General features: G+C 45.0%; 2 protein-coding genes across 2 annotated transcripts; both read right to left on the minus strand.

The window, feature by feature from the left end:
• Positions 1 to 6,572: 6,572 nt before the first annotated feature.
• On the minus strand, positions 6,573 to 79,037 carry ABTB1 (ankyrin repeat and BTB domain containing 1). Its single transcript, XM_029601315.1, has 12 exons — positions 78,736 to 79,037; positions 76,762 to 76,824; positions 75,538 to 75,593; positions 66,923 to 67,067; positions 58,977 to 59,136; positions 58,474 to 58,519; positions 50,865 to 50,981; positions 50,227 to 50,342; positions 40,724 to 40,822; positions 32,534 to 32,701; positions 16,167 to 16,367; positions 6,573 to 8,511 (listed from the first exon to the last, which is right to left on the minus strand). Exons 1-12 carry the CDS (start codon positions 78,789 to 78,791, stop codon positions 8,305 to 8,307), a joined length of 1,434 nt encoding a protein of 477 aa, XP_029457175.1. The 5' UTR covers positions 78,792 to 79,037; the 3' UTR covers positions 6,573 to 8,304.
• A 23,125-nt stretch (positions 79,038 to 102,162) lies between these two features.
• On the minus strand, positions 102,163 to 202,203 carry PODXL2 (podocalyxin like 2). The gene is given in 9 exon segments (XM_029601316.1): positions 102,163 to 108,233; positions 112,718 to 112,897; positions 113,663 to 113,724; positions 114,050 to 114,206; positions 123,117 to 123,191; positions 124,775 to 124,996; positions 124,999 to 125,528; positions 149,403 to 149,690; positions 201,775 to 202,203. Coding segments are annotated over 9 exon segments (1,755 nt in total). The 5' UTR covers positions 201,809 to 202,203; the 3' UTR covers positions 102,163 to 108,026.
• Positions 202,204 to 231,601: the final 29,398 nt, after the last annotated feature.

The raw sequence follows: 231,601 nt of genomic DNA on the forward strand, positions 1-231,601 counted from the left end.
TGGATATCCTGAAAGCCAGGCCAATTTGTGGCTCTTGAGGACTGGAGTTATTTCACCCCTGCTCTTCAGCATGCAGTGGAAGCCTATGATGTACAATGTGTATTCAGAAATTATTTTTTCACATTTTGTTACGTTACACCCTTACTCTAAAATGGATAATATGCATTTTTCTCCCTCCTCAGTCTACCCACAATACCCCATAGTGACAAAGAGAAATCAAATTTGTAGAAATTTGTGCAAATTAATGTTAAAAAATCATAATTGCATAAGTATTCAGGCCCTTTACTTAGTACTTTGTTGAAGTACCTTTTGCAGTGATTACAGCCTCAGCTCTTCTTGCATATAATCTTGGCACACCTGAATTTGGGAATTTTCTCCCATTCTTCTCTGCATATCTTCTCAAGTTGTCAGGTTGGATGGGGAGCATCGATACACAACTATTTTCAGGTCTCTCCAGAGACTGTTCAACCAGGTTCAAGTCCGGGCTCTGGCTGGGCCACTCAGGGACATTCACAGACTTGTGGTGAAGCCACTCCTGCATTGTCTTGGCTGTGTGCTTAAGGTCGTTGACCTGTTGGAAGGTGAATCGTTGCCCAGTCTGAGGTTCAGAACGCTCTGGATCAAGTTTTCATCAAGGATCTCTCTACTTTGCATCGTTCATCTTTCCCTCGAGCCTGACTAGTCTCCTAGTTCCTGCAGCTGAAAAACATCCCCATGGCATGATGCTGCCACCACCAGGCTTCACCATAAGGTATTTGCTAAGCAATGAGCAGTGCCCGGTTTCCTCTAGGCATGACACTTGGCATTCAGATCAAAGAGTTCAATCTTGCTTTCATCAGACCAGAGAATCTTGTTTCTCATACTCAAGAGTCTTTTAAATGCTTTTTAGCAAACTCCAAGCGGGTTGTCATGTGCCTTTTACTTAGTGGCAGCTTCCGTCTGGCCACTCTACCGTAAAGGGCTGACTGGTGGAGTGCTGCAGAGATGGTTGTCCTTCTGGAAGGTTCTCCCATTGCCACAGCAGAACTCTGGCGCTCTGTCAGAGTGACCATCGGGTTCTTGGTCACCTCCCTGACCAAGGCCCTTCTCCCCCAGTTGCTCAGTTTGCATGGGCAGCCAGCTCTAGGAACAGTCCTAGTGATTGTAAACTTCTTCCATTTAAAAATTATGAAGGCCACTGTGTTCTTTGGAACCTTCAATGCTGCAACAATTGTTTTGTACCCTTCCCCAGATCTGTGCCTCAACACAATTCCTTTGACTTCATGGCTTTGATTTTGCTCTAGAATCTATAAAGATCTTGGTCTTAAAGTTCAATGAAATATATAGAGACAATTTTTGTAGGACCGTCAATATTAAACAATGTATATTTTATGTATCATATACTGTATAACTTAAGGTCCACTTTTATGTAAATTTTTTAAAATACATTTTTGGATGCATGTAAAAAAATATTCCTCATCGTTCATAACTCCATGCAAATTTCACTTATGGGGTATTGTGTGTAGACTGAGGAGGGAAAAATTAATATTATCTATTTTTTAATAACACTATAACAAACTGTGGAAAAAGTGAAGGGGTCTGAATATTTTCTGAACATGGTTTGGAAAATGGTGCAACATTGTGATTGGTTGCTTGAGTAGACTGAACATGCCATTAAAGTCATCAACAATGCAATTTATTTACTATTATTATTACTTAATTTATTCAACCTTATTCTCATCCCTTTAGGATGAGTATTTCAATTCCTCTTATTTTTGGATGAGCTTAGTATCTGAGATGTTTAAATAATCTCCCTTGATCTTATATGACTTTGATTAGACCAGAGTGTTACATTTTTCCTGTTAAATGTTTGAATTTCTAACTTGTTCACTGTACCGCTACATGGCGAAATTGAAGTTAAATGTAAACCGGTATGATTTGTATCTCTACAAGAATGTCGGTATAGAAAAAACAAAAATAAATAAATATTAATAATTTTACTGGTTTCCATAGCAATTATAACTTGTCATGGAGGCTTAGACTTCTTATCACCTCATATAAACCTATCCAGATTCTGAGGGCTCTCTTGCTAGGGAGCAACCTAATTGAGTGCTGCAGTGCTAAAACGCTGCTCATCTTGTTACCCTCACTGTCTTAAGAACATAAGAAATTGCCATGCTGGGTCAGACCAAGGGTCCATCAAGCCAAGCATCCTGTTTCCAACAAAGGCCAGACCAGGCCACAAGAACCTGGCAATTACCCAAACACTAAGAAGATCCCATGCTACTGATGCAATTAATAGCAGTGGTTATTCCCTAAGTAAACTTGATTAATAGCCGTTAATGGACTTCTCCTCCAAGAACTTATCCAAACCTTTTTTGAACCCAGCTACACTAACTGCACTAACCACATCCTCTGGCAACAAATTCCAGAGCTTTATTATGCGTTGCGTGAAAAAGAATTTTCTCCGATTAGTCTTAAATGTGCTACTTGCTAACTTCATGGAATGCCCCCTAGTCCTTCTATTATGCGAAAGTGTAAATAACCGAGTCACATTTACTCATTCAAGACCTCTCTTGATCTTAAAGACCTCTATCATATGCCCCCTCAGCCATCTCTTCTCCAAGCTGAACAGCCCTAACCTCTTCAGCCTTTCCTCATAGGGGAGCTGTTCCATCCCCTTTATCATTTTGGTTGCCCTTCTCTGTACCTTCTCCATCGCAATTATATCTTTTTTGAGTTGCGGCGACCAGAATTGTACACAGTATTCAAGGTGCAGTCCCACTATGGAGCAATATAGAGGCATTATGACATTTTGGTTTCCCCCCTGTTCTATTGTAAACCGGTACGATAAGACCTTGTCTTGAGTATCGGTATAGTAAAAGAATTTAAATAAATAAATAAATAAATTTTCCCTTCTATTACCCATTCCCTTCCTAATAATTCCTAATTAAATAAAAGATGGCCAATGTTGAAATACTAGCAGAGAAGGAATAGAAAATGTACCTTAAATGTTATTCTATCTGCAGTTGGCTGCTTGATAAGCACAAAGGGGAATGTACTATACTCCTCACCTAGATCATTTTTACCTTATCAAGGAATCTCTCAGATGGTTTCCATTTATTATTGGACAGCAAGAAGAATTAGTGGACACACAAACCTGAATATAGCTGGAGGCAAAAAGTGGCCAGAGAAAGCATTTTCTGCTAATACAGTTCAGTATTTGAGCTACTCTTTATGAGATGTGACCTACAGCATCTATTATAAAGGCACTACATAAATATCTATGGCGATAACAGCATAGAAGTGTGCAACATGAAAGCTTCAGTAATAGTAAGCCAGCTGACTTAGTTCATAAGTTTCAAAATGCTTCTTGAATTTCAACAGGCCTTTATGTAATTATTTTTAGCTTTTCCAGCTAATCAATTGGAAACTGTATCCCGTCACCCACAAGCTGTACTTTGTGAATGCTGTAATCAACAATCTCCAGCAGATTCAAAATAATAGCCAGGGAGCCCAGGGCCGCATCCCGTGCTTACAGCAAGATTCTGCTATTACCAGAAACTAATTTGTTTCCTTGAGGATAGAGACAAACACTGAATACTTCTAAAACTAACATTTATATTTATGCAAAATTCAATCAAGAGAAATGTTTGAGAGAACATTCTGTACTACAAATATTTAAGCCTGTGGATTTTGGTGTTCTGGTGATAGAAAACTCACAACTTTTATCCTACTACTTTTCTGCAATACTGAACTCAAGTCTGTGGGCTTCATATGGTAACATCCCAAATGAATAAGGGTCAGCCAGGGCACACATTTCACAGCAGTGACTGAATTCATAGTTACATTGATCAGGGACACTCCTGCTTCATGATAAGACAGCTGGATTCATTTTTTTTCTCAATCATACATTTTTTCCCATTTGGCTTAACCTTTGGATCGTTTTCATGTCCATATAACTAAAAGAAATGCTGAACGATGACACCCAGCAGGAAGCACACAAATTAAATGGTCTGGTCAGACTAGCGTTCAGGGATGAGTTTTCCCACTGGTTTCTTATTGATGCTTGGGGAGTAAAGTTAATGTCTTCCACCCTAGTGCTGCACACTTCCATTGCACTAGATTTTACAAAGCTACAGTACAGCAGATCAATGCATCCAAACACCTTAATACACTTCCTTGAGTTGGTTCCTTTCTTGTGGTAGTGTAACGTTATTAATATTCTAAAAGTTATAACGAGACTGTAAAACAACTATGGATTACATAGGCAGAAACATATGCATATCATGTACACAGGCCTTTTATTCAAATTAAGCTAAAAAAAGTTGGCTAGGCTGATATGCATCCTGAAAAGAGAAAATAAAACTTTTCAATTACATTTTCTCAATACATTTGGAGCTCACTTCAGGGCACTGGAGACTTTACTAACCTAACACAGTACATAATGACAAAGACTAAAATGGCCTATCCAGTCTGGCCTGCAGCAAATGGTCCACTTTGGGTAGATGCGCATACAAATTCTCACATGGACCCCAACAACCATTGCCCGTGTGTGTTTTAAGATTGTAACTGCTGTTCCATGCAGTTCCCCCATGCCTTCTAGGAAGCACAATCAGTCCAGTGTTTCATTATTCTCTCGCTACTAGGGATCCTGTGTGTTATTCCATACTTTCTTGAATTTCATTGTTTTCATCTCCATCTTCTCTGAAGAAGGCATTCCAGGCATATATCACCGTTTTAGCATTAATGGTAATAGATTATACTTAAAAAACCTCATTTAATACCAGTCTTTTACAAACTTTAATATTATTAATATCATGACATTCTTTTACTAATTTTACATTATGAATGCATTTTAACCATGATTTATATTTTATTAGTTTAATTTAATTTGTTTTATTATGCTGAATTTATTCTATCTTATGATATTAATTTTGCTCTTATTTTATAAGATTCTATTAGATTTGTTTTATATGAATTTACATTGTAATTTTTTGTTGCATCTTATACTTGTAAACCATTGTGATGGCTTGTCTGAACGATGGAATATTAAAAATGTATTAAATAAATATAAATGATCCCCAATAAGGTCTGCAGAGCCAGAGTGCACAAACTGAGTGGGAATAAATATGCTCTTGGCAAATCCTTTTGAGGTTACAGAGTACTAAGACTGCAGCACTACACATCCTAAGCAATGTAGCCAACTTTCTAACTGGAACAGTGCAAGAGCAGGCAACTCCAGTTCTAGACAGCCACAAACAGGTCTGTTTTCAACATAAGCAAGACATGCAAATTAACCAGACTCTTAAAATAGATATAAGAACATATAATCATGAATATTTACTGTAGATATTCAGAAAACCACACCTGTTCATGGCTCTGGAAGACCAGAAATGCCTATCCCTGAACTAGGTTACAACATCTCTTTCCAGCACAATCAGCCTATACAGTAAACTGCGCGGGACCCTCTCCTGGGCGCAAGATTCAGTATTTAAATTAGGGCCCGCGCTAATAAGGAGGCGCTAGGGACAGTAGCGTGTCCCTAGCGCCTCCTTATTGGCGGAAGCGGCGGCTGTCAGCGGGTCTGACAGCCGACGTTTAATTTTACCGGCATCGGTTGTCAAACCCGCTGACAGCCATGGATTCGGAACACGGACACTGGCAAAATTGAGCGTCCGTTTTCCAACCCGCGGGCAGATTTTTTTTTTTTTAAGAAGATTTTTATTTTTTTTTTATTTTTGGGACCTCTGACTTAATATCGCTATGATATTAAGTTGGAGGGTGTACAAAAAAGCAGTTTTTTCTGCTTTTCTGTACATTTGCCTGGTGCCATCTGAAATGTGCAGCTTGGCCACACATTTTGCTTTCTGTATTGTGGCTGAATACCTAATAGGCTAATCAACATGCATTTGCATGTGATGAGTGCTATTAGTTTCGGGAGGGGGGGGGGGGGGTTGGCTGCGCGTTTTCCACGTGCTATTACCCCTTACTGTATAAGGGGTAATAATAATGCGTCAAAACTGCGCGTCCAAATGGGGGCTAACGGTGCGCTCGGCTGAGCCGCACCATTCTGTATTGGCCTGAGCGTGCACATGTGAAACTCACAGCCCCACTTTCAAGAATCCTGTGTGAATGTTGCAGGGCTCACAACTCTGTCTTCGCCTTTCTACTGGTGCTAAAAATTCCAATCCAGGAAGCCAAACCATGCTGTCACACAGGCCTCTCCCACAGGTGGATGCAGACACAACATGAAAGTCTCAGCAAACACCCTCTGTTAATGACACTAATTATATCCTAACCCCTCCCTCTGCAACTTCCCCCCTCCAAAAAAAGAACACTCAAAATCAGAGAGTAAAAATAGAAGAAAATGAAAACCCCCTCAACTCTTAATTCTTTTGTACTGCAGGTGGCTAAATGTCTCCTCCAGAAAGAAAAGATTTCTTTGCCTCTTCCAGCATTCAAACCAAAAAAAAAAAAAGATTTCAGCTGTGCGAATGTACACACAACTCACAGGGAGAGACTTCTAACCTTTTAAAAATAAACCAGAGCGCTTGCCGGGATAATTAACCAAGCTGGCAGAACGAGGAAAGCATAGTGAAATATATATTTTTTTTTATTGTTGCACTCATGCTTACACATCATCTTATTTTTTAAATATATTATCACATAAAGCTGTTCTGAAAATCTTTTCTTTTTATGACAATACAGGAGAAATTCATTATAAAGGGGTACAGACAAAACATAACAGTAAAATGAGAGGACCCTAATTTTTCAAATCTTTCAATAAATTATTTGTAACCAATATGGGCCAGGGAGATAATTAAAGAAACCCATACTGGTGGCAGATCAAGCACCTAGTTGTCATCAGGGTTTTGCGTGAGCCCAGTAACAGCACAAGGGGAAGTAATCCAGAAATCCTCCAGATGTGGTACTTAACTCCTAAAATGGCTTGAAAAACAAAAAATCCAGGACAGGCAATCAGTTCATGTGTGTGGTCTTCAACCGACACTTCTTTGCTATGTTAAGAGAAAGTACAAGATACATTTTGCAATATTTATATAAGCCATGGATAAGGAGATTACAAACACTCCAAGAGTTCCTGGCAACTGTGTGGCATTTCCTAAAATAACCATCCTCTGACATCGAGCATCCAGGGTAGCAGAAATCTCAACAGCTGGATTCCAGTGGTGACCATGTGAACTAAATGTGGTCACTACTGTCCAGAAGTAGGTAGCCAATTGATCAAACCTCAGATTTCTGACTGGGTTACCAGCAGTCATCATCAGCTATGGCACTTAAGTTCCAAGGAGGATTTCTGCTACGAGCTGGCATTCTGTTACTGAAATGATACGCCATTTATGGATCGGTCTGAAGAAACAAGCAACCATCTTAACGTTAGCGAGGACATGGACGACTTACTAGCTTGGAAGCTTTCTGTCCATTTATTTCATGAAATGGATACCACATTTACAGAAAAGAAATACAGTGCTCACCTAACAGAATTCTATCAGTTTCTACCCCATGCACAGCTTGTCCTTTTCCCTCCCTTCAAAGCTGGCAGAAACATTAGCAAAAAAAAACAAACAACCAACCCTGTTGATTACTGTTCACTCAAATGTCTGTGGAGGTTCACCATAAGGTGAAACCTAAGAGGGTGGGGCCTCTCAACAGTGCAAGGAGCAATTATAGATGGCATTTATGACTCAAGAACAGGTTTGGGAACAGCTTCTGTGCCCAGGAATGCCTTTGGACAGTGCTTTATTTAATACTGATACCAACACTGCACTATGATATTCATCCTATCAACAAATGTGACCAATGCCTTGCTGCCATTTAAGGTCTGTATAATGCTAATACACAATGGAAATTGTTTTTTATTTCAAGTCAACAACTCAAAGCTACTTCACTTCATATTTTTTCCCCTGAAGCATGCAATCTACAGCTTTAGAAGCACAAAGCTGGCCACAAGCAGACATCCATTAATACTGCCACCAGCAATCGGCCAGCAGGTAGCAAGCTGACATTAAAAGGTCACATGCTGAAGCTCCCATCCTGCTGTGTTCCACAGTCCTAAAATAATGAATTCTGTGCTGGATTCTCTCAATCTCCCTCTTCCCAGGAAGAAATCAAAATCATACAGGTGCGTCAAGCACAAACAAATGAGACACAAAAGAAAAGGAGGAAAGAAAAATACAGAACGAGAGAAAAGCCGCAGACAGATGTTAAAAGCTGAATAAGAATGTCACATTCTTGCCCTGGGACTGAATTTCCCAGACCCATCTTACAAAGTGTGGAGCTCTTCATCTTCATAGTCTGCAAACATTAGCACTCCAGCCCCATTGTAGCCAAGAGCCTCTCCAGGGCTTCCAGCTTCTGGTTAGCCTCTTCAATGGCACTGTAAGTCTGCACATTGCTGGTGATGTGGAAACGGATGTCATCGATGAGTGGGATGGAATCCGTCTCCTCTCGTGCCTCCACTGCCTCCGCATCTTCCTTCACCACAGCTGCAAACTCTTCCAGCTCCACTATCTGCAAAGAGCAACCATGCAATCCAAGTACAATTTATTGTGTATATATAAGGAGAAATTATTACTTACCTGATAATTTCCTTTCCTCTAATGAAGGCAGGCCAATCCTCATTAAATGGGTTGTACACCTCTACCAGCAGATGGAGACGGACTAAAAGGTGATGGCACAGACATATAGCCCTGCCCGACATCAGTCTGCCAGTATTCTCTGAAATAGCCAAACAGTGGACAAACTGATTGTAATTGAACATGACTATTAACACTCAACCACTCATGCTTTCAACCAACAAGGAACACTGAGCTCACACAAAAGAATTAACCTTCACTAAACTGAAGGACTGGTTAAGACACTTACTAGTCCTCCAACAAGTAGCAAGAATAACACTCTGCAACTTCCTCACCTAAAGAGCGAACCAAAAGGCAAAAATCAGCAGCCAAGGGCGGGTCAGGGATTGGCCTGTCTTCATTAGAGGAAAGGAAATTATCAGATAGGTAGTAATTTATCCTTCCTCTGCATTCAAGCAGGTCAATCCCCAAAAGTGGGATGTATCCAAAACTACTTCCAAACACGGTGGGAGGCTATCCGTGGTCCAGATAACACCACACGTGCAAAGGCTGCATCCTCCTGAGCCCGAACGTCTCAGTGGTAATGTTTGAAAAAGGTGTGTAAAGAAGACCACGAAGCCGTTCGGCAGACTTCGACAGGAGACAATAATTGAATCTGTCCATGATAGCACCTGCGCCCTTATGGAATGCGTTCTGATCTGTTTCAGCAAAGGAATCCCAGTATCCACATAGGCTGCCGTAATTACTTCCTTAACCCAACTGGCTATAGTTGCCTGCATCGCCAATTCACCGTTTGACTCCACCATGGAGCACAAACAGTCGATCAGACTGCCTGACAGATTTAGTAACCTCCAAGTATTGCATCAGATGCTGCTTGACATCCAAGGCACACAAGAGATGGTATTCACTCTCATCTCTATTCCTGTCCAGTGCGGGCAGAGAAATAGTTTGATTCAAATGAAACTCCGAAACCACTTTCGGTAAAAAGGAAGGCACAGTATGAAGCTGTACCGCCCCTGGAGTCACAAGCAGAAATGGCTCATGGCAAGAAAGAGACTACAGCTCAGAAACTAGACTTGCTGAACAGACTGCCACTAGAAAAACTGTCTTCAAGATAAGTAGCTTCAAGGCGAGGCTTCGTAGCGGTCGAAAAAAGTAAGACCCGCCAAGAAATCCAAGGCCAGATTAAGATCCTCAAAGGTACCGGTAGCCACAAGGGAGGACAAAGATGCTTAACTCCCTTCAAGAACCGAGACATATCTGCATGGGAAGACAAAGGCCCACCACTGACTTGCCCCCTTAACAAATGAGGGCTGTCAAGGTGTTAAGACCCAAGTCTTTAAGTAAGTCTTTAAGTCTTTAAGTGAAGATAAAAAAGCTTTCCCGGACACCGATTAATTCTATTCAGCCAGATTCTACCACTTCCACATGTAAAAATGTTATTACTAATGTAAATACCTATACCTAATGTTATTCTCTCCCTTTTCTTCTCTCCTCCCAGTTCTTTTACCTTGTTATTTGTAACTGCTTCCTTCTACACAAATAGGTTATTGAATTGTTCACTGTACACCCCTGTTATATGTAAACCGGCATGATGTGTTTGCAACATGAATGCCGGTATATAAAAATTTTAAATAAATAAATAAATAAACCTTTCCTACAAAAATTCAAAAATTAATGGAATTTCTATCTTGAGAGGCTGAGAATCTTGCTCCTCACACCAGGCCTTGAAAACTCTCCAAACTCTATCATAAGCCAGAGCCGTAGAAAATTTCCTATCCCGGAGCAAAGTGGAAATCCCTGCAGCAGAATAACCACGCTTCAATAGGAGCCCTCTCAAGGGCCAAACCGTAAGATAAAATTGACCTGCAACATAGAATGGGTCCCTGCCACAGCAGATCCTTCCAGGGTGGGAGCCTGAGAGGACTGCCCACAAGTAGCCTCTGCAGATTGGCATACCACGGCCTCCAGGGCCAATCTGGAGCCCCCAGAAACACAATTTCACCCTGGCTATCTTTTTTTTTTTTTATAATATGTTTATTGGTTTCAAATGAGATAAAAAATATAAAAAGAAGAGACAAAACCACCAGATCTCAGTAGTATGAAGTGGATGATGGCTTACTATCTTTTTAATGACCCTGCCTATCGGTGGCCATGGTGGGAAAGCATATAGCACCCCGCCCCACGGCCATGTCTGAACGAGAGCATCAATACCCAGAGCTTTCGGATCTGTTCTGCGACTGAAGAACCGTGGAACCTTCTCATTGACTGAGATCACCAGCAAATCCAGAGATGGGCGATTCCAGCGCACCACTATGAGTTGAAAGGCTTCATCCATAAACTCCCATTTTCCTGGGTCCAAGCTTTTTCTGCTGAGAAAATCGGCATTTAACATTGTCCTTCCCAGCAATGTGGGAGATGGATATGTGTAAAAGATGTTGCTCTGCACATTCCATTACTGTATCTATCTCCTCTGACAATTGTTGGCTCTGGGGTTCTGCCCCGGTGATTGATGTAAGCCACAGTCATTTCATTGTCCGACATTATCCTGATCGCCCAAGCCTCTAGAAGCTCAGCAAACCTTAAGCATACCAGCCGAACTGCAAGTGCTTCCAATCAACTGATGCTCCAGTAACCTTGCTCCAGCAACTCCTGACAGTGAGCCCCCCAACCCTGAAGGCTCACATCTGTGATGAGCACTAACCATTCTGGCATCTTTAAGAAACTCCCTTCCTGAGATGATCCGTTTGCAACCACCAATGTAAGTGGACATTCACCTCTAATGGCAAGAGAAGCCTTACCATGTAGTCCTGAGATTGCAGCTTCCACCAGGAAAGAGGCCGCATATGCTTCTCGCCCAAGGGAAAACCTCCAAGGTGGCTGCCATCAAACCCAGCACTTGAAGATAAGACTACACTGTCAGGGATTGAACTTGAGCAATCAACTTCTGAATGCAACTCTCCGGCAGAAACACTCTGCCCTACTTCGTAACAAAACGAACGCCAAGATACTCCGGCATGTGAAACAGCTGTAAGCTGCTCTTGGCCAAGTTCACCACCCAGCCTAATTTTTGCAATAATGAGATCACTTTGTGTGAAGCAGAGTGACTCTCTTCCATGCTTTTGACCCGAATCAACCAGTCATCCAGATACAGGTGAATCAGGATTTCGTCCTTGCCCAAGGACGCTACTACCACCACCATGATCTTGTAGAAGGTCCTGGATGCAGTGGCCAGCCCGAAGAGCAGGGCCTGAAATTGATAATGACTCCTCAGAACAGCAAACCCCAGGAACCATTGATGTTCCCGGCCAATGGGAATATGCAGATATGTTCCCGTCAGATCCAGAGACATGAGAAATTTCCCTGGCTGCACTGCCGTTACTACGGAGCACATAATTTCCATTCAGAAATGAGTCACCTGCAAATGCCAATTGACTCCTTTGAGATCCAGGATGGGCCAAAAAGACCCCCTCCTTTTTGGGTGTGGCAAAATAAATGGAATAGCAGCCCATATTTTCTTGCAATTCGGGAACAGGACTTACAGCCTCTAAGTCCAACAGCCTCCTGAAGATAGTCTCCACTGCCACTCTCTTCTGTAGGGAATTGCAGGGAGAGACCATAAAGGCATGGAGGAATGCGAAAAAAAACTCTAGAGCATAGCATTCTCGTATCATTTCCAGGACCCATTGGTCTGATGTGACCTGGACCCACTTCTGATAAAAGTGAGCTAGACGCCCAACTATCTCCTACACCAGTAGGTGAGTCTGCACACCTTCACTGTGAAGATAGAGGTGCTCCGCTCCTGGAGCCTGCATTCTTCCAAGGCTTTCTGGGCTGAAAGGACAGAGACCTACTGAAAGGTCAAGACCTCTGTGTAGTAGTTCCCCTATAGGGACGAAAACGCCTGTAGTCTCTAGCATGGCCTCTTGCCTCAAAAGGACGCGAATTCTCTAACAAATGAGGGACCTGGGTTTCCCCCCCCCCCCCATCTATTTGCCATTTTCTCCAACTCACTGCCAAATAAAAGAGAACCCTTAAAGGCTAAACTCATGAGACTGGACTTAAGAAATTGTGTCTGCCGACGATTCTGCAGCCACAGCTGACACCTAGCCGCTATCATAGAAGCCACCCCTCTGGCAGCAGTGCGCACAAGGCCGTAACCCTTATCAGCAGAGGTGGTGCTCCCGGTTCCATTACCGCTCTGCTATTCGACCCTCCCTAGTCCGAATCACCAAGAAGCAACAAGAGGTAATTTGCAAATTCATCACCATGGCCTCAAAGGCCTACTTAAGGATACCTTCAATTCTCCTATCCTGAGCATCCTTTAGAGCTGCCCCTCCTTCCACTGGAATGGTGGTCTGCTTTGTCACAGAACACACCAGTGCATCTACCTTCGGGAAATGCAACTGTTCCCTTGCTACCAGATCCAAAGGGTATAGACCCACCAAAGCACATCCCCCTTTAAAGTTTGCTTCTGGAGTGCTCCATTCAAGGTCAATCAACTCTAGAATTGCATCCAGGAAGGGAAAGAAACATGATGCTTTGCATAGGATAACCAAAATAGGATCATTCTTTTACACAAGCCACACCAAGCATCTCAGAATCTGAGATAAGAGACTTTGCAACTCATCTCTATGAAATAAATGGAGCAAATCTATATGTAGCTCTAAATCTGGGGCAGTTTCCCCCTTTTCCAGAGGGGAGAAACCAAATCATCAGAGTCATCCTTATCCACATCCTCCTGAACATCCACAGGGATCACTGCACTGCAGTGCATGCATGTGGTGACAACTGGGAACCCTGCGTACATGAACCTAATTTCAAAGGTATTGCAGTTTCTGCAGGGTGACCCTGCAGAAAAGTCCATAATCCCTGGAAAAATGCCACCCAAGAAAAAAGGAGGATGGGTCCATTCCAGGCCCCATAGGCCCCAAATCTGACACCCTCTGACCAAACTTCCCTAAAAACATTTCTGACACAGTTAACTGAAGAAAGGGACACCCTTGTTGCATCACCCTCAGCTCCAATCCCCACTGTCCCAGGAGATGGACCAGCATCAGCAAAATCAATCAGAGGCAAATCACCTCGCGCATCCAGGCAGCGCCGACACAAACTTGCAGAATTCCCTGGCTGTATTGCCCATATACGGCAAGCAGCACAGATCACTAAGCACTTAGACTTCTTTGTCACTGGCGCCATACTGCCTCGACTTCCCTGTGCGGCGAAATAAGATGCGCACTCAAGTACATGCTCAGTATGAGCTTAAGGACCGCCTACTACACGGCTCAACAAACTCAAGCCCGAGTAGGGCCCAGCCCAAAGGCTGCTCAACCCGCTGAAGCTGCGCCACCTCCGCAACTCGCCAGCAACGTGAGAATGAGAAGGGAAAGACACCAACCACTTACGCCGAGGGCAGAAGATCCAGTAAGGAAGGAATAAGGGAAAAGAAACCTTCCTTCTCTCTCTCTCTTTTTCTCCTTACCTCTTTTTTTTTTTTTTTTTTTACCTGAGCTCAGCCCTCCCTGACTGAGAACATGACTGGGTCTCTGGCTACAGGGGGAGAGGGTGAAAGCCTTTACCACCAAGCCTCCCTCATCCTTCAACCGCTTTTTTTTTTTAAGTCTCCACCAGAAAGGCTGCTGGACTAAAGGCGCTCAACTGAGGGAGGAATGCACTGGGATCACCTCAGGAGTTCAAGTGGTGATATCAAACTTCTCCTTTCTTCTTAAATTTTCCTTTTTTTTAATTTTTACTACAAGCCATCCCCAGTAGGGAAATGCATGTCTACAATCTGCTGGAGAAGAGAATACTGGTGGGGCAGGGCTATATGTCCATGACGTCAGCTTTTACTCAGTCTCCATCTGCTGGTAGAAGTGCACAACCCACTTGTGGGAGATTGGCCTGCCTGAATGCAGAGGAATATAACATTGTACCTAATGCAATGCCTCCTCCTGAAACACATTATAAACTGGATACCCTGTTAGAAGTGGTACTCATTGACCAAGTGGATAAAATGAATCGAGCAACCTCACCAGTGTATAACCTTATTAATAAAGACCCTCTGGAAAAGCCAGCCTATATGAGGGCATGGGAAAGAGACCTGGGCAGAACCCTTTCCGAGGAGAAATGGGACTCTATATTTCTTAACACTAAAAGAGGCTCTGCTTACACCCAATTATCTGAAAACTGCTACAAGGTCTTATTACGGTGGTATTATACACCAGAAAGAATGCATAAGGTCTACCCTGAACAAGACAGTAGGTGCTGGAAGGGGTGCGGAATGAAGGGAACTTTTTATCATTTATGGTGGAAATGTCCTCGAGTATCACAGTTCTGGGAGGCAACCACAATACTAATTCGAGACATTTTAAGCGTAGATGTGCCCCTCTCCCCTGAGTGCACTCTTAAATCTGCCCCTAGATCTGTCACCAGACCAGGGATGGCTCACTACTACTATACTAAATAGCAGCAAGATGCGAGCTGGCCATGTTCTGGAAATCAGATACCCTACCCAGCATAGCATCCATGACATTGAGGCTGGAGAGGCTTAGGTCCCTTCACTGGATGATTGCATTAAAAAGCCATGACTACTCGAGATATTTGAAGATATGGAACCCTCAGAGTATGGTTAGATAGAAGTAGGCCCATGGAGGGCAAGGGGGGATTGATACCTAAGCCCGTGCCGGATGGCCACCCTCCCACTGGTACACCAATGAGCCACCCTCCAGAAGCAGACCAACCTACAGGACTGTATACGAGCCTGATTTCTCACCAATGCTGGTTTACTTAATAGTAATGATGATTTAGCCCACCTTTTGGGGGGGGGGGGGAATTAGGATGGTTAAACTAAAATTGTTGAAGATAAACTGGCACAATGTTAATCTGAGTAAATATGGATGTATTAGAACAATGCTGTATGTTTGTTTTCACAATAAAACCATAAATTAAAAAAAAAAAAAGAAGTGGTACTCATTGGTCCTCAGTCACTGAGGATTTTCTCCCATTCTGTGTCTATGGAGAAAAGACCTTGATGAATCAGGGCCCATTGTATCTGCCTCAGAAGGGCTGAGTCAGTCATGCAGTGATTTGAGCCTTTCTGCAGACGGTGTAGGCAGAGCTGCCTCTTAGCAGCACTCTGCTCCCCCTGTGGGGAATCTTCAGTCACCAGCTCCTTTGCAGTTTGTACAGCGCACGACACTTTGTCCACAGCAAGCAAACCACTGGATGCGAACTGTCTGAATGCATGACAGAAATCCCAAGTTCACATCTCACTGTCATTTCTGTACGTTGTTTAGAGAGAAAGTAAACAGCCAGCAGTTTAAAGTTTTATCAGACTCTCATATTCTTTTCCTTTTATCACTGGCTGTTTAAGATTCTGCGTGCAAAAGAAATTCCTTTCCGTAATTCACCTCCTGCCCTGCCTGGTAGATTTGGTTATATTGCTGTCCAGTATCTAGCCCCTTCCAGTCACGGGTGGGCAAGCACATACTCATCTATCAAATGGAAGCGTTTCCTCAAATTTATTTAGCAAATGCACTAAGCCTACATTTTCACAGACACGAGAAATGCCCTCCTGGCTGAGGCTTTTACCTTCTCAATGATTTTTGCCATGAACTCTGTACACTGGTCCTCCAGCCGGGTCAGCTGAAAAAGTTTTGCCACTTTCCAGATGCTGACGACATTGTCTTCATCCAGCGTCTGAGCCAGGGTCTTCCCACAGAGCCGCTTCAGCCCAGGCAGTAGGTACATGTCAGCCAGACACAGGACATCATAGACATTCTCTGGGGAGAGCTGAAAACGGAGGGGTATGCTCAGACACCGTTTGTTGTGGCTCAGTCACAATGCAATCATTTGGGAAGATGATTATTTCCACCCTCTTATTTTAAAGAAATTTTGGAAATTTAAAACAAAAACAAACCTGAAGCCTAGCCTAGCCTAGTGGTCAGAGCAGTGGGCTACAAACCAGGAGACCAGGGTTCAAGGCTCCTTGTGACCTTGGGCAAGTCACTTTACCCTCCATTGCCTCAGGTAGAAACAGATTGTAAGCCCTCTGGGGATAGGCAAATACCTACAGTACCTGAATGTAATCTGCTTTGAAATGCCAACATGGGAAGTCTTGCCTCACAAATCTGCTAATTTTTTTTTTGATGGGGTTAATAAACATATAGATAAAGATGAACCAGTAGATGTAGTGTATTTGGATTTTCAGGAGGTGTTTGACAAAGTCCCTCTTAAGAGGATTCTATGAAAACTAAAAAGTCATTGGATAGATTGTGATGTCCTTTCGTGGACTGCAAACTGGTTAACAGACAGGAAACAGAGTAGGATTTAAATGGTCAGTTTTCTCAGTGGAAATGGGTAAACAGTGGAGTGCCTCAGGGATCTGTACTTGGACTGGTGCTTTTCAATATATGACGAGTGAGGGGATCATAAGAACATAAGAAAATGCCATACTGGGTCAGACCAAGGGTCCATCAAGCCCAGCATCCTGTTTCCAACAGTGGCCAATCCAGGCCATAAGAACCTGGCAAGTACCCAAAAACTAAGTCTATTCCAAGTAACCATTGCTAATGGCAGTGGCTATTCTCTAAGTGAACTTAATAGCAGGTAATGGACTTCTCCTCCAAGAACTTATCCAATCCTTTTTTAAACACAGCTATACTAACTGCACTAACCACATTCTCCGGCAACAAATTCCAGAGTTTAATTGTGCGTTGAGTAAAAAAGAACTTTCTCCGATTAGTTTTAAATGTGCCCCATGCTAACTTCATGGAGTGCCCCCTAGTCTTTCTACTATCCGAAAGAGTAAATAACCGATTCACATCTACCCGTTCTAGACCTCTCATGATTTTAAACACCTCTATCATATCCCCCCTCAGTCGTCTCTTCTCCAAGCTGAAAAGTCCTAACCTCTTTAGTCTTTCCTCATAGGGGAGTTGTTCCATTCCCCTTATCATTTTGGTAGCCCTTCTCTGTACCTTCTCCATCGCAATTATATCTTTTTTGAGAAGCGGCGACCAGAATTGTACACAGTATTCAAGGTGCGGTTTTACCATGGAGCGATACAGAGGCATTATGACATTTTCCGTTTTATTCACCATTCCTTTTCTAATAATTCCCAACATTCTGTTTGCTTTTTTGACTGCCGCAGCACACTGAACCGACGATTTCAATGTGTTATCCACTATGACACCTAGATCTCTTTCTTGGGTTGTAGCACCTAATATGGAACCCAACATTGTGTAATTATAGCATGGGTTATTTTTCCCTATATGCATCACCTTGCACTTATCCACATTAAATTTCATCTGCCATTTAGATGCCCAGTTTTCCAGTCTCACAAGGTCTTCCTGCAATTTATCACAATCTGCTTGTGATTTAACTACTCTGAACAATTTTGTGTCATCTGCAAATTTGATTATCTCACTCGTCGTATTTCTTTCCAGATCATTTATAAATATATTGAACAATACAGATCCCTGAGGCACTCCACTGTCCACTCCCTTCCACTGAGAAAATTGCCCATTTAATCCTACTCTCTGTTTCCTGTCTTTTAGCCAGTTTGCAATCCACGAAAGGACATCGCCACCTATCCCATGACTTTTAACTTTTCCTAGAAGCCTCTCATGAGGAACTTTGTCAAACGCCTTCTGAAAATCCAAGTATACTATATCTACCGGTTCACCTTTATCCACATGTTTATTAACTCCTTCAAAAAAGTGAAGCAGATTTGTGAGGCAAGACTTGCCCTGGGTAAAGCCATGCTGACTTGTTCCATTAAACCATGTCTTTCTATATGTTCTGTGATTTTGATGTTTAGAACACTTTCCACTATTTTTCCTGGCACTGAAGTCAGGCTAACCGGTCTGTAGTTTCCCGGATCGCCCCTGGAGCCCTTTTTAAATATTTAAAAAATATTTAAAAATCTGAAGATGACACAAAATTATTCAGAGTAGTTAAATCACAGGCAGATTGTGATACATTGCAAGAGGACCTTGCAAAACTGGAAGATTGGGCGTCCAAATGGCAGAAGAAATTTAATATGGACAAGTGCAAGATGATGCATATAGGGAAAAATAACCCATGCTGTAGTTACACAATGTTAGGTTCCACATTAGGAGTAACCACTCAGGAAAAAGATCCATGTGCCATAACAGATAATACATTGAAATTGTCAGCTGAGTGTGCTGCAGCAGTCAAAAAAGCAAACAATGTTAGGAAGAATTAGGAAGCGAATGGTGAATAAAATGGAGAATGTCATAATGCCTCTTTATTATTCCATAGGGAGACCTTGGGTACTGAGTGCAATTCTGGTTACAGCATCTCAAAAAAGATATAGTTGCACTGGAGAAAGTACAGAGAAGGGCAACCAAAATGATGGGATGGGAAGCTCGCCTATGAGGAAAGGCTTAAGAGGTTAGGACTGTTCACCTTGGAGAACAGACGGCTGACAGGGGATATGATAGAGGTCTTTAAAATCATGAGGTCTTGAACGGGCAGAAGTGAATTGGTTATTTACTCTTTTGGATAATAGAAGGACTAGGGAGCACTCCATGAAGTCAGCAAGCAGCACATTTAAAACAAATTGAAGAAAATTATTTTCACTCAACACACGATTAAGCTCTGGAATTCACTGGCAGAGGATGTGGTTAGCGCAGTTAGTGTAGCAGGGTTTAAAAAAGATTTTGATAAGTAAACTGCTATTAAAGAATAGCCACTTTTATTACTGGCATTAGTAGCTTGGGATCTATTTAATGTTTGGGTACTTGCCAGGTACTTGTAACCTGGATTGGTCTCTGTTGGAAACAGGATGCTGGGCTTTATGGATCCTCAGTCTGACCCAGCATGGTAACTTATGTTTTTATGAGCTTTGGGGGTACAGCATAGTTTACACACTGGGCAATGCTTTTTTCCTTACATTCTTAGATGGAAACTAGCTGAGGAGCCACTGTTCTGCAAGGTAGTGTTAACAGTACTATGGACAGCAATAGTGATGCTCACCTTAGCCACTGGCACTAATGGCTTGAACCCAAGAAGACTGCTCCTGGCTCTGCTGCTGACACTTTGCGTGAGCTTGGGGGATGCCACTTTATCTCCCTGTGCCTACATTTCCCTAACTGCAAGTGAATAATATTAACAAACCTAGTGTCATTTTTAATCACAGTACCAAGTGCTTCCTTACAGACTGAGGACAGCTGGGAGGCAATCTGAATCTGTACCCCCATTCAGATTCTGGCTTTTAAACAGTCAACTGGATTTTTTGCAGGTTGTGATACATTTGATCAAACCAACCTAAGATACAGTTCCACCAAATCTGAAGGCAGATAAGGACTGAAAGGCTCATGTAGCCTGCTCAGTTTCTGTGTGTGACCTTATCCATGAGATTTCGGTTACTGCGCAGATCCCGCCTTCAGAGGTGCATATATTTTGTCTCTGATGCTGCTATCATATTTTGAATACTTATGCTGGTCTAATAAAAGGCATCACAGCCCTAAACAGTAGTGTTTTTAACAGCATCAGGTTTCCAAGAAAGCTGGGGTGACCTGCATGAGGTGACCAGATGGATTTAAGCATCCATCTGTTGGATGGATGCTTAAATCCTGAGCTCCAACCCTAATCTGCTATCATCTGCAAATACAGCTATCAGATCTTACCCTCGGAGTGTGGAGTGTGTGCAGGAGAGCACTGCTGAATTGTGAATCATGGCCGAAAAGAAAAAAAAACACCTTTCAATCTCAAATTGTTTTCTTTTGCGGGAAGAGAAGCCACAATGTCCAAAGGCCTCAGCACTGGAGAGGACTCAAGACGGTGACACGTAGGCAGCGAGATTCGTGGCAGCATACAGAGTGAACGGGGGAGGGGAAGCATATCCGGCCGTTTGGACTTTCAAAAATGGTTACAGAGATTCAACAGGATGTGCACTGCATAAAAACAGAAATAGGGGCGATGGTGGCATAGCTGCCAGGGGATGAGTTGGGCTGGCGGCTGGAAGATGTGGAATCGTGGCTTGAGGAGCAGGCCTCAGATATGGCCACCTGGCAAGACACCCTTGACAATGTTGGCTGTGCCGCAATTTCGGAGTTCCCAAGTGGAAAATCCTCATTAAACAGAAAGGTGAACTTATACCAGCACATCCTATCTCCACCTTCACCAAATATCCAACATTAGTTGGGTAAAGGGGGAAGCCTCAGTTGTCCTCCCAACACACCTCTTCGTGGGCCAAACTTGCATTTCCAACAGTATAGTCCCTCTAATCTCCTGCTCTAACCCAACCCATAATTTGCACTCAGATTTGCTACACCTCTATCACTGCTGGGAAGTATTATAGTATAATAAAAGTTTGGTACCCCCAATCCTCTCTGTGTCTTGAGTTGATATAAAACCCCTTTCACAACCCATGATGATCTCCAGCGCCAAATAAAGTGGAGAAGCTTTTTCTCCCTATGTTTAGCGTTTTTTTGGATTTTCCAAGCTTTGAGGACAGTGCTTTGGCCACATTTATGAGTTCTATGAATTACTGTAATGTGGTGTTACTGGGAATTCCAAAGGAAACTATTAAGAGGTTACAGGTTTTGCAAAATAGTGCTGCAAGACTATTGTTTGGCAAGAACCGTTCTGAGGGCGCCGTTATTGATAGCATTATATTGGCTACCTGTGTATTAGTGAATTCAATTTAAATTGCTTACTATACTCTTTAAATGTATGCGTTGAATATATACAGAATAAGTTGAAATGGTATGTACCAGGGTGGTCATTAAGATCTTTGCAAGGTTATCAGCTAGAAGTGCCTAATGTAATAAAGAGCCAGCATGTGGCTAGAAGGATGTTTTCTGTGATGGCTCCAGATCTCTGGAATAAATTGCTCATTTCCATATGAGCAGAGATTTAATCAACTTAAGAAACTTAAGGTAGTTAAACATAACATCCAACCGATAATGCCTGGCGAAAGTATGCAAGGATTTCCACATGGCTGCCCTGCAGATCTCTTCTGGAGAAATCTGCTGACATTCAGCCCAGGACACGGCCTGTGAATGAGTCGAATGCGCCCGAACCCCCAAAGGAAGGGACTTCCCTGTCAACAAATACGCAGAATTTATGGCCTCCTTCAGCCACCTAGCTATGGTAGTCTTTGAAGCCACATTACCCTTCCTGGGACCATTCCAGAGAACAAACAGGTGATCAGAAACTCAGAATCCGTTGGTAACCTCAAGGTATTGCAACAATGCCCTACGAACATCCAGCTTTTTCAATTCCTTATAAAAAGGGTCCGACCTATCCAGGTCCAAAAAAGCCAGTAATTCTACCGACTGATTTAAATGGAAAGACGATACCACCTTAGGCAGAAAGGAGGGCACCGTGCGCAGAGACACCCTTGAATCCAAGATCCGTAGAAAGGGTTCTTTACAGGATAGAGCCTGAAGTTACGATAGCCTGTGCACTGACGCAATAGCCACCAAAAATACCACCTTCAAGGTAAGATCCTTCAATGTCGCCCCACATAAAACCTTCAGAACCAAATTCAGATTCCAGGAGGGACAGGGCTGTCTTACCGGCGGACGCAAATGCTTTGCCCCTTGCAAAAAACGAGAGACATCAGGATGATTTGCCAAGGATACCCCTTGAATGGTACTGCGTAAGGAACCTAGCGCTGCCACCTGCACACGCAAATAACTACATGATAATCCCTTCGACAAACCTTCCAAACGCGCACGTATGAAATGGAAGTAGAACCCTAACGAGATTGCAAGAGGGTAGTGACCACAGCCTTGGAATATCCCCGGGATCTCAGCCGCTTCCTCTCAAAAGCCGTGCCGCTAGACAAAAGTGCTCGACCTGGTCGAAATAGACGGGTCCCTGATGAAGAAGATTCAGCACATCTGGAAACCGTAAGGGATGCGCTACGGCTAGGTTCATTAGATCCGCAAACCAAGGAGGATGCGGCCACTCGGGAGCTATGAGAACTACCTCCGACGGATGCAGCTCTATTCGAAGAAGGATCCTGCCGATGAGAGGCCAAGGCAGAAACACATAAAGTACCACATCTGTTGGCCATGGAAGGACCAGTGCGTCCACGCCCTCGGCCCCCGTGTCCCTGTGACAAGCAAAGAACCGAGAAGCCTTCGCATTCTTGAACGTTGCCATGAGATCCATAGCAGGCGTGCCCCACTGGGCACAAACCATCCAAAAGGCTTCGTCCGCTAGCTCCCATTCGCTGGGATCTAGGTGATTGCGACTGAGGAAGTCCGCCTGGACATTTTCCACTGCGGCAATGTGCGAAGCCGCTATGCACGGTGAATGTCACTCCGCCCAAGAAATCAATAGATGAGCTTCCAAGGCAACTGGTTGACTCTTGGTTCCCCCCCTGACGGTTGATATACACTACCGTGGTCGCATTGTCCGACATCACTCTGACCGATTTTCCCCGGTGAAGCGGAAGGAACGCCTGCAGAGCCAATCTCACCACTCTGGTCTCTAGACAATTGATGGACCTTCGAGCCTAGGAGTCTGGACTGATCCAGGTACGTACAGGGAATAGCCTTTAAGGGATTGTGAAATCTGCAGAATATGATGACTATTAATGTTTAATTTGGGTTTGTTTATTTATTATTTATTTTAAATATTATTTATTAACTTATTGTAAACTGCCTTGGTAGCTTTGGGTGATTTGTGCACTCTATAAAATTTTAAATAAATACATACATTTGATCAGGGACTGAAATCAGCAAAGTTTAAAACACATAACAGAACCTCTGTAATATATTCATTTTGATGATATGCACCCTTCCCCATCCAGGGCAAATGCAATCACTCCCATCTCCCCAAATCCTTATCAAAACTCATTAGTAAAGGAACATAGTTCATCCAGAACAGGTGATCGAAATTTGCACCAATGTGTACCCCTAAATATTTCAGGGCCCCCTTAGCCCATCTGAAAGAGAACTGGGCTCGCATGCTAGTTACTAAATCCTCCGCTACTGATCTATTCAGGACTTCTGTCTTATCTTCATTAACCTTGAAGCCCGATACCGCTCCATATCCTCTCATTTCCCCTAGTAGGATTCTCAAAGAAATATCTGGCTCTGCTAGTGTGAACATCAGATCATCAACTGACAGGGACAATTTATAAACCTGGCTCCCAATAGTGATACCTCAGATCTGTAAATTTTGTCTGGTTTTCTCTGTTAAGAGCTCTAATGACAGAGCAAAAAGAAGTGTGTTTCCCGACCGAACTCAAAGGCCTAGGAGTAAAGGAAAATTGGTTCTTACCTGCTAATTTTCATTCCTGTAGTACCACAGATCAGTCCAGACACCGGTGTTTTGCCTCCCTTCCAGCAGATGGAGACAGAGAAAGTTGTACAGACACCGCCTCTTAACCCGGTGTGCTGCATGCAGCTCCTCAGTATTAATCAGTACCCAAGCAGAAAATATTTAACAAACTTCTAACAAACCACCTTATAATCTTCTCCAGAACGAGCAAAGAGGAATAATTCAAAATAAGCAAATAAGGAACCTTCTCGAAACAACTAATGAGAAAGCTGTGCCAATCTTCAGAATCCTTCAAAATTATTTAAGTAGCCAGATCGAGCAGACTCTCCAAATGCTTCCTCCTCTACCGGGCGGGACTCTGGAGTACAGGGACGAAAATTAGCAGGTAAGAACCAATTTTCCTTTCCCTGTACGTACCCAAATCAGTCCAGACTTTTGGAATGTACCAAAGCTTCCCTAACTGGGATGGGACTGCGAGAGTCCTGCTCGAAGTATACTTTCATCAAAAATGCAGTTGCCAGAGGCCTGGACATTCAATCGGTAATGTCTGGCAAAGATATGCAAAGACTTTCAAGTAGCCACCCTGCACATCTTTTGCAGCAACACTAGCTGACATTCTGACCAGGAAGCCGCCTGGGAACAGGTAGAAATAGCCTTTAACCCCTCCGGGATAGGACAACAACAACAGATGTAAGTGGATCCAATAGCCTCCTTCAACCAATGTGCAATCGTGGCTTTTGATGCCATCTGACCCTTTTTCACACCACTCCATACCACAAAAAGGTGATCAGACAATCTGAAACTGTTAGTGACCTCCAGATATCACAACAAAGCTCTTCTGACATCCAGATATCTCAAATCTTTTGCAGGAGGCGCACCAACCTCCAGATTTGGAAAAGCCGGAAGCTTCACTGACTGACTTAAGTGGAATGCTGAAACGACCTTCAGTCAAAAAGACAAAACCGTCCACAAGGAGGCTCCGGAATCCAAAATCCGTAAAAAATGTTCTCTATATGACAGGGCTTGAAGCTCTGACACCCTTCTAGCTAAACAAATTGCCACCAAAAAAACCACCTTCAAAGTGAGATCCTTTATGGTGGCCCTTTTTAGAGGCTCAAACAGCGCTGTATACATTCCCTTGAGGACCAAGTTAAGGCTCCAAGAAGGACATACCTTATGAACAGGGGGGTGCAAGTGCTTTGCCCCTCGGAGGAAACATACCACATCCGGATGCGCAGCTAGGGTTGTTCCATGAATCTTGCCTCGCAAACAGCCCAGGGCCGACCCCTGCTTTTTCAAGAAGCTAAGACACAAACCTTTTGTTAGGCCTTTCTACAAAAAGGCCAGAATGTGCACCACTGACGCTTACAGAGGATCAACCCCCCTTTCTCTGTACACCAAGACTCAAAGATCCTCCAAACCCGGACATATGCCAAGGAAGTAGAGGTCTTGCAAGCCTGTAGCAGGGTCGAAATAACTTCCTCTGGATAGTCCTTCTTCTTTAACTGCTTCCTTTCAAAAGCCAAGCCACTAGACAAAAGCAATCCGCCTGATTTGAAAATATAGGGCCCTGCCGAAGAAGGTGTGGAAGATGGCCCAGCCTCAGGGGGCCATCCACTGCTAGACTTATTAGATCCACAAACCAAGGTCTTCGTGGCCACTCCGGAGCTATAAGAATCACCTTTCCTGGGTGGACCTCTATTCTCCGTAGAATCTTGCCCACCAGAGGCCATGGAGGAAAGACATAGATCAGAACGTCTTGTAGCCAAGGAAGCACCAGAACATTGACCCCTTCTGCTCCGTGTTCCCTTCTGTGACTAAAGAAGTGCGGTGCCTTGGTGTTCTTCCGAGTTGCCATCAGATCCATGTGCAAAATGAGGGTCATCGCTTCTTCCAACAGCTCCCAGTCTCTGGGGTCCAACTGTTGTCGGCTGAGGAAATCCACTTGCACATTGTCGGACCCTGCTATGTGCAAGGCTGCTATCAAAGCCAAATGCCACTCTGCCCAGGACATCATCTCCGCTTCCTGAGCCACCGCTCGACTCTCGGTACCACCCTGGCGGTTTATGTAGGCTACCGCCATCGAAATGTCTGACAGGACTCAGACTGCACAGTTGTACAAGAGAGGAAGAAACTCCTCTAGAGCAAACCACACCACTCTTGTCTCTAGGCGATTGATGGACCAGGACGCTTCCTCCACCGACCACTGGCTCTGTACCAACTGGGACTGGCACACAGCCCCCCAACCAGCGAGATTGGCGTCTGTATTCACCACCATCCAAGCCACCAAGACGGGACCTGGCGAACTCTGTAAGCAATAGAGGAAGATGAAACTGCTCCAACCTCGGATTCCACCGTTAAAGCAGTGCTCTCTGTAGAGGTCTCATATGAGCAAACGCCCATGGTCCAAGGTTGAGGCCATGGAACTAAGGACTGGCAAGTAATCTCAGACCCTGGGAACTCGGACCTCCAACAGTCTCCGAATTTGCAAATTCAACTTGCCAATCTGCTCCTCTATGAGAAAGACCTTCCCTATGCAGGTATGGAAACACACACCCAAGAATTCCAGGACCTGCGAAGGAGAAAGGTGGCTTTTGGCCAGATCCACTATCCAGCCCAAGGATCTCAAGCAGCACAAGACCACTTCCACCGCTTGTTGGCAAAGGTCCTCAGACTTTGCTTGGATGTGCCAGCAGTCCAGATATGGATGCACCAGCACACCCTCCTTTCTGAGGGCTGTCGCCACCACCACCATGACCTTGGTGAAACTCCTCAGAGCTGTGGCTAGACCGAACGGTAGAGCACAAAACTGAAAATGCTTCCAGAGGATCATAAACCTGAGGTATCTCTGATGATCCTGGCGTATCCCAATGTGTAAATATGCTTCCGTCAAATCCAGGGATGCCAAAAACTCCCCCCTGCGCACCACTGCTAAAATAGACCTGAGAGGGGTCTATTTTAGAAAAGGGGAACCTTGAGAGCCACGTTTACCTTCTTCAAGTCCAGAATTGGAGGAAAGGTCCCTTCCTTCTTTGGCACCACCAAATAAAACGGAATGACGCCCCGTCCCCGCTCCTCCTGGGGGACGGGAACAACGGCCCCCCACATTCTCAGTCTTTGGATGGTCTGTCGAACGATAAGTTTCTTTGCTGGCGACGTACAAGGAGTTACCATGAAGAGGTTTCTTAGCGGCTGAGCAAATTCTAAAGCGTAGCCTTGCCCTATCATGCTTAGAACCCACTGGTCCGATGTGATTTTGACCCACTCCTCGTAAAAAAAAAAAAAAGAGTCAATCAACCCCTGATGGTTGGAACTGAGGCCTGGTACAGCTGCCCTTCATTTGCAGATTTGGCTCCACCTGGCCCTTGGCCAGAGCCCTCTTGGTTCGTTCTGCATCCACGAAAGGAGTGGGACAAAGACAGAGACCAATACGGAAGTATCCACCTTCAGCACTCTCAAGAGTTCCAGAGTATCCTCGGGTAAGGGATAAAGCTTGTCCATGGCTTTGCTAACCTTAAGGCCAGCCTCCGGAATGTCCCACTCCCTGACCACCAACTGTTTGACCATCCTATGGAAAGGAAAAGTCCTGGCCGGGCCCCTAAAGTCAGCCATAACCGGATCCACCGTGTCCTGATCCAGCTCCTCCTGCGGAACCGTTATCCCTATCTCTGCCAGGACATGCGGTATCAAACTACCTTAGGGTCATCCCCCTCCATGGAAGGAACCTTCCCAGGCTCCACCTCTTCCAGATCATGCCCACTCTTGAACAAAAGAACATCGAGGGGACCATCCCCTGAGGGCAAACCCTGGTCAGACTCTTCTGAAGAAAAAACATCTAAGGTAGCCTGCCCCAGTGGATCTCTGACCTTATGGATCCTTGTAGCCCCCAAAGCTTCAGAACACCTGGGCCCCTTCCTGAGCAGTCCCCCAGAAGGCCTGCGCTTGGGGGAGCAGCAACCTATGACCCTTCAGGCCAGATAAGCCTCATGCATTAACAAAATAGAATCCGGAAAAAAGGGGCAGGAACCATGCCCTTCCCCCACCAAGGGATCAGGATCCCCTTCTGACTGTCCTTCCATGGCTCTCTGGGCCTCATCGGGGCTCAAATCGGCCGGCAACAGTGTTGGCAGGAGATCCCCTCCCCCTACCGCCCTCTTTTCTAGCCGCGAATGTCTGCAAAAATAGCCGCCATTCCCGCAATTAATGGAAATGAGTCGACCGCTCCTTCTAAAGCAACCAGCGAACTCCCAGGCTCGCGCTGCTTTGTTAATGCCGATGCAGTCCCCCATGAGGAATCCTCCCCACCGGAGAAGCAGCGGAACATCGGCTGGCCCTGGAAAGCCGCGAGCAGCGCTCCCCACACGTGGTGCAACGGCTCAACCGCGGCATGGCTCAGCATGCCCTAGACTGTGTGGCCTGCGCCGAAAGAGAAACTGGATCAGGAGCCATCAGAAACAATCAAACTAAGGTTACCTGCCTCCGTCCCCGGCGATCAGGAGAGCCGAAAACAAAAAGAAAACACCGCTCCGTCAGCTTTTTTTTTTTTTTTTTTTTAAATAACTTTACTAAAATCACCAAAAGGTGTACTTCCCTGAACGAAGGCTGGCAAAGGCTTCCAGCGATCCTTGCTGAAGGGGAGGGAGCCAGACCACCAGCTTGCACACTCAGCGTAACAACTAGGGCAATTGTGGGCACTGCAGGCAGCACACTGGGTTAAGAAGTGGTGCCTGTAAACTTTCTCTGTCTCCATCTGCTGGAAGGGATGCATAACCCAGGAGTCTGGACTGATCTGGGTACATATAGGGAACACCCATTTACTTTTATGCATGCTCTAAATTGTGTGTACAGTGCCTGTACCCATGTTATAAAGTAGGTTCCCAATCCCATTTTCTGTAACCCCTTAAACAGAAAGAGAAGGTTTTCGATAGTATTGTTGCCTCACCTGATCCATCTGGAATGCGATGCCAGCTAACTCAAGAGAATGCAACTCATTTTGCATGGATTTCAGATTTGTCACAGTGTATGCATCTAGTGATAGTTTGTTTTACTTCTAACTTGGTTATACTCTGTAACACTCTAGTTTTCTCTCTTTCTTTCCTGAGGAAAGATGCCCAGAATATTAATTTAGACAGTCCCAGAGAATAGTCAGGTTTACTTCTCCTGTGTCATTAAACTCAATGAATTTCAATATCTCCTCACCAAGTCGCTCATTAAAAGCTTTGGTCTGTTGGTTGGCTATCAACTTTGAGAACCTATGCCCTTTCTATTTTCTCCCTACTGTTCACACCACCCAAACCAGGGAATGGTCCAACAAAGTGATAGTGCCAATGTCGGCATCTATTGTGGTGCCTATCAGCATTTTATCAATCAAAAAATAATTGATTCTCGAAAACTTTAGACAAAAAGAAATAATCTTGGGTCATGGGATTCCTTAGGTGCCAAATATCTACTAATCCCCAGCGATTTCTCAGCCCCTTAAGTTCAGATCTCTGCTGTTGTGAGGCCCAATTCCCCCCACTTGAATTATTTAAATAGGGGAACCTTGTCATACTGAAATCTCCCCCAATAAGAAGGTGACCCTCAGGGGAGGGAGAGAGAGAGAAAGAATTCTCCCTGGGCTGTATTTGGAGTGGAGAGTACTCTTTAACCAACGTGAACAGTTTACCATATACTCTCAATTTTAGAATAAACACAGCCCTTTAGTATCCCTAAACACTGCCTTAACATCTACTACTAGCTGTCTCGAATATAAAATCCCTACTCTCCCATATTTGTTCTTTGTTGTTGAGGAAACAAAATATTGTTGTGGAAACGACCTGGAGAACATTCCTTTCCCTAGAGAGAGTTACAATGTCACCACCCTCCTGTTTGTTCATGGGGTATTGGGTTTGCTGTTAAATTTAGTTGATTTATGGGCATCTTGGCTTGGAAACAGATCCATACTGAGGGATTGCAGGTGGCACACTTGGTTATATAGAAGTTTCAGTAAAACTTTATCTGTCATTGAGATTGCGTGCTTCCTTGTTACAGATCTGGTTGTTAAGCTTGTTTTATTTTGGGCATGTCTCTCATATGTATGCAGAATATTGCTCTCTATTATGTTTTGTATGGGCAATTTAATAATCAATAAAATGTTATAAAAAAAAAAATCTTATCTGTCTTCATCTGCTGGCAGGGGTATAAAACACAGGAGTCTGGACTGATCTGGGTTCGTACTGGAAAGTAGGTAATTATTGGTATTGTACATGTTGATCTTTAGAAGCCATTGTTGCAAATGTCTCATCCGTCTTTAATTTCTATTCTCTCTTTTGTCTTTAAGAGATATGTTTGGATATGCAAACTGAGGAGTTGTCCAGGTTCTGCTTGTAGGATATATATGAAGCTGGGGGGAGTGGGATTAGAGGGGAAGGGGAAGTCTTACTCGGGGGGGTGGGAATACAGAGCGCGCTCCCTGAGTGGTTTACAAGTACTCTGTGATAATCAGCCTCCCTAACCTTGGTAATAAGACACAGAAGAGGACCTGGATGTTGGCTTTGCTATTGATCTTGCAGAAAGCAAAATTAAGGGCAGCAAGGCCTGAAATGGTTTATGAGCAGAGACCACCACTACAACGGATTTAGGCATCCTTGGGACAGATATGGAGGGAAATGGTGGGAAAAGGGTTAAGAGGTTAAATAAAATCCATGGGGAGAGGCAAAGGGTTGGGTTGAACAACAGAATTTATGAGTGCAACGAACCAAAGTGGACAAATCTCAAATGGACAGACTGAATAAGCCATTTTGGTCTTTATCTGCTGGCATTTACTATGTTACAACCTGAACTTAAAATGACATTGTGAGTCAGGCCATTGGTCCACTGGGCCCAGCATCCTGTCTCCGACAGTGGCCAATCTGGGTCATTTGAAAGAAGTACCTAACAGATCCTCATGGGGAGAGTCCTTCCCTGTTGTTAATTCCAGAAAACAGGTGGCAATCCCCAAGTCTACCAGGCTTTTTTTTTTTTTTTAAATCCAATCATGCTCCTGTCTCAACCACATGCACTGACAAATTCTGCAGCTTAATCGTGCACCGACCAAAAAAACCAAGTTCTTATATTTATTTTAAATCTGTTACAAGTTAGTTTTATGACGTGTGTCCCGGTCCTATTTTTTTTAATTTCATTTACCAAATGTATAAACTGCTTTTCCAGGCATTAACCAGATAAAACTGATGTACAGCAATCGTAACAAAACAAGCATAAAATTGAAACAAACATAAAATCTATGTCATCTGAAAGGGCAAATAACTGCTCCTACTTTACTTCTTCCAGACCACTCATGATTTTATAAACTATCATCAAATATCTACGAAGAATTCAGTTTTTCTCCATAGAATTCTGTGCTATATTCACAGCCAACTGAAATTATAGGACCCATCTTTTCTGAATGACTGGGGGTGCTCAAGAGAAGCATCACCTCCAGCCCACCCAACTGCCACTGACAGGAGGACAACAGTGGCAATCCCTCCCAAGCCCATAATCTCAACTGAAACCTCATCTGTAATACTACACTGCTAGAATTATCTCTGAAGCACCAAACACATGCACACCTGGCAAAAAAGGGAAAAAATAACAGTTGGGTGGATTTTTTCCCATTCATGCACTCATTTCCCCGTGACCACGCATCATTTGCAGCCGAAGATATTCTCCCATAGAGACAGCAAGAGTCTATGGAGGTCCCCTCTGCTGTTGGTGGAGAAGGGACAGGAATAAGAAAAAGAATGCAGTGCGCTGCTACTCCAAAATTCTTTTTTAAAAATGTGTAAATTAAATATATTTGTTAAAAGAGAGAAGCTGGAATAGGAAGAAAAGAGAAATTCATGCACTAGAAAAATACCACGATTTCCAAGTACAAGAGCTGTGATAGGCTCTGTGCTTCCATCTAGTGGCAATTTTCTGGTTTTTTTGTTTTGTTTTGTTTTTTTAAATATCCTGCTTTTTGGCACTTCAAAACAGATTACATTCATGTACTGTAGTTATTTCTCTGTCCCCAGAGGGCTCACAATGTAAGTTTGTACCTGAGGCAATGGAGGATAAAGTAAAGCAGCAGAGGGATATGAACCCTGGTCTTCCTGGTTCAAAGGCCACTGCCCTAACCACCTGATTACTCCTCCACTTATATGCACATGCACTGCCTCCATTGTATGCAAATCTATTTCATGCATATTCATTGAGGATATCCTGAAAACCTGGCCTGTTTGTGGCTCGTGAGGACTGAAGGTGGCCAACTCTATGCTAGAAGACCTGATTTTGTGCCTATGAGATTGCAGGGATGGCCAACTCCGGTCCTCAAGAATCACAATTAGGTCAGATTTTCAGGATATCCAGAATCAATATGCATGAGACAGATCTGCATACAAAGGAGGCAGCACATACAAATCTCTCATATGCATATTTATTATCGATATCCTGAACACCGGGCCTGTTTGTGGCTCGAGGACTGGAGCTGGCCACCAGTGAGATGAAGCTTTTATACAGTATTGGTGAACGTTTGGTGATAATCAATAAATAGTAAGAAATAGCCACCACATTTCTAGTAATTACAGAGCTGCTGTTTCTTACACTGTTGTGGTAAAATAGAAGTTTTGGAAAGCACAAGCAGAGTACAGGGCCAGCAGCGGCAATTGTGAGCAAGCTTGCTGGCCTTACTATACCTCTGTGTCGTCACTGTAGATGTAATAAAGGACCCGGATGAAGATGTCTTCAGAGATGTTGTGAAGAGTCACCACAGGGATGCTTGGCTGCGTCTGCAGCTTACCACTCTCACAGAAATGGTCTTCCAGGAGGGCCTTGAAATAATCACTTCGCCCACAGAAAAAAGACTGTAAAATACAGAAGTAAAACAAATCAGCAATGTTACAACAACACAAAAGAAGCTCAAGCTATTCTGCCCCAAGTTTATTTATGCACTTTTGTTACCGGTCTTTCCAAAAATTTGCGGAAAGCAGGGTTCATTTTGAATAATACAATAAAAAAAAACAAAAAAAACCCCACATACTAAAAATAAACATAATAAATTAAAAATATCTTTGCAAATATCTATCTGGACATAATAAAACAACTACTAAACCAAATGGAACTAGCCAACAAAGCCCTCCTAACCATCCTCTCTGTAAAAACAGCAAGACTTACACAAGTGAGGGATAGAGCACTGTCCCTGGCAGGTCCTTCTCTATGGAATAGCATGCCCCCGGAAATAAGGTCACAGAACAATTACAAACTTTTCAAAGCAAGTTGAAAAACCTAGCTTTTTAAACAAGCTTTCTACACAACAAACGGAGAATAAGTTGAGAAATAAAAATGGCAGTAACACTCCAAACAACCAGCACTCAATTTTAATGTTAATTAATAGTATACAGCACACTTTTGAAAAGGACAAGATTTGTGACACTCAAATAGTCTTTATTTTGAATTTTAATGTAACCGAAACCATTTGGCACCATTATACTCGTATATCCCAGTTCTTTATTGAACATAACCATTTGTGCCTTTATGTAAACCGTTGTGATGGTATCTAACTTAACAACGGTATAGAAAAGATTTTAAATAAATAAAAATACACAAAAAAAATTTATCACTATAATTGTTAAAACAATGCTCAAGAAAAGACATATCCAAAAATAGAAAACATTTTAAATAGTCAAATAGCATAAAAAGACCTAAGATTAACTCATATCCTTAAAGGAATAAAGAAATATAAAATTCCAACAAAAGCATCAGAGAAAGCAGAGTTTCTTATCTGTAAAAGGTGCTCTCCGAGGATAGCAGGATGTTAGTCCTCACACATGAATGACATCATCAGAAGAAGCCCCGACACGGAAAACTTACATCAATGTTTCTAGAACTTTGACTTGCCTCACTGGGCATACCCAGTATGCTCTATATCACGCATTCACACAGAGTCCCTCTTCAGTCTTATTACATAGAATAAGATATAAATCAAAATAGGAGAAACCCAACTCTGCGGGGTGGCGGGCAAGTTTTGTAAGGACTAACATCCTGCTGCCCTCAGAGAGCACCTGTTACAGATAAGCAACTCTGCTTTCTCAGAGGACAAGCAGGATGGTAGTCCTCACATGAGTGAAATCCTAGCTCAGACAGCTCCCCAATACAAAAGAGGACCAACAGACACCCAAACCAGGTGCCAACGGGCACAACAACAATGGTGCTGTTGGTAACAGAGGGGGAGACAGCCTGAATCCAAACAATGGGCCCTAGGTGGGAGAAAGTTGGGTTTTTACACCTCGAACAGATTCCGAAGGACAGCTTGGCCAAACCTACTGTCGTGTCGGCCATCCCTATTCAAGCAATAATGAGGTGTGAATGTGTGGAGAGAATTCCACATTGCAGCCTTGCAGATCTCCTCCACGGGAATTGCTCACAAATGGGCCACTGATGCTGCCACGGCTTGGACAGAATGAGCCTTGACAGAACCCCCAAGATGCAGTCTATTCTGGGCATAACAGAAGAAGATGCAATCTGCTAGCCAATTCCGTAGTGTGTTTGACAATGGCAATGCTCAAGCTATCCTATCAAAAGGAACGAAAAGTTGGGTGGACTGTCTTTGGGCTTCTGTCCGCTCCAGATAGAAGGATAAGGCTTGCTTGCAGTCCAAACTGTGAACGAGCCGTTCGCCTTGGTGGGAATGGGGCCTAAGAAAGAATGTTGGCAGGAATATGGATTGGTTAAGATGGAAGTTAAGAATTTAGGGTGAGTGCACAAGACCACCTTGTCATGATAAAACAGTGTAAGGTGGATAAGTCTCTAAGGCCTAGAACTCGCTGATCCTGTGCGCCAAGGTGATCACCACCAAAAATATGACCTTCCAGGTCACGTACTTCAGGTCACAAGTGCGTAGCAGCTCAAAAGGAGCTTTTATCAGCTGAGCTAACACTATGCTGAGGTCCTAAAACACAGCAGGTGGCCTTAGGGGAGGCTTCAGTTGAAGCAGGCCCCACATGAACCATACAACTATAGACTGTACAGAGATGGACATACTATCTACACCATGGTGGTATGCGCCAATTGCACTCAGATGAACTCTTAACAGAGTTGGTTTTTAAGCCAGCTTATGATAGGTGTAGAAGGTAATCAGGCAGTTTTAGTGTGGGGCAGGAGAACGGATCTAGGGCCTTTTGCTCATACCACACGGAAAACATGCTCCACTTCAGCCAATAGGACTTTCTAGTAGAAGGCTTTCTAGAAGCCACCAGGACCTGAGACACATCTTCTGAAAGATCAAGAGATTGCAAAACTAAACCTCTCAACATACAGTCTGAGAGCAACAAGACCTGGAGTCTGGGATGTCTCAACCTGCCTCGATCTTGCGTAATGAGATCAGGGGAAGTTCCCAGACTGATCGACCTTCGGATGGACATCTCCCATAGGAGTGGAAACCAGACTTGTCTTGGCCAAAAAGGGGCTATGAGTATCATAGTTCCCTTGTCCTCACGAAGCTTCAAGAGAGCCTTCGCTATTAATGGAAACTGAGGATACGCATACAGAAGACCTTTGCCCCAATGTTGGACAAGGGCATCTGAGGCTGGTTTGCCATCTGTCTTGTACAGGGAGCAGAACAGAGGCACCTTTCTGTCACAAGGGGACACGAAGAGATCCACATCCGGGTTCCCCCAGAGGCGGAATATCCAATTTGCAATCCCTGGTCCAGAGACCACTCGTAGGGTCTGAAGGCATGACTTAGTCTGCCCATTAACACGTTCTCCATACTGGTCAGGCACATAGCCCTGAGCACCATTCCATGGGACAGGGCCCATGACCAGATATGAACTGCTTCCTGACACAGGCGGTACGACCCTGTACCTCTCTGCTTGTTGATATACCATATCGCCACTTGGTTGTCAGTTTAAATAAGCACAAGTCTGTTGGATAGTCAATCTCTGAAAGCCCATAGCACGTACCTAATCGCCCAGAGCTCCAAGAAATTGATTTGGCAACAGCTTTCCTGGGCAGACCAGAAACCCTGGGTGCTGAGTCCATCTCCATGAGCTCCCCAGTCCAGGATGGATGCGTCCATAGTTAAGACAATTTAGGTAGGAGGACTTTGGAAAGAGATACCCTGTTCCAGATTCAAAAGTACCCGCCACCAGGACAGAGTCCTAATGGGGAGAGGTGACTCGGATGAAATCCAGGAGATTCTACGTGGCCTGGCGCCACTGTGACCTCAGGGATCACTGGGCCTTGTGCATGTGCAATCGTGCCAAGGGAGTGACATGGACAGTTGTAGCCATATGGCCCAACAACTTGATGTGCCAGGCTGACACCTACTGGCTCTGCTGAATCTCTGCCACAATGGTCATCTAAGTGATGGCCCTTTGACGAGGCAGGAAGGCCTTGGCCTGAGCCGTGCCTAGCAGGGCTCCTATGAAGTCCAATTGAAGTAATAAGGTTGAATCGGACTTTGGGTAGTTGATGACAAACCCTAGTGACTCCAACACCTGGATGGTAAAGTGTAAGGACCTGATAACTCCTGCCTGAAATATACTTTTGACAGCCAATCGTCCAAATAAGAGAACACATAATCTCAGCTTGCGGAGGTGCGCCACCACCAAGGCCAGGCATTTCCTGAAGACCACTGGGGTTGATGCTCTTCTAAATAGCAGCAATGATACTGGAAGTACTGTTTTCCCACCACAAACTGGAGATACTTCCAATGATTTGGGAAGATCTTGAGGGGATGTTCGCGTCCTTCAGATCGAGGGAACATAGCCAATCTCCTTTTTCCAAAAAGAGGATCAAAGTGCCCAGAGAAACCATCTTGAACTTTTCCTTTCTGATAAATTTGTTCAAGCCCTTAGGTCTAGGATGGGCCGGAATCCTTCTGTTTTCTTTGGATTCAGAAAGTACCTAGAGTAAAATCCCTGTCCTCTTTGCCCTAGTGAAACAGGCTCATCTGCTCTGGCCATTTAACAGGAAAGAGAGCTCTTTTAGTAGCACCTCCTGATGCGCTACCAGCCCCCCAAATAGGCTTGGAGGGCAATTTGGCAGGGCACCCAATAGGTTCAATCGGTATCTTTGACATAGAATGGAAAGAACCCACTGGTCTGAGGTTATACTGGGCCACTGGTTCACAAAGAACTGCAGCTTGGCTCAGACCAGTGGATCCATGGCTCCAGGTATGGGTAACTGGACTACGCACCCTACAACCAAGTCAAAACCCTGTCCCTGGAGTTGACCGAAGCACCAGCTGGGCCTTAGGGGCTCTCTGCTGCCTGGGATGGTTGCAGGAACCCTGATGCTGCTGACTGAAGCGAGGGAGCAGATGATAGTACTTCCTCTGGTGAAAGAAAGACTTCTTCCCTGATCTTGCCAACCTCCTAGCAGAGGAAGATGGGTGCGGAACACTGGCAGAGAGTTGTTGAAGGGTTTCATGGTGGTCTTGGAGCTGGGCCACTGCATCCCTCACCCTATTCCTAAAGAGATTCTCCCCAGTACATGGCAAGTCAGTTGGAGATCCGAGGCCTGCAGCCATGCCATTCTGTAGGCGCAGATTCCCGATGCAGAGACCTTCCATGCAGTTTCAAAAACTCTGTAGGTCGCTCAACCTCATGTTTTCCGCACCAGCGACATGAGAGTGTCCTGCTGCTGCTGAGGCAATTGCTCAGCCACCTCCTGCACCTGCTTCCAGATGTCCCACGAATATTGGCTCATGTAGAGCTAGTAGGAAGCTATGCGGGTAGTGAACATGATTCCCTGAAAAATCTCTCCCAAGAGTGTCCATTGCTCTGTGATTCTTCCCCGGGGACTCCGAGGAATGGTTTCAAGACAGTTTGGCTCTCGAGAGCAGATTTGACCAAAAGCTGTCGTTTATCGAACATGGGAGCCTTCTGGACGAGGTAAATCCCATTAGCCTTCTTATTCATGGGAGCCTTAAGGATGTCATGCACCGGGACCGCCACGATCTTCTTAGAAGGCTCCATGAACTGGAGGATTTCAAGCATTTTATGCCTAGTACTCTCCTCTGTCAGTAACCAAAACGGGATGGCCACTGCCATTGCCCTGCGAAGGTTAAGTCTTCAGGCGGAGATTTCCTTCACTCCTCTGAAGAAGAATGGTCTGAGGGGAGACTCTCAGAGCCCTTGGTGGAGGACTCCATGGTGTCATCTCCCGAGGAGTCATAGGGGCCCTCATTCTCACTGAAATCGGCAGGAGATGGTGGCCTAGGCCCTCGACCTTTGTCCAAAAGTGCAGGCGCTGGCAGTGCTGGACGGGGAGCTGCAGGCCTCAGCATCTCAGCTGGCTTAGGTGGAGCTTTCTCCTCTGAGGAACAGGCCACGATCTCCTTATCAGCAAGGGGAGGCTGCAGTGCCCCAATGGGCACCGATGTCAACCCAAGGTCTGATGTTAGCTGGGTCGGTAACGTGCCAATGGGTGCATGGAGCTTCTCGAATAGAGGCTCCAAGATGGATGGTGCCAGTTCTGGTGCTGTCGGTGCCACAGGACCAATGCCCCGCATCGCCCACTCGACCACTAGTTGTACTCGACACTGAAGCTCCTCCTCAAACACTGCCAATGCCAACACTGACTAAGAGGAAGGAGGGGTGGCCAGATCCTCTTCGGAACCAAGAGTAGGATCAGTGATTGGCATTAGGACCAGTGGAGACCATTGTGGACCCCGGCACTGATGGAGGACTCGCAACTCCTCATTGTGGGGTTGCTTCGGGGGCATCAAGCATGAGCTGGTGCAGCCCCGTGCATCCAATGCTGATGCTTCTTCATATTCCCTTGATGCTCGACACTGTCTTTCCCTAGTGCCGAGACAGATGACGAGGAACCCTAGTCCTCAGCATGGAGGAGTGCGATGATGACTGGTCTCCGGCACACCTATCAGCCAACAGCACAGACAGTCCTGTCGATGTCTTGGTGTCCATTGATGCGGCTCCATGGTCCTTCGATGCTGATTCCACAGATGCCGATGCCAATGGCTCAGTGTTCTCAGGCATGAAGAGGGGCTCCATCTTATCGAGTCAAAGACTAAAGACTTTTTGGCGTCATCTGGGTGCATTTGCAGCAACCCCAGACGTCATGCAATGCCCCCAGGCAAAGGATACATTCATCATGGGGGTCCATGATAGATATGGTCCTCAAGAGCATCGCTTAAACCCATACGCAGCCACGACGGGACAAAATACAAGGGAAGCAAGATAAAAATCGATGACAATGGGCTTCGATGGCTGGCGAAAACTGAAGCACTGCTACCGCAGGGAATCGACTGCGAAAGGAAATTTACCAATAAACGTCGAAAACCCTGACTAGGAACACTACTGGGAGTACCAAGAGGGACCTGGCATTGAGCATGACGAAGAAAATAGTTTGAAAATTGAAAAAATTTAAAGTTTTCCAAGAGAGGCTAAACAGCCTAAGTGAGTTCACATACTGTGATGCTGCAGGTCTGCAGAAAAAAAGAGATGAAAGAGGGACCCCACATGGCATGCCCAGAGTGGCAAGTCAAAGTTCTAGAAACCTTGACATAAGTTTTCCATGTCAGGGCTCCATCTGATGATGTCACCCATGTGTGAGGACTACCATCTTGCTTGTCCTCGGAAAAAACTAAAAGATGAAATTCCATTCTCACTTCAACAATACACTAAAATCAAACATCAATAGCCATACAAAAAAAAAACAAAACACGTTTTCATTAAACAGCTAAAAGTAGTAGTAGAGATTTATGTCTCAGCTTTTAAACAATTACTAACCCATCTGAAACTTGTAATAAACCTAAATAAAACAGAGATTATCCTATTAAATAGAAAAATGCCCAGTAAAGATCACCATTTCTTCAAAATGGACACTGTTCAGATTGAATTAACAAATTATGCACGAGACTTAGGTTTAATTATTTATAGCTCCATGAATATTTTTGATACTTAGCTATTCCCCTTGCTTAAAGTTGTATCCAAGTTTATTTCCTCCTTGTTCATTGTAAGACAATTATTTTTACTGTCTGTTTTATGGTTGAAATGTAAACCATAGTGATAAGTAACTATGTTATTTGAACTTCGGTATAGAAAAGTTATAAACAAACAAATAAATAAATAAAACATACCAGTAAGAAAATTAAATACGGATACCACAAACTACTTACTCTAAGGTGTTTAAAGCTGCTTCTCACACTGGATAATTTTTGAACAGTACTACAATCCCTCTTATTCTCTAATTTGGATTATTGCAATTCTCTATTACCATGTTTCTCCGAAAATAAAAAAGGTCTTATATCCTTTTTTAGCTCTGAAAAAAACGGTTAGGGCTTATTTTCAGGGGCTGTCTTATTTTTTTTCCATGACTGGTGAACGAGGACAAGGCTAAGCCCGCCTCCTCTTTCATTCACCAATCAGATTCAATTTTCAGCCGAACCTTTTGGTTCGGCCTTTGTCATCAGCCCGCCATGGAAAATTTCACTCCAGGCAGGCGTTAATAGCTGAGAGATATTTGTGCGTCTGAGACGCACATTTATTTTTTTGCATTTGGAGTGAACGAGTAATAGCCTCATTCACATGCATTTGCATGTGATGAGGGCTAACTCATTCACTCGCGTCAAACGTGTGTTAAATAGGCGCTAATCCCCCTATTGCATTAGGGGGTGGATTAGCGCCTATTTAATCTGCGTCCGACAGCAGGTTAAACAGTGCACGCGGCTGAACGCACTGTATTGCATCGGCCCCCAAGTCATGCAATACTTTATAAGGAAAAGAGCAAAATTTTAAATTGGATGCATTAACTTTGTACTACTTACCATTCCATCATACCAACCTCCCTCTTCACACCCAAGAATAGCAGAGTAGACACCCTGTCCCCAACTCACTTCATGCCCAAACCAAAACCCATACCTTATGGCAAAGGAAGTTGTAGTCTGCCACATGAAAACACACATCTGGACAGCTGTTAAAGTTGTCTGTGCTGTCAAACGGAAGCTCTCCATATCCCACCTGAATAAATGAATAAATGGTTGCAGTACATTCAGGAATAGACAACTTGTTTTCTTTGTTTGGGGTTTTTTTTTTTTTTTAGGGAGTATGTTTTTATGTGATTATATTTATGTTTTTAGGTATTTTTGTTCTAGTGAATTTTATTATGTATATTAATAATTGGGACCTGTTGAGCACTGATTCATACGGGATATACATTTACAAAAAAAAAAAAAAAAATTATATATATATATATATTAACAAACATACAGCAATAAGTATATAAAAAGTAACAAAGAAGAGCATTTGGGGTTTAGAGCTTATAGAGAGAATAGAGAAAAGCACTTCTAGCCACACTGTGGAAACTCCCCTGGAGACCAATTCTTTTCAGGAATTACTCCCGTCAGTCCTGGGAGATTGAGCTGACAGTTTATTCCTGTTAGTCTTCACTGAGGCTTAATGGCTCCAGAATCAACCCTAGGGCCTGCAATTTTCCCGACATTCTATCTTTCAAACAATAATACAAAGCACAGCATGGTACTTACAATTATAAAATCTCCCTCAATATCTTCAGCTTTTTTTTCTATTGTAGTAGCATGCTGTCTTTGCAGGCATTGGTTCTCTGAGAAAAGGCTAATTGAGTGTCCCAGGGATCTGTTCTGGGACCAGTGCTTTTTAACATATTTATAAATGACCTGGAAATGGGAACCAGTGAGGTGACCACATTTGCCAATGACACCAAATTATTCAAAGTTGTTAAAAATCACAACAAGACTGTGAGAAACTGCAAGAGGGAGACTGGGCATGCAAAATGGCAAATTAAATTTAATGTGGACAAGCGCAAAGTAATGGAATTAGGGAAAAGTAGCAAAATTATAGCTACACAATGCAAGGTTCCATATTAGGGGTCACCATTCAGGAAAAGGATTTAGGCATCATCATTAATAGAGAATACGTTGAAATCTTCTGCCCAGTGTGCAGCAGCAGCAGCAGCAGCAGCAAAGAAAGCAAATAGAATGCTAGAGATTATTAGGAAAGGATTGGAGAAGAAACAGAGAATATCATAATGCCTCTGTACAATCCCATAGTGAGATTCATCTTGAGTATTGTGTGCAGTTCTGGTCACCACATCTCAAAAAAAGATGTAGCAGAATTAGAAAAGGTACAGAGAAAGGCGACCAAAATAATAAAGGAGATGAAACAAGTCCGCTGTGAGGAAAGGCCAAAGAGGTTAGGTCTCTTTAGGATGATATAATAGAGGTCTATAAAATAAGGAGTGTAAAGGAACGAGTAAACAATCAGTTGTTTACTCTTTCAAAAAGTAAAGATTAGGGGAGACACAAATTACTAGGTGATACATTTAAAACTAATAAAATAAACTGTTTTTTTTACTCAATGCCTAATTAAGCTCTGGAATTTGTTGCCAGAGGCCGAGGTGAAAGCTATTAGTGTAGCTGCATTTAAAAAAGGTTTGGACAAGTTCCTGGAGGAAAAGTCCATAAACCATTATTAAGGTAGAGTTGCAGAAATCCATTTCTTATCCCTTGGATAAGCATAATAGAATCTATCGAACCCTTGGGTACTTGCGATCTTGATTGGCCACTGTTGGAAACAGGATATTGGGCTTCATGAACCTTTGGTCTGAACCAGTACTGCAATTCTTATGTAAACTAATCCCTGTGTGTTTTGCCCCAGTACCAATACACAAGAGAAAGGAAAATTAGTTTCTTACCTGATAATTTTCGTTCCTGAGTACCAAGGATCAGTCCAGACTGCTGACTACTGGGTTATGCCTCCCCTCCAGCAGATGGAGTCAGAGAAAAGCTGAAAAGCACCCCCTAGATATACTTGTGTGCCACCTGCAATCCCTCAGTATAAAGAATATCAAAGCAGAAGAAATATGTAAAAAAACCAAAAAAAAACCAAAACACTTCCGCTGAATAATGAACTGTTTAAAACCCAACCAATGACTAGATCAAGTAGACTATTGCCCTAACAAAACAAACAATCCTGTCTCCCAAATCGAACAGGAGAAAGGAAACCCTGTAAAACTTGTCTGTAACAATGAACGATCACTTATGCCGATGCTCTGTAATTGTAGTAACTGCAACCGCAGCAGTAGTAGCGGAAAACGAGCGGACTCTCATGTAGCATACTTGGGTGGGCGTCTGGACTGATCCTTGGTACTACAGGAACGAAAATTATCAGGTAAGAAACTAATTTTCCTTTCCCTGTACATACCAGGATCAGTCCAGACTGCTGGGATGTACCCAAGCCGCCTTAAATGGGGTGGGATCCAGAGAGTCCCTCTCAAAGCACACTGCACCCAAAAGCCTCTGTCGACGGACTACGAACAACCAAGCGATAATGTCTAGAGAACGTATGCAAAGACTTCCAAGTGGCTGCCCTGCAAATCTCTTGGGAAGACACAAACTGGCTCTCAGCCCACGAGGCCGCCTGAGAACGCAGAGAGTGAGCCTTAAGCCCATCAGGTACAGACTTTCCACAACCGATGTAAGTGGCAGCAATCGCGCCTTTCAACCAGCAGGCGATAGTTGTTTTGGATGCCTGAAGACCCTTCTTGGGCCCATTCCACAACACAAATAAATGAGCCGACCTTCGAAATTCATTAGTCACCTCCAAGTACCGCAGGAGTACCCGACGGACATCCAAACTCCTCAAATCCCGACCTTGAGAAGACCTGAGGTCCTCCTCCGGAAAGGAAGGTAACTCCACCGTTTGATTAACGTGGAAGGCCGATACCACCTTAGGTAAGAAAGAAGGTACTGTGCGCAAGGAAACCCTGGTCTCAGAAATACGCAAGAACGGTTCCCTGCACGAAAGAGCCTGAAGTTCCGAAACACGACGTGCAGATGAAATGGCCACTAGAAATACTGTCTTAAGAGTTAAATCCTTCAAGGTGGCTCTCCTAAGCAGCTCAAAAGGAGAAGCGCAGAGACCTCGGAGAACCAAATTCAAGCTCCAAGATGGACATGGATCCCTAACGGGGGGACGCAAATTCCGAACCCCGCGTAAAAAACGCGCGACATCAGGGTGACATGCAAGCGAGGAACCCTCAACCTTGCCTCTCAGACAGCCCAGGGCTGCTACCTGAACCCACAGAGAACTGTACGCCAAGCTTTTCTTCAAACCTTCCTGCAAAAACGTGAGAATATGCCCCAAAGAAGCCTTTCGCAGGGACAGTTGTAAACCACTGCACCAGGATTCAAAGACCTTCCAAACCCTGGCATAGGTAAGTGAAGTCGAAGATTTGCGAGCCCGAAGGAGAGTAGAAATTACCGGTTCTGGATAACCCTTCTTTCTCAATTGTCTCCGCTCATAAGCCAAGCCGCTAGACAAAAGCGATCCGCCAGATCGAAAAATACCGGGCCCTGACAGAGGAGATTCGGAAGATGAGCGAGACTCAGGGGCCCGTCCACCGCTAGGTTGACCAGTTCCGCGTACCATGGCCTTCTTGGCCACTCCGGGGCCACCAGAATGACTAGACCCCGGTGGGATTCTATGCGCCTTAGAACCTTTCCCCACCAGAGGCCATGGGGGAAACATGTAAAGGAGGATGTGAGGAGGCCACGGAAGCACTAGCGCATCTACCCCCTCCGAACCGTGCTCTCGCCTTCGGCTGAAGAAACGAGCCGCCTTGGCGTTTAACCGCGTCGCCATCAAGTCCAGGCGTGGAATCCCCCAACGTCAAGTTATGAGGTGCATCGCCTCTGCCGACAGTTCCCACTCTCCGGGGTCCAGATGCTGTCGACTGAGAAAAGCTGCCTGAATGTTGTCCACACCTGCGATATGGGACGCCACGATGCAGTTCAGATGGCGTTCCGCCCATGCCATCAACAAGGCCGCTTCAGAAGCCACCGGGCGACTTCTTGTGCCGCCCTGCCGGTTTATGTAAGCCACGGTGGTCGCGTTGTCTGACAAAACTCGCACCGCCCGACATTGCACCAACGGTAGGAGTTGCCGCAAAGCCAGACAAACCGCTCTAGTCGCCAACCGATTGATGGACCAAGTGGCCTGCCGAGGAGACCAACATCCCTGTACTGCCCGGGACTGACATACCACCCTCCACCCTGATAGGCTGGCATCCGTTGTCACTACAATCCAGCGTGGGGGTTCTAAGTACACCCCCTGAAGGAGATGGTCCGGAATCAGCCACCAAGCAAGGCTGGACCGGGCCGGTTCCACAAAGGGCAAGAGCAAATCGTAGTCCTCGGACCTGGGATTCCAGCGGGCAAGGAGTGCCCTCTGCAGAGGTCGCATATGAGCAAATGCCCAAGGAACCATTTCCAGGGTGGAAGCCATATGCCCAATTACTTGCAAATAATCCCAGAATGTAGGCAATGGCAGCTCCAACAGGTTCCGTACCTGATCCATTAGATTCACCATCCTTTGGTAGGGAAGGAATACCTTGCCCACCGAAGTATCGAACCGGGCTCCCAGGAACTCCAAGTGCTGGGTTGGGTCCAGATGGCTCTTGGTAAAGTTGATTACCCAACCTAACTTCTGTAGCTGCTCCACCACTAACCAAACCGCTCGCTTGCACAGAGCTTGTGACTTGGCCCGGATGAGCCAATCGTCCAGATATGGATGCACCAATATCCCTTGACGTCGAAGAGAAGCCGCTACTACCACCAGAACCTTGGTGAAAATTCTGGGGGCTGTCGCCAACCCAAACGGCAGAGCGCAAAACTGGTAATGGTCCCCCAGCACCATGAACCTGAGGAACCGTTGATAATGCTCCTGAATTCCAATATGGAGATACGCCTCGGTTAGGTCCAAAGAAGCCAAAAATTCTCCCTTGTGGACGGTCGCAATCACAGACCTTAGCGTCTCCATGCGAAAACGCGGAACATGTAACGCCCTGTTGACCTGTTTCAAATCCAAGATGGGCCAGAACGTCCCTTCCTTCTTTGGGACCACGAAGTAAATGGAGTACCGGCCGGTATGGCGCTCGGCGGGCGGAACCGGAACCACTGCCCCCAGTGCCTGTAGACGATCCAACGTCTGCGCAATCACCTGTTGTTTTGCCGGAGGCCCGCAGGGCGATACAAGAAATAGATCTCGGAGCGGTCGAGCAAAATCCAAAGCGTAACCGTGACTTACAATGTCGAGGACCCACTGGTCTGAGGTTATCTTGACCCATTCCTCCCGAAACAGGGATAGCCGACCCCCGATGCGCGGAATGGAGGAATGGGTCTGCGCATCCTCATTGTGTTGACTTATTGGGGGTAAAAGCATGTGATGTTCCCGATCGCTGAGGCCTTCTGCCACGAAAGGAATGTGACCAAGATTGGGAACAAGACACCTGTGGCCTCTGAGAGAAGGAGCCCCCTCTCCCCATATGGAAACGATGTTGGCCCCGAAACCGACCCCTTGAATTCCCAAAGGGGCTGTCCTCTGGTAACTTATAAACCTTGCTGTCCCCCAAGTCCTTAATGAGCTGTTCAAGTTCATCGCAAACAACAATTTCCCCCTGAAGGGAAAGGAACCTAAAGCATCCGCTGCCCAGTGATGAAGCCAGAGCAACCTCCTGGCGGAAACAGCCAAGGACACAGCACGAGCCGAAGTCCGTAGAAGATCATATAAGGCGTCTGCAGTATAGGCGACCGCAGCCTCCATATGGTTGGCCCGTTCCACCTCCCCCGGCGGAAGGTCCTGGGCCGTAAGCAATTGTTGGACCCAGCAAAGCATGGCCCGCTGCATGAGACTGCTACAAACGGCCGCCCAGCGCCGAAACCTCAAAAATGCGCTTAGATAAGATCTCCAATTTCCGATCCTGGAGATCCTTAAGCGCTGTGCCCCCCATCACAGGAATAGTAGTGTGTTTTATCACTGTGACTGCTGAATCTACTTTGGGAATCTTGAGGAGGTCTAAGGACTCAGCCGGTAGGGGGTACAACTTATCCATAGCCCTACTGACTCGCAAGGAAGCTTCCGGAAGTTCCCATTCCTTAGAAACAATTTGAAACAATTTAGGGTGAAATGGGAAGGTTTGCGGGGGTCCCCGGAGCCCCGCCAAGACTTCATCCCCTGGGGAAGAATCCACTTCCTGGGGAGGTGCTGGAATCCCCAATTCCTTCAAAACATGTGTGATCAGGTGATCAAGCTCGTCAATAATCGCAGGACCTGGGGGATCATCTCCCTCCACGGACACCTGCCCATCCAAATTCCCTCCCCTCAACTGCGACCAAAGGGTCCTGTGAGGGATCCAAGGGCTCTGGAGGCTCCAATTCTCGTTGTGGCTGGGGACAGTGATTCCCTGCCGTGCTCTGATCTGGATTCGCCCTTGGAATCTTAGGTGGGGAGGACCCCCCCCCCCCCCGAGTACTCCCAGCCCGCTTTTGTCTCCAAAAAAGCTTTGTGCATCAAGAGCACAAACTGTGAGGAAAACGGAACTGGCCTTTTGGAAGCATCCCCCACGGGTCGGGAGGGAGGGAGAGGTGCCCTGAAATTCTGAATTCGCTGCGGACTCAGTGCCAGCGGTGAAGGAGGATGGAAGTCCCCTTCCTCCGATGCTGACTTGTCCGAGTGCAGCGTGGTCAAAATGGCCTGCCACCCCTTCGGCGGCAGGAGACGGAGCCGATCGCCGAGGGACTGCGGCTCTCCGCGGCCGCGAAGCAGAAGACGAAGCAGAAGAACTGCGGGCAGCGCTCGGCCCCCAAGAGGGTCCCTCGCCCCCGGGAAGGCATCAGGAGCAGAGACCCTCTCGGGAGAGTCGTGCCCCCGCCCCCCCACAGGCCGTGCAGGCCGAAGATCGCGGCAAGAGGCCACGGGCAGAACAGCCACAAAAAGCGCGCCAAATAATTAAGTCAGTCAAACAGCGCCTGAGAATGCATCGGGTGACTAAGCCACCCCCTCCGGAGTCCCGGGACCAAATGTGGCAGGCTGGGGCTGAAAATTAGTGTGCTCTGCCTGTACCCAACAGTCTTACTGGCACTTGCTTCAGTTAAGCGTCTCTTTTTTTTTTTTTTTTTTTACAAGTAACAAGCCCCCTTCAGAGGAAAAACCTCTGGGATACGCAATCTGGGGATGGGGGGGGGGGGGGGGAAAGAGAGTGACCGGCCCACCGGTAAATACTCCCCCCGGTCTCCTAGGAACTAACTACCTCCGGATATGTAGCCATAGGGCATTGCCCTGCCAAGCCTGCCCTTAGCAAGACCCCCTCGCAGCGTTAGAACAAAAACCAAAGATTTCACCTCTCTTTTTTTTTTTTTTTTTAAAACTGTTTAAATACACTAATTGATCTAGTCAGGGTCACTCCAACCTGTACACCCAATGTAGAAATTTGGAGAGATCAGGACCGCAGGTTATGCCTCTCAATCTGCTGGAGTCAGAGAAAATACTGAGGGATCGCAGGTGGCACCCCAGTATATCTAGGGGGTGCTTTTTCAGCTTTCTCTGACTCCATCTGCTGAAGGGGAGGCATAACCCAGTAGTCAGCGGTCTGGACTGATCCTGGTACGTACAGGGAACCAAGTATGGCCAATAATGAAATCTTTATTGTAAGGAAAAATTTGTCTTTGGTTTACAAGGTATTGGTGAAAGGAAAGAGAACAGTTACACTGAGTGCAGTGTCTGACTGCTCTCCAAACTCCTTCAGAGAGCTAACTATTACATCTTTTTCTTATATACAGTATTCTTGCTATAGGCTCCATATCCCTCCATGCCCCCCCTCCTCCATCATGCGTTACCCAGACCTCTTGTACTTTGTCATTTACCATGCACTAAAAAAGGGCACTGCTTCCTACCGATAAGCCAGTATAGGCCCCCCACGCCTTCTGACCACAAATGTCCCAGCTCTGGTTCTGCATTTCACCTCGTCACCCAGGCAAAATACTTCATGCTCTCTGCTAACTGTTGTCAGTCTGGCACACACTGGTTCCTCTTTTGTACATGTTCCTTTTATGCTTTATACATCCCTCTGTGTGTTAATGCACCTTACAGCATCACCAGATGGGAGAGCTGAAGAATGAAACAGCAGAAGGATGAGATGGTGACAAAGTAATGCAGGAATGAGAGAGAAGGTGTGTGTGGGGGGGGGGGGAGGGGAGCAACTGATAAGATAGAAGAAGTATGCAAAAGGAGCCCTATGAGAGATCAGTTGCACTTGCAATGTGCATAAAAGCTTAAGTGTGGTGGCCATCACATAGAAAGACATACAAGTGGTCCACTTGACATCAGCTGCATCCCTTTCACCAGAAGATCTCAGTCTGGAGCACTACCACGACACTGCCATGAAACTGGCTTTTTATGATCACAAGAAACACCCAGCTCTGTCCCAACCATTGTTGGTTGGGACAGAATAACCTGCTTTTCTAGATATGTACATACAGGACAAAAATCTTGTCAGGAGCTGCTCCACCACTTATGTTTAAGGGAAGTAATTTAGATAGATCAGTAATTTAAACCTGTGCTTACAGGTGGAATTGTGTAGCAAGTGAAATAAATAATAAACAATACACTCTGACACTAGGGGAATTCTAGACATCTTACTTGCTTTGCAAAATATTTTAATAATATGATACAAAAAAATTATAAAATGCTAAATAAGTTACTCATAAACTAATTAAATAGGAACAAATACCATCAGTATTAGTGCAGATAGAATTTAATCCATCGCCTCTCGCCACGCAATGGGCCTCAGGCAAATTCAGCGATTAATCAAGCACTGGATCTATAATCATTTGGTACAGTTCCTCTATTCATTCAAAAAAAATTTTTAATTTTTAATTCCACTGAAAAAAATTTTTTGTTTTGTTTTATCCCCAAACCCAAAAACGTATTTATTTATTACCTCTAAAATCAATATATTTAATATACCCTTATCCCTTACACCATTTAAATGTCCACAGTCACCGTAAATTTAATCCATCGCGAGAGGCGATGGATTAAATTCTATCTGCACTAATACTGATGGTATTTGTTCCTATTTAATTAGTTTATGAGTAACTTATTTAGCATTTTAAAAAAATATAAAAAAAGATCATAATACATCCTCCTTTTTTGTATTGAGTAAATTGATGGTGAGGACATTAAGCTTCTGTTGATTGACAAAAAAATTATAGTCATGTGAATCTCTTCAGACATGAGCTTCAGTAGGTATTCACCTCATCTGCTGTCAACTGTGAACAGTTTGGGTCTAAATACAAGACATCCCTTCCAGCAAGAGATCTGTTCCCAAACATAAAGGAGTTAAGAGAAGCTCACTACACTAGTGAGGTAATCTCAGCTTTCTCTAGTCAGTCCTCAGCATGGGGAAGTACAGTTTTACTAGACAAGGAACCTCACCCGTGCACACAGGAAGTGGGGAGTAAATATAGTCTAAGAATGTCCCTCAGTGTGGCAGAATATTTTATATATATATATGAATTCTCTAGCATGGCTGTTAAAGGCAAAACCCCTACCCTGAGTTCAGCAGGCAGGGCACAGTCTGCTAACAGAGCCAGGTCCTCCTGCAGCCTACAGTTACCTTCAGGCTCAATAGTCAGCACTTTCACCCAGGTCCCAGGCTTGGAAGACACTGAGAAAAGATACAAGAAATGGAAAGTTAAGACAGACATCTTGTACAGGCTGTGTTATGACATCACCAACTATTGGGGCAGCTGCTTGCTCTGCCATTGGCTAGGGCTCATCCAAGCATGCAAATGACGTAGCTAATGCTGAATATTCCCAACCAGTCTATGACACCTCTGCACTAAGAGAAGTTTCCAGGCATTTAAACTCCTGATCAACTTTTTAGCAATGATTTTTAAAGCTGTGGTTGCTCATCCGTGGTCTTCTCCATTTTCTTTCATTCCCTCTTAGTATTTCTTGCATGGATCTTTCCCGATACATATATATAACTCTGATATCTTATCAAGTAGTGAAACACTCCTCAGTTGAAACAAAAAGTTCCTGTGGCATGAAATGAACCGTGTGTCCCACAGCATGAGAGCTGGAGTGGATTAAAACAGTGGGAATTTCTGCTCACTATTTGGGGTAGAACTAGGGAAAAACTCAACACAGGAGGAAATGGTAAGAGAAAAATCTGAGGAAATCTCACCAAACTCGTACACCTTTTTACATTTGCTTTCCAACTCCTCAATAAGGTCCTGGAGCCTGCACTGCTTTGCCAACCTCTTACAGTCCTCCACATGTTCCATATCAATGTCCAATCGATCTGCCAGAGAAGCAGCAAAATCTCATCCTCAGCCATTTATACAGTGCCCTAAACCAAGCTATATTACAACAAATTGCACACAGATATGACAAGTCACTGTTTAATAGAGTTTACAATTGAAGCGGGTGCCTGAGACAATGACAGATAATGTGACTTGCCCAAAGTCGCATAAAGCATCAGTGGTAGCAGAATTTGAACCCTGCTCCTCTGGTTCCCAGCTTATTATCCCACTGCACATTCTCTCACAGCCCCTCTCTTTCTGAAGTTGGTTTACTGCGTTACATATTCAGGAAACATCCTTTGAATTCATCTGCTCATTCTGCTTTGACCTTAGGAAGGGGAAGCAGAGCTAGTCAAAAGCCAGTCACCAATAGATTGTTATCCCTCACTAATATATATACTAGATGTAAAGCCTATGTTCTTACTCCCTGTTCCTCTATTCTATCCTAATTTTAACCTGTTGCTATATTATAGCTGTTCATAATACAGATCATATTTTTAAGCTGTTATTATTATAGTTATTAGTTCTCTGTAAAGCCTGTTTGCTATATTTTAGTTTTATGTAAACCGATATGATGTTCCCCTACTAATGTCTGTGTAGAAAAATTTTCAAATAATAAATAAAATAAATAAATGTATTAGGTTAGTCCAATAAAAGGATTCCCCCACAGCCTGTCTGGCAATCTTTATTTGTGCTGTATGACATCCAAGTTGCAGTCCTCAGTAAACTAGTATTATCAAACTAGACAGAGTGTACCATAGCTGAGCCTTGCTACAGTGGATCTTGGGATACAGGGAACAGTTCCTAAAGTCCCAGTTCTTTCCAATAAATTTTAAAGTATAACTGTGCTATAGTGATGTAATGCTGTTACGCAGAACAGGCAGATTTCACTGCTAACAAAGACCTCGTGTGTCTCAGGATGCAATGAGCAATATAAAGGACTGACAATTCATAGAATCATGCTGGCGTGAGAACTGCTCTGAATGCCTGCAGGTTTCATTCTGTACCCTGTGCACGTTACATTGTTTTCTCATACTTCTGACAGACTGGGGAGAAAGCAAATGTTGCTTAGCTGTAACAGGTGTTCTCACAGGACAGCAGGATGTTAGTCCTCACATATGGGTGAAATCAGAGGATGGAGCCCAATCAAGGAACACTTTTGTCAAAGTTTCCAGAACTTTGACTGGCCCCTACTGGGCATGCCCAGCATGGCACTAACCCTGCAGCCAGCAGGGGTCCCCCTTCAGTCTTGTTTAAAAGCTACAGGCAGTGCCGAAAAATAAAATAAGAAAACGTAATAAACCCAACACCGCGGGGCGGCGGGCGGGTTTCATGAGGACTAATATCCTGCTGTCCTGTGAGAACACCTGTTTCAGGTAAGCAACATTTGCTTTCTCACAGGACAAGCAGGATGGTAGCCCTCACATATGGGTGAGTACCGAGCTGAGGATGTCAGAGAAATGCACCAAATGTACCCAGGTGTGCAAGGCACTAGAACTGGGATAAAATTTGGCAGAGGGCATCCTGAACCCTAACGGGCAGGTGGAAGGGTGTTGGTACGTCATGTTGTAAATAAGTTACGAAGGACAGACTGGCCGAAGATGGAATCCTATCTTCCGGCTTTGTCCAAGCAATAGTGGGCTGCAAAGGTGTGGAGAGAACTTCAGGTGCCAGCCCTGCAAATGTCAGGAAGCGGCACCGATCGTAGGTGTGCTACTGAAGTCGCCATGGCCCTCACAGAGTGTGCTTTAACACGCTCTTGAAATGGAATGCCTGCTTGCTGATAGCAAAAAGATATGCAGTCCGCCAACCAGGAGGAGAGAGTCTGCTTACCCACAAGTTGCCCTAACTTGTTAGGGTGGAAAGAGACAAACAATTGAGTGCTTTCCCTGTGGGCAGCTCTACGGTCTAGGTAGAATGCTAGAGCCCGTTTACAGTCAAGGGTATGCAGAGCCTGTTCTCCTGGATTGGAATGGGGCCTGAGAAAGAAGGTAGGTAGTATGATGGATTGATTAATGTGAAACTCCGATACTACCTTAGGCAAGAACGTAGGGTGAGTGTGGAGTACCGCCCGGTCCTGCAGAAGTTTAGTGTAAGGCGGATAGGTAACTAGGGTCTGTAATTCACTAACTCTGCGAGCTGAAGTAATTGCCAGAAGGAAAATCACTTTCCATGTGAGATAGCAAAGATCACAGGAGTGAAGAGGCTCGAATGGTGGTTTCATGAGCCGACCCAAAACCAGGTTGAGGTCCCAAGAAGGGGCCAGAGGACGCAGTGGAGGCTTGAGGTGAGGCTTTCAGAAAACGTGTTACAAGGGGTTATTACTGATATAGGAACATCCCCGACACCTTTATGGAAGGTGGCTACCGCACTGACATACATTCTGATGGAAGACGTTTTTAAACCTGACTCCGACAAGTGCCAGAGATAGTCCAGAAACTTCGTGATTGGACAGGTAAAGGGGTCAAGGGATTGAGAAGAGCACCATGACGTGAACCTGTTCCATTTGTAAGAGTAAGATTTTCTCTTGGAAGGCTTCCGTGAAGCAATCAAGACACGGGAAACTAGTTCAGAAAGGTCAAGTGGCTGAAGGATTAACCTTTCAACATCCATGTTGTCAGGGACAAGGCGTGAAGGTTGGGGTGGCGGAGGCACCCGTCGTTTTGAGTGATCAGAAGTGGGTCCTTTCCCAAGGGAATGTGCCTGCGAATGGAGAGATCCTGCAGTATTAGAAACTACACTTGGCGTGGCCAGTGAGGTGCTATCAGGATCATAGTTCCCTTGTCCCAACGTAACTTCACGAGAGTCTTCCAGAGAAGAGGAAGTGGAGGGAATGCATAGAGTAGACCGGTTGCCCACGAGAGGGAGAATGTGTCTCTGGGCTGAGAGTGTTTGCTGCGAATGAGAGAGCAGAAGTTCTCTACTTTGCGTTTTTGAGGAGACGCAAAGAGATCTATTTGAGGATATCCCAATTGTTGGAAGATGGAGTTCGCCACCGAGGGGTTGAGAGACCACTCATGCGGTTGAAAGATGCGACTCAGCTTGTCTGCCAAAACATTGTCCACTCCCGGCAAGTAGGTGGCCCTGAGGTACATCAAATGTGAGAGCTTCCGCCCATATCTGTGCAGCTTCCTGACACAGAAGGAAGGAGCCCATGCCTCCCTGTTTGTCGATGTACCACATGGCCACCTGGTTGTCCGTCTGGATCAGGATAACTTGATTTGAGAGGCAATCCTGAAATGCCCTGAGAGCATATCTGATTGCTCGAAGCTCCAGGAAATTTATTTAGTGTTTGGCTTCCTCTGGAGACCAAGATCCTTGATCTGCAGATCGGCCACATGGGCTCCCCAGCCGAGGTTGGAAGCATCAGTGATGAGAATTATTTGAGGATCTGGAGCCTCAAAGGGCAAGTCTTGGAGGAGATTGACCTGATTTCTCCACCAGGCGAGAGACTGATGGAGTGAGTCGGTTACGTGGACAATGGTCGACAGGGGCTGAATGAATTGAGTCCATTGTGAACTTAGAGTCCACTGCATGACTCTCATGGCCAAGCATGCCATTGGGGTGACCGGAACTGAGGACGCCATGTGTCCCAGTAGGATGAGAAAGTGGTGTGCAGTCGTGGAGTGCTGAGACTGCAGCTGGTGTGCAAGAGACACGAGCGTGAGAACTCGCTGTCGAGGCAGAAAAGCCTTTGCCTGCAAGGTGTCTAAGTCTGCCCCAATGAACGATAAGGTTTGTGATGGGACTAAGTAGGATTTGTCATAATTGACGAGAAATCCTAGCGAGATTAGAGTGTGCAAGGTAAGATGCAGGGACGAAGAGCAGCTTGCTGAGTGGGAGCCCTGATCAACCAATCGTCTAGATAGGGGTAGACGTGAACACCTTGAGTCCTGAGGAAGGCTGCAAACTACGACAAGGCATTTTGTGAAGACTCGTGGTGCAGATGCGAGGCCGTGGAAGCACTCTGTACTGATAGTGCTTGGGGCCTACCAGAAACCTCAGGTATTTGCTATGAGATGGAATTATCGCGATATGAGTGTATGCACCCTGGAGGTCTAGCGAGCAGAGCCAGTCTCCTCTTTGTAGAAGAGGAAGAAGAGAGCCCAAGGTTACCATTTTGAACTTCTCTCGCTCGAGGTACTTGTTAAGGGCACGTAGGTCCAGAATTGGACGAACACCTCCCGATTTTTTGGGGATTAGAAAGTACCGGGGATAGAACCCTAGGCTGTGCTGAGAGTAGGATACTGGTTCTATTGCCCTGGACTGGAGGAGGAGGGAGACCTCTTGTTCCAGAAGGATGGCGTGATCGGATGTTCTCCACGTCAGTAGAGGTGGGGAGTCCGGTGGAGGGAGTCTGTTAAGTCTTGTATCTGCTTAAATAAGACTCTATTATATTGGGTCATATAGAGCTGATAAGAGGCAATTCTAGAGATGAGCATTGCTCCCTGGAAGACACGGCGACCAATGGCATCTAGAAATTTCTGTACCTTGCCTGGGGGGAAGGAAGTGTGAGGTTTTGATCTCCTTGCTCTTTTCTGGGCAGATTCTACAACCACAGATTGGTGATCCAATTGGGGTTTGTGAAAACCTGGAGCTGACTGGACGAGATAGGTGGTGTCAGCTTTCCTGTGGACTGGGGCCACAGAGCCAGGATGTTCACAGTTCTTTTTGAGGAGATCCAGAAGAATCTGGTGGATAAGGATGGAGGTTATTTCCTTGGGAGCATCCAGGAATTGTAACAGCTCCATCATTTGATGCCTGTCATCTTGTTCAGTCTGTAATTGTAATGGAACCAATTCAGACATCTCCTTCACAAATTTTATAAAGGAAAGGTCCTCTGGAGAATGCTTTCTGCTTTCAGTAGGTGAAGGTGGTGAAGGCAAATCCTCGGTGTGTGGTGAAGAATCATCAGTCCAGGTATCGTAGGGATCAGCACCTGTTCCTCTAGGAGCTAGAGGACGGGGCGGTGGGATCTCTGAAGGTCCTGGTCTAGGCTCCGAAGGACTGAGTGGAGGCACTGATGAAGGCATTGAAGGCACCGGTGCAGGCATCAAGGGCATCGATGAATGGCTCGGTGGCACCGACGGACGTATCGGCACCGATGGGTGGATCGGTGGCATCGAGGGATGTATCGGCATTGATGGCTGATGCATTGGCAGAACTCCCGATGGAGGGATGCGGAACGGTGTTTCTCCTCCCGATGACAAAGCAAGCGGGGAGGGCACCGGAGCCATCAGTGACCCAGGGTCCATCAGTGGAAAAGCGGCCATGAGCGCTTCCATCCTCGACAGCAGCGGTGCCAACGCTGCTGGAATCGGGTAGATGGTGGGTTCTATAATCGGTATCGGTACCGGTGTCTGTGCCAGAGGAACCTGGAATCAATGCATCGCCTTGTCGATGGCCTCCTGAACCATCCAGTCCAGTTCTTCTCGGAGACCTGGAGCAAGCAGCCCCGGCTCCGGAACAGAAGAAGGAGGCAGAGGGATAGCTGGAGGGACCACTGTTAAAGGCGGAGTCGCGGCTCCCGATACCCTGTTGGGTGAGGGTTGCCTCAGTGAACTGGTCGTCGAAAAGGTCGGTGCCTTTTCTGGACGGGGTTTCTTCGACGGCAGCTCGGACGATGGCGAGGTCGATGATTTCGCTCCCTCGATGATCCGAGACTTTCGATGCCAGTGGCGATGTTTATCTCTACGATCCCCTCAGTCCTGAGGGGGAGTAGAGGGTGTTGAAGGCCGAGATGTTGTCGATGCCAGACTGTCACCGGCCGGTGGTTGATGCTGGTGCGGTTCTGACGACGTCGATGCAATAGACGGCATTGGGGTTTGAGCACGGAAGAGAAGTTCCATCTTCTCCATTCTGGCCTTGCAACCTTTTGGTGTCATTAGGGCACATTTGGTGCAGGTCAAGACATCGTGCTCTCGTCCAAGACACATTACACAGACTTTATGGGGGTCTGTGATGGACAAGGTGCGATTACAATCCGGGCACCGACGGAACTCAGCTGCCATGGCCATGGAAAAAATTGAGCTGCGGTACGGTCGACGGCCACAAGGCCGCAAGGGCCAGACTCGACAGTAATCGACGGAAAAACGGGTAAAAACTTACCGGAGTACTGCGGCTTGAAAAAGTTAAAGGAGGGACCCCTGTGGGGTAAGAGAGTTTTTAGTAATTCCGTGAGGAAAATTCCCATCAGGAATCTCTGCAGAGCTCCTTAACCGCGAGGCTACTGCTGCGCGGAAAAAAGAAGACTGAAGGGGGACCCCTGCTGGCTGCAGGGTTAGTGCCATGCTGGGCATGCCCAGTAGGGGCCAGTCAAAATTCTGGAAACTTTGACAAAAGAGTTCCGTGATTGGGCTCCATCCTGTGATGTCACCCATATGTGAGGGCTACCATCCTGCTTGTCCTGTGAGAAAACTCTATTCAGTGAAGTTACTTCACTTTAGGAGGGCTCCATGTAGGGCAATATAATCTATATTTTTTCTCTCTCAGATCACTTAAAGATAAAACTTGATCTTCAGTGCAATCCTTTCTTTCCTTCCTTTTCTCAGTCTCTCTCTCCCCTCAATCTCCTTACACAGAGAGGGCCAGGGGCATAGCCTGCATGTCACCAAAGTTCAACAACCGACCCCAGTCTCAGCCAGCCCATTCAAAAACAACTCTTGGTGGAGTTTGAAAAAGGCAGCTTGGATCAGCCTGGTGGCACTGCCATACAGAAAATCCCAGGTTCGATATCAAAGTTGGGTCTTCTGCTTGCTGGATCACTGGGTGATGCTGCAAAGACCTCATTCACAGCTTCCAGTGGAAGGGAGCAATGGTCATTGCTCAAGGGTGATACCTGGTGGCCACATTCAGGGCCTAAGATTGTCCTTGGCCAGAACCTGCAATCGTTGCAATGACCAGACTGGGTATGTTTGTGGTGGGAGGGAGGGAAAAAGGGATTATAGAATAGGAGAAAAATCCCCAAGTGGCTGCAAATAAAATTTCTTGGCATCAGATCCTAGCCCCATTTCCAATTAACCTGGAAGCCCAAAAGAGCAGGAGGAAACTAGCAAGTCAACAAAAAACCAAAACAAAACAAAAAACAACCCAACTTCTTGCTGAGGCAGTCTTTGGTACATCCAAGATATCCATCCTCTAGCCCAGTGTTTCCCAGCCCTCTCCTGGAGGCACACCTACCCAGTCAGGTTTCCAGGATATCTGTAACGAATATGCACGCCATAGAATTACATACATTGAGCACCAGTGTATGCAAATCTCTCATGTATATTCATTGTGGATATCCTGAAAACCTGACTGGGTAGGTGTGCCTCCAGGAGAGGGCTGGGAAACAATGCTCTAAGCCTGGTTTGCTACGAGCTCCGAAAATCACATTCATCTGCTGAAGGAGGAGAGAAGCCTCATCTGCACCTAGAGTGAAATGGGACTGAAAGTACAGAGCTCACAATACTGACTCCATGTGCATGTCATGAGCAGCAGTGACTCACTTACCCGTATAGAGATACTGCAAAATCGAGCCAAAAGCCGCAGGGTTAATCTGGAATCAACCATATAGGGGTCATTTAAATAAACAGAAAATCCGTTTCCACATGGCAAGGAAATGCATGAAGTAGTGCAATTTGTTCTTCTACGGTAATCGCATTTTATGTTGAATGCCCCGACTGGTCCCTTCCCTTCCCCTAACTACCATTTGACTGAGCGAGCTGACTTCGTGAGCATGCAGGACACAAACTCTTTTCTCTAAATGGTAAGCCTTTGGACTACATTTGATCTGCACAGCACAACATCTCTCAGAAATTCCAAAGTGGAACACTGTCAGCTTCGATAGCACCACATTGGGCTTCCCAGCTACTGGCGTGAACTTTTTTGGGTGGCGGCTCCAAACTTAACATTGTCTCCCGTGAGTGCACAGTCCTGGTCGGCACTGCAGTCTGATCGTTGGCACTGTGCTGACCTGCTTCCTTAATGGGCACCACCACTTTATACAGCCTTACCAGAGGGTGCTTCAGTCCAATCACATTCTTTCCCTTCCACTTGGCTTCAAACATTTCTGCAAAATAAGTGCTGCGGGCACTGAGGATGCAGCGATGAGCACGGAACGTCTCTCCATGGACAACAAAGACAATGTCACTGTGGTAGCCCTGCTCCAGCAGCCTGCGCATGGGGAAGAACAGAATAGAGCACACAATGAACCACACACTCGGCCATGAGAAAAGAATCCCTGGGCCTCACTGGAAAAAGATCCAGAAGCACAAAAAAAAAAGAGGCAGCAGATGGAGGTCCCCGGGCCCCACCAGCCAGAGCCCTGAAAGAACCTCAGAGTGAAAAGAAAAGTGCTGGCAGGGATCCAAAGATCTAGAAGAACGCCTGCTTCCTGTACTGCCCCTTCAGTTGGCACCACTGTCTGCTACAAATCCTGCTTCCAGCTGCCAACTGCACTGCCTGCTATGTGGCCAGCAGCATGGAGAAGAGAGGAAATGCAAGAGGGATTGGGTGGTATGCTGTGTGGGAGGGAAGATAGTGCAAGACAGTGTGGGACATCCTATAACACCTCCCCACATGCACATCCCCATCCGCCATGCACGCACACACCTACAATTCATCCCACCCACCCAGGAGCAATGGCAAGACACACACAAGCAGGTCATCTCTGAAGCTGCCATGCAATTGTAGACTTGTTTCTATTGGACCTATCTGGTTGTTTCCTCACTCCCTCTGACAGAAGGAATATTAACAGTTCTCTTGGGACAGTCTGATGATATACTCCTGCATAAAGGCAAACAGCGGTATCAGTAGCTTTGTCCAATCAAACGTGCTGACTGGCTGATGGTCCTGATTCCTGGTACTGAAAGGAAAATTAGTTCTTACCTGCTAATTTTCGTTCCTGTAGTACCACGGATCAGTCCAGACTGTGGGTTGAGCCTCCTTTCAAGCAGGTGGAGATAGACCAAAACTGAAAGGGTATCCTATATGAGGACAGAGCCTACCCTGCAGCCCTTCAGTATAACCATTGTCAAAGCAGAAAACAACAAAACAAGAATAGGATCAAGCAAGTAACCAAAAAACTCAATTGAGCAACTCCATAACAATGTAAAAAAATATGGTATAACTAAGCGCTTGAACAACCAAGGCTTCCGATGTAATCGCCCAGTGTTCTGTAGAAAATGAAGTATCAAGTTCTGCGAATCTGCAATAACAAGCTTCGAGTGGACAGTAAGAAAAAGACAAACTGGGAAGGGCATCTGGACTGATCCGTGGTACTACAGGAACGAAAATTAACAGGTAAGAACTAATTTTCCTTTCCCTGTACGTACCCGGATCAGTCCAGACCGTGGGATGTACCAAAGCTTCCCTATCCCGAATGGGACCGAGACAGTCCCGCTCGAAGCACTTGCTGCCCAAAGGAACCAAAAACCGGTGCTTGCACATCCAGATGGTAGTGGCGAGCAAAAGTATGCAGGGACGTCCATGTGGCGGCCCTACAAATCTCTTGTGGAGAAACCGATTGGCTCTCCGCCCAGGAAGTAGCTTGAGAACGCAATGAATGAGCCTTTAGGCCCTCCGGAACCGCCCGATCTCGGCAAAGATAGGCCAAGGAAATTGCCTCCTTCAACCACCGCGCAATAGTAGTCTTAGTAGCCGGTTTGCCCCGATTGGGACCACTCCAGAGGACAAAAAGATGGTCCGAGACCCAAAAGTCACTGGTGACCTGGAGATATCGGAATAGAACTCGTTGGACATCAAGTCTACGAAGATCGCCTCCAGCGGTACCTGCAATCTCCTCTGGGGAGAACGCTGGAAGCTCCACCGACTGGTTGACATGGAAGGTGGAGACAACCTTCGGCAAGAAAGAAGACACCGTCTTGAGAGAAACACCTGAATCGGAGAAATGCAAAAAAGGTTCCCGACAGGACAATGCTTGGATCTCGGAAACCCGCCGAGCGGAGGAGATTGAAACAAGAAAAACTCTCTTGAGCGTGAGGTCCTTTACCATAGTCCGACGGAGAGGTTTGAATGGCACAGCACAGAGGGCCCGGAGGACAAGATTAAGACTCCACGACGGGCAAGTAGTGCAAGTGGGCGGATGCAGGTGCTTGACTCCCTTCAGGAACCGAACCACGTCCGGGTGGCCCGCTAGGGGATGACCCTTGACCCGTCCAAGGAGAGAGCCGAGAGCGGAAACTTGCACGTGCAGGGAACTGAAGGAAAGGCCCTTGGAGAGACCCTTCTGTAGAAAAGAAAGAACCAACGAGACTGGGGCGGAACGTGCTGAGACACCCGACTCCGCACAAACAAACAGTCTCAAAGACCTTCCAAATGCGCACGTAAGCTAGAGAAGTTGACTGCTTCCAAGCCCGAAGCAAAGTGGAGATAACCTCCTCCTTATAGCCCTTACGCCTCAGGCGTCTCCGTTCAAAAGCCAGGCTGCTAGACAAAAGTGATTGGCCTGGTCGAAAAATACGGGCCCCTGCTGAAGTAGACGAGGAAGATGGCCTAGCTGGAGAGGTCCATCCGATGCCAGGTTGACGAGATCTGCGAACCAGGGTCTGCGAGGCCATTCGAGTGCTACCAGAACCACAGGCCCTCAGTGTAGTTCTATTCTCCTGAGAACTTTTCCCACCAGAGGCCACGGAGGGAACACGTACAGAAGGACGTAAGCGGGCCAAGGGAGAGCCAGAGCATCCACGCCCTCAGAGCCGTGCTCTCTCCAGCGGCTGAAGAACCGATTGGCCTTGGCATTGCGCAAGGTCGCCATGAGGTCCAGGTGAGAGGGACCCCACCTGTCGACGATCAGATCCATGGCCTCTACCGAGAGTTCCCACGCTCCCGGATCGAGAGACTGACGACTGAGGAAATTGGCCTGAACATTCTCCTTGCCCGCTATGTGGGAGCTGCCAGGCAATCCAGATGTTGTTCCGCCCTGTTGAAGAGTCGGCTGACTTCTAGGGCCACCAGGTGACTGCGAGTGCACCCCTGACGGTTGATGTAAGCCACGGTGGTGGAGTTGTCGGAAAGAACCCTCACTGCTTTACCGCGTATCAGGGGAAGAAACTCCATCAGAGCCAAACGCACCGCCCGGGCCTCCAACCGATTGAAGTGCCAACGAGTCTGAATCGGCGACCAGATCCCCTGAGTGGACTGGGACAGGCAGACTGCACCCCACCCCGAGAGACTGGTGTCCGTGGTTACTATCGTCCACTGTGGAGATTGAAGAGGCATTCCCAGGAGAACATGAGGAAGCGAAAGCCACCACTGCAAGGCGGCGACGGTAGAGTCCGAAAGAGGGAGGACTATGTGAAACTGTTCCGACACCGGCTGCCAACGGGATAGCAAAGCTTTCTGTAATGGACGCAGATGAACAAAAGCCCAGGGAACGAGGTCGATGGTGGAAACCATGGAACCCAAGACCTGAAGGTAGTCCCAGGCCGTCGGAAGAGGCAGCGAGAGCAGATTCCGAACCTGGTCAATCAACTTGAGGGCCCGCCCACGAGGTAAGAACACCTTGCCTATCCGAGTGTCGAAGTGGGCTCCCAGGAACTCTAACATCTGGGAGGGCTGAAACTTGCTTTTGGAAAAATTCACTATCCAACCGAGAGATGCAAGGAGATTTAAGACCCGATCCACCGCCTGTCTGCAAAGAGCCTTCAACTTGACCCTTACGAGCCAGTCGTCCAGTTAGGGGTGGACTAAGACTCCTTCCTGGCGGAGGGCCGCCACCACCACCACCATGACCTTAGTGAAGGTGCGTGGTGCGGTAGCGAGGCCGAAAGGCAGCGCCCGAAACTGAAAATCCCGGTTGAGGATGTGGAAGCGAAGATACTTCTGGTAATCTCTGTGAATCGGAATATGGAAGTATGCCTCTGTCAAATTGAGAGAGGCGAGGAGCTCTCCGGGGTGCACCACCGCGATGACCGCTCTCAAGGTTTCCATTCAAAAATGTGGGATCTTGAGGGCCTGGTTGACCCTCTTGAGGTCCAAGATCGGCCGAAAAGCCCCGTCCTTCTTGGGAACCACGAAGTAAATAGCTCCTCCTTCAAAACCGGGACAACCGCGCCCAAACTCAGTAGCCTGGTGAGGGTTTGTTCCACCGCCTCCCGCTTGAGACGACTGCATGGGGAAAATACGAAAAGGTCCGGTAAGTCGCGAACAAATTGTAAGGCGTAACCGTCTCAGACCCACTGGTCCGACGTAATTTTGACCCATTCCTCGAAGAGCAGGGAGAGACGACCGCCCAGAAAGGGGACCGAGGAATGGGTCAACCGAACTTCACTGTGTGGCGGGCTTTGGGGTGGTGCACTGAGACTGTCCCTCGCGGAAGGAGCAACGCCCACGAAAGAGCTGAGACCAAGATTGAGACCGGGAAGAATAACCCCTAGAGGAGCCACCGCGTCCGCGGGGCGTATACCTCCTCTGTCCCCGGAAGCGAGGAAGGGTGGGCGTAAAGGATCGAGATTGTTTCAGACAGTCCTCCAGTAGCTTATGAACCTTGTTTTCCCCCAAGGAATTAATAAGCTGCTCAAGGTCCTCTCCAAAAAGCAACTTACCTTTGAAGGACAACGTGCCCAACCGTGCCTTGTAGGATGGGTCGGCCGACCAAATGCATAAAAAACAGCAGGGTAGGCGATCCAGTACAGCCGTGAGGAAAAAACCAAAGAAATGGATGCCACAAGATAGTCCTTTTCAACGTTTAATCAAGGAAACGTAAAATTCTTATAAACATGCCCGACTCTGGCCGAGTTTCGCCACCAATGGTGGCTGCCTCAGGGGCTACAAACAAACATATATAGGTGTTTAATAACTCATACATCATGTTAAAAGCATAAAAATTAAACACATAAATAATCATGAACAAATAAATACATAATTCAAAAGGATTTTTGAATAAATAAAAACTATGTAAATTCTATCAGAGTGACAATGGACAATGGAATTTCATCTTAAAAAAGGAGAAAAACTGCTTGAGAAGAACTACAAACAATTTCAACAACACAAAAATATTTTCAATAATGAATATAAAAGATACCTTGTTGGTCACAGAGCAGTATTCAGATGGTGGTCCAAATAAGATCAAATGTATATCTATGCCTATTTAAAAATAATAAATCATGATCAGCTATATTATACAATATAATTCAGTGGTTCAATCATATATTGATATGTGATTCAAGTAATTAATGTTACTAATGTGACACATAAAACAAAATACTAGTGTAAGGAAATATTTGTTGTACAATCATTGGACTCAATAAAATCTGTCCTCTCTCCAGAATACCCCATATGCTCAAATAATAAATCAGAACAAAAACCAAAAAAGTTAAATGACCCCAAACATGCTAGTAATATCATTTGGTCACTCATAGTGCTGTGCAGGGTAACAGCAATGATCAAGTTGCTGTATATAGAAAGCAAGGTTTGTTTATGGATCTTAAATGAATTCTCAAATTGAACCACTGAATTATATTGTATAATATAGCTGATCATGATTTATTATTTTTAAATAGACATAGATATACATTTGATCTTATTTGGACCACCATCTGAATACTGCTCTGTGACCAACAAGGTATCTTTTATATTCATTATTGAAAATATTTTTGTATTGTTGAAATTGTTTGTAGTTCTTCTCAAGCAGTTTTTCTCCTTTTTTAAGATGAAATTCCATTGTCCATTGTCACTCTGATAGAATTTACATAGTTTTTATTTATTCAAAAATCCTTTTGAATTATGTATTTATTTGTTCATGATTATTTATGTTTTTAATTTTTATGCTTTTAACATGATGTATGAATTATTAAACACCTATATATGTTTGTTTGTAGCCCCTGAGGCAGCCACCATTGGTGGCGAAACTCGGCCAGAGTCGGGCATGTTTATAAGAATTTTACGTCTCCTTGATTAAACGTTGAAAAGGACTTTCTTGTGGCATCCATTTCTTTGTTTTTTTCCTCACGACCAATTGCAGAGGAGCCAGAGGAGCCGTCGAAAGGAGACCGCCGAGACCATCACCTTCGTCTGACGTGGAGGAGGTCGTACAGCGCATCAGCCCCATATGCGATGACGGCTTCCAGACGTTCAGCCTGCTCCGCCTCTACAGATGGGAGGTCCTGGGTGCTAATTGTTGAACCTATCTGAGACCTGCCCGCTGCATGAGACTGCTGCAGATAGTCGCTCGGACCCCCAGGGCCAGGACTTCGAAGATAAGTTTCAGATGAGCCTCGAGCTTACGGGCCTGTCCTTCCTTCAGAGACAGAGGAGTCCACGGTGGGGATCTTCAGCATGTCCAAGCATTCCTCCGGGAGGGGGTAGAGCTTATCCATAGCCCGCCCCACCCGGAGTCCAGCTTCGGGAGCCTCCCATTCCTGCAAAAGCAGCAACTTGTGCATAGGGTGTAAAGGAAAAGCGCTTTCGGAGCCCTGAGTCCCGCCAGGACCGGGTCCATATCGGTATCCGCAGAGGGCCCCTCCAACCCCAGTTCCTGGAAAACAAAGGGGATGAGGGGCTCCAACTCCTCCCTCTGAAACATGTGGAGAACCCTAGGATCATCCCCCTCCAGGGGTGGGAGTGCGCGCGCTAAATCAGACGTGGGATCCGGATCCGGGATAACTGGGGCCACTGGGGGGTCAGGGATAGGGGCCACCCTCGGGACCACCCACACCCTAACAGATCCTGGAGGTTCCGCGACAGGAAAAATGGGTAAGGGCGTGGGATTTTCGCCGGGGAGGGGGGGGAGGGCCCTGGGGAAGGGTCCTCCTCCTCCTCCTGCAAGCTAGCCAAATAGGATTTATGCAGGAGAACAAAATCTGAAGAAAAGCGAACCTTGGATTTCCTGGGGAGGGGGGGCGAGGGGGGGTCAGGGACCACATCCTGGGGGACCTCAGGGCTCAAATCGGGGGTAAAATCTTGAAATTCTTGCTCCCCAGCCAGCTCCGAATCGGGAGCTGCCGAAATCCCCAAAATGGATGCCGTTCCCGGGTTTGCCGACCCGGGAACGGCCTGGCCAAGCGCTGGGGATTCCGTCCCCGGGCTAAATTTGCCTGCCCTGCCGAGGAGGGACCTTCCTCACCCGGCAGGCAGGCAGGCAGGCTGAGCCGAGCCCCTCGCTCAATAGGCGCGACGAGGGCTCCCCACACGCTAGGCAGGCTGCTGGCCGCAGCATCCTCAGCGAAGGGAAGCCGCGCGCTGAAGAAAAAAAGTTAAAAATAGAACGATTGGCAGCTCTGCCGGCAGGGGCGGAGGCAGGGGAGTGAATGAAGCCTGCATGCTCTTGTCTGTCTGTCTGCCGGTTTGAACCCCAGGAAAAAAAAAAGAGGTTTAAGTATTATTATTTTTATTTTTCTAAAAAGCCAAACTGAGCAAAACAATGGAGCACTAAGCTCCCTAAGCAGCCGGGGGGGGGGGGGGGGGGGGAGGAGACGAACGACTGGACCACCAACCTCGGTCCCCACACCTGGAAGCAATCACAGACTCAGGCTATGCCCAGCACAAGGGGCGAAGCCCCCCTGAGTCCAGCAAGAGCCAGGAGACGGGACTGCCTCCTGCACAGCTGAAACAATTAACTTGAAACTAATAATTTTTTTTTTTTTTATTTGAAAAAATCCTACCAGAATCCCTAAGGAATAAATACTTGCTTGATCCAATAAGAGAAGAAAAAAAGAAGGCTGACTAGCCCAAATCAGGAGACCGCAGGGTGAGCTGATTCACCTGCTGGAGACAGACAAATACTGAAGGGCTGTAGGGTAGGCTCTGTCCTCATATAGGTTACCTTTTCAGTTTTGGTCTGTCTCCACCTGCTGGAAAGGAGGCTCAACCCATGGTCTGGACTGATCCGGGTACGTACAGGGAAAGGCTAATTACTAGCAGGGCCTAGGGTCTCCCCTTCCTGCACCAGTAGCTTATAAGGCCACCCCCAGTAGAGAGAACATGCATTCTCCATGCTCACCGCTGCAGAAAGTCATCGTAGTAGTCCCTCTGCATGCACTTAGCAGTGATCCGCTTGTACTCCTTCAGCAGCCTCCGAATGGTGTCACTCAGTGCACCATACAAACACCGCTCCCCATCAAAAGTGTTTGCTTCACACTTCGCACCTGAAACAAAGGAAGGCAAAAAAAAAAAAGCACACATGCATTTAAGTACAACAAACAACAACATCTGTTTTTTCCACAGAGATTTAAATCCATTCAATTGTTTTTTACTGTTCTAGGCCCACAGGAACACGTGTGGATCTAACTACTTTGGGGGCAATTTTTATACTGCTTGCATCACTGCATAGTCTGCAAGTACATTTTACCTGCAGTTTTATTTTTCCTTCACAAAGGAGAAGTACATGCAGAGATTTCTACCTGCTTTTCCTAAGGATAGATTTTTTTCAACCAAACTATACATGGTTTTTGAAAATTAAAAAAATATGCTTGTAGTTTTTTGCCCTGACCTACCCCCTCTCCAGAAACATCCTCACTATAATGCAGGTAAGAGTATACTCCTAATGCAACCATGTACCTAATTTTACCCACAGAGTGGCCAGTTTTCACACAGGCAATTTAAGAACATAAGAAATTGCCATGTTGGGTCAGACCAAGGGTCCATCAAGCCTAGCATCCTGTTTCCAACAGAGGCCAAACCAGGCCACAAGAACCTGGCAATTACCCAAACACTAAGAAGATCCCATGCTACTGATGCAATTAATAGCAGTGACCATTCCCCAAGTAAACTTGATTAATAGCAGTTAATGGACTTCTTCAAGAACTTATCCAAACGTTTTTTGAACCCAGCTACACTAACTGCACTAACCACATCCTCTGGCAACAAATTCCAGAGCTTAACTGTGCGTTGGGTGAAAAAGAATTTTCTCGATTAGTCTTAAATGTGCTACTTGCTAACTTCATGGAATGCCCCCTAGTCCTTCTATTATCCGAAAGTGTAAATAACCGATTCACATCTACTCATTCAAGACCTCTCATGATCTTAAAGACCTCTATCATATCCCCACTCAGCTGTCTTTTCTCCAAGCTGAACAGCCCTAACTTCTTCAACCTTTCTTCACAGGGGAGCAGTTCCATCCTCTTTATCATTTTGGTTGCCCTTCTCTGTACCTTCTCCATCGCAACTATATCTTTTTTGAGATGCGGCGACCAGAATTGTACACAGTATTCCAGGTGCGGTCTCACCATGGAGCAATATAGAGGCATTATGACATTTTCCATTTTATTAACCATTCCCTTCCTAATAATTCCTACCATTCTGTTTGCTTTTTTGACTGCTGCAACACACTGAGCCGACGATATTAAAGCATTATCCACTATGATGCCTAGATCTTTTTCCTGGGTGGTAGCTCCTAATATGGAACTTAACATTGTGTAACTTCTGCAAGGGTTATTTTTCTCTATATGCAACACCTTGCACTTGTCCACATTAAATTTCATCTGCCATTTGGATGCCCAATCTTCCAGTCTTGCAAGGTCCTCCTGTAATATATCACAATCCGCTTGTGATTTAACTACTCTGAATAATTTTGTATCGTCTGCAAATTTGATAACCTTACTCGTCGTATTCCATTCCAGATCATTTATTTTATATATATATATACACACATACATATACACACACATATATACACACACACACATATATATATATATACATACACACATATACACACATATATATACACACACATATATACATATACATACATATACACACATATACTGAAAAACACCGGTCCAAGTACAGATCCCTGAGGCACTCCACTGTTTACCCATTTTCCACTGAGAAAATTGACCATTTAATCCTACTCTGTTTCCTGTCTTTTAACCAGTTTATAATCCACGAAAAGGACATCACCTCCTATCCCATGACTTTTTAGTTTTCTTAGAAGCCTCTCATGAGGGACTTTGTCAAACGCCTTCTGAAAATCCAAATACACTACATCTACCGGTTCACCTTTATCCACGTTTATTAATGCCTTCAAAAAAATGAAGCACATTTGTTAGGCAAGACTTCCCTTGGGTAAATCCATGTTGACTGTGTTCCATTAAACCATGTCTTACTATAAGCTCTATGATTTTGATCTTTAGAATAGTCTCCACTATTTTTCCCAGCACTGAAGTGCTGCGTCCGGTCTCAGACAGCTTCGTCCTCTGTGCCTCACCTTTCTTCACTCTCTCGCCTCAAGCCTTGGGAAGATGGCTGCTGCCGTGTCTTCAAGCCCGGAACGGCAACGGTGTTCGCCATGGATTTCCTGAGGGCCTCCTAGGGTGCGCGCGCACATGCCACCCACATCTTTATCCACGTCATGGCGGGTTACCTCGGGGCGTCCCCTCTGAGTGACGTCACTCCATCCAGGTATTTAGCCTTCCCTTCATTTGCTAACAATTCGAGTTAGCAAGGACTAGTATCGCACTGGTCTAAGCTGCTCTGCCGCTCCCAGCTTACGCTGGAAGCTCTCTAACCTGGGTACCCACTCCTCGGGGGCCCTTGTGCTTTTTTTTAGGTACCTATCTGGGATATCAGGTACTTGCTCCTCGAGGGCCTGCTTTCCCTACATTGGTGCCTACAGCTACTACTTTTGCCTGCCAGGATTATCTTCAATACAGCTACCTACTTCAGTGAGTAACTTAACTTTCTCAGCTTATATCATCTACAGCTTCAGCGCTGGGAGTCTACATCCGGGCTCTCTCTTCCACTCTGCACTACACGAACGTGGGACTGGTCTCCTCTCCCGAGGACCCCTGGACTACCTACTGGGTTACCTCACTGCTGCCACCTCTGGGCAGTACCATCAAGCTGTATAATAAATACGAACTCACTGAGTTTCCGTGTATTGAGTCTAGCCCAGTACTGCAGTTCTTCACGGGGCTCCTCCCCATGGGAGTGGCCATCACCGCAATACCCAAGAATCCACTCCAATACTTCAAAACCCTAACATGAAGTCAAGCTCACTGGTCTATAGTTACCCGGATCGCCCCTGGAGCCCTTTTAAAATATTGGGGTTACATTGGCCACCCTCCAGTCTTCAGGTACAATGAATGATTTTAATGACAGGTTACAAGTTTTAACTAATAGATCAGAAATTTCATTTTTTAGTTCCTTCAGAACCCTAGGATGCATACCATCCTGTCCAGGTGATTTGCTACTCTTTAGTTTGTCAAGCTGGCCTACTACATCTTCCAGGTTCACAGTGATTTGGTTCAGTTCGTCTGAATCTTTGGTGGTGCTTGGAATTGTGGGCAGGGATGTGACCTTTGGGATTTGTACAGTAGGGTGTAGTTATGGATGGTGTACGCAGCAAAAAAAAATGTATGCAAGGGAGATTGAATAGGATGCTATGGAAAATCAGAGAACCAAGGCCCCTTAAAATGTGTTAATTTCCATGTGTTATAGTGCAATTTTTAAACTGGGTTTATAAATGTTTGAGGTACAGATGTTTGAAAGATGCTGTAAGATAAATTTTAAAAGGCATTTTCACCAGTAAATGTTTTTTTTTTTTAACAATTGCCCACCCCATATGTGCATCGAAGTATGTGCCAGAGGTCTCTATGTGTGTAATTTCTCCTGCAGCGAAAGGAAGCATTCCTGGGAGTGGGACTGGGGGAAGGCTCCATGCTTATGTGCACACTGTTGAATTTTCAAAAATATGCATACAATTGTTCCCATAAAAATCTACCTGCACAAATGTGAGTGACAGACTGTCCCTGTGAGAGCCTGTGTATGTCTGTGTAAGAGGATGTATTTTATTGCATGTAAGGCTCTTAGGAGCTTTTCTTGTAATGTCTTGCAGCCAAGCTGCCAGGCAGTTAATGTCAGGCCAAGGTATACATAGTCTAGGGTATGTTCTACTTCTTGGTTATTTAGACAAAATTTGAAATTTGCGTCGAGAGACTTTTTTAGCTCAATTCTGCAAGCTATGTGTGATCCTGGGATACATGATTGATAGAAAATGAAAACATGTTTTTATTCTATAGATGCATTTCTATATTTAGAGAATGTATATTTCTGTATTTCAAAGGCCAGCACTGGAGTATTGGGGAAAGGAATGGAGAGTGCGCAGAGGTCAGGGGAAGAGAGAAAGTGTGCACACCGCTGCTAATCCTCGTCAGTCTAAGGGAGGTGGTTGCCTTTCTTCCTCCACCTGTCTGACTTCCTTACATGTTGGCTCCCACCCCTCCTGAGGAACAGGAATCAATTGGGGTGGGGAATGGTGGGTGCACCATTTGCCCTAGAGCTAGCCCAGTGAGTGAGTCCTTTGAGCACTGCCACCAGGATTCATCCTGAGTTGCACAGCTTGAAAACAAAACATTGTGGATATTTAGACCGTTGGGGGGGGGGGGAAGCCACCTAGATCCTCACCTTAGGCAGCAGGTTGCCTTGAGCACCATCTGGCAGTCAGGTTTCGTGAGGACTGACATCCTGCTGTCCTCTGAGAACACCTGTTACAGGTAAGCAACTCTGCTTTCTCTGAGGTCAAGCAGGATGGTAGTCCTCATACATGAGTGAATCCTTAGCTACCCAACAAAAAAGGTGACCACCACCAATGGGTGGGGCAGCCAATGCTTATTAAATCCGGCAGCCTTCTGGACGAGTTACACCCTGTCTGACTTCTTATTGACAGGAGGCATTGTGAGGGAATGTTCCCATACACTCAGCAGCAACTCTGTAAGAATCTCATGTACTTGGACCATTACAATCTCCTTAGGATGCTCCACGAACTGGAGGATCTCAAGCATTTTGTGCCTGGCATTACTCCTCCGTCAATAACTGAAACAGGATGTCTTCTGCCATCACCCTCACAAACTCTGCAAAGGTCAAGTCCGCAGGCAGAGACTTCCTTCGCTCCTCTGGAGGAGAAGGGTCTGAAGGGAGGCCCTTGGAGGAGGACTCCGAAACATAATCCTCCCAGGGGTCATAAAGTTCCTCATCCTCATAGAAGGTGACAGGAGATGGGTCCCTTGGTGCTTGGCCTAAGTCCAGAGATGCAGGCACCGGTAGAACTGAACTGAGGGCAGCAGGCCTCTGTGTCTCCACTGGCCTCTGTGCAGTTTCCTCCTTGGATGAACTGGCGACAACTACCGCACAGGTAAGGGGAGGCCTCGGTGCCCCATCAGGCACTGAAGCTGTCCCAGGAACAGATGCCAACTGGGTCTGTAATGCACTGATGAGTACATTGAGCTTCTCCAGAAGCGGCATGAGAACGGGTGGTACCGGTTTTGCTGCCTTCAGTGCCACAGGACTGAAATCCTGCAGCACCCAGTTCACCGCTAGCTGGACTCTATATTCCAGCTCCTTCTCGAATGTTGCCAATGCCAAGACTGATAGGGAGGAAGATGGGGTATCCAGATCTTCCTCGGACTGTCAAGGTGGATCGGTGACTAGCATCAGGACCAGTGGAAACCATAGTGGACCCATGGCGGCTTGGCACTCCTCACCACGGGGTCGCTTCAGGGGCATGGCAGCAAAAGCCGGTGCATCCCCATGCATCGATGGGAACTGGTGTCGATGCTTCTTTGGCTTCCCTCGATGCTCGGCCCAGTCCTTCCCTGGTGCCAAGGCTGATGACGAGGAACCCAACATCTTTGGCCTGGAGATCAATGATTGTCCTGTCTCTGGCACCCTTGTCCCCCGTCAACATTGATGGAACCGATGGTCCCGCCAATGTTGATGACTCTGTGTCCAATCGGTGCGACTTCTTGGTCCTTTGATGCACATGCTGCCGGTGCTGATGGCTTGGACTTCTTCGACTCGAAGAGTTGCTCCATCTTGTCGAGTCAAAGTCGACGTTCCTTCAGGGTCATCTGGGTGCAAAAGCAGCAACTCTGGACGTCATGCGATCTGTAATGGACATGGTCCTCAGGCACCAGGGGCATCGCCGAAAACCAGACGTAGCCACGACAGACTAAACAAAAGGGCACTAACTGAAGACTATGGCGGTGGGGCGTCGATGGCCAGCAAGCACAATGCACAGATGCCACAGGGGAATTGACCATGAAAGGAAACTTGCCTGATCCACCGAAAACCCTCACTAGGAGACATTACAGGAAGGCACCAAGAGGGACTCGACGATTGAACAACGAGAAAATCATGCAAAAAACGTGAGGAAAACAAAATTTTCCAAAAAACAGCCAAAGTGAGCTCACTCACACGGTAATGCTTACAGCTCTGAGGAAAAAGACCGGAGAGCAACCCCGCATGGATGTGTGGTATAAGGCATGCTGGGCATGCTCAGTGTGCCTAGTCAAAGTTCTAGAAACGTTGACATAAGATTTCTGCATCGGGGCTCCATCTGATGATGTCACCCATGTGAGGACTACCATCCTGCTTGTTCTCAGAGAAACAAATATCACCACTCCTCATGAAACATCAAAAAATAAAATCAAGAAATATAAATTATCAATAATACTAAATCCATATTAATAAAAAAATATATTTCAAAACAGCCGAGTAGCCTAGTGGTTAGAGCAGCAGGCTATGAACCAGGGAACAAGGGTTTAAATCCCACTGCTGCTCCTTGTGACCTTGAACAAGACACTTTACCCTCTGTTGCTCCTTTACTGGGAGATTCATAAAACCGCGATAGTCCTCCAATGCACGTTAAACAGCTTATATTCCACGATATATGCTGTATATTGCATGATAGAGCAATATACACAATATTTGAATATCCTCGCCCAGGTTCCCTCTTCTATTACAATGACCTTCTTTGCATTTAATTTGCAGACATGAATAATGCAAATGTATGCAAAGAAGATTTTGCATAGGTAATCCTATGCAAATAATTTATCACGACCAACTGAGAAGGTGGTCAGCCATGATAAAATAACACCAGCTATTTCAAAAGCATTAAATGTGAGGCGGGAGGACCGGGACCCTAATGCAGGTCCTGATGCTGATGCTCCCATCTCATATTTAAAGTGTTGATCGAAAAAAAAAGATAGGGGGTCAGGGCTAACCTCCCGACTCCTCCCAAACTGTAAAAATAAAAAATATATATATACCCGTGCAGGGATGGCCCCAGCCCCCCAAATCCATCAAATAAAAGAGGCTCCGACCCAGGTCCCCCCTTCCCATCCCCACCCTCCCCAGTGACAAATATTGTGCCTAAACCCTCCCACCCCCTCTGGGTCAAACATCAAGTCTCCCCTTGCCCAAAAGAAAAATAAATGGTCCAGACCCTCCTCCTCCCACCCCCACCGAACCTTAAAATGGATCCCACATAGGGGCCGGGTGCACCCTCCCACCTAGCCCAATCAGTGCCATTTTCCAAAATAGCGCCGACCTGACCTTGCCCCAGCCATGTGACTAGGGTAAGGTTCGGGGATCAGATCTCAGCCACATGGTCTGGGTCAATGTCAGTTACTTCTCAGAAATCACTTGACAAGTACATTAAATGTACTTTTAAAAGTACATTTAATGACGTTACATTAAACAATACTCTGTCTATTGTTTAATGTAACGCCTTACCGGCGACAGTTTTGTTATATGGAAACCGACTTGATTTGATATGTGTATCGAGAATGTCGGTATATAAAAACCCTAAATAAATAAATAAATAAATAAATAAAGTAGACCCTTCTTCTCAAAACTGGACTAGGAAGGCCAACTCCTTTCCTCTCCAGCTGTCCTCAGACAGCAGATAGTTTTGATGGAGCAATTTTCAAATGACATTATGTGCATACTTTCCCTTTGAAAATTGGAGTAACTTATGCACATATTTTATTTAAAATTTTGGAAGGAGGTTATAAAATTACCCTCTCAGAGGCCCATATTCAAAAGATATATATGGCTAAAATCATTACCTGCATAAATCTTCCCTTTTAAAGACATTCCCCCTTTGTCTGCAAAAGTTTTTTGGGGGGGTCAAAATTACTCGGATAAAAAGAAAGCGAGACTGGGGCTGTGATGAGGGGCAGCTCCCATAGTGCCTCACTGAGTACTATCCAGCTAAATGTGTGCAGTCAAAATAGAAGGTCTAAGATTATCCGATTACTCTGGATATTCAGCATAACATTTATCTGGATAGAGTTATTCCAATAAAGTTAACCACCTGCCCGCTTTTTGAATAGGTCTTAGTTGCAGATGCTTCAGTTTGTAGACAAGATGCAAACTTTCCTCCCTCCCACTTAAACCCCCCTGCAAAGTGACTCAAGATTCAGTTAGTGGAATCCAAAATATTACCAGAAGCTTGCACAAAGAACGATGGTCTTCATGTATTTAGGGTTTTTTGATTTCCTACATAAAATACCAAAATCTATGACTTGTAAACCAGATGTCAGATTCACCTCTATTCCTAAAGTACAGGGGGCTCAGTTCCTGCAAGTCTATTATTTTTCTTTTAAATAAAATTGTGGTTAGATACAACAGCTAATAGATACAGAAGATGTGGGGATAACAGATAAAAATACATTCTAATAATTATGCATAGCAGAAAATGGCAGTGGGAAGTAAATATCTACATTTTCTGGCAGTCTTGCACCATCTGGCATTTTTCATTGAGATCTTCATCTCTACTCCCAATTCAATGCAACACTAACACAGACATGCCCCATGAACTGGCAGCCTTACCGCTTGCTAGCAGATAACGCACGAGTTCTTCATGCCCACAAAGACAAGCGTAATATCTGTCGATGGAAGGTGAAGAGGAAGAGAGATTAGAAAACCACAGAATATAAAACAGAGCTTTTCAGATCCCATCGTCCCGTCTTCTCAGAAGATCCTTTAACAGACATCTTAAAAATGATCAACAGACACCTTGCTGGTTATCCAGTAAAACCTGTCTAATCAGGACAGTGAGATGGTGCAGGCGATGTCTTTCAGATATATTATTAAATTCACTGAAAACTATCTGACTTCATTCCAGTCAGCAATCTACATTCTGTGGGTTTGAAATATGTGGATAGTGCCCAGGAAGAGAGCGTCAAAGGCTCTGTTTCCTAAGGAGTTTTACTATAGACAAAACAGAAGGGACTCATAAACCTAGGGGTTTATTCTTAAAGCATGTTTCACTTTTGTTCAGCACCACAGCACCTGTGACAGACACATCAAATTAATTTTCTAAATTTTTGAAGTATGCCAACAAACCAGACCAGCCCTTAGAATTAACATAGACGTGGAGAGTCCATCATTCTAAACCCTGCCCAGTGGCATAATGTAACTATCCCCTCATTTCAAGTAAATTGTTTGTCTCTTCACAGGAAACATAGCGCTAGAAGAATGAAGTGTTCCAACTATAAACAGAGGAGCGTCGTGAGAGATGTGAGGATAAAGCTTATACAGAACACACTCACACATTTTTCTAATCAATAAGACACTCAGCATCATGAACTCTAAAATTGTTAAAAGGCAAAATATACCTTAAAATATTCACATCCCCTAGGGGGAGGGAGTCTTAGCCATTACACAATGACAACAACTCATGGCTAAATTCAGGCCACAAGGGCACTGGAAGGAACTGTGGTCTGTCACCCAATCAAGATCTGTCACTACAATGGATGGGTTAGATGAAGAATCATGGCTTCATAGCCCAATAAAGGCTGCTTTCAACAGAGCTGGAAGCCTAAAAAGAGCAGGAAAAAACTGCCAGGTCAACAGCCCCCCCCCCCCCCCTGAAAAAGGAATATTTAATCATCTGGATTTAGCTCCCTCAAGGTTTCAGAAACAGTACATAAGAAATACCCTGCTGGGTCAAACCATGATCCATTAAGCCCAGCATCCTGTCTCAGACAGTGACCAATCCAGGTCACTAGTACCTGGCAAATCAAATAAAGTAGATATTTCCTTAGAACTTACAGAGGCGTACTGTCCCATTTATCTCGGACATTCAATTCCACGTCTCTCTGCTCAACAAGATATCTGCAAGAAGGAATTCATTTAAACATGGCCTTTAGTTTCAAGCATAATGTGAAAATCCCTCTAACTTCATCAAAAGCTACTGCCTTATTATTACATTCATCTCAATAGGGCCAGTGGATCTAGAAGCAAGGGAATCACAGGAAGGGGTAATTCACTCCGCAGAAAAGCAGTCCACCAGAAAAAGTCACAAATGCATTAATTTCTGATGGATTCGTACACAGATCAATAGTGTAACTAACAGATTTCCTTCTGCTGCACGGTAAAGTGGACTGAGCTTTAAAGCTCCCAATCTAATAGATTTTCAAAAATACTTATAACTTTTTTTTGGGCCTTCTTTTAAGAAAGGGGCACATTAAAATGCTACTGAGGCCAGGCAAAACTCAATATAGTTCTGATGGTTCATCTACATAGCAGGGTTGCAATTGCTTCTAGGTCCTTACAAATCAGGTAACAGTCCAGTAAACTCTACTCTCCATACACTGGATTGTTGTTCCAATCAAGTAAACTTTTACTGAAACAAATGGTAAAATTGCAAAGTATGAAAAATCTCTTCTTCCAACATTACAATTAAGAATTTCAGTCCAGCAACATAGAAACCAATTAGCAATTAAGGTTCCTGGGGTCCCCTTTATCCTTCCTTGCATAAAGACTCTCCTAGGAATAGATGTTAAATCCTCAGGGGCTATTACAGACTCTCCAGGGGTACCTGTAATTTCTGCACCCCCTCAGAATGCATCTCCTAGTGTTCCATAGGAATAGCTACCCTTCAAATATAAATATCATTTACTTCTCAGAGATCACTGGACAAGTAGATCCTTCTCCTTTTCAAAACTGGACTAGGAAGGCCAACTCCTTTCCTCTGATGCTCCACCTAGAGCTTTTATCTCATCTTTTCTTGAAAACCCCTCCCACATGGGCTGGGATATACAAATAAATTATGCAAGGGACCTTAGGGGTCCCTATATATTATTTTATTGATTGACCACATACTTAAACTGCTAATCCTATGCCCCACTTTTGCAATGAAGCAGATATTCGTGCAATTGATCAATTAATATTTGCTTCCTGTCTTATTTGAATACATTGTAATCCACCTTGTGCTTTACTTAGGAAAGAGGTAACATATCAAATGAACATAAATAAACAAATCAGTTAGCTTTTAGCACGGCCTAGGACTCCATGGAGGACAGGAAATACCTAATTCAAGCATGGCAGTCAAATAATCTTAGAAAATACTAAATATTCTCTATAACATGTGCAGAGCATACCATTAATGTCTACTGTACAGTTAGCCCTTAGACTACAAACTTCAGATGCTTCAAAGCATCTGAAAATAAAAGGAATATATTTTATCAAATAGTAAAATAATATTTAAAAATTCTGATTATATAGATTAAAAGGAGATAGAACCGAGTATCTGTGAATACTTTACCAGAAATTATAATACTGCCCATTTTGACAGCTTTGAGGCTCTTAATGTCATCAGCTGTTTTAAGGCATGTGAACTGGGCCGAGATCCAAAGCAGAAAGGCACTTGTAAACAAGTAGCAGAACACAAACAGGAGGGATCCAGGCACCTGAGCCCTGCACAGCACAACTCTAAAGGAGCAAAAGAACGATGCCCTTTCTGTCCCAGAGGGGATGGATGCCTCAAGGGAGCATCTAACCAGGTCTCCCACTCTACGCCCTGCTCCCCTCTAGCGCTAACTGCTCTCATGCCCTCGCAGTACTTTTCATGTCTCCCCACCCCCCCATACAGAGCTGCAGAGTTGCTGTTTTCACCCCATGCCATCATACAACCCTGCAGAACTGATCTCTGCCTCTATGCAGCCTTCCATAGAACTATTAATAATTACCCCTATGCCGCCATACACTCCGGCGTTACTATTTGCAACCCTCGCCCAGCCTCACCGCACTCGGAAGACGTCTCCCTTCTTGCAGCTGGTAAACAGATCGCTGGTGTCCATGGCCAGAGGCGCGGGGTTCCGGAGCGGCACATTGAACCAGCAGAAGCTGGGCCTGGCGAGCGGAACGGGCGCTACTCCTGACACGGAGCCGCAAAGGGAGAGGCTCGATCAGACGATGCAGCCCGACCCGGCTCGACGGTTCCCTTGTCACGATACCCTCTCCCGGCTCGGTTTGGCCTCTTTTCGCCGCCTCTGCCAAGTCCCGAGTTTCGGTGACAGGCTCCGCCCAGTCCCGCGCGCGCAGCCGCAGCGCCGCCAGGATGGGGGAAGGGACCTGAAAACACCCCCCGTCCCTTTCGGCCGCTTGTTACCATGGAGATGTGCCGACGGTCTAGGCCTCGACCTCAGCTTCGGCCTCTAGTGGGACATGCGAGCCTTTGTTCCCTCCAGTCTTTAATGTCCTAAAGCTGTAGGACGTAAGGCTCAGCGCTGGCTCTGATTAGGCAAAGTTGGATGTGCTCTGCTAAGTGGCCTGACAAACACCATATAAACCAAACAGCCTCAACTACCCAAGACGTATCACTGTCCCTCTGCAGCAGACGTCGTGAAGTGCCTTATTGCGATTAGAAAATGAATTTTTCTAGAGCGGCGGGCGCTAATCAATAGGACTCTGCTGAGATAAGCAGGTGGACAGAACCTGCGGCAGTGAATTCCGGTGGCGGGAAACACTCCAACATGAGACACTAGCGGAGAAGGGAGGATGCGACATCGTAATATCCTGCTACACTGTGGTGCAAGGAGAGGAGAGCCGCCTGTCCGAAGGGAGACCGGTGGGAATCCTGTATACATCAATTAAAATCGCATTCGCAATAGGAATTTCTCTAGTTTGCCTAATTTTAAAAAAATTGTCTTTTAAACAGTGTAAGAAAGAAAATTGGCAACAAATATTACACTTTTGTTTTTTCATTTAATTTTCTAATGAAAATGGTTGTTTGTATCCAGTTAATATCCTTCTTTCCAGCATGGCTGTTAGTGCCATGCTGGAAACTTGAAATAAATATTAATAATGACTCATGTATTTCTGATTTCCGTGTTACCACAATAATGTGCCTCAAACGCTCCAGTGACCCCCATCTCCACAGAGTCCAGCGTCATAGAACATAAATGATGGGATATAAAGATAAAAACGGCCCATCCAGTCTGCCCAGCAAGGTGCTTGGGGTTGTAACTACTGCTCTGTGCAGGTTACCCTATGCCTTCTTTTTAGGGCTGTAACCGTGCCTGCTGTTTAGGGTTGTAACTGCCACTTCATGCAGGTTACCCCATGCATTTTGTTTGGGGTTGTAATTACTGTTCTGTGAAGGTTATCCCCGTGCAGAGGTATTACACCAAAATTTACCACGTTTCCCCATTTTGTTCATTTCCCACCTCTAGCCGTTAGGGAGATTTTGTATTTAACCCATGCCCTTTTGAATTCTGTTACTGTTCTTGTCTTTTATCACCTCTTCTGGGAGGGCATTCTATGCAGCCATCACTCTTTCCATGAAAAAATATTTCCTAATGCTGTTTCTGAGTTTACCTCCTTGGAGCGTCATATCATGATCCCTAATTCTACATCTTACTTTCCATTGGAAAAGGTTTGATTCTTGTGATTTAATACCTTTTGGGTATTTACAAGTCTATATTGTATCCCCCTCCCCATCTCTCCTCTCCTCTGAGCAATATGTATTTAGGCCCTCCAGTGTCATATGCCTTTTGGTAGCCTTCCTCTGGACTGTTCTGCCTGTCTTTTTCCTTTTTGATATACAGCCTCCAGAATTGAACATAGTACACTAGGTAAGGCTTCACCAAAGACCTGTACTGGAGCTTAATCACTTCCTTTTTTCTGCTGGTTAAGCCTTTCTATGCAGCTCTGCAGCCCTCAGGCCCTAGTCACCCACTCCCTTGTCACATTACTTTGCTAACTTGGACACTATCACCCTGAGGGTTCTCTCCCAGTCCAGACACATCAGTCTCTCATCTCCCGCCTGTAGACTTCTTCACCCCAAATGCATGACTCTATACTTCTTTGCATTAGATCCTAGCTGTCAAATCTTCAACCACTCCTCAAGCATTCTTAGATCACTTTGCATTCTCTTTACTCCTTCAGGGGTGTCCACTCTGTTGCAGATCTTAGTGATATCTACCAAAAGCAAATTTTTTCCTTCTATCCCCTCTGCAGTTTCACTCACAAATGTATTGAACCCAGAGCCGTAGCTAACCTAGCGCCGATATGGCCTCGGCCATAAGCGCCATCGATCAGGAGCGCCATTGCTCTCAAAATATGGTAGGTGATATGCAGGCCTCCCCTTCACCAACAGAGTTTTGGTGCCTCATTAGTTCAGCTGCATGAGGGGAAGAGAGGTGCTGTGTCAGCTTTTGGAGTCTAGGGGTGGAGGAGCAGTGTGTCGTCACCTTCGTGGATGACAGCTTGAAACGTGGGCTCCTCCAACTACACTAGCAATCTCCTAAATATCTACTCCTTCCGAGGGCTAAATCTCCCAGCGCTATTAGGATTGTGAGAACAGAACCTCCTGATGTCCACGAGGCGGAAAACAGTGGACTTTCGGAAATATTCCTATAAAAAATCCAGTAAGGAGGAAGACCCTGCCATGGCTGACATGACGGACCGGGAGCAGGCTATGCCCGACACGGCAGATCGCGATGAGGATCTAATATCGAGGACGGAGATTTCCCGACGAAAGCTGAAATGAAGAGCTGGTTTGCTGATCTAAAAAAAGACATTTCCAACAACACAAATGACATCATGCTTTCAATCGAGGAACTTAAAAATGACGTAGCAGAAAATGGCCGCCGCATCTTTGAAATAGAGACGCGGGTGGACGCTCACAACGAAGATATTAAAAAACACCAAGAACTTCAAACAGCGACGCATTGCAAAATTGAACAGCTACATGAAAAATTAGAAGATCTGGAGAATCGCTCCAGGAGGCTCAACCTACGTTTTCGAAGCGTGCCGGAGACACCGGACTATGCTGACTGCACGGCTGTGGTGAAACAAATAAGTGCCTTGATCCTGGCCTCCGAAACTTCAGTGCCCGAACTGGATTCAGGTCAAGCCGTTGAAATTAAAATTGATCGAGCTCACAGACTGCAGGGCCCCAGATTGAACAATAATAACCCCCAAAGATATTATTGCTTGTTATCACGATTACAACATTAAGGACAAAATCGCCATGATTGCCTGGAAGCAAGCCACGTGGGTCTGGCAGGGTAATTCTGTAATGATCTTTGCAGATCTCTCCCCCATTACAATTCAAAAACGGCAGGAACTCAAACCAATCACTGACCTTCTAAGGTCTGAAAAAGTTAAATATCGCTGGCTATTCCCTTTCGGGATAAGTTTCTCCCTGAAGGGTGAATTACACCGACTGAAAACTTTGAACGAGGCGTTGAGAGTTCTACATACAGCTGGGTACCCCGGCTTTGAACAGGCGATGGTGGCACCTAAATCTTCTAACCACAGGGAGGACTTTCCAAGATGGCAGCGGGTATCTAAGGGAGATAAAAGGCTGAGACGCAATGTGGAGACTTCAGCAGCGAATCAGGCTCCCACCTGAAGATAGAAGGATGGGTATTATAATTCTTCAACTGTTCTTATGCCGGGGACATATTTTCCCAAAAACATTGTTATAGTTCTTAATCAGGTTAAATGTTTATTGCATTTCAATATAATTCTGTGGCCGAGATTTCCAGGAGCAACTTTGAGTGGCCTGGGTGGATGTTTGGCTTAAATGCCTACCGTTACTATATTTTTTATCAGGAGACTAAGAGAATGTTAATGTAAGACATGTTGGATGTCAAGCTGGAGCCGCACGGGGATGACAAACTCCTCCTACATTTATGCGTCAGGGAAGACCGCTATGATCCCAGACGTGATGGTATTGGTAAAGCGGGAGGGGGGGGGAAATTACGGTATATTGTGATGGGGAATACTTCCTTGCCTCATATCAGGTTACACAACTTCTGAGTATGTCATGCACAACTTATAGACTAGCTGGTAGCTATCCCAGGGAGGTCATGCGATATAACACTTATGGCGGGACACTGGGTCAGAATGTGCTTTCAGTACTCCACTGCATTTGATGGCGATGCTTAACTTACTTACCCTTAATGTTAAGGGATTGAATTCCCCATATAAGCGACATTGTCTTTTTTCTGAATTGCAGTCTCGAAAAACGTCTATTGCCTTTGTACAGGAGATATACCTGAAAAAACGTTATGAGCGTCTGCTCATCCAGGCGTCTTATCCGGCACAATACTGGACGTCCAGACCATTGGCCTATAAGTACTTGGGGGTGGGGATCCTAATTTCTAAAGATTTGATAATCGAGGAGGAGGCCTGTTACCGGGACCCTGAAGGCCAATATTTAATCCTTATTATCTCCATAGGGGGTGTGAAATACACATTAGTTACTATATATGCACCTAATACAGGCCAAGGAGTGTTCATACAAAGAATACTCCAGTTATTGCACCAACGCGTTGAGGGACACTTGATCATCGGTGGGAACTTCAATCTTACCATTAAGCCCTATCTGGATAATTCCCACCCACTGGTGCAAACTACCAAGAAGGACCACACGATTTTTAAAGATTTTATTAGCAGCCTACAGCTTCTGGATGTGTGGAGAATATGGCATCCAACAGCCCGACAATACACATTTTACTCCAGAGCTCACAACTCTTATTCCAGAACTGACCACTTTTTGGTAACAAAAGGTTGTGTCAACATGTTCAAAAATCCTCAGATTCTCCCCAGCACTTGGTCAGATCATGGTTTGCTCATCTTACAATTTGACATTGGTCTATATGACAGAGGTATTCAGTACTGGAAGCTCAATGACAGCCTGCTAGAGGATCAGGATTTTTGTTCTTAAATACAGGTAGACATCAAGGATTATCTACTAGCTAATGCTACAGAAGAGATCTCTCCCATGACCTTATGGGATTGCCTTAAGGTGGTTCTGCGAGGGAAATGTATAGCCAGAGGGGCGTACTTAAAAAAACAGCGCACTAAAGATAAGCGGGAGACTTTACAACAGCTCCAACAGTTGGGTCATGTTCATTCCCGACTAGGCGACCCTACACTTTTGCTACAAATGGACCAGTTGCGGGCACATTTAGGGGAGCTAGAAGCAGCAAAGATAGCCCACAAGCTAATATTAACTAAACAAACTTACTATGCAGGGGGAAACAAAGCGGGTAAACATTTAGCAAGATTACTCAAGGCTAGACAAATGCAAAATAATATTGTAAAAATAAAAGATGATATGGGCGAGATGTTGACATCTACTGCTGATATTCGTCAAAGGTTTATTAGATTTTACTCCGAACTATATGCTGCGAATACAGAAATAGACCCAGCAGCGATAGATGCATACTTAGCAAAGGTTTCTTTGCCACAGTTGGGTCAGGAGGCCCGGGAGGCCCTGGATAGGGACATCAACGGGGCCGAGGTCCTGTGGGCTATCAAGGACTTGAAAAATGGGAAATCTCCTGGCCTAGATGGCTACACAGCCCTATTCTACAAAATATTTGCAAGCTCCTTTGTTCCCCTATTAGTCACTTTCTTTAATTCCTTACAGGGACAGATCTCGTTATCCCAGGTCGCCAACCTTGCGGGGGTTACAGTTTTAGGCAAACCAGGGTGGGATCCTACTGTGTGCGGATCGTATCGTCCCATCTCATTAATAAATTTGGATATGAAGATCTTAGCAAAAATCCTAGCGAATAGGCTTAACAATTACCTACCGGAGCTGATACATTTAGATCAATCGGGTTTCATCCCCGGCAGAATGGCATCCGATAATGTTCGTAAAATCGTGGACTTAATGGGATGGGCTAACTCACAACAAATACCACTCCTTCTGTTAGCAATTGACGCCGAAAAGGCATTTGACTATGTCCATTGGTCATTTCTATTCCAGACTATGAATGCCTTTCAATTTGGAGGTAAATTTATTAGGTGGATACAAAAACTGTGTGAATCCCCGTCGGCGTGTTTAAAAATAAATGGGGGTTATTCTCAACCATTTCCAGTGGGTAGGGGTACCCGTCAAGGCTGCCCGTTATCCCCCTTATTATTTGCTATTTTTTTGGAACCCTTTACATATAGTATTAGAAATAATACCCAGATACAGGGGATCCAAGTCGGAGATTTTTCTTCAAAAATGTCCTTGTTTGCAGACGATATTTTATTCACTGTTACTAACCCTCACCAGTCCCTGGTGGCCATCACAGAGGAAATATCGGTATTCAGTGCCACCTCAGGCTTCAAAATTAATTGGGAGAAATCAGAACTACTAAATGTATCTGTACCCCAGGAGGTGGTTGAGCAGCTCAGCAAATCTCATCCCTTCAAATGGGCAAAAGGAAAAATAAAATACTTGGGGATTTATATTGGACATGTTAATGATTTGTTCCAACTCGATTATCCTCCCCTTACGGCAAAAATTTACAAAGAGCTGGAAGAATGGGATCGCTATCACATCTCATGGTTGGGGCGGCTGGCCGTGATAAAGATGAATGTGATGCCCAGGATATTATACTTATTTCAAACCTTGCCGATTATGATTCCAAAAAAGGTATTGGACAAATGGCAAACCAGATTATTTAAATACTTATGGAACGCTAAAAGACCTAGGATAGCGAAGAGCACTTTATACTTACCACGTAACCAGGGAGGACTGGGAATGCCCAACCTTCTCTTTTATTTGGGGGTGGCACAACTTAAAGCAGCGGTGGAATGGCATAATAGTAAGAGGCAGAAGCCTTGGCTACGGCTGGAACAGGAGATCTTAGGAACTTTGCCTATAACTGCGTTGTTGTGGCAAAGGGGTAAAGCCTGGCATCCTATGGTAATCTTTCCTGAGTCAGTGCAGGTCACGCTACAGGTAGGGGAGCGATGGAGGAGAGTTCTGTTAGGTCCTCGATCTTTCTTTCTTCCTCAGCACACATCTCTTCCATCACCTTTCATTTCCCCTGTCCATAAACTCCACGGCTTTTGATGCTTGGAAAAAGTGGGGAATTTTTAAATTAAGACATCTGTGGGAGCCTGGGAGGATTGTGCCGTTCTCAGTTTTACAAGAGAGATATCATTTGGAATCTAAAGATATTTTCAAATATTTGCAGATACGACATTGTATCTCGCAGCCTCAGGTCACAGGAGACCTTGCCATGGGTAGTTCCCCCATGGAGGCTCTTTGTGTACGCTCCGATAAAATTCAAAAACATATTTCCCATATTTATAGGCTTTTAGCAGGGACGTTATCTTTGAAGGCTACTCATATAGTGGCCTGGGAAAAAGACTTACAAGAAAAATGGTCACTTGAGGACTGGAAGAGGGTTGCCCATGATATGAGTAGAGGGTTGATTTCTACACAACATATAGAAAATAGATACAAACTTCTATATAGGTGGTATGTGTCTCCAGCTCAGTTGAGTCATATGCACTCTGGCAATACAGGTCTGTGTTGGAAACAGTGTCATCAGCAAGGAACCTTCTATCATATGTGGTGGTCCTGCACCAAAGTCAGTAGTGTCTGGCAAAGCATATCGGCTTGGATTACCAACATACTCAGAGACACAATTGTGCTTACTCCTTCCCAGGCTTTGTTGAATAAGGCACTCCCAGACAGGTCGACTTTCCATAACCTTTTTATTAAATATGTTGTGACAGTGACCAGGTGTGCCCTACTTCTTCACTGGAGAGATTATCTGGTACCATCTCTCCAGGACATACAGTCACGTGTCCTAACTATGCATACTTTAGGGAAAATCACAGCCTATAAACACAAGACCAATGTTAAGTTCACAAAAACGTGGCAGTGTTATGAGACTTGGCTGGCACAACAGTCAGTATAATAGTAACAATTGGACATAAATTTCCAGGTCCTGGCCTTTTTGGGAGGGGAGCACTGGTCATCACATTCATAAGATATCATGTATACTCTCATTAAAGATCACTAATAAACGATTTCCTGTTAGGGGGTCTTCTACATTAATAGTTGACATACGAAGTATAAGGTTCGATTTACATCTTTTCTGGGTATACCTGATATGCTACTTCTAGTAATGTACCAAACTCTCACTTCAAGGCAGAAGTGGGTGGGGGACAGGGGGGTGACTGGATTATGTTTTGTTCTGTTATATAAAGGGGGTAGATCTATTGTTGTATAGCCAGACTACTAGCCATGTCTTTTTATGATCTTTCTATGTAACAAATTTGAAATGTGTAGTGTATAGCAAATTTGTACTATGTTGTTCATGTTCCCCCAATAAAATAAAGTTACAAATTAAAAAGAAAAAAATTGGGACAAAAAAAAATCATCAATGCTGCCAAACCCCCCCCCCCCCCCGGTGTGGTGTCAGGAGAAGTGTGGCCTGCAGAGCTGCAAGAAGCAGCATCGGCCTCATACCCCAGCAGTCAGGAGGAGGAGTGCACCTGCAAAGCATCATCAAGCCTCCTCCACGGTAGAGAGAGCGTGATCCATGGGCTAAAAAAAGAAACATCGGCCTCCCATCCCGCCCTAGAAGAAGATAGAAGTACAGTCCGCGGACCTCCAAGAAGCTTCGCACCCTGCCTCAGCAGTCAGAATGAGTGCAGCTCACAGAGCTGCAAGAAACAGCATTCACCTCACACTCCCAGAAGTTGGGTGGCGTGCAGCCCAAGAAGTAACGTCAGCCTCCTCCACTGCCTCTGAATTTAAGAAGCGAGTGTCCTGCGGATCGAAAAAGCCTCTTGCCCTGCCCCAACAGTCAAAAAAAATGCACTGCTTGCAAAGAGAAAGAAGGACCATGTGTGTGTGTGTGTGTGTGTATGGTTGATTATGTGTGTATGTGAGAGACAGCACAGGAGCATGTTGTGTGTGAGCATGTGAGAGAGCGAATGAGCGTGTGTCTGCATGATTGAGCAAATGAGCATTTGTGTATATGATTGAACATTTGTGAGAGAGCGTGGAACGTATATGTGTGTGTAAGATTGAGCATGTGAGAAAGCAAATGAGCGTGTTTGTGTATGATCATGTGTGAAAGAGCAAACGAGCATGTGTGTATGTTTGGACATGTTATGTGAGAGCACAGTAGCATGTATGTTTGTGTGTATGGTTGAGCAACAGCATGAATGAGCATGTGTGTGTATAATTGTGCATGTGAGAGAACGTGAACGATTGTGTGCATGTGTGTGTATGATTGAACATGTGTGAGAGAATGAGCGTATATGTGTGTATGATTGACTGTGAGAGCGAACAAACGTGTGTGTGTGTATAATTGGGTATTTGAGAACAAACGAGTATGTGTGTGTGTGTATGATTGAGCATGTGGGTATTAGAGGGAAGAAAGTTTGTGTGCAACAAACCCGCCCACCTCCCTGCACCCTGCTAATCCACAACAGTATCAGGGTATCTGGAAATAAAACGTTCCCAGGTATGGAAAGCGCGCGGAAAAAATAGACTGAGGAGAATCTGCTTTTCCTGCACGGGAACTCATGCGCAGCTGCACAGAGTTGAACTCTGTGTAACAGCTTTGGAAAGCGCCGCCTTCCCGGGCCTGACAGACAGCCCAAGACAGCATGGCTGATTCAGCCCTGCTATCTTCAAAAGTGGCATTGTTGGGTGGTTGGTCCTGATGTATGTAACCAAGGGTTTATTCACAATTTTTTTTCACACAGAATGGGGGATCAGTCCTTTTGGAATGATTGTTAGGTGTTCTGAGATATTTATATGAAAGACACTATATAAAACTGTATTGTGATATACTGCAGTCAAGCTCTGATACAGAATTTTTCAGAGCAGGAAGAAGTGGCAAGTTTATAGCTGTTGCTGCAAGAACAGAGGACAAGTGGTGGATAAGAAGTATTTCAGGAACGACTGATTTCATTATTTCATTCACATACACAGAAGATGCATACTCACTAACCCATAGCCTCATGCTCAATGCTGCTCCAGAAAAGGTGTTCTTATAAGCAGTGTCATGCTGATGATGGGTCAGACCAATGACCTATGAAGCCCAGCATTCCATTTCCAGCAGTGGCCAGGCCAGGTCTCATCTTTTGCAAGTACCCAGCAGATCTCACAGTAGCTCATTGGGAGTATACATTACTGAGCAAAATAAACATCCAAGCCCATTGTGCTCATCAGTCCCTGTAGAAACACCTCCACTTGCTCAAAAATGTCTTGAAGCACATATGAATAGTTAAGATTAGCTGAAGTTACTGGCAGGTGCAGTGGACTGAGTCTGTTTGGCCTATCCCCACTCTCATTGTGTTCATTCTCTGCTCTGTCAGGGGATTTGCTTTTTCAGATGCATGTAATTGAATTTGGTTACAGCTGTATGACAGGACCTTCGCAATGCAGAGTTCTAGTACTGCATTGGTCCAGTAACTACAGCAACTATTGTAACTACAGTACTATAATTACTTTTTCATTATTTTTTATTCCCAGCACAGATCACAGCAAAAATATTAATTATCCCTGTGCAGAAGAAGATAAAAGGGAATTGCACACTTGCCTTTCTTACCAGCAACCACCAGGTGTCAGTGCAGTTCAATATATGCGGAGTTCTCAAACTGAATAGGTATCTGTCCTGCATATCATAAAAATAAGCAATTTAAATGTCTCTCCAGTTATGCACAATCATTATTCACCAGCAAAATGTAAATGAGATGCATAAATAAATCTCTTGGATGCTTAAATTTGAACCAGTCCAACCTTAATGTGTGTTAAAATCATTTCCTATTCTACTGCAGCTACTGTTGAAAACTGATAATAATCGAAGGCATTATTGTCTGAGTAAGGTTTTCCGCTGTTCTCAGCCTTTCTCCTCCTGCTAGAACCAGCAGGGAATGTAGCAAAATGCAGAATCTGTAATGAGCAATATACACAGGTCTCTGAATTTGCCATCGGTCAAGGAAAACAAAGCAGCTGGTTTGTGAAAGAGAAACATCATAGTCTAACAGAAAGATATTTACGTTTTACATTCTTGTTTTGGGGGAGGGAGGTGAATTTAGTGCTAATGAAAGGTGCAAAACCGATGACACTAGAAACCAAAAAGTTAAATTAGAGTTTGTTAGATTATCCTTACATGCAAGGGTATGCAGGCAGATAATTGGCTATTGCCTTCATCTTGTTTTGCTGAGATACACAGTGGGCACCAGCTAAATGACCTTATGCCCCCCAAAATTCCTTTCCCCTAAAACTTGGGCACATGCCACAGGACCAAATGATTTTTTTATCAAATTGGAGTTGAAAGAAATACCAAAGAACTAGTGATATTAGCATAAAATCTATTTCCTGCTGTTAGAATCCCTGAACCTAAGAGCATATGCATCTCCCCATTCTATATCTTGAAAGTTCAGAAAGAGTTCCATTTATTTATATATATATATATATATATATATATATATATATAAATACATCTACGCACGAATATTCCGGTGGGTCAATTTTTGCGTTTATGGCGGTTATGTGAAAATACCAGGGAATATAAAAAACAGGCAGAAATGATGAGTAATACATTTTTAACAAGAGGGTATCCAAGGAAGATGGTGAAAAAAGCGTACAAGCGTGCCTTGTACGTTAATCGCGAATTATTACTACAAACACGACACCGGCACCAACTAGATCGGCCAGTGTGTGTTCTCCCATTTTCAGCCAGGACACATCAGATTCAAGGTATTATTTTGAAACATTGGCAGGTACTCACTTTGCATAAGTCATTACCGATCAGACCTATGTTTGCACAAACTAGGGGTCGCAACTTGCGCGATTTGTTGGTGTCATCAACTTCATGAGAAGAGTCGTCTACTAGTAGTTTTGGTCAATACACTTGTAATAAGTGTATAGTTTATCAACATGTCCTGATAACACAGACATTTATTCATGAGTCTTTACCCTTTCAATATGAACCTAGGGGTCGTTTTGACTGCAGCATCATTCGGTGGTCTATGTAATAATATGTCCATGTTCCAAATTATACATTGGTCACACAACATTGCCCCTTCGTACGACGATAATTCAGCTTAGAAGTTGTATCCGTACATGTAAAACAGAGGCTCCCCTAGTTAAACACTGGATGGAACATAAACATACAATTGATCAATTGAGATTCTGTGTGATAAAGCAGCTTCAGTGCCCCAGAGGGGGCCCTATTCCCAATTATTACGGCAACATGAACAAAAGTTCATTTATCAATGGAACACAATGGCTCCAAGTGGATTGAACTCGATGACTGAATGGGAAGCGTTTTTGTAGTGGGTTAGTAAAGGTTTCGTGATGAACTTTACATTGTGATAGACAGGGGGACAATTCAGAGAGAGACCTTCCCTTTAGTTCGGTGAAATTTAATCTGCCCAATGAGCATCTTAGACCGTCTCATTCAGCTGTGTCATTGGATGGTTGTCGGAAGGATGTAGGAGTATTTAAATTCAGCTAGTATGGTGGGTTTAGCCTCTCTTTCCATGTTTGCTAAGACACCGAGAGAAACAGCTGTTAAAAAGAATGAGTTAGAATTACAGAAGTAAGAGTCCGTTTTTTACGACACATGATTTGTTGAAAAAGGTTTTGTTTGAACCTTTAGAGTAACGGGAGTATTCTAAAAGTAGCTAAACTATTGTGTTTTCGATATTTAGCTTATTGCAGGCTTTGAGAGTATGCCGCTCAGCTCTTTAAATCTGGTAAAGCGATATGCCGCATCGTTACATAGGTGAGCAGTGAGCTTCTCAATGAAATTCGCAATTATAGTAAGAAGGTATGAGAATTTTATGGAGATTAGTGAATATGGGGAAAGGGTAACCTTGAAATTTAAGTGCCGTTTCTGCTGAGTTTTGCTGTTTGGGGTTGGTAGCTTTACAGAGGATCATGGTGGTTCCGTCCGTATCAATATGAGGATTTTGTTCAAACATATTTTCAAGAATGGCTTTTATAATTATTTAGTTATCAGTTATTTAAATGATTTATTATATTTTTTTGTTTAAAGCTTCGAGGCTTTCAAGAGTCTGTCACATTTACAAAAAGTTTAGATAGAGTTTCGATTTTGTCCCGTGCAAACAAGCAGGGCTGTTTAACGTAAAAATTTCTTTATGAATCCATTTAATTTGAACTGAAGTAAAATGGGGGATATTGTTCAATGTAGTTTTAAAATTCATTATATTTTTTGAAATCCTTCTTTTAGAGGTAGGATCTCTAATATATGAGGTGTTCTGGCCAAGTTGATAAGTCCCCTGAGGAAGCCGTTTCGGCGAAACGAGGTCCTTGTTGGGATTTTTCCATCGTATGAAATAAGAACACCAGGTTCAATAATTTTGGCAGTGACAAGTTTAACATTATAGTGGGACATCTCCACCATTTTCAAAGAAGAACATCATCTTTAGACTCTGTTAAAGTTATTGGATAAGAGAGATAATATATTGGGGATAGTACCATTGTATTAAAAGTTGAATACTAATTTTAAAGTCTAATAGTTCTGGATTAACATAATAGTGGGATTCTTCCACTGCCTTAAAACAGAACATTAGTTTCATGTGAATAATATTATATGTACTTTTTTGTAGGTGGAGTCCAATGTTTACAAGTTCTCATTGAGGGTATGTTTGGAATATGGGTTATGAATGTAGGTATGTATGGGGATGAATGATTATAATAGTGTGATTTTTGGTGATTTGTCATTATTCTTGCATTTAAGAAGAGATTGATAAACATGTATATTGAGTAGAGCGATTTCCTGATATTGTACAATTGATTTGTAACTGTTTTGATACTATTTTTTGGTAATAAATATAATTTTTGTGATAAGTTGTTTTTTTCCTAAAATATTTATAAAGTCTTTTGAATATATCAAGTGCTTGTATCCCACTCGAGTGTCTTGCGGTGTGTGTGTGTATGTATGTGTGTATATATATACTGTATATCTCCATGTTTCTGGCCTTTGACTATGAAAAAGTTTAGCAAAGAACAGCTGCTCTCCACTAAGTGAATTAAGTGCAGCTTCAATTTAAACATCACTGAAGTATGCAATATTATTTAATATTGTCTAAGCTATACATACTGTATATAGCTGCAGTTCCTATGCACTCGTGAAAACCTTGCTAGAGTGAACTAATGGTTGTCTAAGGCATGGAAAATTTCTACAAGGGGAAAGCTCAAATAGTGAGGATGAGCAGGACAATGTGCTTTCATTGGGACATGCTTCGAGGCCTAAGATGGAAATCATAGGGAGTATTGTGTTATTGCATGGATGGGCCAATCTAATAAGGCATGCTAACGTTAGCGCAGGTTTTTACTTCTGTTTTAGCACACATTTTGCAATGGTAAGTTAACTAGTATTTAACTCCTACAAAAACGCACACTAAAACAGGAGTAAGAACCAGTACTATGTTTACCATGGTTCGTGCAAATCCCATGTAAAAGAAAACATTAGCTATTTTCCAACCTTGCAGGGAGGGGCGTGAAAGGGCAGACAGCTTAAAGCACATTTTCTTAATGCTGAAAATTGAACTTCTGTGTCCAGGTCATGTTATACTATTGCTTTGTCCATTATGTCAGTATCTAGCTGCTTCTTCCACACTGGGCACAGCAATAGAGTAATTTTGGCCACCAGAAATATGAGTTTACTCCACCTTGGACCTAGGAGCTTAATTTTCATTGTAAGCTCTATGGGCAGGCACCTACAGCTGACCAATACACAGACGCTATGCATCCTGACTTTGGCATACTGTTTGTAGATTCCCCTCCCAGGGAGCTCACACTTTGTTCAGCTAGCTGTCAGTGCCCACTCAGAGAACAAATTCTTGCATCCAAGGCTATTTTGGCAAGGAATGGCAAGCATAAGCTCTGTGGGGGGCACCTATAGCTAGCTTAACAAAAGCATAAATTCTCTGGAAGGGTACCTACAGCTGCAGGATCCCAAAATCAGAAGCTAGGCACCAAAGTGCATACTGTTCAGCTGAAGGTGCCGATCCAAGTGAGCTTATGCTTTGATTTTTCTTGCCGTGCCTTGCCAAAATGGCATTGCCTGTATAATTGGTGCTGTAGATCCCAACTTGTGGGCACCTTCTCTCATTCAAGGCCATTGATAAGGAATGGCAAGTAAAGTAAAAGATAAGCTCTCTTGGGAAGACATCTACATCTAGATGAACAAAGCAAAAACTGTCTTGCTGGCACCAACAGCTGGACAGTACACACTTTAACAGTGCATGTGCTGCCAAGCAATTTAGGGAACAAAACCTGTGACTGGTGCCTTCCTCATGGAGATACATTGCAAATTTAACACCTGGGTCCAAGGAGGAATAAATTCACATTTATGATGGCCAATGTTGTCTATTGTTGTGCCCAGTGTAATAGAAATAGCTAGATGCTACCATATGGGCAAAGCAACAGAATATCATGGCCACCAGAAATGTCAGTTAACTTTTACTCCACTTCAGGCCAAGGAGTTAACTTGAAAATTCATACTGCCTGATAAAGTACTCTAAAACAGGAATAAGGAAGTAAGTGCTTGAAGTTGGAAAGAGTGTGACCAAAATAGTCTTGCATGCAAGATTGTGCCCAGATTGGGATGCCCAATGCCAATCTCACATGCAAGGTTATTTGGGCAAGGCATGCAAAGTGTAAGCTCTCTAGGACAGGCACCTACAGCCAAACAGTAAGTGCTGTGTATCCCTAATAGCTATAGGTGCCTGTTCTAGAGAGCTTACCCTTTGCTTTCACTTGGCATGCCTTGTCCTAATGGCCTTGCATGCAAGATTGTGCCCAAGTTGGGATGCCCAATGCCAGCCCTGCATAAAAGGTCATTTTGCACACACTCCTTCCAATTTCAAGCACTTATCTCTTTCCTCCGTTTTAAGGCACTTTTCTGCATTAGTACAGATTTTTCAGGTTATTGCATATTTTAGTGTGCTTTTTAAACTTCGATTTGCATCCCGCAGGGACCCCTGTTTAATGCACACATTAAGTAAAACTTGTGCTAAAATTTAACTCCAGTTCTAGCATGGGTATTAATTACATTGCCCCAGAGTGTGAAAGGTGCGATAACATTGGTTTATTTAGGAACTAAAGCTTGCATGTGTTGCTCATGCAGAGCATACATGAGGCAGTGCACATAGTGACTGAAGCAGCAGTTATATAAGAGGGTGAACACAAAACAGGGATGTTTGTGTGAGAGAGAACACCTAGAAAAGCTTAGGATGGCTTAGGGAGTTTTGCTCCTTTGCTAATTTATATATTTTATGCTTTGGACAACTGTGGAGTGGAGGGTGAGGGGGTTGGGATAAGGTTTCCAAGTGTTACGTCTCCTTTAAACTTGCTGTGCTATGTGGGTGATAAACTTGAAGGACAGGGTCTCCTCAGGTTTACATACCTGTGCTTCAGGCAGAAAATCAGAATCACCCTACCCACTCTTCTCCCAAAATATAAACAACCCATACTTCCTGCCTTTACGCCAGGGTGACAGCAGGTATTTGTACCATGCTCAGCCTTCTGCCTCTTAAAATGAGCAAGGAGAGGCAGGGGTGGATGTACATTATTGTCCAGAAAACAAATAATGACAAGAACAAACAGGTCACAAAGCAAGATAACGTTTTGTGTGGCCAACAGCAGAGTTGAAAGCTATGTCCACTCCAGTTACACAAGCATGGCACCCCCTATGGTACTAGTTTTGAATGTGGAATGTGAAGATTTTCACACCTACACCCCCACTCCCTTTATCAAATATTTGTAGAAAATGGTTTGCACACTTCTTTTATAGAATCAAAGCCAAAGTTAAGTATCTGATATCAATTTGCACAATTAATAAAATAAATATTTTGCTTCTGGGTTTGAAACTTGCAGCTGAAAGCTTCCCTTGCCCTCTCAGTTCTAACACTCGGGGGGAGCAAACTTTAAGCAGGTTTTCCAATGTCTTTAAAGTGACTTTTACTATGTAAAAATAAATATTTGAATCTTAATTCATAGAAACATGATGGCAGGAAAAGACTATACAGCCTATCTAGCCTGCCCATCCACACCAATTGCTCAGGTCTACAATCCCTATCGGAGATCCCCTGTGCTTGTCACATTTATTTTATTTGTTTAAAATCTTTTCTATACCGTCGTTAAGTAGTGTACCATCACAACGGTTACTAGAGAGGCACATATATACATCTTTGGAACATGTATAAGTTAATACTAGCTATAGGAAATGCCATTAAGGTCTGGTAACATAGTTTCGTAATAAAAGACTATTTGCAAATAGTTAAAAATCTTGTTCTTTTTCTACGTTTCACAGTTTTAATTTCATATATAACTATCAGGATGTATAATTTGTTTTAATAGAACATGCTTATTGAGCAGAAAGGTGCTGCGTTCTGTTTTCTTGGATTCATATACTGTCTTCAGTCTCCACCACTTCCACAGGGAAGCTATTCCATGCATCTATCCCCAACATATTCTGTTTTTAAGTAAATATTTCTTTAGACTACTCCTGAGTCTACCCCCTTTCACCTTCATCCCCTTACCCCTCCCTTCAAGAACCTCCTTTCCATTGAAAGAGGCTCACCTCCTGTGCATTGATGCCTTGGAACTATTGCAATTCTCAATCCTATCTCACCTTTCCTCTAGAGTATACGTGTTTACATCTTTAAGTCTGACCCCATATACTTTATAGTGAAGACCACTGACCATTTTCATAGTCACCCTCTGGACCAACTCAATTAGGTTTATATCCTTTTGAAGGTGCCATCTCCAGAATTGTACACAGGATTCCAAATGACTTATACAGGGGTATTATCCTTTTCTTTTTTTTTACTGGCCATTCCTTTCCATATACATCCCAGCCTCTTTCTGGATTTTGCTATTTTATCTACCTGTTTGGCCACTTTAAGTTCAGGAGTAATTTGTCAGACTTATCTGATTAATTTCTTTGGGTGAACAGAGAGTTGGATCAGGGAGAGCGCTAGATGTTGTATACTGGGATTTTAGTAAGGCTTTTGACATGGGTCCACATAGATGACTTACAAATAACTAGAGCACCCTTGGTATGGGTCCTAAAGTGACAAACTGAGTTAAATGTTGGTTGAGTGGAAGGCAACAAAGGGTAAAAGGAATTCACGCCAAGAAAAGGGGCATTAATAGTGGTGTGCCACAAGGATCAGTCCTTGGACTGGTTCTTTTCAATACTTTCCTAAGCCATATTTGGGAAGGACTATTGGGAAAGATGTCTTATTTTGCAGATCATACCAAAATCTGCAACAGGGTAGACATCCAGGAAGGTGTGGAAATCAGGAGGTGGATCTAGTGAAGCTTGAGAAATGGTCTAGAGAGTCTGGCAGCTGAGATTTAACCCTAAAAAATGCAGAGTCAGCATTACAGTATTGGAGGTGAAATTCTTCAAAGTATGAAACAAGAGTGGTATCTGGGGGTGATCATATCTTATGATTTTAAGGTGGCCAAATAGGTGGATAAGGTAATAGCAGAAATGTTCAGTAGAAAATAAAATGTGAGATTGCCCCTTATTTTAGTCCTTGGTGAGACCTCCTTTGGCGTACTGTGAACAATTCTGGAGATCACACCTTCAAAAGGATATAAACAGAATGGGATCAAGCTAGAGCATGGTTACTAAAATGATCAGTGGTCTTCATTATAAAGCACATAGGGACAGACTTAGATCTAAATATTTATACCCTAGAGGAAAGGCAGAATAGGGGAGATATGACAGACATTTTAATAGCTTCAGGGTCTCAATGCATGGAAAGGAGGCTCTGGAATGAGAGGACATGTGATGAGTAATCCAAGGAAATATTTCTTTACCAAAAGGATGGTAGATGCATAGAACAGCCTCCTAGTGGATGTGACAGAGACAAAGACAGTATCTGAATCCAAAAAAGCACAGGGCAAGCAAAGGCACTCTCTGATGAAGTGGTAGGGATTGTAGAGCTGAGCAATTAGTATGGACGGGCAGACATAATAGACTGTATGGTCTTTTACTGCCATCACCCCAGCTCCTACTCTTGTTTCATGCATATAAATGTCAATCCTTATACTGTACTGCCCTCTTGACTTTCTGAGGCCCCAATGCATGACTGCATTTTTTAGCATTAAATCTTAGCCTCCAGACTACTGACCATTCCTTAAGCTTTGCTACATCCCTTCTTATAGCAGATGGAAGAAAACCTGTGCCAAGGTCTCCTTTGGGAGTTTCTGACTCCCCTTTACTCTCTCGAAAGGCGGAGGGAAGTAGCTCCATTCAGGTTACAATCACTGTGAAATAGTAAAATACATCCAAATCTAATCTAGTAAGACCTGAACACAACTGTGTTCATTTCTAGGTCTTTTATGAAAGTGTTCCTGTCCTAGGACAGGGCCCCAGCAAAGGCAGGAATGCAGAGGCCCCAGAGCCCTTTTGTAAAACAAAAATGCTAATGTTATTGAGCTTTGGAAGACACAATTGTTGACAGTCTGCTGGCAGCAGGACAGGAGCTGGTGCAGTATGGGGCTTTCCCCCTGCTTACAGATAACCTTCCACCATGGAGCTTCCCTGGCAACGGGGGGCCCATGCATGAGCCAGAACTCCCCCCCTGCAGAAAGAGAGATGACGAAGAAAGGAGATGGGGGGTTTGCACACCCAGCTCAGCGCCTCTCCTAGGGCCGGCCCACTTTGCAAGAGGTCCCCTCCCCATCAAGGTTTTATTGCTGAAGTTTCTGTAGAGAGCCTTATCCTGTTAGCCCACACAAAAATAACAGTTAAAAGGACACCAGTACTACCAAAGGGTAAAGATGTTGCTTCGATAGAGCTTTTCATTGTTTTTTTTGTTTTTTAAAGATTACGGTAATCTCTTTTTTTTTTTTTCTTCAGGTAAGAGGCCTCAGGCAGAAGAGGAGTTAATTTCACATTAAACACGGACCCTGCTGCCTATGAATCTGGTTTCTTTTGGTTTATGCTGTTCAGCAAAGGCAGTTTAGATCTCTTAAAAAGCCATGCTTCCAGAAAGAAAAGAAATGTTTCATCGCATCTCTCTTACAGTACTGGAGAAAAAAAGAAAACTGATTGATTTATAAAATAAAAAGAGATGTTTTCATTCTTCTGTAAATGTAAATACTTGCATCAAATGCATAAGAAATGTGCTAGATTTATTTATGAGCTTTTTTTGCCCATGATGTTTTCCTATACACATATTTCTTTGGGGAAAAAAAGACATTTAAAACAGAAAGATTCAAAACACATTATTCTGAGAAGATCATCTTGCTAAAACTTAGTTTGTTTGTGCAATTGAAATGTATAACAGTTTTTGACAAAGGAACATTAGGCTGTCACCTAAAGTAGACATTCCCATCCTGGAGCTTTACAGAAGCAGTCAGGTTTTCAGGAAATCCATCGCGAATGTGCACGCAGAGCCCGTTCTAGGCAAACTAGGCAGTCACCTAGGGCACAATTTTTTTTTGTGTCGGGGGGGGGGGGGGGGGGCCAGGAGATCTTCCTAGTGCTGCCGCCCCAGTTTTAAGGCACAGCATCAGAAGGGAGGGGGATGGATGCTGGAGAAAAAGTGGGGAGTGGTGACTGAAGGGAATCTGGAAGGGTGGGTCAGCTTTGGAGAGAGGGTGTCGAGCAGCTGAAGGTGGGGGAATGGAGAGAGAGGATGATAGGCACTGCTAGAAGGGGGCAGTACTGCTGTGCTGAGCAAGGAGCAAAGGGGAGAGGAGAATGCTGGGGGAGGAGAGACGAGGAGAGATGCCGGACAGAGGGGGGGGGGGGGGGGGGGGAAGGAATCCTGGACATTTGACAGGGACAAAGGAAGAAGAATGCATAACTTGGCAGAGGATGCGAGGACAGTGAGAGTTTGTGATGCTGTGCCAGAACCTCCACGAACGGGCAGGTGTGTATGGGGGAGGGCCTGAGCTTGAAGGTTTGCCAAGGGTGTCTAATACCCTTCCACCTGTATGCAATAGATACCGGTTTACATTGCAGCTCCTATGGGTGCCAGTGCATGTACATGTTCCTTCTGGATACTCTGAAAATACAATCTGTTGGAGGAGACTCCAGGAGTCAGCTGGGAAAGGCTGCTCACTCTCCATCCACTTAGATCAGTCCAGACAAGTGGGTTATACACACCAACCTGCAGATGGAGATAAGAGAACAACAGGCTTGCTGATGTCACTTGTATATCTCTGTGCGGACACCAGCCTGTCAGTATTCTCTTTATCTCCAGCAGATGGGTAACAAGCTTCCATTGCTGGAAGTGAAGGCCTAGTTAGGCTGGGTGAACAGAAAACTTCTGGTGCATAGCTCCTGAGGTGACAGATGCATTCTCCATCCTTCATCTGAAGGATGGAGAATGCATCTGCCCTAAACTGAAGAGGATCTCTCTGTGGTTGGCAGCTCCTTAGGTGACAGCTTCAGGCTCTCTCCCTCAGTGGAGCACCACCGGAGACCAGAGTGCTACCGGTGTTAAGACTTGGCTCCCTCTCTCTCCTCCCTTCCTACCCACTTCTGCTCTATTCTCCTTATTTAAAATATTTTATATTCCACTCATATTGACAGTACATGCTTGAGTATTCACAGCCAATTCAGGTCCAAATCCTTGTGTTTCCTTCTTCAGTGGTGTACTCCAGGACCAAAGAGTAACCAGGAGGACTGATTAAAAAAATAAATAAAAATAAAAGGGTTTCTACCCGCTTTCTCTCCTCCTTGCCTTCCTTGCTCTCAGGATTTGGTTACAGCTTTCTTTTTAAAAGTCTTAAACATGTTTCTGGTTTCAGCAGTAAAAGTTTAAAAAAAACAAAGAGGAATGCTGGCTATTCGGCAGTCAGAAATTCGTGACAACTGGAGAGCGGAGCTACCCTCTGGGCAGTAGATGAAATCTGCATGTGTGCCTGGTTTGGGCATTTTGGACTGAGGCAATGCTTGAGGGAGAGTGATAGCACGGGGAATGTAACGCCCATACGCTGTACAGTATGAGGTCTTAACACAGTGCCTTTAAAGGTGGGCTCTGACTGCTGCCAGGAGAGATGGAATAGTGCGGGTAAGTCTTCCCAGCCTTTCAGCTGGGTTTCGTAACTGGCAGCTCTGTTTTTTGTTTTTGTTTTTTTTTTAACCAGGCTGCAGGTAAACGGTTGAGAGTACAGGCAACCATTTTGAAATTGCACAAAAACAGCAGGCACTGGTCTGCGATTTGATACTGTCTGAGGTGTCCCTTTATTTGTTGAGGACCGCGTGTCATGCAGTGACAAACATGATGCTGGTACAAGCAGATCGCTCAACAGACCCTTGCAGAAATGTGCTCTGCTCGGCCTGTAGACTAACAAAAGTAGTAGATACTGCCAGGATTGCTGTGAAGCTCAAGACTGCCATTGCGGGATATGGCTACAGGGTAATCACTGGCTGAGACGTTCAGGTTACATTTTCCCGTTGGAGCCCAGGTTTCAGAAGCGGCTCCGGCATCCTTTTTTTTTTTGCAGCCCTCCTGCCCTGAGCCTGGAGAGGCGCGTTTTAAGAACCTCGGTGGTTCTAAATCCACAGCAGCTGCTGTTACAATAGGTCAGCCTCATTCCACACTGGTTGCTTCTTCCTGGCTCTGGGCAACAATTTTGCAGGAAATTGCCAAAGTATGCAAGCCTTTATAGGGGTAGGATGCAGTTACAGGATCTGCCTCCAAAGCTTAGCACCCCTGGATTCGAATGGAGACTAGGGTAAAATATGGGCCTGCATGGAGGGGGAAAGGAGTTTTTAGCTTCAGTGATTTCTCTTTAATGGTCCCTCTATCCCGTAGCCCTGAAGAGCATGTTGTGGATTTTTCAGTCGCTTTGCAGCGACTGTGGTTGCTGCAGTACTTGGGGCATTGTTGTTGGTCTTCCTTCTGTAGCCTTGAGGGACTTTTTTTTTTTTTGGTTTCTGCTGACGCCCTTTGGCCACCATAGCTGCCACAGTGCTGGGAAATTCGTTCCTCCATTCCTTGACTGTGAGCAGGGCCGGTGCAAGGGTCTGTAATGCCCTAGGTAGATCAATGTAACACTGGCTCCCGCCCCCCCTCCCACCAAACCCACCCGGAGTTGAATGTGCTCCTCTGACAGTGATAGATAAATAGAGTTATGGTCTCTTACAGTGCTGAGTGGGGATATGATAGAGGTCTACAAAATCATGAAAGGACTTGAACCGGTTAATGTAAATCAGTTATTTACTCTCTCAGATAAAGAAGGAGCAGAGGGCACTCCGTGAAGTTAGCAAGTAGCTCATTTAAATCGAAGTAAATTCTTTTTCACTCAGCGCATAGTTAAGTTCTGGAATTCACTGCCAGAGGATATGGTTACAGCAGTTAGTGTAACTGGGTTTAAAAAAGGTTTGGATAAGTTCTTAAAGGAAAAATCCATAAACTGCTATTAATACAGAATAGTAGCTTGAGATTTATTTAATGTTTGGGTACTTGCCAAGTTCTTGTGACTTGGATTGGCCACTGTTGGAAACAGGATACTGGGCTTGATGGACTCTTGCTGTGACCCAGTATGGCAATTCTTATGTTCTTTCATGATGTTGCACAAACCTAGTAAGTGCTCTATGACTGCTGTCATTCCTCCTATCACATTTTGAAAATGGCACCCTTGTGTATCCCAGTGGTGCCCTGCCCACTGATGCCGCCCTAGGCGGCTGCCTAGACCTGCCTAATGGTCGCACTGGCCTTGACCATGAGGGACATTTTTTGGATCTCAGCGTGCCTCTTAGGCTGGCATGGTGGCAGCAACAGTAATACGGGCTTCATCTGTGAAGAATAATTGCTTCTAGCTCTACACTGTATTTCAGAGATTTTTTTTTTCTTTTGCCAAAGGTCTACAAGTATTTTATAAGAGGTGGGGGTGCAGTTTTAGGAACTCCTTGCAATTTCCCAGTATCATTGCTCTCAGTTGAAGCCCAGCATGGCAAAGGCTAAGCACAGCAGTACAAGTATTTTCAGGAGATTCCCTTGAGGGACATACTTTCACAAGGGATCAGTAAAGAGAGCCTGGAGGAGGGAGTACCTTCCTGAGGATGAGTGTGATATTTCTTCCATTGAGGAGAGTTGGCCTTCTGCGCTCCTGGTTCCCCTGTTATTTCTGCGTTGTGGAGGAATGCAAGGAAGAATCTCCAGCACCACAGATGTCTGTCACGGCTGTTCCAATTGCTAAAAAGGGCAATAATGGCGGTCCCTGATTTGTCTGTCTGTCTGCACAGAATACCACCCCACAAAGTGCAGTTCCTAGTTCTGGGTCAGCCACATCCCTGGCAAATTTTCTCTGGCTGGTTTCACAGATTCCCTGAAGTGGGAAAGGATGTTCCCTGACAGGGATAGATATTGCTGCCATGGTCTCCTCCATGGGAAAGGCTTAGTATCTTTAATTTTCAGCCGCTGGGTGCATGTTTAGGTCTTCTAGTGGGTAACAGAACCTCCCTTGTTCCGGTAGACTCTGTTAAGTTTGTGAAGGATTGACAGGAGAATATGTAATTTCATTTTCCAGCAGTGGACATCTTGGTGACACTTAATGTCATGCAAACAACAAAAACAAAAGACAGGCCTTAGGGCTATGTGCATGGTTTTCTGATCACTGCATGTGGCTATGTTGTGGCAGATATGAAATGCATCTGGTGCAGAATGCCCAGGAAGACTTGGGGTAGTATTTCCCACAATTAGAACCAGGGACTCCTGTGTCTAGATGGGGATCAGATATGCTCTGATGTGCTCCACATCCAGAGGGGTAGCGTCCATGACAATGGTTCAGTGGTTGTTCTAGAGGTGCTTCTCATCAGCATTCTCTGTTTCTGTAATCGATTTGACTAGGCAGCCCTTTCATGGTCAGCTCTTGTTGCGTGAAGAGCTGGAGAGGTTGGCAAAGGTATGGGGCAACTCTAAGGCTCCACCTGAGTCATTTTCCTTTCCACCTATGAAAGAAGAGAAGGGCAGTAATGCAGACCCCGGCTCCTCCTGAGCAACGCAGTGAGGGCTTGGGTATCCTATCCCAGGTTATAGAGATAGAACAGACAAAAACCATCTACCTTTTAAAATACGGGGGACCAATGCATCCAGGAGTTAATAAAAAATGGTTATAGCCTACAGTTTATTCTAATTTTGCCGCCTTTGTGGTTTCCCTTGCTATTCAACTGCGGGAAGCCAGGCGGAAGAGCTAGTCTGTAGTGGCTGCTTGAAGGCTGCGCTTCCCATTCCAGGAGGCCAGGAAGGGTGAGGACGTTACTCCATTTTCTCCACGGCGGTCCTAAAGGGGGTGGGGTCCTCTTGTCCCACTCTGGATCTGATGTGGTTCCAGACTTCTTAAAGGTAGTCCACCCTCAGGATGGAAACCTTAAGATCAGTACTCGGTACTTTAGCTCTGTCGTGTTTATTTTCATTTTCCCCATCTGGAAGGATAACCAGCATTTCCTCAAATGTGCGGTGTTAGGTTCCCATTTTCAGTTTCAGCCGCTATCCTTTGGGCTAGCATCAAAACTGAGAACCTTCTCCAAGGTGACTGTGCCGTATAGCAGCCAGTACCACCATGAAGAGTTTGTGCTGTACCCTTCTTTCGATGATTGGCTGAGTAGAGCAAAGTCCTTTCAGGAGAGCTTTCTCCTTCTCAGCGAGTGCTCCTATTGCTGGGCTTGGGCCAGATTGGTTTTGGAAAGAAAATGACGATTTTAGTCCTCACACACTGGTTTTCCGGGGGACTGTACAGCAGTCATTCTAGGCTTCGCCTCACAAGGTGCTCTTACGCCAGGGTACGATATTTCACTAGTATCCTGATCAATTTGTCTTACAGTTTGGCCTTTTAAAGGGCACGCTTTAGTGAGGAATAGCTATTCTCAGGCCATGGTGGCTACACTCCCGACGACTACAGCATTTTTCATTTCCTTGACCTCTGTGCGTATTGAGAAGTTTTTTGAGGCTTGGTGTTCTGGGTGTTGCATTACTCCTGGAAATACATCAGTCCCTTCTGGATATTTGCCAGAAAGCCTTTCTAAGGGATTGGCTCTGAAGGTGCTCCTGGTGCAGGGGGTGGCCCTCTATTGCTATAAGAGCGCATATATAAGACAGGCTACAGTCATCTCACCTGGATGTCTCGCGTTTTGAAAGCTGCTAAGCATATCCGCTGTGGATTCCATTTCCACCTTGGAGTGGAAATTAGCTTTGTCTTTTTTGGCAGGATCACAGTTTACTTCTTTTAAGGCTATAGTGCTGCTAAACAGCTTATTCTGAAGATGCTCTTCCTACTAATACACACTTTCTTTTGATTTTCAATGATTGAGTCCAACTTCGTATGGTTCCTTCCTTTCTACTAAAAGCAGTTTCAGAATCCATTTTAACCAGTGAAGTTCCTGCTTTTTGTTTAGCAGATCAACATTTTTGGAAGAATGCATGCTGCTTAGATCCTTGGACAAAAGGGACATCCTTTACAAAATCTCAGGATTTCTAGCTTTTTTGCGGGAGATCTTTCATTTTTGTTCTATAGAGAAGTGGGGTGTCCGCTAGAGTTATGACGATGCTCTGGTTTAAATAGGTGTTTACAGAGGTTGATGTGGAGTCTGGTACTCAGTTGCCGAACTAGATTCCAGGTCATTCCACAAGGGGTCAGGTTTCTTCCTGGGTGGAGTTTCAGTTGGTCTCTTCCTCGATGGCTGTAGAGCAGCATCTTGGTCTATTTTGCATCCCTTTCTGGACGTTGTAGTAGCTTGGGTACATCCCACTTGTCTGACATGATCTGACTGCATGAAGAGGAAGGTGAAATTACCACCTACCTGATAATTTCCTTTCCTTGAATACAAACTGACTAGTTCAGGACATTCCCCATGCTACTGCTATCTTCAGTGTCTCCTTCACTCTATGCCTTCCAGCAAATATTTTTCACAAGTAAACAAGCAGGGTCGAAAAGCATTATTGGCTTCCTGTGCTTTGCTGCAGGTAAGTGGTTTCTTATGTAACTATTAGACACTTCATTTACTATTGCTTCTGCCTTAGATTTTTCTGGAAATGCACTAGTTTAAAGATAATGATCATAATGAGCATGATAATGATAAATGTAGTTATAATAACCACTATTATGGTTCTATCAATTTGTCCTTAGTTGGCTTGTTACAGGAATACTGGCAGGCTGGTGTCAGCATGGAGGTATATAAGGAATGACATCAGCGAGCCTGTTCTCTGTCTCCAACTGATGGTTGGCGTGCAAAATGCACTTGTCCAGACTGACTATATTCAAGGAAAGGAAATTATCAGGTAAGTACTATTCACCTTTAACATTTGGGTAAATCTGAGAATGATAAACTGTACCCCAGATATAAATGGATAATATTGTAATATGTTTGTAAATCACTTAGAGACAGTATAGCACAAAGCACTGCAGAAATTCAAATCTCCCAAAACAAGACCAAACAAAAATATAGTCATAAGAAAACAGTTTTTGTACGCGTTGCTGTTCAGATCTCCATTCTAATTCACAGATTTGTTCAGCCTTACAAGGAGGCTGCCAGTAGTATGTATGCATGTCCTCTGCAGCCTTCAAATAATGTGAAGGCCAGAGGGAGAGGTAATGAGAGAAGGAAAGAGAAACAAAGGGAGGGACAGAAAATAAAGGGAGAGAGAGAGAGCAAAAACACAGTTTCAGCTAACAATAATAAGCTGTCTCTTCAGATGGTTAAAAGCACCAGAGAATGCATACATGTTTTGCAGTCTATTTAGCTTTAGAGTAGCATTTAAACAGACCTCATTTTTTAAGCTTCCAAAAAGCTTCTGAGCAGGGCTGGCCCTGGTAGCAAGCTCTGAGCCATGCACTTTTTCCACATAATTTTGCAAGAAAACTTAGGCTTGAGTTTGCAACAACAGGAAGGCTAACTTGCACTTTCACTTATTCCCAACAAGTCCTTGACTTTCTGGGCCAGCAAGGGTGGAAGTTTAAGCAGGGTTTGTAGAGGAAGGGCGGGGAGAAGGGCTTAGCTTGAGGCCCCCCCCCCTCCAGAGCAGGATCCTTATGAAAGGATTTAAAATAACATCTGCCCCTCCCCTGGAAATGTTATCTGTGCCAAACTACAGAGCTGAGGGCTGAGAGCATTAATATAGAATGATCCACCCACAGGAGGTAAAATGAGCTGGTACAAAGAAAGTTAGAAGCTTTGTATGCTACAACTTCTTCTGCACTCCCCTTCAGCTACTGATGCCTTCCTGGAAGTATTATCGAGCCTGTTCTAAGGCTATGGCAACAGTCCATTTTTCTTTTCAAAAATCACGTCACAAGAAATTGGCACTTTGAAAGCACTCTTGCACCGGCAATGGCGAGAAACATCAAGGGCTTATGGCACATTCCGGCAAAAAAATTTACCATATGCAAAATTGATATATGCACAGAAGAAAATGTATATTTCAATTTGCAGATAGGAACACCATTTCCAGATATTTGGAGTAAAAGTACCATATATCTTAGCAATTTTCTAAAGCCCATTTACACATGTAAAATCTTTTGAAAACTTAGCCCTATGGAGTGAATTTTCAAAGAAATTGCGTGCATAAAATAGCAATTTTCAAAAGCCCATTTACGCATATAAAACCCAATTTTATGCACGCAAATCCTTTGAGAATTAACTCCTGTGGAAAAAAATATTTAAATACACAATACGTTCATGCCAAGAGGCTGTTCAGGGTGTGCAAAAAAGTGAAGTTTTTGTTTTGCAAATTTAAAGTTTTGCACTTTTGGTGCAAAAGGTTTCACATAATTAGCTTACGCTATACAGGCAGCTCCCAAACCCAGGGGCAAGAGGAGGCATTTAGAAAGTTATATTTTGCCTCCAGCAGGGTGCACAGCACTGAGGAATAGCACCAGTCACCCGGAGCTGTGCATTCCTGCACAAGCAGCTCTGGCCAGCGACAGAACAGCGGTGACAACTAAACACTGACCATAGGTGCATGACCAGGGAGCGGAGTACAGCCAAGTCAAGCTGCCACTTACTATATACAGGTTCTATGTTTGCAAAAGTCTCCTTCAGAGCTTGAGTCGTTTCATTTTACACTATCACAAAGCAATGTTAGGGAGGACATATTCACAGACATGACACTTCTGCTGGCTAGAGTCAGTGCTACAAACTGAACATCCTAATCCCACAGGGGGAGGGGGACTTCCAAACAGCAACATGAACACTGCAAGTCCTGCATCCAGTCTGCCATGGTTCGCCGATCACTCGGACCCCCTCCTCCTCCAAGCCGTCCCTGAGGCTCGGCCCACTCCCACAGCCCTTGATTTATGCAGTCTCTGCAACCAATCTCTAAAGGTGAGTGTCCTCCTCCTGCATTGCCACCTCATCCTTCCCTGCCTTGTTTAGGAAGACGTTCCAGCCGTCAGCTGCAGCCACGGTACCGCCGTTCAGGCTGGGCTTCTTTTCCTGCATCTCTGACTGACTGTCCATGGTAACGTCCAAAGTCGGGTTGTCATGGCAACTGTTCTCAACAAAGTGCAGCTCCTCGCCATGAGACTGGAAGGGAGAAAGGGGAGATACAAACAGCAGAAGCTTGGTTACCAATCTCCCCTGAAGGTATACAGTGTATCTCAAGTGCTGCAGCCTAGTATTTACTGACTATTGTAAAGTATTGTGCACCTAAACTAACAAGCTGCAGGTGCGATCTTTTTATTGGTCGGTTAGACCTGAAAAAGGGTGGCAGAGCTCTTGAAAGCACATCACTGATGTATTTAATCTGTCCAATAAGAACATTCCACCTACAACTTGTTTGTTGATCATTATTGCTTCTGTCCATGGTAAGTGCACTTCTGTGTTTGTGACTTCTTAAACTGCATACATGGAAAGATTACCTGTAAAAGCTTCCTTTTTCCTGTCCTGAAAGTCCATAAAAGACTTTTGAATGAGGCAGTGGACATGTTTGTACCTAGCATCATGCCATAGATATCTAGGTCCAGTCCAATGAGACCAAAACTGAGTCAAGGCGTGAGGCAGTGACTGGCCCTACTGGGCTTGAGCACATAAGTCTATATAACCAGGACATCACTGTCTGGCCTAACGTTTCATAAGACGACTGTCTTCAGTCTGTTTAGGGCAGATATCTTGCCAGTTTATTTGAAAGAAATTTATTACAACTATAGTCTACCAATTATTTTTGTTAAAAGGACACAATCCCGATAGGAAGCAAGTGATAAGGATTTTGATTTTTATAAAAGGGTTCCAGCAGTGATCTGGGAAATTAGAGACAGGCGAACCTGACATTAGTACTGGGCAAAATGGTAGAAAAACAAAATCACTGGCCATATATATTGTTATGAATCGCGCTGCCCGCGGGTCCCCCCGCGAGCAGACTCACGCACCATGTTGTTTCTCTTCAGCCGACGCGGCAGGACGCCGCTGTCGGCCTTCTCACGCGGCCGGAGCCGCAGACTCTGCGCTCCCACGCGGCCCGGAGGCCGCCCCAGATGTCCCTCTTCACCGTGGCCGGTGCCGTAGACTTCCCAGCGTCCTCTCAGCGGGGCCGGGACCGCCCCCGACGCCAATGCTATCTTTGCGGCGCAAATGCCGCATCCCCGGGCTGGAGTGGCGGCTGGAGCCGCCCCCGGGGCTTCCTGCAGCGGCCGGAGCTGCTGCCGTCATCGGGCCTGCTCCTCAGGCCCAGCCCTGCGCTCCTGGCGTCTGACGTCAGTGCAGGCCGCTGTCCGCGGTCCTGCACAGCTTCCTGCTGCTCCTTAGGCACGGCGCATGCCTCTCTGCAAGATTTAAAGGGCCAGGCACAGGAAGTGTGCTGGCCCCACCTAGGGAGTGGACTTCCTGCCCAGCCCTATAAAAGGGCTGCTCCGTCATTCTGTCTTTGCCTTGCAGCGGAGTTGCTTCACTCTGGAGGCTCCTGCCTGCCAGAGCTCCATCAGGTCTTCTTATCTTCTCCATGGAGTTCTTGTTGCTTCGTCTCGTCATGCCAAGTCATGTTCGTGCCTGAGGTCCCTGTCCAGGTGTCCTGGTGTCTCGTCTTGGTCTTCTGTTTCCTGATGTTCCAGGTTCCTTGATGTCCTGCTCCTATGTCTTCGTCTTCAGCGTTCTTGAGCCTTCTGGTACCTGTGAGGCCAGAGGTCCCTCGGATGAGGTTGTGCCCGAGTGGACCAGCCTACAGGTGGACTGGTGTCCTGTGCTCCTGAGCCGTCATGTCCTGCCAGCCGTTGGTGGAGCTTCGGACGACAGCGGCTTCTTCGTTGGAGTTCTGCTTCGACTGGATCCTTCCCTGCGCTTGTCCCACTCCCAGTGTGGTCCATGACCAGCCTCCTCAGACTGTGTAGGGCACGCAGTGGGACAGGGTGGTCCGCGACTCAGTCCCGCGGGTGGGCTGAGTAGGGCGCCCTGAGAGACAGTGCCAATGTCCTTCCGCCCAGCTTCTAGTCTCGTCTGGACTTCGTCAAGTTCCTCGTCTTGTCATGGATGCCATTGTATCACTCTTGGTATCATGTCTTGTTCCTGATGTCATCGCATCGACCACTGGTCCGTAATGTCTTCGCATCAGCCGTGGTGTCAAGTCTTCGTCTGCGATGCCGTTGCATCGACCCTGCTGTCATGTCTTCGTCCGCGATGCCGTTGCATCGATCCTGCTGTCATGTCTACGTGTCAAGGCCCGTCTGCCCTCGACCTCAGGCCAGGCCTGCTGCTCCATGCTGTTCCATGCAGCAGGTCCGAAAGGGCTCGGAATGGTCGGAGGACCATTCACATTCCAACATCATCATGTTGTTGGCCATGGGAGCTTGCCGGCCTGGCAGAGGGTCAGATCGTCAACCATGGTGGAACACGCCGTCAACCCTCGGTTCGGTCCTGGATCCGTCTGGGGTCGGGCTGAGGCCCAAGGGCACACTAAAACCCCGGCGGGGATTGCTCCGTAGCACCCCCCGTTATTTGACATATATATATATATATATATATATATATAGACATGGCTTTAATGGGGAAGTCTTGCTTACCAATCTTAGATTTTATGAAGGTGTAAACAAATATGTAGATAAAGGTGAGCCAGTGATATAGTGTATTTGGATTTTCAGAAGGCATTTGACAAAGTCCCCTATGAGAAACTCTTCAGGAAATTAAAAAGTCATGGGATAGGAGGCAATGTGCTATTGTGGATTGATCACTGGTTAAAAGACAGGAAACAGGGTAGAAGTGGTCATTTTTCCATAGGGAGTGCTGTTTAACATCTTCATAAATGATCTGGAAAAGGGAAAAATGAGTGAAGGAGCATAACTGCAGATGACACAAAATCATTCAAAGTTGTTAAAACAGCAGCGGATTGTGAGGAATTTCAGAAGGTCTTTGCTAGATTGGGCATCTAAATGGCAGAGGAAATTTAATGTGGACAAGTCAAAGTGAGGAAAATAATCAACTACAAGTACACATTACTGAGTTCCATATTAGAAATCACCACCTAGGAGAGTCTTTGTGGACAATACATTTAAATCTTCAGCTCAATGTGCAGTAGCAGTCAGAAAAGCAAATAGAATATTAGGAATGATCCAAAAAGTGTCACAGTCTGGCAGGCTGATCAGGGATTACCCCTACAGGACACGACTAGAGACAGTCTTTTGCCTGGACCAGCCACCTCCCCACAAGTTGGGTTCTGGTGGCTGGCAGGATTTTGCTGGAACAGGAGATATGGTAGGTCGTGGAAACAGGCAGGGCTGGATACAGGCAGGGCTGGAGATGCAGGCTGGAACCAAGGCCTGGAGCAGGAGACTTGGTGGGAAGCAGGCAAGGCTGGATATAGGCAGAGCTGGAGACATGGGCCGGAGCCAATGGCAAGACCTAGGACTAGAGATAGGGCTGATACTGTATGCAAAGCAAACAAAGGCTAGAAGTAAGGGTAAGGCCTGGAATAGAAACAGGGCTAGACAAGACAAGACAAGGCCTGGGCTGGGCTGGAGACAGGGACTAGACTGGACCAGACAAGACTACACTAGGATTGGACAAAGACAGGATTAGAGCAAGAAAGAAAACAAACAAGGCCAAAACAGGCCACAAGTCTGGGCTAAGTGAACCTTGAAGGCCCGAAAGCTGCAAGGCAGGACAGGAAGGCCAAAGAAGTCACTGAACAAGGCAGAAAGGCCAAGAGGGCCACAGAGTAAGGCAGGAAGGCCACAGGGCAAAGAGTAGCAAGATAAGGAGAGCCAATGCAATGAGTTTAACTGACTCAATGAAGAGGCAAGGAATGCATAGAGAGACTGGGCTAAATAGATCTGTGACTACAACTCAAGAAAGACATAGCAGAGCTACAAAAGGTGCAGAGGAGGGTGACAAAAATGATAAAGGGGATGGAATATCTCTCTTATGATGAGAGGCTATGCAGATTAAGGCTCTTCAGCTCAGAAAAGAGACGGCTCAGAAGAACATGATAGAAGTTTATAAAATCATGAGTGGAGTAGAACACAAAATGAAGGATGGTTATTTACCTTTTTGAATAATATAACAAAGGGACACAATGAAATTAATAATCAACAGAATTAAAACAAGTCATAGAAAGTACTTTTTCCCTCAATGCACAATTAAGCTGAGGCATCTGTTGCCAAAGGATGCAGTCAAGGTGACTACTATAGCGGGGTTTAAAAGAGTTTGGACAAATTCTCAGAGGAGAAAAGTCCATAAACCATTATTAGTTAGGTAGACAAAAGAAAGCTATTGCTATCCATGGGAGTGAGTAACAAGAAACATCTACTTTTAGGGATCTAACTGGTAGCATTGACCCAGACTAGCCACGATCAGAAAAAGGATGTTGGGCTCAATGGACCTTGGTGTGAACCAGTAATTTCTTATATGACGCAATATAAAGCATATTAGGGGTGTACATTTCCTATTTTGTTGCAAATGACCACTCATCTCTATAGCATACTGCAAACATCCATCCGTCACTTATTACTCTGACATTGACAGTGACCACTCTCCTGCAAGCCATAAGTGGAGTCCAAGTTGGCAGAGGCAGGTTTGGTACTCACCATGTTCTTCAGTTTGGGCATCCGGCGCTGCCAGCATATGTAGAGAAGCCCAGACACAATGATCATGGCGCAGATAGAGCCAATAATGACCAACACGACAAAGAGCTTTCCATAGTCGCTGCGAGATGGACTGGGCCGTGACTGGCAGCTAGTGGTGGTCGAATAGTTCTGAATGCCCAGCTAGGAATTCACAGAAAGAAATCAAAGGCTCAGTCCCAATCAGTTGTGCTTAGAGAGTGCTCCTCAGTCCTACAAATATAATACCAGCACATCCCAGGACGGCCATATGGTCTGCTGCACATGTATTAACTATTTAAAAATTGCTTCTCCCTTATTTTTTTGCAGGAGGTTTAATCCTCCTGCTTCAGCAATGGCTCTTGCATCATCCTGCCCCCGGTAGGGTTGAGCAGCAGGTCATCAACATCCTCCCACCTCAAAAAAGTACAGGTTTTCAATCTCAGCCAAAAGGCCAAAGAGAGATGTCTTCTGCTTATGGCGCAGAACCTGCACTCGGATCCCAGCCAAAAAGAAGCCCAGAATGATACTTCAGTTTATTCTATCTAAAGAAATTGTATTTTAGTAAATTTAGTACTGATGTATATTTTAACAATTTCCCTCAGGCACCCCACCACTCCTCTGTTTCAAGAAGTCACAATCATAACACAAACTTGGACCAAAAGACATAAGACAGCAAACTGAAAAAATCCATTCCCTTATAAGCCAGGCAGATACACATAACACCCAATCTCAGAGAGGCAGGGAAGCCAGCAATCCACAGGAGCAAGCATCTGATTCTCAATGATTCATGCAATATAAGCGGAATTCAAAACACTAATCTGATCAACCAGTTTCACACCAGCTCCCTCCACTACCTCCAGTTCAGAACAAAGAGAACTAGAGCACTGTAAAGAGACCTGGGCAGGATGAAGCCAGAGCAATCCTTACCTCGGCCAGGTTTTTCTTTATGTCTGCCAGGGCTGTCAGAACATCTTTTATAGGGACCACACCTGATATTACAAACAAAAAGAGGAACGGTCAGTAAAATAGAGCACCCTGCTAGTAACTCATCCTATGACTTCATCCCAGATGACTCCTGCATGAAAACATACAAGTTCATAATGAGCAATATTCCATAGCATGATGTAACATTTGGTTTTCTTGATTTTTTTTTTTTTTAAATCAGAGATCGGCGCTCATCCTATAGTGGAGAACCAATGGAGGCAACGCACACCATTGGAGTCACAATTCCCTTTAAAAGAGAGATGGGTCAATAGTCAATCACTAAGACTATTCATCCATCCAAACACTCCTGAACACTGATGGGTCACTCACCCTGTTCTCCAGCTAATGTCATCAGCAAGTGTTTGTCATTTTCATTAGGTTTGCTCAGAGAAATCATCCATGTTCCTCGCAGATGCTCTGCCTTTCTGGAGAAAGCGCCATCTACCATGGACAGCAGCTGCTGACCCTTCTGCAGTCGAAATAAGTCCTGCCAGAAAGAACAGAGTTAGCTGAAAGGCTTCTTCTATCATATGCAGGTGAAAAATGAACGGGTGTCCCTGGACCACAGTGCAATTCTGAACCTTCAGACTGTCACCTTCATTGTTGTAAAGACATTTCCTATACCATGTCCTTCAAGACTTCTCAGGACATTCTGGCAACAGAGTTATCTAACTCTACTCACAGTACTACCAAGAATTCTATAAGAAAATCAAGAGCAAAGTATCCAACAAAGAGAGACTGAAATTCTCAGAGAGTATTAAACTAGTGAGTGGCCTTTTGACTCAAGTGGCAGGTTCTACTTGGTGCCATGTAGAAGACCTGGGTTTGATAGGACAATAAAATTGATAAGGAGCAGAAAAAGGAAGCATGATCTAGGTGAGAGGCCATGGGGTAAGCGGCTTGGAACCAACAGCCCACAATTTCCCAGAAATCAGTTGTGTCAAAGTTGGCAAACTGGTGGTGGTCTGGTACTGTCCAGCATGTTCGCGGGACTTAAGCAGTCAGATATTCGTTAACAGCCTCACTAGATTTGATAAAGCTTGGTAGTAAGACATGGAGGGTGGAAGGGCAAAGGTGCTGAATTAAGTATGGAATTCCGTACAGTCTCCTATCAGGATGGACTTGGATAAGGAGCGATACCCCAGGAGTGCGGATTGGTCAACGGATGGCAACTGGGATACATCCTTAGCAGTCTAGAACAGAATAATTGGGCAGACCGAATGAGCAAACTAACCTTTACCTGCTGTTATTATGTTTGTTACTATATTATCCATGATCTCCAAACAGATCTTCTCTTTAGGGTAAACCAAGATATGAAAATTAACTTGGTTCTTAGACCACATGTGCATATATCTCGCATATATTCATTGTGGATATCCCAAGGATATTCCTAAGTGGAATTTTATTTGACATTTTGTTGTTTTATTATTTTAGGGGGAACGGTTATAATTTTTGTTTTATCTCAATATTCCATATCTAATATTTAAAAAAGGCAGAAGAGAAATTTTTAAATAAATAAATATATAGCTTCCGCCTCCTGGGCAGCACTACGGGACGTCAGATCCATCACCAATGTGTGGGACTTGTCACCTGCATCACTGGAAGGTTTGGAAAAGCAAGGTGTGAGGCCTGGACTGGAGGGATGGATGGTCAGAGAGTGCATTCTCTCCAGTGACTCTCCCTTCCCTGCCTTCTCCCCCTGCAATGTAGTGCTGCGCCATTAGAGCATGTGCCCCACCCCCAGCATGACCTATGGCCAATAAACTCTTGCCTGTTTTAGGCAAAGCACAGTGCTCCAGTCTTCAAAGCTGGAGAGGTAGGAAGTAAATACGAGAGCGCATCAGCAGAGTTTCTGAGGGGTGTGGAAGGACCAGTTATCAGGTGAGTGAACGCACCATTGTGGTTATTCTCTGTCTCGCAGAGCCCAGGGATCTGGTAGTCCCTAAACCAGGGGAGGGTAGCCAGTGTTACTGTCCAGTGTCTGCTGTTTTTTTTTTTGTTTGTTTTGTTTTTAATTTTAGCCACTTCAAAGTGGATTGCATTCAGGTACTTTAGGAGGAGGCTTCTCAGGGCACAGTGCAGTCCTTGTAAACCTGATGGGAGTGGAGGAGTAGCCTAGTAGTTAGAGCAGCAGGCTATGTACCAGGGAAACCAGGGTTTAAATCCAATTGCTGCTCCTTGTAACCTTGGGCAAGTCACTTTACCCTCCACTGCCTCAGGTACAAACCTAGATTGTGAGCCCTCTGGGGATAGGGAAATACCTACAGTAACTGAATGTAATCTGCTTTGAAGTGCTGAAAAGCGGAATATAAATAAAGTGTGTTGAAATATCCTTATGAGAGGGGTCAAGCTATAGTTACGTGTTTGTGTGTGAAAAAAGGAGTTGGGTGGTCCTATGACAAAGCTGTTTGCAGCCCTCACCCCCACCACCCTGTGCACAAAGAGTGCAGAGTCTGCCCAAGGCTTACTTATAGATTTGTTGAGAGAAATGTAGCTACAAGGATTTTTTTTAAATGAAGCCTGCATTTCTTTCGTGATCTCTTATGTCAGGGGTAGCCAACTCTGATCCTCAAGAGCCACAGCAGGCCTGATTTTCAGGACATCCACAATGAATATGCGCGAGATAGATTTGCATACAGTGAAGGCAGTGCATACAAATCTAACTCATGCATATTCATTGTGGATATCCTGAAAACCAGACCTGGTTGTGGCTCTTGAGGACTGGAATTAGCCACCCCTGTCTTAGGTGTGTTCATTTGGATGGCAGGTCCTGAGGCATCAACTCCCCCTACCTGCACCACTGCTGCCCCTCCCCCTCCCCTCTTTCCATGTATCAGAGTTCAAGGTAGCTCTGAAAGCCCTTGGAGCATATCAGTGGCCACTGGGAGTGATCCATGCATCTTGAGCTGGTTGTTCCAGAGGGCTGTAAAGATGTAAGAGGTGGCCATTGCAGCATTAATGTGGCACCAATCTGAAAAGAAGACCCGAGGGCTAGATGTGATGTATTAGGTCACTCTTTCCAAGGAAGACTTGGTTACTAGCTGGATAATTGTGTAATCTCTCTGCAAAGTGAAGTGCGCACAAAGATATTACCCAAGAGCAAGTGTAGCCTGTGCAAGAGTGAATGGGGAAATTGAGATTGCTGATTTTCATTGCTTTGTTCCAAATGGTTCTTTTGAAAGTGACAAGTTGGAAAAACATTATTTATTTGAGAGAGAGAGAGAGAGAGAGACTGGTCATAATGTCATAGCCCATAGGTAGATATTTGTATCCCTATGGTAGGCCCACCTACCATAGGGATACACTCAAGGTGGGGTTTAGGTAAGAGTGTAGGGGGTTAGGGGCCACTTTCACATTCTACGTGACACCTACGAACAGAACAGTGGTCTCTTGTGAAGATTTGATGGCCTTCAGAGTGAGGAAACTCACTCCAAGATGAGATTTGGGCAAGGTTCTCTCAACTTCCATCAAGCTAGGTTGAGAGAACCTTGCCCAAATCTCATCTTGGAGTGAGTTTCCTCACTCCAAAGGTCATCAAATCTTCATGAGACCACTGTTCTGTTCGTAGGTGTCACGTAGAATGTTAAAGTGGCCCCTAACCCCCTACACTCTTACCTAAACCCCACCTTGAGTTACTAGGTGGGCCTACCATAGGGATACAAATACCTACCTATGGGCCATGACATTATGACCTCTCTCTCTCTCTCTCTCTCTCTCTCTCTCATATATACAGGAGACATCACAGCAGCTAATGCAATCCAAAGCAGTGGCTATGCAATAGCTCTTTGTAGACAGGCTAACCCAGCCCACTCTTCCTATTTTCTGAATTTGCATCACACCATACGATATGGTGCTATCACATGCATTAACGGGGCTTTTCGCATGTGAAAACGCCTTATCGCATTTTGATAAATGACCCCCTAAGATTGTAAGCCCTCTGGGGATAGGGAAATACCTACAGTACCTGAATGTAGTCCACTTTGAAGTGCTGAAAAAAGTGGAATATAAAAAACCTTAATGTTTGTTCCAGCTCTCATTTGGGCATTAGAATTTTCAAGACTAACTTAAAATTTATGAACTACTAAGTACGAAACTTTTACCTTACAGAATGCAGATCCTTCCAAATGGCTCATCTCTCATCCCCTCCTCTAGCTTCAGCCAGACCAGGGATGGCCAACTCCGGTCCTCGAGAGCTACAAATAGGCTAGGTTTTCAGGATATCCACAATGAATATGTATGAGATAGATTTGCATGCAGATCTACCTTATGCATTTTTATTGTGGACGTCCTGAAAACTAGGCCTGTTTGTGGCTCTCAAGGACCAGAGTTGGCCACCCTTGAACTAGACTATCCTGTATGAAACTTTGTTCCTTCAGTGGTTATGCTTCAAAAATCAGGAACAAGGTACTGCTAGCCCCAGCGCCTCAAGCCGGCTTACCCCATTTTCAGGAAAAAAAAGCAAAGGCCTGGCTCTTTGGTCACCTTTCCTTAGAGTCCCCTTGGCAAGCACTCTCAGTCTTTCCGGCCTATCTACCTGAAGTTCCCTTTGGGGAGCCCTTCAGGGCTGAGCAAGAGCCTGCGTTGTTATAAATTTGGCATAGGAATTGGGGTACTAATGGGTTTGGAGTTTAATTGCGTCTTATGGGGGAAGAGGATGTCGGTCTAGGCTTTAGAGCTGGGTTCCGAATTCTTTTTGATAATTGTGAATTATTATTTGGGTGTATTTTTTATATGGTATTTTATATTAATTGTTTTGAGGGAGGGCATTTTTTGTTTTTAACTTCCTTCAGCCCCTCTGTGAGGGGGGGTTGGTATAAGTTAGGGAAGGATATTATCAGTGGGTTATACTGTATTAATTATGATCATTTTACTGTATTTTACTATGCTGTAAACTGCTTCAAATCCTATTCTGGAAAAAGGCAGGGTACAAATAGAAAAAAAAAATTCAGATTAAACTCTTAAAGCATAGTTGTCCAAAATTAAGAGTGAGCCCCGTTTGAGATCTGCTATTTGCAGTTATATGTATGTTTAAAGCATTCTTCTGTCTTGCCAAATGTTTGCAATCCGTGTTTTTCCATTTTAGCAGCATATGATACTTTTTTGAAAAATACAATTTTGAGATTCCCGTACCATAACATTTTATTTTTCAGATCCAGTAACCCTGGACTCAAACCGCAGACCCCATGCCTGGCAACCCCCTGCATTCTGGGTGCTTGCAGGAAACATCTGCCCACTTTTCTTCTGCAGGTCCTAGCCAGCACCGTTCCACCCAGGAGCTTTAGAATCTGTGTTGTTAAAAGCTATGTTCTTATCTTCTTACTTATTTGCACCCTAGTGCCCAGAAAGCACAATTCCAGCACACGGGTTTTTTCATGCAACATAAGCCATTAAGGGTCTGCACTGAAAGGGGACCATGGATTTTAAAATCTTCTTTGTCATGCAAGTTGCTCAAAGCTGCAGATATTACAGGCTTTTTCCTCAGGGGAAATATCTGTACAGCTGCATCAATAGTGTACAGTAAAAGTAAAAAAAAACAAAAAAAAACCCCCAAAGTGTCTCATTTTTGCTTTTCTGAAGAACAGGTAATGTATCAACAACCAGAATACTGCAATGTCTAACTGGAACCAGAACAGCCTAGACTTTCTGCTTATCAAAAGGAAATAGCACGCTCAATGCCACTGGGAGGTTAATATTCATCTAGCAGTACTGAGTGCAGACTAATCAGAAGCACCACTAGGATCAGATGTCATCTCGGAAGGAGAAAATGAATGTTTCCTAGCCTGCACCCAAAATGAAGGCTAGGAAACCAGCCACGATCTCATTTACCCGAGTTGTCTGAAACCTATCCAGCTCGTACCCAGTTAACCGTACCCGTGGGCATTAACCTTGGGCGTGTTTTTAAGCAGTAGGCAGGGGGTGGGGAGCGGGCTGTTTAGGTCGGGGAGGGAAATAATGTGCGTAGATTGCATTTTCAAATCTACCTGTGTTATATTCAAAGGGAAAAAGCAGCTGCAAACCTCCGTGGTTATTTCCCAGGACAAGTCAATTATCAATAGGAAAAGTAAGCTCGATCGATCGTTCCTTTTGAGAACTGATGCAAAACCTGTAAGTAAAAATAGCTGCAGACTTTGCACTTATGCAGGCACTTTTGCAGGTCGCCCCCCCCCCCCCCCCCCCCCAAGACCTGGCCTGGAACAGCCTTGGCATTTTATACTGGGCAGTGCACAGCAAACGCACGTTCCCCTATGGATTCTGCAATACTTCTATGCCAGGCTGACCATAACACTCCAGGTTAAACAGGGCCAAACTGGTCCAGTCCTGGTTTTACTGCACTGCAGGCAGGGCGACGTAGCTGAGATGCCCCTGGGGAAAGCAGGAACTGCATTTCCGTGTATGCAGTGGGGGAAGACCAGCACTAGGTCAACCTGTCCCCAGTGCCATGGACCTATCTGGTTATGCTGTTCTAAGCTGGGGATTTTCACAGCTAACAAGGATTAAAATGATGCAGCATTGTCACAGTAAAAGCTGGGGCCTGAGCACAGTTTTAAGCCACATTGCCACAAAACAAAGGAACCAACCCACCAGATTACAGACTTATCAGCTAAACTCATAGCTACTGGGCTGATGAATATGATCCACAGGAAAGAGATGTTCTCTCTTTGCCCCCACCAGCCCCCACTCTTCTCCTGCACAGTAAATCAGTAGTCGCTGATGGGTGACTTGCTCTTCTGCCACCATAGTTCCCTCCAAGCTGAGCACATTTTGCAGCGTCACTCACATGCTTATTTTCTTTGTGCTCTATACGGAAATGCAACGCTAATACTGGTGCTCAATAATTGTTGGTTTAAAAAACTTATTGCTCATATGAAAAGAAATTGGTACACACCTAGTCACTGCTTGGAGGGAACACTGCCTGCCACCTGACAGGTAGGGAATGGTGAATTTAAACCACAAATTCTTACTCCACTGGGTATTGCACACATTTTCAGAAATCCATCCTTTAAAAAAACAGCAGCAGCATTTTGTTGGGATTTGCCACTGGCTTCTATTTATTTGTAAAAGAATGCGGAAAGTCTTTACTAGCAGTTTCCTGTTCCTGTCTTGGTATAGGGGCAGGAATGAAATGGGAGGGACCACGAAAGGTGGGGATAAGAAGGAGAAAATGTCACTTTCTAATTACAGCCAGAGATTCATATTCCTGCCCTCCTGACTTCTGCATCAGTCTGGGCGATGACAGCGACACCATCGCATCTCCAATGCAACTGCTAACACGAATGACTCCGGGCAAACCGCGGCACACGCGTCAGATCAAGGTCTCCAAATTATCCCGGGGTACAAATCTGCCAATAATTTGTGGTGTTGGGTTTAAATAAGAAACGACTAGCCTATCCTTGTTGAGAAGCACTCTCGCCTCTGACTGAGAAAAGGAAAAAATCATCCTCGAGCACAGACTGTATTTCTTAGGAGAAGAAGGATTGATTGGCTGCGCTTTCCCTGATGAAAGGAGAAGGTCTCCTGAAAGCTTCTTTAAAAAATAAAAAAAAAATTCTGTCCATCCAGTAAAATAGTGTCCCAAGCAACTTGTCCATTAGTTATTCCATCAAGGCAAGCAAAAAGTCACCAAAAAGGTCTTACAGGAAATTACTAGTAGAAAACTCCATTCAGGATTGGGCCCTGTCTATTTCCATGCTTGACACAGGGTCATGTGGCCTGGCCATGCAGAACACAATGCATCCATTACTCCCCGCCCCTGTCCCCTCACCCCCCCACCCCCTTCTCCCCCAGCTTCCTTTTTCCTATTCTTATCTGCAGTTGTCATACCAACTCAGAGGCCACACACCATTAATAAAAGCAGATCTCAGTTGCCATGGCAAGCACTGGCCTCAGCTGGATGAGGTGTTGACATCATAAGAACATAAGAAGAAAACATAAGAAAATGCCATACTGGGTCAGACCAAGGGTCCATCAAGCCCAGCATCCTGTTTCCAACAGTGGCCAATCCAGGCCATAAGAACCTGGCAAGTACCCAAAAACTAAGTCTATTCCATGTTACCATTGCTAATGGCAGTGGCTATTCTCTAAGTGAACTTAATAGCAGGTAATGGACTTCTCCTCCAAGAACTTATCCAATCCTTTTTTAAACACAGCTATACTAACTGCACTAACCACATCCTCTGGCAACAAATTCCAGAGTTTAATTGTGCGTTGAGTAAAAAAGAACTTTCTCCGATTAGTTTTAAATGTGCCCCATGCTAACTTCATGGAGTGCCCCTTAGTCTTTCTATTATCCGAAAGCGTAAATAACCGATTCACATCTACCCGTTCTAGACCTCTCATGATTTTAAACACCTCTATCATATCCCCCCTCAGTCGTCTCTTCTCCAAGCTGAAAAGTCCTAACCTCTTTAGTCTTTCCTCATAGGGGAGCTGTTCCATTCCCCCTATCATTTTGGTAGCCCTCATCAAGGTTCAAATTCCCAGCGAATTGTTAGATAAGTGTCAAAATGTGGAAGGACTCTTACATGTCAGTCTGTGGCACAAGCAGTTTAGAAAATTGAGAACAAAACCATTTTGGTTTCCCAATCAACTACCTTGGTTTATCTTACAAAACTTGGTGCAAACCCGTTAACACAGCAACCGCCAGAAAGGCAATCTATGGATTGAGCCAGCCAGCCAATGAATCAAGTCCAACACACACTTTCAATCGTATGACACACACCAAAGGAGCAACCGCCAGAAAGGTATCTACGGGGTGGAGACAGACAGATAACCAAAACCGGCAGTTTCATTCATTATGGAATTCACCTAAAATGCACATCAAAGGCCTCCACATGTTTACAGCAGCCAAGAGCTCCTTGGGTAAAAGGTCAAGTCCAAAAGAGTCACAAATGAAATGCATTCATGGCTCCCTGAGCCATGGGTGAGCACCAACTTCAAAGCTTCAAGTGTCTTAAATTCAGAATTACTAACCGGCTCCATGTTCACCTTAGGACAGAGTCTGCAGGTTCTTGATACCCACGGACTGTACACCGAATTTCAGACTCACCACAGAGAACCCGTGGACTTCTGCAGCTGCTTTGACCATGGAAAACAGCGCGCGCAGACCTGAATGCACAATCTGTGTGCATTCTTTTCCAGTCCCACCCAGAACGCACCCCCAAGATCCCCACCTCTCAATGAGGATAAGAACCGAGCGTTCTGGGACACTGCACATGTACTTTTAGTCATCTTGAGGGAACTGTTCTCGTTGAGAACCAGGCAAGCCAATTCTGACATTCATGTGATTGCAAGTGAATAGATGGAAGGGGAATAAATCCAGGGCTAGCTCAGTCTGGAGCCAGGGAACCTCCCTAGAATCACAAGGACCAATTTTGCAAGGACAATGAAGCTTACTTACGCAGTCCATGTCTTCAGACATATTCAGAATAACGTAGTTTTTCCCTGCCAGGTTGCTCCAGTCTTTGCAGATCACCTGGAAGGAAGCAGACACAGGCAAACACCCTGATTTTTATTAGAAGCTAGATAGCCTCACACAGCAGGAACCCGAGACAGCAAACAGGGCAAGGACACCCAAAGCCCAGGCCTCAGTCCGATGAAGTCTCCTCTGAGCACTGGCTCAGCACGGCATTGTTCTATTCCCTGCATGTGGCATGAAGCTAGAAGCTGACAAATCAACAATTAGCAGGCCCCTCTTCAATATAAGCAAGCCTACCCTTAACCTCCGTACATAGTAATCCTTTCCCACCTCAGCTTGCATTCCCAAATCCAAGAAACATGTCTTCTGTATATTTATTTTACTGTGATTATTCTCGGCTACCTGCTCCCTAATAATTGGAATCATGACTTGCATATAATTTGTTGCCCTGTTACCTTCCTCTTGTATATATTACAGTTTCAGTTCTCATACTTCCATTCTCATGCCTATTCCTCCAATCTATATGTTTCTCTCGTTTGCAACTCCCAGTTTTTTTACATCCTTGTTTTTTGTAACTGATTTTCTACATTATCTCCCTTGTTACATGTAAACCGGCATGATGTCCCTGACAAATGTCGGTAAAGAAAAATTTTAAATAAATAAAATAAATAAAAGTGAAGGACCCCCCCCCCCCCTTAAGGAATGCATCCCAAAAATCTTATAGAAATTAATTCTAAACTCATGAGGTTTTCTTCCTCTTCAAGAAAAGCTGGTATCTGCCACCCTTTTGGACCAGTTCTATTAACTCACACTTCAAGGCATTTAGGGATCTGTAGACTGGGTTTTATTGTTACAAAAGCCACACAAAATATCCCAGAATGAATGGAGATGGGTCTTAAAAACAAAACAACACACAGGACTGAATCAGAGATCTGAGGGCAGCTGACAGGTATGAAGTCCCTGAGAGCCTGATCTAGTTCTGGTTTTGAGCCACTGGATTCATGGACATCCAGCGATGCCGTTTCTGGGGATCTTGGAGCTACAAATCCATAAGAACTATGGTGGAAAACCAGAACCAGATCAGATTCTCAGGACTGACCTCGATCATGTGGCAACTCTACTGCTGGCATCCAGAAAAGTCTCAAAATATATTTTTCTAATCACGCAACGATGTTCTGTTTGCCTCCTTTTACTTACATGCCTTCCCTGGAGAGTTGCTCCAGGAAGTTTGTTCCCTTGCTAACCGAGGGCTGGAGGAGAAACTGTCTCCAAAGGTAGATGCAAGCTGGGATGGGTCCTTCATCTCTTCCCAAGCTCAAAGACATTACTGCAGCACCATACACAAGCACCACTGACACTTTGATTCCGTCCCTGGTTTTTTTAATCTCCATCCTCTCCGCATTAGTACTACCAGAATAAGAAAATTCCCAGAATGCCTATCTAAGGGCAAATAAAAAACCAAGGACTGGCTCTAAGTGTTATTCATGACCTGGAGCTAGCTGCAGAGCATGCCCTGTTGCCAGGCTGTGGTGCTGTACCACCATATTGCTATTTTTACATTTTGATATATCATTTGAAAATTGATAGAACAAAATAAAATGACCATTACCAGCCCATTTCAGTCGCTCGCGCTCCCTTACCTGTGCAGAATCCCATGCCTCTTCTGTGGGCTCAGCTGCCTCGAACGTGCTCCTGTTCTTGCTGTGTTTGCCTCTGGGGCTTAGGGTAGTCATGACTTTCTGAGAGATGTTGGAAGGAGTTTGAAGCACCTCATTCACCCTCACCCAGGGAACCACGGACGAGCTCTCGCTGGCAGAGCCACGAGGGCCCACGGGAGCCAGGGAGTCATATTCCATCACCAGGGGAGATCGTCGTCTTTAGCTGTTTCAGTCAGAACCACCTCCAGCTGCTCCATCCTGAGGTTCGCTTTGGAAAAATCCTCACGGACTTTTTCCAGGATCTTCCCTGACCCCACAGTTGTGGCAAGAGGGACAGCAGACAATGGCAACAGACTTGGCTCCACACTGGTCCCTGGGTCATGGTCTGATGTATTTTTAGACACAGACCCTTCCTTCAGGTTTCCTTTTTTCCTGGCTGGCTGGGTCTCTGAGCCAAGCTTGCTAGTGGCTGTAGAGAGCAGCACAGAAATAAGCGATTCTTCTTTGCCCCTAGGCTCTGCGGAAAGATTCTTGAGTAAATGTGTTTTGCGGGTGTGAGCTCTTCCATCCTGACCTAGCAAGATCAATGCTTCTTCTTCCACCAGTGCATGGGAGGAGGATGTGTTCAGGGCTGGCTCTGCTGTATCTGTGAACAACTGTGGCGTGGCTGTTTCCCAGGCATCCACTTTAGAATGGGTCTCATTTCCTACCGGAAGCGAGACTGGAGAGGTGTAATCTGCAAAAAAAACCAAAATGGAATGTTCATTTTACAGCCTCCAATAATTAAATGCCCTCACTACTGAGAATGGGCTACAGAGTACACTACCAAGTATATTTGAATCCGATAGATAGAGGATTAAATCCATTTAAAATTGCAACATATACTCCTCTTACTATTTTATCACACCATCAATGTCTTTAAAGATTTGCTAATGATTTAAGGTCATATTAAAGGACCTTTATATATGTGAACACTTCTGCTCACTGACTACACTTGAGCACAGACTCTGTTCTTAGTTACCCCTGAATTATAATCATTGTTTCATACTAAGGCAGTGCTATTTGTAAAATTATATTTTTGTTGAGTATCCAAGATGGCGTCTCCAGAGCAGGCCACTGACACCCAAACTCTACGTCTGATAGTTTTCTTTTCAAGTTTTACCTGCACTAGGCCATGAGAAGAGGAAGGAAGGCATTTGTGCTTCCTCAGCTTCAGTGAACCAGGGCATGCAGCCATCAGTGATGAGGTTTATTTGGCCACTGTACGGGCATCCATGTCTGGGTTGGTACCTCTTGGTGGGGGGAGTGAAGCATCTCTCCGGCCCAAAGCAGATGTTTCCTTAGTCCGGAGGAATAGCTGACTCTGGGTGCTGTGGTGTGTACCATGGCATCACCACGAGAAGCAACTCCCTCTGTGGGAATTCTGCTGGAGCAAGGAGGAGTTCTTGGAGCGGCAAGACCGGATGAACAGCCATCAGTGGCTGCCTCAGGTCCTGAGGAAGGGTAGAAGAGCTGCGGGGCGATTCCAGCTTCTGCAGCGGTACCTGTGATGCAGGTGGAAGAGAGATAGGAGACTTCTACAAGCCTGGGGTGCCCTGTTTTCCTCAGTCTTCCCTTGGGGTTTGCTGTGGGAAGTTCTGGGAGGACTCCGTCTGGCAGCCTAGCCTCCAACTTGAGTTAACTTTTTCTCTCAGGCTTGGAGACTTGGAGACTCTACAGAGGAGCAGTCGTGATTAGATTGCCAGCATTGATCAAGTCCCGGTACGGTTTGCTGAAAAACTAGAGTCTGGGGATGGGAAAGTAAATACTTTGCAGAGCTTGGGTGATAAACCTTGTGAGAAAGGACTATAGAATACAGCGCCTGATTAAATGAAAACAAACTGCGTTCTTTGATTTTAAGAGTTCTGAACTTTCCTAAGTCTCCAATGATTAGCCCTGTAAACCTGTTCAAGAAATATTTAAAAGAAATCCTTAAGATCTCAGGAGATGAACTGCCTCCCTTAAATAGTGCTTATTATTTGCCATCTAAGCAGTGCTTAGGAAGTTTGGGAGTGCTGGATAATTCTGGGCAAGAACTGACTGTGGATATTCTGGCGTTATCTGCTTTTCTTGAGAAGTATCATGAAGAGGAGATTAATGGGCTACGTTAACATGTCTTTTGTGTTTGAAGCAGCTAAAAAATATGGTTATGAAGTTGTATTTCAAATATCGGGGGAGTTTGTTTTAGGTCAGAAGTTATTGATGTTTCCCTGAGACACAGAGCACACAAAAGCAATTTTTGTTAATGCCTCAAGATGCTCTTGCCATCGGTGCAGAATTTTTCCTGTGATTACCTTGAAAATGTTTGTTGAAGTACGATAATGTGAAAGAGAGTTTCTTTGACCCTAAGCAACTCAGATTTTTGCTTGATGTTAGGATGCTGAGAAAGGTGGGGATGTGGCCAATGCCACTGAGAAGTTGTGGTCTGAAGAGCTGCTTTATTTGATTCGCACCACTCCTGGGTGCGATGTCCTTCATTTGTGTTGGGATCATTTTAGATCAGCTTCACTTTGATTTCTGGATCCTTCTATTTGGATACTATAGAGAGGAATATGTGGTGTCTTTTTTTTTTTTTTTTTGCTTTTAAGTTTTTGATTATGTTATTGTCTCGCCATGTTTCCTAATTGCCTGCAAATAATGATTGTATATTTGTGAAAATTAATAAATATAAAATTTTAATTTTTTTTTTTAGAAATAAACCTGCACATATAACAGTTCCATCTTAGCTTTATAACAATTCCCCGACACAGGAAATTGTTACAAACTACGTGGGGTGCAATTATTGGAGCGTGAATTATAAATAACACACAAGCAGTCCCCTGATGCAGGAAATTTGTAGTTCTGAAACACGGACTTTATCGAAAAACTGTTATAAAGCTAAGCTGGAACCATTTTAGGTTTTAAAAATAAAAATAATTTTACAAACAGCACTGCTTTACTATGGCCCAATGATTATTTTTCAGGCGTAGCTATGAACAGAGTCTGTGCTCAAGCCTAGTTGGTGAGCAGAAGCACTTACATATATGAGGTTCCTTTAATATGATGTTAAATCTAAAGACACTGATAGTGTGAGAGAATAGGAAGAGGCGTATATGATGAAAATATGCAGTGCCATGGAAGACCTTGTGTATCAGTGCTGCACACATTGGTTTGCCATTTCTAACATAGGTTTAGCATTCACTGATATACCACTGCATTAGCATTATCTTAAACCATCGCAAAATGTACAGAAATTGTGTTTCTTTGACTCAGCAAGAAGACTCGACTCCAGAGACTAAGTTAAACGCAACGATGAAATCCTGAAAGCGGGGGCTGAAGACCCTCCACCAGAACCTAGAGGAGACTTCACCTCTACCTTCTGTTCCTCTCTGTCTCCTCTTCCTCAAACCACAATGGCCCAATGTATGAAACTGCAGGCTCCACTCTTCATGGCACCATGCGACATTCCCAAATGTCAGACATTCTTGCTCAGAAGGAATATACCAGTTGTAGAGGATTTGGTCAACATTATCATCCATGGCTGACTTGTTAACAGTGGTGGCCAGGATCAAGGGGTGCCTGGGCAGTATACAGTCACTCTGTCACCACCATAGCATGCCAAGACCCTGCCCAGCTCTGACAGACCTGAGCTGAGATCTCCTGTGCCCCTGCCCCATGGCAGCATACAACACTGCTAACAGGGAAAGCAATAATCATGTCCTCTTCCTCATAAATATGGATGCGAACTAGAAATAAGGACAGTGTAATATTTTGTACTCCTAGAAGTTACAGCACAATCTACAAATTCCTCCTCCCACACAGCATCAGAAGAGACAAGCATATGTACAAACTATTACTAGTGCATCTCCTATCCCTAGAGATTATCCTCACTGTCTGTCAGTGAGGATAATCTCTGGGGAAAGGAGCTTGGCTGCTTCCAAGGCTCAGTCTCCCATCTGTCAACATAAAGCATAGTTAATGCACCTACACGATAACTAGTGCATCATTAAAAAAAAAAAAAAAAAAAAAAGTCCTCGTTGCATATGAGGTGAGAAAATATATCTTATAAGCATGTTTGAAGAAAGCATTTGAGAGTTCTTTGGATGTTATGATCTGTGGCCCGCAGGTTGTCCCACAGACCACCGCTCCTATCTCTAGGCTCCTACCTATAGGCCTGGACATTGCAGGCAATCCCGGTTGGCCCGTTCGCTCCTTGTTGCACCAGGGCACCGCTGAAGACTCTGATGTGGCTGGACACCGCCAACTTCCTACACGGCACATTCCCTTAGGCGCACGCACGCATCTCTCTGTGAGAACTAAAGGGACCATGGCGGGGAATCCCTCACGGCCCCTGCTGATGCCAGACATTCTGGCTTTTAAAAGGGCCCTTATTCCCTGCAGCCAGTGCCTTGGCAACAGATCCTCTACTTCCTAAAGTAGTGTGAGTTGCTCCAATGTCTTCAACTTCAGTCCCAGCCTCCATGATCCTCCTTCAGTTCCAGTGTTCTCGGGTGTCTTTGTCTATCTCCTCCTGTGGATCTCACCCTCTCCGTCAGTCTTTGGTCCTTCAGTGTGCCTTGCTTCCTGTGCCATTTCTTGTCTTCCCGCCTGCCTATTCATCCTATCCTCCCTTGGACGGACTTCCCGGTATTTGACCTCGGCCTACTTCTTGGACCCTGCCTGCCCTTGACCCTAGCCTGCCTTCGACTTCAGCTTCTCACTCCAGCTTCTTCTACAGATCTTCAGTTCTTTGGCAGAGGCCCCCACCAAAGACCTGCTGGCCCCAGCACCCAATCTCGTCCGAGTCCACCTGCCAATGGTGGGGATTTGCAGGGCTCTTCCCTGCAGGTTGCAACACTGGACACATAAAATATGGCACAATAACGCACTCTAAGACTGTTAAAGTACTGGACCAATGATTAAAACAGCTGTGGTCCTCACACAATTTAAGTGCCTGTGTCCAGCATATGATGGTCCTATAATACATATTAAAATGGTTAAATTTGGTTTATTTGCTGTTAATTATGCTTTGGTTCCAAACTTTAAAATCTTAAGTTATTTGTATCTAAAAGGATACCACATTCTTTTGGTTTTAAACTACCTTTCCAAACCCGAGCTCAAGGTGTGCTATAAATAGGGGGCAGGGTTTATTGTGAGGACCTGTTGGGCAGTTCTTGCCTCCCACCAGCAGGAATCCTCAGTGGACATTATGACTACCTGCCTAGTACTACTCCCAGAACTCTACTGCTTAGACATTCTAATTAGTCCTCCTAGCTCTATGGCTTGAATGTCTTTTTTAAACCTGTTCATAAGCTGGGCACATCCACCTGGCATCTTTCATCCTTTGATTGTTGATATTTTAACCTTTTATTGTAATGATTGTTAGTTTTAATATTAAATTAGGTATGTGTATTTTGTATATCACTTAGTGCATTTCACATTTAAACGATCAACAAATTTTAATAAAGATACAAATAAAAGATTAGAAACTTGGTGACCCAGCTGTCTATTGCTATCTTGGATCCAGTCTCACATTTTATCTGGATTCTTATCTTCTAACTCTGGTCCTCAGTCCTAATTTATGGCCTTGCACTGGCCCCACTCTTTGGCTTGTATATTCTGCGTTCCTGTTTTGTCCTGGCTTGCCCTTGTCTTCTTGTTTTGCTTTTAGTTGCTCTGGTGTCCTTGTCTGGCCTTAGTTTATTAACTTTCGTTTCTGCAGGGGCCCTGCAGTGCTTCAGTGGGTGCCTTTCTGTCCCTTGGCTCCTGCTCAGCCCTGCTCCCGTGGGCGCCTTCAAGTTCCCAGGTGTGCATTCCTGCTGTCTAGATCCTGCACCTCAGGGCTCAGCCCGAAGGGGGGGGGGGGAGGTGACCAGTACAGGCAGCAGATATTCTGTTCCAGCCTTACTGAAGCCGGGTTTGTCTGCGTCTAGCCCGCTCCTGCTCCTTGGGTCAGAACACCAGCAACACACCATCAAAGTTATAATCTAAGGACCTGATCTAATAACCTTTTTTCTCCATAAGCACAGAATGGGAGAAAAACCTTGGCAGAACAAACCCTGAGTTTGTATCTGTGGTAATGGAGGGTGAAGTGACTTTCCCAAGGTCACATGGAGTGTCAGTGGGAGTAGTGGGATCCCTGGTTTCTCTGGTTGCCAGTTTATTGCTTTAACTACTAGGCCACTCTTCTTAATACAAACCTTGTTTAATTTCCTAGAGCGTGAATGGGCAAGGAACTGGGATCCCACAGACTCCTTTCTACTAGCTATCGAAGTGGGTGAAATTGGTTCTGCCCTTCTCTGCCTTGCTGTTCCTACTTGCAGCTCGTTCATCCATCTAGAAGCACATCTGGAACATCTGGCCGTGCCGCATCTTCTCTGCCTGGAAAAAGGGACCCCGCTACTGATTAATCTTTCCAACCTGTATACCTGCAATGAGGACAGAACTTCAATCAGAACCGTAGTTCCTGCGAATCAGACTCCCTTTCTCTGCTGGGAAGATGTACACTCTGCAGTACATTACATCCTCGCAGAAACCCCTCTCTCTGTTTATCCATGGCCATGCCCAGGATTTGAAATTCAGTATTTTTCTTGCACAGAACGCCCCCTAGCATACCAAAGTGGGGAGCTCTTAGAAAAGAAGCCGGAGATTAAAGGTGATGAATTGGTGTGGTAGGTTTGTATGCTGGAATATGCAGGTCTGCAAGCTGGGATCACAGTAAATGCATTACAAAATGCAGGAGATGGTGAAGAACTCCAAAGGTTCAAGGAAACTGTACAGACAAAATGACAAGTTTATAGAAGGCAGATGGGGAAAAGCCCCTTCTCCTTAGACAAGAGCAGTGGTATGGCGTGCAGATGTGTTGCATCTTTTAAGTCCAATTGCCAGAATAAGAGCACGTGCTGGGGCTAATGGTACAGTGATCATTCTCTTTGCTGCTGTACAGCAAGGACTGCATTCTCCAGATGCTCACTGAGGCAAGCAGGGCCAGACAGAGGTATTTTGGTGCCCAGGGCAGGCTACTAATTCGGCAGCCCCCCAACCCAAACACTCCCAAAACTTGCCCACAAAAACTGAGCTGAAAACTGCAACAAGCCCAACTGTATTATGCAGTTCAATAATGGAAAAAAAAGAAACATCATCATTCCACACAAAACATCAAGTAATAAAATCAAGAGATATTAACAATTATTCATATTATTAAAACCATACTAATAAAAAGAATGTCAAAACAGCTGCATAGAATATCTAGTAATTAAAAACTCACAGAAATTTGTTCTAATATTTCACAAACCATAAAATGTTGCAAAACAGCATCCAAAAATGAAAATTAATAAGAATTAAAAAATCTCCCATTCACCGTACCTGGAATCTTTTGATTTCCAGTCACCCTGAGATTGCTGTGAATGCGGGGAGCCGCACAAACTTTATTCTTTCTCACACATACACACTTACACATATACATTCTTTCATACACTCCCTTACATGCTCACATACACACACACACTCCCTCTCTCCCCCTCACACACATATTCCCTCTCTCCCCTTCACACACATGCGCACACACACTGCCTCTTTTTCCCTCACACACACAGGCTCACTGTTACGCGTGCTGCCCGCAGCAGCCCCGCGGTGCGGCCCTCTCACCTTTTCAGACGGACTTCAGCTCCTGGCTCCTCTTCACTGGCGGCGGTGGGCCGCCAGCTCGGACCTCAGGTTCCCTCCAGTGCCTCCGGCCCTGCCACACTACCCAGTGTTGCCAGCCAAGATATCCCTGTTTTTTGGGCTTCTCCGCGTGGCCAGTGGAGAGACGCCGCCATCAGCGCTGCGCCCCTTCCTAGGCGCACGCACATCATCAGTTCTTTTAAAGGGCCCGCGGCGGGAATCTGGCCGCAGACCCAGATGCTGACGTCAGACTCTTCAGCGTATAAAAGCTCAGGCCTCGCTCCATAGCGTTGCCTTTGCATCAGGTCTCCTCGTACTCGTTACTGATCCGAGAATCGTTCCTTCATGTGTTCCTGTTTCCCTGTGGTTCCCGGTTCCTGTTCTCCTTGTTCCTGTTTCATCTATGTATTGGACTGACTCTTTGGATTTGACCACCGCTACGCCTGACTATTCTTCAGCCTCTCTCCAGCCCCGGACCTTTGCTACTCCTGACCAAGCCTGCCTTCTCCATGCTCTGACCATCGCCTTGATTGACCACGCCTGCCTTCTCCGTGCATTGCCTTGATTGACTACACCTGCCTTCTCCGTGTCCTGACCCTTGCTTTGAACGACTACGCTACAGACTTTCCTGTGTCCAGAATTTTATGTTACTTGCCACAACTTCCACTTGCTACCGGCTCTGATCCTCGCCTGTCAGTGACATCTTCCCTCACCTATCCTCTGGACATGGACTTACAAGGCTCAGGCCTTCTTTTGCTTGAGCGCCTTCAGTTACTCATTGTTCCTTCGGCGCCTGAATTCTAGTACTGAATCCTGTCCAGGATAGGACAGATGTCTCTGGGCTGAATCACCTTCCATCTCTAGCTAACTTCAAGGCCCATCTAAGTCCTGCCAGCCCCGGCACCCAAAGGTTCAACCCGAGGGGAACGAGGGCTGGTATAGGTGAACCTCCAGTGGCCTCCAGCTTCAGCCCACTCCACCTGCTGACGGTGGGGACCCATAGGTCCTTGCCTATAGGTTGCATCAACCCCACCTCAGCCCAAGGTCCACTTCCGACGCACAACACTCGTTCTCTCATACACATGTAGGCTTTCATACACACGCAGGCTCACTCTCTCAACCACATGAAGGCTCTCTTTCTTACACAAGCAGGCTCTCTCTCATATATGCACACATATTTGTGCTCACTTTCTCATATACAAATGCAGACTTTCACACAAACATGCAGTCTCTCTCTCTCTCTCTTTCTCATACCAGTGAAGAAGCCAGAACTGATTTTTTTGGATGGACTCAAGGTTAACATGGGTGGGGCAGTATTAGTTGCACTCTTATCGATAAATAATGCTTTACAGTGCACTGTGCACCTGACAATAGATTTCTAAGTAGTCTGCAACAGCCATCATGCATCATGAGTGAACCTTAAAAATGTAACTCACTTATTTAAAGCACTTATCAACAGTAAAAATTCCTTAACAACATGTTATTTTATATTCATATTTATTGCAGTTTATAAACACACAAGTATAATATGTAAAAAGCAAACAAAGAACATATAACAGAAACATCAGATCCAATCACATAATAAAACAAATATCCATGTATTTTTCAGGAATCTTCTCTCCAAAAAGGAAGAGATCATCAAAACAACAATAAAATAGCAAGAATCATAAGAATCATAAGAATAGGTGCAGAGCAGAATTAGGTCAGTTCACATTATAACCGAACATGCAAAAAAAAAAACCAAACTATATATATTTTTTATTTGTTTATTTATTTATTATTCTCCCATACACACACACACACAAATATTTTTTTTCACAAATTCTGGTGTCATCGCTGCGAAATAAAATCCCTTCACTGTCAAATATTTTGTGAAGTAACACAAAGACCTGCAAAAAAAAACCAAAAAAAAGATACCTAGAACCTTGCCGTACCACACAATCACAGCAATAATTCTCAGAACTTAAACAGCAACCTTATCTATGAAAAGGCAGCAATAAAAATATTACACCAACCCTGGAACAGTAATATACCACCTACTAATCAAACAGAACAACCTGGACTGCTACAAATCTCTGCAGAGAAACTACACTTCAGTCACACATAAGCAGAACATAAACTAACCCTTACCTAATACAGAAATAGAAATGTGTAGACAAAACAAAAATATAAAGCCTAAGAAACTAGACTGAACAGTGAAACTTTAAAGAAAGAGCAAAATACAAAAAAATAAGACATTCACATTCCCAAAGATGGCATATCGCAATTGCTATAAACTCAAAATATATATATATTTTTTTACTTTTGATATCTGATCTTATTTTTCCAATCGTTTGGTCCCGGTCTCTTTTTTCCACTTTCCTCTTGTTGATCTTTTCCTAATTCCTTTATCAGGGTCTCTCTTTTCTTTCTGTTTCTTCACTCTCCTCCCATCTTCTTCCCTTCCTCCCTCCCACACACACTACTTCTCTCACAAGCTGTCTTATACCCACACATTCTCTCACACACACACAAAGCTCTTGCAAGCTCTTCCATACATACATACAAACTCACATACTCTTACACACACAAGCTCTCTCTCATGATGTCCCATACACACACATACACACACACAAGCTCTCACTCACATGCTCTCTCATATACACACAAACAAGCTCTCATTCTTACATGCTCTCCCATACACACATGCACAAGCTCTCACTCTCATATGCTCTCCTATACACAAGCTCCCAATGCTCTCTCCCATACATACATATACACAGGCTCTCATATGTTATTACATGCTCTCCCATACACATACATAAGCTCTCAAATGCTCTCCCACATACACATTTAAGCCTTCACATGCTCTCCCACACACACACTTCCTCTCTCCCATACACATCTGCTGGCCTCTCCAGAACATCTTTGATGTTCCTTACTTCGGCCATATACAAGCCTGTGGCCTTCTGGGGTCTTCAGCTGCCGACAGGATGGGCTCCGCTGTTGACTCAGTGGTCTCCTGCCATCTTTATCTGCCAGCAGGGCTCCACCAGTGTCCCTGCGGTCTCCTGAAATCTTCAGCTGCCGGTGGGTTGGGCTCCACCAGGCGGCTCCACAGCATATTCCATCTTTCACCACCGGATCTTCCACACTGGAGGGAGGCAATCAGCGCCCTATTGGCTGGTGCCCCAGGATTACATTTAGGTTGACCTGCCCTTTAATCAGGCCCTGCTGGCAAGATTGCATTTTCAAATGTTCACTCATTTATGAATTAACCAAGTGGTACTGCACACTTCAGATGTTCAATCTTTTATGAATTAACATCATGATTGCAATCTGCAAATGTTCACTCTATTATGGATTAACCCGGCAGAATTGCCCTCTCCAAATGTTCATTACAGAGCAGCCCAGCAGGACTGTACTCTCCATATGTTCACACCATTATGGGTTAACCCAGCAGGATTGCACTCCCTAGATGTTCACTCTTATGGAAATATGTTACATTATGAAATATGCTTCAGAACTAGAGAACATTGTCCTGGATGTAAGATACCCTCTCAAAGTCCCTAACCCTGCACAGCTCTTTCATATCTGCATTGCTCAGGACTCACTGCCACTGCTGCAATACACTGAGCCACTCATCAACACAGAGCTGGCATTTTCCTTAGGCTAACTAAGCAGAAACCTAGAGTGCCAAACATTGGAGGGGAGGGGAGCAAATGCCACCAGTACCAGACCCCAGGCCAGTGCACAGCACATCCCACAAGTAGCCAAAAAAGAGGAAAATTCTCTTTTTCCTCTTTTTTGGCTACTTGTGGGAAGGGCCCCACCAGCAGCACTGGGGCTGCTGGTGGGGCCCTTCCCGCCAGCAGCCAAAGAAGAGGCATAGGGCCCAGTGCTACCAGCAGACCCCATCCTGCCAGCGGCCAAAGAGGAGGAAAAGGCCAGAGGTCACCGGAAGAGTGACCTGGCAAGTACCCAAACACTAAGAAGATCCCATTCTACTGATGCCAGTAATAGCAGAGGCCATTCCCTAAGTAGACTTGATTAATAGCAGTTAATGGACTTCTCCTAAGAAAATTGACAAGAACATAAGAAATGGCCATACTCTCATCACCCCAGTCTTTTTCGTCTCTTTCTGCAGTGCCAGCACCCTCTCTCTCGCTCCACTCAAACCTTGCCAAAGAAGAGAAATGGTGAGGTTTGAGTGGAGAGAGAGAGAGAGAGAGAGAGGGTCCTGGCACTGCAGAAAGAGACGAAAAAGACTGGGGTGATGAGAGTATGGCAATTTCTTATGTTCTTGTCAATTTTCTTAGGAGAAGTCCATTAACTGCTATTAATCAGGTTGACTTAGAGAATGGCCTCTGCTATTAATTGCATCAGTAGCATGGGATCTGCTTAGTGTTTGGGTAATTGCCAGGTACTTGTGGCCTGGTTTGGCCTCTGTTGGAAACAAGATGCTGAGCTTGATGGACCCTTGGTCTGACCCAGCAAGGCAATTTCTTATGTTCTTATATAGGCATGGAACAAAGAGGAGAAAGGAGAATGTTTTGAGAGGGAGGGAAGAAGTGATACTTGTCAAGGGAAAAGAGAAGGAATGCTGGCCATTATGGGCAGGAGATAAAAAAGAAAGAATACTGGGCAGAAGGTAAAAGGAAGAGATCAAAGGGTGCTGTGCCAAAGCCAGTGCCACCAAAGATGAGGCACTGTCCTGGAGATGCTGCCAGTATATAAGTCTTGGAGGGGGGAGGGGCGCGAAAGAGCAAAGGTTCACCTAGGGAGCCTTGCACCAGTCCTGATGCTACATAATTGCATACTTTTGCCATGATTGTCACTATTATCTTGGCAAAGTACCCATTGAGGTGGTTCATATTTTATGAAGTGAAAGTAGCCTTTTGTCTAAGATCCAAGAGCTAGCTCTAAGCTAAGGATAGTCTCTTCTTGACCAAGGCTAAGAACCTGTGCAATATGAGGCAGAGGGATAATGCCCTGCCACCCAGCACAGACCACTGCCAAAATGGAAGGATTAAACCTCTTGCCTAAAAATAAACGCCCATACCATGCCAGATAACAAAACATAATCCCAAGCACAAGAGAAAAATCTAATCAATAGGGTGGCCAACTCTCCTGTATCGGCAGGGGGGCTCATTTTTGTGAAAAATGGCCATTTTATTTGCTTCATTTTGCCAAAAAGAAAAGCAAAAATTTCATCCAGTTTCATGCATTTCCATGGGGTTTTATGATATGTCTTATTCTCACTCACACATGTTCCAAAATGTCCTTCAACATAGCTTCTGCAAATTGATCACCATTCTAGACAGTCCAGTACTCTTGTGAATCTAGAGGTCTTTCCAGAGAAAGTCTAATAGAATTCTAATAGAATTTCTCCTGAACTCTGTTCAGCCCAGAGCCGGTTATGGCTCTGGGCTGAACAGAGTTCAGGAGAAAGGGCTCTGGGACATCTCTCCCTACAAGGCTTGTTATTTAGCCTATTTGTACCCCAGAATAAACTACAAGTTGCAGAATAAAGTCTCCAAAAAGGTAGTTCCCAAAATAACCTGGTCTGCAAGTTGCTGAGGCGGGAGAGAAAAGAAAAGCATAGACCCTAAAATGGCAGCAACGAACAAGGGAGAAAAAATACTGGCGGCAATATTGGAAGAGGTACTCCTCCAAATATCAAATAGCATGTCGGTGGCGTTAGATGAATGTTTAATCAAGATTCCGTCTGCTATGGTCGATCTTAAAGGCAACCTGGAGGGGCAGTCGAAATGATTAGACCATGCGGAACACTGCATAACTGCTCAAGATGATAAGACTGATGGAGCCGGAGCGCCAAATCGCCGAGTTAAATGGAAAGAAATGCGATACTCAGTGTGCCTTGAGGAGCAAGAAAATCATAATAAGCACAATAATCTGAAAATTATTGGCTTGCCAGAAGCACTGTGCAAAGAGGAATTATATGAGTTCCTTGAAAAGTGACTCCCTGACTGCTTAAGCCTGGAGATTCTGGATTATCGCCTTCAGTGTGAGCGCATACATCGGGTTGGGCCACCGCGTGCAAGGGACAATAAACCCAGGCCTGTCATGGCGCACATTCTGAACTGGTCACACAAGATTAATCTACTGCGTGCTTACCAGTAGCATGCAGAAGTGGAGTACCAGGGAAATAAAATCCTGTTTTTCAATGACTTCTCAGTTCAAATGGCTGTGCAGCAGAGAGAGATGTCGACGGTCTGCTCAGAATTGCATCGTAGGGGGATCCACATTGCACTGCTATTCCTGGCTAAGCTTTGAGTGCATTTCAACAATAAGATGCTGTTTTTTTTCTACTAAGGCAGAGGCTGCAACATTTCTGTCCACCTCGGAAAAGGAAAAGGAGGGGGGTGACAGTATCAGGATGGGGAAAAAGCTTAGGGCCTGAACATAAATGGAGCTGCAAGTGGCCTGCACAAGAAGCTTGAATGGTGCAGAATACAAAAAGCTGCAAAGCAGGAATGTTTGGGGCAGCATACGCGTCTGCAGCAAACTATTTGCTCTGTTTAAGTTGTATGTGTTGCTGTTGATAACTTTCAGTATGTTTATAATGGGACAGAATGTTAAATGGTTAATTAATCCAGAGGATACAAATGGCATAAATCTAGTGGCCGTAAAAATCTGTTGGGCCATTCTATCTAAAATGTTGCGATAGATATATATGGGTATTGAATTAAGTGGATTTTGGGACAAGGCTTTACATACCAGGTTCAAGATTCTCAAAGAAGGGAGAGGATATTTGATGAGACACCCTCCCCAGAGGAAGAAATAAATAAAAGGAAACTGGGGGGGGGGGGGGCTAGTTTTTAGGAGCAGGAGGGGTGCTATGGCTATGAGTTCAGGAGATATGGTAGTGTGTAGGAATGGAGATGAATGGAGATGAATGGAGCTATGGATGGACGGGGGAGTAGGGCATTGGGGGTGCATGTGTGGAAACAGGAAGTACGTTTGTGTGGGGGACCAAAACCTGAAATCTCGGAGTGACTAGGGAATTCTGGAGGTCTAGACTGGGGGGGCCTCTGGAGAATAGGATTTCTTTTGCCATGCTCTGAAAGGGGCAGTGGCGTTTTTCTTCTGCTTATGTCTGGTCATGGCAAGGGTTAAAATAACCACATTGAATGTAATCGGGAGCCATTCACCGGTAAAATGTAAAAAAATCAAGAGGCTGAATTCTCAGATTGTATTCCTACAGGAGACACACCTGAGAGATGAAGAGCACAAGAAATTAAAAAGAGTACGGGGGAGCATTAATGTTTATACTCCTCCTTTCTAACAGAAAGTGAAGTGTTGCAATCCTTATACATAAGCAATTACCTTTTCAGGTCGAATGCCAGCTTCAAGATAAGGGCAGTATGTCATTGCTGTGGGTACTCTGCATCAACAAAGTGATTCTCTATAATCTTTACATGCCAAATGTATATTCATGATTTCTTTATAAATCTGGTAGGCATATTACTTTGCAAGCCTGCTAAGGATCCTGATTGGATGGATGAAGGACTGGGCGTTAATTATTTGTGCAGGGAGTTGGGTCTGCTAGATATTTGGAGGGTTCTTCACCCAGGGGAGCATTCTATACTGTCTATTCCAACCCTCACAAATCCTAGTCCAGATTGGATTATCTATCGGTGTCTGAGGTATTTATTTATTTATAATTTTTATTATATAAAATATAAGGTATTGTTCCCTTGGGCGAAGGAGGCCACAAGAGGCTCCACATCTCTATCTGACCATGCTCCGGTTTCTGTGGGAGTGAAGTAAGGTGGCTTTCAGCATTTCCCTTTCTCGTGGTGGATGAGTCCAGAACTCCGTTTGGTCAAATCTTTTCAAGTGTATTTAAAGGAGATGGAAAGAGTATTTGTAGACCAATTCATTCCCAGAAATCTCGACGTCTCTGTTTTGGGAGGCAGGTAAGACAGTAATGCACGGTCACATAATTGCTTATGTGGCAAGAACAAACAGAATTTGAAACACTGATATTTTGAATTTAACAAAAACATTGAAAACTGTTCAATCTCAGCATATGATTGATTTGTCTGAATTATCCAAATCTAGAGTAGACCAAGGGTGTGCTGCCTTGAAACACCTCTTACATCAGAAGGCAGTGAAGTCTCTAAGAATTTTGCAATACCAGTTATACTGATTTGGCAATAAGCCGAGTAAGCTCCTGGCCAACCTGGTATGAATAGGTGGTCAGAGATCATGTATAGCGGGGGTGCTAGAGATAGAATGGAGAGACAAACATCTGTTTTCCAATGTTACAGAGAGGTTTTTAGGGGTCCTTGCCCTTTTTAGGTAAAACAACAATTACAGACTTTCATACAAGGTGGTAAGTTACCCGAAGGTACGAGTTTGTTATAAAATTTAGTCAATACAAGGACGTCCACCCCTGCAGCTTTCCCAAGCTTCAGCCCCTGGATGACCAAAAATATCACCGCATCTCGAATCAGTGAATTGAGTTTTCTCTCCATCTCCTGGGAAAATCGGTAAAAAAAAAGTCTCAGTATTCTCATCAACGGTTCTTTGCTGGAACCTTTTATCTGCAATGCGGAGTTCACCAGGGGTGTCCACTTTCCCCTCTCCTGGGAATCAAACACATCTTGCAGCTGTAAGAGGATGATAGGCCGGCTGGTCTCTCTTCTGCTGTGCTTTGTCAAACATTTCAAATTCCTCCCAGGCAGTTTTTTGCATACCTTCAAGCACAACATTACTTGGGTTGCTTTAAATGGGAGGACAACATTTTTCGGATGGAGGTCTACTTTGCTCATGAGCTTCAGCAAAATTCTATTTCAAAATGGCATAAATTATGTAAAAAGCACCTACAGGACCAACATCTTGCTGCTTACTGGAACACGGCTCTGGAGGATGATATTTCCAAGGAATCCATGTCCAAGTATTTTAAAATGCTATATTCCAATGCTACTGATTCTAGCCTGAGGGAAATGAAATTTAAGCTACTCCATCATGCCTTCATAGATGACGTCAAGAGATGTCGAATAAGAATAGCGTCAGCACACATGATAAATCCATAACGGCGGCAATGATAATAGTAGTGCACAGCACAAATGCAAATTTTTGGAAGGGGTGGGATCAGGGAGGCGTTTGGGCAGGATTTATGAAAATGAGGGGCAATATCGCATGGTTTTAACACCAGAAATAACTATACCTTTTTTCCTGGCGTTAAGCTGTGCATTATGCCTGAAATGGCTGTAATGCAATTCACAGAGGGGTAGATTTTACAAATTTGCGCACACTCATACATTTGTTCGCGCACCAGGTGCAAACAAGAGTACGTGGGATTTTAATAGATACGCGCGTAGCTGCGCGTATCTGATAAAATACAGGATTGGCGCACGCAAGGCTGTGCAAAATTGGCAGCCTGTGCGCGCCGAGCCACGCAGCCTGCCTCTGTTCAGTTCCACCCCCCCGCACTTCCCCTCCCTTCCCCTACCTAACCCACCCCCCCAGCCCTACCTAAACTGGCGCGCAATTCCCAGGCCCGGGAGCCGTTTCGGAGGCCTCGGCCACATCCCCGAAACACCCCTGGGCCGGAACCATGCCCACAGCCCCGGCCCCAAATGATGCACCGCCGCGACACACCGCCCCGGGGCTTGCGCACGCTGCCGAGTCTACTCAACATAGACTCGGCACGAGCAGGTTTTTGGGGGGTACGCACGTATCTTACGCGTGTACCCCTTTGAAAATCTGGCCCAATAAGTTTTTAGAAGTGTATTTTAGCCATTTCTGGGCTGGGGGCGGGGAGAGAGAGCCTCTGGGGAAACCCTCACAGTGTGCAACTATTTATATCTCTATAAGAGGGCCATCTAATAGGTCAAGGTGAGGTGTTGGGGGTGGTTTAGGGTTTAGGGGCCAGTTTCACATGTAGAGTGAGACATACGAACAGCCCAGTACACGTCGGTGAAGATTTGACATTATTTGGAGTACTTTTATCTCACCCTAGCTTGATGGCACCCTGTTATAGAGTCCATCGAGCTAGGGTGAGAGAACATAGTAGAAATGGCATCTTTGTGAGACTTTCCTCACTCCAAATGTCGTCAAATCTTCACCAAGGTGCACTGTGCTGTTCGTATGTCTCACTCTACATGACAAATTGGCCCCTAAACCACCACCAACACCTCACCTCGACCTATTAGATGGCCCTCCTATAGAGATATAAATACTTGACTACTATGATGGCCTTGTAGAATCGTGGGCGTTATCCATGTGTTATTAATGCATTTTGATGAATCTAGGGGATACTTTGGTCTAAAATTTGGCTGTGATCCATGGATTAGCCTAACTCAGCTTTTCAGGCATATTTTGGAGCATAAAATTCTAGGCTTATACATGAGTATGTATAGTACTTTGAATATTTTAGTGTCATCTGTAAATTTAAATCACTTGCAGACATGCCAATACTTTTTTCAAAATCCCTCCTTCAGTTGTGACTGAATCATCACTTTTGTACATTCTTTTTTGCCATTTAATAAGCCCTGAAACTTGATTATTCAATATGAAAGCATCCTTATTTTTCGGTGTAATATTTTTCCAGAGAATGTTGAAACTGCTTCACTGATATCCGTTTTGTTTCTGTAATCACTGCTGCCAGGATTACATTTAGGAAACGAAGGATAGTGTTTCAAGCTTCCGCTAGCAAAACTGAAATGTATCCCCAATATTCTCAATTTGTTCATGTTCATTTCATAGGCAAGAACCCGACCCAGGTCTTCTGTTCACCTATAGTGGGCTGTTTCAAAGAGTAATCTTAAAAAAAATATTTGCACATCTACTAGTCTTATTAATGAGAAAACAATCCATTAGCGACTGATCTAACGTAATCTCCATTCCAACGTTATAGCGGGGGGGCCACGCAAATGCTGGTGAGAATTACGTTGAAGTGGATACTGTTGCCGTGCTGCCGTGTAAAGCACAGAAATGGGGGCTCTCTAGCGACGGATATTAGAATGAAGATTAGATGATTAGAGAATATGCAAACACTTCTTTCAGAGTTGGCCTGTATAGCAAATACAAGACCTGTGCTGGCTCTCCGCTTGAGTAATTTCTAATCTGTTTAATTAAATGCACTTTTTAAAATTACAGCACATGTACATATTCCGAAGCTACCTGGTTATAGCTCTGGCTTTACCACTTTCTACAGCTCAGTGAATCAGTCCAGATATGTGAAAGAGTTATGCATGATACAACTTCATGCAACATATTATAACATTTGATAGTGAGTTTTCTCTTTCGGGCATCACTAATATGATAGCAAAAAATGTGTACGGCACAGAAAAAATAAGATACTTTTAAGGCTGTACAAAATTAGTTATACTTTTTGATTTTCCACATTTTTTCAGGGATTGAATTATTGTAAGTCTTTAAAATGTCTTTTGTGGACTTTGACCAAAGAGCTAGACAGACAAATAGTTAAAGATGTCCTTAAAGCAGAAATTGCTTTACTTGAATCTTGGGGGAACGTGGACTGAGACACGAGAATATAACAGAAGTCTGGGACATAAAAAAGTGCTGCTTACATTGGTGCTGCTGCTGCAGAGTTTATTGAAAATTACCTCATGCAAGGTTTCTAATTAAATTCTAAAGAGAAACAAAGTCCCAGACTGCTGGCTAATTCAATTAATTGTTTCAGTTGGGGTTCTGCAGTGCCACTGGGCCAGGAGCTCTGGAAAGGGCCGGATAGCTGCCTGGCAAGTAGCCAGCTGTCACAAGAACTGCTCCCGTAAGGCCTAATTAATTTGCTGGCGAGGAGTGGGTGAGACATGGGGAGAGGGCTGCGAACAGGGAAGAGTGCTGGGGCAGCTTGGTTCCTTTTAATAGGAAGACAATAGTTTTAATGTGGAAAGTTTTATCATCTATTTTATGTTTTTACAGTGCTATGGACTATACTTTTTTTTTTTAATATGCCATACGCCGTTTTATATGAGTGTCTGTTTTCCCAGCCCGCGCTGACAGCCACCTCTCCTGTGTGCCCGATGCCAAGGAGGAGCTAGAGATGCATAATTTTCCCCTAGCACCTCCTTTTTAGCGCAACCCCTCATTTAAATATTGCATCGCGTGCCCAGGAGAGGAGGCTGGGCACGCCTATTTTCTATGCACAAATATTGCATTGGTCCCTCAGTTTGTGAAAAGGATACGACAAAAAGAAGTAGTAGTAGTACTTACTGGGACATTTTGTTTTGGTGCATGGAATATCCCAAAGTGACTGTCACGAACGACATGTCAGCACCTACCATATTTCATTGGAAAACACCTGAAACAGTGTCAGGAATCCCCAAAAGTCCACGTCAGAAACCAAACTCTCTTGATGTGGCAATATTTTTATGCAAGTGCATAGTTTAAAAACTTAATAATAAATAGATGCACTTATATACTACAGCATTTAAGGTATTTATAATGCTACGTCGCAAGAGAAAGCTCATGGCATTCTGTATAACATTCGAAAGGGACCTGATGGCATTTCAGTTAGCGTGTGCTAACATTTTTAGCATGCACTAAAATAAAAACAAACAATACGAAACAAAAAGCCCCCAGTGAAACAAAAAACAAATCATTTTTTGCCAACTCACCTCTACTAAACAAAACGTTTCGCGAGGACAGGATAATTACTATTATATTCCATAAGGATTCTGAACAATTACTTATTTCTTAAATTGAGAAATAGGAGAATGCCTGGGATATCACACCCAGAGAGGTGGGAAAAACACAAGCAAAGCTACTGAAGGCGATGGCAGAGGGTCTGAACTGTCACAGCGGTGAGGGGCAACTGGGCACTGGCTACTCCAAAACACCCTTAACTTGCCAACCACCACTACCTTTGGAGGATTCTTTTTTTGGGGAGCCTGGAAATGTACTCCTTTCCTTTTGGGCTTTCGGCTGGTATCAGACACCAGGAACCTTTACTCGCAACCATCCAGGATTTTTCCTTTATTTTATATGCCTTCTCAACTCACCTACCCAGTCACTAAAGTGACAGTCCTCGGACAGGAGGCATCAGGGCTCCTTCTGCAACCCTGCAAATCATGGGCCCTAAATCTGGCCACCAGGTTTCGCCATTGCATAGAGCAGCAGTTACTACCGTAAGCAATTGGATGGACCATTTGGTCTTTATCTACCATTATTAACTATCAGGCCGATACAGTACAGTGCGCTCCAACGGAGCGCACTGTACTGCCATTGGACGCGCGTTTTCCCTTACCCCTTATTCAGTAAGGGGCGGAAAATGCGCGTCCAACCCGCCGAACCTAATAGCGCCCTATTAGGTATTCGCGGGCGATTCAGAAAGTAAAATGTGCAGCCAAGCCGCACATTTTACTTTCAGAAATTAACGCCTATCCAAAGGTAGGCGCTAATTTCTTCCGACACCAGGAAAGTGCACAGAAAAGCAGTAAAAACTGCTTTTCTGTGCACCCTCCGACTTAATATCATGGCGATATTAAGTTGGAGGTCCCGAAGAGTTAAAAACGTTTAAAAAAAAGAAAAAAAAATTGGAAGTCGGCCAGCGGCTGTCGGGTCGAAATCCGGATGCTCAATTTTGCCAGCGTCCGGTTTCCGAGCCCGTGGCTGTCAGCAGGCTCGAGAACCAACGCCGGCAAAATTGAGTGTCGGCTGTCAAACCCGCTGACAGCCACCGCTCCTTTTGCCCGTTTCTACCGCCGGGCCTCATTTAAATACTGTATCGCCCTATTTTGTCATAGATTACACAACACACTTATTTATAAGTGTAGAATGTTTACTTAAGTCTGAGAATAAGCAATAAAAGCATACAAGATTAGAGTTTGCATTAAGGAATATACACAAAAATACTTCCCACATTGAAAATAGTTCAGTGTGAGCCTGATATATCTTTGGAAATCTGGGAACACAGTGCCGGGAAACCAGCAACAGCTCATCAGGCACTTCATAAACCACTGGTAATGTCCAAAAGTTTTTCCTCTGGGCTATTCTTTATCTGATTTCAAACAGTTAGCTGAAAGTGGGTCTTTTTATGTTGATTCTGCTAGTTTCAGCTTTTCTCTGGGCTATTCCCATGTGTTCTTGAGGCTCCAACTGTCTGTTCTTATCACATCAGCAAGCAGTTAGGTGTGGCCAAGTCGCTACTGTCCTGTTTTCCACTGAAATCAGCACATTTAGCCTCCTGAGTAACTGCTCTTTAATATATCTGATCCCATGACTTGTTTTTTGATACAGTCAGGCTAAGAAAAATGGCATATTTATTCTCAAAACTTAGACCTTATAGAAATAATTACACTAATAATATCAGCGATTCTCTACTTCAATACTTTCTATTGCGGTACAATATTCTTCTTCACGTAAGCTAACTAGCTGCTTAAAATAATTTCCCACAGCATATATCCTGTAGGCACATAAGTGTACCCGCAGGGAGTCAGGGGAGGGATTTGCATTTAGGCGCATACTTCTACATTTACAAAAATATCCATGCAAAAATTCCCCCTTCCCTCCCACCAAAAAAACTCTGTGCATAGACTAGCAGATGTAAAGCATGCAGGTTTTTCGCCTTCTAATTCGAAGGGGCTGTTAGTCTGCACGCACCTGTTACACGCTGAGGTAGATCTTCAAAAAATACGCACGCGCGAACAAAAGTACACCAGATTTTATATGATACGCGTGTAGCCGCGCGTATCTTATAAAATACGGGGTCGGCGCGCGCAAGGCTGCGCAAAATCAGCAGCCTGCGCACGCCAAGCCACGCAGCCTGCCTCCGTTCCCTCCGAGGCCACTCCGAAATCGGAGCGGCCTCGGAGGGAACTTTCCTTCCGTGTCCCCCCACCTTCCCCTCCCTTCCCCTATCTACCCCACCCCCCAGCCATACCTAAATCCCCCCCCTACCTTTGTTGGGCAAGTTACGCCTGCTTGAAGCAGGCATAACTTGCGCGCGCCGCCCCGGCATAGGCCGCAGTGCCGGGGGACTCGGGACCACCCTCCTGGCCCGCCCCCGAACCGTCGCCATGCCCCTGGACCCGCCCCGGACTGCCCCTGCCCCAGACACGCCCCCTCCCGCCCCTTTTAGGAAGCCCCGGGACTTACGTGCGTCCCGGGGCTTTGCGTGCGCCGGCGGCCTATGCAAAATAGGCGCGCTGGCGCGCAAGTGCCCTGCACGCGTAAATCCTCCTGGATTTACGCGCGTAGGGGTTTTAAAATCTACCCCACAGATTTTACCTCTAACTTTCAAAGAAATGTTTATGCACATAAAAACTGAAAAATGCTGAGGGAGTATAGTTCCCCCTCCTCTGTGCTCAAGTAACACGCAGGAAGTGCCACCTGCCCATAATAGTGCATAACTTCCTCATGCCAACTTAACACACCAACTTTTGAAACTCCAAAAGCCTGCATGCCAAGTCTGCCCCAACTCCGCCCCCACACACGTACCACGCGCATGCATAAAAGTACACATGCAATTGGGTCTCACCATCATCCTTATGTCTCTTTTCTTAGAGATCCCAGTTTCAATTCTTTTACACAGACTTTTACTTTTTTTTTGGTACAAAATGTATGCTCTTTGTATAATTGCATCCCTGCATTCAGCTGGTGGCAGCACCTCAGCAACCCCCAGCCTCCTTCAATTCACAGCGATGGGAATGATTTCCATTACCTTTCAACCCTAACCACCTGCTCAGGAATGAAATGAAGAGAGTCAGCATGGGAATGCAAATCGGAGGGGGAGCATACAGCTAGCGTCAAGCCTTTGCCTGCTGGTGCTTTCCAAATGAGCTGAGCTCCCAGCTCTTGGGATTAAAGCCAGCATTTAGCACCTCTTTTGCTGTTCTCACCTCCCTGATAAATCTAATTGTTAAAATAATCCGCCAACAGCTGGAGCACATCTGAAGCAGCAGGGCTGGACAAATATTTAGAAAACAGGTGCCAGCCAAAATGTTTTAGGAGTCAGGGGATTTCTCTCTCATTTTTCCACCTCTTTTCTTGTTATCTTGGAGATTCTTTTTGCATTTTTTTTTTATCTTACTTCTTTACATTTTGCTTTTTGTTGCATCTCCTCCCCTTTTCCCAGCTCTCTTTGCTTCTCCCTTCTGACACTCTTCTCCTTCCCCTACACTCTCACCTCTTCCCCCCAGCCCTCCAGAAGGGATTTAGGGATAGGGGGCAGCTCCGGGCTGTGGTGTCTCAGCCTGGACCGGGCCTACAACACTGGTGGCATCTTCTCTGCCTGGGGCCAATGCCAGCTGCCATGTTTTAGATGCCTGAGTAACTTGTTGCTCAGAATTTTCGAGCACCGTGAAGCAGGGATCTATATGGTCGCAAAAAAAAACCAAAAACAAACCAAACCTCATGTTGACCGACCTCTCTGGATGCTTCTTAAATTGCTCCAGTAAGAAGTTTCACAGCCAGAAAGGACTCTGTTCCCTCAGCAACCAAAGTGCACTAAGAGCTGTCAATCACATTTAATTCAGATCTTTTCACGTGCTGGGAACTGTACATACCACACTACAATTCTGACAAATATAAAATTAGCCCGCATTTACCAAGACTATACAACCGATTATGACTGATGGAAATAATACCAGGTCTCATCTAATGTAAGGCTGTTTCAGACCTGGGGAGACTGACTCGCTTACCTTAAAGAGGGCTCTCTACTGCTGAGATTGAACAAAAGAGCAATCAGTGATATCACCAAACCTCGCTTGCCTACATCACTGCCATTAAAAGCCAAGGCTGCTGCCAGCAGGATCTCACAGTTCACTTAAAACTAAAGTCCAGCCAGCACATCAGGGATGGGAGCTCCCTTAAAATGCTGCATTTCTTACCTGTTTGACTCATTCTTAGGGCCATGCTGCAAGCACCTATAACTCTGACCTGCAGATAGGGAGGAGCACTATGATTCCCAGACATTCTGCACGGAAAGAATGGGATAAAGGGCATTTACCCGTTGCTGGTCCAAGATCCAAGCTGGTTTCATTCACTTCTCCGTCTTCCCATAAGTATGGGGGGGATTGCAGTATCAGTGCTTCCTCGTTCTCCTGGCTGGAGAAGCCGGATCCCTGGAAGGCCTGAAGGAGGCTGGGTATGGCCTCGGACTCCCTGGTCCCCGCATTTGGCTGCTCTGCAGATTCTAGGACCTCCAAGTGAGACACTGGGAATTCCACTAACGAAGCTGAAGTCAGGCCTTCTGCAGTGGATTCCTCCGTTGCGACGGGGTAAAGACAGAGGGACCCTTGAAGGAGAGAAAACAGAAGACGCATTAATGCTTGTCAGCAATAGTAATCAAGAGCTCTCAAACATCCCCCAGAAATCATTCCCTTGTACAAACACATGGAAATATTCTCATGAGGAAGATTTTAAAATTATAATGATCAGACCCATCCCCCCCCCCCCCCATATATTATTAAATTAAAAAAAAAATTTTTTTTTGCATATTCCTATAAACACAAATACTCCTAGACTCAGACAAAATGTTCTGATCAGCAGAATATTCTGAAAACCCACTAAGAATGTAAAAAAACTGCTCTTAGACATGGAATGCGATCAGAGCCATAGCTGGCCTATGGCCTATGGCCGATAAGCATCATCCTCTAGGGGGCGCCATCACGAGAAAACTACCTGATTCCAGCCTCCTCTTCCCTCCCCACCCCCCAGTAAATAGCAACGTGACCTGCGGAGCTCGAAAACTCGATCTCCTCCTCCTTCCTCCCGCCGTTCGAATAAAGAACAGCACAGCTCTCACTCCTGACTCCCCCCTGCCCCGCCTCGACAATGAAGTGTAGTGCTGCCCATAGGGCAGCAAAAAAATAAATAAATAAATAATCGGTCTTCTTCTCCTCTGCCTCCCCGCCCTGGTAATGCCAAGCAGCGTGGCCCCAGGGACGCAAAAACCATTGGTCTTTTCCTCCCTTTCCCTGCAGCGAAAAGTAGCATAGTTGGCAGGGCCTCAAGGAGCAGCAATAGACAGAAGCAGTGGGGCCCGCACAATGCCAAGAAACATTGGCCTCCCTCCCCATGCTTCAGCAGATCTGGAGGCTAGATGAGAGAGTCTATGAGTGTGTGTGTGTGTGTGTTTGATTGAGCATGTGAGAGAGAGCCAATGTGTGTGTGTGTGTGTGTGTATGATTGAGGATGTGAGAGAGTTATGAGCATGTGTGTCTGATTGAACAAGTGAGAGAGAGCCTGTGTGTGTGTGTATTATTGAGCATGTGAGAGAGAAGTATGAGCGTGTGTGAGTTTGACTGAGCATGTGAGAGAGGTATGAGCTTGTGAGAGATAGCCTGTGTGTGTGTGTATGACTGAGCATGTGAGAGAGAGGTATGAGTGTGTGTGTGTGTGAGTGTTTGTGTGTGTGTGTGACTGAGCATATGAGAGAATGAATGAGCATCTGTATGTTTGTGTATAGTTGCACATAAGAGAATAAATAAGTGTGTATGTGTATATGATTAGTATGCGTGAGAGAGAGCATATGAGTGTCTGTGAATGACTGAGTCTGTGTCAGAGTATGAGCTTGTATGTGTATATGATTTATCATGTGACAAGAGATTGAACGAGTATATGAATGTGTGTGTGTGTGTGTGTGTGTGTGATTGTGAGAGAGAGAGAGAGTGAACGAGCATGTGTATGTGTGTATACAGTTAAGCATGAGAGAGCAATCAAGTGTGTATATGTAGGCATGTGTGAGAGCATGTGTGAGAGAAAGCATGGAGAAAGTTTGTATGCAACAACTTCCTCTTCTCTCCCTGTTAATCCATGACAATCTCAGGTCATCTGGAAATGAAAATTTCCCAGGTATGGACAGCAGGGGATTTTGTTTTATCCTTATTACTTTTAATTATGGGGTTATATTTGATGTATCAACTGTTTTGAAAATTGTTATTAATGTTTGGAAATGGATTAAGATATGAGTTTTTAATTATTGGATGTCTCTATCCATCAGTTGTTTTGAAATATTTAAAATTTTTATTAGTATGGTTTTACTGTTTACAATTTATGTTTCTTGATTTTATTGTTTGATGTTTTATGAGGAATGGTGATATTTCTGTTTTTCCATAGTTGCACTGCATACAGTCTGGCTTGTTGTGTCTTCCAGTTCAGTTTTCGTTTGCAGTTTTCTATTTATACTTTACAGTCTCTCTATTAGGAATTTGGTGAGGGTCTGTCTGTGTTTGACATGTGTGAACAAGGTGAGGTGCTCAGCTAGCTTGTAGTTTTTGTGTGGGAATCTATAACCGCCTGGTTTGTTCTATTTTCTTAATAGGAGGTGTTTGGTGTTTAAGGCCTGGTATAATATTTGCAATGTTGCTTTTTCATAGGTAGGATTGAATGCTGGCAGTTAGTGCTGTCTTGGTATGGGAGGTTTAGTATATTGTAATTGTAATTCCATTTACTCGTGGCTTTCTGAGGCCCAAGCTTACACCTAACATGCGCTACCATAGGCCTAATACCATATAAGTTCCAAGTTCCTTTTTTCTTTCATTTATTTTAAGAACATAAGAACATAAGAAATTGCCATGCTGGGTCAGACCAAGGGTCCATCAAGCCCAGCAACCTGTTTCCAACATAGGCCAAAGCAGGCCACAAGAACCTGGCAATTACCCAAACACTAAGAAGATTGCATGCTACTGATGCAATTAATAGCAGTGGCTATTCCCTAAGTAAACTTGATTAATAGCAGTTAATGGACTTCTCCAAGAACTTATCCAATCCTTTTTTGAACTCAGCTATACTAACTGCACTAACCAAATCCTCTGGCAACAAATTCCAGAGCTTTATTGTGCGCTGAGTGAAAAAGAATTTTCTCCGATTAGCCTTGGTTTTCTAGTTAGCACCACAGCAATGCATGTAAATAAAATATAGATGTTGTTGTAAGTGATGGGGTACATATTCAAAAGCCATTAGACGGATAATGGGAAAGTTATCCGTCTAAATGGCTTAGCCGCATATTTAAAAGGCTTATCCAGCTAAATTCCAGCCGGAAAAGTTGGGGGCGTTCCTGGGGTGGGAGGTAGGCATTCCAGGGAAGAGCAGAGATAGCCAGTTAACGCGCCATAGGGCAGATCTATATTTAGTCTGATACCACATATCTGGCTAACTCTAAATTATCTGGGCATATTCAGCGGAATATCCCCATCAAGTTAGGCGGATATGTGTATCCGGCTAACTTAACTAGCCGCTCAGCAGCTGAATATTTACCCCGATATTTTTGGTTCAGAATGGTCTTTTTCATATAAAATCTGAATAATCTTTAATTGTGTGTGGGGAGGGCATGACTGGGAGTTGGGGGTGACACTTAATGGTTGGATTGAGGTCCCATGACTGCAGGGTTCTGAAGGGAACCCTGGAGTATGACCCCCCCAGCCCAGGACAGACACTGTAATGACTGGATTAAAGAAAGTTGAGGGGGAAAAAATGATCCCCGGGAGTTGTGAATGAAGGCTCCTGGCACCAGGATCTCTCTACTGGTTCTGATTGAGTTGGAAGCCCAAAGGAGCCAGAGCATACTGCTGTGTGAAAATAAAACTCAAAACCCCCTTTCATTTAACAGTCTCCCAGCTCGTAGTGTCGTGTTTTCTGCTAGGGATGAGGGCACACTTTTTCACTTGGCCACAGATGCCACGGCTCTGAATACGATTATAATAAGAGATCAATATTCAGAAAGCGGGTAGGTTATCCAAATAAAAGTTATATGCGTAACTTACACAGATATTCAGTGACACTTATCGAGATTAAGCCTCTGCCGAATATACCCTAAAAGGTTACACACATAAAACTTTAACCGGATAATTTTAGGACAGGTATATTTCTGACCAGACTTACACTCGAGTCTAGCCAGGCAGGGTTCAATATCTGTGCATCTTAGCTAAATAGTTTAGCCCCATCCCTGGAATGCCCCCACTTTTATCTGGAGAAATCTCATGAGCCCGACTTTGAGCACCTCAGCAAGAGGAAAGATGTGCATCTTGCTTTTGTCCTACAAAAGTTAGCCAGACAAAGCCTTTGAATGTTGACCTCACAGTTTTTAGAAGCCCATCAGATCATTAAAATTTTCTGGAACGTGAAGGCTTCCACCAGTTCCTCCCCCTCTACTCTGGATCCTCTGATATCCTGCAGCTCTTGCGTTTGGCAGCGTGCCGGATGTCTCCGCAAACTGCCATGCTCATCCCAACATCGCCAGTGCCCGGGCCCCTCTCTTCTGGCAGCCACCACCTCTGCTGGCGTGGCAGGACACCGCTCGAAACCGCCGCTCCTCAGCCCAACCCAGCAACATTTAAAGGGCCCACGGTGGGAAAAAGCCACAGTGTCCTTGGATGACGTCAGCTCCAGCTGCCCTATGAAAGGGCTCCTTGGACATTTCCACTTCGCCTCAGCAACGGATCTCCTACGCATTCGGTGTAGTGTGGGTTGTTGCTTTGTTCCTGGTTCCTGTGCTTCTGGCCCTTGCCTCGTCCCACCAGCTCAGCCTTGCCTTATCTCCTTGCCTCCAGTTGGACTGACTTCTGCCTAGACACTGACTTCTGCCTAGACACTGACCATTCTCATTTGCCATCTGCCTCTGACCCTTGCCTGGACACTGACTATCCTTGCAGTCGGCCCTGGATTGACACCTATGCCATTGCCACAAAGACTCTCGCCCAAGGGGAAAGGGGTTGGAATAGTTGGAGCTCTTAACCAGTCTCTTCCTCGCGTAGCTCCGCCAGCTGTCGCTGAGAGACTGCAGATTCAGCCAACGGGGAAGGCCCTATCTCACCACAGCAGCAAGGGTCCACAGATCTTACATCAGTTTATTGCCGTGCTCATGCTGATCCTTCAGCACTGTGGCCATGATAAGGAAGATTTCCCTGCACTGCTCCAAGACCATAGAGATGTTAGCCTCTGATCCAAAAGGATGAAAGACACAGATGACATCTGTTAACACTTGGGAGAAAGCTAGGACAGACAGGACTGGACAGGTACCTTTTTTTGCTTTTCACAGTATGAATGGGGTGAACAATTTGGCTTCTTCCAGTTCTACTGATAGCCCTGAAGTTACTGAAATCTCCTGTAACGAGTGTACCACGGCTTCCTCCACCCAATTTACAATCTTTGTGATTGTGTGGCTACACTGATGTATGCCATTCTCAGAGTGACATTTCTTGTGCCAGTCCTCAGCCCAACTTTCATCTGTGACATTGCCAGATAACGGGATCAATACTGAAAGCAGCTATTCCAGTTAAGCCCTGGTCTTAGCAGGAGAAATTATGGGATTTAAAATCCTGCTGGTCTGACCACCCATAACATAACTGGTTAGTTTTGTATCCGACTACAATGTTAGCCAGCTGTTTTAGGAGCTGGGCAGGGCCAGTTATCCAGCTAAGGTAGCCAGATACATGCTGATTTTCAGCATAAGAACATAAGAAATTGCCATGCTGGGTCAGACCAGGGGTCCATCAAGCCCAGCATCCTGTTTCCAACAGAGGCCAAACCAGGCCACAAGAACCCGGCAATTACCCAAACACTAAGAAGATCCCATGCTACTGATGCAATTAATAGCAGTGGCTATTCCCTAAGTAAACTTGATTAATAGCAGTTAATGGACTTCTCCAAGAACTTATCCAAATCTTTTTTGAACCCAGCCTCACTAAATGCACTAACCACATCCTCTGGCAACAAATTCCAGTGCTTAATTGTTTGTTGAGTGAAAAAGAATTTTCTCCGATTATTTTAAATGTGCCACATGCTAACTTCATGGAATGCCCCCTAGTCCTTCTATTATCTGAAAGTGTAAATAACCGATTCACATCTACTCGTTCAAGACCTCTCATTATCTTAAGGACCTCTATCATATCCCCCCTCAGCCATCTCTTCTCCAAGCTGAACAGGCCTAACCTCTTCAGTCTTTCCTCATAGGGAAGCTGTTACATCCCCTTTATCATTTTGGTTGCCCTTCTCTGTACCTTCTCCATCGCAACTGTATCTTTTTTGAGATGCTGCAACCAGAATTGTACACAGTATTCAAGGTATGGTCTCACCATGGAGCGATATAGAGGCATTATGACATTTACCGTTTTATTAACCATTCGCTTCCTAATAATTCCTAACATTCTGTTTGCTTTTTTGACTGCTGCAGCACACTGAGCCGACAATTTTAAAGTATTATCCACTATGATGCCTAGATCTTTTTCCTTGGTGGTAGCTCCTAATATGGAACCTAACATCGTGTAACTACAGCAAGGGTTATTTTTTTCCTATGTGCAACACCTTGCACTTGTCCAACTGACATAGCCGAAAAACTTTAGTACATAACTGAGTTTATTCAGCAGTGCTGAATATCCCTGCAAAGTCAGCCAGATAAGTTTAGCCAGCTAACTTTGCTAGACAGCTGTCAGTTGAAATTGGACCCCTTAGTATTCCCAAACTCCTCCATCTGTAATCTTTCGTTAGCTTCACAAAAGTATCAACTTCGCCCAACTACTTGGTTGGTTTTCCTGTAACCAAAAGACATTCATCTTGTATTCATAATCCAGTAAAAAGGCACATTCACACTAACTCCGCATTCAAATTTACAACTAAGGAACACACGGTAGCCAGCAGATCTTTCATCTACACAGAGGCAAAACTCAAACCAGAACATAGATGAGGAAAAAAAAAACCTGCCAGTAACTTCCCACACACGACTCTTCTATAAGCACAAAGCGAGGAGAATGTGTTGACAGATGTGGGCTTTCACCACTTGGTGAATAATAATTTCTGCTCTCAGCTGCCCTCGTCCTTAACTATACCGAGAGGAGAGGGCAAAATCTGGCCTCTACGTCTTTATTAGATCACTAAAAAAAAAAATCTATTTTAATATATTCAGAGTAGTGTTATCAGCCAGATATTAAATTCTAGACTGGTATCCCATAATGCTGCCAGGCAGTAACTAGGGAAAGGGGTAGGGGAGTCTGCAAGTGGTTTGCACTGCAGTGAAATGAGCATCTCCTCATCCTGTTACCAGGAAGGCAATTCTCAAAGTAATTTACCAGGTAGACTGGCCGTCTGAATCCCACCCACCCTCCATCCTGCACATATGGTCTTAGCCGGATCCAGGGAAAGAAAGACTTCCTGGCAGGATCAGAAAAACACACTCAGCAACCTGCGTGTGATTTTCCATAGGAATTTCCTCTGCAGGAAAGGCCACTGTAGAGTCCGCGTGTCCTCCATACTCTTTTGCCTGTGACAGCTGGGTTCAGAGTCTGGGCCCAGCTGAGCCTTATGCTGGTCGAGGCTGGGGATGCAATGGAAGCGGCATTCACACACCCCCTTGGAGGACAGCACCCCTGGCTGTCGCTCTCCAGGACACAGCACACCGGTACTGGGCTCTGAAGGAAGCCGTGGTTCCATCCTCTCAGCCAAGGACCACTGCAGCCACAGCCAGGCATCAAGGGGTATAAGGAGAGACACGGAAAAAAAAAAATCTCCACATGTGTGAATAAAGGTTCACAGTGCTCAAGAAGGTCACTTGTGTTAGATGGGCCAACTCTGATAAGTAGAAAGGTGCCAGGCAAAAAAACAAAACAAAACAAAACAAAATTTTAAAGTGGTATTGGATAGGGAACTTGTTCCTGCTTTTGCCCCAGCTGCATCAATCCTTTGGATGCTGAGGACTGGCTGTAATTTCAGAGTCCTTAGCACACTCTGCAGGGGTTACAGGATGTGACAACCACTTCAGTCTGGGTAAAAGCCAGCAGCAATCAGACCAGATGCAACCTCTGATGCGCCCACAGTCAGCTCTGCAGATGCATGGAGGACTTCAACTGACACGCTCGGGTCAAGCCCAAAGAGAGAACAGGATTTACAGCAGATCTGGTGAATTTAATTCTGAGGAGCAAAAAGCTAGGAAGGGGTTCCAGCAGGTGAAGCCTTACCGCATGCACCTCAGGGATAAACCTTGGCGTGACCTTAGGCTGCGTGATGCGAGTTAAAAAATGCCTATAACAGGCTTTAGCAGTTCATCTCACCCGCTGAGGGCCCCCCCCCCCAGCCTTCTCCATGTACGTGTCATTTTTTTTAACCTCTGAAGGGCTACAAAACCTCAGCATGCAGGAAGGCGAATTAACAGCTGTCACTCAGGCACAAGCATGAATCCTGCTGGAGATGTGACCAGGCAGTGCCAGCCCACGAGCGACTGCCTGAGCACAATACCTGCAGTACCCCAGCCCACCAAGCTCCCGTTTCCATGCCAAGTTCCTGAATTGTAGCTGTAAGGCTGGGAGGCATACACTAAACCGTAAGAAAAAAAAAAAGGAAAGTCAAAATCAAAAAGGGGGAAAAAAAAAAAAAGAGAACTTTGTAATTCTCAGAAACAACAACAGCACAAAGAAATCCACACGGACACACTAGGATATCTGGTTGAAAGTACACAGTTTTGTTATCACATTAAAGATTCCTCCATCTGTTAGCCAAGTAGTGCCAACAGCTTCGACCTTTAATCTGAATCAAGGGCAGGCGGTATGCCCATGTGGTTTCAGGGCAGAGGATCTGGGTCATGTGTTCCAAAGCCAGATTGAAGGGTCGGACACAGTCCCCAACGTGATTCTGGCATACGTTTATGCTGTTTTGCTTGCACCGTACTTTCTGTTGAATTTTTTTTTCCCTACCCAATGTTGCAAGGAATGGAAACCTTGGCCCAAACATATGGAAGCAAATCGACTTGCAGGCTATTCACACTAATGACTTTCGTCCATGTCTTCCCGATCCTCAAATCTGATGCCCAGATGCTTGCTTGCTGTCGCCTGGGAGGTGCTCAGAGGCAAGAGCATTAGTGTGGGTCAGATATTCTAAGCCTCCAGTAAGCAGCTTAATTTCCTCCATCCCTTAGCCAGCTGCACAGCCAGTGCCCTGCACACCAAAAACTGCAAATCAGCGCTGCCAGCAAACAAACTCCACGCTAGGAACCAGCTACGTGCTCAGCCTCAGATGTAAATGCTAGCTCCAGCCGCTAGGTGGCAGTCAAGCATAGACTAGCTGAGCCTGTGTGGGTCTGCCTGTATGTATGCGGGCAGGCCTTAACTTCCAAAACAAGCCTTATTATCACACCTTCGCTCACTGTCATTGCTGATGCAATACTGTGCGCTCAGGCTAGCACACAATTTAACCCACAGTTGGACGTTTGCCCATAACCCCGAAGTAATAAGGGGATCATCACCTCCAAAACTCACGTCCAAACCAGCGCGTAGCTAATAGCGCTCATCACATGTAAATGCCATGTCGATGAGGCTATTAACTAGTACCCCCGATGTAAAACAATAACCGAGCACCCAACGCACACATTTTAACCCTAAAAATTAACACCAGTCCTGGAGCTGGCATTAAGTTTTGAGGAGCCCCAAAAGTTTAACAGAAAAGCAGAAAATAGGATTTAATTCTTAGTGGAACGCAGGATTTGGTGAGAGAGGTAACGGTGGTGGGGCCACTTGGCAACAGTGATGTTAACATGATCAAATTTAAACTAATAACTGGAAGGGGACAATAAGTAAATCTGCAGCTCTAACACTAAACTTTCAAAAGGGAAACTTTGATAAAATGAGGAAAATAGTTAGAAAAAAAAAACTGAAAGGTGCAGCTGCAAAGGTTAAAAGTGTTCAACAGGCATGGACATTGTTTAAAAATACAATCCCAGAGGCACAGTCCATATGTATTCCACACATTAAGAAAGGTGGAAGGAAGGCAAAACAATTACTATTTTAGCAAAAAAAAAAATCCTTCAAAAATTGGAAGAAGGATCCACTTGAAGAAAATAGGATAAAACATAAGCATTGTCAAGTTAAGCGTAAAACATTGATAAGACAGGTGAAGAGAGAATTTGAAATGAAGTTGGCCATAGAGGCAAAAACTCATAATAAAAACTTTTTAAAATATGTCCGAAGCAAGAAAACTGTGAGAGAGTCGGTTGGACCATTAAATGACTGAGGGGTTAAAGGGGCTCTTAGGGAAGATAAGGCCAATGCAGAAAGGCTAATGAATTCTTTGCTTCCGTGTTTACTAATGAGGATGTTGGGGAGATACCAGTTCCGGAGATGGTTTTCAGGGGTGATGAGCCAGACGAACTGAACGAAATCACTGTGAACCTGGAAGATGTAGTAGGCCAGATTGACAAACTAAAGAGTAGCAAATCACCTGGACCGGATGGTATGCATCCTAGAGTACTGAAGGAACTCAAAAATGAAATTTCTAATCTATTAGTTAAAATTTGTAACCTATCATTAAAATCATCCATTGTACCTGAAGACTAGAGGGTGGCCAATGTAACCCCAATATTTAAAAAAGGCTCCAGGGGCAATCCGGGTAACTATAGACCAGTGAGCCTGACTTCAGTGCCAGGAAAAATAGTGGAAACTATTCTCAAGATCAAAATTGTAGAGCATATAGAAAGACATGGTTTAATGGAACACAGTCAACATGGATTTACCCAAGGGAAGTCTTGCCTAACAAATCTGCTTCATTTTTTTTGAAGGGGTTAATAAACATGTGGATAAAGGTGAACCGGTAGATGTAGTGTATTTGGATTTTCTGAAGGTGTTTGACAAAGTCCCTCATGAGAGGCTTCTAAGAAAGCTAAAAAGTCATGGGATAGGAGGCGATGTCCTTTCATGGATTACAAACTGGTTAAAAGACAGGAAACAGAGAGTAGGATTAAATGGTCAATTTTCTCAGTGGAAAAGGGTAAACAGTGGAGTGTCTCAGGGATCTGTACTTGGACTGGTGCTTTTCAATATATATATATAAATGATCTGGAAAAGAATACGACGAGTAAGGTTATCAAATTTGCGGATGATACAAAATTATTCAGAGTAGTTAAATCACAAGTGGATTGTGATACATTACAGAAGGATCTTGCAAGACTGGAAGATTGGGCATCCAAATGGCAGATGAAATTTAATGTGGACAAGTGCAAGGTTTTGCATATAGGGAAAAATAACCCTTGCTGTAGTTACACGATGTTAGGTTCCATATTAGGAGCTACCACCCAGGAAAAAGATCTAGGCATCATAGTGGATAATACTTTAAAATCGTCGGCTCAGTGTGCTGCAGCAGTCAAAAAAGCAAACAGAATGTTAGGAATTATTAAGAAGGGAATGGTTAATAAAATGGAAAATGTCATAATGCCTCTGTATTGCTTCATGGTGAGTCCGCACCTTGAATACTGTGTACAATTCTGGTCGCCGCATCTCAAAAGAGATATAGTTGCGATGGAGAAGGTACAGAGAAGGGCAACCAAAATGATAAAGGGGATGGAACAGCTCCCCTATGAGGAAAGGCTGAAGAGGTTAGGGCTGTTCAGCTTGGAGAAGAGATGGCTGAGGGGGGATATGATAGAGGTCTTTAAGATCATGAGAGGTCTTGAATGAGTAGACGTGAATCGGTTATTTACACTTTTGAATAATAGAAGGACTAGGGGGCATTCCATGAAGTTAGCAAGTAGCACATTTAAGACTAATCGGATAAAATTCTTTTTCACTCAACGCCCAATAAAGCTCTGGAATTTGTTGCCAGAGGATGTGGTTATTGCATTTAGTGTAGCTGGGTTCAAAAAAGGTTTGGATAAGTTCTTGGAGGAGAAGTCCATTAACTGCTATTAATCAAGTTTACTTAGGGAATAGCCACTGCTATTAATTGCATCAGTAGCATGGGATCTTCTTAGTGTTTGGGTAATTGCCAGGTTCTTGTGGCCTGGTTTGGCCTCTGTTGGAAACAGGATGCTGGGCTTGATGGACCCTTGGTCTGACCCAGCATGGCAATTTCTAATGTTTTTATGTTCCTCCAACTTAATAGCGTCACGATATTAAGTCGGAGGAACCACAGAAAACAGCAACATGGAAAAAATAATAATTAAAAAAAAAAAAAGGTCTCGACAGCGGTCAGGTCTGGATAACGTAAAAATCGAGCGTCCGTTTCCCTAACCCACGCACAGCACTTCTCCTGGGCGCCTGATGCTGAGAAGGCACTAGGGATGCACAATTTCCCCTAACGAATCCTTTTTAACGCAGAAGCACATTAGCATACTGCATCACGCACCTGGGAGAGGTAGATGGACGTGTGTTAGGACAGCGGGCGCTCAATCATGAGCGCCCGTTTTTTGCTAGCCCATAGTGCATCGGCCTGGTTGACAGTAATCAGTGAACCATTGGGAGCAAAGAGGAAGCAGTCACCCCTGGGTGCTGGCTCAATGACCCATATATCATCTAAGATGATATATGGATCCATGATATATGGACCCATATATCATCTAAGATGATATATGGACAAAAACCATAATCTCCGAATAACTGCAAGTCTCTCCCTAAAAGAAGCCTTCACAACTTGCTGGGAGCCCCCTGTTGTTATTTGTGTGCATTTCTGTTTTTTTCTTGTCCTTGCAGGTCTGAAAGCAGAGATGAATGAGCACTAATCAGACATTCATTTCTGTCAGATTGATTGATTATTATCACAACAGGAGAATGACTTTCAAAGCAAGCTGGCAGTATTGAAATCGAACCAGCACGCCTCCTCACCTGGACTAAACATAAACAGGACTTGCACTGTCTGCGTTCTCTTAACCTGGATTCAGAGCTGGTGTGCCTGCTGGAGGGGTTAGGCTGCAGCGTAGGTATGGCATTTCCAAAAGTATGCACCAAGTGCCTGGCATCCTACCCTCCAACGCTTTTACAGGGCGATGTTCAAACAGCCCACAGAGTGGACAAGACTTTACTGAGGTTTTTCCATGCACATCCATGTGCACAAACAGCCTCATGTAAAGATGCTCCTCCTTTTCGGAGGGCGTAACTTACATGCCTACGCACACACATGTATTTCTTTTGAAATAAAAAAAAATATGCACAGAAGTGCTGACTCATGGATTTGTGGACAGTCCCGGTACAAACCCCTTCCCCCGTGGGAGTATGAGAATGATCACACACACTCCCCAATCGATGCCGAGTCATGGGCTGGGACCTTAATCCTCTGCAGCAAACAGCGCCACAGTCACGGATCACAAGAGCCTGGCAACAGCTCTCAGCCCCAACACACAATTCTGCACAGAACTGGTGCTGTAACCTCCTAATAAGTAACAGTTAATCTCCTCCCAAGCCATCCACTAAGCTCCCGCTGCCCAGTGTAACTCTGACACTTGCTGCATAAATCCCTGCAAGGCACAGCAGATTTAAAAATCAGATTAAAAACTGTAGCCAAACGCTTCATTTTTTAAATTCAGACTTTCTAAGGAGGCGGCGAGTTCTTCTGCACAATAGACCAAATTATTATAATTCTGTTTATTTGGGGCTTCCTCTCGTATGCTTGCATGCTTTTCAGTTAACCCACAATTCTGCAGCAGGATTCGTTTTGGGAAGTAGATTACGTAACTCCCTTATTACAAAGGCTTACATTGGCTCTCTGTTGTTGAAAGGATTGTGCAAGCCACTTTCACTGATGTTTAAAGCCAGAAGAGCTGCTGGGCCAGGTTACCTGAAAGATGTGCTTGAGATGTACTGTACACGACTTCCCACACCCTTCGTTCAGCGGGGACGTCCGACAGTGGCTTCTGCCTGATGGAAGCACGCAGTCATACATTTTCAGGGGCCAGGCCCCGTCTCTGGCATTCCTTGGCCTTTTCCATTACAGAAGAGGCTGACTATCTGATTTTTTGGAAAAATGGTGAAAGCATTCTCTTTCACTGCAGTTTATGGGGACGGACGAAGGTCAATTGGTTTGTTTCTATAATCCCGCCACTGCTGGATTTGTTTTACTGGGGACACTTTTAGCTATGATTTTTGCTTTTGGTCTGTCATTCTTTTAAGAATTGACTGTGTTTCCTCTAATGTTTCTCGTGTTATCACTTTATGCTTGCTCTTATTGGAATCAGTGGAATCTAAAGTTTTTCATAAACAGGGAAGAGCCACAGGTAGGATGACCAACTGCTCGGTTTTGGACCGGATAGCCCGGTTTTGCAGCCTGCTGTACAGTGTCCGGTTACAAGGGGTCAGGCAAGGCCGGGGGGCCAGTCAGTGGTGGCAGCCTGGGCAGCGCTCCCATAACCTGCCTGTTTTCGGGGATCGGTTTGACTCTCCTCCTCTACCTCTCCCACAGCTGTGCTGCACTTCTTTTGCTTCACGGTGTCCTCCTGGGAGTCGCAGAGGAGGGGAGTCGAACCTGAGCCCTGAAGACAGGCAGGCAGAATCTGCCTAGGAAAAAATCAATGCTCGATTTGAAAGGAAATGGGGGGCTGCAGCTGCCCCCCCCCCCCCCCCCCGTGTCCAGTCCTGCTCCATGAAAATGTTGGCAATCCTAGTCATAGGCCTATGATTCTCATCCGCTGTCCTGCTCAACTGCCATCCAAAAGTCCAGGCAGATTCAAAATCTTTGTCCTCTCAATGTTCTCATAGATCAAATCATCCCCTGTGCTCCATTGGCTCCTAAAGTCATGTGATCAGGGACACACAGCAGTCCCATGAGGAAGTGACAGGCTGAGGCTGCCAGGTTAAGAACATGAGTGGTGCCATGCTGGCTCAGACCAAAGGACCACTGAGCCCAGCATCCTCTCTCCGACAGTGGCCAATCAGGATCTCTACGAACTACCCAGCAGACCCCCAAAAAAGTACATCCATTGCTTGCTGTTCACTCCCAGGTCTACCTGGTTAATACCTGTTTATAGATTTTTCTTTCAGTAACTTGTTTAAACCATTTTTAAACTCAGTTATGCTAGATGCCTCGATCATATCCTCCGGCAACAAATTCCACAGCTTAAGTGTGTGTGGAGTTAAAAAAAAAATCTGCTACCTTTTAGTTTCATGGAGCGCCCCTAGTCTTGGTATTATCTGAAAGGGTAAATAACCATTCCCTATTTACTCATTTCACACCAGTCCGAATTCATAAACCTTTATCGTATTCCTTCTGAACTGTCTCTTCGCTGAGAAACAGCCTTAACCTATTTTGCCTTTCTTCGTAAAGGAACCATCCCATCCCCTTTATCATTGTTGTCGCCCTTCTCTGCACCTTCTTTAGTTCTGCTGTATCTTTTTGAGATGGGCAACCAGAACTGCACCCAGAACTCAAGGTGTTGTGGCATCACAGTTCTATACAGAAGCATTACGATAGTCCCAGTTTTATTCTCTATTCCTTTCCTAATAATCCCTAACATACTATTTGCTTTTTTTTTTTTTTTAACTGCAGCTGCACACTGAGCTGAAAATGGCACATAATGTCCACAATGACACCAAGCCCCTTTTCCTGCGTTGTGTACCTGTAGTTAGGATTATTTTTCCCTATGTGCGCCACTTTGCACTTGTTCACATTAAATTTCATCTGCCATTTAGATGGCCAGTTCAAGTCTCTCAAGGTCCTTTTGCAGTTCTTCACGGTCTGCTTGTATATCTGAATATTTTTTTGAGTCACCTGCAAATCTGATCACCTTGCTCACTGCTCCCTTTTTCCAGATCATTAACAAATAAGTTAAACAGCGGCCCCAGTACAGATGAGGCACGCCACTGTTTACCTCTATCCATTGCGAAATCTGGCCATTTAGTCCTATTCTTTGTTTCCCATCTTAAAACCAATTACCTATCCACAGCAAGACCTCGCCTCCTCTTCCCTTGACTTTTTAGTTTCTTGAGCACCACTTTACCAAAACATCACCTGAAAATCCAAATACACTCTCTCGCCTGCTCACCTTTGTCCACATATTTATATGTGGACAAAGAATTCTAATAAATTAATTCTAATAAATTCTAATAAATTAGGACAGCACAACCTCCCTTTGCTAAATCTATGCTGGCTCAAACCCATGTAAACCATGTTTATCCATATGTTTAGTAATTTTATTCTTAATAGCTTCTGCCTTTTCACCTGGAACAGATGATAAGCTCACCAGTCTATGGTCACTTGGGTCACCCCTGGAGCCTTTTTGGAAACTGGAGCTACACTGGCTCCAGTTTCCAAAAAAGGCATAAAGGGATGAGGTGACTGCACAAAGGGCAAGGTAAGAGGGCACTACACAAAACTGTTCCTGAAAAGAAAGCTGTATTCTCTGTGTACTGCTTTTGCTAATAGTCTCTTCTTGATTGATGTTCTGATTCTTTAATGATTTTTTCTCGTTTTGAGGAAGCGAATTGTGGTTGCCATTTTGGCAAATACTATTCCTTCTATTTGTCAGAACATTTGTCCAGGTTTAAGAATGGGGACCAACTGTGGCCCTTCACATTTGCACTTTCTGAGCATTTGGCTCTATTGATGGTGTTAAGTATTTATTTATTTAAAAAGCTTTTATATACTGCTATTTGGATATACCCATCATAACGGTTTACAATATTTGTCAATATCTAACAAATAGCAATACAGAATTCAAAAGCGTCATTCTTACATTCTTAAAATTTAACGAAAATTACAATTTAAGATCAAATTTAACTCATTCATCTAAACATTCATATCATTAGCGGTCTCAAAAACTTATGCTGCATGGCAGATTCAAGCTGATACTGAAAATACTTATTCTGTCTCGGTTTTTTCTGTACCAAAGGCTTGCTTGTATAACCAAGTTTTAATTTTTTTCTTAAATTGGATCGCATTCGTTTCTAATCATAATTCTGTAGGAAGTTTGTTCCAAATTGTTAGTCCAGCCAGTGACAAAGCTCTCTCCCTTACAGAAGTTAAATTTGCTGATACCAATGATTGAACAGATAGAAGTCCTTTACTGGCGGATCTTAAATTTCTCTGCGGTGTGTGTAGTCTTATTACCGCATTTAGCCATTCAACGTTTTCATTATGGATTGCTTTATGTAAAATACATAGCGCCTTGTATTGGACTCTCTGCTCCTTTGGTAGCCAATGGAGTTTCATCAAGACGGGGGTAATATGTTCTTTTCTATTAGCCCCAACTAGTGTTCTGCAAAATTTGTTAAGGCCGTAGAGTGGAATAGGGCAAGCCCAGAAAAAAGGGCATTACAGTAGTCTGTTGATGAAAAAAAATCAAAGTTATAATACGGTTTTGAAATCTTTTGTATCTAAAAATGGTTTTAGTCTCCTGAGTGTTAATAGTTTGTAATAACCTTTTGGTTTTTTTTTGCAATGTGATTTTTTAAATTTAATTCTGGGTCTAAATGTATTTCGAGATCTCTAACTCTAGATCAAGTTTATGTTTAATGTTTCGTATTTATATTGTAGCTTTGAATAATTTGGGGAGATCTTCCTTTCTAACAGCATTATTTCAGTCTTGTCTATATTAATGCACAGTTTCATTTGGTTTAACACTTATTTGATTACATTCACATGGGGTAGATTTTATAAATGTGTGCACACGCGTACTTTTGTTCACACACCAGGCGCAAACAAGAGTACACAGGATTTCAATAGATACGCGCCTAGCCGCGCATATCCATTAAAATTCGGGGTCGGCGCACACAAGGCTGCCCAAAATCGGCAGCCTGCGCACGCCGAGCCACGCAGCCTGCCCCCCACCTTCCCCTCCCTTCCCCTACCTAACCCACCCCCCCCCCCCGGCCCTATCTAAACTCCCCCCCCCTACCGTTGCTGTACAAGTTACGCCTGCTCGAAGCAGGCGTAACTTGCGCGCGTTGGGCCGGCGTCTCATGGTCCGGTCCGGGGACTGGTCCGGAGGCCGCGGCCATGCCCCTGGAACGCCCCCGAAGATGCGCTGGCCGCGACCCGCCCCCCCCCCGAATGCCCCTGATGATGCGCCGGCCACAACACGCCCCCGATACGCCCTGACACGTCCCCCCCAGGAAAGCCCCGGGACTTACGCGCGTCCCGGGGCTTGCGCGCGCCGCCGAGCCTACTCAACATAGGCTCAGCGTGCGCAGGGGGAGTTTGGGCCAGGTTTTCGGCGCGTACCCCTTTGAAAATCTGGCCCATAAAGCGAGGTAATTTGAAACGCTTTTTCTACAGTATCATTAACAGGTATTAATATCTGAAAGTCGTCGGCATAAGAGTAGTACTTTAGCCCGAGTCCTGATAGTGAATGGCATAATGGAGTCATATAAATATTAAACAAGGTTGCCGATAAGTACGCCAGTATTGAGGTGTGCCTGGAGGCCTATGATAGATTGCACATACAGAGCTACTATTTCTAAGGGACCTATTCTCCTCCTGCTCTAGGTATTTACAATCTTGGCATAAACCGGATTTTACAGATTACCAATACCTCATGGGTATGAAGGAATTTTCTTGTTCTAATATCAAACTGTTTTAGATTAATGGGGCCAGACTACAGTTTCAAATCTGTATGAGACTGTAGGAACTACAAGCCAATTGATGGCTTGTATCTTATTCTGTGCTTTAGAGAACTTTTCAACATCTGTTTCATAAGAATATAACATAAGGCTTGCCATACTGGGTCAGACCAAGGGTCTATCAAGCCCAGTATCCTGTTTCCAACAGTGGCCAAGCCAGGACACAAGTACCTGGCAGAATCCAAAGAGGTAGATAGATTCCAAGCTGCTTATCCCAAGAATAAGAGGTGGATTTCTGCAACTCTCCCTTAATAATTGTTAATGGACTTTTCCTCCAGGAACTTGTCTAAACCTTTTTAAATGTAGCTATACTAACAACTTTCACCACATCCTCTAGCAATGAATTCCAGAGCTTAATTATGCATTGAGTAAAATATATTCTCTTATTAGTTTTAAATTTATAACCCAGTAACATCATTGTGTGTTCCCTGTTCTTTGTACTTTTCGAAAGAGTAAACAAATGATTAATGTTTACTCGTTCCATTCCACTCATTATTTTATAGACCTCTATCATATCTCCCCTAGCCGTCTCTTCTCCAAGTTGAAGAGTCTTAACCTCTTCAGCCTTTCTTCAAAGAGGAATTTTTCCATCCCCCTTCATCATCTTGGACACCCTTCTCTGTACTTTTTCTAAATCTGCTATATCTTTCTTGAGATGTGGTGACCAGAAGTGAACACAATATTCAAGATGAGGTTGCACAATGGAGCGATACAGAAGCATAATGATATTCTCTATTTTATTCTCCATTCCTTTCCTATTAATCCCTAGCATTCTATTTTCTTTCTTGGCTGCTGCTGCACACTGAGCAGAAGATTTGAATGTATTTTCAACGATGACACCTAAATCCTTTTTCCTGAGTGGTGACTCCTAATATGGAATCTTGCATTTTGTAGCTATAATTTGGGTTTCTCTTCCCTATGTGCATCACTTTGCACTTGACTACATTAAATTTCTTTTGCTATTTGCATGCCCAGTCTCCCAGTTTTGCAATGTCCTCTTATAATTTCTCACAATCCTCTTGTGATTTGACAACTTTGAATAATTTTGTGTCATCGGCAAATCTGATTACCTCACTTGTTGTTCCCATTTCCAAGTCATTTATAAATATATTAAAAAGCATCAGTCCCAGAACAGATCCATGTGGCACTCTACTATTCACCTTGTTCCATTGGGAAAATTTACCATTTAGCCCTACTCTCTATTTTCTATCTTTTAACAAGTTGGTAAACCACAGTAGGACACTGCCACCTATCCCATGACTTTCTAATTTCCTAAGAAGTCTCTCATGAGGGACTTTGTCAAATGCTTTCTGGAAATGCAGATACACTATATCAATTGGCTCACCTTTATTAACATGTTAATTTACGCTTTCAAAAAATGTAGCAAATTTGTGAGGCAAGACTTCCCTTGGCTAAATCCAAGTTGGCTTTGTCCCATTTAACTATACTTATCTATATGTTCAGCAATTTTGTTCTTTATGATAATTTCTACCATTTTGCCTGGCATAGATGTCAGATTTACTGATCTGTAAATTCCTGGATCACCCCTTGATCCCTTTTTAAAAATTGGCATTACATTGGCAACCTGCCAATCTTCAGGTACCATAGATGATGTTATTGATAGTTTACACATTTCCAATAGCAGGACTGCAATTTCATTTCTCAATTCTTTCAGCAGTCTGGGATGTATACCATCTGGTCCAGGTGATTTGCTACTCTTTAGTTTGTCATTTTGCCCTAGTACATCTTCCATAGTATATCACTGAGATTTGTTTCAGTTCCTCTGAATCAACACTTTTGAACATCATTTCTGGCATCTTCCTCAGTGAATACTGAATCAAAGAATTAATTTAGTCTCTCTGCTATGGCTTTGTCATCCCTAAGTGCTCCTTTTACCCCTTGATCATCTAATGGTTTAATTGACTCCTTCACAAGCTTTTTACCTCAAATGTACCTGAAAAAGTTTTTATTATGAGTTTTTGCATCCACGACAAGCTTCTTTCCAAATTCTTTCTTTGCCTTCCTTATCAATACTTTGCATCTGACTTGCCAGTGATTAAGCTGTTTCCTGTTTTCTTCATTCAGATCCCTTTTCCATTTCATGAAAGATGTTCTTTTAGATATTATAGCCTCTCTCACCTCAACCTTTCAACCATGCCGGTAGTCATTTAGCCTTTTATCCACCTTTTCTAATATGTGGAATACATCTGCTCTGGGCTCCTAAAATGGTATTTGTAAAGAACATCCATGCCCTACCTAAACTCTTAACCTTTGCAGTTGCTCCTATCAGTTTTTTCCTAACCATTTTCCTAATTTTATCATAGTCACCTTTTTGAAAGTTAAATGATGTCGTAGTAGATTTCTTTTTTTGCACTCCCTCCAGTTATTAAGTCAAATTTGATAATGTTGAGATCACTATTGCCAAGTGGCTCCAACACCGTTACCTCTCGCACCAAATCCTGTATTCTACTAAGGACTAGGTCTAAAATAGTTTCCTCTCTTGATGGTTCTTGTACCAGCTGCTCCTTGAAGCAGTCATTTACTTCATCTAGGAACTTTACTTTTCTAGAATGTCCTGATGTAACATTCACCCATTCAATACTGGGGTAACTGAAATCTCCCATTATTACTGTGTTACTGATTTTGTTAGCTTCCCTAATTTATTTTAGCATTTCATTGTCTGATAGTTCATTCTGGCCAGTTGGACAGTAATACATATCCATTACTATTCTCAGTCTTCTGTAGTACTCTTTGCCAGTCTTCTCTTAGTAATTTGTGCTGGATTGTCGCATCTTTCTCTACTCCCAAACACACCTTCCTGCTCAAATTCCTTTATATTGCAGTCTTCACTATTGCTTAATTTTCCTCCGAGGAAGATTGCCTCAGTACATTTGTCTAAGGCCAAACATCTTTCTGAGGCATGCAAGAATCCCTTCGCTACTTGGAGTTATTCCCTAAAAGACCATCACAGGCGCTGGAAAGCTTCAAATCATCTACAAATAAGTGAGATGTTATCTGTGGGGCATTAATGTCTCTGGGATTAAGACTTAATCTATAACTCAAGCAGTTACATGAGAGTACTCTGTGGATTTAGAGCCAGACAAGAGTAATGACAGGGAATCTCCCTGAAATATTCTTTGCTGGATCTTGATGTTAGGAATGACAAATTGTACATCTTCATAATTCAGCTCTAGTCTGCCACATTTTCATGACAAACTTGATGCACTCAATCAATTCACTCTGTGCGTTTCAATGCAATTATCCAAGAGTGTGGGATGCTGTCAAAGCTCTCTTGTAATCAAGCTATGCTATTCTGAGGTTTTGATTTTTCTTACAGCTGGCCATGATGGCTTTATTCAGCATCACACGGTCTTTAGTTCCATATGTTCTTCTTCTGTTGTCCTTCTCTGCTCTAGTGCCCTTATGTTATTTGATTCAATGTGATTTTATATTCTATCTGCATCTATCATATTAAATAGATTGCAGATGATCAGCAGACAAATTATTGGTTGGTAGTTTTAGGGACATTATTTGTGTCTCCCTTTGAAAAGAAAAAAAAAAGTGTTCTTTCCATTAACCACTAAAGTGTTTGTTCTGGCTGCTGATCAATTGATTTTTGCAGTCTGCCAGACTTTGATGAAGAGTTGTTAAATGTTTGAGCCACTCCACCAGGACCAGGGCTCTTCCTATCTGGGGTGTTCTTAACCCGATTTTCCAGCTGTTTTTATTTTTTTTTAACTTTTTATTTAATAGGCAGAAATACACAGGCACAGCATCAGTCAGTAGGACATCACATTCATAACACAATTCAAGCATATACATCGGGCTATCATTAAGACTATCTTTAGATATCAAAGTTTATACCTGTACACTTATCCTGTAAACATCACTTCATTCATGACCTACAGACTAGTCCATACATGTGGGTTGCATCCTCCAGCCAGCAGAGGGAGGCAGAGACAAAAAATTCAAGAGCTGACTTCACTTTTTACAAAAGGTCCAGTGCTGCGTCAGTGCCTCAATATGTGTCTGCCTCAGCAGATGTGCAACAGATAGATGGATATGTAGTAACTTGCTCCTGTGGTGTCTTCAGTTAGGACTTCCAGGAAAACAGGCAAAGAGCCCAAAATACAGATAATGGGCCTGTATGTCCTGCTAGAAACAGAAGTCTTGGAAAGCAGGCAAAGTGCACTGAAGATCCTGGTGGAAGTGGGTTCCCAGGATACCGCTGACAGCAGGCTCTGTTAAATCCAGACCTATTCAGGCTGGTGCAAAGTTTCCTTTTCCCCCACAGAACGCAGGGGAACTCACATGGAGTTGGGTTTTTGTTTTTTTCTTTTTATTGGGACGCCCGGGAGTAACGGGACTCAAGACCCTAAGTGTGCAGCACCACTTAAAAACAGACTCCCAGGGTATCAGGCAGAGAGCACAGACTTCCCTGGTGGAGTGGCTTCCAGGACAGCAGGACTGGTAATGCTAGAAAAAGGCAAGAGAAGGAATGGGGAGTTTTCCGGTCCCCATTTTCCATTGGTCTTTGCAAGGTCAAGGAGGACCAGGGAGCATTCGCAAGGCCCTTGGGTACTCCCGCGCAGGGGAATTAGTACAATCTAGGCTCTATGATACAGTTTTCCTTGTCTTTTCCCACTATGAGAACTGTCGTACAGATCGGACCTCACAGAAGGGAGCTTAGCAGAATCCCTGAAGCTCCCTAGCAGGAGCAGGTCGTGTGATTGATATGATTGAACCCCGCTGCCCCTGACAACAGGTAGATCCCGGCCCTCCATGTAAACAGAGTTCTGCATAATCAGAGTGGAGTTTGAAAAAAAGTAAATCTTTTACAAGACTGATGTTCAAAGCATTTCTCTGCCTTGTTTAGCGGGGGCAGTTGTTCTGGTTGTAATCCAGATTAGAGTGTGCTCTTTCAGGGAGGCTCAGAGGCTCCCCTCTGTAAGGTGAAATCCCACCCCTCCCCGTAAGTCTCAGGGCTAAGAGGACTAAACAGGGGAGTTATTTGCAGATTCTGGGCCGGTAGCTTTTAGGGGGAGAAAAAAAAAGAGGCAAGCTCAGGGTTGCAGTTTTTAGTTCAGGGTTTTGTTTTGGTTTTTTTTAATTGAAATTGAGAAATTCTCTTCTCCTGGGGCTCCCAGGATGAAGGGCATGCCTGAGGACCAAAGGCATTCCTGCATATTTCCTCCAAGTCCTATGACCACATACTGTTCAAACACTTGTTCCTGAATCCCTCCAGGACAGCAATCAGGCTCCTCCCTTGGGTTAACTGGGTCTTTGGATACTTGTGGAGCAAGGAGTGGTAAGGCTCTCCTGTACAGGGAGGGAAACTGGCCCCTCCTTTAAGCAGTCAGCCTAGTGGTAGACCAAGAGGTAGCCCTATGCCAACATATGCTGTTTTTAGACAGCGTCTAATCTTTTGTAGGGGGGAGGCCCTCATACTCGCTCCTCAGGGAGTTGGTATGTCGGCATAAACTGTACAGGTTGAGAGAAGAGTGAGGTCAGAACCAACTGAAGCTGGAGAGGAACCCTGGTTGAGTACCAAAGGAGCCCGGTCCAGACAGCTAGAGTGGTTCGAGGTGAAGTTAGAGAACCCAGTAGTGCTCAGGCACCCTGGTAAATCAGTTAAAATCCAGTCTAGGATGAAGTTCTCCTACAGGACTAAGCAACAGCACAAAACAGTGGTTCTCCCTCACCTTAGGCAAATAATTAATTCTTACCAAAAAGAGCATCATATTCTCTTGCCAACCTTGGTGATATAAGGCCTAAGCTATATAGAGGGGATAGGTAATGACGTAGATTAGGGCCTCTGGAATTGCAGAAGCTGTCCGTGTAGAATGCCTTAGAGTTTGGCAGCCACTAAGAGGTCAGCATCGGGAGAGGTACAATATTTCAGGGAAGAGTCCAGGCACTTGATCAGGTCCTTCCACCAATATGGTACAAAGTCCATAAAAGGGCAAGGTCAACATGGGTTCAGGCCCCATATGGGGCGTGGGAGATTTGATTCATTTAAATCAAGCTTTTCAACTACATTTCTTTCTCAGAGGTTTAGTGATATGCCGGATGACCGAATGTGTGAATGCTTAAGAGCAATACAAGGAAGAATATGTCCTATAGAACGTGGGCTTGTATAAGGAACATAGGAAGGAAACTTGCCTCAACTGGCTCACACATTTGATACAATTCTTCTGAGGAGGCAAGATCACAAGTCTCTCCCCAACTTGGTAGGGAGTTTACATAGGAAAAGATCTACCATCACTTCCTTTCAAGCATTGTAGGGGAGCATTTCAGGGACTTGTTAGGAAAGTTCATCTGAGTGTCCTTGGGCAATCTTTAAAAAAAAGGATCACTGTGCCCAATATGCCACCCTGTTATTTTGAAAGTAATGGGAAACATCATTCAAGATTTCTCTGCAGGGCTTATGAATGCAAAAGATTAAGGTCAGAAGCAGGAGCTCAGATCACGAGATAGATGTAAGCAGAGGCAGATTGCAGGAAAATATTGGCCTGGGTGATTTTTTTCAAAACCGGCCCATGGGGTAACTAATTCCCTTCTGCACTTTACCTGAAACATGTGTCACAGCTCCCAAAAACATGCCAAGTTGACCCTGGGACCCGGCAAAATAGAGCCAAAATATCTCCAAAATAAACTTCATCTTTCCTAAATAACTAAAAACTTGAGCACATTCTAGACCAGGGGTGAGCAGAGCTGCAGCCCCTGAAACACAATCCACATTGCTGCCAGGCTCCTATATCTGGAAAGGGGTTCTTGGTCAGAGGCAATATTGTTCCAGTTATTCTGGTATTCCAGATGTTTGCCTCTTCCATGTTCTCCTATACACTGTGTGGCCATTCTGCATCTCTGTTGTATTCTGCGGCAGTGGTTCTCAACAGGTGTGTCGGGAGACACTGGTGTGTTGTGAGATCCTGGAAGGTGTGTTGCAGGGCCAGCAGAAGGCTGCTGTCTCCTTATCAGCCCCAATGGGAGTTGGTTGACTTCTCTTAAATTGGGCCTGACAGGAGGCTTCTCTCACTTCCTTCTCTTTCTGGCCCAGTGGGAGGCTGTTCCTCCTTCACCCAGATCAGAGCGAGACATTGCCAGCTCCTGCTGTTCTGGACCTGATGGGACACAAACTTTACCTTCCCCTGCTGAGTCTGGGAGTGATGCTGCTGCTGATCTCTTCACCCTGTGGAGGGTGGAGGAAGGGAGGCTAGGGATGCTGGGACGATGAAGGTGGAACGGAGAGGAAGTATGGGGGCTGCTGAGCAGGAAGGGGTGGGAAACAGGGGGTCGGGGTAGCTGGGCAGGCAGGGAGAGTCAAGCAAGGGAGAGAGGAAGCAGAGAAAAGAGAGTCAGGAATGCTGGGCAGGGATAGGAGTGTGAGCAGATGATTGAAAAGGAGTGATTGGGAAAAGTGAAGGATGGTGAAGGCATGGAAGGGGAGTGATGGGTGCAAGAGACATAATATCTCAGTTTTGAGAATGTGCATTTCTTCTATCTTTGTACTTTGCTTAGTGTAGGAGGATATGTATTTCTGTCTCTAGCTCTCCAGTTTTGCACTGCAAGCAGAGTGGCTTTTTCAGGTTTCCATTCCAGTTTTTTGTCTCCACATTTATAACTTGTGGTCTTTTATTCTGTATTTGGTAAAGGCCAGATCTGTATGTGTGACAGAGGTGAGGTATTTCACTAATAGGTAGGGATTTGTATCAATGTTGCATTTTCTCATTCTCAATAGGACATGCATTGGTGCTGCACTGCTGCCTTTTCATAGGAAGGGCTATTGCTGTTTCAGTTCTTGGAATTAGTGTTGCAATGGTATGGAAGGTTGGCTACACATGTTTTGTTTTGTTTTTTTCAGGTTTTATCATTTACAATGCGCCTCGTATTAAGGGAGTTTGTGTTTCTGTTACTGAGATAGCACCAGAATATTTTTTTTTATATAGCGAGTTGTATTTGAAATATCCCAGTTTTGCTCTGCATCCATTGTTTGGGGAGGGAGAGGGGGGTACAGGTGCAGATTCCTGTGAATGCAGAGTATGTGTGTACATTTAGCCCCGTGATAGTCAAGTGTTCAGTGTGTCCCGCCTTTCAGCATTATCTCCCAGGTGTGCCCCAATAGTAAAAAGGTTGAGAACCACTGGTCTACAGGATCCTCATATAAATTTCTCCCAGACTTTTCTGTTTTGGCTTTGGTTGGTAGTAATTTTAACAATGCTAATGTTGTTCCCCAATTCCCTGTTTTGGATTTTCTCTAAATGTTTAATTTTGATGTCTTTCTTTTCGGTTTTTGTAGCTCCGCCGTTGCTGTGCTTCTGCTGTTACTTTCAATTTGTTATTGGAGCACATAGGTGTAAGGCCTCCTTCTGTTAGTGCAACATATTTCAGCCTGATGTCTTGGCTCTGTTATTATCCGTGGTGATCCCATTCCGTTCAGGTGCGGGAGCTCCTGCCCTCAGTTGGTAGATTCTGGGCCCTATTTACTAAGCAAGTTTCCCTAAACACAAAAATGGGAGAAAACCTTAAGGAGGGTAATAACTGAACTGCTCGCATTTGTGCAAGTACCACGGGTACTTTTTTGCACCAATAATCAAAGTAAAATTATGTGCATTAGTTTCCTTTGCCTAAACAACTCCACTGGGATCCCCTTCTGACAATGCACACGAGTTGCAGAATGCATGGAGGATGGGAGATTTTCAAAAAGCCAAATTTACATGGGTAAAAAGCATTTTACTTGCAAAAAAAAAGGCTTCAGAATTGTCCTGTTACTAAGCAGGCCCCTTCTGTTTGCAATGTTTTAAATTCCAATTAACTATTTAAAATATTTTCCTACTTTGTGGTAAACCTTTGCAAGAGTTTTCTGGCAAATTCTTGGTCTGTAGGCCACAGTTTCCCCTCAGATATTTCAGATCCTGGTTCCTAACACCAAAACCGTCAGGCAAAAGGAAAGTCCCATTGCTTCTGGTTCCAATTTGAAAGCTTGGATTAATTTACCCAATTTGACTGGGGCACCTATAACTGGGGCAGGTCCCCGTGGAGGATGGACAGCGTGTTGCAGAGATCCTTGTTAGTCTCCTCGAGAGCTTGGTAACTTCACAAACTTTCAAATTGCCTGGAGCTTGGATGATCCATGTGCAAAGGGGACCAGTGTGACAAGAATCCTACTTCAGGGCTTACATCCAATGCTCACACGTCCTGTCTCCAATTCAGACACTGGAATAGTTAGTAAACGCAAACAAGAAAAAAAAAAAGGAAGTCCTATGAGGAACCTTTCAAAAACATAAAAACATCTTAAAGAAAAAACTGAAACAAAAATATCTCAAAAAGGTATACAAACCAAATGGAAAAAGGCTCTCTCATATAGCATCAATGCCCCAGATGAACAACAGGAAAAAAATGCCTGAAAATGTTACAATCATAGCAAGTCAGAAACACACACACTTGGAAAAAGCATTTCTCAAAAAAAAAAGGCTTACCAAAAATTAACGGCACATATAAACCAACACTGTGTGAAAAAAACTACCACAGTCCAAAAATCTATGAAAAGAGAGATACAGCCATCCTACATAAGCAGTGTTGTGCCCGAAGGCTTTATCAAGGAGGCTCAAACACAAAAAAGGACTCAAGGTTGTAAACAAGGACATCAAAACCACTGCTTTCATTTTGCTTAATGTGACTTTTGTAGCTACTCTCAATGTGTACCAATGTCTAAACAAGAAGTAAAAAAAAATGTAGGAATAATCATTACAAAGATTATGGGCCAGATTTTCAAAGGGGTATACGCATACCCCCCGAAAACCTGCCCGAAGTTCCCCCTGCACGCATCGAGCCTATGTTGAGTAGGCTCAGCGGTGCGCGCAAGCCCCGGAAAGTGCAAAAGTCCCGGAGCTTTCCTGGGGGGGGGGGGGGACATGTCGGGGGGCATGTTGCGGCGGCGCGTCATTTGGGGGCGTGGCCGCGAGTGTGGTTCCGGCCTGGGGGCATTTCAGGGGCGTGGCCAAGGCCTCCGAAATGGCTCCCAGGCCTGGGAATCGCACGCTGGCGGCTGGCCTGGCGCACGCAAGTTACGCCTGCCTTGGGCAGGCGTAACTTGGGGAAGGGAGGGGAAGGTGCGGGGGGGGGTGTGGAAGGAGAGTTCCCTGGCGGCCGAAAAACGAAGAAAGACACGAACACAAAAAACGATTCACATCTCTACTTAAAACACTTTTTTCAACTGCTTACTGAAATGCAAACATATCTCCACTCTAAATATCATGGCTCACTTCAGACCGACAGACCACAGTGGAAAGAATTTTTAAAATGAACAGTCCTCCAATTAGAAATTAAGAGGTCACATGACTAGCAAGGCCAGTCAAACCAAAACCAAACAAAAATGTTACAAAAAAGCTGGCCTTGCATCTTCATGCACTCTGCAACAATTAAAGATCCAACATTGCTCGCAACATGCCAGAACTGTGGAAATGTCACCACCCCGATTTAGAATAATCTCTTCCAATACAATAAAATGAAGGTCTGTAATTGAATGATGATGCTGTATCCAATGGCCTACAAATGGAGCTTCCATATGAGGATTTCGACTACAACTTAAATGTTCACTAATGCAGGTTTTGGCCTTTCTATTTCTTTGCCTGATATAAACAAACCCACAAGGGCATAAAATGGCATAAGATCTTTGGGCTGTGGTGGGTTTTTCCCCACAGTGTTGGTTTGCGTGTGCCGTTAATATTTTGTAAGTCTTTTTTTCAGAAATGCTTTTTCCAAGTGCGTGTTTCTGACTTGCTATGATTGTAACATTTTCAGGCATTTCATTTGGGAATGCTATTAGAGCAAGCCTCTTTCAATTGGTTTCTGTACCTTTTTGAGATTTTCTTATGTTTTGTCATTGTTCCTGATAAATAATACATGCAAAAAAAAAAAAGGTCTTAATACACTAACCCTTGGGATTTTTTTCCCCAAGAGTTATTTTAGGTCTTTCTTTACAGTTTGACTGGGATAGTTAAGCCAGGGAGCCATTCGCTCGCCCGTAGGCTTTTCTCATTCTCTCCCCATGGCAGCTGCTGATTAAGTCCAGCTCCTCTAGCACTGCTCCATGGCTGCCCAAAGTCCGTTGCCCAGTAACAAAACATTTTTAATCAAGGAATGCCAGAGTTCAGTAAGAAATCAATATATTTTCAGATTTGTAAAAGCTTCTTATGGTTTTAGCAGGGGAGGGAACCATTGGGCATTCAAACAAGGGCAGTACACATTTCTTTATATCAATATTTCTCCTATCCATTGCCGTTGCTCCCGGCCATCCTCAGAGTTCCCCACTCACCCACTGGGTGTGCTAATCACTTCCCATAACCCTGTGCTGCCTTAATCATGAAATCCTGGGGAACATACACTGCAATGTCTATATACTACTGGTCACTGCATGTTTAAACGCACTGCTAAAACCAAAGAATGGCCATCTGTTATTGAAGGAGGAGGGTGAAGTGTGTGAGGGTGAAGGGAGGTGTCACGGGGATAGCTGGGAGCAACAGAACAGACTTTTGCAAAAGACCAACCAGGTCACTTTTGCTTGTGCCAGAAGTTCCTCTTCAGTATGGGCTTGCAACCTCAGCAACCAGCCTCCTTGTGTAAATTCACTGTCATAATGAGCAGCTCACAGGAAGGCTGTCTCCCTTACCCCCCTCCCCCGATGCCATTCCCGGCCACCCGCAGCAGGGATGACACTTCCGACCGCAAGAGCCACACAACGTGGTCAACACGCCAGCGTGGCACCTATACCCCCGTCAGGCTCCTGCTCCTCCCAGGCCTCATATGCGATGAGCACCAATTCTTAAGAGACCTATGGCAGGAACAGTTGAACGGCACACTCGGATGACATCACAGCTCTGGGCTTTTATAAGCTCGTCTAGTGCTATGGTTTCTCGCCTCAGCAATGGCGTGGCTGCTAGTAGTGCATGTTGCTCTTGCGTACCCGAGTGTCTCTGTTCCTGTGCCTTGCATCATCTTCCTTGTCCGGCCTTGCCCCTCCTGTCCATCTTGTCCAGTGTCTCCTGTTTGCCTTCATCCAACCTTGGCCTGACTTCCAGATTCTGACGTCTTGCTTGGACCTGACCATGATTGCCTGCTGCCTGGACCTAACCTCTTGCTTACACCTGACCACGTCTCTCCGCAGCCTGCCCCAACCTTGGCCTGCCTTCGACTCCTCAAGTCTTCTGCCTGCTCTAACCCGGCATACTCTTGAACTCTTGCTTACCTGAGTACCCTAGGGATCCACCTAAGCCCTGCTGGCCACCAAAACCTAAGAGCTCAACCTGTGGGGGAGGCGGCTGGTATAGGTCAAGCTCCAGCCTGTCCCGCTTCAGGGCACGTTCCCAGAAGTCAGCGTAGGCCTCGTAGATTCGCCTATGAGGCTGCGTCAGCTATACCACAACAAGGGCTCACACCCATGCCACCCATCACATTTACATGCAGCTAAATTTCACCATCTTCTTACCCACCTCCTACATAACAGCCATTACCATATAAGTGGGAAATGATAAAGAGAAAATGCTTGTAGATGGGGTGATCAGATGGTGGTGCCCTCTAAAGTAAGGGAGGCAGACTTCTTTCCCTGGAGTCAATGAGATGGATGTGCCACAGCTTTCCAAGGCACCATCTGATACCAGTCCTTCTCCTCCCTGCAGACTCTCCTAGTTTGAAAGTCATTGAGGGTATGGACATCCTGGGCACGTGTGGCACAGCCTCCAGGATGATGTCATCGCCTCCACACAGACTGCTCTACCCCTTCCTCATTCTCATACTCTAGGTTCTCTACTGCCTTGACATGTGCTTTTGGTTTGGTTTTAACTTTCCTGAAAGTGTCTTCTTTCACCTTCTCTCCTGGGGTCCACATGCTCTCCTGCTTCTGCCCTCTGTCCTGATATCTAGCCCCACATGTAAAATTAATATTTAGACAGGTTTGCAGCAAGGCAGCTGAGCCATGAGAAAATAAGTATGCATGTTCCGTTCAACATGTATGCATGTTTACTTTGTGTACTGTCTACACCAGTGGTTCTCAACCTTTTTCCCATCGTGACACACCTGACAGACCATGCTCACATGTGTGACACATTGCTCATTACAATTCATGGCGGAAATAAAAAAATAAAGGCCCAGTATTATTTTTATTGTTAAGAGTGACACAAGGGAAAGATACATATTCTGTCTGAACAGAAATGGCAGAAATAGTAAACATCCCACGCCAAAACAGCACCAATTTCCAGTACTCAAACAGTAAACACTGAAAATATTACACCAGGCCTTAAGACACCAATGCATCTCCTATTAGGAAAACGGAACAAGCCAGGCTACTATAGAGCGCAACACAGAAACTATACACCAGCAGAAAACCTCACCTGAATCACATGTGCTGACCCTCACCTAACAAAGAATAAAGAGACCAAAACGCATAACCAGAAGCATGCAGACAAAAACTGAAACAGAAACCGCAACAAGCTAGAGTCTCTGTATGCAGTGCAACAAAGGATAAAAAGCAACATCATCAGTCCTTATAAAACAAATCAAGAAATATAAAATCAGTAGCAGTAAAACCATACTAACAAAAGAACAGATTATTTCAAAACAGCAGATAAATGGAATATCCAATAATTAAAAACTCATAAAAAATTTGTAGATACCAATAAAATATTTCAAAATAGCAGACACAAAGGTCCAATAATGAAAAATAATAAGGATACAAAAAAATGTTTTCTCTGCATACCTGGGAACGTTTGAATAGCAGGAGGAAGGATGGTTTGCTTGCAACTTTCTCCTCTCTCTCTTTCTCTCTCACACTGGCTCTCAATCGCTCACATATGCACTTGCTTTTTCTCTCTCACTTATATAGGCTCTTAATTACACATTTACACATATGGGGGCAGATTTTAAAATCTGCGCGTGCAGGGTACATTTGTGCTCGCTACCCGTCGTGCACAAATGAAAATCTACCCCATGCTGTCTATCTTTTCACGCTTACACACACAGGCTTTCAATCACACACATACATGCTCTCTTTTTCTCTCACCCACAGACTCTCATTCACATGCTTACACACATGCTCTCTCTTTCTCTCACTTTCACACATGCTCTCAGTCACATACTCACATGCTCCCTTAAGAACATAAGAACATAAGAATTGCCATACTGGGTCAGACCAAGGGTCCATCAAGCCCAGTATCCTGTTTCCAACAGTGGCCAATCCAAGTCACAAGAACCTGGCAAGTACCCAAACATTAAATAGATCTCAAGCTACTATTGCTTAATAATTAATAGCAGTTTATGAATTTTTTCCTCTAGTAACTTATCCAAACCTTTTTCAAACCCACCTACACTAACTGCTGTAACCACATCCTCTGGCAATGAATTCTAGAGCTTAACTATGTGCTGAGTGAAAACAAATTTTCTTTGATTTGTTTTAAATGAGCTACTTGCTAATTTGATGGGTTGCCCCCTAGTCCTATTATCTGAGACAGTCAATAACTGATTTCCATTAACTTGTTCAATTCTTTTCACGATTTTGTAGACCTCTTATCATATCTCCCCCTCCTTCGTCTCTTCTCCACACTGAACAGCCCTAACTTCCTTAACCTTACTTCATAAGGCAGCCATTCCATGGCACTTATTTTGGTCGCCCTTCTCTGCACTCTCTCCAGTGCAACTATATCTTTTTTGAGATTGGCAACCAGAATTGCACATAGTACTCAAGATACAGTCTCACAATGGAGTGATATGGGGCATTATGATAACCATCATTTTAATTTGCCATTCCCTTCTTAATAATTCCTAACATTGTTTACTTTTTTTATTGCCACAGCACACTGAGCTGACAATTTCAATGTATTATCCACTAGGACACCTAGATCTCTTTCCTGGATGGTAACTCCTGAGATGAAATCTAACATTGTGTAACTACAGCAAGGGTTTTTTCTTTTCTATATGCACTTTGTATTTGTCCACATTAAATTTCATCTTCCATTTGGAAGCCCAATCTTCCAGTCTCACAAAGTCCTCCTGCAATTTATCACAATCTGCTTGAAACCAGCTCTCAATCACACACAGACACACATGCTCTCTTTCTTACTTATACACACAAGCTCTTAATCATACATACACATGATCTCTCTCACACACAAAGGATCTCAATCACACATGCATACTCTTTCACACAAACAGGTTTTCAATCACAAACTTACACATACAGGATCTTAATCATACACATACTCTCTTTCACATATACAGGCCTCAATCATTCACATACATGCTGTCTCACTCACACACATACACTCCACCTGAAACACATATGCTTGCTCATTCACTCACTCTCCCACCCCCCCGAAGTAGTGGCAGCAGCAGCCTCCTCCACTTCCAACCCTAAAGGCAGCAGCAACCTCCTTCACTTTCAGCCCTCGCAGAGAAAAGAATCTCATCAGCCGTGGGGGTTGAGGTTTACTCCAAGCCACGCTGCTCATTCTTCAGGCTACGCCTCTCTTCTCTTCTTCATGCCAATGCTGCCGAGACTAGCATGGTCTCTTCTTCCCATGCACACATCCGCTGCTGACCACTTCCTCTTCCAGGCCGTGGGGGAGAGGGCGGGAAGAAGAGAGCATGCCAGTGCTGCTGACTCCAGCTGTCCTGCCGCGTTCTGCTTGGGCTATCAGCATTTTAAGCCCGGGTGGAGGACCTATTTCGCTCGGGTAGGGGGAGCAGCAGGGTCAGCGGGAGACCAGGAAGTGTGGCGACACACCTATGTGTGCTTGGCAACACACCAGTTGAGAACCACTGGTCTACACAATATTTAACATGCAAGCAGATACAGCATGAAGACCCTACAATTTTTGGGTTAGTGTGTGTGCACTATCGAAGTTAGTTATTTGTGCATGCACTCAATTTAGAGGATAACTTTCAAAACTGCTCACGTGCGCTCATATATGTGTGCGTATATGGGCGCATGCAAAATTACTACTGTATTTTATAACCTGCGTGCAAATGATATGCGCAGGTTATAAAAACCGCAAGCCATGCAAGTTCGGACTCTTCCAGAAAAGTAGCAGCACTTACCCAGATAAGTTCCAATTTATGCAGCTAAATAGCAGCACTTAGCCAGATAAGTCTGAAAAGCGTTACTTGTCCATTTAAGTAACAGTTTTCGGTCTTAACTAGGTATGTAAGATAGGTGGATAAGTCTAAAATGAAAGCACTATTTATCTGAATAAGTTCAAATTTGTCCACCTAAGTAGCGGCAAATGTGCTACTTAGCTGGATAAGTCAGAATTTAGACGGATAAGTGTGCTCAAATGATATACCTGCTTTTTTGTACTTCGAATTGTAAAGGGATATGCGAATAGATATTAGTTGCGTTATTTAGACATATTTACCCTCGTAAATCGGCTTTTACATGCATAAGTGAAGGGATTTTATAAAATGTGTGTGGCAATGAAATGTTATGGTTTTGAGGTGTTGGAGTGGATCCTTGGGTACTGTGGAGATGGCTACGCCCACGGGGAGGAGCCCCATGAGGAACCACAGTACTAGGCTAGACTCGAGACACGCAAACACAGAGATTTGTCTTTTATTATACAGCAGAATGATACCACCAGAGGTGGCAGTAATGAGGTAATCCAGAGGTAGCAGTCCAGGGGCCCTCGGCAGAGGAGACCCGACTCGCAGTGATGGTATAGGGAATGCAGGATGCAGGTTCCCAGTGCTGAGCTGTAGATGAGACAGACTGACAAAGTTAGATTACTCACTAAGTTGGTAGCTGTATAGGTGGAGATCCCAGCAGGCAGAAGTAGTTGAATACAGGCACCAAGGCAGGGAGAGCAGGCCCTCGAGGAGCAAGTACCTGATCCCTGATAGGCACCTGAAAGAAAGCAAAGGGCCCCTGAGGAGCGGGTACCCAGGTTAAAGAATTACCCCGAAAGGCAGAGAGAGAGAGCTTCCAGCGGCAGCAAGGAAGCGGCAGAGTAGCTCAGACCAGAGGCAAATCCAATCCTTGCTAACTCAATTTGTTAGCAAACGAAGGGCAGGCTAAATACCCGGATGGCGTGACGTCACTCGGAGGAGCCGCCTCCGAGGTTCCCGCCATGACGTGGATGGCGTGCGCACCCTAGGAGGCCCTCAGGAGAAACATGGCTGATTGCCTTGCCATTGCCGTTCCGGGGACGCCGGAGAGAGCGGGATGCAGACGCGGAGGTAGCCATCTTCCCAAGGCTAGCGGGGAGAGCAGAGAGAAAGGTGAGGCACAGAGGTCGAAGCTGTCTGAGACCGACGGACGCAACATGAAATTACCAGTTTTACCAATTAGTCTGCCAGTTTGCCCAATCCAACTGCAGCTTGTGAAGACCCTCCTGGCTCTTCAGCCTGATGCCCCCCCCCCCCCATTTCACCTAGACCCCCTAACTCAGTCATTTTTTCACTTTTAAGATGTTTGTGATCACTTACAGCAGATACTGAGCTGGAATAAATATACAGAAGTGAAAGACTTACGCGCGTCACTTTGGCAGATTGCAAAATAGCAACTTCTGTGCATAAATGCTGGCTCCTCTCTGAAACGCCCCTAGCCCACCCCATTTATTTATTTTTTACATGCGCAAACTTACTCGCAGTCTCCAATATATGTGCGTACGTTTATTTTATTTAAAAACTCTTCTATACCGTCGTTAAGTTAATTCAACATCACAACGGTTTACAGAAAGGCACAATAAGGAAAAACTATAATCGGTATAGATTACAAATTATACATGTGCCAACATAGAACGGTAACATATTTTAATAAGAAAAGACTATGTGTTGATTAAGGCTTATATGTCGGTTGAAAAACTGTCAGGCGGTTCAAATCTAGCGTTAATATGCAATTGGAGATATTAGAGGAAAAAAACTGCTTACTTGGTGCGTCCTTATCTTTCAACTGTTTTCCTCCTTCTCTTTGTCTTCATAAAAAGCTCGTTTAAAAAGCCAGGTTTTCAGACTAGTTTTAAATAGTTTCAAATTTCTCTGCAGCCTTATTTCGAGTGGCATGGAGATCCATAGAACAGATCCAGCCAGCGTTGTTGTTTTTTTAGTGGTATAGACTCATGTATATGCCGTTTTACGTGCACAGGTGCTATTTTTTACGTGCGCATCTTTTGAAAATTCACCTCTTAGTATACTGCATGGTTAACCTTTTAGCACATGTACGCCAAAAACGTTTTAGAGAAGGTTTTAGTGCCGAGGCCCCTATAATGTCTCTCAAGGAGGTGTGAAGGGGATAAACTCGGAGACAAACACCAAGCAACTATGAATGGGGACCAAGGGCACTGCAGTCTTGGATCTCTGCTACCAACCGGCATGGCTAGGGTCTGGAAGGCCAGAACGAAGGAGAAAAGGAGTCTTAGAAAAGAAATAACACTTGAAAAAAAAAAAAAGAAATTATTTTCAAAGTCTCATTCTATTTGATCCACATCTGAGGGAGTCTGGCACTGCAGTCTGACCTAACCATTCAAGTCAAAATTATAGATCTTCCTGATGGGTTTGTGGACCACTTATTCGTAAACATAAAATGCTCGTTAGCAGGATTTCCAATAAAACAAGACATTCCCATGGTGGCCGTCATTTCCTTCCAATGCCCTACCCTTTTATTCTTCCCCCCTCCCCATATTTCTCCACCACTGACAGTTTATATACCTTCCACACACTGTGTGGGGATTGTTAAAGCAAGACCCTGGAAAAGACCGACTGTGCAACATAACAAGGATTTCTTAAGTGTGCTTGCGGAAGCAATACCAGGTTATATTACAGACCATGAGGGAACTGGATTGGTACCAGCAGGCTAAAACGCTAGAGTAAGATTGAAGAGAAATGGGGCAGGAGTCAAGTTGGTCTAGCAAGATAAAAATTAGGGTGTCAGCTGGATCTGTCAGGCAGGCTGCAAAGAACTAGTAGTAATCAACTGGACTTAGGTGGCACAGAATCAATGACGATTCGTACGACTGAGGTCCCAACTGCTATATAAATGTAATATGATGTGTTAGAATTAAGGCTTCCTGCAACAGGAAAATTAGGTTATTCAGTTCTAACTGAAAATCCCCAAAAGGCAGGCCTGCCTTGTGGAATTCCTATGGCACCATCTGGCCACGTGGCTCTCATGCCCCTTCCTGACTCGCTCAAAGCCTGCGACTGGATGATTTCATTGGAATGGGACCAGTGGGGAACCCAAGCCCCAACTGCCTAAGAGAAAAAGATGTGCATTGGGAAGAGTGGACTGGCAGGGAGTACAAGCCCCTCCAACCCAGGGGAGGATGAAGTGAGTGAAGAAGGGAAGAGAAGGAGTGAGGGGAGAGGAGCTCCCAAGCTCCTTAGTCACACACGACCCCCCCCTACACCCCCCCCCAGCCATATACCCACATACACCCAACCCTGGACCACACACACTTCCAACCCTCCCCTCCCAATGCCCACAGACCTCTCTCCTCCACAGTCACCCTTGTTTTGTTTTTCATTTGTGGTGGGATTTTGTATGGTTGGGGTTTTTTTGGGTTTTTTTTTAATAAAACTGAATTAACCTAAAAATGCTCCTAAATGCTCTAAATACATTTAATTGCCTGAAAAATAAGCACCTAAATTTACAATTTGTGAACACCAAAGTTCAGAAGCCTTATTATTTATAGAACATAAGAACATGCCATACTGGGTCAGACCAAAGGTCCATGAAGCCCAGCATCCTGTTTCCTGCAGTGGCCAAGCCAGGTCATAAGAACCTGGCAGGATCACAAGGGGTGGATAGATTCCAGGCCGTTTATCTCAAGAATAAGCAGTGGATTTCTGCAACGCCACCTTCATAATGGTTAAGGGACGTTTCCTCCAGGAACTTGCCCAAACCATTTTTAAAGGCAGCTACACTAATAGTTTTCACCACATCCTCTAGCAACAAATTCTAGAGCTTAATTATGCATTGAGTAAAATAACATTTCTCTTATTGGTTTTAAAAGTATCGCCTAGTAACTTCATTGTGTGTCCCCTGGTCCTTGTACTTTTTGAAACTTTTTGAAAGAATAAATCACTGATTAACATTTACTCGTTCCATTCCATTCATTATTTTATAGACTCTATCATATCTCCCCTAGCCGTCTTTTCTCCAAGCTGAAGAGTCCAAAACTCTTTAGCCTTTCCTCATAGTTATTTCAATAAAGCTACAACTTCCCAAAATGGGCAAAGTTGGAGGTGGGTTCCATCTGGAAAGGCCATAGAGACCTAGGACGCCAGATGTTTGGGCTACAGCCACACTAGTATTGGTGGCTATTTAGATTATTGCAAAGCCTCATGATTAAAGATGGGAAGGGAGGAGTGCAGGGTGTGAACCAAACAGGGGATCCCGTATGCTCATCTGCTTATGATGATAGAGGATAAATGAGGAATATGACAAAACTGTCCTAGTTAAGGAAGTCACACTCTGTAGCTTGGATATATTTCATTTCTTAGTATTTATCAATAGCTTTCCAGAAAAATTTGCCCAAAGCAAAGAACAACAGAAAATATAACAACCACATCAAATTCATAAAATAAGATAAAAAATAATAAAGCAATAAACAGAAAATACCTTATCCCATGTACAGCCAGCATTTAGCCAGCAGCCGACCTCAAACCTTTTCTAAACCACAACAAATTAGTTTCCTCCCTAACCTAAAGTGGCAATTTATTCCACAATGGTGGAATAGTTGTACTACAAGCTCGATTTTGCAAATGCACCTGGTGAAAGGCTTTTATTGAAGGAAGTTGCCTAGGAAGACTGGGAAATCTGACTACTCCAGTACCATTTTAATTTACCACTAAAATGTGGAGGGCATTACCCTGAGAATCTTAAATTTATTTTATTTTATTTATTTGTGTTTTTCTATACCGGCATTCACGGAGTTTGTATCATGCCGGTTTACATAAAACAAGGGGTGAGCAATACATTATAACGTACATAACTATAACAAGAGAGTATACTTTACAATTTAAAACAAGTGCATAGAAAAATAAGTTACAATAAACAGGGCTGAATCTAACTGGGAGTAGAATAAGAGGAAAGATAGAGGTTTAACAAGAAGAAGAATGTTGCAGTAATTGGTAAAGTCTGGTAAATGCTAGTAAATTTGGTAAATGCTAATACCAAACATTTAAACTGACACCATAATATAACAGGCAGCCAAGGTAGTTGCAACAGTTCCAGATCCTGGCTGAGCACTCTTAGTTAAAAATCATGTGGCAGCATTCTGCATAATCTGTAACTTACTGGATAATTTATTTGGAGGGGTCCTAGAATAGTGCATTGCAATAATCAAGGTGAGATAGCATTAGTATATATATATGTCACTTTTTTGAAAGCGTCTATAGCTAAGATAAATCTCAATTGACTTATCAGTTTCAAATTCACATAAATCTTCCTATGAATCAATGCAATATGTCTTTTCATGGAGAGCCATGAATCCAATCTAACTCCCAGAGACCGAACCTCCTCTGAAGGAGTTAAACAACCAGCTAAGATGATATCACCAATGGAACAATTTAAAAAGTATATGTTAGAAAATTTACAGATACCATTGAATGCAATTCCACCAATGGAAAAAATATTTTTTATAAATTTTGGGAAGAAAGTTGGAACTGAGTCACAGAATAAAGAAACGCAACCACAAGACCTGGAAAATCTTACAGACTTTCTGGAACAGTCTGTAGAAGATCAAATTGAATTTCGTGGGACATTGTGTATTACATTTGTTTTTTCAGCAGACAGAGACACTATTTTGAGAATGTTTCTGAGGAATAGAGAGAAGACCTACCTAGGCCAAAAAGTCTGGATTTATCCAGACATTACACGAGAAACGCAACAGCGTAGAAGGAGATTTCTTCAGATGTTTCAAGAAGCAAAAAAATTTAGGAGCCCATGTGGTGATTCGTTACCCTAGTAAATGTGTGCTCAAATATAATAGTCATATGTGTATTCTGATCCACAAGATTTGCGTTTATTTCTTGATTCTCATGATAATGTAACTTGAACCTGCCATGGGGGATAGAAAAATATTAAGACCTTCTTTTTCTTCATTACCATTTCCTAGTGCTCCGTATTAGAATCTTGGATCCCATACTTCTTTATAACAGGATGTATAATCTGAATGATTTCTAGTTATAATTTTTCCTAGGTAGAATTAGAAAATGTTTCTTCTTATATTTTTGGGTTTTCTTTCTTTTGAAAGGAATATTTGTGATTTCTGATTAAAAGTTATGAGCATGAATGTATGTACTACTTAAAATATTTTGGATATTGGGATTATATACCTTTTCATTAGCAGGATTGATTTGCTGACTATGTATGTTAAAAAAAAATGAATAAATAAATAATTGAAAAAAAACCCCAAAACAACCAGGTATTGATAGTGCCAGCTGAGGTGTACCCAAACCAATCTGCAACCACTCCATCTTTTGTGAGTTTAAAACCAATCTATTGTTTTCAGCCACACATCTACCTCTCCTAAACACACATTAATCTGATTAATAGTCTCTAATGGGTTTCTCCCCAGAGGAACTATCAACTGTCATTTGCATATATATATATATATGGCAAAAAGCCAAAAGATCGAAAAAGCTTGCCCACAGGCCTTAAAATATTAAAAAGAAGTGCGGACAAGGAAGAACCTTGTGGAATACCTTGCTGCACATCTCTAAACTCCGACTGACCCCCCCCCCCTTGACAAATTATAGTTTTTCTTCTACCCTACAAAAATAAATAAATAAATAAAGGTAATCCAATTCAAAACCTGACCCCTTCAACCCAATTCAAAACAGAGCAAAAGCAAAATCGAGTGGTCTACCAAATCAAACGCACTTAACAAGACACGTAAAAATCAGGAAGACCACATCTCCTACATCTAATCAAGACAAGATCTTATCAAACATTGCCACCATCGCAGCCTTTGTACTTCATACTGCACAGAATCGGCATTGAGCCCTGTCAAACTTTTCATTTAGTACCACAAAATTCAGAAATCTATCTAGTCACCACCTTTTCAATTACTTTAGCCAGAAATACATTGGAAACTGAGCTATAACTGCTACAAATGGCCAGATCCAAATTATTACCCTTCAGGATTGGAATTATCACAGTTTTCTTCAGAGTGACTGGTATTTCACCTCCTGCTACAGACAGATTAACAACATTCAAGAACAAGGACAAATCTTCATCAGACCGACCCCCCAAATAGGATAGGCAAGGAGTATTGACAGAAATTACTGGGCAAAAGGATGGGTCAGCTGGTCTACTATAAATTAGCTCGGTTTGATCACTGAATCCTAGTCCTACATGGGTCAGCTGCATCAGGAACATACATAAATCTGGTAATACGGGCATCCAGGACATCACTCTCTCACATCCACCCTTTTACATACCTTAATAAACACAGACAAAGGGGGTTTGGGTTTAACAAGGCCGCAGCTTTAATAATAACCTGGAGGCCCGAGCCCAATAACATTATAAAGTCAACACAACAATCTTCCAGCCGTCTGCCTCTCCTCTAGCAAGACGACTCCACGCCAGCCGCTCGACTCGCCTTTGCCTCCTCACCAGATTCAGACTCCAACCACCTTCCAGCAAAGGAGCCAACCCAGTGGGCCACCGCCGCCATCTAGCAAGTAGCCAGGCCTGCCGAATGACTCCCGCCACCTTCTAGCAAGGAGTCCACCTCCAAACCACTCCTCAATAGTACATCTCTTTTACATCGCCCATGAATCCAACAGCTCTTATATATATATGCAAACAGTGTACCGCCAGCATTGGCTCGGGCCATCCGCTGCGACAGCAATCACCACTCAAAACGTACCAGGTAACAATAAATAATAATAATAAGAATAATAACAATAATAATAATAATAATACTAAGGGTGGGTGGGAGGGAAAACGGCCTCTGCCTCTCGGAGCAGCCGTGCCACAGTAAGGACTGTGCCGCGTTCCTCCGAGGCAGCCCTAACGCTTGATTCAAGCGTGGCTCGCTGGCCAATTAGGATTGGCCAGCACAGCCTCAGCTCCTCCTTCTGCCCTTAACTTTACCTACCGGTTGCCACCTCACCTCCTCCTGACCCTAACTCCCCCCTCAGCTGCCTGCCCCTCCGATGACCCCTGCCTTCTCGGGCCCTCCACCTTCTCCTATGGCGCCCCTATCCTCTCCCGGGACCTGCCACCTCCCGAGCGTGCCTGGGCCCGCATTACCCTGGCCTGCCAGCCATATCGACTGTCAGGCCTTCCATAATACGGGCATCCAGGACATCACTCTCTCACATCCACCCTTTTACATACCTTAATAAACACAGACAAAGGGGGTTTGGGTTTAACAAGGCCGCAGCTTTAATAATAACCTGGAGGCCCGAGCCCAATAACATTATAAAGTCAACACAACAATCTTCCAGCCGTCCGCCTCTCCTCTAGCAAGACGACTCCACGCCAGCCGCTCGACTCGCCTTTGCCTCCTCACCAGATTCAGACTCCAACCACCTTCCAGCAAAGGAGCCAACCCAGTGGGCCACCGCCGCCATCTAGCAAGTAGCCAGGCCTGCCGAATGACTCCCGCCACCTTCTAGCAAGGAGTCCACCTCCAAACCACTCCTCAATAGTACATCTCTTTTACATCGCCCATGAATCCAACAGCTCTTATATATATATGCAAACAGTGTACCGCCAGCATTGGCTCGGGCCATCCGCCATAGACACGGACATGAAAATGTCCGTGACCCCCCAAAGATGCGGCCAAATTACAAAGGGAAGAACTCCTCTAAGGCCTCCTGAATCGAATTGAGGAATAGGTCCATTCCTAGAAACGAAAGGTGCACACCGTCCTTACCAAACAACCCAGAAACCGACCCCCAGGACCATTCATAACGAATGTGCCTGCCACCCATCCGCACCAACCAAGCCCCAATCTGCTGGTTGGCTTTGGATCTACTGCGACGCCAAATCACCCTATCCGACTCAGCAGGCCTTATCAAAATATCAGACCAACATATCACAACAGATGGTAACAGCATAGAAATCATCATGAGGTCCTTCCGGACCATACTGATGAACTGCCTGGCGGGCAATTTACCCCAATCGTTGCCCCCCAGGTGCACTACCACCACCCGTGGCAGCCCCAGCCGCCCTCGCGCCTCCCGCACACAAGGGATCAGCTCATCCCAGACCATGCCCCGTCGTCCCAGCCAATGCACCCGAGCCCCCCTCTTGTTTAAGTCCAAGTGCGGCCCGTAAGGTCGGCCGCAAGCATGTCTGCGGGCCCAGTGGGTGTAAGAATGCCCCACAATCCACGCTGCCTTCCCCGTTGCGTCTGCACCTGGAAAGAAACAAGAGTCAGTACAGTTCCCTACAGCCCCGGGCCGGGGCGAACATACCCCTGAAAGGCATTAGATCGCCACCGCCCAATTCGCTGAATCACTGCCCCAGGTAGACCCGCCTCCGCCGCCTCGGTCGCCGCACCGATCCGGAAGGAATGAGTCCCAAAATGGCTGACATCCAAACCCACCGACGACAAAGCCACACGCAGAACCCTTTCGAATTGAAACCGCGTCAACGGACGAAGATCCGCATGAATCAAGAACGGACCCCACCCTGAGGCCCGCAACCGACAATACTGCGCGGCATTGAACACCGGGCACGTACGAAGACCCGGCACCGCCCGCAGCTCCACAGTCGTCCCCTTGCCGGCCTGATCGGTTTTTGACCTAGGAATGAAGATCCCCACCGACCGAGTAGTGACGCGCACGTGGCGCGCCAATAAACCCGGGCTATCCGTGCTAACCGCCGACCGCGCCACCAGTTCGCCAATACGAAAGGCCCCAAAGAAAGCAAACACGAAGGCCACCCGAAACAACGCCGCCTCGTACGACGAGAAACATATGTCCGATAACGCCTCCCACAACCTCAACAAGATATCGTGAGTGATCGGTAGGCGCCTATCCACGCGACGCCCCACCGCCCGAGCCCACCCTAACAGGACGCGACGCACAATAAACCTGCCCGCGGGGAACCCCCACCCATGGGCCCTCATGAAAAAGGAGAACCCCGCTAACTGCCTGCCCACCGCCGCTTTCGTAAAACCGGCAGCCCTAACATGCTCCAGAAAACGAAGCAACAACACATCCGACACAGGACCTCCCCGCCACCCCGCCGCAGATAGAAAGGACGCCACTTTCCGAGCGCCCGCCACGTAACTTGACCATGTGGACGAGGCTAATGAAGCCCGCAGCAGGGTCCAGGCCTGGGGAAACCGAACCTCCAGAGGGAAGATGGCACTGCAACTCCACAGGGATCCGCCTCGGGGGCCAAGACTCGAAACCGCTCCCACTTGAAACGAGAAAGAGAATCGGCCACACCATTAGCAACCCCCGGTACATGACGAGCCCAAATAGTCACGTTCAAAGACATGCAGCACAAGATCAATTCCCGCAACAGCTCCGACACCCTAGCACACTTGGCAGCTCGCTTATTAATGACCTCAACCACTCCCATATTGTCGCACCAGAAGACGACCCGTCGGCCCTGAAGCCGCGGACCCCAAATGTGCAGGGCCACCACGATCGGAAACAACTCGAGGAATGTGATATTCTTTGTGACTCCGGCTACGATCCACTCCACGGGCCACGCCGCCGCACACCAGGAACCGTGAAAGTAAGCGCCGAAGCCGAAAGACCCCGCCGCATCTGTAAACAAGTCAAGCTCATGATTGGAAAGCGGATTATCCTGCCAGAGCATCGTCCCATTGAAATCCACCAAGAACCGATCCCATATCCTCAAATCCTCCCTCATCAGAGCCGTGACCCGCACCCTATGATGGGGCCGCGTTACCCCCGCCATTGCCCTGGTCAATCGCCTCAGAAATGCCCTGCCCATCGGAATTACCCGGCATGCAAAATTCAAACTACCCACCAACGACTGCAACTCGGATAGTGTGAGCTTAGGCCGCTCCAAAGCCCGGCCCACCAAGTCCCGCAACCGGACCACCTTGTCGCCAGGTAAGCGCGAGACCATCGCTAACGAGTCCACCTCAATCCCTAGAAAGACCAGCTTAGTACACGGACCTTCCGTCTTGCCAGCTGCCAACGGAATGCCAAACTCACCAGCAACCTCCTGAAAACAGCGCAACAGAGACAGACAGTCCTCCGAGCCTGCAACTCCCGCGAATAAGAAGTCGTCCAGATAGTGAACCACGTTTGCTGACCCTGCTCGACGGACCACAACCCAATGCAGGAAACTGCTAAACGCCTCGAAATAGGCGCACGCAATCGAACAGCCCATAGGCATGCACCGGTCGAAATAATAGGCATTCCGAAAACGAAACCCCAGTAGGTGAAAATCCTGCGGGTGCACAGGCAACAGCCGAAAAGCCGACTCAATATCAGTTTTTGCCAATAAGGCACCCGGACCGCAACGGTAGATCACCCGCACAGCCGAATCGAAGGAAGCGTACCGGACCACACAAAGCGCCTTAGGGATACAGTCGTTCACCGAGTCCCCCGCCGGGAAAGACAAATTGTGAATTAGACGATACTTTCCGGGTTCCCTCTTTGGGATTACCGCCAACAGGGACAGCACTAACCCGCTGAACGGTGGATCCGGGAACGGACCAGCAATCCGTCCTAACACAAGCTCACTGCGCAGCTTCTCCTCCGCAACCAATACTAACCGATTAATCGATGTACAATTCGCACCACCCCCCATTGGGACCCGTTCCCCACACGGAATCCGGAATCCCTCAGTAAAACCCCGCACCAACAAGTCGGCCCCATCACGCCTCGGGTAGGCCAGCAACCACGGACGCATGGGACCAATCCGGACAGGAGTGTCCGCCCTGCCAAAACCTTCACTTCCCCACGCCCTTGGCGCCGGAAGCGACACCGGAACCATCGCTGTGTCGCTTGACACACCGGGACGCGGGATGGGCGGCTCCGCAAGTGGCACACGCGTGGCGGAATTTGCAGTCCGTGAATGAACACGTGGAACGGTTAAACCGCCAACAGACATCGGAGCCCCCCGCCCCCGCCTTACCCGCCCCGAGCGCGGGAAACCCCTGACGAAAGGGCCGGGCAAGGCCCATGCCCGCGGCCCCACCAGCCCCCAACCCACTCCCGCCAGCTTTAGACGCCATTTGGGTTAACCACAAACCCACATCCTGCGTGCCCCACGTCATAAACCGATTTTCCTCCATGCGATCCCTAAAGCGCTCGTCATAATTGAGCCACGACCACCCATCGTAGGTCCTACTCGCGGCCAATATCGCATCGGCGTAGGACAACAACGGACCGTACTGAGACGGGTCACGATGCCCAATCACGCTCGCCAGGCGCAAAAAGGACCGAGTCCAGTTGTGACTATTCCGAGCCACCCTTGCCTGCACACCCGGAAAACGCTCGCTCTTCCCGCGTTTCTTCTTGTTCTTCCGCTTTCCGCGGCGCCCCTCCAGCAATTGAAATATATCAATGAATTTGCGACGCCAAATCTTCCGCCGGAGCGCCCGAGGAACCTCTTCCCACAACTCAGAAAACGCAACGAGCGCCGGAACGCCACAAGAAACCTCCCCGGCCTTGGCACCGGGCGGCACCCCGGCTGCCGAATCAGAAGAGGTGGAGGAAGAGGTAGACGAGGAGGAGGAGGTCGACTCCGAGGAACTGTCCCGCCCCTTCCGCCGTTTAGACTTGGATTTCTTGCGAGACGCTGCGCGGGCCTTACCTGCCGCCGAACTCGTGCCCACTCGATCCTCCAACCCACTCCGAACCCCTTTGTCCCAGTCACCCCGCGGCCTCCCAAGCAATGCCGCAGGATCCCCTGCCTCCTCCCCCACCCCCTCGTCAGGGAAAAGAAGAAACTCACCGGGAGAAAACTCGCTGACTGCCGCCACTCCAGGAACCACGGACCGCTCCACCGCCCGCCGCTCCGCAACTGCAGCCTCATTCCTCCAAGCCTCGCCTCGTGACGTACCAGGCCCATCCCCACCGTCCTCCTCCTGGATCATCTGCGCAGAATCAACAGCAGGCACAGGGAGAGGAACCACACGAGGGCCAGCCGACCCTCCCCTGCCCCCCACAGCAGGACTCCCCACCGTACCTGACCCCAGGCTAACACTTCGTGCCCCAAATCCGGTCCTCCCCCGCCTCGGGGTCACTCGAGAGCGGCCCCCAGCCGCGACACCCCTTTCAGCAGAGAGCAGCCCAGGAGACAAGACCCGCTCCTGGCCTGCCGGAAAAGGCACCATCTGTCCCTCAACCGAGACCTCCCCACCTCCCCCGGCAGGCGTCAGCCGGCGGCCCGACTGTAGGAGCCCACGAGCCACGGCGTGCCTCTCCCGTCGCCACCCAGAAGGGGAGCGCCGAGACGCTCCAGACCACCCCCCCCCAGGGCTCCTCGTCACCCGCCCCTTGCCACTCTCCTGCACCCCAATCACCCTCTACCCCCGACCATCCTGGCAAAAACCCAGCCTCGCGCGACCCTTCCAGCAGGACCCCCTCAGAAACCCGATCCCCGAGCACCGCGGGACCAGGCCCCGCCCCCATCGCAAGCCCAGCCGCCCGCCTCCCGGCACGCGCCGCGCTCCCGCCAGCCATGAGACCGTCAGCCCCCATCGGGCCCCACGTCCCCGATCCGCCTGCCCCCCCCCGTAAACGCGCCCGACCGGCGACCTCCTCTGCCCCTGCCGCCCCCCCGTGCGCGCGAACGCGATCGGGACACCCGCGCAGATCCGCGCCTGCCCGGCTCCGCCTCCGCTGCCCGCGGCTGACGCCCCTCCGTCCCTGCACAGCCTTCGCCCGCCGCACCAGCCGCGCAACCCTCGCTCCCTGCAGCCTGCCCATCGCCGCCGCCCCCGGCGCCCGCAACGCCGCTCACCCGCTCAGCTACGGGAGAAACCAGCTCCATGCCGGCTGAGACGCCGCCCTCCTCGACATCTCCCGGGACACAAGCCGCCTCCTCCGAAGCCATCACAGGACTCGCCGTAGCCGCCACACTTCCGGGTTGCCGACCTGCCGTCCCGCGAGCACGCGCCTGCCAGCAAGAACCTCCACCGACCGGTACGTGCCCAAACCGAGCCCTTTTCTACGCCTAGCTTCACCAAGGAAACTACCCGTAGAAAACGGCCTCTGCCTCTCGGAGCAGCCGTGCCACAGTAAGGACTGTGCCGCGTTCCTCCGAGGCAGCCCTAACGCTTGATTCAAGCGTGGCTCGCTGGCCAATTAGGATTGGCCAGCACAGCCTCAGCTCCTCCTTCTGCCCTTAACTTTACCTACCGGTTGCCACCTCACCTCCTCCTGACCCTAACTCCCCCCTCAGCTGCCTGCCCCTCCGATGACCCCTGCCTTCTCGGGCCCTCCACCTTCTCCTATGGCGCCCCTATCCTCTCCCGGGACCTGCCACCTCCCGAGCGTGCCTGGGCCCGCATTACCCTGGCCTGCCAGCCATATCGACTGTCAGGCCTTCCAAAAAACTTGGACATTAAGAGCCAGTGTGGACTCCAACAATTAGACATCACCGAGATAAGCTAGAAAGTTTGCCCAATACTGCATGAACCATTCCTAATGAAGCCTAGCCAATGCTACTCATCGTTCCCTCTTCTAAGCATCAGAGCTCCAGTAACCTCAACAGACATACAGAAGATATTCCAGCTTTAGACTTTGGCCAAAGCAGGAGTCTATCACAGCCACAACACCTGTACCGGAGTTCAAAGGCCCATGGAAACGCACCAATGAAATGATCCAAATTTTTTTTTTGTGAGCATGGAAGTCTGTCAACATTTCAAAGTGGCTTACAGCCGTGCATTGCTCTTCTTTGTAATTATTTTCAGTGATTCCGGAGATGGCAGAAGGATAAACACCACATTTTTCCTGCCCAGTCAATTAGTGCAAAATTTAATTTCTTTGCAAGATCTGAACACATCACTGATGTTAAGAGTAGCTGGATTTCACATGGATTTCCCATCCTCAAGGACTTTAGAACAATTTTGTGGACAATGACTGGAAATTACCCCACCCCCTGTGAATTCCATTATCAGATGACAGGAAGTAACAGACCGGTCTATACCCTGCAATAACACCTGGGACATGGGGTCTCCCCATCATTGTAAATCATTTCAGAATGGCTACAATCTGTGAGTTCCTTTTGTTCACAGAGAAGGGCCCTTGTGCAAAAGGCATTTTGAGAGAACAATAGAAGGTTAAATAACCTTGAAAATTAATTGGCCCTACTGGATTTTTTTTTTAAAGCATAAATGCTTCATTTCACCTTTGTAAAATAAAATCAGTGCCTGCTACCCAGTGCCTGTATCACACATTTATTTTATTTCTGAATAAATCTTTAGGTAAGTTTTCCTGAAGCCCCTTTCACAAATCCTTATGCAGTTTTAATGGCCTTTTAAGTTGAATAACTACCCATCTCCATATTTGAAATCCAGATACTCTAACATCATTTTGCTTTCTTTCTTGCCTCCTTACCACCTTCCTCCCCCCAAAAAGGGTCTTGTATTTGTTGAAACAAATCAACAACAGTGCAGATATGCCCCTCTATCATGTGATGATGTGCTGGAAAGTAACATGATGAATAAGGATCCGATCAGCATGGACATGCAAAAAGCAAGAGAAAGATCAATAACTGCTCTCAATCACATCCTAATAAAGACAAGTCGTTATTCCTGGCATGCATTATGCATTAAAATATGCTTTTATTAGAGCAGTTGTGCCCAGCGTTCCCTGTAAGGTGCGCGCAGTTGCCCAGCATTCCTCTAGCTGCTGTCCATGCCCCAAACCGCAATGTCCAGCCGGTATCTCTGAGCCCACCAACAGACAGTAAACCCTTGGGTGGGGACTGGAATCCAGAGGGACCTCTCTCTCTCTCTCTCTCTTTTGCGCATCCCAGGTCCCTAGGCCGTCAGGAGCCCATCCCTCTGCAGCATCTGTCCTGGCATGCAGCACTGTCACCATTTTCACAATTCAAGGGCTGCTGATCTTGCGCATCGTGAAATTGGCAGCCAGGAAGTGCTGGCATGCGAGTTTTGAAAACGTTCATGTTGCCAGCACAGACAGAGTTTTTTATTCAGCCAGTCATGTCCAGGCAACTTTATCTGGATACTTAGTCCAAGGCCATGCCAGCTGAATATCCTGCTATCTATCTGGACAGTTACTCAAGTGACTTTGGCTGGTCAGCGCCAAATATCAGAGCTGACCGGACAAAGTTAAACTATGCCCCAGCAATGCCCCCAGGGATGCCTTTTTTTTTTGTAGAGGTAAGTTTTGCCCGGACAATGAGCAGGGGGGAAAGAACATAAACCTCAAGCTAACTCCAAAAGTTAATCAGACAAACCTTTTGCTGATTGACCTCACTGTGTAGAGCAATCAGCAGCAGAGGGACAGGCTCCTGATGCCTAGTTAGGTTGGCTGAGGGATGGCTGCTGAAGGGGGAACGGATGGGAGGGAGGCAGGGGTACAGATGCTGGGGAAAGGGCATAGAAGAGAAAGAGAGGGAGCAAGACATGGAAGGTTGGTGTAAGGGGGAAGAACCGTGCAATGGAGGAGAAGGAGGCATTGTAGGGATGGGGAATGATTTATTTATTTATTTAAAAGCTTTTTTTTATACCGGCATTCATGATACAATCACATCATGCTGGTTTACAGGAAACAGTGGGAGTGATAACTTTGAACAATAAACCTGGCATGCATGATGTGGAGATGGAGGAATAGGAGGAGGTGGTGGTGGTGGAGGGGATGGGGAAACTGAAAAGGAATGGAAGAGCAGGGGAACGGAAATGAAGGTGAGAGGAATAAGAGACAGGAGAAGAGAGGGTAATGAAGAGAAGAACGATGGAAGCTGAGAAGAGGTATAAAGAGAGAATTGAGGGAGAAAGGAGGAAAGAGACAGGGAGCTAAGGTCGCTGCTGGTGGTGGTGCCAGGCTAATAGCAGCCGAACACGATAGCACCCCCCCCCCCCCCCCACTCCGGGTCTGCACACTACTACAGTAGTGCACGCTGGTGAATGGTCCTTCAGGGCTCAGAAATGAGAGGGGAGGAGAGTCTCCTGAGCAGGCAGTTGTTAAGGAAACAAGACCCTTCAAAATACAGAACAAAACCTGACAGCGAAATCCTGACAAGCTGAGTTCTTCCCATGCCTGGCTCACCCTTTCAGTAAAAGGAGGCTTCTTGTGAAATTAACAACTGCTGAAACTCTTTTATTTAAAGCGGCAGGGCTGCCACCTCTTCTACTCTCTCTGAATTAATAGGCAAAGACTTTAAAGAATTATTTTGAGCATCCAGTTTAAATATGGCGACGTCCCAGCTTTAGGGTTTTGTTTTGTTTTTTTTTAATTCTGATTTGTGGTCCTACCTCTGCTTTGATATTATGGGCTAAAGGGCAAGGATGAGGGCAAAGGTGTGGGAATGCGCTGCACTGAATCTGGAAGTCACAGAACCTAGAGAGGAGATGAGCAAAGAGACACACAAAAAAAATGCTCTGAAAATGTAAACACGGGGAAAAATCCAGAGGAAAGAAACACAGAAACTTCACTTCTTCTAGGATTAGAAGCAGATCATGCAGCTTTACTAAACCCTTCACTTTTTTAAGGAAGCTTTCAAATCTGTCAGGAGACCTAAAAGACTCTTCTAATTCACAAGTGCATCAGGGCCCAGATCGGAGGGCGATAAAGGTCGGTTAGCGCTGTGTCTATTTCTGCATGTTTGTCTTATTTTCGGGAAGCAGCAGCTCCCTCCTTAGATAACGGCTTTTCTTACCAGGGATTTTTTTTTCTTGGAAGATATGCATTCACCAAAAGCAAAACCCACTATTTTAACATTAAAATGCAAAATAAAAAACGCTTTTACGTTCACCCGCTCAGTGCCGGGGATATGTTTAAACTATTTTTAAATTGAGAACAGTATCTTTCATAAGCAGGTGCTTCACAACTGTATAACTTTGTCCCTATTTCATTTATTTATTGTTTAAATGGAACAAAGGCTCCCCCTTTTCCTCTCCTACCCACCTACAAAACTCACAATAGCAGTTAAAAAAAAAATGTACTTACCGAAGGCCAGAAGCAAATTCAGCCGCGGGTTCATGTTTGCACTTTTGCAAGGACCAGGCGCGCAGCTTTTCCCCGCTATTGTTTCCCCAGCCCAGCCTCAATCCCGCCGCAGGCTCTCATCAGGGCGCCGATCGGAGCTCTCTGCTAGCTCTGCAATGGTAGGGGACCGGCTCTCCCCTCCCGGCCCCGATCTAAATAATGCAATTGCAGAGACCCTGCCTCCCTCCCTCCTTCCTGCCCAGAGGCTGAATTGGAACTCGCAGATGCTGATGTTGGCGCAGTGTCTGCAGCAGCCCGGCCTCCCCCCGGGTCCTAAAGAGCTGCTCTCCACTGAAATTAAAGTCATCAGCTCCAAGGAGGCCCGAAGGGTCTTTTCTTCCCCCCTCCCAGACCGCCCTGGGTGTTAAGGGCGGGTTAGAAGAGCGCACGCGATAAAAAGCGAAACCTGGAGAAAGTATTAAGGTAGGTCTGGACATGATCACGTGCGTTTGCTGCTGGAGAAGCCGAGGCGGGTTGGAGTTTGTGAGCCCTGCAATTCTTTTGTTCTTTGTAAAATGCAGCATTGGAAATTAGGGCAATAAAGGTCAAAGTCTCTTAATTGTTTTTTCTTTGGGCGACCTGTCCATTCTGTGTCTCTCCAGTGCTGCCTACCTCTGATAGTCATAAAAAATGAGAGTAAATACATATGATACTTACTCCAGGAGGAATTCTGCACACAAAATGTTAAAATTCTGCATACTTTATATTGGTCAAAATAACACAATATACATCAGTCTGAGTAATTAACTTAAAATGTAATACAGAACAGTTATTTCTGAAAGATGCAGAGTTTTAAATATTTTGAGCAGACTTCTCCTGGAAGTGCACTGTAGGAGAGTCCCTTCCACCCTCTCTCCTACTCCCCTGGCAAGACCCCTTTCCCTCTGCCCTCCACTCTCTCTCCCCATACCCTCAAGGCTCAACCCCTTCCACTATCTTCACCCCCCCACTCCTAGAATTTGACCCCTCTACACACACACACCTCCAGCTGCAAGTAGGATGGGCTCTGCTTGTGGCCCACCAGGCATCTCCAAATTCTGTGAAAAGGAAAAAAAAAAGAGATACTGAGGAATGTAAATTTCCCCAGGAGCAGATTCCATGGGCCTGATTTACCAAGACTTTTCTCCTGTTTTCTATGAAAAAAAATCTTTAATAAATCCAGCCCTAGGTGAGACTGAGTGCCCAAGGAAGCTGGTTGGGGGTGGGCTCACATATTAAAAGAAAAAGTGCTGGTCCAGGGACCTCGGCTGTTGCAGCAACTTAGTAGATGATGGCATTTAAAAAAAAAACAAAAACCTGCTCCATCCAGTCTGTTTCTTTAGAGTAGTAACTGCTGCTCCTTGCAGGTTCCTCCAGTTAACCCAGTTTACCCCATTTCATCATTTCCAACCAGTGATTGGAGTCGGGAAGACATTGTTTCCACTTCTGAATTGGATGGGGACTGGGGGATAATTCTATTTTTCCATGTGAAGGTGTGAGGCTTTTAGTAAAATGTTCTAGTCAAAGCAACCTCTGTTATTTTGCAGCTCAACCATCTCTGGGCCTGAGTCACCAAACATTTTCTCCCATTCTGTGTCTATAGGAAAAGACCTTGATGAATCAGGCCCTATTATTACGTAATATAAAACATCTGGCAATACAACTATTTCATGGATAAAGATCCATACAATATGACATTGAAAGTTAGTAAGCGAGATTTGACCCTACATCAGCATAGGCAGACTTTGCTGTGGAGCATAACAGAAAGCATGATCTTAGGGTCAGTAAAAAAAACAAAAACTCCCAAAGAAATAGTCCCGAAGAGAATGAGGTGGTGGATTTTCAGGATCATATTTTGGGGAAAGTGAGCAGGAGATTTCATTTTGAAGATGTACTGGTAACAGTAAAGGTTTTTCACCCTCCCTCGTATTTAACACTGAAGGAGAAAGCCCAGCCTGCCCTGCCCCCAGAGCGGAATGACATTCATTAGAATTTCTCAGGCTACAGCAAGAACAGATGGGGCTCTTCTATCACCAGAATGCTCCAATTTAGTAAATCCATGACATCTATCACCTTTGGTTACAGCTGTACTGAGTGGTTGCCTCCATTAGATTTGCAGAAGGCCAGGGCAGGCAATCCCATCAATCTGAGTCCAAGATAACAACATAAAGGTTGTACAGCTTAAACACCCCCCCCCCTACCCAATGACTCTAAACAGGCTGTGTGTCAAGGATAGGGAAGGGGGGGTAAAAGGTTTATTAGAGATCTGTGCCCTAAGTGTAACTTCTTGGCTGGAAGGCCCCCTTATAATATACATTATGTCTTCATTTAACTTTCCCCTGCATGAGCTGGAAATGTGTGCCACTTGAATTTGGATTGTAATACAGGTCAACATGAAATTTGTATAAAAAAAAACAATAAAATAAAAAAACCCCAAACCTTCCAGAGCAGTAAAAATGACAGAGGCCAGTGGCATCTTGGGCTATCAGATTTTTTTGAGGTTTGAGTTTTCCAGGACAAACCTTCTCTTCCAAAGTAGGTGTCGGTGATACCTGTGTATAAGAGTAAAGGCAGTTGTTGACATGACTGTTTTCTTCGTGCTTTTTTTTTTTCATCTTCCAGCTCCATTGGAACTAGGGCTGGGAGCTGCTGGCTTGAGCCTTCATTTGTAACCATTCACAAAAGTTTTCCCGTTTTACATCTCCTCGCCCTTTACTTTAATCCACTCATTCAGGACCAGCGCAAGTGCGGGTGCAAAACCAATTGGGGAGGCGGGGTTAACAACACAGCAGATGCAGGCATCAGAGCAGGCTGTAGCACGGGGGGGGGGGGGGGGGGGGGGGGGGAGCCACTGCTTAACCCGATTATGAGTAAGAAGGATTGGACCTAGTCGAGGGGATCCTACCCCCTACTTAGGACCTGGTTGGGCCACTGTTGGAGATAGGATTCTGGACTCAATGGGCATTGGGTCTGACCCAGCATGGCATTTAAGTTCTGAGTAGCCCAGCTTATCCTTCCCATAGAGCAGACGTGGCACTTGACACCAACAGCACTGTCCCGGGTTGTTATTCATAGGCTGTGATTGGGCCTACAAAGCGTAGGAAGTTGACTTGGTATTAAACACCACTTCTCCTGAGGGCAAGGGAGGAAGATGGGGAGGGTTGACAGAGGCACACGGGGGCAGAAAGGATCAATGGAGGTGGGAAAGGAGCAGAGGGCAGAAGGCTAGGGACTAGGGAAGGAGAAAATAAAAAAGTACAAGCACTCTGAGCATGCTGAAGATCTCACCAGGGACCATAGAGGGAAGGGAGGACAGGAATAAAGTAGATGGGGAAAGGCAAAACCTCACAGGTTTCCATACCCAGGAGGCTCTAGAACAGGGCCTCTCAAACCTGTCCTAAGGACCTCACAGCCAGTCAGGTTTTCAGGATATCCACACTGAATATGCATGAGATAAATTTGTATATACTGAGTCTCCATGGTATGCAAATGAATCTCCTACATATTCAGTGTGGATATCCTGAAAACCCAGTTGGGTGTGGGGTCCCCAGGACAAGTTTGGGAAGCCAAGGAGTAGACTCAGGAGTAATCTTAAGAAATATTTCTTTACAGAGAGGGTGGTTCAACCTCCCAGTGGCAGGGGTGGAGACAGTATCTGAATTCAAAAAGCATGGGATAAATATGGGGGATCTCTAAGGAAGTGATGGAAATTATAATGGTAAATTAATTTGATGGATGGGCAGACTGGATGATCCATACGGTCTTTTCTACCATCATGTTTCTAAGTTTCTAAAAAAAAAAAAAACTGCATCCTAGTTTTGTTTTTTTCTCCAGGTGCAGTCTGTGCTATCCCCTATCCCATAACTGTCTGATTTAGCAATTAATGACCATTTGAAATATTTATAGGCCTTATTATGGCTGGCATTTCAATGAGTTTGCTGGAACTGCCTCCCAGTGGAGATAACCAATAGCAGAACTGAAGGTCCAGGCTAAGCCCAGAAGGTCCCTGGGTGGCTGCAAAGAGGTAAGGGGAAAGTCAGACATCACCAAGAAGTAAATTGAGCTAATCTGATAGCTCTTCTGGTCCTTATCTTCCCCTGTTTCTCTTCCCTATAAGTTTAGTTCTGTTCTGACCGATCAGAGGAGGGGGGAAATCTGGCCACAGTAGCCCAGGTTTCAGCAACTGCATGAAAAGTCCTGATGAAAGCAGGTCACTGCTCCATGAGAAATGGTCCATAGAGGAAACTCTCTCTCTCTCTCTCCCCGGTAATTCATCAGACACAAGACCAGGAGCTGTCTCCTAGATTTACTACGATGTGTTGCAGTAATTCTAACATATACGTGTCATATTTTTAGCTCTCTCTGTCAGACAGGCAATAAATAGTAGCTATAAAAACAGAACTAATTTTTGTTTTTGGAGATCAGTAGAAAAATTTATAGAATCTGTGAAAGTATATACAGCAACTGACATCCACGGCAAGCTGCTGAATTTATGGGCCAGGCACATATGGCACCTCCCTCTTTCCTCCACCACCCATCCCCCCCCCAAGTTGGCCCGTATCTTTTCATATCAAAGTCCTGTGTGATTTAAGTCAGACTCCCTGCTTGCCGAATGAGTTCAGTATTCTGTATCAGTTAACGTTAGCTCAGGTGTGGAGGAAGGAGAGAATTGTTTTTTGCAGAAGTACTGAGGAGTAAAGATGGGTTTTTATTTGAAACAACATAGACAATATCAATAACAATGTCTACATTGATATTTTTTTTTTTTTTAATAAAATGACAGAAACAAAAGCATTTGATTTTGTTTTTTTCTTTTGTCTTTTTTTTTTAAGAGTGCACAAATTCAAAATGGTGCATAGTAAAATTAATTAATGTGCTCTAAAATCAACACAAAGTTTAAAACAAATTCTTCTAAACAAAACTAAAAAAAATTAATAAAAGAAAATTAAAATGAAGCAAAGTATTGTGCCATGTACAGCCCTATTGTGCAGTTTGGGGCTAAGCAGATACTTTTCTTGTTCTTCAAAGGGAGCTTGCGTTCTACTCTGAATATGATTATGAAGGGTAAGGGAAGGTGGGAGTGGGAGTGGGATTTAGTATTTTGACCCTAGACATGAATAACGTTTAGTCCCAGCTCCCTCACTGATATATTTTTTTGGTGGTCAAATATGAGCTATGCAAGCCTACAATCATTTCAGATTTTGTCTGGACCAGTAGGGCTACTAGAGCTTCCAGATTGCAACAAATGAGATGGAAATATATTCTGACTAATGTTTCCTCTAATTTTTTCTATGGGGGTGTGCAGCAGATGAAGCACATCATTTTATACAGTGAGCAGGTGTGGAAGGGATGGCTCCCATGGTGGGCTATTTATCATGAGGTCGGCCATTTTATGGCAGCTAGTGGGATGGGCTCTGTCAGCCACCCAGTGCCTTCTTAGTCTCGTGAGTAACTGGAAGAACAGCCTTTGCAGGCCACCCTGGGCTGTCTCATTGTGGGGATGGGTTGCACCAAACATCCCGACTTCCTCTTCCCTTTACCGGCTGTTTTGTTAGTTGCCCTGTACCAGCACCACAAGCTGGGTTTTTTTGGGTTTTTTTTAATTACAGGTCAATGTGTCCTAGCTCCTGATCATGATACAAGAGCTTGGCAGCGCTGACCCACAAGCTGCGACCTACGGGGCCGATGTAATATAGTATCCTCAGCTGAGCGAACTGTATAACCTGCATTCCGATGTGGAGTGAATGTAATAGCGCTCATCACATGCAAATGCATGTGAATGAGGCTATTACTCATTCACTCCGCATACAAAAAAATAAATGTGCGTCTCAGACGCACATTTATCGCTCAGATATTAACGCCTGCCTGGAGCAGACGTTAATAGCGAGTGCAGGTAAAAGAAGTACAGAAAAGCAGAAAAAACTGCTTTTCTGTACTTCTTTTAAGTACAAAAAAAAATAAATAATAACTCAGGAGACCGCCGAGTTATGAAGACAGACATGGTAAACTTGGCGTCGGTTTTCATAACCAGCCGTCTGCCAGTAATGAAAACGGACGCAGAGTTTATCGGTGGCCATTTTTATTACTGGCAGACGGCCAACCTTGCGAGCGCCATGCACGCATAAGGAAAGTGGGCACTGACTTTTCAGCGCCCACATTCCGCGCTTTATATTGCATCGGCCCCTATGTTTATTAAGATTAAACCACTACTTCTCCAAAATGCTTTAGCAAGACCAGGGGCGGATTGAGGGAAATAGTGGCCCGGGGGATTTTTCTCCTTACTGGCCCATGGGTACCCAATTACATATACAATATTATTTACATATATAATTTACATATATATGTACACACCCCTATATTTCGGCATGGTCCTCCCGTATCAACACAGTACTATTTGCCAAAACTCAAAGAATAACACCCCCCCTTTGAAAAAGAATACCACAAATATTACACCAGAATCTAAAATATCAATACACCTCCTATCAGGAAAACAGAACAGGCCAAGCTACTACAGATCCTTACAGAGAAACTACATGCTAAAAGAATGCTTCATCTCAGTCTTTGCATGCAGAACACAAACTCTCACCAAACACAGAATAAAGCCACATAAAGTATAAATAGAAATGTACAGACAAAATCTAAACTGTAAAACGTATCATGCCAGACTCTATACAGTGCAACAATGGAAAAACAAAAATGTCACTAATCCTCATGAAACAATCAATAAAATCAAGATATATAAATCATGAATCATAATTATAAAATCATACTAATAAAATAATTTCAAAACAGCTGATGAATAGAATATCCAATAATTAAAGACTCAAGCAAATTTTGAAACCTTTACCAAACACCAATAAAATATTTCAAACAGCAGACACATCACATACTACCCAATAATTAAAATGATAGTCAATCAAGAAAAATGAACTTAAAAAGCCACCTTTACTTACCCTCTCCAGCAGTTCTCCTACTCCTTTCCCTTGCAGGCCACACAAGAAGCAGCAGTAGCTGCCCTCACAGACCTCTTCCTTAGGGATCACAACCAGTCTCTTCTCTCTCTCACACACACACACACACACACACACACACACACACACACCCCAGTCATACCCTCAAAACCAATTTCTGTCTCTCACACACCAATCATCTCCCCAACCAGTCTCTCTCTCTCACACACACACAAGCACACACATACCAGTCATCTCCCCGATCAGTCTCACACATATACACGTCACCTCTCTGGCCAGTCTCTCTCAATCACACAATGCTCTCGCTTTCTCTTACTTACACAAAGGCTTTCAATCACCCACATGCTCTCTCTCTCTTTCACTTACACACAAGTTCTCAATCACACACATGTTCTATCTCACAGCCACAAACCAGCCAAAAAATTGCTCCATCTCTCTTGCACACACACATTGACACACAGAAGCACCCTCCCTGTCTCACATACACATTACACTCTCACAGAAGCACCTTGCTTTCAGACTTGCAGCATTTTTTTACTTTTACTAAAAGTGAAAGAGATGATCCCAACCATTAAATAAGAAAACCACATTCCTATCAGAAGGCGAAATGACATCCTTCCTTCAGGTTCTGTCCTCCCAAGGGACAGCCACCCACACAGTACAGCTTCTCTTGTTTTGCGTTTTCAGGCAATAAAGCAAGTGTCTTTCTTCAAACTATCAGTCACATGATTATTCATGTGGGAGATATGGCACCGAAAGACATCTTTAGTCAACTTCCCTTTTAAATGGGAAGATTCCAGTCTTAGTCATTTAAAAATATACATTTTCTAAAGGCTTAAAAAAATGGCAAAACCGTTTCAGATTGGAACTATTCTAGTCTTCATGCTTAAATTATGCTTAAAAAAAACCAAACAAACCCCACTTGGCATCAGTATCTTAAATTTGTGATTTTGCTGAGATGAACATTTTAAATAGTTTAATTTTTTCTGCTTAAGTATTTGTCTCTACCCACTTTGCTAAATTTTATTTTCCAGAAGAGGGATGCTTAACATTCAGTAATTTAATCTTTCATCCAACTTTTCAAAAGTTGCACTACCAGCACAAAAGTTGAGGTATATGTACTATCACATTTCATTTTTTTTTAAACTGGCAGATTCCTTTCTCACATACACATCACATACACACACACAGAAGCACCATTCCTTTCTCACATACACACGCACACACACAAGCACTGTTCCTTTCTCACACACAGAAGCACCCTTCCAATCCAAGGCACCCGCTGAACAGCTGGTCTCCGGCGGCGGTTAGCAGCACTGGTGTTCACTTCTTCGGCCCCCACCGGCCTCGATTTTAATTTCTTCGGCCCTCTTGGTCTCCCGATAGGTCAATCCGCCCCTGAGCAAGACTCCTTACAGGAACTAGAAAATTTGATCATACTATCCCTTAAGAACATAAGAAATTGCCACGCTGGGTCAGACCAAAAGGTACATCAAGCCCAGCATCCTGTTTCCAACAGAGACCAAACCAGGCCATAAGAACCTGGCAATTACCCAAACACTAAGAAGATCCCATGCTACTAATGTAATTAATAGCAGTAGAAAATCCCTAAGCAAACTTGATTAATAGCAGTTAATGGACTTCTCCTCCAAGAACTTCCCAGCTACACTAACTGCACTAACCACATCCTCTGGCAACAAATTCCAGAACTTAATTGTGCGCTGAGTGAAAAATAGTTTTCTCCGATTAGTCTTCTCTAATCATCCTTCACTGGCTTCCAATAAAGTTCAGAATCCATTACAAAGTATTTATCCCTCATCTTTAATATTATAACCAACTATGATCCACCTCCTCCAGGAACAACAATATAAAGCTACAAACTGCACACAGGCCGATACAGTACAGTGCGCATTTGGGTGTGCGTTTGACGCGCTAGCTTTACCCCTTATTCAGTAAGGGGTAATAGCGCGTCGAAAACGCGCGTCCAACCCCCCCGAAACTAATAGCGCCCGCAACATGCAAATGCTTGTTGATGGCCCTATTAGTTATTCCCGCGTGATTCAGTACGTAAAATGTGCAGCAAAGCTGCACATTTTATTTTCAGAAATTAGCGCCTACCCAAAGGTAGGCGTTAATTTCTGCCGATACCGGGAAAGTGTACAGAAAAGCAGTAAAACTGCTTTTCTGTACACCCTCCGACTTAATATCATGGCGATATTAAGTCGGAGGTCCCAAAAGTTAAAAAAAATTTTAAAAAAAAAAAAATTTAAAATTGGCCCGCGGGTTGAAAACCGGACGCTCAATTTTGCCGGCGTCCGGTTTCCGAACCCGTGGCTGTCAGCGGGTTTGAGAACCGACGCCGGCAAAATTGAGCGTCTGCTGTCAAACTCACTGACAGCCACCGCTCCTGTCAAAAAAGAAGCGCTGGGGACACGCTAGTGTCCTTAGCGCCTTTTTTTACTGCGGGCCCTCATTTAAATACTGAATCGCGCGCACAGGAGAGTGGCCTGAGCGGGCACTCGCCCGCTCTCCCGCGACTTTTACTGAATTGGCCTTCTCAGATCTCAAAACTTAGGGCCAAACCGCTCAGGAGTCCTGGTCACACCAAATGGTTCTAAGTTCCACAAATGTATTCGAGTTAAGAGCAATCAGATTGGCTCCAGGCCATTTTCAACCCCAGTTACGGAACAAAGCGGTCCAGGTCCGCTTGGACAGTGCCACAGCAGTGGCCTAGGTGAACAGGCGGGGGAGGGGGGCACAAAGATCGCAGCCCTAGCGAGAGGCACACCTTATCACGGAGATAGAGAGGCTTTTCTTGGATCTCTCAGCAGTGCACAGAGCAGGAATGGGCAATTTGCAGATGGATTTCCTCAGACGGAAGCTAGACCTGAGAGAATGGGAGCTGACAGAGGAGGCGTTCATGCTCATAATGGGTGCACAGGGCACCCTACAGTGGGATTTAATGGCAACAAAAAAGAATACCAAGGCCAATTGGTTCTTCAGCCAAAGGAAAGAACAGGGATGCAGGGGAGGGGATGCACTGTCCCAACTCTGGCTGACAAATCAGATGTCATATGTTTCTCCCCCCCCCCCCAGCCAATGACAGGCAAGGTGAACAGGAAGATTTCTCAACACCCAGGCTGGGTGGTCCTGATAGCACCAGATTAGCTAAGACCTCCCTGGTAGGCAGGTCTGATAAGACTGAAGAAGGCAAAGCCAATCTCTTTCAAAGGGATAGCAGCACTCCTCAAGCAGGGGCCAATAGAAAAGGCAAATTCGGAAAAATTCTCTCTTACGGCCTATTATTGAAAGGAGAAGGTTTAACAGAAGAGGGTACTCAGCCCACGTAATCGGGACCCTACTAAAGGCCAAAAAGAAGTCCACCTCCTTCACATAGCAATTTGGACAGTTTTCATAGCCTGGTGTAAAATTAGAGGGTTGGCCCCTGTGATAGCAGGGATCACTTCAAGCCTGCAGTTTTTACAAGCAGGGCCAGACAAAGGGCTAGCGGTTATCACACTGAGGGTGTAAGTGGTAGCGATTGCGTGTTTCAGAGGGCCAAGCAGAGGAATCTCGGTGGCTGCTAACACACATGAGGTGCGCTCTTCTCAGGGGAGCGAAGCAGGTGAGACCTCCTCAGAAGGTCGTAGTACCGCCATGAGATCTGAACTTGGTACTGAAGATGCTAGTCAGAGCGCCTTTTGAGCCCATCAAGAAGGTTTCCTTGAAAGACCTAACACTAAAAATGGCAAGGTTACTGGCCCTGTGTTCGGCCAGAAGGATCTCTGAGTTGTAAGCACTGCCCTGCAGGGGTCCATACTTATCCTTTTCAAAGGAAAAAGTGACAGTCAGACCGGTACCCACCTTTCTACCCAAGGTAGTTTCGGAATTTCATCTCAATCAGCCCATCTCTCTTCCTGGATTTAGGAAGGCGGAATGCGTAGGGAAATGCAGAGATCTGAGGTTCCTAGATGTTCGCAGGTGCCTCTTAAAGTACCTGGAAGTGACCAATGACTTTAGGAAGTCAGTCAGACTATTTATCTTGTTCACAGGACCCAGAAAAGGGCAGGCAGCGTTCAACGCCTCAATCGTGAGATGGACTAAAAAGACAATAGTAACAGCCTATATAATGAAGAACAAACCAGTGCCAGAGGGGCTAAGGGTGTATTCCACAAGAGCACAAGCAGCGTCTTGGGCAGAATACAAAGCACTTACGCCTAGGGACATTTTGGAGGGTGGCCACTTGGTCATCTGTCCACACTTATACAAAACACTATAGACTACACCTTTATTTATTTATTTAAAATATTTCTATACATGGCCTTCAAGAAAGGGAGGAAATTAATTTTAGTACTGGGGTCTTGGAAGCAGAATTACAGATCCCTCCCGGGGCAAGTACAGCTTAAAGTACATCCCACAGGTTACTGGTCTGGCAGGACGAAGAGGAAGGTTCAATTAGGTCTTACCTGCTAATTGGCTTTTCTCGAGTCCTGACAGACCAGTTTAGCTCCTGCCCTTAAGAAAAGAATAAACAGGCATGTGAATAAAGGAACAGAGTTTGATAAGTAAGTTAAAAGATAATGAACAAGGCAGCACAGCTGAACGTGAAGGCAGGCTGTTCTCCACTTACCATTTTCTTTCATGTTGTGATGTGTCCTGGATCCCTTACTGCAGAAAGTAGGGAACCAGCAACCCTTTGGAGGACAAGTCAGGCAAAGGAGCAGGCTGGGTAAAGAGCTGATAAGCCTCCTTAAATAAGAACAAAAATAATTTAAAAAAAAATGGGATATAAGATTACAAGCAACAAGCCATGCTTTGGCAAAAGACTACTGACTTCCCCTCTGCTGGGCCAGCCTTTATGGTAGTGGGAGGGAGAATTCCACAGGTTACTGGCCTGTCAGGGCTCGAGGAAACCAATTAGCAGGTAAAACCTAACTGAACCATATATGTAGAACTTGGGTAGTGCCTTGTCAATGTAACTTTCTTATTTTCTATATCTTGGTCTGTATATTACAGTAATATAAATAGCTGTTCCATTCCCTCATTCCAGATTAACCCACAGTGCCTCCTCCTTGTCTTGTAAGCCCAGCAATTCCGTTGCTTTAATATTGTTCTTTATATATAATATCACACCTTCTTCCTTCCTTCCTGAATAGATAGTAGGCCAGTATAACTATATCTGTCATGGCTTTCTATGTATCAGATCTCCATGAGAGATACTATATCTAAATCAGCTTCTTCTATGACTTCCTCTAGATCCGAGACTTTATTTCCCATATTATGAGCATTAGTGTACATAACTTTCCAAATATTACCCTTTTTTCCCCATATTTCCCATTTCTAGATGAGTATTTAATGTTTTACTTACTTTAGGGTTTTGTTCACCCATTCCCGATAACTCTAAAGTCCTCCTCAGAAGGTTGATCATTTTGTGTTGAAAGATGCTGCGCCCTTTCTTCGACAAGTGGATCCCATCTCTGTTCCGCAATCCTTGAAACATCATCCCATGATCCAAGAAGCCAAAACACTCATGCTGACACATCTATGCAGCCATTCATTTATCTCCAGGATGCAAGCTTCCCTGTCTAAGCCTTTATCCTTAACTGGGAGGATTGAAGAGAATAGCACATGTGCACCTGCTTTACCCTCTCTTCCAGAGCCAAGACGTCACTTTTGTAATGATCTGTGTGGTATCTAGCAGTATCATTCATTCCAACATTGATGAGCAGCACCGGATAGTGATCAGTAGGCCTGAAGATTTGCAGCACTCTCTCCATAATATCTTGGATTTTGGCACCCGGTGGATAGCATGCTTCCTGGGACATGGGGGTCGGCAGATAGATGCCTCCGTGCCACTCAGAAGTGAGTCACCAACACTACTGACCTCCACCTCCTAGGTGCTGTGGTTTCTGTGCCTGCAGCTTTTTGGTTTGCACATCTTGGTTCCTCCTCATCATGGGATGATATCTCCTCCTCCACTTCAAGGGCTGCATACCGGTTCTTCAGATCAAAGGAAATCAGAGCATGGTGTAGGATCTAGTAGCTGTAGTAATCTGGGTCCAGAGTGGACCAGTTTCCACTCTGCTTGAGTTCTCCATCTTAGATGCCTTGATAAACATTTCATCAATGTGGTACTCATTCTCCCAGATGCTTCTCAAGTCTCATCACCTCCTTTTTGAGTTCTGCCACTTCTTTCCTGAGGGAGTCGATCTGCAGACATCTTTCACACTGAACTGGTTCCTCGCTATGGATCAGGACATTTGTCTGGACAGCAGTAGAAGTGGTAATGGCGGTGACTGCTCTGGTGACACAATGTCTCCCGTCCATCCTTCAGTTGCAGGTAGCTTCTGGTACCTGTTGAAAGAAATGAGAAAGACCTGCCAAAGTCCCTACCTTTTCCTCAGCTGTCCTGGCAATAAAATTAGCTAGCCTGTGGAATCTAATTTATACCTCTGCATTTAGAGTCCCTGTTTGTGGTCCAGTTTGAATGCTCACTTCATGGTTGGAAGTATTAAGTGTTTTATCTTATTTCTTCAGACTGCAAAATATATTTATACATTTCTGAGGAATGTAGTTGTGGGTTGTTTCCGTTGTAGACCTCTCTTGCTGAAAAGTATAAAAGTAACCCAGAGCAACTAGAAATCATTACCACCATATTATACTTTATTCAACTAATTCAAGTATAATCCAAAGAAATAATGTAGGTGGATGTTAGCAGTGACACAATAAATGGAAGGCAGACACAATAAATGGAAGGCAGCATTATTTTAAAAGGTACAAGAAAAATTAATTTTTAATTCTCGGGGAGATCAGATTACAGAATCTCCTACCTAGCAAAAAATATTGGATCTTGGGGGGGGGGAGAGAAAGAGAAAGAAAGATGTATTAAGTAAGGACATGGACAAGGGTGAGGTACCACAACTCCCAGAGGAATGCACTGGATGCAGAGGTTGCCGGATGGATGGTTTTTTTTCTTATTTTCCATCAATGCAAATTCCAGCACTTAGCACCAGATTCTGTTTTAAGGAGGTATGTTGCTTTCACATTGCTCAAGCAGTTGATTTCTCCAATTAACAGAGAAAGTTAAAGCTTGGCAGTAAATCTGTGAGCTACAGCAATTAACCTTCATGTTACATCATGGCTGGGGAAGGAGTCCTCTAATCTCGTTTGCTACACTAACTTGAAAAGCAGAGTAGGCTTTAAGACACACATAGAGGTAGCTACAGTGGTGCCGGTGCAAGGGGATTTGGCGCCCTATGCGAGCCTTCTCCTTTGCGCCCCCCCCCCGGGTCGTGCCACCATCCCCCGTTCTTGGCCCCGACTCCTACCTCATTCTTGATCTCGAGCAGGTTGGGCACTGCTTGCGGCCTGCCAAATCTCCACTCCTCTTTGCCACCACTTGCGTCCCCATATGGCTTGCACCCTGTGGCATACCAAGGGTCTCCAGCGCCCGGGGGCCAATGCATTTGTGTGCCTCTCCAGCATCCCCCCCTTAATCCTTCTTGTATTAATGCTTAAAGTCACAGAAAATCAGTGGCGTCTCTAGACAGAAGAGGTTTGGTTTTTTTTTGGGGGGGGGGGGGGAGCCAAAATGACATTTCTTCATCACACCCACCTCTATAGCATGGATCCTGCTTTAAAATTGGTTATAAAAAAAAAAGTGTTAATAAAAAAGTCCAAAGAGTCTTCTGCGTAATTTTAAAAAGCTGGCCAGTTTCACACTATAAAATTATTTGATAGCCTCATTCAACTAATTCTATATGGCTATGAGAGTGAAGTCTGGAATTTATAGGAAGGGACAGAATGTCAATATAAATCCTGCACCTCCAGTTCTGTAACTCTGTGCATCCACTGAAATTCCCCCAAACAATGGAGCTTGAATGTTTCCCTTACAGCTCATCATACTAAAAGATATTTTCAAATTCTGGTGTCACCTCACAGTAACAGCAGCACAAACACCTTCCACTGCCAGGCACATTGTGAACTAACACAAAATCTCGCAAAAAAGACACTCAACATCTATACTGCAATCCCATCATAACATAACAGTAGTAACACCAAGGACTCAAACAACAAATAACCCTACCTGTGAAAAAGCAAGGGTAAATATTACACTGGTTCCTAGAATACCAATACACCACCTACTGAGGAAACAAAACAAACCCGATTGCTATAGATCCCTATACAGACACTATATGCTAGCAGAATCTCTCATCACAGTCACACACACAGAGCAGAGACAGACCCTCACCAAATACAGAATACAAAATAAAGGAGCACAAATTAGACAAAAACTGAAATGGAAACCCCAAGAAGCCAGACTCTGTGTATTAACAATGGAAAAACAGAACTACCATTCCTCATAAATAAAATCAAGAAACATAAAGCATCAGTTATAATAGTAAAACCATACTAATAATTTAAAACTACTGATAAATAGAATTTCTATTAATTAAAATCATATACATTTTTTACAATTTCCCAAACACCAATAAAATATTTAAAAAAACAGCAATAATATCAAATAACACCCAATAATTAAAACTAATAAGGATTTTAAAAACCACCTGCTGTCCATATGTGGGAGCTCTTGATTTCCAGCCACCCTAATATTGTCAAGGATTAGGTTATCCTCTCTCTCTCTCACATACTCATAAGTCCATTCTCTCTCACATATACACTGTCACATACATACACATTCATGCTCATACCCACCATAACCTCTCGCTCTCACAGACACTGACACACTCTCAGGCTCTATGACACTCCCTCTCCCTTCACACACACACACCCACACACAAACTCTTACTCCCCTGGATTTTCTCATACACACTCATGCTCTCACTGGCTCCCTCACATACACACACACACCCAGGCAAGCTCCTAATCATTATCTCTCTCACACACACACACAGGCTCACATTCATTTTCACATCACTCACTCCCCATCCCCCAGGCATGCACACATTTATTCTCACACACACACACACACAACCCCAGGCAGGCACCAATTAATTCTCACACACACAGACCCCCAGGCAGGCACCAATTCATTCTCACACACACATACACCACACACAGGCAGGCACCTATTCTCACACATTCTAACCCCAGGAAGACACCCATTCATTCTCATACACAGACACACCCTCAGGCAGGCACCCATGCATTCACCACATACACTCCCAGGCAGAGTCCCATTCATACACATGCACACACTAAAGGCAGACCCCCTCTCTTTCTTTTGCCAGCAACCTCGGAGCCTCTCTCATTCCTCTTCTGCCACTGTCACTGCTGCCGCATGGCTATTGGGGAGGCGCTGATTGCTGCTACTAGGGATGTGAATCGTGTCCTCGATCGTCTTAACGATCGATTTCGGCTGGGAGGGGGAGGGAATCGTATTGTTGCCGTTTGGGGGGGTAAAATATCGTGAAAAATCAAAAAAACGTAAAATCGCAAAACCGGCACATTAAAACCCCCTAAAACCCACCCCCGACCCTTTAAATTAAATCCCCCACCCTCCCGAACCCCCCCCCAAATGACTTAAATAACCTGCGGGTCCAGCGGTGGTCCGGAACGGCAGCGGTCCGGAATGGGCTCCTGCTACTGAATCTTGTTGTCTTCAGCCGGCGCCATTTTCCAAAATGGCGCCGAAAAATGGCGGCGGCCATAGACGAACACGATTGGACGGCAGGAGGTCCTTCCGGACCCCCGCTGGACTTTTGGCAAGTCTTGTGGGGGTCAGGAGGCCCCCCCCAAGCTGGCCAAAAGTTCCTGGAGGTCCAGCGGGGGTCAGGGAGCGATTTCCCGCCGCGAATCGTTTTCGTACGGAAAATGGCGCCGGCAGGAGATCGACTGCAGGAGGTCGTTCAGCGAGGCACCGGAACCCTCGCTGAACGACCTCCTGCAGTCGATCTCCTGCCGGCGCCATTTTCCGTACGAAAACGATTCGCGGCGGGAAATCGCTCCCTGACCCCCGCTGGACCTCCAGGAACTTTTGGCCAGCTTGGGGGGGGCCTCCTGACCCCCACAAGACTTGCCAAAAGTCCAGCGGGGGTCCGGAAGGACCTCCTGCCGTCCAATCGTGTTCGTCTATGGCCGCCGCCATTTTTCGGCGCCATTTTGGAAAATGGTGCCGGCTGAAGACAACAAGATTCAGTAGCAGGAGCCCGTTCCGGACCGCTGCCGTTCCGGACCGCCGCTGGACCCGCAGGTTATTTAAGTCATTGGGGGGGGGGTTCGGGAGGGTGGGGGATTTAATTTAAAGGGTCGGGGGTGGGTTTTAGGGGGTTTTAGTGTGCCGGCTCACGATTCTAACGATTTATAACGATAAATCGTTAGAATCTCTATTGTATTGTGTTCCATAACGGTTTAAGACGATATTAAAATTATCGGACGATAATTTTAATCGTCCTAAAACGATTCACATCCCTAGCTGCTACTGGTACCGAAGCCCATTCTGCTCTCTGTGCAGACCCCATAGGTTTCCACTTCCTCCATGCTGACCTCGTACATTGTGAGATCCGCATAGAGAAAGTGCTACTCTTGCACATTACCAAAGATTACATGTGCCAATCAGTAAAAAGTAATTTTTTTTTTTTTTGCTGTCTGATCTTAGTTTTCTAATCGGTTGGTCACAGGCTTTTTTGTTCCACCTTCCCTTTCTTATTTTTTTTTTGCCAGCTCCTTTTATATTGTCTTTTTTCTATTTCTTTTCTCTCCATCTATCTTCTTCCCTCAAACACACAGTCAGGTTCTCATTCTCACATGCTTTCTCTCCCTCACACACACACAGGTCTCACTCTCACATGCTCTCTCTCATACAATCATTAATATACAGTCTCTCTCTTGCACATGCTATCTGACTCACACACACAGGCTCTCACTCCCACATGCTGTCTTGCTCAAGCACAGGCTCTCACTGTCACATGCTGTCTATCGCACATACACACTCTCATATGATGTCTCTGCAAAGATTCAGGTCCTCACTCCCACACACAATCTCTCAACTCATCTCACACACACTCTACAGGCCCTCAGCCTCTCTCTTGCCTCTGGGCCTCCTCTTCATGGGTCGCCGCAGGATAGGCTCTGCCGCGGCCCTGATCTTCTCGGGCTGCCCGCAATGTGGGATCTGTGGCGGCGGCCCTGCTACCAGGCCTCCTTCTCTTCTCAGCCCGCTGCAACTTGAGATTCACAGATGACTATAAATTCTATTGCTCTTCTGCATGCAGCTGATGCTTCTGCTGCGGCTGATGCTGCTGCTGCTGCTGCTCCTCCTCCTCCTCCTCCTCCTTCCTGCTCGCGCAATTCCAGCAATGTTTTCTTCCGGGGCCGCGCAGACAGGCAGGAAGGAGGAGGAGCACCTGCAGGTTTGAACGCAACCTTTTTCTTTGGGCCGTGGTGACACGAGCTCCACCACGGCCCTGCCAATGAGGTCCACCAGCAGCCGCATTGGCTCCTCCTGACCTCCCCTCGGTATACCGCTACTCGGCATCCTAGGCCCAGACCTAGTGCTTCCACCAGCTCTGATCTACAGGAACACTCGAATGTTAACCTAAACAGTGCTGTATGTAAAGGTGTCATCTGCAATGCTGCAAGGGTGGTCTTAGTTGTTATGAGGAGTTTAACAAGGAACAAGCTACAGGCTTATGTAAAGCAGTTATGTACAACCAGCTAACCCAAGGAGCAGCAAGGTTGAAATGTTTACTACAGAAAAACACCTCACATCTTTAGGTGTTACTCTCTGTGCCTGCTGCTCCAGGCCTGATTCTTCAACTCTCCCTAGGGAGTTTCTGTAGAGCATAGAGTTAGCCTATGCACCATGTTCACATCCTGCAGCACTACTAAGGAGGGTAGTAATAACATTGGCCTAAAGGCTACAAAGTAACATTTCTTTTACTTGAAGAACTGAAGGGGAATGAGTGGTGCCGAGCAAGGAAAAAATGGCCACACTCCTGTAAGTGGTCACTCGTTATGCTACTTGTCTTTGTTCGCGAGTGATGGGACTTATAAAGGCAAATTTAACTGTGATGATTTTAATCGCACACTGTCTGGACACCCGATGCTGCAGGGTTTCGGAGTTCTTCCTTCCTCAGGGGTCAGTATGCTCGTGTGCTGGAAATTCTGAAGATGTGCGGCTTGTTCTCGATAAGAAACGCTGTGGTATGCAGCTTATTCTGGCGATAGAGAGAGACATAAAAAAGAACACAGAAAAATGCCAATGTCCCAGTATATAAAAGGCGCACTTTTTTGGAAAGATAGAGATTATTGAGGATAAATCGCGCTGACTTACCCTGGTTAAAGTTGGCGCGTTGTTTAAAGGAACCTGCCTGTCAGTGCTGGGGTTAGAAGAGCGTCTGACGCAGCCCGGTGCATGCGCTTTTTAACTTGAAAAGAACCACGAAAAGCGCGAGACAGCTGAAGTCATTTTAAATTGGTTATCGCGATTATGATTACAGATCACAAATGTACTCTTATAAATGAAGTCGTGGGTATGATTGTTAGTTCATAGAGAACCAGTTAATCTTCTCATTGAGCCCTGCTGGTTCCACAGTGTTGAGTTTGAATATCCAGAAGTTTTCTCTATGTAGCAACTTTGCTTTACGGTTTCCTCCTCTTGTCAATGCAGGAACATGTTCTATAATTGTCCATTTATAATCTCTGAACATGTGACCCTTGGAAATACTGGGGCGGATTTTCAGAGCCCTGCTCGCCTAAATCCGCCCAAAACCGGGTGGATTTAGGCGAGCAGGGCCCTGCACGCCGGTGAGCCTATTTTACATAGGCCTACCGGCGCGCGCAGAGCCCCGGGACTCGCGCAAGTCCCGGGGTTCTCCGAGGGGGGCGTGTCGGGGGCGGGCCCGGTCGTCGCGGCGTTTCGGGGGCGTGTCGGCAGCGCTTTGGGGGCGGGTACGGGGGCATGGCTACGGCCCGGGGCAGTCCGGGGGCGTGGCCGCGCCCTCCGTACCCGCCCCCAGGTCGCGGCCCTGCGCGCAAGAGGCCCGCTGGCACGCGGGGATTTACGCCTCCCTCTGGGAGGCGTAAATCCCCCGACAAAGGTAAGGGGGGGGGTTTAGACAGGGCTGGGCGGGTGGGTTAGGTAGGGGAAGGTGAGGGGAGGGCAAAGGAAAGTTCCCTCCGAGGCCGCTCCGATTTCGGAGCGGCCTTGGAGGGAATGGGGGTAGGCTGCGCGGCTCGGCGCGCGCCGGCTATACAAAATCCATAGCCTTGCGCGCGCCGATCCAGGTTTTTAGCAGATACGCGCGGCTCCGCGCATATCTACTAAAATCCAGCGTACTTTTGTTTGCGCCTGGAGCGCAAACAAAAGTAGGCCTATTCGCGGAGTATGAAAATCCGCCCCACTATGTTGGACAGTGGGTGTCTTTAGATCTTTCGTACTTGCACCAACGATCCGAGTCATCGAGGGGAAGCCTTCCCCACTGCTCGGCCTTTTCAAACTTACCAGGAGTGCCCGCTCCACAGGGGCTCCGCTCTCTCTTCTTGTTTTCAGAGTGCCAAGACAGGATCCGGTACTCGCTCCTCGAGGGCCTATGTCCCTGAATACTCAGAAGACTCCTCATTGCCTGGAAGTGATCGCAGACGTGAACACAGTGAGTTCTATTGTAGATAGGAATCAGTACTCACTCCACGAGGTCCTACATTCCTATAGCTCTGAAGACTCCCTAAAGTCCAAGACGTTATTGCAGGTACGGAAATCAAGAGTTACATTGGCAAGATTGCAGCTGGGAACCGGTACTCACTCCATGAGGGCCCATGTTCCTAGAATCCTTTACAGACTCTCTTCTACTCTAGAAGCCATTTCATATACAGCTATTGTGAGTTCTTATTACAGACTGCTTATAGGAACCAATGCTCGCCTATGGCTCCTGTTCCTGAACATACTGAAGACTCGCTGTGGCATAGAGACCATTGCAGACATCTACTATTGTGAGTGTATCATCTTGTATCCAGTATACCCTGTTTACTCACTACTTCTAGTCTCTCTCTACAGCTCAGCGACCCAGAGATTGTATTCCAGTATCAGAAGGACTTCAGCCCTGCCGGACACATTGACTCACTACTACCACCACTGGTGGTCCAGCTTCCAGCCTAATAAAGAACTATTTGTGTTTATCTCATATTCTAGCCTAGCCGGTGGTTCCTCTCAGGATCTCCTCCTGGGGGCGCTGTCATCTGCCATCGGCCCAGGGATTCACCATTTCCTCCAAGTGGTCATTCCTTACACTACTGTCACTCTGTGGGAGCCAACCACTACCGACCACCAACACCGCTTACGGAAGTATTATATAGATAGCTACCTTCTCTTTCTATGGGACTTGCCAGCAGCCTATATAACAGATTGCTACTCCGTAGCGTAGGCATGATAGATTGCTATCTCAGTAGCGAAGTACAATATACCTAGTGTTAGCTCCTCTCCTCAGAAGAGTATCATTGAACAGATTGCCAACTCCTCCTCCCTAGGGAGTTTGTCCATAACAGATTGCTATCTCCTTCCCTTACAGGAGCATCTAACAGCAGTTCGCTAACATGTTACTAACTCCACACTCCTGGTGGAGTAAGTACTACAGATAGCTAACTCCTCCCCTCTGGAGGAGCAGATCATGACCGATTGCTAACTCCTCCCCCTTTCAGGAGAATAGCAGAATAGATTGCTAACTCCACCCTCCTGGCAGGGTGAGCGATAACAGATTGCTAACTCCTCCCCTCAGGAGGAGGAGAGTGTAACAGACACACACTGCTACCTGTCCTTGTGGCCAGTTAAACTTAATAGTTGTTTAAAGTTAGCCATAATATAGATTGCTTTCTTGCTGACATTTATTGTTCTGCGTTTCTGTATTGCATACTTTGAAATCTGTTTATCCAAGTTATTAATATTGCTAGTCTGTATTAAGTAGCTGTGTTTAATTTTAAAAGGCTGGTATCTACAAGAGGATGCCAAATAAGAAATTCAGAGCATACATTACCAGGCATTTAAACTAGAGAGTGGAAGTGGCAGGAAGAGGCCAAAGAAATTGCCATGACACTCCCAAGCAATACAGGAATTTGGAGGAAAAAAAAAGGACATTATCAGAGAGGATGAATATAGCAGAAAAGATGGCTAGGAAGAGCAGCAAATCTAGGGAGAAAAGCTGGAAAGCTAGGACCACAAATGCTTGAATAAAACGGAAAATGTTATAATGCCTCCATGGTGAGACCGCACCTTGAATACTGTGTATAATTCTGGTCACCGCATCTCAAAAAAAGATATAGTTGCTATGGAGAAGGTACAGAGATGGGCAACCAAAATCTTAAAGGGGATGGAACAGCTCCCCCATGAGGAAAGGCTGAAGAGGTTAGGGCTGTTCAGCTTGGAGAAGAGACGGCTGAGTGGGGATATGATAGAGGTCTTTAAGATCATGAGAGGTCTTGAACGAGTAGATGTGAATCAGTTATTTACACTTTCGAATAATAGAAGGACTAGGGGGCATTCCATGAAGTTAGCAAGTAACACATTTAAGACCAATCGGAGAAAATTCTTTTTCACTCAGCGCACAATAAAGCTCTGGAATTTGTTGCCAGAGGATGTGGTTAGTGCAGTTAGTGTTGCTGGGTTCAAAAAAGGTTTGGATAAGTTCTTGGAGGAGAAGTCCATTAACTGCTATTAATCAAGTTTACTTAGGGAATAGCCACTGCTATTAATTGCATCAGTAGCATGGGATCTTCTTAGTGTTTGGGTAATTGCCAGGTTCTTGTGGCCTGGTTTGGCCTCTGTTGGAAACAGGATGCTGGGATGATGGACCTTGGTCTGACTCAGCAAGGCAATTTCTTATGTTTGGGCTATAAAATCCCAGACCTCCAGGCATTAATGGTGGAAACAAACTTGGACATTGTAACATTAACAAAGTCCTGGTTCACCGAGTCTCATGATTGTGATGCAGCCATCCCTAGCTATAACTTGTTAAGGACAGAAAAGGGGGAGGAGTAGCTCTTTGCCAAAACAATATCCAAGCAACTTAATTCCAAGGGATGTGGGATAGAGTAAAAGCAAAGTGCTTCCATTTTTACTGGAATGGTCTACAGACCTCCGAGTTAAACAGAAAAACTAGACAGAGATCTGATCGAAGACATCCAAAAGGTGGGAAAAAAAAAGGGAGAAGTGTTGCTTGTGGGAGATTTAAACCTACCCGATATAGACTGGAGAATCCCTTCTGCAGAATCAACGAGACAGTGAATGACCTGCAAATAGGATACAGAGAGGTCACACAAAGACCAAGTTTGGATTTCAAGAATACGGACTTTGTCGAAACGGGGACATACCTGGAGGAAGAACTAGAATATTGGGAGAAAATGGGAGGTGGATCAACAGTGGGCCAAATTAAAAGGAGCAATTACAAAGACAACAAATCTATATATTAGGAAAGTAAACAAAAATAAGAGGAAGAAGAAACCAACCTGGTTCTCAAATGAGGCGGCTGAAAAGATAAAGGCAAAACAAAACAGCATTCAAGAAGTATAAAGGATCCCAAAAAGAGGAAGACAGAAGAATATCTGGTGAAACTGAGGAAGAAATAAAGAAAGCAAAAGGTCAGGCAGAAGAAAGGTTGCCAGAGGTAAAGCGAGGCAACAAAACATTTTTCATATGTATCAAAGAAAGGAGAAAGATCCAAAATGGGTTTGTGAAATTGAAAGGTGGCAAAGATCAATGTGTGAAGAGAAACAAAGAAATGGCAGAAATATTAAATACTTCAGTTCCGTTTTCACTAGACAACCCTGGAGGAGGACAGCAGCTGATTGACAAGACAAGATGGAGGTGGAGTAGATTAAACTTTTTACATAAGAGTGTGTGGGAAGAGCTAGGAAAACAAAGTGGGATAAGGCCATGGGGCTGGATGAGGTACATCACAGGATACTAAGGGAGCTTGATGTGTTTGTGGGTCCAGTGAAAGAACTGTTCAATAGATCCCTGGAAATGGGAGTGGGGCCGAGAGATTGGAGAAGAGCAGTGGAAGTCCTGCTATTATTTATTTATTATATACTGACATTCGATCTCAATTGAGATATCACACCGGTTTACATTCAGGTACTGTAGGTATTTCTCTATCCCCAGAGGGCTTACAATCTAAGTTTTTGTACCTGAGGCAATGGAGGGTAAAGTGACTTGCCCAAGGTCACAAGGAGCGACAGCAGGACTTGAACGCTGGTCTCCTGGTTCATAGTCCACTGCTCTAACCACTAGGCTATTCCTCCTCCCTCCCTATTACTGGCATCAGTAGCATGGGATCTTCTTGGTGTTTGGGTACTTGCCAAGTTCTTATGGCTTGGATTGGCCACTGTTGGAAACAGGATGCTGGGCTTGATGAACCCTTGGTCTGACCCAGCATGGCAATTTCTTATGTACTTATGCTTCACAAGAGTGAGAGCAGAGAGCAGAGAGCAGAGAGCAGAGAGCAGAGAGCAGGCTGCTAGAGATGAAACTAACAGGCCAGCTAGTTTCATCTCTGTGGTGGGAAAACAAATGGAGACTCTACTGAAGGAAACAAAAGTTTGCTATCTACAATCCGGTGGGTTACTGTACCCAAGGCAGCATGGATTCACCAGAGGAAGATCCTGTCAGACAAATCTGATTTTTTTGATTGGGTGACTAGAGAAATGGATCAGGGAAGAGTGCTTGATGCGATTTACTTGGATTTTAGTAAAGTTTTTGATACAATCCTGCATAGGAGATTCGTGAACAAACTGAGAAGTGTGGAAATGGGTGCAAGGTAGTGGCATGGATTGCAAACTGGTTGACTGACAGGAGACAGTGCATAATGGTAAATGGAACCTACTCTGAAGAGAGAACCGTGTTAAGTGGAGTGCCACAGGGATCTGTTTTGAAACTGGTTCTGTTCAGTATCTTTATGAGCGACATTGCAGAAGGGATAAAAGGTAAAGTTCATCTGTTTGCAGATGATACTAAGATCTGCAGAGTGGACATGCCTGAAGGAGTAGAGAAAATGAAAAGTGATTTAAGAAAGCTTGAAAACTGGTCAGGGGTTTGATAGCTGGGATTCATTGGCATGAAGTACAGAGTCATGCATCTGGGGTGCGGTAATCCAGGTACCTGGGGGTGATAGTGTCTGGCAAACTTAGGCAGCAAAGCAATGTGACAAGGCAATAGCTAAAGCTAGAAGAATGTTGGGCTGCAGAGTTGAAGGAAGACCATATTTAGTATGAAGAATAGCAAAAGGTATTATTGTACCCTTTATATAAATTTGATCTACCTGAGAGATGCCTCTAGATTTCCACTCGGAGAAAGAATGGATGGGTATACATGGGGGAAAAGTTACATTGTGAAAAAGAGAAATCAAGTAAAAATAAGAAGCAGGGCCCACCAACTTATGTTTCCAGGAAGACCAGACATTCAGGGTGTGTCTGGAGGTGGGGACTATATTGGGGCAGGGTCTCCAAGACCACACCATAGCCCGTAACGGCATATATCCTTTATCCAGGCCTGCTCAATTTGTACCCAATGTTTTACAGCTGAGGTGCAGTGCCAGTCAATAATTGGGCAAAGCTGGGCTGAGATATAATATCAGGTAAGATTCGTTAGTCCCAGTCCCCCATCTACCTTGGATTGATATAGGACAGATTGAACCACCCTTGGGGGTCTATGTCTCCATATGTAGCAAAGCAGTTTCCTCTGCCACATCCTTAAGGTAGAATTAGTTAGCAGAATTGGGAGAGAGTTTGAAATAAAGTAGCCTAGGAACATTCATTTTTATTGTGGCAATCTTGCCTAACCATGTAAAGGGGAGGCGATCCCACTTATCTAAATCCAGTTCAATTTTTTTTAAAATAAAGGGGCATAGTTCAATTGGAAAAGGTCTGATAGGTGTTTACCTATATTCACCCCTAGGTATTTAATCTTGGACGAAGCCCACTTAAAAGGGTGGTGAGACTTAAAAAATGATTCAAGTTGAGGGTCACAAGATATGTTCAAGATCTTAGACTTTTCCCCAATTGATTTTAAAGCCGGAGCCTGAACTAAAGAGGGCAAGGTTGGACTCGATAGCTTGCAGAGATTTTTTTTTTTTTACATGGAAATATCCATGTAAATGCTTTGTTAAGTATAAAGGTCATAATTATGTGTTTACAGTTCCTGAACATCTTGGCGCACTGCTGGGGAAAGAAAGTCAGGCAGAGGAAAGTAAATGATGAGGGATATCTATTTCCTTTCTTATATAGTTAAATCTTATATTATGCTCCTTATATAAGCACTACTCCTATGTTTCCTATTTGTGTAAATACAGAATAATGAAACATATTAGAAGCTTAGAGGTTTGCTAATATGAAAATTTTTTCTCTCTTTTTCTTAATTCTGTATTATTTTCTGTTACACAATATGTTTTATGTAACTATTATTGAATAATGGATAAATAAAGAATTAAAAAAAAAAAAAAAGCTTGCAGAGATTTATGTGTATTACTAACAGTGAAGAGAATATCATCTGCAAATAGGGATATTTTATAGGACTTGGATTCAAGGGTAAAGCCAGCAATAAGAGGGTTGTTACATATAGTAATAGCCAGGTGTTCCAGAAATATAGCAAATCTATATAAATAAAAATGTTAAATAGTTTGTACGTCGTCGCTAATCTCGCCAACCGCTTAACCGAATGCGTTCAAATTTGCACACAACATTCACTTCCTATACGAGAAGGATCTTATACACTTACATTACATATAGGTCACACCTGTGACAGGTAATACAAGTTTAAAAATTGCTTACACAAAACAGCGACATCTGGTGGCCGTCAGCGCAAGCGCAACCTCTTACACCTTTCACACACACTCACACACCACACCCCACCCCCACACAGGGCTATTGTCTTTCATTCACACTCCCTCATAACACACAGAAATCCACACTCATCACACCACACACCCCCACCCACTCGCATGCCAATGTCACTTACTTCACCCACCCTCCCAAAACACACCAAAACACAAATTCCTGGCTGCTACATTGGGAAGCCATGCATTTCACACACCCTCCGATTTTAAATTAAAGTACCCTCTTCCACCCACCCACGCACTGCACTCCAATCACACACTACACCTGAAACAAGTCCGTGCTTCTCCGCCGGCACCACAGGAACGGTCCGGGACACATCGCATTCAGTAGGGCCGTCGGATGCCAGCAACAAAAATGGCACCAGCGGACCTTGCCCTTACTATGCTATACGGAGACAACAATGACGTCATTAAACCATGTGACATAGTAAGGGCAAGAGCCCGTCGGCGCCATATCCTCAGCGGACATTTGCCCTTACTAGGTCAGGAATCCTGATGCACATCTTTCACCGGTGAAGTTTTGCGAATTGGCAGCCGGCGGAACAAACCCTAGCATACACCCTCGCCACCGGCTGGCAGTTTACACAGGTAGCCAGGGAGGAGCACGGTAGGGGACCGTTCTTATTTTCCGCCACGCATTTTTCACAGAGGGGGGGGGGCCACTCATTCTCCACATCTCCCGAGAGGGGGGCTGTAGCGTGGGTTACTCTATTTCGCCGGGTTGGGGCCAGGAAGGTGTGCTTGCATATTTAAACTATTCTTTGCTAGTGCTGTTCATTTGGGGTACAAAAAAAAAATAAACCACACAAACTGTAACCTTTACTGCTCTGTTCTGTTTTTTCAACTTAACCAGGCTCAGCCACAGCAACGCGTGAACCGATTGCTTTCAAATTTGGACACAAGCTTCACCTCACATACGGCAAGGTTCTTCTACACTTACGTTACATATATGTCACACCGGGGGCTGGTAAAAAAGTTTTAAATTTTGGTTCCACAAAACATCGACATCTGCTGGACGTAAGCGCAAGGTCTTACACCTTGCACAAACGCTCACACCCCACACACACGTGACCAATGTTTGGGATTCACACACCCTCCGACCAGACACAAATCCACCCTCCTCACACACCCCCACACACATGCCAATTGTACTTACTTCACACACCCTCCCAAAACACACAAAAACCCACAAAATTCCAGCATGCTACACCAGGAGGCCACTCACATGCCACATGTTTGCTATTCCCACACCCTACGAACTCACACAAAAACACCCTCCTCACACCCTCCAAACCCATGACTTTTCTAATTACCGCCCACACCCTCAGAACGCACGCAAAACGGCAGAATAGTTCGGGCTGCTCCAGCGGGGAGGGGGGGGGGGCAACACCGCTCCGTGACACATTGCATACCCTACGGCCGTCGGCTGCCAGCGATCAAAATGGCGCCGATGGCTCTGTCCCTTACTAGGACACTCGGGAATGCCAATGGCGGCAGTAGCCCATGTGACATAGTAAGGGCGAGGGCCCTTCGACGCCATTTTCTGGACTGGCAACTGGCGCACCTTCGCCCTTACTATCTGAGCGAGACGACCGCTCCCATTGCTCCACCCCACCGACAAAGTAAGTTCTAACAGCCAGAGACAGGTTCAGTTCTGGCTGCCAAGGGCCCAGCGCTAATACTTCCATGCCGGAATGAATGCCCGCTCCACCGACTACCATTTTTGACAGGTATCGGCGGGCCTGCAGGGGGGGGGGGGGGCGTGGAAATGTTCTTGCGTCCATGTTCGGCGGGGGGGGGGGGGGGGAGGCAGGGGGCGGTTATCCCCATTCTCTTTTCTTTCTTTTCCACTTAACCTGGCTCTGCCACTGCAACGCGTGGCCAGGTACAGCTAGAAGAAGATAAAAGGACACCCTTGTCTGGTGCCCCATTGCACATTAAAGGTGTCAGAGTAACCTCCATTAATTTTTAAGCATGCTTTAGGGTTGCTATATAAAGCTTGAATCCAACTTTAGAAAAACGTGCCAAAATCCTTGGCCTTAAGTGTAGCAAATAGAAATGTCCAGTGGACCATATCGAAAGCCTTTTCGGTGTCTATGGCCAGAAGGAGGGCTGGTATTTGATGTTTATGTGTCCCCCAAATTATATTTAAGGTTTTTCAAACATTATTGCTAGCCATTGTGCCTGGGATAAAGCCAGCCTGGTCTGGGTGAATAATTTGGGCAATAAAACAATTTGAGTGGTCAGCTAGAACTTTGGCTAATAATTTCAGATTGAGATTAATCAAAGAAATAAGTCTATATGAACCACAAACGCTTGGATCATGGCCTGCTTTAGCAATAATTGTGATACCTGTCAAGTTAGAATCGGGTAGCAGTGAGCCTCCCATCCGCAGATGATTGAATAACTTTTGCAAGTGTGTTACTAATTGGGGGGGGGGCAAATACCTTATAAAATTTAGCTGTGTGCCCATCCAGGCCAGGAACTTTTCCCACCTTAACATTTTTAATGGCCAACAATAACTCAGAGGAGGATATTTCAGCACTGAGTAGTTCACGCATTTCCAAAGATATATGGGGGTAGAGAAATCGAGTTGCCGCCAATAAAAAGTGCATTTTGAAATTTATTTCAAGGTGTTGGGACTCATTGAAGTCAACTGCACTTCCTTTGTTACTGTTATTGGATAAATCACTATTACCACATTCAGAAACCAGAAGTGGACATTATTTCATGGTCTGACCATGCCCCTATATACCTAGACATTAGGCTCCAGGATGGTGAGAGGGTAATGCTTCTGGAGGCTCAATGATTCCTTACTGCATGATATCTTTAGTGTATGTTATATTTCCCAGGTTATTCAAGATTTTTTCCATACTAATGCCAATTCAGTTGACTCACCAGTTGTGGTCTGGGACTGTTTTAATATAGCAAGTGCTTCAGCGGGAGAGCAGATTTTGTGCACAGTGCCCTCAAGGAAGAAGGAGAGACCAAATGGGTGAA

Source organism: Rhinatrema bivittatum, chromosome 4 (genome assembly GCF_901001135.1).
Source record: "Rhinatrema bivittatum chromosome 4, aRhiBiv1.1, whole genome shotgun sequence".
Classification (NCBI taxonomy): domain Eukaryota; kingdom Metazoa; phylum Chordata; class Amphibia; order Gymnophiona; family Rhinatrematidae; genus Rhinatrema; species Rhinatrema bivittatum.

Bases quoted from the DNA above. Each gene is read 5' to 3' on its own strand.
- ABTB1 (XM_029601315.1), bottom strand. From the start codon at position 78,791: ATGGACACCAGCGATCTGTTTACCAGCTGCAAGAAGGGAGACGTCTTC. The intron at 59,137-66,922 runs GTGAGCATGGAG...CCCCATGCGCAG, and splicing joins TACGATGACTTTCTGCAGCG to GCTGCTGGAGCAGGGCTACC. The intron at 50,982-58,473 runs GTAAGTGAGTCA...CTTCTCTGGCAG, and splicing joins TTTGCAGTATCTCTATACGG to ATCGATTGGACATTGATATG.